Consider the following 278876-nt stretch of genomic DNA (forward strand, 5'->3'; position numbering starts at 1 on the left):
TATCTGTACCAATTTTACCCAAAATTTTCCCACCAAAATCAGTGACACGGAACCGGAAAGGAATAAGAATTTTTTTTTAGAGGGCCAGTTAGGTTAGCCTTCATCACGAAGCAACAAGTGCAACGAGCCATTTCCCCTCGATCACTCTATCGAGAAGCATTTCCTGTTTCCTTGTTCTGCCCCTTTCCGTTTCAGTTCGTTGAGCATCGCGCTTGATTTTAAAGGGATGGCGCCGCCCTCCCATCATCAAAAGTTCGACGTCGGTGTTTTAAAAACGATTTGCGTCAAAATGATTGTGCGTTGGAGGTCCTTCTATGCTCGGCGTCCAAAAATCCTACCGTAGCTTCTCGGGCGAAAAGCAAGCAGAAAAGCAAGCGTAAGCAGAAATGAACATCTTTGGACTTAAAGAGTATGTTTGAGCATCCAAAGAGCAACAACACATTCTTCTCGTGAGTACACAGTATTCTCTCCTGGCGGCGAACCCGGGAGAATCTCTCACGGTCACCTTGTCTTGAGGTATCCACGAGGTATCCGTTGCGCCATTTAAACCCGACTCGTTCATTTTGAGTCACGATCTTGAACGATTCGAACGTGGGTCGTCGCGAGTCTTTCGTATCATTTCGTGCTGTGTGGTGTGCATAGAAATATTTAAGTTACAAAAACGCGGTTTCCACGGTTTTAAAATCTTCCAAATATTTGTTGTGAAAATTTAAAACAAATGGTAGGATCTCGAACGAAATGAAGTGTCTGCTCTGTAGTGAAGTGATACAAAAATGCAACCAAAGCTACAGTTTATGCTGTGTTGACTTTTATTACATCTCGTGCTCTCGTGCGTGATAGCATCAAAAGGATCGGAAGCCTTTTGCAGATCGTTCGAGCTGGCCGGGAAAGCCGGTGTCGGGCCCGGGAAGCGAGGAGAAAACGAAAGAAAACACTCGAAAAAAGCAATTTATGTCGCTCGTTGTGTGTGCGCGCGCGAACACGCTCCTCGAAGCGGACTGTCTGTGCAGGTGAAATGAGAGGCGTTACAGGCAAGCGGGATCGATCGTACCACAACACAACGGCCACAAGACCCTTGCGGACGAAACAAGTCGAACGATCGAGGATCGCGATCATAAAGTATTGCGGGCCCCTTTGCCGGAACCTCACGTTTCTTCCTTTTTGTTCATAAATTTCAACGGCACCGCTGACTCTGTATATGTGCACTACTAGAAACGTGTGTGTGTGTGCTTGTGTGTGAGTGTTTTTATGAATGCAAAGCGCAAGTGTGGAATTTGTTGTTTAGTGTGTGGAAAAGCGAAGCAACAGCAAAAAATAAAAACAGGAGTACTCGAGTCGAGCAGTCTTCCGGGTGCTAAGTTTGAGCACTTTTTCGCCAGCAACTGTGAAGCATACTTGACGCGTTTGTGGTTGGTTCCAACCAGCCAGCTAGGGAAGACATAGTAACTACCATGTTTAACAAACAATTTGTCGATGCGAGTAATTTAAATATTATTTATGGTAAAACGCTCTTGATTCCGGTCACTAAAACGGTTATTACTACATTACTACACGTCGCATAAGGAATCGTTGCATCCATTGGGTCGGTTTGGGGCATATGCAGCCCCTGGTACACTCGAGAGCCATAGCATGTTGTGCATAATTCCTTCTTCGTTTGATTCGCTTGCCACAAAAATGCCATTCGTTCGACAAAACTCGTTTTCCTCAGCACTGGTGCTTTTCAGTTCAGTGTGTTTGTGTACTTGGTTTCATGGTTGCTTTTTTTTGTTTCTTTTCATCGGTATCGGTTTGTTTGTTTTATTTTTCGAATGTCGCAACATTTCGATGGACCAGAGCGTGCAGAGATTAAGAGGAAATCGAATCGGCTTTGCTTCCATGTGTGTGCGCTTTTCGCGTTATGTTGGCGGTACGGCGTGTGTGGAATTGGTTAACACATTAGCAAAAGCATTATGCTTGCTCGAAAGGCGCCTGAGAGGGACGGATGGGATGTGAGTCAGCGACTTGTTAATAATTGCTCCGAGAGTTAACATTATTAATGCGCGATCTTTAGACGTTATTTTGAGAAGGGTTTTGATCCCATACTCGAAGCTAAAAAACAAAAAAAATGTCACTCGATTTATAACTGCGTTATGAATATGCTTATGCCCTGCATCGGAAGCTGTTACCTAATTTATGCAGTAAGCCAAAGAAACGGAAGCAAAAGAGCAAATCCCGCGAGCCCAAGTTTGTGGTTGTATGGTCGTATGCAATTATGACAAATGTAACGCAAGATCCGGTGGACCCAGATAATAACAAAAATACAGACGGCATAAAATCGAAAGGCAACCGCAAGCCCTTAACGCTCGGTTTCGATCTAGGTATGACGCCAAATTGCAAACACGCAAAACTCAATCCTGCAAGCCACTTTGCTCTCCTTCGCTCTGTTTCTAGCTGTGTGGAGCGCCTGAAATGAACGCCATACAGTCCACGGTTGTATTAGTTGATTATGATTAATGGTCGCCAGCGGGGCGGGAAGTCAAAACAGAGGGGCGATGGCAAAGGGTGATTAGATGTCTGGTCAGTATGGCGGGAGTAGATCATATTTTTTCAACTCCACTCCTAGGGCAACTCGACGTACCGACGAACGCATACGAGTGAAGTGCGCCCACCAGAAGAGAGCACCTTCTTGAGAGCACATGTTGCGCGATCGTTCGCAGTTCCGATCGGCTCCAAAGCGAAACCCGGGGTAAGATTGAAAAGGATGGGAAAGGAAATAGACACCGGTTTTTGTGAAGACAAAAATTAAAAAAAAAAGAAGGAAGTATCTTAAGACGGCGACCAGCGGGCAACCAAGCAAACGTAAATCAAACGATCAACCTGAAAGAAGGCAAGGCAACACAAAACCTGTTGAAGAGAAACCACCACACACTTAAGGATCAAGAAATGGGAGGAAAAAACTAGGCGGGCGAGAGTGAGCGAGAGATGCGGCTTGGAAGGGAAAATAAAAGCATTTGATGTCGGGTTCAGACACAGGCAAGAAATGAAGCGAGGAGGCAAAAACTTTACATGCTTCAGGGAAGAAAGCCACGCGAATGTCATCTTGTGCGGTGATCAATGGAAACCGATGCGATGGAAATGAAATTTAAAATTTCGGTTACACGATCGAAAGACTTAAAGCGACGAACCCCTTGTTAAGGCGGTACCCGGAGCGTGTGATCGTTGTTAATTTGAATTGCCTTTTTTTCTTAAAGCCTTACGGGCAATGTCATGCAATGTCGTTACGTGTGTGTCATTTGATGGGGTTCCGTTTGAAGCGGTTTTCTTCACTTCAGGAAAGGATAGAAACATGACCTGGAGATCAAATTAACTGTTGATACGATATGTTACCTTTTTGTTGTTGCTTCAAGTACTTCTTTTTTTCACTTTGGGAACGTGAGCACGGGTCTGGAAAGAAAGCGGGAGAACAATCGAAACAAACGCCAACAATTCCTCGACATGATCGAGGCGCGATCAAGCCAAAAAGGGGTGATGCGATCGCATGTGATTCACGCTCTCGTTTCGCGCTTCGTTTTTCCATTTTATGTGGTTTTGTTGCTTTTGCTGCCTTTTGGGAAGTGTTTAGGAGGCTCGAACGAATCTCCTTTTGCTCTCCTGACACACGAACGTAACCGAAACATCAGGTTTAGAGGCTAGGTCATACGGTAAGGTGGGAGAGTAGGGGTGGAGAACGAAGCGTGATGGGAGTGGATCATGTTAGGAGCTGCGAAGTGCGAAAACACTCTTAATCCCAATCTGCCAGACCGAGATCAGGTCTCTAGCTTACGGTAAATCACCGCAAATGGAAGCAACCCGCCCGTAGTCTCTCCATGGAGGAAAGGGGAATGTTTTTCTCACCCCAATACACCTTCTCCAGTACAATGTATTCGGATTACGCAGCCAGCACCATAAAATAGCACTCTGGCCCGCCGCGCATGTGTTTCTTGCCTTGCCAGGAATGAAGCGATGAAACAAACCAAAAAAAAAAAATCTATCTAGCAAACGGATTATTTTACGCTAATTCTATTTCGCTTGCTTTCCGAACCTGTCTTCCCGCCAAGGAATGTAAGAATCGTTAGCGTTTTATGTCCATGAAAATCAGGACATAAAATTATCCCACTTTGGCATGCTGTTCAGCTATTGTTTTTTTTCTTTTTGCATAAAAAATTAAGAAGTTAGTTAAAGCAACAACCAATCTGCATGCTGACAGTTGTCTTGATTGATCTTTATATGATATGAAACAGGAATGTTTGCGGTATCCCGATGGTTCCGATGATGGATGGAAACGCCACAATGGTATGCAGAATTCGCTAACCGAAAAAAATAACCTCCTAACTGTGTCCCGTGCTGCTGGGAATTTCCTTTTCCAAAACCACCGAAATGTGGTTTCCAGACCATTTATAATTTACGCTTTCCATTATGATACCTAACCGTAGCGATCACATTCAAACATTTGTGTACTTTAGTTGCTCAGCTCATTTCTACTGGCGTAAACTCACACACATACGTTATCTTAAATCGGACGATCGCGTCGTGTTGCGTGTTCTTTTATCATTCTGAAGCAATGTGCCGGTCGGTTGCGAGTTCACGTGTTTGCGCGAGAATTTCTACCGAAGAATGAAACAGTCGTAAAACAAATTCTTCTAAAGATAACACCGCAAAAAAAACCGCTCCGGAACAACATTGAATCAAGCAATGTGGTATTACATGGGAAGGGAAAACAAAACAAAAACGAATCAAAAAGAAGGCAAGAAAATAGATTCCATTTTTAAAACGCACCTATAATAAGGCTCAGCAGCTGCATGAAAAAAAGAAGCTATTTTCTTTTGCCTCACTCGCTACGGGAGAGGGCGTCGTAATAAGGGGCGGACATGACACCGATATGAGAAGAGCATTTTCTTTTCTTTTTTTTTTGTTGTGGTTCCGTTTTGTGTGCAAGTAGTAGAAACAAATGTAGGAGAAAATGGGAAGGCAATGGGAAGAACCATCTTCCAAGGGCAGGTGCACGGGGATAAGACGGGGAATGAGGCTTCCAAAAGGCGCTGGTAAAGGGCTGGATGTTGGCAATAATTTGTAATCGTTACGCACGAAGCCATACGATCGGTCTGATTGTGGTGTTGATGCTCCTATGTTGCATCGATTTCATGCTCACAGACTGTACAGAACGGTGCATCCTTGCAATGGGTCGACTGTGGCCACAACAGAACAGGAAGTAATTATTTCTTGCGTAGCGAACATCTAAACCGTACTATTACTACGTGCCAGAAAGAAGTACTCGGTTGCATAGTTTCACAGTTTATTCCCATATTTCTGTCGCTGTGGATCGCGACTCGGGTGTGAAAAGAATGCTGCAACGGTGCAAAACATTACTGGTGAGAAAATTAAGTTGAAACCTTCAGGAAAACCCTTGATGTGGCAACCATGTCGTTGTAAGGCTGTCATCAAGGAAAATCCGAAGCTCAGGAAGCGGATTACAAATGCAAGTATGTTTCAGTCAAGGGTTAAGCAGTACTGTTTTGCATTGCCCAGTGTCTTGAAAATATGCAGAAAAGGGAACAAGATGCAAGGAATAAATTGCGCGGAAAAATTGTTCCACCAATGCGCCAATGTACACGTAAGCTTTTAGCAAGGTGCAACCAGATCTCACCATGTGCCCATTTGGAATCAGAACATTTTCTGCATCAGCAAAGTTCCATCGGCAAGCACTCCAAATGGATGGGAGAAAAGGTGCTAGTTGTTAGTTTATACTTGTTCGTCTTCTCTGGCCGGAGTTGGCTGACGTAGGTTTACAGCAAACGTTTTCAACGATCACGGCCCCAGAAGAAGAGCAGAGCTTAAAAAGCAAAAGGGGAAACGAATAAGTTTCTTCCAGAGACGACAGACGGTTAAAGACACCATTCCCGAGTGTTTCCCCGAGTGTATACGCTGTGGTGCCTTTTAACGTTTCCCTTCGATGGGCCAACCGCTCTTCAAACTATTATTAGTATTATAATACACATCGCATGCAATGCAGGAGTGTGCGCGAAAGAGAGCGCACGATTTGCACTTGCAGTTCTGCTCCACCAAGAACGACCAGAAGCTGAAGCAGAAGCTGCCCTCGGGGCACCAGGCTGCATTTTATTCAACGGCTTTTTTTGTTTGTCGCTGTTACGAGCTGTTCTTTCCCGTATGCTGGACGAAAGACTTCAATGATGTTCGTTGGACGTATAGCGACGAACCCGAACCATCGGGCAGCTAGGGTCACTTGCGATGCATACAGCATGAAAGAAAACAGAAAAGCTGAAAGGATCGTGCGGTGTGTGCGTTTGCTGCAGTACGGCCTGAGGCGTACCGTGGATGGAATTCATAAAGAATTCCACGACGAGACGGCGGTTTTCTGAGTGAGGGTGAAACAGAAGAGGGCAAAGATCAAGCAAGAAGTATAGAGACCGTGGTGTGGTAGCAACACGCAAATCAACCTGCCAGAGTTGGCTAGGGCGCAAAGAGTTCGATGAAGTGGTAGCTATTTGCTTTGGCTCATAATTTGTTCCTCGTTGCCATCAGCAGCAACACAGCCGTTTTTGTTTTTTTGCACTTTTGTTTCACGATCATCCTGCGCCATCTTTTGCGCCATACGGATAAAGGATCCAGTGCCGGAGCCAATGCTTCCAACATGATACTATCGACAGAAAAGCTGTTTCACTTCTTGCCTGGTTTGGTAAATAAAAACAAAAAATCACTGCCACCGTTGGCATCTATTCTTAGGTGTGTTGTGACTTCGTGGCAATTAAGTCGATACAGAGCGAGGAATCTACTTCGGGGCAAAAGCGATCATTTTTCAAACGCACCGTAACCCGTCCAGAGCCAAGCAAGAAATGATTGTGTTTTGGCTTGCGGCTATCGAACTGTTGGATGATTAAGCGGGGATGTTTCGTTGGTGAGAGTTTTCGGGCCATTTTATTCGAAATGGCCATTTATACCACGAATTCTGGAAAAACACAAATGAGCAAGAGGCGGACCCGGTTGTCTGGTAGCCGTCGGGGTGTTGTCGAGTTCGGTAGCGATAATTGGAGGACTTTTTGGAGAAAAAACTTCTTTCTCTAAAGATCTTGTTTCTTTATTTTTTTTTGGGTCGGACACATATCAAACAAGTTTTTGAGTTGCATAAATTTTGTAAAACTAAAATACCATTCATCAGTAAAAGTCCCGAAGGAAGAAAATGTCCACAAAAAGAGAAAGAGAGAAAAAGCATCGTTAATTGTACGCACGAATAAAACCTGACGCATAATCATGGAGTCATAACTCAAAACCGAAGGAATAAACCCGTACCGCAAGGCATCCCGAAGGAAATTAATGTGACTTAACCATAAGTATACCAGCAATACCACAAAAAGAAACCAGAAATATGATTCAACCAGGAGTGGGTTCTTCATTCCAATTATTTAAAATAGTTCCACTCGTTCGGTGTGATGTAACGACAGGTTGATTCGTATCGGACGTGAGGATTGTCTCACACGACCGAACGAGTGACATCTGCATCGTTTTGGGTGCAGAATAACCTTTTGCACTTTCGTTCGACCGAGCAAAGGGAAACCTTAAATTTGGTGCTTATTATTTTTCGCCCAACTTCTACCACGGCAGTAAACGGTGGAAAATTCACACGCATCCAATTAAGCTCAGCTTAATAAAGTCGGTCCAAAATCTTGTTTGCAGCCGTACTTTACTCGCACCGACTCATCATTGTCAATGCTCCTATGCTTTCATGGCAGATCACACACTGTAAAGTGGTTTTTTCCCTTTGTTTTCTTTTCGGGGATTTTCAGTCCCATCTTCCGAGCAGGCCTGAAAGACGCCAGCTTGCCGAAACTGGCGGGAAACACGCGCTTGCCGTTGCGGAATGGGGTGTTCGGAAAACGGCCCACAAGCAAATCTCACACCAATCTGGCTACCCCGCGTCACTAGTACAGGACGGGAATGCGAACGCGTTTATGAACCCGCATTTTCGTTGCGTTGATTGTTGCCGAGCTCAATTTTACGCGCACGTAATTCGCAGTAATTGAGGCGCAAGCGATGCAAAAGCCAGCAATATTCAAGGGAGGTGGGTAAAGAAAGAGAGGAGGAGGGAAGGGGAAGACAAAAACCACACACACACGCGCATAAGATAGGTTAAAGTGGGCAGAGGGCAGTATGTTTTTGGGGCTTTTGCGTGAATGGAGGCTTTACGGCATCGAAGCCGAAGCCCAAGAAAACTAAGTCACGGAGGGAACTTATGAAAGAGGGTTGCAGAGCACAAATGCATTTTGGGGTGGTTGACGGGCGAGGATCATGAGGAGGATCAGGTTGAGCTGAGCGGATAATTAGCATAGCATAGTTCGAGGCAATCATCATCACCCATCGGTTCGTTCCGTGCCGAGTCGATTGGTGATGGTGAGGATGCAAGCGAAGAGGCACAACAACAACAGAAACGACTCCTAGAGAAGCATCCCGGAATGGACATTTAAATATGGCTTCGTTTTAACCACACACACACGGGCTAGTTTGTTGGTTTAAGCTTGCCTTTCAGCGGCCCCTCGTCGACAGTAACAGGTCCCGCACCGGTTAGGGCTCCTTTCCGTTTGACCCATTCCGGATAATGTACGACGCGGTTTCACGCTGCTTCTATCACATTTTCCCGTGGATTACCGACCAACCATCAATCATCGGTACAACCTACTTCGGGTCACCTGTTGTCGCCGCTTGTTCCAGGGGGGGGAAAACACTACGCGGGTTGAAGCGTTCGGGACAGCAAAGGAGGTCACCATCTCGGTCTATTGAATCGAGCTCAGCGCGGTTCGTCGCCTGCCCGTTGATTGGGCCTTCAATTACCGGTTGCGGTACGGGGATGCACGGGAATGAGGCTCGATGAGCGACTTTAATTATATTGCATACCTCAAACGTGATGCTTTCGATGTTTGCGCTTCATCGACGCAGATGGGGTACTCGCACGATACGACATAATCCGACGACGAACGTTGCGGTGTGTGAACGTTTGCGGCGCAAATATGACGAGTTCGTCGCTTGATGTCGCTCTTCACCTAACCAAGTCTTTCGTTTGGTGATGTGTTGTAAATCAATAAAAACGAAATCGATTCGGATAAAACGATACATATCCGTGGTGCGTGGTGTTTGTTCCTTCTCTTGCTGTTCCCCTTCATTAACTATTATCGGTGGTGGTTTTGTTTTATTGTAGCGTACGATCGTCTTAAATCCGTCGTCCGACTTTTATTGGTAGCGCGCTCGTTTCGTATCGCCATTCGTAAGGTGGCCAATTTAAACGCCGAAATCTCAGTGGAATGGGAAAAATGGCACCTACACACAACACCATCCATACTTAACACAAAAAATATGGCCCAAACTTTGGTTTGAGTTTCTACCAACCGTACGGCCGAGGTAGGAATGAACGAAACACAAACTGTTGATGTCTTGCTGTGCCGTTCCTACGCTGTACAAGAGTGGCCAACAGATAAGTTGAAGATGTCGCAACATATGCAGCGGGTGTTGCGTAGTTCAACTTCAGCCCGATCTTCCCATGCTGGGATTTTGGTGATTCAAAATAATTTATAGTGAGATTCTTCGTAAGCACTGCAACCATCATCATCACCATCATCTACCGGTGAACTTTCGCACGTGCAGTGAGCTTCAAGTGTTGCTCCGTAAATTAAATGTTATGAGCACGGTTTCACACAAGCATACGGTCCGGCTCAAAAATTCGATTAATATCGATTCGAGCTGCTCAATTCGATCGAATAACACGCTACAGAGGGTGGTAAGGTTCATCACACAAGCGAGTGCAAGCCTTCAGGTCATTAAAAGCTGTGACGACTTTCAAAGAGATGACCTAATTTATTTTCCACGGGAGATCTTAAATGACTGCAGGCACGAACCTTCAGCCAGCCAGCCCTGTGCGGATGAGAAAAATTGATGATCTTTTTTCTTGCTCAACGTTTCCATTTCCGGTAGGTTCGTTCGGGAGCGCGAGAGCAGAAGCTAAACCTGAAAATGTGTCAACGTTTGTACGATATGTTCCAAAATTCCCGGAGGCTTCCAAAAAAGCTAACCATTAAACAGAATGGCGTTGAGTTTGGATGGAGAAGATAAAACATTAGATTACAAAACAAAACTTTCGATTGAAAAACCGTTCCAGATTTGTCTCGATTCCCGTTCCCGTTTTCCGCAGAATCAGTCCCAAAAACAAAACACACGCCTCATTTAAATGGTCTCCCCCCCTCCCAGCGGGTGACTTTAGCCGCGCAGAATGGTACGTGGCTTTTTCGCCACGGGTTCCCTTGTGGCTTGTGATGGGTGAATTGTTGCTGTCATAATTTTTCTACTACCAACTGTTTGATGGTGGTCTTTTCGTAACGGTTACTTTCGTCGCTTAGCTCATCCATCAAATCTTTCGTGTGTTTCTTAGCTGGCAAGTGCGCGTTTTTGGATTCGGTTCGATGAAAGTAGAGGTCGTTTGTTTTAGTCGCCGTTCGTTGGGGATATGTTTTTACACTAACCGGCACGAGCTTTGCTTGTAAAATGCCAGCAGAAAGGGTGAAATATTCAAATAATTCAAGTTTGTAGCTTAGCCTAAAAGAAGTTGTTGTCCTTTAGGCACACCGCTCATGGGTAGACTTGTTGAGCTGAAATCGAAAAAAAAACGCTTAAACCATTTCAACATTCTACTTCGGAATTTAGGTTGAGTTGGTTTCAGGAATAACAATACAAAAAGCAAACCGGTGTGCTATACGGTGACCGATGTTATGTATTGGCTATCAGCACAGGCAATAAAAGCAAAGCTTCAGAACCGGACATCCAATAGAACCGAGCCGCGAAACACAACCGCGGGCCCCGGAGATGATTAACCACATTTTGTTTTCCAATTAGCCGGATTTAAATTTTCCTCTGCTGCCTCATCAATTCTCATAGAGTCTTCGGGTGGTTTCGGGGCGAAGAAATGCCCAAGAAATGCCAGTGAATGGATGAGACGGCAGTCTTCCTCCAACAGACGGTGGATTGCAATAAAAACCCGCATCATTCCTATAAAGCACGCATGTGTGTACCGGGTTGCCCACCCCGGTAAGATGTGTGAACAGATTCATCGTGAATGAGGGCATTGTGCGAAGGCACACCGAAAGAAGTTAGTTATGTGAGCCCGTTCCGTTCTTCAGGCACTAAACCGTTTCTAATATGATTTATCTTTCCTATCGACCGCCTTCCACCTTGCAAACGGAGGCGTGTTTTGGCATATGTGTGTGTGTAGAATTGGCGTGAGAAGTGGAGTAATTCCGCTCGTATTTGATGGGAGTTGAACATGAACTTGAACATGGTGGTATCCACGCAGAAAGAAGCACCCCGGAAATACAAACAATATTTTACGGCTTTTCTTTCTTTTCATTTTTTGAATACTCGTGCAATTTACATAAGAAAGCTTATACAACAATAAACCACGAATAATATAAATCTTGCTCTTCCTTTTGGGAGCAAAAAAAAAAAAACAAAAATAAACGAAACGTAACAATTTAAAAATCAATCGACAAAAATCATTCTCCACTCATGATGGGACGAATCGATTTCGAAACCTCATTCTACACGCCAGTTAGAGGAGTGTCTGACAACGATTTAACGTAAAATAACATAAAAAAAAGAGCGGTAGCGTAAACGATTCACTTCTTAAGATAATTGTGTTTTAGCCCGGTTTGGTGCGTGAATTATTGGATTAATGTTGGATTAATGCTTTGACAGGGAGCGGTGATTGAGAAAGAGGCAAAAATCAATGTGCTTAAGTGGATGGTATTTCACAGTTCAAGGTGTAAGATATTTGGGTGATGGGGTAAAATGAATAAATTTGTTTCCTCTCGCATATCCTGATGGTTGATGGGGACGTTCCACCAGCTTAAACGGAAAGGTGTGAAATTGTTTGTACGCCTGTTAATTCTCACACCTTACCGGTGCCTCGAATCAATCCCCGTGATTTGAAGCCCCGTGAAGGAGAATCGTTCGGATCGGTTTTGTTGAAGCCGTAAAATTGTCTGCATGTGTCTAACGAGAAATCCAGCTCGTCCATAATGATCAGCTTTGTTTCATTCGTGGGATGCGATCTGATGGAGCTTGTGATGCGCGTCCTTACGTCAGCCGGGATGAAAGCACCCTCGTTTAATTAATGATTTCCCAAAAAAACTTCACGCAAATCGTATGGAACGTTTCTCCCAAGTGTTCCAACTAACTAAATCACCTCCATCCTGCTGTAGTGTTTTACCTTTTTTTCTCTCGCTCTCTCTCTTCTTTTCTTTATTTCCGACTGTCAAATGTTTGATCGTGGTGTACTAACGATCTTCAGTAAATTGTGGCGGTTTATTTAAGCAGCATCCCAAAAAGGAAGGGAGATTTTGAAACGAATGAAAACTTTCGTTTTTCCCAGCGAAATGTTGTTGATTTTCTGCTTCCTTTCCTCGTTGGGTTTTATTTGTTATCACCATTCCCACAATCCCGCATTAGTGTAGCTTCAGGCCAAGACTTTTCACATTTTACGATGATTTACATTGCTGAGGAAGTTTGTCTCACCTTTTTTTGTAATGTTTTTGGTTGGCCACCGTTTTAGCCTGCGGGTGCTTTTCGGTTTCATTTAATTGTGTGCTGAACACATTCCACATTCCGCATTCGATTGTAAAGTTAAACACATTCTACACATCCGGCACGGTGATGGTGAATAATGGTGAGGAGATAAACGACCGATTACGATTTACACGCTTGTGTTATCTAATAATTCACCGCTCCACCAGTATCGCACGAGAGTCTGGGAAATGGCAATAAAATTTGAAGGTGTTTTAAGATACATTTCACTCGCTTTCTTTATACACTCGGAATGCTCGTTTTTGGTGCTTTCTTTTTTTTTGGCTCTTCGTGCATTTTACGATGGGATGCAATCGACTTAACGACCTGACCTGCTGCGGGTGGGTTCGTATAATTTCAGCCACGAAAACCGTCGGGAAAACCGTCCTCTCCCTCCCCTAGGGTCAGGGTGTCGGTGGAAGATTTTCTCACTCACAGTGCATGACAACAATTACACGGTTGGGAATGAAATTGGAGCATAAAACCCGGACATAAATGGCATAATAAAGTCACAAACAGAGCCGTTGTACGGCTGTACGCCAGTGGAAGTGGTATTTCGCATATGACGATGTCTAGCAATCGTTTAAAATTTCCTTAGCGAGGTTTTATTAGATCACTAACGCTTGGTTAGCTGTATTGTTCCAAAGGTCCAAAGATCCAAAGTCTTGGGATTGGGCAACACCGCATCCGCATGGAAGAGGTACTGCACCATCGCTAAGATCTTGATTTGCGTTTCACCATTCAACACGATCAGCACGGCGCTTCATTAGAAGAAACGATAAAGAACCTGTTTAGTTCGTGCAAACGGATCGTTAGCGATGAAACACTGCGGACGCGTATTGATGGGCGTTTTGCGTGATGCGGCTGATCCGTGCGTGAGGTACTTTAGAACTCACCCAACACACTCCTGGTTGGTGCTAAATTGAGGAATCGCATCCCAAACGCAACGTATTTATGGCTTTGCGACCATGCCATGCTCAAGCGCTCTCTGTTTGTGGGCTTGTTTTACGAGCTTGTTCGAATAAATTGAAAACTTATTAAGGAAGGAAATATCTAGACAGTGGGCAGCAACAACGAAGCAAACAACGAAAACTCATAACCCAAAGGCAACCCCAATCAACGCCCAACGAGGGGGAGTTAAAGGGCTCTCTGGCTGACTAGACAAACTAGTGGCTAACGGAACATGATAATCAAATCCTTTCTATCTCGACCCGATCGTTGCTATCTGCCTAGAACGTGCGGAAGGCGTTCCGGGCTGTTCGATCGGTAAACCTTACCCTACTAGCCCGTCGTCATCCAATCAATTCTCAATCGAATTTATGAGCATCTAAAAACGAGCTAAAAGCTTTGACTGATTGGTTCGCGGGGGTGCTTTCGTCGTTCGCTTCATCACCAGCGTTTAAGTCTTTCCTGCGCTGTGCCCTTTCCTTGAACTCAAGGGTCAATGATTAGCGTTGAAACCTTCCTGTGGAGCCCTTGGATGACCTTTCGAAGGGGGTAGACATGATTGAAACGTAGGACCAATAGGGATGAAGCAGACAAACAGTTAGTACACTTAACAGCGACACGTGAAATTATTAGCCCCCAGGAAGAATTTGTAATCAAATGGATTAACTGTAAAAAGTTACATATTTACAAATTTCGTATTGTAGACCACCGAAAGTATTCTAAAGATAATTTATAAATATTCAAGCACGGTGTGCTGCTGCTTCGAAGCGGTTTTGGCCATTGCCTAACTTCGTAATAACGTTAACAAACGTCAGTTATGCTTTATGAGGTGGTATTAAACTATTTAAACTTCCGTAGAGTGTGACGAATTTAATGTTTGTACGTCCTTTGACTTCGTTTCGGCACTTGATTAGTTGCTTTCACTTTTTTTGGTGCTTTTTCATCATCGATTAACCCCCTGTCGTGTTTTGACCTTTAGTTACGTCCTACTGGATTTGCCCTCCCGAAAAAAGCCCCATTTAAGTATAGTGCGAAATCGAACACGAACCTATACCCGACCGCACCATGGTGCAAGAAGGTGAAGGGTTTGAAAGTAAAAGAAAGAAAGAAAAAAATAGCCACACTTTTACTCTCTCACTGGGAAACTCAAAATCGAACACAAAATGAAAGCTTAGTGAGACAGATAAAGATGAGCAGTAACACTGTGCAGATTAGCTTCCGGATCATGGGCAATTTTCGTTCAGTCTATCCCGTGGTGGAATCGGGTTGAAGTTTAATCAAACAAAATAAAGCAAAAAATGCAAACAACCCGGCACGCAATCTTGCAGTTCAAGATGCTATTTTGGGAGGATGCGAATTTGCGGCTTCTGGCGCTATTTGCGGCGCAGGGTGAAAGTTTGGAAGTTATGAACGGAAGCTGGCGCCTTTTTGGTTGATGGATGATGGTTTTTTTTTATTTAACGGAAAGCTAAACAAACGAAAGAACTCTGAACACGCTGAAGACAGTGTCTACCGATCTGTGTGCGCTTCCCGGAAGCCACCGACGGACGGGTCGGTCATTTATCATGTCGAGAAAAAACGTTCATTTTTCACGCGCGAAATTTCGCCAACAATTTTATCTCGGTCGACGCTTGCGCAAGGCTTTCTCTTGGATAAAATGGGAAAACTGGCGATCGATGCGGTGGAAACAATGACAATATTCTGTGTCTGGGAGATCAAGTGAATATACATGCTCATTCTCAGTAACAAACGTCTTCTCAATCGTCACGAAAATGTCATTTTGGTATTATGACTTTCCGTTTGGCTCTCCGTTTGGCACAATCAGACGTTTCAAAAATCAATGATAACTTGATGTTCAACGGAAAGTAAAAAATTTGCATTACCTGTGCCAAACGGAAACCCCGTTAGAGAGAAAATTTTCCGTCAGCCGAAAGCAACGGAAAGTACAATTTTCTTGAGAATTGATTATAAAAAAGTGAATACGGAGGTGTCCACTTCTTTTGTAACTCATTATTCACACGAAATACAACAGTGGTGATGAGATTTGCGACTTCAAAACTCAAATTTTGTTAAAAAATCATACAGTTGCTTCTCTCGACGAACTGCCATTTTGAATTTTGTTTATGGATTTCATCTTGACAGATTGATTGATCCAAGAAAAAAGTCGATGAAGCTTTCATCGACTCTAACGGGTGTGCAGAATGCAAATTTGCTTCCCGTTTGGTTAGAGTGTTTGTGACGGAAAGTTTCCCGTTTGTTACTGAGAATGAGCATGATAGTCACAAAAGCTCTACATGAAATAAGTCAAACTCAAACATATTATTCGACAATCGTGACGTCCTTACGAGGGGCTTTCAAGAACATCAGGTTCGTCGCCTGGTGCCTATCAAATCGTTTCTTCCGTTTGCTGTCAAATGACTGTCAAGCAACAGAAATACCTTCCAGCGGGATGTCCAAGTGTGTGCCCCGTGGCTAAATCTATTCAACATTCCTGTTATTTGAATAGATTTAGGATTTTACGGAGAAGACATTTCGTTCGCTGTATTGACACGCGTATATGCGCTTTGTTATCGGTTTCGTGCAGGAGAAACGAATCACGACAAAAATTGCACAGTCACTCAACGAGGACCGAGAGCCCTGTCCGAGCAGCATATAAAACCGATAGTACGTAGCATAAAGCCACTTTTGTGTCGGTGTGCGTTTGAAATAGCTTCGAATGGAACTGTTTCCATCTCGGAACCTGGATCGATTGATTGATCTTGTATTAGTTCTTTCCCGTGCTCATAAAGAGATTGTGATGGATGATGATGAAACCACTCAAAGATCCACACAAGACCGTGCTGTGTGTATGTGCGCACAAGAAGTAACCTTGAGATTGTCGAGTAGGATGTGTGTTTACCTCTTCCTTCTTACTGGTAGATGTTTGAACGAAGATCTTCGACGTCATCGGGCAGTAACGCGAAAAACGAGTTTTTCGAATCGATTAATAATATATTTGGAAATCGAAGATCACAGCGACGGATTAAGATTGAATTAAGAAATTGGTGATTGAAAAAAAAAGCCAATAAATGATAAGTAGAAAAGAAGCTTTTTGAGCTACACAAGTTCCCACCGACTCGATGTATGCTATAACGCGACGAAGTATGAAAGTTTTAGGGGAGTTTACGCAATCAAACATTCCCAAATGACTCGAGTTTGAGCTCGATCAAATCTTCCGATACCGGAAGAAAAATGACCTTTTATCAGCGTTAAAACCTTGCTTCCAAACAATAAATCATACATTTGCCAACACGTAAACCTGTGAAAACGATGGGGTTAGAAATGTGCCAACGGCTGTGGTGGCCATAAAACGGAAAAGCGTTCCACAACTGTACGACAAATGACACCAGCGCGAAACGTATCTAACGTCGCGCATAAAATCAAGATGTTTTGGCTGCTGGTGTTCCTGATCCAAAACCGCTCGATAGTAATAGGTTGTTTTTCTACCCATCAAAGTACCCATTGCGAGCGATATTGCGCCGGATGCGGCTTGTCAATCTTGCAGAAGTAGGATAACAAACCTACTCCCTATCTTAACTGCAACTATAAAACCTCCGCTACAAACGCTAAGCTTAAAGATGGTTTGTACGGCTAAGTAATTTGCATTTTAGATTGACGAAAGAGAGAGAGACAGGGGGAAAAGTTCATAAATATATAGCAGGCAAGCTAGGACACAGGATTCCCAAGCGTCCAAACCAATCCCGTAGAGAGATTGAAGAAAAGAGACATCAAATCGCCCACTTTCGCAGTGAACTCTACAAACAGATTGATGATAGTTGATCGGCTAGAGCGTCTCTCAATGAAAGAGATCAATTAACAAAACGATCGAACAAAATTCCTCGGATGGGTTAGGGGAGTGAAATGATCAAACTCGATCGTGGACGTCGAGAGAAAGGCCAAGGTGGGGTACAATGCGACGCGAGATGAACGTCATTCCCAGGGGAACCTTTTGTCCAACCACGGGACGAGTCTCTTTTACGAGCTGTTTTATGGGTTAATCTTAATTTGTATCCCAACTGTTGCGTGTGCAGAAGGAAGAAGGCGGTTATGTGCAATCGTCTCCATTCCATCGGGCCCCAAAAACGCAATGTGCTGCCACCATCATTCTTTATCGCCGACGATTTGAGTGCTACCGGGAGCTCCAAATGGCGTTTGATCGGGGGCAATATGCAAATGAAAGAGGTTCTCGTTTTGTTGGAGGAGTGCTCACGGGGGTTCGACTTGCTTTGCCGATCGCTGTAACTCGCCTGAAGGTGAGCAGATTGAAGCTCAAATCGTCAGATGAAATACAGACACATCGTTTGATCTTTGTGGTGCTTAAAATACCTTACCCCGAGCTCATTCGCCAATTAGCATTCTGGTCAGGTTTTCAGGCCCCACTCGTTCGGGCTCTAATCGTTTGCGATGTATCTGCGCGTTGTTTGCGATTGCATAAAACAAGAGTTTCTTCGTTAAAGATCATCAATTATAGAGCATACCTTTTTTTGAGAGGAATTTCATCACCGATGTAGCAGCTGGCTGAAATCACTCTATGAAAACCATCGGGAATGATTCTAGCAATTCAACCTTCTGAAACTCTAGCAGAACATTTTCGAGGCAGATCGGTGATAATCGGGGCAGCATGATTGATGATAAATATTTAAAAATTCCCGTACTGGTAAGCAATGGGTTTGAGGACATAGCTAAGCAGAAGGTTGTGGTGAATATTTGTATTTCTTTTATCGTAATGACCGCTGGAAGTTATTCAAATGCTTATAGCGATATCAAATTTGACTTTTAAACAATCGGAGATGCTCTTAACTCTCATTCTTGCTGGCGCGCGCACGCACACAAACACACACACACTCGTATAAATTCTTCGATCACGTGCTTTACTCGAGGTTTCACGTTTCGTTTCGTTAATGGAATGTAAATCAACAACTTAGAGATGCGTTGAACCTTCCTTCCAGATAGAGCGTGGCACTTAGGAAACAAGCACTAAGAACAAAACAGAGTGGAATACAGAAACGTTTTAAAAGCAGTGAAGAAACAAACAGCATACACGGAAAACGTAAAAGCCTTTCATAAGTTAGAATTCTTTCGAGAATTCAAGACCCAAGGAACAGCCAAAAAAACCAAGTGAAGTGTGACAAATTTGAGCAATAGCTTATCCCAGTGCCGAAAGAGAAGGACGAACCTCGTGATGACTTCTGCAGAGTGTTGATCGTATCGTATCAGTGTTCGAAATAGTAGACCCGTTTGATCAAAATGACGGCGGGCGAAAGTCCCACGAAATCAACGGTGCGGTTAGCGACAACGAACGCCTCACATCATAATGGCACCTCGGCCGGTGGAGCAAGTGCAACGGTGGGTGGTGGCGGGACAGCCATCACGAAGCAATGGTGGAAGGTGTGCTTTCTGTATGGAGGCAACCAGGAGAAATACTATCGCCAGATCTACGGTAAAGCGGCGTCCGAACGTTTGGCCGCAGCTAGTGCCAAGCAGATGGTGGTCACCACGCCAGAAGTCGCAATTGGAGATGGTAACGACCGAGCTGGAACTTGTAGCACAAAAGTTCTTACCACCGGTAAGAGCATCCCAACACTTCCGACCAAGAAGCAATCTCCATCCAGTCGGTTCCGGATGTCCCAATCCGGCAATAACTCTGCTTCTCCAGCGTTGGAAGATGCGTTTCGGTTCCGCAAAGGATCCCCAGTTATTAAGTCAGCTTCCTCACGGTCAAGTCTCGCCATGCCAACAGTGCCCGTACCGGGGGAGCGTTCTCCACGTCCGAATGCTCCGGCCGGGATACTTCGCAAGCGGGTGACAGTGCTGGACGATTCGTTTCTTCTGGGTAATAGTGTAGAACTTCTGGGCTCCGAGCTGGAGGCGGAAGTGGACGAACAGCGATCGGACAGTGGCATCAACGTCGATGCCCGGCAACCGTCGCCACAGGTGGCCGCCGATGAGCAGCAGCGTCTGGAATGCCATCGGCCAGGTATGCGTCGAACGTTCCACCTGAGCGGAGAGGAACTCCGTCTGCTCAACTTTGACCACGAGCAAGACATCGGTGGCTCGCTGGCCTATGCCACTTCCAACGGTACCTCGTCGACGGCTGCAACTCCTGCCCATAAGCAACAAATTAGTGCCGCAAGCAATCCATCAACATCATCATCATCATCATCAGTAACAACGGCTACAGCATCGTCATCGTCGTCGTCGAAGATTTCCACCGGGAACTTGATGCGGCGCTCGCTACTAAATGCCGCTGGGAACGCTGGCGGATCGTTAGCGGGAACACCGATTACAACGGGAGCTTCCGTCGCAGTGTCAAGCAACAATGAGTGAGTAAATATTTGTGGTCACCAGCGAGCGAGCCGGCCCGACTGTGGTCGCTGCTAATGAGCCAGACATGGGGCCGCTAGAACGAAAGGCCGCATTCGGAAGGGACGTCTTGTCTTGTTGAGTTTTGCGCTACCTCCATCAAACACAGCGTTTTTTGTAGCAGAAATTATGTATGCAAATCGTTTGGGCAGGGCAGTGCCATTTATTTAGCTGTTTGTCCATTCACTGAGATTGAATGGAAAAGCTTTTCACTGCATACAGTGTAGCGTAAATAGTCTGAGGAACAGAGCGTTACTTTTGGAGATACCATTCTATGTGTCTTCGATACCCAAGAACTGAATAAGACAGAAATGGTTTGAAATAATTCAATATCCCATCATGCAATCTTACTTTTTAGTAAGGAAACAATTTACTCTTCTGGACGAACCACGTATAGAATCCCCATTATCTTATGCCAAAGAAGCGAGTAAATGATAGTGATTACGAAAATTTAAATTTTCTTTCCTCCCTCTTCGTGTGTGTCTGGCGAATTGAATGCAACGAATGTTAAATGCTTTCGGACACCAATTTTCTCCCTGGACTGTACCGTTGTCTCTGGGACATTCGCGCCCAGTATTTGTGTCTTAAAGCTTTAGGGTTAAAAGATACGACAAACTAAAAAAAAAGGGGAGGAAAACAACACAACGCCAACAAATTACACGAATACGAGAATACTTAAAAAGTACAAGAAAATTGACCAATTTATGTTGGGGTCTGTTTTTTTTTGGACGGTTGAATTCGCTCTTTCCGTTGCGCTTAATTTGGGCTGAGCGCGTGAGGCACAATGAGCCCGGGCATGTACGGACGCAGCTTCATAATTGCACAAATCATAGGATTGTTATTTCGTGGCGCGGTTTCTCACGGCAAATCCTTTCCAATCAAAAGGTACTACCACCTTGTTGCAGTGTGGCTCAAAACACGATCCGCCGAGTGACTTTTGTGTGCATTTACGAGTACAGTTTCTAATGCCGTGTGCGCCTCTCGTTCGAAAAACCTTCAAACCGACTGAAAATAGTTGTAGTTTTGCTTCAGTAAACAGGCGGATGGGTTCTTCCATCGACCTTCTGACTGGACCGGAGGGTAGACGGCGCATCCTGAGACGATGCGAAAACGCAACTTCAGCGTCACCATTGTCAATCAATGCGAATCAAGTAATGTTCGGGGTCGTAAATTCGGCATCACAACACGAGTTCGCTGTCGTACGCCGCTCGACGCCTCGAAGGGTTTGTTATATGTGGGGCTCGAATTTAATTAAGTGAAATCATCCCCTTCACACCACTCCAAACCATCCGGCGGTACGATCCAAAACATTCGCATATCTGAACGTATGGTGAAAGGAGCTTTGGTGTATAATGGCAATGGGGTTTCTGCCGGGGAGTGAATTTAACCCAACCAGATTAACATTGCCCGCCAGTGCAATCGATTTTCAGCGTGTGAGAAATTCCTTTTCTGGCAGGATTTTCAAGTAAATCCGGATTTTGTCAAATTAAACCCATTTGGGGTAACGAAAAGGAAAAACACAATTAATGGTACTCACCGCGTTGTACAGTTGCGGTGGACGAGCGGAATTCGGGCGGGCAATCGTTACTGGAATTGGGTACAGGGAATACAGGGAGACTCCAGTAAGTTGGAATAATGAACCTGTTATAAAATGGACATTAAATGGCTTTATCTTTCGCATGAGATAAATGTAATAGGACAATCAAATTTCTCTTGTGTCAATATCGGAAACCTACCTAAAAAAACCGGTGTTCAATTAGAGTTACCACACCGAAATCTTCGAGGATATGAAATACGAGACGCAGGTTCCGGTGGGAGACTGAGCTGCAGTACGAGCCCTCTTGTAATTAATTCTTCTTTTTGTTTTCTTTCCTTTGCCTCTTTTACAGGGTGTCATCGTTCATTCCATCAGTACAAATGTCGTATCCATACCAAAAATCTCATCATCAAACACAGCCGCAGAACGGGCACCCACAGCATCAGCTGATACTGCAGCATCCTCATCAGCAACAGGATCACTCAGCACATCATGCGCACCATGCTCACGCCCATCCGTACGGGTACGGGGATGTGGGCCGAAGCCCACTACGAAGTCCTCAATCTCCTCCACTGTACAGTGGCAAACCACCTGCGCCTCCACCACAGTCGTACCACTACTGTCCACCGTCCCTATCAGTAGCACCAGCAACCATAACAGGCATTCCAGGACAACAGGCTGGAATGGCCCTTCCCCTAACGGGGGCGGTTGGTGGGGATTGCTTTATGCTGCCACCTCTCCAACCGCAATCACCCGACGGTTTGCCGACCGTGTCGAACACCAGCACTACGGCCACGAATGCCCCATCGGTGCGATCGGTTTACCCGCATCACCAGACATATTCGTCGATCGGATCGTCCCATCATCCGTTTCAATCACCATCGACGGCGGCCGCCCTCATTGGGCCATCGATGCCACAGCATCCGCATCAAATGCCCTACTCCTCGATGCATCAGCATCTTCTCGGACCGGGCAATGGTGGAGGCCCTTCGACGGCACTCGGACCAAACTCGGCGGTAGGAGCCCAGGGAGGATCGGGAAGTGTAGGGCTGATGGGAGCCGGTGGAGCCAGTGGACCACTTGGAGGGCCAGGCGCTGGAATAGGAGGAGTGGTTGGCGGTGGAGGTGGAGGAGGTGTCGGTGCGGGTGGCGGCATGGGAGGTCATAACTACTCGCAGTCGGATGATGATAGTGGCTGCGCGCTGGAGGAGTACACCTGGGTACCGCCCGGGTTACGTCCGGATCAGGTACGTCCCAGATTGCATTTTTCACTGTTCTTTGTTTGCTGCTGCAGTTTCTTACTTCATTAACCCTTCAATGCCGAACGATCGCTCTGTTGTTACGTACTTAGTTACATCTTATTTTAGACTACTACAAATTTGCAGTTGAGGTTATGTCAACGTTGAGTTTTTGCCATCGAAACGGCATCAATTCTTTAAATCAAATTTACAAACAATTTCTGAATGAAACTTTCGAGGATTTCTGATCACGTTTGCGCCATGGTGGATACCTGTGGTCAAAGGAATTTCATAATTACACCCTACACAAACGCATCATGCTCGAGCACGGTTCACCCTTTCGCAAAGCTCGCGATCAGCGCTTGATCTGTTGTGTTTTTTTCTTTTCTTTTACCCACTGCTTTTATTATACCCTCTCTCCCCTCTTTGGCGTGGGTCAACTCTTCGCTGGATGTGGACCCAACGTTCGGCAAGGGAACTTTGAAAAAACGACGACCCCAAGACAAGAGCGAAAAGGAACAGTGCAAAGGCAACAAAAAAATATATAAATGGCAAGAAACTAGTTCGACAACGTAATAAATGCACTGCGGTGTAAAATTATGAGTGAACAGGATAGGTTGATACAGTGAGCTGGTGAAGATCTCACCTTGTACCAGCAAGGGGGAGCGCAAGGAAGTAACGTAGAGTAAGACTTTCGCGAATTGGCCGTTTTCTTTGCGCTGTCGATGTTGCGTGGTCCTTTGTTGTTTTGGAGACATCCGCAGAGCATGCAGAAAGGAACGAATGTTTTTAAAATTGCAATTTTATGCATTCTACAATCTTTCGAATGTCTTCGGTAAAATCGATTCAAGCTGATAACATTCCGATATTGAGGCTTTAGAATAACAGAGCAAAGAGAGCGAAAAAAAAACTTGTCCTCCATAACGATCGAGCCAGCGGCGGCTTGATGGAGAAATCAATTAAACGCAGTGCCCCTTTTCGTAAGAATAGATGTCCCTCACCACCTACGAGAAGATCCCAAAAGTCCCCAGTTCTGGACGGCTAAAGGATAAAGTTGTAAAGTGGGAATGGAAATAAATTGTAGCATTTTCAAACCAGCTTTTGAGTATTATCTTTTAATCGAACTATTACGCCCTCGTGCAATAAGAACACACATCGTCCACCGTTTGGCGAATGGAGTCGGTCCTTCTGACGGCGTCTAAGAACGAGCGTATCGACCTGGGGAGGAGTGAGAGTTGGCAGTGGTTGGCCGGTTGCTGCCAGCGGTCCATTCACCTCCACGAACAACGGAGACAAGATCTAAGGGACTTATCAGACATGGCAAAGGGGAGACGAGAGAGGGAAGAAGCGGGAATTATAATTCCAGTTTTTGCATCTCCGGCAGCGTTCAAACTCGCCCATCGGCAGCACTTACACACACCCGTACTAATTACGGGCTAGCCGTCAACCGAAGTGTTATTGCTACCGTGCGCCCTACGAGTTTGTTGCCCCGCTCTGTCGTTGAAACCCTTCGGTAATGGGTATCATCTGCTTCCGGTGAGCACACCACACACCAAACATCCGACCGTGGTCGTGCGATTGTGAATGGTTTGCTTTGCTAGCTTTCGGAGCATGTTTCGGCTATCGGTGACTTCGATCTAGCAAGACGTCCACTTGCGAACCACTGCCCGATTTGGCGTTCTTTCGATCGTAATCGAGCACCGACCGGGATTGGGCCGTGGCATGGCCGGTGTCGCGACATGTTTGCACGCGATTCTTTATTTATTTATGGTCCCCTTGCGGCCGAAGCCCTTTTGCCCGCACGCGAGATTACCATTGCTTCCCCCCCCCCCCCCCCCTCGTCTCAGCGGGGTGAAAGGCTTCACCATCTTTGAATTCTGATGTGGACAGGAGTTCGGATTCTGTCGCACCCTGCCCTGATCTAATCTAATGAATGTCTTCGGATTAGCAATGGCGGCAGTGAAGCAACATGCAATCAAGCGCTTTGCTGGCCAAACGCGACAGTCTAATGCACATCTAGGAGTTCTTGCAGTTCTGAAGAGGGTGAAGAAAGGGAAGGGCGTAATTGGAAATATTTTTTAATCGGTCTCCCGGTTCAACCCTGCCGGGTGGGGTACTTACGGGAATTGTTGCGGAGAAGAGCAAGAGGATATCAGCATAATTCATATGCAAATGTACGTAACGGCCGTTATTGCTCAAAAGCGCCCTTCGTGGAGAAAGCCTTCAGTCCCTCACTCACCGTCTTTCGGATCGGAATTCGTCTTTGGTGGATGTCTTCTGTCTTGGCCACCAAGCTATCCGTAGGACTTCGATATTCGTTCGACGGTTTCATCGTCCAGCTGGACATGTTCGTTTTGCGTTTTAATCACTTGTCTAGCTTGATCGAACACGTGGAACCGTTGCAGACAACTTCCTTGTCTCGGCCGATGCACGTTATCCTTTGTATCGTGTTTTTCTACTAACCACACACCGATAAGGTGTACAATTTGCTGCTATTGATCCCGCTTGTGTCCGGTTTGTTTAACATGTCTCTTTATCGTCCGTCTGCCGCAGGTTCATCTATACTTTTCCGCCATCCCGGAGGATAAGGTCCCGTACGTAAACAGTATCGGCGAACGGCATCGAGTTCGACAGCTGCTTCAACAGCTTCCACCGCACGATAATGAGGTGAGTATTGAGAATATAGGGAGTATTGATATTAAAAGGTTTTTTCCCCCCGTAACGTATCGTATTTTTCTTTTCGATTCCAGGTTCGCTACTGTCACTCACTGACCGATGAAGAACGGAAAGAGTTGAAGCTGTTCTCTGCCCAGCGCAAACGGGAAGCTTTGGGACGTGGCACAGTCAAACAAATAACGACCAACCTTATTTGCGAGCGAGTGAGTGTCAATGTGCGGCGGAATGTTGCAATATTTGTTTCTCAATTTACAAATAAACCGTACTCCGTTTCCTAATTACAGTGTGGAGAATGTGCATCTTCCGGTGACATGATGGTGTTTGCGTCACGATTCGAGTCCAACACCTGTTGGCATCCTGCCTGTTTCGCTTGTTGCGTTTGCAAGGAGCTGTTGGTCGATTTAATCTACTTCCATCGCGAGAATCGGCTGTACTGTGGACGACATCATGCCGAAACACTCAAACCCAGATGCTCTGCCTGTGATGAGGTAAGGAAAGAGAAAACTCATACTCACCTCATCTATGAGAATGTAATGCTAACTTATGTCTACTTCTCTGCTCTATTGTAGATCATCCTGGCTGACGAGTGCACGGAAGCGGAAGGACGAGCATGGCACATTAAACACTTTGCTTGCTTCGAGTGCGATAAACAGCTTGGTGGTCAGAGGTAACATTTGAAATGATCCATTCGATGGGAAGATGGTAGACTAATGTCGCTATTCTTCTTCTAGGTACATCATGCGAGATGGTAAACCGTATTGTCTGCACTGTTTCGACGCCATGTTTGCCGAATACTGCGACTATTGCAGTGAACCAATCGGTGTGGATCAGGGCCAAATGAGCCACGATGGCCAACATTGGCATGCGACGGATCAATGCTTCTCCTGCAGTACCTGTCGCTGTTCGTTGCTCGGTCGTCCGTTTTTGCCTCGCCGGGGGGAGATCTACTGTTCCATAGCCTGCAGTAAAGGTGAACCACCGACACCTTCGGATGGTTCGCTACCGGCTGCCGCCGTCCTTTTACATGGCAACGTACGAAACAATCGTACTATCGACGAACAGCAGCAACGAGAAGATGGCAAAGAATATGATCACACAAATGCCAAATCATACCGAAGCTCTCCATCTCATCGGAGCGCCCGATCGCCGGAACCGCTTCGAAGCCCGGACCGGGGCACTAGGTGTCTCTCACCACCACACACCGAGACAAGCAATGTAGAGTCTAACTTCGATGGTAATGGAAACGATGAGATGACTCTTTCTTGCTACACTGCTGCCACCAGCATTACGACGTCAATGTCGGCTGCAACGGGTAACACCAGCACGACACTTGCCACCACTGCCACCAACAATACCGCCAACACCGAGTCGGCCATTCCGGCCAACGATCACGAAGTACAAAGCCATGAAAACATCAACGGTAGCAGCGATCGAGAGCATCTTCTCAGTCCTGCTTCCAACACAACTGGAACGACGACGACGAGCACGGATGCGTCGAGTGGTGGTGTGGGTGACTCAAATCGCCATCGTATTCCTCAGTGTTCGCCGGAATTGAACCGACTGCTACACAAAGATCGCAGTCGTCAACCTCTCGATTTGACCGATTTGGGACACAGTCTGGAACAGCACTGGCAATCGGAACGTGCGGGCAGCGAGACAATCTCTATCACTACAGCTACTGCCACCGTTCGGACACAAACAGCGACACCGAACGGGGCCGCTAGTATGAACGGTGGACCAATTCTAACGTCCTCCATGCCGGAACTTAATCGTTGTCTAGCACCGGGCAGTGGATCGCAGAGTTTCAGTGGCACCAACAGTCCCACGCCTATGCCAATAGAGGACAGTGTCGTCGCGATGGGCGACGACGCGGATGAACAAAACCAAAACGGCTCGGATGCGTCGCATTCCATCGTGGAGCTTCCGACACCACCGCCAATAGGTAGATAACGCTCCGGAACAAAATGTTCACAAAAATAATTTATTGATTGTTATTGACCTACGATTAATATTCCAATTTCAGTTATCAAAAAAGAAGTCCGCTTCGAGGGAGATTTCCAGGACTCGTTGCCCCGCACTAAAAGCTACTGTCAGCGCAATAGTGGACAGCGTAATCGGGCAGCTAAATCGTCTAAAAGAAGAACGGAATACGATCGCTACGAGCATGGTTCCTCATCTCGACGCCATCATCATTCGGTGTCACAACAACAGCATCCACACGATCGGCACGATCGTAATGGTGATCGTCACGGTTCCTCCAGCAGACGCTCACCTCGTCGTCGACGCCATAATACTCGCGATGAGCAGAGCCATCGGAGAAGCTACGGCTCTGATGAAGATGAGCTGGCAGAGGACGAAACCGACAACTATCGGCGTCATCATCATTCCCATCATCGGGACCAGCGACCTGTGGATGATTCGGATACACGTAGCGTTTGCTCTACGTGCTCATCTAGCTCTTCCAGTGCCGATGACGATGTGTACGAGCTACCTCTCCGGCGCACCTCGTACGGTGGCACTCGGATACACTATATGCCAAACAACTCGCTGGCGTGTGCCAGAAAGCGAAAGCAACTGCAGACTTCCGGTGTTGGTAATCAGCATTTTGAGAAGGACAATAAGAACTGTATCATATCGTAGGTAAGCAGCCCGTGAGTGTTTTGTGTTGTCCCTTGTTCCAAACCTGTTACATATCTCTTGTCTGGCGGGCTTTTTCCTGCTGCTAGATTTACAATTTGAACGTGAAAGCAATATTAATAAGATAAGAAAAGAATGAACGAAACAAAGCATCAATTTGTTTGCGGTGCATATCATTTCGATAATTGCTATGTAAGTAGTAAAATGAAGAAAGAAAATTTAGCAGCAAAGAAGCGTGGAAAACTTCATGCTTCTACGATTCGTATTAAAGCTTTTTAGTTTCATCTTTTTCACAATAGGTGGCGCTCACTTCTTGCATGACGAATACACCAAACACGTCATAAGCTTCCACATGTAAACATGTCATGTTGGAAATATTTGTTTCTTGGGTGACATTGTCATTCCGGTTCAACATTTGTTTACGCACGGATTGTTTACATAGGAGGAAATATTTTATTTCAAATTTCAACGTAAGTACAATTTAAAACTATACACCATAATTTCCACATTTTCCAACCACCGTTGGCCTGGTTTCGAAATCGTTTTGTGGACCGTAATCGATCATATATGAGCAGCTCCAGCTCCATAGGTATCCTTAGCTAATGTTAGCTATCCTTAGCTTATGCTAACGTATCGTCCGGGTATCGACCCGCTATATGATAAAGGACTTCAAGCTTATGGCCCTGGATTTGGCCTAGGTATGTGGGTGGAGAATATTTCTCATTGTACAGCTTAAGGGCGCTCGGTTTCGTGCGTTGCCTTATTAAAGAATGATTTCATCGTCTCGTTTAGTAAACCGGAAGCGAGAGCTTGTTCACTTTTCCGGTAATTTGATAACGGGTTTGTGTGGTTCATCCCAGTACAGCTCACAGTGCTCGATCAGAATACTCTCCGATCGCCGGAATGCGTTACTCATTCGTCGAACCATTTTCGGTGGTAGTTTGCGTACCAATGCACAAGAAGCAATGACCGGTGATTGAACCAGACGACTGAGTTTATCCGCACTATCAACCTGTGGGAAAACGAACTAATCAGTAAACAGAGCCGCTTTGGGAAAAGCATTCCATTAGCTGCACTATCTTACCCGTATGATGTAGATGTCGTGCTCCAAGCAAAATGCTTCCATTAGCACCTCCTGCATGTGACTGCCGCTCTCACCATGATCTTCGATTGGAGCCAAAAAGCAGAAATTATACTGATCCGGATTAGTGGCCAAGCTTCGAATGGCACTAGCCAATCCAACGACGAGTCGTTTATCCTCCAGCGCGCTCAGCAGCGCCTTTCGTGCACTCGAACCAATTCCAACAGTGTGGAATCCGTTCGCCTCCACCATCTTTCCTTCATCCGATGCCTTCAGTACCATGTTATGCTTCGTTCGATGATTAGACGAGGATGCCAGTTCGCACTCACACGTGCAACCCTTTTCTATGGAACGCCGTCTACTTTCACCTCCCACTAGGGGAAAAGTTGATAGAAGTCGCAAACGGCACCAAAACACAGAAGCGTCGTTGGGCAAAGTTGTGAAATTACGATGGACTACTTGGCGCCAATTGCAACTCTTTCTCTGGTTCTTGAACAAACAAATAAAGATAAGAAACTCTTTGGCAAACACACTGCACCGAACACAGTTATTCAATTTAAATGTCGCTTCGTAAGTTTTTCTGAAGTGGAAACACTTGGCAACTACTTGCGATACACGCCGAAAGATTACTCTCACGCTGGGTTGTTCGATACGTAATGAATCAGCATTTGCTGGGGCTAGGTACTTTTATGCTTGTAATACTAGGTCGCGATCCTCTCACTACCACAAACGACTGGGACGCGCGCGCTCGGAATTTGCAATGTGTATACGGGCCCACACGACTCTTCATTTCCATGAATGAAATCTAAGGGGGTGTATTACTAGAGGGATGGACGCACTTGCGCAATGGACAAGCATTTTTATCAGCCGATTTCGAACGAGATTGAACCTGTACGAACGTGAATCATTTAGACGCAGAAAATCCACCCCTTTTTGGTCCTCTCGAAAGGGGCATGCCAGTTGATAGAGGGGCTCGTATAAGAACCAAAATGATGCAACTCGGTTATGTTTTTACGGATATTTTCGCACTGCAGTGATAGCAAGTCCGAATAGAAGATCATATGATCAAGAAAAGAGAGCAAAACAACAGAAAAGGCAAAAAACTTCCCCTCAGAAGCACGTGAGATGAATGATTCACAACCGTTATTTCGAAGATGTGTTTCATGCGGATCGAATAACATTTAAAATGAACCGAAAACATTCGTATTTGTCAATGGCACGTGTTGAACATGTGAAATATATGGGAGTCCCAGAGAGTTCTCGGTAGTGTCAGGTGCAGATTCAGATAAAAGTCCCACCAAAGAACGCCGATCCAGTGCAAATGTTGCTGATAATGAATTTGTTACCAGTATTTATTATCAGTAATCGAGGAAATAGCTTGACGGTTATCAGTACCAATCGTTATGTGCAGTGTTGCATTCTTTTACACCTGTTCGGATAGCCTTAAAAGGGCTTGCCCACAGAGACTCGAAAAAGAGCGACGGAGGAATATTATATCGGTTGGAATCCTTCCGGGACACATCCCGCAGATAAGAAAACATCATTTATCCAATGTAGTATAATTGTTTTATTTCATTTGTTTCTTTTTGTTATTTAGATATGTCTATGCTAAACTAAATCGTAATGTTGCGTGTTGTACACTCATTTTAATTTAGCACTTTTCTTTGTCGATGTCTATAACGACACCCGGTCCTCCGGTATATGAGGCACGTATATGAGGATGTGGTATAATCCTAAACGCAACTGTAGTGTGTAGCATATTATTGTCCTTTTACACTTTTGCACGGTTGTTCTTATGATTTTCTCTTTTTGATCACTGAGCGCAACGATTTATCAACGCAGAAGGTTTTGGTTTCGATTCACTTTTACTGTCTTCACTGATCGTGCAAACACTTTCGTGAAACGATCATACTTGAACCTTCACTAATAAGTTTAAGTGAAATCAAACCACTTTGAAAACGTTCGATATTTTGCACCGTTGTCTCACTCTCGATCGGTATGCTTCGACCTTTGCTATCCATCAATCGGACGGTAGGAGCAACTTCGAAATCTTCTCCTAGCACGACGCTTTGCACCATCGGCAAAGATTTCTTTTTTGGGGGGATTTTCACATTATCACTTGGATACTTGGAGCATGTGGCGGGGTTACTTTTCCGGTAGCTTGACAATTGGCTTTATTGGAGCTTCCCAGTGTTCCTCGCAATAGTCAACGAGCTGGTCCTCCACATCGGTGATGGTTTCTGTACATCCCTCGGACCAGCTCTTCTGCAGCAAGGCACATGATTCAATGCGCTGAGTACCGAGCATTCGGCTTAACTTTTCCGCGCTATCAACCTGCAAAGAAAAGACGACAAACAATTCATTAGTATTGTATGAAAAAGTTGATAATATCTTCAGAGCGCTTCTCCAGAGAATATCTCCAGAGCGCTTGACTTTGTTTTCATTGCATCATTTTAGTGTCTAACCCGTAGGGAACGAAAATAGAATTCGTCGAAGCGTATCAAATTGCGTGTGACGCGTGACGGTTCAACCAACCGTGCCGGGTTTCAACTGAACCTACCTTAATTATGTAAATGTCATGCTCGAAACAGAACGCCTCCAGCAACACCTGATGCATGTGGTTGGCCGGATTTCCCGAAGCAGCCAGAAAGCAGAAGAGAAAATCTTCCGGCGTCTTTGAAAGGGCGTTTATCGATTCGGACAATCCGACGATGGCACGGTCCTCACGGTTCGCTGCAACAAGGGCACGCCGAACGGTTGCACCGATCGGTTCCGGCACCATTCCACCGGGCGTATCCTTGCCGCTAGAATCGATGAACATATTCGCCAACTTGGCGTCAATCGTGTCCTCAAGGTGGCTGCTAATGCTGCTGGTACGGATCTTGGTAGCTATCACCATTTTGTTGGAATTGTTTGTTATCACCGTCGCTTCACCGGTTGTTGCCGTTATTGCGTAATTCAAAACACTTGATTGCGCTAGTTTCTCGCTGGAACGATGGATGGATTTGCACGCGCGTACGGAAACGTCACTGTTTGGCGTAAAATAGGTACGGTACGAAACGCGAAACACGTTCTTGGGTAAAGGTTTTACGCGTATGGCTGATTGTAAAATACACGAAGTAAAGTCGATTACGCATGCTTTTATAGACGCTATCCCCACCTCGCGATGGGAAGCAAAGGCCGATCGCGGAACACGACGTATTCGCGCACACCACAGCCGAGCGAAGTAAGACTGTTACGCGTGCGGTGCATCTGTGTGCGTTCCCGAGTTTGAGGTCGTTTGTGGAGGAACCAGTTTCGCAGTTCGCTTTGGGCCGGATAGGTTTGTACTTGGGAAAATCCCGAAGATCCGTAGCGAGAAACGCATCCCCTCGTCGGGGAGTTTTGTGCAAATGTGGTCTCCCCGAACGATAGCAGACGAGTTCGTAGAAATGAACTGGTAGAAAATCCACCTTCTACGGAAAAGTTGGTGCACCGGGCAATGGAAACTTTGCGGCATAACTTGTTGCTCTTTTGTTCCATCTCCCTTCAAGTTGTAGTCCTTGGGACAAAAGGATGCAATCGGTCCCGGAACTTGGGCTATATCTTCAACATGCGTTCTGTCTGTAGCAGAAACATAATTTGGATCACAGTCTTTCGGGAGGACACGTCATCTGACGTCAATGTACGCTCTCCACAGCGACCTTTGGCAGGTTCACTTTGGGTGTGGAGTGCCAAAAATGCTTGATCAAAGTCCAACCCGAATCTTGAAGCGATCGTATGGCTTTCGGAACGCTCAAATATTTGAATACGATCGCGGAGTTTCTCCAAACGTTTGCAAGTCATCGTTCTCTGGGTAGCGTGTCGTGAAGTTTCACGTTTCACAAATCCGGTTACAGCATAGTTCGTTCGGCATGAATGAACATGAGTCGATCATGAAGCATGCGCTATGAGATGCCATTTTTTTTTTCTTTATGTAAATGCATTACCATCCGGCAAAGATAATGGTAAATGGAGAATGTATACCATTTCCTATCAAACAACAAGGCAAAATTCGTACTGCGAAATGAGAATGTGTAATGGGAATACCCCGAGCACGGTAGAATCCAAAATTCTGCCGATAGTAAGAGCAAGATTTTCTATTTTTGTCAACAACAGGTTCCTGTTTGTTGGTTGTTTGTTTACTGTGCAGCAGCAATATCTGAAAACTAAGATTAAACACAGTTTCAACGCAAAATTATACATGTTTTGTGTCTGCAGCATTGTTCCGCAGAAGCACAGCGCAAAACTGGTTGTTGTGGTGATAGTTGATAAAGGTTCGCTTCACAACAAAACGAGGTTGCGCAGCAGACGTTAGAGACGTTATTGTGCTTCTAAACGCCGTTGTCGGCGCTACAAAAACAAATCACACACGCAAGCAATTAATCTCGTTTCATTTTGCTCTCGCCTAGCTCCATGTGTATGTATCCCGTCTATGCGTCTTTCCATCGATCCATAGCGCCATCACGGGAAAAACATGTCGCAGATCGCGCGTCACGCGATCAGAAGCCAGATGAATGGCGGTGGCCTTGTCTACGTTGGCCGGAGGTTGCGGATGGAGCGTACTTTCCACACCACGACATGTGAGGCAGTCAAATTTCGCACACCCGCCGATGTTACGCCCGGTACTACAAATACTAGCGAGTGTGTAACCATGCAGCTGAACCGATGTCGTAGTGCGACGAAGCAATATGGCACCAATGGATTAGAGTCGTCGCGATCTACCCCTTCAAAAGCATCACCAGTAGCACAGTAAGTAAGCGATCAACCCCTGGGAAGGGAAATCAAAACTGCTAATTAAGAACTAACAACAATGACTACGCAGTGTTTGAGCGATGATGGAAATTTTGTTGTGCAAAATGGATAATAATTAACAAGTTTTCTTCCGTTTTCTATCGATATGTTTCATTAGCAGGGAGTCAAATTTTATAGCGAATGTTTTTCATTATATTTTGCTACACAACTTTGCGCATACGATTTGTTGCAACGAAATAGAATCGTTTTACGTTCGCAAAGCAGGTCATTAGGCTGGCCTACCGTCAGCGTTTGAACGTAGTAGCGAGGGCTCGTCTTTCACTTATCAACTAGTGGGAATTCATCATACCCTTGCTCTTGTACGCGCAGTTATTGTTTATTCGCAAGTGCATCGATTAAACTGACCAGCCTAAGAATCGAAACCAATTGGGCGCGTAAATTGGTTCGCATACGCGTCGTTTTGCGTATACGTCAACGGCCGTTTTATGTTACTATTATGTTATGTTATGTTATGCTATTTTTAGCATATAGAAATGTTTTTTGCCCCACCGCCTACCGGCCGATCGGATGGTCCGGTTGCTACGTGGCTTGATGTTTTGAACGATTAAACCCGTCGCAACCCGTACGCTGCGCTTTGTCCACCATTACCAAAAGTCTGCTACTTGCCATCGAAGTTCTGGTGACCGGTTCAAGGTCCGAACCGCACACCGGGGAGGGGGACCAATTTCGCGGGAAAGAAGAACCTTATGCAAACATAAGGTGCGAAAAAACACCTATTGCTGGAATGCACCGTTATTGTAACGATGGTCCCGATTTCACTTTCGGCGTACTTGTGCTTTGGGAACCGTCGTTCGTCCATTTTTCTGCCGTCGATTACGTAGGACACGTGAGCGATTGCGTATCATTACGACATGTGATCGTAGTTGGCAAAAGTAACCTATTTGTCATTGTTTTCGTTAAAATGATATTGTTTTAAAAATGAACCATCTGTGAAAAAATCGTTAACGAAGGGTTAGAATTTCCAACCACCAGAGAATATTTCAACCACGCAAAATAGTAGACAGTGTGTCTACCAAGCCGCTAGCAGCCGTCATTATACAGAACGCAGCGAATTCTTTCTAGCACATAATTCGCGTAATGATCGCGCATGAACGATCACCTTTCGCGGTTGTGTACGCGGACTCGACACAGTAGAAACCGCGCGGGAAACATCCATGAAGATACATGATACCCTGCAACTTCGTACCATTGAACGTTGCTGGAGTGATCGACGCACTGATAGCAAGCACAGTTTACCGACCCACCGTAACGCTTCGTAACGGTTTAATTTGAAGAAAACGTTTACCGAATTGCCGAAACCATATCATCTTGCCGCCAAGATCAACTACCCTTGATCGGGGACGACTACGTGACAACGCTACCGTAATTGAGTACAACAGGATAAGGCGATTTTGTGCGAATCTTGCTGACCGTAGCTACTTCAGGGTGGTCCCCAATGTTGCGTATGCATAGCATAAATTGCAATCTATGTCTGCTTCATACGGGTAGGCCCGTTGTTGGACGTGATCGCTGTGGCGTGCGCATGAGGAGATGACCCAAACGAAGGACATTGTCAAGCGCTTGTCAACTGTCGTTCACACAATTAGGTTCGATGCGATTTCGTTTCTTGCCCCGGTAATAACGGTCAAGGGCAGTAAACCCGTACTGCACATGATTGCTAAAGAAAAAAATCCCTTCGAGTCGGGTTTTACCCATACACTTTTCGATGCCTAAAACATCATCAACCGGGTTACAATTGTTAGGTTTTTGCTAACATATACTATTTGCATTTGTGTTTTATCTACCAACAGGTATGCGCCCTCACCTAACCAGGAGGATTTGGATGTGATAAGCATGCGTAAAAAGATTTTATCAAACACGGTCCCATCACGGCACCACATGACACCAGAAATCACACTGCACCTTATTACACCAGATTGTACCATTTATCACCAGCCTGTTGGCGCCAATGCTACTTTCGCTATGGATCCGTTTTGGGGTTTTTTCTGGCCCGGAGGTCAAGCACTAACAAGGTGAGTAAGTGTGCAAGCGTGTGAGACAAAATAGCATGTACGGAATTTTGTTTGATCGTATCTGTGATCCACTGTGCCGCCGCACGCTATCGTCCAGGTTCATTCTTGACACGGCCCACGTTTTCCGCGGGAAGTCAGTGCTGGATGTGGGATGTGGCTGTGGGGCTTCCGCGATTGCTGCGCTGATGGTCGGGGCGAGTCGTGTTACAGCAAACGACATCGACCCAGGTACGATAATTTGCTTTGCATACTTTAGAATTGCACAAGTTTGTTTATTTGCCACTTTTTTTGCCTAATCTACCACGGGGGGCGGTTTTGCTTACTTATTATCAGTCGCTTTGCAGGCCACATTACTGAACGCTGAGCTGAATGGGATCACGGTTAATCAGTTGGCTTTCAGCGGCGATAACTTTATCAGCAATGGCGCCGACACCCAAACAACCAACCAGTACGAAGTGGTGTTAATAGGCGACCTCTTCTATGATACGGAGATAGCAGCTGATCTGCACCCATGGATACAACGGCTGGCACGTGCTGGGACGGAGGTAAGATAGATGGCGGTTGTTTTGCAAGGGTTTAACACTACCGTTTAGCACTCAGTTCCTGTTTTGAGGTGTTCAATGTACTAATCAAAACCAGAATAAGACGAGAGAGCGCATTTTGGCACATTAATATTTTGGATGATTTTTGTAGATTTTCATCGGTGATCCTGGACGGCATGGAATTACGGAAACGGGTGTACTAAGCAATATGGAACGATTGGTCCGTTACAAACTACCTGAAAATATTTGCCTGGAAAATAGTGGTTTTTCCTATGCCAATGTTTGGCGATTTCGTTTACCCACGGAAGGCATGTGATGGACAAAACGTGGTCGGTAATTGCCGCAGGTAATTGTTACTGTAGTGGATGGATGGTTCATCTTTTGAAACCATTAAAGCTAAGGTGGTTTTCATTGGTTTCTATCGTTAATTAATCGGGTTGGCTTTAGTTTAAATGGCTTATCGTGCAAGACAGTCATATGATACGAGCATTTACCAGTAGGTAAGAATAATGTTATCTTTTTTGTACCTTATCGAGGGGAACGATTGTAATGTTACAGATATACCATATAAGTCAATGTCGAGATGGCAGCAACAATGAATTGTGGTTTATACGTTATCAATTTTTATGTCAATTCATAGCCGCAAGTCATCTTTTCTTTTTCATAAATTGCGCTTCACCATGTCCTGGAAGTTCTCGAACATAGAATTCCATTTGAGAGCAAATGAATCGATTGTTATAAACAATCATTTACGAGCTCCATATACAACAAAGGTTTGTGTGAATTTTTTTATGATATATTTGATAATTGATTCCAAAAATTCAAACCAGTTTAAATTAATTGATAAAAATATACACAATTAACGATTTACATAAAAAGTGGGTGGAAATGTACATCCTACAATTGTTTTGAAATTGAATGGTAGAAAACAGAGAAATTGTGTTTTACTTTTCTAGAAATTTTACTTTGTTTGCAGCATTCTTCTTTCTTTATAAAAGCAACAAATTAATAGAAATAAGTTAATCCTAATATATTTTTCGATGGTTTACGTACAAAATTTTAAATAAAAATAATTTTTATATTTTCACAGCACATGCACCAGCCTTGTTTACGTGCTGGAAGAGCCAATGTGGTTTGACAGTTGTTCCTCGATTGTCAAACGATCAGGCAACAACTGACACGAGACAAAAGGAGCGTTTCATCATCTTTTTCACCTAGCGACTGTGTTTCTGTGTTTTTCGTGCCTTTCTGTTCGGTGGTGTTGAAACATCGCGGAAATTGAAGATCCACCGATCAAAATCCGGGTGTTGCAAAGTGGAAATGAGTACAACTCCCCAAGAAAGGTACCGAAATTGCTACAATACGATAGTGATGAAGTTTTGCTAAAGGCGGAAGCAACATCCAACAATCGATACCTTCTGTCTCTTCGTCGACCTTGAAAAACGTGTGTTGAGGGAAGAAACTGTGTTCTGTAGCACATAAAGACCATCATCATCATCGTCGGGAAAAGTGGCAGTGGTTGAGTGAAACGGAACCATCTTAAAACTTGAACGAAAATTGCAGTACACATCAAAATGTGCAATATGTTAACTTTTCTGAAGCAAAGTGAGCAAGTGGCAACTACTACTACTTACGAAATCCGCACCTCGCACGGGTTTACGTCATATCTGACCGCCCTTATCAGTCGCTAGATGGGACGGTGGTGTGTTGTGGCAGCAGTGGTAGCCGTTTTTTTGTAGCAGTCCGGATCGTCGCAGCAACGCAGCAACGAAACAAGGCGAGCAAATTAACGCGCACTTACTTCCCTGCCAACGACAAACCAGCAGCTGGAGGTGGTCAGGAGAAACAGCAGAGTACACGAAGCAACAGACGGTCTGCGGGTTAGCAACAGCAGCAGCATCACAACAGCCAACAGCCATCGCAGTGTCTAGCAGTGAACCGGATGTATGGCAGTACGACGAATCTGTAGTTGCACGGAACAGGCCTGGAAGTAAATCGTGACTCAGTTGATATCCCCGCTGTATATAATGTATATACCTGTCGTCTTTCTACAATCCTTTTTCTGCCTTATTTCTGATTCTGTACTGAACACCGACGTCTAGTCGCGATAGCAGCACACCTTCCTTTATAAGCTTCTTCGCGAAAGACGTATCGTTCCTTCCTTGTAACAATCCGCCAAACGCCTGTTTCTGGATCCGAGATCCAGGTCAAACACAGCTCATCGTCAACATCGAGGTGACGAACATTAACGAATTAAGACAGATGAAATCGTGACTATATGCTATAGTTATAGTAATAGTAATTGCTGACCGCGAAGAGACCACAAACCTGTAGGACCCAGCACTTCGACAAAATAGTGCGAAATTGTGCACGATACAGCACGGTGAAAACGAAACATCCAGTGCATAATCTATTCGGACAACATGGCATCAACCTTGAAAAATCATAAGACAGCTGCAGCCGCGGCAGCAGCAACTGCCGGTGCAGCCGGTGCAGGAAAGGGCAGCTTCGGATGGCTGGCCCACGTGAAGTATGAACATCTGATGGCTGGCATTTCCGGTGGTGTCACATCGACACTGCTTCTGCATCCTCTGGATCTGATCAAGATCCGTTTCGCCGTTAACGATGGACGAACGGCTTCGGTGCCACAGTATCGCGGATTGACCAGTGCATTCCTGACGATTTTCCGCCAGGAAGGCTTCCGTGGATTGTACAAAGGAGTGACCCCAAACATGTGGGGCTCCGGTAGTGCGTGGGGATTCTATTTTATGTTGTAAGTATTACTTAACCAACTGAACCGTCCTGTAAACAAGTTACTAATAGCTTGCCTGCTCGATTTATTAATTTTAGCTACAACACGATAAAGACATGGATACAGGATGGTAATACGGCGCAACCCTTAGGACCTACGCTACACATGTTGGCGGCAGCCGAAGCAGGCGTTCTAACGCTTGCCATGACGAACCCAATTTGGGTGGTGAAGACGAGACTTTGTCTTCAGTGTAATGAGCGCGTTACGGCCGGTTCCGGTACCGGGTATGCCGGTATGGTTGATGGTCTTACCAAAATCTACCGCACGGAGGGCATTCGAGGACTATACAGAGTATGTTCAAATTAATACGTTCGTCTTGTATAATGCAGGTTTTAATGAAGGTGTTTCTATTTCACAGGGATTCGTGCCGGGAATGTTTGGCGTATCGCACGGAGCGCTCCAGTTCATGACATACGAGGAAATGAAGAACAAATACAACCAGCACCGCAAACTACCGATCGACGCAAAACTGGTAACAGTTCTCCCTGACGCGCTAGGGCGCGGCGGGAGTTGCCTTTGCTTGTTACAATTTTTAACGCATTTATTTTATTTTTCGTTTCATGTTCCACTCATTTGCCTACTAACCGATGTAGACGACATCCGAGTACTTGACGTTTGCCGCCGTTTCGAAATTAATTGCAGCCGCCGGTACCTACCCATACCAAGTAATACGGGCGCGCTTGCAGGATCAAAACCATAGCTATAAGGGCACCTGGGATTGCGTGAAGCTGACATGGAGGTACGAACGGGTTGCAGGGTTCTATAAAGGTCTCTGGCCGTACTTAGTGCACGTTACGCCCAACATTTGCCTAGTGATGTTGATCTATGAGAAGTTTACCAATCACTAAGAAGAAAGTGTAATGCGGAATGACTCTTCTTTCCTAATTTACGGGTGGCACGTTCGATCGGTCCAGTCCAATCTTCTCACGCCTTCCTCGACTGTCCCGTCCACCGCGGTCAATGCGATCGATTTCCTCCATTCCTGCTCTTGAGAGCTTCGCTTCTCGGATATCCTCTTAAACCACCTGCACGTATGCCCTGGTCTCAGGGCTCGTGAACGATGCTCGTTTAGTCGTATAAGTCGTTTCAATTCCATCGTCACAGTCGTGTTGTATGCGTCATATCTGTTTGCGCAATTGGCACTACAGGATGTCATATCTATTTATTTGTATCTCTCGTTGGCCTCTCACACTGGGCGTACAAGGTGTAGTGTTAGGACGTATGGAAGCAGCAACTCCTTGCATCAGTAATTATTATTACTATTACGATTGTTGTTATAATTAACGTTATGCTTACTTCTATATTTAGTGCAAACTTAGATAAAGCACCACTTAAAAACATACAGTTAAACTATGGTTATTTCCGAAAAAAAGAATGTAACGTTTAAGTCTGGTTTCTTCATAATTCTTGCAATAGCTAAAAAAAATGGAAGTATGTTGTAAAAAATTTCAAATAATTTAAAATTGCCACATAACTTTTCATCACTAGACTCAGATTGTATAATGCATACCATAGTGTGTTTTTCTTTGTCATTTGCGTTGTTATCTTGTGGTATGATAAATTGATTAGCACGGTTTATCAAGTGGTGCGAGGCTATTATTTCGGCGGTCATAGTAACGCTCATCTTATCTTGTCACGATGTGAAAGGAAGGCAAAGGCATAATGTCTACTTCGAGCTGTGCTCTCGGCGATGAACGTGACAAGTGGAAAACTCAACAAGCAGATGTTTGAATTTCGGTCGATTTCTATTACAAAGCAATACCACAACAGAATGTAGATTCAATGCGAACTGGAAAATCAGAACCGGGAGAAAAATATCAACATGAACCACTTTTATGAAAATTAGATTGTAATCACAGCCGCAAGAAGAGTAGTTACTACTTAAGTATATTTCAACAGATAAACAGGTGGCTCGTATACATAAAATAATCAAAAACAATCAACAACAATGAATGTGAAAAATATCCACAAACTACAATTGGATTATATAAGACGAAAAACCTTAAAATACACAAGGAGAGCTAAACAAGGATCGCTAGGTAGCAGATTAGAAATACAAAGCACTTGAACTAATTTCGATCCACTACAAAACTTCGGATTTCCAAAACGATTCTCATTGGTTATCAGTCGTATGGTGTGTACTGGTCGTTACAGATAATGGACATGTTGTGTTGGTTGGCGTCTCGGAACGGAGCAAACGCAAAAAGACGAACAAAACTTTAAACCGATTGTTATGAATTTAAATTGCGACGCAGGCACCAATCGCTGGATTGTTGTAACGAAAAACACGGAACTTTCGAAAGTGATAAGCAAACTCCAAATCTTTCTGGTATGATGATGCAATGCCACAAAATATGGTGTATGCGATTAAAACCCTAGGGCAATAATAATTCAATATCGAACGACCAGCTATACCATACAAAGGTATTCCGAAATTAAAGCAATCAACAATTTCAAGGAACTCGAGACACGAGAAAAGAAGCTACTGATGTAGGGAAGCTTCGTAAGTGTTTGTCACGTAAAGAGCAATTAAAACAATGGCAGTGTGGTTGTTACGCGGGAAGGTGTCGGGTGTTTTGTTTGCTAGAAGCGAAAACAAAATATTCTCCCTATAGCTTACTTTATTCCCTACGTTTAACTTAACGAACAATGTATGCCTTTCTTTTCCTTATTTCTCCACTTCTTTGTTTATTCTTATCTTTCTGATGTACTGTTTATTTTAAAGTTCGAACTGTAAGGATAGTAGAAAGTAAATGAACAGATCGATTAAACAATCTATTTAATAAATAAAACAATGCAATTGAAATATGCCACAGAGCATAACAAAAACTCGTCCGCTGCAAACAAAAAAAGCAAACAGAAAATGGATGAAAAAAGTAATATTTTCCTTTTTTTCTGATCTTTCTTTCTCCATCTCAGATATGAATCGTGGCGCGGATTCTATAAAGGTCTCGGTCCGAACCTGACCCGGGTCATCCCGGCGACGATGGTTACGTTTGTAACGTACGAACATGTATCACACTATCTATTGGATAAGAGCAAATCCAGGAACAATACGCACTAGAACAGGGAAAGTGGTCCCCTTTTGCTCCTTCGTTCCTTTACAGTGGTATAAGTGTTGATGCCCGTTATACAGCTTCGTTGATGGTTAGGCAATATGTTTACTGCACAAAGTGGATAGACGAAGCAATATGCCATTAATCATTTACTTGTCTAGAAATGACCAAAAACTAGGTGTTGAATATTTAAAGACGTATACATACGCACAGATCGTGCTGCTAGTTCCTTTACATAATAATTTTCCAGCGTTTGGTTATCTGACTACTGGCAGGAACACTTAACGTTCTACGAAGAATTCCTTTTTGCGCTGTACTCTTCTTGGCGGATGTGGTCTTCTGGGTTGTGTGCATTTAGCACATTCGGTAATGAAACAAGACGAGAAGGATCAATTTCAAGGTACAGTATATCAGTGAGTACAAAGATGCAAGCTGGACGCGCTCATCCGATGGGGCTTCTGCTAAGGAAAACGAACTCCAGTCATACACATTTAGGTTAGCAAATATATTTCCTGGAAAAGGACTGTTGGATTATGAATTATGATTGTCCCTGTATTTCAGGAGTATGCGGAAATGTCCGAAGTGATATCACATTCAATATGAATATATCATGTCTACGTGGCGTTCATATGGTCGGAAGAACGGTTACTACCAAACTATCCTTTCGGCAATGCGAGGCAGGAGTAGTGTATTTTTATGGGTGGCCAGCACCAGTCAAGCGGTCGAAACCCATATCCACATGTATATGGACCGATCAAAAAGGGATTTTCTTCGACAGCAGCGTTGTGGTACGAGGATGCGCTCTAGGCGCATGTGTCAGAGATTAGCAATCTGCAATTGACAATGTTCCTGATTCGAAGCAATACAGTGATTTTTGAAAAACCCTTACGTTTTAATATTGTTTATATGATCAAGTATTAGATTGTTTCCCGGCGGTTTTAGGCTGTCCAATATTTCTTATATTCCCTATTAAAACATTCGACATGTTTAGAATAGTCCATACAGACGTGCAGCTATACATTGGCTTGGTAACAGCTGATTATTTTGCACGGCACTGTAACCACCAGTGCCACCCCGGTGTTCAGTGTGAAATCAAAACAACACACAACGTTACCCCCAAGGGATTAGGCAAGATTGTGGAATGTGGAGCACAAGAAGGGATACGATTTGTCATGAAGAACATCGACAGGCGTCCAGGAACGTGCACGTCAAGCAGTGTGCTTGAAATTATAAGCTGTGTCCTCGTATGGTGATGCAAATCCCTCGCATGGTAATAGCGGTGCCACCCCGTAGTAACGAGCTGTGATATCGTAGGCGACGTATCCACACACTCCTAGCAGGATGGTATCTTCGGATGGCATACATTACAGCAACTCCTCTCACAAGGTACGTACGCTTCCAAAAGCAAAACACAAACATCCATTACTTTAAGGTAACCTTGAGATATCGTGTCAGACGGTATGGGAATTCCACATTAAGCTTCAGCATCGTCCGTGGGAAATTGTTGTGTCATAAGCACCTGGCAATCATGCTAATCCAATATTGCCGGAATGTGTCCTTAATTCCAACCTAATTCTACGGCGGAAAACCCAAAACTATGCACATACGTAGGAGCAAGCATACCTTTTTATGTAGACGGGTTTGCCCGGAGTACTTTCGGTGCGTTGTGGAATGGAAGATAAGATAGTGGGCTACCGACGTGCCGTGGTTGGACGGACAATTGGATGGTAGGGTCGCCTGCCACGATGCGATACGTCAGTGATGAACACAAGCGGTAGTTCTTTATCAGTTGGTTTGTCACTTTCGCTTTCACCTACGAAAAGTTCTATTTCTGTTTTCCTCTATACTGCTTCCTCACACATTCCCCCTTTTGGTCCTGGGTGCTGTGGATGTGTTCGATGCTATGAAGGCTCCATGTGTGAGATGGGCTACGCGTGTGTGGTCATAATGGCGGTCGCCTTGTCATATGATGTGCGTGCACGTGTGAAGGGCTAGGAGTAGACGCAGGGAGAGATGACTCAAAGCTCGCTGGGTCGTTAGCGTGGACTCCATCTTCACCAACACCAAGAGTAGCAAACCGTACTCGCCGTCTTAATCTCTTATCAATCGCGCTTGGTTCCCGAGTAGCCGAGAGTAGTGTGTGCACGAGCAACGTACCCTTCGCTGGTGTTTGTTCGCAATTTGTTACAACCCGTGTTTGGTGTGTTGTGTGTCGTGGCCGTCGGGTGTGTGGAAACAGTTTGGTTGCAGTCGCTAAACCTGCTCCGATATTATACACTTTCCTATCCCGAGAACATTGCTGCCGAAATTCTGTGGACGCGGTACAATTTAGTGGACTAGGTCTCGACGCAGTATATCTGGACGACCAGTCAACAGTCGACGTTATCCTGTGCCATCATCAACAGCAGAAGCTGTACATGTGTGTTTGTGATTGCGGGTGTAGGTGGTTTGTGCTTAAATCAACACATTTCTCTGATCCCTTTCGTTGCTATATTTATCCGTACAAGAATGATCCTTCCATCCGTTCGTTGCTCCCACGACCGATCCGATCCGATAAGCGTCCAATGTCAGCGGCTTTATTTGCGTGTTTTCTTGAGCGATGCTCACGGTGACGGTGGACGAGGCGGCCATGTGTAGCCAAGTATGGAAACGCATTATTTTTCCACGATCGTTGGCGAACGCCGCGCGCGCACAACCGCTTATCTAGAGAATAAACAAACCAAGCCAACCGCGTCTATTGTGGGAATGCAAAGGGAATGAATCTAGAACGTCTCACACTGCCCGGTGTCGCTGTCTGGTCCCAGTGTGTTGAGCAGCTGGTGCAAGGTGCAAGCGACTGCCGGGGGCTAGTGTTGTGCGCAAAGAGACGATTCAAGCGGCGCGAACAACTGTCGGACTTTGCGGGAGCCCTTCGTAGTCAGTTACTAGCGATGGTTACAACCGTTATCACGGCGGTGGCAGCAGCAAGACGCCATACTAATTGTTCTGAGGATAACTGTGAGGACGATAGTGGTCCGAGACTGTCCGGCCCGTTGCGAAGGCTACGCAGACAGTCATCCCGACTCAGGAACCTTCTGCCATTGCTCAGTGGAACTGTCAGCGGTGAAAAACCGGAGAAAGTCCCCGTAGAACAGGTACAGGTGTTTCTCCCTAAATTGAAACGGTGTAAAGTGTTTAACAAGCGGTTTTATTTATCGCCAATTCGCCCAATATATCCAAAGCTACGTTTTATTTGCACACTTGAATCGCCATATCAACATGACGAACAGATTTGCAATTGGATTGGGTCTCAGTAAAATTGAAATGAGTCACACTTTACTTGATTGATGCATTAGGTTCCATTATGTGGCATTAGTCAGAACCACAAGTTAAATGATGGAAGACTGTGTCTCTACAAACTATTGCTAGTTATAGTGAAAATGGAACGATATCTTTACTGTTGTGTATTTGATAGCCCGTGCAAACAAAAAGCCATGTGATAAAAACCCACCAGTAGCAGCACTGCAGACTTTCTCCGACGTAGTACTGCAACGGAGCTACAGACTTGGCTCAGTCGGTTAAGAGAGATACAAACGATACTAGTTATGTTTGTCAATGCGAACGTGGAAAACCGAATGACTCACGTGGACGGATACTATTTGCAAAGTGTCTACAACGTGCTGTCGCTGCTGGTGCTAGAGTGACCCGTGATAGCATTAATCATTGGAGTAAAAAGAAATTGTCGGAAAAGGAATTGAGTTTTTGTTGTATTTCTGACCGACCATGAAGAGTGTTTAATATTTTTCTACATGGCATAATCAATTATTGGATTCTGTCATGAAGATTTCATCGTGTGTTCCGTTATCGTTGGTTTCCGGTTAGCCATCGGACGCAATCACAACGATGATATTCCATGACACTAAAATATACTCCAGCAAAAAACGTTCGTTAATTAATGTCGAAGCGGCCGTTAATCTGGTTTCATAATCTTACAGGAGAAAAAAATTGATCATGAATTATGGCCTCTGCGGCCAAATCGGTAGACGGGATTTTTTCTTTAACAATCTAAATCCTTGATTCACTTTAACCCGATGTGTTTCAATCGAGGATGAGGTCACGGCAGCATGATTAAAATGCTGTAAATACTCTAACTACAGAAAAATGTTTTTCTTAGAAAGTGACAAAAAACGACAACGTTTAAAGCGTTTGATAAGCACCGAAGCACCGAATGCTAATGCCAACAAAGGTACAACACGATTGACGTGAAATGTCGAGGATTTGTAATTGTTGGGGATTTGGTTACTTTCCTTGCACTAAGTCAACCGGCCAGTTCCTTCTCCATTACTGGCCATCGACGCACTCGAACGTTAATGAAGGTATCATAAGCTACGGCACGGGAGTCAGTTTTTTGGTACGATGGGAAAGATGGTGGAAGTTCGATGAGGCGTAACGAAATGGACTCCCCGCTATATGAAAGCAAAAGCCCCTTTTAGCAGTTCCGCATCGGCAAACCGACCAGGCCGGCCGACAGAATTATAGGAAGGTAATTCGAATAAAAAGACGGACCCGACCGAGGTGACGGGATGGGATCCTTTTTGAGGCTTCTCTTATTAGCTGCCACAAATGGAATCCCCGAGGTCAAGAAACGTCTTACAACTTCATAGGCGAAAAACCGCCTACGGTATGGTGGACACAATTTCTAAACATTACACTATTCGTGTATGTGTGTGAAAACTTCGGTTTTCAGGTCCCCAGGTGAGGGAGGCCAGACCTCCTCCTTCCTTCTTAATACTCAGGGAACCAATGTCGAATTTCAGCCCGGGTCGCTACGTATTTACCACCACGACAAGGTTTTTGCGTTGTGTGCGAGTGAACGAGCAAAGGGTTTTGCTGTAGTTTGTGGTAAAGAAACCTGCTTCAATTGACTTTAGATATAATTACAACGGCAATATTGAATTACGGGCACATTTTTGTTTATAATGCGCCGTTGGTGTGCACTGAAGTGTGTATGGCGACTGTGGAATTGCAACTAGCTCCCGGCGAAAAGCCCTTCGGATGGGTGTTTTTGGACGAATCTGGAATCTGGTTCAAACCTCAACCCATGAGAAACGGGTTGATTAATAAAAGTGTCATTGAGATATTTTGGCGAAGTTTGTAGCCTGTCCTTTCACAGCCCAGAGACCCAGCGACCCAGCGAATGTAGCGTAGATGCTATTCGCCAATCATCGCCAATATGTTGAGATGGTGAACTCTGGAAGATTCTTTTTGCTTTGTTGTAGAATCTATCAATTTCTGAAGCATGTCGGTGACAGCGTTTGGCTTCATTTTCGTCCGTGTCCTGTATCACTTATTGGCGGAACGTTTCGTCAACGTATTGGAATGTTCGGGCTGATCAAAATGGTCGTATTTGTTTTTTCGTCTTTGTGTCACCAAGTCGAAAAGTCCTTTTTTGCAGTCACATTGTTCAGGATTGGGATCGGTAGTTACATTCCAAAGATCGAGGCCATTGATAAGACTTGCGCAATCGCTACAGGGCAACGCAAAGGCACCAACATATTTGCTTGATAATAATGAATACCGATGGAGGACGAGTGGCTGATGATGCCAGTGACATGTCGTAATGTTCCAGAATGGATGAGAATCACTGGCTAAGATCCCAATCGGTGCTTGCGATTCGCGTACCGTACCGAAGCATCGAGCAGATCGCAGGGATGCGGTCGAGTTAGTCTTGTCGTGCGATTGAGCGGAAGCTGAAGCGCTAAGAAGAGTGCAATAAGAGTCCCGGCACAGGGAAAACACCCGAGAAAAGCCCCCCACATTGTGTAGTGCCGTGTAGTACGGTGTGTGTGTACAGTCGTTCTCAAAGTTGGCGCGACGTGAAATCGGACACCAGCCAATCCACCCGCCCGAGAAGAATAGTGAAATTCGAGGGTGCAATCGAGAAAGGACGTGTACCGGAACGGAACCGAAGGAAAACAACCGTTCTGAAACCTGTTCTGAAAGCAGCCGGCACGGAACGGAACGGAGGTAACTAACTAGCCCTACCCCCAACCACGGTCACAGCTGCATCGTTGTGTGGATCTTTCGCTTTCATTAGCGCTGCGAAGTGTTTTGTTTTGGTGCTGCACACTCTACGGACGGCAGGTGTCGTGGGCGCAATTCGTTCGCTCGGCTTGCTAATCGAATTAGACCCGACGGTCGCAACGCGTCGCAAACAAACAACTCGCGGGCATCGAACACGGTTGTTGCTGGTCTTGGTCTGGCTGCTGGACATTCTCCCGAAAAGGCACGCCATTCATTTAGCCGAATCCTAAGCGAACGGCGGACCGCAACCGCCCATCAAGTACGGGGTAAGACTCCGCGATAAGATGGCGCAATCACCAGCATCGCGGCGACTAACGCGCGACGAATCCGAGGACAGTCCGGTCGAGTTCGTGGTGGTAGAATCGGATGTGTCGATGTCCGATGCGGGTCTCAGCACACCAGAGAAGAAACCGAAGAAGAAGCGCAGTGGCCTATCGTTCAAGAAACTGCGCAGCAACGCGCAAAAGCTTATCCCGAAGCGAGGTCGAAAGGATGCATCGGCGAAATCGTCCGAGACAAGCTCGCTCGGTGGTGATTCGGGTGTGGTGAGCGGCGGTACGGATGAGCTGCTTCCGGCAACTCCTTCCCCACCCCCACCTGATTCACCGACGGCGACGGAGACATCTTTCGATACCGTACTCAAGTCGACCGAAAGCCTACCGGCAATCAAGGAAGATCCGGTACGTGAAGCAGCGCTTCTTGGGGCCCGTTCGGACGAGGATATGCTGCTGGAAGGAAAGGATAAACAGCGGCAGAAAAAAGCGCGCAAACCAAGTCGTGCGGCTAGTTTCATGAAGAAGCTGGCTGGACGTGCTAAATCGTCGAAGGTGGCACCAAACCCGGAGGGATCGCCAACAGTCGGTGGAGCTTCCGAGGGTGATGAGATATCGTCCGGGACGCTCGAGACTCCGCTGAGCATCAAGCGCCAAACCCCGGAAGGTGCCATGTTTATCTCGGGCACTGAGCTGTACCAAGATGGCGACAGAGACGATGGTACCTCGGTGGATCCTCCATCGCCAGTTCTCGTGCGTCAGCTCGATGCGGAACCGACGGCACTAAGGGCCAAGCGGACTGAAATGAAAATCACGCTTACACGCAGCTTGGCGAAACCCACGACGATTGAAACCTCTCTGGATGACGAAGACACCGATGCGAACGGGATCCGGAGCAACGATGGCGACAAGAGCAATGGTAAGGCTTCTTCCGGTTTTTAGTTACAACCCCAGCGACGAAGCCAAACCGACTTCGTTCGGTTTGTGGTGAACGTCGTTTTGGGTTCGGAAACTCGACTGGTTCGGCTACAACACCACCATCACATGCAAAGTACGCTGATGATGTTGATAATTCTCTCCTCGCAGGTCTGAATGTTGCTCGGAACGCTTTCGCTGAGAACAGGGAGCTCGCAATCGACTCTAAACCAATTAGCTCAGACAGCGTTAATGTGCCGTCACCGAGGGTATCAATCGGGTTTGAACAATCGCCGCAGTTGATCGCAGCCATTCGTACGCAACAGTCATCATCATCCACGTCATCCGTTGATGCGCGCCTGTCCAGTCTGTTGAGCGGCGACTACATTGCGGAGATCAATAAGTTTTCCATCGAGAACATTACCAACGCCGGCGCAGGTTTAGTAGCAGGAGGAGGAGGAGGAGGTGGTGGTGGAGGAGTAGCAGGAGAAGGAGCAGCAGATTTGCCACCCTTGCCGCAACCGCGTGCATCGTTGTCGATTCGGGAGCGATTCTTCCAGCAGCCGGTAGTGACGGGCGAGAGCGGACCAGCGACAAACTTAAATTCGCAGGACATTGCACCACCGTCGTCGATTGTCGTCGACGAGGAAATAGACGGTTTTATGAGGAAAGCGAGGGGAGCGAGTTCGGCCACCGGATCCGGAGGAACAGCGCGATCGAAGGGAGGGAGCAAGAGTCCAGCGACAGTTGACAAACCGACAGCGGGTGTCGCTGGCGGGCAGCAGCAAGACTTGTCGTCGTCGTCGTCCTCATCGTCGACGTCGGCAAGTAAGGCAGCTTCTACGGTACGTACACAGGAAGCGGCTAAACCATATCAACTGGGCAATAGCCTAAAGAATCCCAACAATTCTGGATTTAAATCGATCGAACAGCAACGCGAACTACAGCAGCAGCCGGCCGACCAGCAGCAACAGGGTCCAGTGCCAGCGAACGTCGACGTGGACGGCAAGGGGGACATCGCAGAGAAGCAAGACGAGGAACAGGGCGACTCCATCCCAACTGAACCGGCGATTGTGTTCGATATCGGAACTCAGGTACGCCCGGACAGAACCTCCTCTATCGTTAATCCTGCTGGTGGCCGCTCGGTGGCCGCAACGCTTGCCGTTCCTTCGGCGGGACTGGATAGCGGTGCCCAGTCGGGGACATTTGCCTCGATCGGTAGCAACTCGCGCTCGCTAGACGAGCTGATCGGCGTTGGAGGTGGTGGTTCGTACGACGACAATAGTCAAAACAACATTAGCGAGGGTTCGCTACGGCGCATTGCGTACGTCGAACAGCCGACCTTCTACACGCCGGAAGAGGAAGAGCTGCTGACAGGCAAGCCGCCACGATCCTCCTCCTCCCTGCTATCGAGCGCGCTCGAATCCGGCGAGTATTCGCTCGAGTCGGAGGACTACCTCGAGAGCAAGATGTCCCCGCACGGTGATCTGCTACTCGAGAAGGGGGCCTCCGACCAATCGGTAAGTGTCGTTGGCCCCTGTCCCTCGATCCATTCTAGAATTCACTTCGTGTGCACAGTTTTCTGCAGTTCTGGTTATGGAAGTGATCCCGGGACCACTTTACCACATCTCATGAGTGAAGATGTCAGGGGTTGTATACGGTGTTTGTGAATTCGGGAAGCAGAGGAACATCCTCAATATCCATGAAGGTGTATGAATGTGGTGTGTGTGCGTGTGTGTAAATTAAACGAAACATTCTTGGTAAAGATATGTTTTATAATGATTCGAAAGTGGACGTTTAGCCAACGTTCCTAGAGTTAAACAAAACCTATAAATTGGTATTTAAGCAGATTCAATGTGCCGAGTGAGCGATCTGTTATATACTACATCGTTTACATCGGTTAGCAAATGTGTTGTGTTATAATTTGGATGTGTGGGGTTAAAGCTGGAAGTTTGTTTCAGTAATGAAGCAATTTGTTGTACACTTGCTACTCTTTATATGCACCTTCATATTTGCATTCCATCGCGGGAACTTCATGTGATGCATCCAAAATATGAAGAAGATGATAAATGAAGTGCAACGTTGTCTACACACAGTGGTGCTAGTAAATCATCGTTATCAGATCCGCGCTATCTCTGGTCGCTAGTTGTCGGGTCCGGCAAACGGGTTGCAACATTGTCCTAATAGGTTCTGAACATTAGACTTGCTTCATCGGGGGCCATTGAACCTGGAGCGGTATGGATGGACTGTTGGATATCTGACGGATACGATAGGGCACGAAGGGGTCTGGGACACGAAAATCATGCTATGTTATCTGGTTGTTGCAAAAATACGAACAAACTTTCATTTCGTACCTCGACAGGCAACCATGGCGACTGGACAGGCCGAGAAGCGTGAGCATCTCTACAAAATTCTCGTCATTGGCGAGCTCGGTACTGGCAAGACGTCCTTCATCAAGCGATATGTGCATCAGTTCTTCAGCCAAAACTATCGCGCCACTATCGGAGTGGATTTTGCGCTCAAAGTGCTCAACTGGGACCAGAACACGATCATCCGCCTCCAGCTGTGGGATATTGCTGGTAAGAAGATCGTGCGAGGGCTAGAAGAAGGCCGTGGGGGGAGCGTATTTGATATTAGCAAAAACGATGCTTTCTTTCGCTTTTAGGGCAGGAACGGTTCGGTAACATGACCCGCGTATACTACAAGGAAGCAGTTGGTGCATTTATCGTTTTCGACGTAACACGCAGTGCCACATTTGACGCGGTGATCAAGTGGAAAAACGATCTGGATTCAAAAGTGCAACTTCCCGATGGCAAACCTATTCCGTGCATACTCTTAGCCAACAAGGTACGTACGGTACAACACTACAGTTCTAATCCTTCGCTCATTGCGTAAATTTTATTTTTGCTGGTTTCCGCAGAGTGATCAGCAAAAGCAGGGAATTGTGACGACACCCGCCAAACTGGACGAGTACGTCAAGGAGCACGGATTTGCCGGCTGGTTCGAAACGTCAGCAAAAGAGAACGTTAATATTGAAGAAGCGGCCAAATCATTAGTTAATAAGGTAACTTATTCTGCATTGGTTTGATATGCGTTTGGTATGCGTGGTAACGTGTTTGATTTTGCTCTAATTTTGCCATAGATTTTAATGAATGACAAACTGTTAAACACGGGTGAGGTTATGGATTCCGAACGGTTCGGCCTAGTTGGAGCAAAGACGGATACGAGCCAGAAGAAATCCTGTTCCTGCTGACCAAACTCTCGACCTCAATCAGCCTTGCGTCGCAACACACACACTGGCCCGAGGACCTTATTGGGTTACAGATGTGTGTTGTGGCGCGTTGTTTATGTGTGTGCATGTGTGACCGTTCTGCAGTTACGCCATCGCTTATTATTTGCTTACGTTTGTTTGTTTAACTTTTAGTTGTTTTTTTTATCATGTTTGACTTTCCTTGTCTTTCCCCATTATTTCCCCCATTCCCAATGTCTTTAATAACACGTTGATTATCACTAACTATTATACTACTCTAAAACTGTACGCTACTCCACAACTATGATCATAATCGCGTTTTTACTAAAACACTAGACCAATAACTAAGCCAAAACCACACGCGACCATTCATCAACTGTTGTTGCACACGATTCGTGAAGTTTTTCGGCTGCTACGAACGCAGCCAAAAACGGATCGAACAAGCCGAGCCACTTACATGGTACCCGCTAAAGGGTGAACCGAATTAACCGAAACCATCCACAAGTAAAGAGTTTTGCGGAAGTAGAGCTGATGGTATTAAATCCTCCCATCCACCGTATTGGGTGGGCGATCGATTGTTATTGTTGATGATGAAGAAGATCTTGTTGGCGTTTTAAGATGAAGGTGACACAGGCCATTTTAATCGGTGGCAAATCAAATTGCACGTTGATCGTAATGGAAGAAACAAATTGTAGGGACACGTGTTCAAATTAACAAAAAAAAAATCATGAAAGTGCAAAAGAATATTTACTGCTTTCTATAACGCTTTAAAAAAACACATAAAACATGTTTCGGGCTAAAGAATTTAGGATCGAAAAGATATATTGTGCAGAAGAAATATGGCATCAAGGATGGGGATGTGTTCGCAACCGTTCTGTTTATAGAAATCATCTCGTCCCCATATCGCAGACAAATGGCTTTCATCGCGCTCTATAAACCCCATCGACCAGCAGGCAACTGGATAGATGCAACGCGTGAGAGCTAGAACGCCCAAATCGGCTTAACTTATTCGGATAGTTCGCGTTCGCGCCTAACAATGTGTGAGTATCGTCTGCGACCAAATGCAGCTGAAAGGACACCGTACGATAAATCGATAGGTTAGAGAACAGAAGATAAAATGTTTTGAAAGAGGAAGAACTGAAACTTGGCCTAAACTGTGAAAGAAATCGACGCATGATGTGTAGCGCCTAAAATGGCACAAAACAAACCACTTCTTGCTGGTGAAAATTTATGTATCGTTATGAATTAAGTTCTTTATCTGTGTTTTTAAGGTTATTTTAAGATTGTACGGTTTCTACAAGAATCGAAACATCGTATCGAATCGAACGAAAGTGCCAGGATAAGTAGAACTAGCTCTCGTTCTGATTGATTTCCATTTCCGCTGTGCAGCAAACCAGCTGTTGCTGGTTTTTGCTAGAACATGGAAACAACTTGATGAAGGGCACCACACACCAGCTGGAGCAGGGTAAGTATTTAAGTTGGAATATGTTTATTTTTAATGCTATATTTCCCGGTACGAAAGAGAGATCGGTAGACAAATTCTATTCTGTGAATGTTAAACATCCCTGTCAATCCTCCATATAATCAAGATGGTATTTTGTTGTGGCAAAGAACCGATCCATTAACCCTTGAATAGAATTACACAACTCTTAGCAAAAACAGTAGAATCATCCCAATACCGCTGGTGGCTACTGGCGCCCAATTTAATTGCGCACACTTTGTGAGTGATTCACAAATATGTACATTAGAGTGAAGAAGAAAAAAAGGCATACCTATAGGTTTAAGTACTAGGAACCACCACCCGCACAGGTGCAAACGTAACAGGTTTCGTAAAAAAGAATCGATTCGAATTAAAACCGGAACTTCCGCGGATTGTGGAAGGAAGCACCAGTACAATCAGAGCTGCACTTACACGCTCGACCAAAATGAAGATCTCAAAAAAAAAAACGGTAGCAAACGATGCTGATGCCCATTTTTCTCTCTCCGATTATAGTCGGCTATTTACGCTCGATTTTGGGCACGCGTTTAGGCCGTCTTTAGGCCTTTTTTTGTTCCTTCGCCGCACACATCCCTCATGCTTCGGCCGCGGTTCGCCTATGCTCGGTGATCGTTTCTTCTTGCGATCCACCTGAATTCGCCTGATGGTGGAGCTACCGCGAATGTGTTTCTGTTTTAACAACTAGCACAGTTTAACGTACAATTAATCCATCGCGAACGCAATGTAGCAAAACATATCGCGGCCACAGAGCAGAAGAGAAGGATAACAGGGAGGTACAACAACAAAAAAGGCGCGAGTAAAATCAATTAGCCTAAACCGATGGGAGGCTGCCGGGGAGGGCAGCCAGCATCCTCTGCTTGGGCATTATTAAAAGAGTACACGAAAGCACCATCAAAAGGGTGCGAAGAGATAAAAAAAAGGAGAAACACACACACAACATAACTGCACTCTGCTCACCGTAACTCCCCCGTCACCGGGCACCATCATAAGATCCACGAAAAACTGTGCGCCGTGTTCGACAAAGCATAAATGGCGAGAAATAGAAATAGGAAAAAGCACACCCAAATACCTAGCCAAAGTACCCCGTACCACAAAAAGTGCCATAAACAACACCGATTAGCGAAGGGAAAATCTGGTCAATCTGGTCTGCCGGTATTTTTGGGCCGTAAATTATACGCCTATTTTACACACACACATACACACTTGCGCACGCACTTAATTGTGAGGCGAATGTTTAATGATAATAATCGGTGGCTCGCTCTCGTGTGCCTGTGTTTAGTGTGTGCCGTTGTCGAGTATGTTATAATTGCATTATAACGACTTCATTTGCGGGACCTCTTTGGGATGGCTACGAAGGAGATATTAAGATGTCCTTAATTGTAATCGTCTCACACAAATCGCCGTATTTTACAACCGAAAGGCACTCTTATCAAAAACTGTAGACATATGTTTTTTTGGTTTAAAGTAAAGTTTTCCCGGTAGCTTGCTGTAGTACATTATCTCGGGTATTACGTTCCTGGATGTTGAAGAGCATAAAAAACCAACAATGATTCATGTGCAAAAGTGCCCATTTCCACACGAGAGGAAATAGTTTTTGCGGAAATGCGGCGGAAGAATGTTTCCTACAGTAACTCACGCTAATCTTCTTCGCAAGTGAAAATCTGCTATCGATAGAAAAAATAATCTACATAATGCTTTATGCTATCTATCAATTAGCTTAGGATAAGCTCGCGTGGAGAAATTGTTGGCTGATGGATTTCGTACATGAAGAAAAACAAATGTAATTGCATTTTTTGCTGGTTTGCTTTATTGTGCGTAGAGCATCTGACCAGCAGAAAACATTTCCTACTACGGGAAAACGTAGTACCCCTTCACGTGCGTTCCAAACATCCATCGCCGAGGCGTTGATGGCCGACGGAGGCTTTGAATCTTCCGATTCCGGTTTCCAGGCGGCATCTTCTGTTTTTTTTGTGGCGGTAATGCGCTAAAAACTATGGAAATAATTGTTTTCTCGTTTAATGTTGTTACCTACTTGTTTAATGCTCTGGCTATTGGGGCTGGTGTAGCTGGAAAAGCTTTCCGAATTGCGATGTACGGAATTTTCCTTGGAAGTCAAACTTTCCAGACGGAACGGTTCCAGCCCTATGACCGATCGGCCAGATGGAGGATGAAGCAGAGACGGTTGAACCGAACGTACCGAAGGAAGCTTACATTACAGCCCATTACGACGAAAGTGTTGGCCTGCCTTTGACCGAATAGAAGGATTGAAGAGTGTAAAAAACACACACACAAATTTGAGTGTAAATTTGATGGATGCATCCTGCAATGATGTTGTACTGAGCAAATGGTGCTCGCGATACAATTACAGCTGTAAACTTTTATTGCTCACTAATAATCGTACCACCGAATTGGTGGATCAGTAGAATCCCGCCTTACGGACAAACTTCCGCAGCAACATGTACGCTACCAGGTGTATCAGGACAATTTCTACCGTCATGACAAGGTAGTTCAGATGAAGTGCCTCATAAGACGTAGCGTATCCAGCGTCCTCTAGTACGGCTTTCCCGTTAGCTAAACAGGTGGTTGTTTCGTTGACATTCGACGGCTCATTGCAGGGGATCGACTCCATCGGTAGCCAGTAGTAGACAGAAACTCCCTCGCTGGCGAAGAAGAAAAATGATAGGTACTTGAGCAGCGGAAACGCGCGCAAGTTAAGATAGAGACCACCAAGTAGCATAAAGGCGAGAAACACGATATTGCTGGTCTCGATGGCCATATTCATTGTTCCGGTTGTGCAGGAAAGCAGATAGCCTGAAATGAACCGTAAACTCGGTTAGCTTTATGCGTAATGAAGTTAGGTTCTCAGAAAATATCACATACCGTAAGCCATGGCAAGTATACTGGCACCACTAGCCACCAGCGACATGCAGCAGTACGTGAGGATATCCGTCGTGAAGCCAACAAATGCGTACACTACGCCAATGAAAAGAAATGACTCGAAGAATGCTCGCGGCACACTGTACAGAACCTTGTGGACGTAATACACGGAAAGGTTATAGCTCTTCTCGCCGACCTCTCGGCGGATCAGCGGCATCTCGGAGGGAAACGTGTAGAACACACCGTAACTGATCGTGTAAACCAGTTCGCTTATCATCAGAAACAGTGCCCCGCGAATGTCCTGGATTGACGTTTGTGAAGCTGGACGTACTTCGTAGTATAGGGACGCTATCACAACGCTGGTAAACTGGTGGGAATGTAACAAAGCAGCTCACTATAGAATAACGTCATCGGTAAAGTTCTTTGCGCCTTCTTACCAAAAATATTGCCGTCACTGTAAGGTATTCGCGCACATTTCGACAACTATCGAGAGCAGTGCGATGGAGCAGTATCATCAATTGTTTTGCCCGGCACACGCGATGTTTGTCGTTGGCCAGCTTCTGAATGATCTTTGCCTGATGATACCGAGTCATAAGACACTTGCGAGCAATATTTTCTCGACATGCCTTCCGTACGACCTCGTACCGATGGATGACTTCATCCGCTTCACCCGCCGCAAACGAATTCGCATCGGGACTTACGAGTTTGAAGTAAAAATCCGCAGGATTTCCACTTGCCGGTAGTTGTTTGCCAATGCTGCAAAGAAGCGATTTCAGATTCAGACCGCTCGGGAGAGTGTGTAGAACGTGCGAAGGTGACTTACGAGTTGAAAAAATCTATCCGATCTGCCGTTGGTCCCTGGTAGAACACGGTTCCGCCATCTTGCATCAGAATAACGTCACTAAAGCACTGAAACACCTGCGAAGGCGGATCGTGAATCGTGCATATGACTGCTCGTCGACCGTTGGCACACAAACACTGCAGTGTTTTCATTACCGACGCAGCATTGAAGCTATCTAATCCAGTAGTTGGTTCGTCGCAGAAAAGAATCTCCGGCTCGGTAAGCAATTCGCCGGCCAAATTTACCTTCTTTCGCTCACCGCCCGACAGCTGAGCGATCCGTGTTCCCCAGCAACCCTGAAGTCCGAGCTCGTTGACGATCCGCAACACCACGACGTATCCAACATTCTTAAGTCTAGCCTATTGAAAGCCAGACAAGCAAACAGACTTTAATCTAGAGTTAGTTTTGTTGAGACCATCCCTAACTTGATCTGGATTGTGCACTCAGTAGTACTGGGTTTTGTTTTGGCAAACAAAGTTGTCTACCGTGCTGCTAAGAGTGATCCACAATCACAAGCGGTATCTACAGGACCTACCACAAAGGTTAGATGCTCAGCAACGGTCAGTGTCTGTAGGGCGATCTCGTACTGTGGTACGAATCCGGTCAGCTGTTTCATCTGCGTCCTGGTCACGTACAGGCCGTTGATAAGCACCTTTCCATGAACGGTAGTAGAACCCGTAATTCGCATCGAGATGGCGGCCAGTAGCGTTGTTTTTCCAGCACCACTAGGGAGAGTTGGAAGAATGGTCTGTTTATAGTTGAACAACTGATTATGACTCTATGTTTTAGTGTAGTTGTTACGCTTGGAGTGCCATTTAATCGGGATTGAGACATTCTTATCCATAACGAACACATGGCTGTATGTTATGTTCATGCTTGTTAGTTAGTTGTTTAGCTCATAATGTTGGAACATTCAAAGGCTTTTTGATAAACCAAATAGAGAAGGAAGGAGCAGGTAAGTTTCAATGTACTAGTCGATTAATTATAATTATACGCTCAACTCGAACGTTTGCTCTGTGTATTGCGAAAGTCATTCTTGGTGCGATTTGGATCAACTTCACTCTACTAACCTTGGGCCCATAATGGCCACTAAATTATCGGATCGTACTGCACCACTGGCTGCAAAGGAAAACAGAATTAAACAAATGTTTCATTCAACCGGACTATGGAGAGTCTGAGGCTGCAACTTTGTCACAATGTCATCGAAATGACAGTAACGATCGGCTGTTGATCAAGGTTTGCGAACGCACTCACTATCAGCTCAATTTGAGCGAATCGTTCCACGGACAAACGGAAACCATTTGCGTACCATTTCGAAGTAGAGTGATTTCTTTCCTTTTTTGATGTCCTGGTCTACCATGCCACTCGTTTGCGGATGCCAATTTTCGGTTGGACGATGATGGTTGTACACTAACGGTTAGATTTTTCCATTCAAGCAGCACTGCACCATTCAGCTTGCTGGAATCCGGCTTGTTTGTATTCATTTCTTGGTAAAAAAAGCACACTTAATCCACACGGAGCATCGCCTTTGCAAGTGAGAAGAAACTCAGAAATGGAATGATTAAATCGAGTTTGAATAATGGCTGGTGGCCATATAAACTGTACACGATCGCTGTTCGCTTGTGACTGATGTGATCGCATTCCTCGGAGTCTAGATAATACGCTAGGCCTGTGGCAAACGACTATCAGCGCTGATAAGGAAAGGCATGCCTATTTACTGTCGCTGCTGCCTTAGCCTTCCAGTGATGCTATTCCAATATAAACCATAGTTTTGTGTGCCCGGCACGGAAAGCTCATCCATTCGATGCTTTTGTTTGTGTACAATTTTTGCTAACCAATGAACCAATGGCAAGGTTGTTCTAGCGGAGCAATTCTATGTGATGAGCAATTATTTGAGTGCTGATAAGACGCCTGTGACTCAAACTAATCAACGCCAGTCCACGCTAATCGAAGAAAAAGGAACCAAAACAAACCGGCACATAAATGCTAGATTCCACATTTCCAATGTCTAAAGTGGACAACGATTAGTACAGCACACGTGTTGACGTAGAACTTGGTTCGTCGCATAACTTCTGGCACAGACATCTGAGGGCATGACCGTCCAAGAAGAAAATGTAGCCATTGATGCCATCTATCGACCACAGGCAAAGATTGGAGATCCGTTAGATACCGACCGAGTTATAGGCAAAATTTGGTGCAAAAATGAGGAAAATTTTACATTTTCTCAAACAGGGTAAGGAACTTGGTTCCTCGCATAACTTCTGGCACAGACATCTGAGGGCATGGCCGTCCAAGAAGAAAATGTAGCCATTGATGCCATCTATCGACCATAGGCAAAGATTGGAGATCCGTTAGATACCGACCGAGTTATAGGCAAAACTTGGGGCGAAAATGGGCCTTAGTGGATTGACAAATTTATAGATTTTTTCAATTTTTTTCATTATCTTTTACCTTTTTTTAATTTAAAACATTGTTTGAGTGAAAAGGAACTAATTGCAACAATTTCGCATTAAAATAAAACAAATTTTTAAATTTTGCTAAATTTCTCAAAAAATGGCAAGGGGTACCCCTTATGAAATTTTCGAGTGGAAATTTTTTTTGAAATTTTTTTCTGATTTTTTATTCTTTTTTTAATTTAAAGCATTATTTGAGTGAAAAGAAACTTATTGCAACAAACTCGCAATAAAATATATCACATTTAAAAATTTTGCTGAATTGCAGAAAAATGAGGAACATTTTACATTTTCTCAAACAGCGTAAGGAACATGGTTCCTCGCATAACTTCAGGCACAGACATCTGAGGGCATGGCCGTCCAAGAAGAAAATGTAGCCATTGATGCCATCTATCGACCCCAGGCAAAGATTGGAGATCCGTTAGATACCGACCGAGTTATAGGCAAAATTTGGTGCAAAAATGAGGAAAATTTTACATTTTCTCAAACAGGGTAAGGAACTTGGTTCCTCGCATAACTTCTGGCACAGACATCTGAGGGCATGGCCGTCCAAGAAGAAAATGTAGCCATTGATGCCATCTATCGACCCCAAGCAAAGATTGGAGATCCGTTAGATACCGACCGAGTTATAGGCAAAACTTGGTGCGAAAATGAGGAAAATTTTACATTTTCTCAAACAGGGTAAGGAACTTGGTTCCTCGCATAACTTCTGGCACAGACATCTGAGGGCATGGCTGTCCAAGAAGAAAATGTAGCCATTGATGCCATCTATCGACCCCAGGCAAAGATTGGAGATCCGTTAGATACCGACCGAGTTATAGGAAAAATTTGGTGCAAAAATGAGGAATATTTTACATTTTCTCAAACAGGGTAAGGAACTTGGTTCCTCGCATAACTTCTGGCACAGACATCTGAGGGCATGGCCGTCCAAGAAGAAAATGTAGCCATTGATGCCATCTATCGACCCCAAGCAAAGATTGGAGATCCGTTAGATACCGACCGAGTTATATTCAAAATTTGGTGCAAAAATGAGGAAAATTTTACATTTTCTCAAATAGGGTAAGGAACTTGGTTCCTGGCATAACTTCTGGCACAGACATCTGAGGGCATGGCCGTCCAAGAAGAAAATGTAGCCATTGATGCCATCTATCGACCATAGGCAAAGATTGGAGATCCGTTAGATACCGACCGAGTTATAGGCAAAATTTGGGGCGAAAATGAGCCTTAGTGGATTGACTAATTTATAGATTTTTTCAATTTTTTTCATTATTTTTTACCTTTTTTTAATTTAAAGCATTGTTTGAGTGAAAAGGAACTAATTGCAACAATTTCGCATTAAAATAAAACAAATTTTTAAATTTTGCTAAATTTCTCAAAAAAATGGCAAGGGGTACCCCTTATGAAATTTTCGAGTGGAAAATTTTTTTCTGATTTTTTATTCTTTTTTTAATTTAAAGCATTATTTGAGTGAAAAGAAACTTATTGCAACAAACTCGCAATGAAATATATCACATTTAAAAATTTTGCTGAATTGCAGAAAAATGAGGAACATTTTACATTTTCTCAAACAGGGTAAGGAACTTGGTTCCTCGCATAACTTCTGGCACAGACATCTGAGGGCATGGCCGTCCAAGAAGAAAATGTAGCCATTGATGCCATCTATCGACCACAGGCAAAGATTGGAGATCCGTTAGATACCGACCGAGTTATAGGCAAAATTTGGTGCAAAAATGAGGAAAATTTTACATTTTCTCTAACAGGGTAAGGAACTTGGTTCCTCGCATAACTTCTGGCACAGACATCTGAGGGCATGGCCGTCCAAGAAGAAAATGTAGCCATTGGTGCCATCTATCGACCACAGGCAAAGATTGGCGATCCGTTGGATACCGACCGAGTTATAGGCAAAACTTGGTGCGAAAATGAGCCTTAGTGGATTGACAAATTTATAGATTTTTTCAATTTTTTTCATTATTTTTTACCTTTTTTTAATTTAAAGCATTGTTTGAGTGAAAAGGAACTAATTGCAACAATTTCGCATTAAAATAAAACAAATTTTTAAATTTTGCTAAATTTCTCAAAAAATGGCAAGGGGTACCCCTTATGAAATTTTCGAGCGGAAAATTTTTTTGAAATTTTTTTCTGATTTTTTATTCTTTTTTTAATCTAAAGCAATATTTGAGTGAAAAGAAACTTATTGCAAGAAATTCGCAATAAAATATATCACATTTAAAAATTTTGCTGAATTGCAGAAAAATGAGGAACATTTTACATTTTCTCAAACAGGGTTAGGAACATGGTTCCTCGCATAACTTCTGGCACAGACATCTGAGGGCATGGCCGTCCAAGAAGAAAATGTAGCCATTGATGCCATCTATCGACCACAGGCAAAGATTGGCGATCCGTTAGATACCGACCGAGTAATAGGCAAAATTTGGTGCAAAAATGAGGAAAATTTTACATTTTCTCAAACAGGGTAAGGAACTTGGTTCCTCACATAACTTTTGGCACAGACATCCGAGGGCATGGCCGTCCAAGAAGAAAATGTAGCCATTGGTGCCATCTATCGACCACAGGCAAAGATTGGCGATCCGTTGGATACCGACCGAGTTATAGGCAAAACTTGGTGCGAAAATGAGCCTTAGTGGATTGACAAATTTATAGATTTTTTCAATTTTTTTCATTATTTTTTACCTTTTTTTAATTTAAAGCATTGTTTGAGTGAAAAGAAACTAATTGCAACAATTGCGCATTAAAATAAAACAAATTTTTAAATTTTGCTAAATTTCTCAAAAAATGGCAAGGGGTACCCCTTATGAAATTTTCGAGTGGAAATTTTTTTTGAAATTTTTTTCTGATTTTTTATTCTTTTTTTAATTTAAAGCATTATTTGAGTGAAAAGAAACTTATTGCAACAAACTCGCAATAAAATATATCACATTTAAAAATTTTGCTGAATTGCAGAAAAATGAGGAACATTTTACATTTTCTCAAACAGGGTTAGGAACTTGGTTCCTCGCATAACTTCTGGCACAGACATCTGAGGGCATGGCCGTCCATGAAGAAAATGTAGCCATTGGTGCCATCTATCGACCACAGGCAAAGATTGGCGATCCGTTGGATACCGACCGAGTTATAGGCAAAACTTGGTGCGAAAATGAGCCTTAGTGGATTGACAAATTTATAGATTTTTTCAATTTTTTTCATTATTTTTTACCTTTTTTTAATTTAAAGCATTGTTTGAGTGAAAAGGAACTAATTGCAACAATTTCGCATTAAAATAAAACAAATTTTTAAATTTTGCCAAATTTCTCAAAAAATGGCAAGGGGTACCCCTTATGAAATTTTCGAGTGGAAATTTTTTTTGAAATTTTTTTCTGATTTTTTATTCTTTTTTTAATTTAAAGCATTATTTGAGTGAAAAGAAACTTATTGCAACAAACTCGCAATAAAATATATCACATTTAAAAATTTTGCTGAATTGCAGAAAAATGAGGAACATTTTACATTTTCTCAAACAGGGTTAGGAACTTGGTTCCTCGCATAACTTCTGGCACAGACATCTGAGGGCATGGCCGTCCATGAAGAAAATGTAGCCATTGGTGCCATCTATCGACCACAGGCAAAGATTGGCGATCCGTTGGATACCGACCGAGTTATAGGCAAAACTTGGTGCGAAAATGAGCCTTAGTGGATTGACAAATTTATAGATTTTTTCAATTTTTTTCATTATTTTTTACCTTTTTTTAATTTAAAGCATTGTTTGAGTGAAAAGGAACTAATTGCAACAATTTCGCATTAAAATAAAACAAATTTTTAAATTTTGCTAAATTTCTCAAAAAATGGCAAGGGGTACCCCTTATGAAATTTTCGAGCGGAAAATTTTTTTGAAATTTTTTTCTGATTTTTTATTCTTTTTTTAATCTAAAGCAATATTTGAGGGAAAAGAAACTTATTGCAACAAATTCGCAATAAAATATATCACATTTAAAAATTTTGCTGAATTGCAGAAAAATGAGGAACATTTTACATTTTCTCAAACAGGGTTAGGAACTTGGTTCCTCGCATAACTTCTGGCACAGACATCTGAGGGCATGGCCGTCCATGAAGAAAATGTAGCCATTGGTGCCATCTATCGACCACAGGCAAAGATTGGCGATCCGTTGGATACCGACCGAGTTATAGGCAAAACTTGGTGCGAAAATGAGCCTTAGTGGATTGACAAATTTATAGATTTTTTCAATTTTTTTCATTATTTTTTACCTTTTTTTAATTTAAAGCATTGTTTGAGTGAAAAGGAACTAATTGCAACAATTTCGCATTAAAATAAAACAAATTTTTAAATTTTGCTAAATTTCTCAAAAAATGGCAAGGGGTACCCCTTATGAAATTTTCGAGTGGAAATTTTTTTTGAATTTTTTTCTGATTTTTTATTCTTTTTTTAATTTAAAGCAATATTTGAGTGAAAAGAAACTTATTGCAACAAACTCGCAATGAAATATATCACATTTAAAAATTTTGCTGAATTGCAGAAAAATGAGGAAAATGTTACATTTTCTCAAACAGGGTAAGGAACTTGGTTCCTCGCATAACTTCTGGCACAGACATCTGAGGGCATGGCCGTCCAAGAAGAAAATGTAGCCATTGATGCCATCTATCGACCACAGGCAAAGATTGGAGATCCGTTAGATACCGACCGAGTTATAGGCAAAATTTGGTGCGAAAATGAGGAACATTTTACATTTTCTCAAACAGGGTAAGGAACTTGGTTCCTCGCATAACTTCTGGCACAGACATCTGAGGGCATGGCCGTCCAAGAAGAAAATGTAGCCATTGATGCCATCTATCGACCACAGGCAAAGATTGGAGATCCGTTAGATACCGACCGAGTTATAGGCAAAATTTGGTGCAAAAATGAGGAAAATTTTACATTTTCTCTAACAGGGTAAGGAACTTGGTTCCTCGCATAACTTCTGGCACAGACATCTGAGGGCATGGCCGTCCATGAAGAAAATGTAGCCATTGGTGCCATCTATCGACCACAGGCAAAGATTGGCGATCCGTTGGATACCGACCGAGTTATAGGCAAAACTTGGTGCGAAAATGAGCCTTAGTGGATTGACAAATTTATAGATTTTTTCAATTTTTTTCATTATTTTTTACCTTTTTTTAATTTAAAGCATTGTTTGAGTGAAAAGGAACTAATTGCAACAATTTCGCATTAAAATAAAACAAATTTTTAAATTTTGCTAAATTTCTCAAAAAAATGGCAAGGGGTACCCCTTATGAAATTTTCGAGTGGAAAATTTTTTCGAAATTTTTTCTGATTTTTTATTCTTTTCTTCTTTTAAAGCATTATTTGAGTGAAAAGGAACTTATTGCATTATTCAAATATATCACATTTATAAATTTTGCAATGTTACTTCAAAAAAAGAGCCTAAGGCTATACAGCCTTAGGAGATTGGCATAATTATAGAAACATCTGAGACATCTATACAGGCATACAGACATCTGAGGGCATGACCGTCCAAGAAGAAAATATAGTCATTGGTGCCATCTATTGACCACAAGTTAAAGTTTGGCGATACGTTGGATACCGACTGAGTTATAGGCAAAACTTGGTGCGAAAATGAGGAAAATTTCAGGGCCCCCTTAGCCACGGAGACCCCGCGGCCACTTAGTTTGCGTAGTGGATGATCCGCCTCTGCACTATGATATAGCAACGGTGCAGTAATCCTTGCCTATATCACAAGTCTAGAATTCTGCAGAGGTTAGACAGGTAAGGGCCAATAAAAATTGAGGACATAAAAAAAGAAAAATGTTGCAAGCAGCACAGACTATAAAACAGGTGTAAAAACAGCAGAACAACATTACTTACATCTCTTAGGAGACGAAATGTTCCCATTTACAGAGGCTGTTGTGCTAGTAAAAACAAAGCATCATAGCATGAGGTTAGATTATGGCGCAGGTAGCCAACCTGCGATCATCAGTGCCTTGAAGGATATTCCCACAATCCAACCAAAGATAGCAACACTAAAGAATGATGGTTTAGAAAATCGAATGCCAGGTACCGTGCGTTAGTTTTTATACCTGTGTTAGCATAAAATCCGTAGAGTAGGATTTAGGATGGCCTTTAAACAAGTGATTACCCCGAACAAACCGACCTTCTACCATATCGAAACGGATTAGCACACAACGGCAAACACTTTTGCCATGGGGAATGGTCGTTTTTGGCTACGATTTGAATCTCTCAAGGACGACCCTAAAACCAGTAAAACCCTGCCAGCATAAACACAAAAGAATGCAACCGTCTTGGAAAGTACCTGGGCGTGTACAGAGATGCTGATGCATTTTTAAAAGCAGAATTCCATAAAATAATATCTTGTACATTTGCTCAAGCCATTTTTTTTTGAGCGCATACACTAATGTCTGACAGCTGCGGGAAGACATAGTTCGGGCTAAAATGGTAAATTATAATGCCTCAGCTAACGAGAACAACAATTCACCCCTGAAAGGGTGCAGACTGTTTTGGGATAACATCCGGTAAAAAAAACCTTTTTCCACTACTAGCAGACATCCACCGATTGGTCATTGGCCCAACGCTGCAACCCTACCGGGTCTGTGGAGGTCTCGATGCCGAGCAGGTTCTTTTAGGATAATTAGAACGAGTTAGAAGATTTTGCTTCGCGTGTGTGTTAGACGGTGTCTTCCGGCTCTATTTTTCCTCTAAAGAGCCTCAAATCATCCTGCACAAGTACTTCCTAAACTCGTTCCGTGCTGCCTCTTTTCTCGCGAGAAAAGACTCGCGGGCAAGGGATCGTTAGCCGAAGCGCGAGTGAATGGCACAAGCGAGAATTATTTATCGAGCGGATAGAGACCAGCACGATTTTCCTCGATCATAATCCAGACCACACACTAGTAGTTGTTGTTAGTCCGTTAGAAAATCCGATCCCGCGGGGAGGAAAAAATGGAATTGGTGGGCGCAAAGAGGAAAGAATGTAAAGAAAAGCTTCGCGCGCACGTCGGATATCAAAACGGAAGGAAAAAACGGAAAAGAACGTTTGATGTGATTGATCGATTTGAACGATCGATAGATTGAGCAATTTTCCAGCTCCAGTTACCGAACCCCTTTTTTACGATCGGTACATGATGGGGCTTTTCCTTTTTGGTAGGAAACGTTACGTACCACTTTACGGATGTGTGTGGTTTCGTTGCGTTTTATCTGTGCAGGTGATTTTGAACACTCATGTCTGCCAAGATTTGAGATATTCACTTTACAGCATCATTTGTGCTCTTTCCAACAGAATGTAGTGAGTATGCCTGTTTGTAGAATAATCATTTCAATGGTAATACATTATTGCTTACAATCGGTCCCATTCGGACAGGCTATGGTTAGTTTAAAAAGGAAAACAAGACATTTGAATGGTCTGACATTAGTCCTTCAATCGGCGTAAAGCTTACAACGATGCGTCGTCTAATCTTCACTGGCCATTTTTCTCACGCCACCGATACCTTTTCGGAGCATTCTTAATAAGCACCTTCATGCAGTAAAAAACGGCAAGCAATAAAGCGAAAAAGCAACTCAATCAAAATCGTTCCAATCCATCTCGATTAAGGCGAAATTTTCCTTGCGACCTCAATAAGTTTTCGCCATTTCCATGACGGTCTATTGCATCGTGAAGCCGGCGGCAAGTCAACACAAAAAAAGATCAAATAATTAGACTATTTTCCATTTCCCACCACCAGCCAGCCGCTTCTTCCTCTTGCACGTCCGTAAACAAACATCTTTCAATTGCTCGCGATTTGATGGTTAATCCTCTCGCGTGTGCGGCTTTTCGTTTGGGAAAGACTAGGCTTTATTGAGCGATTACGATCCTTTCCATTTGTGTGCTGCGCTGGTGTGGCGGGTTGTTTCTTTCATCAGTTCACCCAACCCGAATGGGGCAGGATCGAGAGAAGAGAGAAGAAGAAAAATGCAATTTTCCACCGCAGTTTTTTTTCCCGTCCAGAGCGGTATAATGTGGGCCGATTATGCTATAGCCTGGATTATACGAGCGATAATCGAACGCAGCAGTAGACAAAAATTGGAACAAAATTAGCGAAATAAGCATAAAGTTTCGTAGATTTTATGCCAAATTTTGCAGGAAAGCTTGTGTGCGAGGGTTTAGAGAGGTTTTCTTCCTTAAAGTTACAAGAATTGAGGATGACCCAGAAAAGCTCACTTACATCTTTTGGAATATTTACAAGCAGTGAATGAAATTATCATGAAAGTTGTTCGAAAACACCAATTTATTTCTTGCTGTAAAAAATATTCCTCTAAAACTGTTTCATTCATTTATTATTCCTTCGATATTTGTTTCATTTACGATAAAAGAACAGCGGTAAACGCACAAAAAGGCACATCGACTTTCGTGAATGAGGATGAATCGTAGGATTAAAGTTTTTATTTTATTTTTTTTTGCAGGAATATTTGTTGCTGCAAGGAAGCTGCGTTTTACAGCAAACAGCAAGGACATCCCAGGCGACAAATGACGGGCACACCTGGTGCCGACAAAGGCCGTCGTCCTGAAATGCATTTCAAATGCTGCCGAGCGTCTTGGCGATGCTTCACTTCTGGTGCAGTGAAGTGTGCAGCAAGAAAAGACGATCCTTTTTTGCATTTTTTTTGGGTTAATGCATGTGTGTGTATAGAGTTCCAACCAATTTCTTAGCTGCTGGCAGCTATGCTGAACACCAGCACTATGCTTGTGATTGTAGATGTACTTACAGCAAATGTTCGTGTGTCGAAAATACGGTAAACAAATAAGTCAGGGTTTTTTTTTCTCTTCAGTTAAACACCTTGCCTTCGTCTGCCTTCGCCGTGATTCACCCGGCCTCCTTAAGATGTTTCCCTTCTCTATCTCTCTCGCTCTCTCTCTCTCTTTTTCTCTATTCGTCTTTCACAGTGGGCTTTGTATTGCTGTGGGTCAATAGAGTGTAATTGTGGTGCCTCTATTGGTGCCTGCACGTCTCGCTCCTTCGCGCTTTTGTACGTTGGTCCGGTCTCTTTCCCGTGTGCTTGCTTGCTTACTTGCGTTGGTTACGGATGCTGTATTGGCATTGTTATTTTCGTTACCCCTTGCCCAGGCTGCTTCCTTTCCTGGTCCGCCGTCTTCCTGTCTTCTTTTGTGTACCAATATCCTACCACCCCTGGCATGATCTTCTGTTGTCCATCATCATCTGTTGGGGAGTTTTTATTTTATTTTTCCATATTTTGTTATGTTTGCGTGTGCGTTCACGATTCCTACGCGTACACGTGTGTTCGTATGGCTGCGGAATCCCAAATTCCGGTGCTCGTTTTCGAGGGAAAATCAATTTTAGTCATTAGTAATATTTTATTACAAGCGCACCACTGATCTGGGAAGGAAGTACCCACCGGGCAGCAGCTCCAGCAGTGGCAATCGGTGCGAGCGAGAACGAACGATTGCGTCGGCGGTTTGATCGCGCGTGCCATCCGTAGCGGGTGCAAGATTCTGGCGTGAAAAGAAAATCACAGTTTTCGCGCATTGGCCCCCCAGGCATATTTGTCGGTGGGTTGTGTGTTTGTGGGATTGTTTGTTTTCATTCACCCCACCCAAAAAAGCGCAAGGTTGCATCTTGCGGTGATCGACCGATCGATACGGTGAAAGATCACACTGCAGCCACCGTCGGTTGGGCAGGTGCGTACCAGTCGTCTCCGGGACGTCTCATTTGGTGCGTGGCTCTGATCGGGCGCTGATATCGGTGCAGCATGCCGTGCGGTACATGTGGTCAGTTCTGAGCATAAATTATGCAGCACACGAATCAGTTGTTTCTCAGAACAAAGTTCTCAGTCAATGTTGAATGCTGTAATTGTCGGTCGAGTGTGACATCCTATCCTCGACACATCCATGTCCTATCCTAAGTGCAAGATACTAAAGTTAACGTGATGCAGTTATAAATGTATCCTCAAAAGTGCTCACAGTGCTAATCAGTGTGTGAAATCGTGCAGAAGATTTGTTAAATCATCAACCTCGTCGGCTCTGTACCATGTCGGATTGACGATAACGAGACAAATAGCAAATACTGACTGTCAAAAATTACTCCCCATCTCATCCCCTATTTGAACTTCTTCAACGAATGTGTTTGGATATCTTCCCCCAAAAAAGTAAATCTTCTTCCATCATCTTTACCGTACGTGTGCGTGTGTGTGTGTGTGCATATACCATCAAACTATATGATCGGCTGAAAAGGTGCTAACGGACATCGTAACGCGTCACCGACTGTAACTAGGGAGCAGTTGAGCCAGTCAATTCCGTACATGAGTGGATCAGTTGCAGATTTAGAAGTGAGCCAAGTGTGTTTGTGCGATTATTAACGAATCATCTGCACGGCAACGAACAGAGGTAAGCGCACACTCTTCTTGGGAATGTATTTGTTTCCTGCGATGAGCTCATTGTTTAGCGATTTCCGGCCATGAAGCGAAAAAAAAAGAGCGATAAAGTTCAACGGAACAAACGGTTAGGATAATTTAAAACAGCTCCAAACACTGATAAAGCGATTAGACAAGCGCGCGCTTTGCATAATGTATGATCAAAAGACTTCAACGATAAGCGACGAACCTGTGTTTGCAATGTTTTTCTTCGCTAAACTGGTGGGTTCGTATTTCTTTTCGTATCGGTATCGATTAACATTCAACTAGAGGGATGAGCTTCTTTCACTCATTTCTCCACTGTTGTCGTGTGTTGCCGAAGTATATCATAATTTCGTTTTTTTGCAAGTCTACATGCTATAAACATTGACCTGCTTCCGTTCGGTGTGGCTTTGAGCCGGATCAACTAAAAACAAGCTAACGCTTGATAGGCGAGGATTCTTCAAACAGGTTATATAACCTTTCGTCGAACAGTTTGTCTAAAATTCCATTGAGTTCGGACGAAATGCCAGATTGTGGAGCCATATAGATATATATAATTTTTTGCTACTGCCTCAACCATTCGAACACAAATTATAATCGTCCATATGATGGGGGTTTTTTTCCTCTCCGCTACGGTGGTCGTTCAGATGTTGATTATGAATGTGAGAAAGAAGTGGGACAATATCGATTAATTACCATACCTTTCGTGGCAAACAATTCGCCGAATATGTTAAATTTAGCACACAGCGCAAGTACGCGACACATGCGTACATACCGGACAGGTAGATAGAGAGAAAGAAAGAGTTAGAAAGACAATAAGTGTATTTGCCGCCCTCTTCTCTCTTTCTCTCGCTTCCTTCCTTCCATCCTTCGTTTCATTTTTTTGGTTTAAGCTGCTTTAAGCCGTTTGTACCATCATATCATCTGGGTTCTCCTGTTCCTATGGCCAAAAATCCATCGTCCGCTAGTACCGTGTCCTGGGAGCGCAAAACGACTCGACTCGCTAGCCCTCTTAATCATGTCGATGTGAGATATTTCGACGCTTCGTCGACAAAACAAAGCCAAAACCACTCGACTAGCGGCTGAAGGTGATGATGGTGGTATTAGTAGTAGTTGACGTGATTGGACCGAATGGCAGTTTGCTCACCACCAGTTTTTGGGGGTTTGAATTGAATTTAACTTATTCACGTACCCTCTAACCTTCACGAAATTAAACGCACTGAGAAGATCTTGTTTGAAAGTCTCAACGCTTCGTACACATTCGAGTACAAATACACCCCACTCCCCCCTTCCGCTTTCGTCCCCGTCCCCAGTGGTGATACTTAATCCTCAGAGAAGAAAAAATCGTTTCATCTCCGTACAAAAAAGCGGAGATTTGAAGTTGTATGGGACGGGACCATAGCGTCGGACGAAACCTGCGCATGGTATTGAATAAATTCGATAAAGATAATAACAGAAACTACACAAGCCTCAACCAGCAAGACCAACAGCAGCAATAAGACCAGCAACGGCAGCATCATCATCACTCATAACTGACCGGTACATGATGACGATTGTTCATAATTGTTCCTCCCGACCATACTCATCACAACAGCAGTGATGTGGCTAGAGGGGCTCTGGCGGTGGTAGGGTTTGGTATGGTACTTGCGTTTGTGTTGTTACTCGATGCTCTTAAAACTTGCGCCCTAGCACCGGTCCCTTGCCATCCGCCCAGCCTCCTCATCCACACGGGGTGTAAATCTGCTCCGTAAGGGAAAAAAAGAGCTGTACGTAGAAACGACCCCCGATCTTAGGCGTTTATCTCAACCCCATGTGCCCGAGTACGTACGCCCCGATCCGGTGTATGTGTGGCTGAATGAGAAAACAACCCCCAAAAAAGTGCCTCCCGATCTGCTATTGAACTGAAATGCTTCAATATCTTGCTGGTTTCGGAGCTACGATCGTCATCTTCCTATCTCGGTCTTACGAACTTCGCAGCTAACACCTTGCCCACACTGTCAATTCCGACATACACACACACACACGCACAAGGGGTTTGTGTGTATTTCTACCTGTCCTCGTGGTTTCTTCTTCGCTCCATTGCTAACCATACGAGGGGTGGGGTAGTGTTTTGAAGAGGCTGAAGGTTTTTAAGCGCGCGTAAGTTTATTTAAAAATAGGAGAATAAAGGAGGTAATAATTAGATATTCGATTGTACCTTCTCTGCACTTACCCTAGTGCCCTGTGCTACCTGCTCTTCCTTCCATATATGCTAAAAGGTATTGGGAAGGAAAGAAAGAGGCAAACTTCGCTTTTCTCTTCTCGTCTCGTTGTACCCTAATTTGATCGTACGCTGCTTTGACGCACAGACTCTGATTTAAAAGATCGTTATGTTAAGGAGTATGATTATTATTACAACACCCACTAAGTGACACACATGTGTTCCCGGTGCGTGAAAGTAGCAAGTGAAAAACGAACCCTAGTTTCGGAACAGTTCTAGCAGCTCGTCTCGGCAGAAGAAGCACATCAGGGTGAGTTCCAGCATCGTTTGACCCTTTCGCTGACCGTTAGATGATGGACAGGTGATAAGAACGTGCCGTTGATTAGGAGTTAGGTGAAAGGGTGAAAGAAGTGTTGCAAGTGTAGTGTACTGTAGGAAACGATTACGATCGAATCTAATTATGTATGTTTCCTCTCTGCTTTGTACGAGTTTCGACTCCGAGTAGGGCCGGGAACGTGTGCAATTCCAAACATTCCGCCAAGGAGAATGCTTGCCACCAGCTACATACAGCACTTTTCGTTCGGTATTTTTTATGCCGACCCTAGCTTCCTTATTCTTTTTTTTTGAGGAAGATTGTTACGATTTTCATCTCAAAATAGACGGAAGGAAGTAATTTGTAGAGAATTTTATTGTACACTAATTTTTATTCAGTTTTGTATACGGACATAATGAAATGTGGGCAAATGAAAATCAACGGCTCGCGTTCATTTCGTCAGAATCTGGCCGGTGGTCGAATGCTTTAACATAAAAGGTGCTTCATTTGAGTGAAGTTCTAACCGAGTTTATTCGTTCATAGATCATGTCACTAATTGTTCGTTTCGCTTCCTTTTTGCTTATTTTCAGGTGTAATCAAATACGGAACCGATCAAGTAAACCAACCTCCAACATGCTTCAAAGCAGTCTCGGACAGGCGCAGCGCTTTAAGAAGCGTGAACGCACACAGAACTGGGCGTACGAGGAGAAACATTTTCTGCTCGAACTTTGCCGCAAGGATATGCACATCATCGAGAACAAGCGGCTCGACAGTGCACTGACGACGCTGAAAAACCGTGCGTGGAAGATCATCCATCAGCAGTTTGCGATCGCATTCGGTACCGATCGGAACTGTAACCGGCTGAAGGAACAATGGCGCCGGATGAAGGCATGTACGCGGGCAGAGATGCTCGATTACCAGCAGCGGATACAGCGGTTCGGCCAGGAGGTGGCCGATCGCAAGAAGCCGAGCCAGTTCACGTTCGAGATCTGGGAGTTTATGCAGGAGGCGAAAAAGGTGTGCAAGAACGAACTGATGGACGACGTTGACTACTCCAAGATGAAGCTATCGCTCGAAGAAAACCTTCCGCAGGGTGTGTCGATTAAGGACTGCAGCGATGAGAACGATGACGAGAGCTCCTCGATGTGGTAAGTAGCATTAGGAAATGTTTCCCGTGAATGTAACATTAATCACGATTTTGTTTCTGTTTCATGCTCTTTGCAGGGATAAGAATTCACAAAACATTTGTGAGGTTCAGATAAAGGAAGACTCGCACGACGAGCTGGATGAGTACGATAAGGGACCGGCGGCAAAGTATCCCCGGTTAAGAGGACTCTCGAGCACGTCTTCACCGTTCGGGACGGGTTCGTCCGCTGCGGATGCGGCCCATAGTCGATTTAGCGAGCTGCTAGCGTCCAGTTTTGCGAGCCGGCTGGCCAACAGTGATCATCACCATCTCAGCAGTACCGGTGGATCCGGAAGCAATCATAATAATAACAACAATAACAACAACAACACCGCTAGCGGGAATAAGCTGCTCGAAAGCCTTGATGCCTTTAACCGGACAGCGTTCGGGAGTGAATCGAGTCTAGCCGACATGACCGCACACGGAGGTCCTGCAAATGCAAATCTCTCCCAAATGGATCTAAGCAACACCCTCGAGGCGCTGAACCTGCTTAAGAATCGTTTCAACCGTATGAGCGAACTAGGCCATTGGAAAAATGCATTCCAAGAGGCACACAACCTCAGCACGGCAAATCATCATCAGCCGCCGGATTCACCGACCGGAGTAGGGCACAGTGCTGCGGCCAACCACATACTACAAGGTCTCGCCAACGGAGGTAACGGTGCACTGCTGCACGACGACGACCACGATGGAGGAATTGTACAGCCAAGGCCCGGATCACCGCCGCTGGCCGGTAGAAGCACGAGCGTAGGTCTCAAGAAGTTGCTCGAGTCGCAGCATCAGAGTGAACACGAGTTGCGCATGCAGATTCTGAAAACCGAACTAGAAACAGCTAAATTGAACAAAGAAACGGCCGAACTGAACCGACAGCTTGCACTACAAAAGCTCCGAAGGGGCGACAGCACCAGTACGAGTGTTGGCGACGTTGCCAATCATTCCGACCGAAGAGATGAAGACGATGCGGACGTGATGGACGATAACACCTCGAACTCGACTGTGCCCGAGGGAAGATTGGTTGTCCGATCGTTATCATCTCTGGAAGCACCAGCCGTCCCTTTGCCACTGTCCGTTCCGTCCCCACCTTCGTTATCCTTAAAAGTATCCAAAAGCGAGTAGAGTGTGGATTAGTAAAAGTGACACCGATCAGAGCCACCAAAGGCCAATTACGTAATTCTGTTAGAATCTTAGGACTTCCAATGCCCGGCATTGAGCGATAATAGACGACCTAGCTTGGGAATTGTTGTGTAGAATAAAAGTAGTCGTACAACAGTACATCGGTTTAGACGAAAACGTACCACAGACTGTCTGTGTGGCTTTGTCTTTTGCTCCTGGATAGTCATTCTTGTGTACGAGAGGACACAGTTCAGTAGGGTCAAGTAGGGTTCACTAGTGACCAGGCGGGTTGTGAATTGGTGGTGCATTTACCGACCGACCAAGCGAATTCGTTAGCTTACCAGATGAAAAAAATGAGAGAGAAAGAAAGAGAGAGGGAGAGAGAGAGAGAGAGATGTGAACAAAGAGTTGTGTGAAACTAAGAAATATGGAAGCAATTGAATGAGTGTTTATTAAAGACTGCCGTGGCCTTATCGACAGCTACGAAGCGAGGTGAAAAAAGAACATTAAAGTTAATATTAGTTGCCAGTTTTATAAAAATAAAATTAGTGAAATTAAACATATTTTATTCAGACGTAGAGGATTGTAGCTACAGCAGGTAGAGCTAGTGGTAATGACAGCATTGTAGGTCCAACACGTGCATATGCACGGGAAATTAATTGTGAGTAGTGAAAATTGGAGAAATTGGTTCAAAACAATTTACTATTGGGCAACACCGAACGAAGAGTATCGGCAAAGGTCGAAACTAAAAATGAGATAAAGAGAAAATAATACCAGCGAACGAATCATACCGCCAAGCTGTTCGTCGGCGTAAGGCGCTATGCATATGTAAATGCGGCAACCCACCTGCATGTTTTGGGGAGTTGGGAGGGGGTGGGAAGGGGTAGCGGTATTGGTCTGTTGGTTTTATCACGGTATCGATGATTTTTTTTTCCACCCAAGTGCTACTATTACTTGGCCATTTTTTCATAGTTGTTGTTTTGCGGCTGTCCAAAATTGCAACCCAGATTTAGTGTGTAATTATGTTTGCCCCACCCTGGTGTGTTGTGGCTGCGATTTAATTGCGGGGAAAGCGGCACCCATCAGGCAGCAGTTTAATGGTGCGGTGTAATTTTGAGGCATTTTGCACAAATGGTTGGTACATTTATGGGGTCAGATGATGCGCACCTACCAGATAGCTAAGGAGCTGGAGGAGTTTTTGGGGGTTGTTGGCTAGTAGTTGGATAGGTTCGTTCGATTTTTGTAGGTTTGTAGGTACCGATGAGTACGCGTGGAGTTGACTCTGTCTACATCAGTTGGGTGTTGACGTCGCGATACTTCGTGGGGCTAAATAACACATCCAAATGATAATTCACTTTCTGTAAATGCGTCATCAGCTGTCTCTGTAATGTACTGAAAAGTAATGTCCGTGCTCATAATCATGCGTATGCAGTCTTCGGGTGCATTCAGCTGGGTATGGTTAGCAATAATGGATTCAAAGTTAACTTTCGAGAAAATATTTTCTTAATCCTTGCAAATAAACATTGCAAAGAATTTATTTCCTATAGGTACATATCTTAGAAGATTCTATGGATATTCTATAGGTCTTGCTGATTGGATTGAAAAAAAAAATTGAGTGTACAACACACACTGCGCCTCAATTCTAGTATGTTTATTTGCATTCTGAGACGTTACGAGTGCGCATAAACTATGCTAAACACATTTAATTGAGCAATTAATAGATTGGTATGTTTCGCACGTTTTTCTGAAGTAACGGTCTAGAAAATAATATGCGCCAAATATAAAAATGTTCTATCGATTGTCAAAATGACATTTCTTTGAAGCTCAGATGTCGAGGTAAATAGGTTTAACACACAATGTACACAAATTTTGCAGTTATCTACTACAAAATTTCACTTTAATTTTTACGAACTTCTCAACATAATCTTTCTCTAATACAATGCAATATCACTTTGATATCGGTCGAATTGTGGCTGACGAATCAACTTCTCGGATTGATCTGTTCTGTCGCTCCGCTGTCAAACGTTAGAAAAGCGTTGCTTGGGACACTGTCAGACGTCTGACGTTTCGTACATTGTGTAAAGCGGAGCTGTGCAAACTAGCTGTCGGGAACATTAAAAAACCAGCAAAAAGCCAAGAGCTGTGGAAAAGGGCAGATTGACGCACGATTTACACAGTGTTCAGTCGTGGAGCTGTGCGTTGTTATTACAGTTATTGGTTATGTGCACGATTCGTTTGCAATAATTGTCCAGTTTGTGGCTTGAAATTGTAGAAAGCAAACAGCAAAAATAGCGAGTGTGTCGAGACAGCGCACAAGAGAGTGAGAACGAGTGTGTGTGTGTGACTAGTAGGTGTATGCGTGTGTTTTTTTGTTAGTGCGTTGCTCTTCGTCCGGATGTCGTCGTCGTCGTCGTTGTACGCCAGGAATGTGCGTTGATGTTCACCGTCGCTCGAGTTCTATTGCGCTGGGAAGCAATTGTGGTGAAAAATCGTCGCCCTGCTCGCAGCATAACGTGCACAACCGTACGCAGCACCGTACGCAGTCAACAACTATTACAACGACAGAGCATCGGCTGCTAGGATTGCGATCAAAATTGTGGTGTTCGGTGCAGCTATCCAAACCGCCTGCGACGCACATCCGCTGAGAAAGGTGTAAATTGGTGGAAAAAGCAACCAAGTGCATCGTTTTTCTCCGCCTCGTGGAGTTGTGTACGGTGCAAAGAGTGTGTATAACCGTGCGTGCGTGTGTGTGTGTCTCGCCTCATCCTTGATTGGAAAGGAAGGAGCCTTCCCGTGTAACCGTGATTGTGTTTGTGTGTGTGCGTATTGTGTGTAGGAGCACGCAGTGTTGTCTAGTGGTAAGAGATTTTCCATCGGCACCTTCAGGCCTACTTCACCTTCCGCTCCGTGCCCAAGTTGCGTACAAGTGTCTCTGCATGTGTATGTGTGTGTGTGCAAGTGGAAATCTAACGTGTGTAAGCGCAGGTCGCAAAACACGAAATAATAGATAAAAAATAAAATAAACCGTCCAAATAAGTAGCTAGAGCCGTGCCGTTGTGTGTCCCGTGTGTGTGTGGTGTTTGTAGTGAAAAAGCCCACAATTTCCTAATCGTGTCCTCGACACCGTCAAGTGGAAAACGCATCTGAATTTCAATTCCAAATCAGCATTAAAATATGTCGCTCAAAATGCTCATCAACGGCAGGAACGATGACAACCGGCGGAAACTGGTCGCTTCGTCAACGACGACGGCTGCCACCACCTTCCTGCTGGTGGTGCTGCTAGTCGTGATCCCATGGACAACGGTGACTGCTGCCGAGAATGATCAGGTATTATTATTGCCCATTTTCCCGATTCCTTAAGTTGAAAAACTGGACAACAAACCATGACGAGTAGCTGGTGCTGCTGCTGTTGCTCGTTCAAAACATCGTAGCCTTCTCAGTTCGACGATATATTGCAGAACCATTCGCTCTCTCTCTCGCTCACGCACGCACGCATAGCCCTTACCATCGTTTGGAAAGTGTGGAACGAATCGGATTAAGCGAAAGGTTCCCTATGCGAAGGGAACGAGATGCGGTCGGCTTTCAGCCCTGTAAAAGATGATCCCGCTAATAGTGCTGTGTGTGAATGTGTATGTGTGTATATGTGCACCAGCCTCATCCGATGTTGTTTTATTTCCACGAATTCTTCCCGCCAGTCCCAGTCCCTTTCGTATGTGTCGCTATCATCATCTTCAGTTGTTCGTGATGAGATGATGATGATCATTCGACGTTATTCTCACTGCTCACACCGTTTCCAAGTTTATGATCAGTCCAACGATCCCTTTTCATCCCGCGATCCCGCTCCTCTCCCCCTTTCTCCTCCTCTTTTCATCTATGTTAAGCCGACAAGCAATTCGATGCATACATACACACACACATACACCTGTCTGTACATCACTTTTTATGCTTACCAACCAACCCTGTTCATCCACACGACGTGAAATGAGATGAACAGCGAATGAGTAGAAGGTGCGAGAGTGAAATAGGAAAAGCAAGCGAAAAAGGGCTATCCCTTTTAGAGGAAGCGAGCAAGAACGGGATGTACGGAGAGCGAGAATTATAGCTGAGACCGAGCCTGGAATACAGACAGCGCTACAGGGTTGCGCATGTAGTTGTGCGGGTGCTTTCCTTTTGCGTTTGGGAAGGTGTGGGCTGCTGCTGAAACGTAACAAAAAAAACTGAAGAAATGTAGGGTGGGTGGGTGTCTGATTGGGGGGAGTAGGTTGGGTGATGGAGAAGGCCTGTGTGCAACGGAAAGAGAGCGAGGTTTTTTTTGTAATGCGTACGTACGGTGCGTGTGCATGCGACCGCAAGAGAACACGCATCGTTGTTGTGTATAAGCGCTCGTGTGCGCGCGTGTGTGTGTGTTGGTGGGATGTTGTGTATTTATATTGATTTTATGGGCCCTGTGACTGCTTCCGCCGTGCCGATATCTTCGCGACATTCTACAGCGGCCAATAAAAAAGAGGTGGGGAGGGTGGGGAGGGGAGTGGTAAAGGGTCCCACAGAAAAGAAGCTGGCGATTGATGACAATTTGTTTGTAGACAAAACCGCGATATAGAAGAAAGGTCCCCAAAGAGAATGGAAGGATTTTCATTTCCGTTTCAATACCATGGGTACAGATGAAAGAGAAAGAGAGAAACAATCACGATTGCGTTTGGCTCCACGAAGAGAAACGGTGAGTTGGAGAAAAGAAAGATGTAAGCAAAAGCCAAGATTCCAACACTTGCTTGGAAAGAATGAATGAATGAAGCGCGTACGGTGTGGTTTACGGCTGTGTGTGTGAAGGGTGTATTGGTGAAATCTTGGATCCCTTGGTACCGTGGGAGGGTGTGTGGGTTGGCTGATGATCGAGAACCGCAAACGATGGCCGCAGTGCCATAATCAAGAACGACACCAGCTCCCAACTATGTCTCGTAGCAACAATAGGGAACACGCAATAGAGTACTACCCCCACCACCCCCCGCGGGTGGCAAGAGCGCACCCCGCAGAAACAGAAATGTGGAGGAGTTGTGACCAACATTCCACCAGATGGCGCTCCCGTGTGGCTGCTTACACGCACGTGTGTGCTGTTGCCTAGAGTTTGGAGTGTTTGAATGTCGGCGAATAGTTGTTTTTTTGCTTTTCTTCGTTTCGATTTGGCAGGAGTTTGGGTCGTTGAGCCTGGTGGGTGACTTAAGGACCGACCGGATGCATGACGGATTGCCTGGGCCCGTACACAACATTAGGGCCCTTTTTTCTTTCTCACAGCAACAACACCTCCGCGCGCGCGAAAACATGTCTTGAGAGGTGAGAAAATGCCAGCGCCATTTGTTAATGGACTTTGCACGGCTGATCTGTACGAGGGAAGGGATACGCCTGATAGACTGACTGGACGGTTTTGATCAAGGACGATCGGCGTTGGAACAGCATTCGATAGAACGACGGCTAATGCTAATGAGCAGCATGCTGTTTATGTATTCGTGTTCCATACGAGTTTTGTACCACAAGAAAGATACCTTCGTAAAAGACCGGTCTTTTGTATGATGGTTGCCAAAATGTCCTCAACTAGTTGAGCTTTCAATAAGATCTCTATCTCCATAAGGTCTCTTTATTGAGAAAATAGATTTTCAACTGTTCTGGATGAATACTCACCGAGGGACTGTTTTGGCAGAGTTCTAACTATATCTATCGATTACTGAAGAATTCCTATGTTTTGCTGCCATTGTTTGCCATTCTTGTCATCAATTTCTGCATATTAATCGGTCACGCATACAGATGAGTGAAAAATGAATAGGAATTCTTCATAATGTCCATTCTTTACAGTCTCAAGACCTTGCGGTTTCGTTGCTTATTTTGCTCATCTTTTGCAACCGATGTCCGTAAGGCCGATGAATTCCTTCATCTCCTGGAAGAAGAGCATAATTACGGATATGTTGGTACGTGTCTTGTGTTTTTGCGGCTTTTTACTACAAATTTCTCATGGAAATATGTAGAATTCGGTACAATATGCCCTAAACTTACGACTTTATTTCACTTAAACTCCTTTACGTCGTGAGATAGTTGAAAAAATGGCCTTTACAGTAATTGCATTTCTGATGTTGTCCTGTTTCCTTTGAGAAATGAGGCATTTTTTTTGTTTTGCTTTCCACGTTCCAATTTTCAGCAGGATAAGAAAACACACCCGATGGCGTTCAGTTTGACAATGAAGTAAGACGGTCCCCGGTTCGTTTCTGGCCCCCGTGCTTTTGTCCGCTGTAGTAACTGGTGCGCCTTGCTGGTAGAAATGGTTTTAGTACCAGGTGTTACAACATGGCTACCGCACCAATACCCGGGGGCAGTTTTGATGCAGTATTGGAACGGAAAGTTGTTGACGAAAGAAAATCAGCCTACTCTAGCAGCTCCGGACCGGTTCGGAATAGGGAGGAGGGACAGCGTGTCCGGGGCTATGTCAATTTTCGTGGGCGATTGAGCTTTTTTTTGTTGTTGCTGTTTGGTTCCATCCCTCGCTTATGGCGCTGACTCGGTAACGTCTTCCGACGCCCTCGTATTTGAGGCCATGGGTTTTTTTGTTACTGCAGCTCTACGGACATCCTCCGTTCGGCAGACGTAAACATCGTGGCTCCGTCGTTAGTGTTGAAGGCGCGGTGCAGGGGCGCCTGATTGCGACGAACATGATTTTGTCGGAGCGTTTTACCTTTGCTCTTTTGCAGTTGCTTCCTTCGCATTTTAGGTAACTTGGAGTATGTGTGCGAGAGATCTAAATGGTCTATCGGTTCCATTTAGTAGCAAGCCAAACCGGGAATGGAGCTGATATGCGGCCTGGTGCCTGCTTGGTGGGAATGATGAGCCACATACTCAAGAGGGGAAAGTATACAAGCAGCACACCTGTAGCAATCACCCACGCGCCATATCACTTTGATTCGTGGAGTTGCGCTGAGTTGACCGCAGGGCGTTCGGGTTTCGCTTTGGTCTTTGATCACGGTGCGACGCCTGCCAGCGTTTTCGGACCTTGAATTTCTTTCCTGCTCCTTCTTATCGTAGAAATTTATGTTCGCCTGAAGGTGGAAGGATCGGTCGCTCCTTATTTTCTGCGGCAGAAAATTCTAAAATGGACATCAAAAAGGATGAACGCGAATTTTCTCATTCGAATTTGGTGCTCGGTGCAAATATTTAAAGCGAAGATAAAATTGAATTTAATCCTGCTCCTGCCCAGGATACACACACAGAGAAGGCAAACAGGAGAAGGAAAAGGAAGTCGATAAGGACAGGAAAGCTATCGGTCGGCCTAAGGCGAGCTGTTTATAAGCGAACGTTTGTTAGATTGGAAGATGAAAGATCGTGCTGGAATTAAATATCCGGTTCGTGGTCCTTGGTCGTCGTGGACTGCCCCCAACTCGATGCTCTGCTCCGTCCGTTTACAGCGAACGTTATGAAGCGATGCAACGGAGCAGTTCTTTGGCGTCGACGGAAGTGAAGATTGTGTCTTGTGTTTTGGTGAGTCTTCCGCCCGATAACGACCAAGACGATGCTTGAACGAGCAAACATTTCTTCAGCAAATGATGTCTTGCTTCTTGGGAGGGCCCCGACACACCGACGTCCATAGAACGAATAGAAACCTTGAGGAATGGAAAATGTTCCACCCAAGTTGTATACACCTTCTGCAATGCCTCGTATCGATCCGCTAAACGTCCCTCGAACGAATGACAACCAACCAAGAAAGACTTGGGCCGTCCGGGGGGTGCTAATTGATAAATTGCAAACTCCATGAGAAATTCGGAATCGAAAGACACAGAGACGGTGGAAGGGTTGCTGCCGGAGCAGAACGTTGGTTCAGCTGATTTATGCGAATGTCAAAGTTGCATCCACCTACCAATGTGTGTGAGCAGTACCACAACTATGTTGGCAACGTTTCGAATTGCATCCATCATCATGCCGGTGGCGAGATCGATTGTAAACCTCTTTTCCGTTCGCTGATGAGACATCCTGCCAATCACACATCATGCATTTGGAATGTGATGTTGATTATGCAGGGGTGTTTGCAACCCACTCGTCCGTCCTATTCTTATCACGGCTGACTAATCGAGTACGATTTTTTAATTTGTATCGGCAATTAAAAATTAGTGGAAGCTTTCCCTATCGCGTAATCCCATCTACGGCGCATCAGACAGCAGCGATCAGCAGAATGGTAAACAGTGCTGGATTTCTTTCTCCAGATTGTGGCCGCAATCTTAATACACGGTTATCTTATCGTCGTGTTTTGTTTGTATGTTTGTTTTTTTTTGTTATTTATTCTAGGAAGTTTATTCGCATTCGTCTTTTCGCATAGCATGTGTTATCAGCATTGTGTTTGCTGAATAATATTTTGAAAATTCCGTCATGCAAAATAGGCAAAAGTGAGTTGTAAAGCAGTGCAAATGTTTGTGTTTTGTGTTTTTAGTTTGATTTCTTTTTTCGCAGAAATCAAAAACATTTCCTCTAACGAAGTGATTAATTCCCCGACTGTTACATGCATTACGAATTGCGGTGGCAAACAGTAAACAAAACTAGTTGAATCAATAGTAGCATTTTGTAGAACATAACGTAATACAGAACGTACCCGGAGCAATTTGGTTTAATAATTCGATTGCTTCGATGTTCTTTTTTGGCCGGGATTTTGAATAGAAAATTCATCTGCGTAATCAAACATCACTGTATGCGTGCGTGCGTGCGTAAGACAGCACAAACAGTTATTGTTATTGCGTTCTGTCTAATGCTCAAGCACGTTCGGTCGATTTAAAATTCCGAGGGGGGAGGGGAGTGAAACAAAAAAAAATCTCATCCCCGAAAATTCTACACGATCAAAAATTGGGAAAAAGGGACCGAAAACACTAAATGGGAACGGAATGTTTGGGATTTTGGTACAGGATTTAAGGTAAACATCTGCGGTTAATGGACTGACGAGCTGGGGAAATTCGCCCGTCTTAGCTCTCGGCAAAGATCAAGATGGAGGCATTGATGGATAAGTTTAGAATTCCTTCTCGTCAATCGCGTATCGCCATATATATCGCACACCATTGCTAGGTCTTAGAAAAAAACACAAATTGTGACGTATTGTGCTTAAGAAAACGGATTTGTATATGACGATCGGAACGCTTAAATTAGTGATCACATTAGAATGCGGTTGTTCAACACATCGGTACTAGTAACACTTGAACAAGCGTTTCGATCCGATGTGTTATTTCCTTTGCGTAACAGATGAGCTGTATATTGGAAGGAATGACAAGTATTGGTGTATTTGATATAAGTATTGCGAGACTTCACTTAGATTTTTGTTCGCGCTGAATCGTGACGTGTCGAATGTTTAAGTGAAGCATCGTTTCCGCTATAACTTGGAACTATAAAACACTGCAATTCATTACTTATGATGCTGAACGTTGTGATTTGTCAACGGTAATTATCGCACTACATTACTCTTACTTGATATCTAAGAGATCTTGCACATCGACTGTAGAGTTTGAAATATTTGTAATAATTCTTTGAAATAATTGTAATAAACCATCGTACGGACAGATCAGACTCGGATTCCGTAGCTAGAGACGCAAAATGAAGAGAAAAGAATAACATGAAACCGTTACAAACACAATGCTGTCCCTTTGTTTACTGTGCTATTTGTCTTTATGACTCTGTGTGCTCTGGTTTGTTGGGGTTTGGTTGAGGAAATAACGATGATGGCATCGTCATCCATCTGTCGTAAATTTTGCTTCATTTTTAGCGTAGTCTAATGTGTGTCCTTTTTTCTCCGTCTTTCTTGCGGCCGTGCATGCACTCAATTTATTCGATACATGAACGTCCTACAATAGGCGCTCTGGACCGCCGCGCAGCTACCGAATTGTCCGAATTCGTAATGTCCGGAATGCCTGGAAGAACGCCGAGAGTGCGGTGAATAATGTGTTTGTGTTGGTCATATTTTGTAATCCCACCCTCTCCGGACTCTCCCCCCCTGGCCTCACCAGCTCACCCCTCATTTGTCTCTCTCGGCATAGCGCACACACGCGACCATAACCGCAAACATAAAGTGAACTAAATTCAGATCCTAGAATGGACTCGAAACTTCAAAATGCATCCATCCAATTTGAAGCGAGTTGTGTTCGTGCTGCTACTGGCCTGCTGCCTGCTGCCTGCTGCTGCCACACGGAGATGGCTGGGCATTTTATGTGTCCGGCACATTAGATGTATCTCTCGTTGTCATACTCGTGAATTGGAGCAAAATCGTGAAAACAATAGTTTAAACTACGGACGGCAATGATGGTGGTACGGCGAAGGCGAAGGAGATATGCAAGGAGATGACATCGATGCGAGATGTGGTCAGATTTTTGCACTTCTCCTGTAGCAACTCCCTGTCTCGCCGAGTTCTCTGCTTGCGCAAAACGTACACAGCGGGAATGTGCATGGTGTCGTTTGGTCAATATACTTCCATATTCTGAGGTATGGTTGGTTGGATGCGTTCAATAAAATTGTCCTTTATTTTAATTTGGTGAAACATTCAAAACAGAATACTTGGTAATACAAATCTGAGTTATTTCAATATTCTTTGAGAATAATCTATCATATTTTGTAATGTTTGGCGAAGATAAAATAATTCTATTCCATGAAAACTAAAGGGACATCGAGCTATGTCTAAGATTCTTTACAGTACATAAGATCTAGTAGAGTTGGTGTTACATTATTCATGACATTTAATGCAGAATCTCAGTTTCTCTGGTTCAGTTTAAAACCACCAGTTGTGATATGTAATACCATCGTAGAAACATTTACAGCAACGAGGACGATGTACCACTTCATTAAGACTGATCGATTCGTCCCGCATTCCAACATATTGGATATACCCAATATCCCGTTGCAATACGCTACAAGATGTTCTCCGAATATGTCAGATGCAAAAACAGCCAATAGCTGGTTTGTTTTACAAATCGTTTGATGTCTATTTCACCATTGATTACCCTTTTAAATAAGGTGTTCTTCATTGAACCTTATCGACATGACGAAACGGGACCACTTTTTCGGTTGTTTTCTTTGCAAGATCATTAACTGATCCGATTATCTCGGTGATAGAGCCTCCTCATGTCTTTGTCATACCGCCTGCGGAAACATGAAGGCGACCGTACGCAAAGTAATGAACAAAATGCTTTGGAAGTAGCTAATGGTAGGGAAAAATACAATAATCTTCGTTGCAATCTAGTTGAAGCCTCCAGCACAATACAGTCTCACCGTCGGATGCGCTTTGCGACACTCCAACATTGCACGGCACTTTGGAAGTGCTCCTCCTTCGTGAAGAGGAGGCCCCTGCAGTTATCAGTGCTTGCCATCAAGGCCGAGCAGTACATTATGCTGGCTTATTTATTTCTCATGTTTTTTAATGTCAAATTTCCATTCTGGTCTTTTTGCTTGTTAGCGTTTCGAATTCGCGAACGTTTCGCTTTATCGTGTCCAACGCGGTTTCATGTGGTTATTTTGGATCTTTCGTTTGTTCTTGAAGATTTGCAGCAATGAGGAGACATTTTCAGTACATTTTGTCAGGCTTTTGCAGGATGAAACACAACTTCATATTCAATATATGAAATCTGGACATACTTCAGTAGCAAAATATGGAATCAGAGATAATGATAATGTTTTTTTCTGCAACAAACTAATATTTTACTCCTGTCATAAAGGCCCATCTTTTTTATCAACTCCAGCAGAAATGTAACGCAATCTTGATATGTTTGTTTTCACTGCTTGGAAAAGCTTGGGACTTTCAGAAACGTCAAACAGCAAGCGATGTCGAAAAGCTTTGGAATTGAAAGCTTCAGACTAGTATAACCGCATGTAGCTTGATGAAAGTAAAGTGAGATGAGATGGGTGTGAGATGTGTCAAAAGTTGGAGCTGCGCCTTTTCATCTTCAATTTGGAGGCTGTGGAGCATCGCATGGAGCTTTTCTCTTCTCGGCGGATGTCCGTATTTGAAGAGAGCCAAATGTTTCGAGAATTCTCGCGCGCGCATGTACATCGTTCAGCACGGTTGTTTATTTGAGGGCGCACAATGGTGAGCTTCGATCGGTTGGAAGGAAAACACCCAGTCCCTAAGGGATGATACATAGCAAGCAGCAGCATGTCTAGTTTGCAAGGGTAGGGTTTGTTTTTTTCACTCTTATGAAGCAGAAGAGAGACACTGTTATCCCCGTCACCATGGGAGACAAACAGCATTGGAGAGTATCGGCTAGGAAATACAAGTAGACGACTGGAACGGTGAGTGTGATGAGATGCACGAAGGTTAGAATTCGCGAATTGGTGAGCAAATTAAATCTAGAACAAACAAGCATGGATTTTAATGTTCTCAAAAGCTTCCATCTGACCCGTCACGAGCGAAGCTCCACGTACGTTGGAGATTTCCTCCAGGAGAGGTGTACTCTTGGATCTCGGCCACTCTCGTGTCTGTTTTTTGGGTTTGCTACTGCTGACTTGCCTCATCAGTGACTCTGATGTTTTTGAGCGCCTCTGTGCGGAGTTCCCCATAGTTGACTGATCGGACAATCGATGACTACTGCAGTGCATTTATTTCGTATCATTCGTACCGTGTAGCAGTGTGTATTTCTCTGCCCAGTGCTGTATGCGTCCTTAAAGGACCTGCCTTTTTTTTAGGTACTAATTGAACAGAACTTCGATTGTAATTCATTGTTGCTAGCCGCACACTGCAAATTCTCGCATGAATGTGTGCACCAGTGTAGGTGTATGTGAGTGCCAGTTTATCCTTCCGGGAAGGCAGTAAAACGGTTTTCAAAAGGGACAAAGAAAAAGATTCACCCTCCGTAAGGACCCTCCATGGTTCGGAACGGGCCGGGAGCGGTCTTCAATTTTGTGTTATTTATGTGCTTTGCATGACATTTGTGCCCGCCTCTGTCCCATGACCATCCTACACTGCAGTGGAATGTATTTGTGTGCAGTGCGACCCTCTTCCTGTGCAACGTGGCGAACAGCAGACTCTAGGGTTTGTCTGTCCCGTATGCTATTGTGAAGCATTGCACAGCGGGAAACCATTTGCGAATGGTGTGCATTTGCCAGAGGTTGTGGAAAACGACTACTTGCCAATGATTCAGGTTTGCTGGAATAGAAATTCGGCATTCATTTCCCGGCCAGTCTGTCCGGCCTCCTCCAAAGACTTCCTACTTGGAGATGTGTATGCGTGTGTCCGAAATATTTGCGAAAGGTTAATTGCACGGTCCGTATGACTGTAGATCTTTGCGCAGTCGAAAGACAAGGACACTTCCGAGAATGTGTGAAATTGCCGTCAGTGCAATATTTTTGCAAAAGGGAAAAAACCACACACATTCTAAGCATTATTTTTCCCCTCACAACTGCAGGTTTAAAAATGGATAAGCCCCCTCCACCGCAACGTGGCAAGCTCTTGGACATTACCTAAAATATATTAGGTTCGAGCCGCGCCAAGCATCGTTAGCTTATACAATTCCGCATGTATATAAAAGAAAAGGTGTGGTGTGTTTGTAATTTAATTAGGATCCCTTTCGGCCTTACGGTCTTTCGGGCTCTCGAAGCCCTTAACTAACGATGCTGATGACGCGCGAGTGTGTGTTTCCATGCGACCTGCCCGTCACGACGGTTTTTCCATTTGCCCCCGTAACGGGTTCCAGTGTTTGCAGGGATGATGGAAGAAATGAAAGCTACTCTCTTAATTCACAACGAACTGTACGGTACTCTCTTCCTTTCTGTCTCGTGCGACTTTCAGCAGCGGTGCGTTATCAGAGTTATGCAATTTAGCGTAACCGAAGTAACGCACCGAAAATCGATAATAATGTTTACGGGATCTTGTCCGGCTGATAGAAAGAGAACGAGACAGACACGGAGAGTGAGTTGAGGCAGGAACGTGGCATTGTGATCGAAATAACTAAGTTGAGACGATTGTCCTACGTTCGTTTGTCGAGCTGTGGAAAAGAGGAGAGAAAGCGAGTGTGCGTATGTGAGTGAGCGGAAGGAGAACAAACGTAAGAAAGCGGATTAGGGGTAAGCGGGTGGGTGACGGAAAAGGATATTCACGATAAAGTAGGACACTCCGACCAAAGACGTCATCATCATCCATAGGTAGCCTCGAGGGAACGGTATCGCACCTTCACCCGAATCTTCAGTCTAGCGAACGAGTTCGAGCGGGGAAATAGAGTGTAGTGTTGAAGTTGGAGCTCAGTTCTGAAACGATTTTATTACTCACTCGTCGTCATTATTGCAGAGAAAACTTATCTAGCTTCTTTTTGTTTCGTTACATTTGCAGAACTCTAACAATCGGAACCTTAATCTCGACAGTAGCTCGTCCTTCGGTGCAGCACCATCGAACCAAAATGATATCTACATTGACGATGAAGGTCTGGAAGGTTCCGGAAGCCGCGGTGAAGTAAGATTACCCTGATGGAAGCTAAGATTTGAAGCAAAGCTAATTGCTAAACTACATTCCCATCCACATTTCAGGTGCGCGACGATTTAGAGAAAGAGGACGACGAATCTTCTGGCTCCGGTTTCGGAGACGATGACGAAGATTCCACCTCGAGTCGATCGTCGCTATCGTCTTCGTCGTCGTCTGGCGGCAATCTAAACGTACTGCGCGGTGGCAGCGATAACCTGCCAGGTTCAGGTGATCATGATGATAATGATCTCTACACAGACACCAACCTACCCAACGTTGATCCATCGACCACCGACGACGAAGATAGTCAGTTTTGTTTGCATGGCTTTATTTGTATTATAATTTATCCTCAAATTACGTTTCCTTACTACATGTTGATCACTGCACTTGTGGTCTGCTTGTGGGTTGCTACCGCAAGCGACGTCTCTCGTTGGAGCGTAGGGAATCATTCCTACCTGCTGCGGATGGCACAAGTGCAGTGATAATATTTGGTACAACTTCGAAGCATAGACATTAAATCAAGCAGGAAAAAAAACAAACATTATCAAACTCCTCCAAAGTAGAGCGAAACAAAGCCTAACACCATAGGTGGAAGATCACTGTGGAACATACAAAACATAAAACAATCGAATGTGCAAATACCATTACTATACGCTCGAGATAAGTGTCCCGTGTTGCGCGGGATCGTTTACTCAATACGTGAAAAACAGGCATCCTGTAGGTTTCTTTTTGTTCTTATTATAACCTTGATTAACGCCTCCCTTCCCTGAACCATACTGACTATTTACCGTCTGTCTTTTCTGATTGACATTTTTATGGTCTGGTTTCTGTCTACTTGTAAAAAAAACGTTGTTTGTTCGTTTGTTGAACCCAAGTGATTTCTCTTTTATTTCGTTCAACATTTAACTTCTTTCTAACTGTTCTGCATGAATTATTGTTTGTTTATCTGCTCTGTATTGCTACCATGTTTTCAATCCTTAAAATTGCTAAGATATTCATCTTCATCTAACGCACTTTATGCAGCATGATGAAATTGTACTCACAATACACCCTCTACATTTCACGTATTTCATTTTAACATCATCATTTTCTACTTCTTATAAAGAAATAATATTTTATGTACTATTTTCACGTCAAAACTAACACAATTTCATGTCCACTACTCCCATTATCATGGAATGTTATCTTTACAACCTTCATCTCATGATCACCCCATCTTCATGTGCCTTGTCCATCTGCTCATAATGCCCATCGCTCTCTAAATCACCCCTCGGGTGACAAACGGGAGTAGAAGCATACCATTCGGTAAATGTGTTTATGTTTTTGTTTTGCAGTTTGTTTCACTCCCTTATAATGATGTTCAAGTGCGCTTACGAGGCATTGCCCCAGAAGAGCACGTTTGGTTTGAGTTTGAGTTTGTTTTTTAAAGCATTCTGTTCAAGCTAGCTATTTTAAATATTATTCAAGTGTAGTGTGTTTTGACATCTTGTTTCTTTTCTTGTAACCATTTACATCGTTCGAGTGCGTTTTAAGTTATGAGTGTACCTTTTTTCTCTCACCTGATTCCATGCAACAGTGCCCATTGGCAAGGAAAATAACAAACCGAAAATCCTTTCGTCCCCACCTGGATCGTCGTCATCGGGCGGAGGTTATTCGCGAGCTGGAGATATCCTCGAAACGGGAGAGAACGACCTCGATCTCGCTGGACTGCCCCGGCATCACATAACGCCCACAGAAGGCAGTATCAATCATCACGATAACACTCAGTACGGTGCTGGTAGTGGCGTTTTGATAATGAATGCCAAGAACGATGACCGAACGGCCAGCTTCTTTGCACAGCCTGGCATTCTGGCAGGTGGGTTTCCTGGTCGGCTAGTTGTAACAGGCCACAACGAGACAATCGTACTCAACTTATCAATATATTTTCGTTCCTCTTTACATTTAGCTGTGATCGGAGGGGCTGTCGTCGGTTTGTTGTGCGCAATACTGGTGGTAATGTTTATCGTTTACCGGATGAGAAAAAAGGACGAAGGTTCGTATGCGCTGGATGAACCGAAGCGATCACCGACGGCCAACACCTACGCCAAGAACGCGAACAACAGGGAATTCTACGCCTGAGATTACTCGATAGACTCGAGTGACGGTGATTTTTAAAAAACAGCTCCCTTTTCTCTAACGCAGCAACATCCATAGTAAACCTCGGCGCAAGCCAATGGTTCGTGCGTTTAGCTGAAACGCAGAAGAAGAGGAAGACTTAAAAATCGCCGAACAGTGCGAGAAGACAAACATACACCTAGAGTTAGGGGAAAAAAGAGCGAAGCGAACGAAAATAAGTCGGGGATAAGAAAGAGAGCCTACGCATGCCGCAGGACGTAAGGTCATATTTCTAGTAAGAAACGCTGATACTACTAAATAGTTGGTGGTAGCAGTTGGTGACAGACGGAAGGATCTTTGTGAACGAGCCGTAGCATACGAGGAAAACAAGCAAAAGGGATTGATTTATGAATGTAATGCATATAGGCGCGTACGCACAAACCTACATGCACTGCTCTAGGAATTCATTTAATTTTCGGTAACCGGGTCCACCCGCCACGCAATGGAACCTTGTGATGGGTGGGTGTTATTCGTTCTAAGATATGATTTCATGATTATGAGAAGCATTTTGATCAAGGTTTGGAGTGGTTGATCCATTCTGTTAGTTTAGTTTCGTTTGCAATTTCCCAGTTCTGTAGGTTTGTGCGATGAACGCGTCACATCGGGGCTTATGCAAATTTCATTTTTAAAAATTGACCTAAGTTTTAATGTGTTGGGCGTGTTAAGCTGAATGATGTCTCTCGAATAAGTAATCGTTGAACGTAGATATTATGGGTGGGTTGTGTATTGTGTTGTGCGTTCATATGGGAACACTGTTGCCCTAGATTGAACAATCTTCCGCATGGTATCTATTTCTGGCAAGCAGCTATAGTTAAAACTGGCAGCTTTTATGGCAAATTATTGGGACATTGTATGATGTATTAGGTTAGTCGTCTTTATCTTTTGTTTAGTTCAATAATGATTTGGGTTTTCTTTTCTCACGAAATAGGTCGGCTACACTGTCCATCCTTTCACTCCAAATTAACTCGCTGTCCTAGTTTGCCATTTATAAACGTGCGTACGAATAGCGTGTAACCTACAATGGGACTCTTGGGAATCGTTCGATAACTATATAATCGAAATTTCGGATAACACAAACCTGAAAATGATATATGATGATATATATCGAGTGGCGCTGAAAAACAAAACAAAAAAAATAACATGAATCAGAAGGCAGATTGAAGGCTAAGAACTCTGTAGATTGTAAGAAAGGATAGATGTTACATATTTATAAAAATAATAAGTGCAACAGATGATGCTGATGAAGCGAATGGAGGGAGTACCGTTGCCACCGAATTGGTTGCCGGCACCATGGTTAGATTAGCAAATCAAATCCTGTAGTCCTATGACTAACGGAGGAAGAAAGTGCGCACCACATAAGCTTTCTCGTCACTACGTACGTACCCCCCTTGGTGTGTCTGTGTATGTGTGTGCGCACTCGCCTCGATAAGGATAATTAATTGATCTTCTCTTTGTGTGTCTCACTGTGCATGTGTATGTTGAAGACGAAAAGAGCATGGAGAAGGAAAATAGTGGCAAATGGGCGGCTAATACAGCAAACGACAGTAAAACCGATGTTAATGGCTAGTTAATGTGGTTTTTAGTTCCATTCGGTTAGACGAGTGAAAAGAATTGTAAACAATTAAACAAAACAAAACAAAAATGCTTAAGAACACGCTCTGCCGTGCACGGTAGACAAGAATGTAATGGCAATACTTTGTTGTGAAAGTATATATAAAACAAGAAGGTAAATAAGAAACAATTGGCGTAGAGAAAGACAGGAAATGGAATGGAAATTTGGCAAAATACGCCACAACTACGATAATTTATAATGTTGAGTTTTATATACATCCTGTATTTTATCTCCCTACGTTTCCAAACGCTTGAATTCAATCAAAACACATAAATTGTACTAATATTAATCCCCTTAAGGTAGCACATGTGTACGGCAAAGAATGGAACTGAGTAGATTTTGTCAGTAACACGATGCGACAGAGAGGAAGAGGGAGAGAGACGAAGGGAAGAAAAAAAAACAAAACAATACCCTACAAAAAAGGTAACCAATCCATCAAGTTACGAATGTAGCGCTGAAAATATACCCAAAAGTAACATAGGCTCCACACTCATACATAATTGCCATAAGTAAACGTATACTGTTGAGGCTTTCGTTGAAGAAGATGCATTGTTGTCGGTGTACTGTCAAGGCACTGTCTGGCTTTTGGGGTGTTTTTAAGCTTTTTCCAATACTCCATCTACCAATGGGAAATGAAAAGGATGCGTGAATTGTAAACTGTTTCTAACACAGACAAATATTGAACCAACACAGATGGCCCGTAAATTGTAAATCATGAAGTACTCTTTTAAGTCGAACGATTTCCACTGTTTATCGACTATTTTTGTTTCTCTTCATTTCCTTGAACGGAGCATCCCGTCCCACTATTGAACGAATGTCGTGCCGTTAATTTCGGCACAATATTCGTTGCTGCAATGGATGAGAGCGAACCAAGGGATTTAACTGCAATGGTGAAAATAGGAAGAAAAGTAGCTGCATACAACTATGAAGCGGTACTACACGTCGTCCGTCTGAATCGAAATATCATCTTGCGTATATCAAGTTCTCTGGACCATCGATAGATATCCTTTTGAAACATAGGATAGTTTAGAGAAGCGAAATCCTAAGATGCAAATCACGTGGGCGTGGATTATTCGGTGCATGTCCAGAACATTTTACTGCTTCTAAAACCTACGATCAATCAGCCTGTATCCGATGGAAAAGGCTTATCACAAACTGGATTTACGGTGACATGGAAATGATATCAATTTGATAATGCAATTCACCCATGCAGATCGAAAAACACAAAACTAAACTATACTAAAGGTCTGCAAATGAGAAGCACAGTTGAACCAGTCAATAGCACACCAACATCAGAACATAGAAGGAGATGTTTTTGGGGAAAAAAGACACATAAACCGACAAAGCTACAAAAAGGGAAACTAAAGGAGTAAACGAAATAATGTCTTATTATAAAATTGAATAATCATATGATAACAGTTATATCGGGGTGACAATGCCGAGCATTATGGCAGAAGGACTCACATCAATCTTTTTTCTTTTACTTTTGGAAATGTAAGTAATCATCCACCTCAAGCTTAAAGCAAAGTGCAGCAGGGACGCGCATTCGAAGATTCGTTCAAAATGCTTAAATCAATTGTAATAAGCTCGACTTTTCCTACATCGCAGACTGAGCGTGTTGTGAATTGATTGACCGATAATTAGATGGCAAAGGGGTTCAGTTATTTCGGTTTGCTTCCGATACTGAGATTACATTTTTCTTCAGTCGATCTGGTCTATTTTGCTTTCCTAGAGATTTGCATACGATGATCGGATCCGTAAGGACAATCCCAGTGTAAACGTAAGCATATGTACTCACGTTTAAAATTGACGATACATCGAGGAAATCATGCGCTGATGAGGTTTATGCCTAAACTGAAAAGAACTTTTTGAGTATGTGGATAGTTGCGAACCGTTTCAAGTACTTTAAAGCTAATTGAAGTATGGATCAAAACCACAGCGCGCGCAAGGCCTAACTCTAGGTTGCTTTTGAAGTATTTCAGGCTATATACGAGGCGTACAATTCATTGCATTACTCTTCGACCGGTTTTAGACTGAAGACGAACTATTGAGGCGGAGGAATCTGAGATAGAATTGTAGAGAAATAACATGGCAAGCTAGATACTGGGATTTAAACGCTTAAGCTAGCTCACTCTTCCACTATTTTATGTATCTTTATTGTTTAAGATCTTACTAAAAAGCGTATTTAACCCATAGCTTTCAAATGATTTTACTTTGTTTCTAACACTTTAATTTTGTGCCATTGGTGATGGACACCGTGTTGCGCGTTTGATCCGTTCCTTGTAAGCGTTTTTGGCTTCCTCTTTTTCTCTTCCTTGTACATGTCCCTAATACATACAATGCTTTCATGTGCGATGATCATTCAGTCATGCTTTCTCTGAAATCATTGATCTAAATCAGCTTGATACAATCACTAACAATGTTTATCGGACATACGACATCAAGAGGGTGTAGAACGTGGATTCAGATCCAGACAACCAAACAAAGCATTTATCTATCAGTGAGCAACAGTTAGACATTCCGATGGAGAGTGATTGATTCAAAATTTAAACCATTTCACAAAACCAGACTACGGACCGTTTATACTTGAATGAAGATGTATTTGTTTCGTTAAGCGTAGCCATCCAGACCATGCTTTGTTGCATGGTTCTATGAAAAATGCAAGTTTTACGTTTAAAACCACTTTGTTATGAAGAGAAATGTAACTGAAATAGTAAACTGTTTGCTAAACTGGAAGCAAACAGGACGAATAACTACTTTTGGGATTACAGAACTAAAACAAAATCGTTTTCGCCAGACATACGTAGCCAAATTTGCACAGCGAACTCTATATTCTGCGAAGCATAACCAAACTAAAAGCAAAAAATCATACACATTTCGAATACAGCCGCAGCAGCATAAGAAAAAAAAGGAACGATATTGAACACGGTCGTTTCATGTAGTAAAGGGAAATGAACAGCAGCAGGGGATGATGGAAAATAAGAGAAAATAAATTTAATATACAAACACTACAAAAAAAGAGGAATAAACACACAATGGAGCGCATTTAAGAGAAAGCATTGTAAATAAAAGAATCTTTACAGTGTAATAAACAATAAAAGTGTTTTATGCTCGAGAATGTTTAAAATTGTAGAATAATGTTGCACAATAACCCAACGGAATGGTAAGCTAAACGCACTTTTAATTAACATTCGGCAACGTTGTTTTTCTGTTCTTTAATTTTAAATTATTTTGCAAACTTTGTTCTTAAACAACAGTGCATTTCTTTCTCCAACTTCGTTGTTTTTCTTCCTCCACGTGGATTGTCATTACGAAAACGAACGGTTTTCTAAATTTTGGTACTAAAAGAACATACTACGAAAGAGGTACCACTAATCGTGGCGTCCATTCGTTTGCATACCTTCGAGTGCGTGACTGCGTTTACCACTGTCCAACATGGCCGACCCAGCGAACGGATTGCAATGGATGAACCTGTCATATGCAGCTGTCAAACACAAACTGACAATCAGCAACAAACATAAAGAACAAGAAGCAACAAAGCATACGAAACGTTCTGGTTTTGCGGATGTTGAAAGTGATAAATAAAACGCCTAAAATCGTGCTTACACGGCTCAAAATTGATCCATAATGGCCTGTAAACATTGCTTAACGTAGTGGCACAATAGATAGGACAACTCGTTACTTGAGAAGTGGCTCGCTGGCACCGCGTATCAATAGCACGGTGCTCCGTATAATTCCTGTTTGGACCTGTTGTATCTTGTTGTTGCTGAAGTGGACCGTTCTGGTGCTGCAAGGGCAAACCCATTTCTGCTCTGCCGTGGACGGTTAATTGCAGCAGGAAGATCCACCGATAGTGCCAAATTAAACCGCAGCAAAGTTGTGCCAAACCGAACGCGGACCTAACTTTTGAAATCAACTGCAGTTGTTTACCTTCAGCCGGTGGTCCGAGCTAGCGCAAGGTGCCAGAAGTTGCATTGTGGCACAACCGATTATGTGGTAGAAGATGTATCCTTATACATAGCAGCAACCGTTTTCAGCATGATTGAAGTGTTTACCACGCGAATTGGCAGATCCTGTGTTACCAAACGATAGAAACGGATCGATAGCATTGCGTGTAGTTATTGTTATTGAAATTCACACCATCGGCACCACGTTGATCGGATCCCATCGAGAGCAATAGTTCGGGGATCGCGTATGCACACTAACTCCAATAAACTATCACCATGGGCAGCTGCTTGACATGCTTTCGTACACCGCCAAATGTCAATGTTTCCACCGCAGCTGGTATTCCGCCAAATGTTGGGGGAACGACCCACGATCCTACCCTGACGTACACCGAGACGGACGTAATTGGTCATGGTAAGTAGTCTTTGGTACCATCGCCACCGGATCGTTTGATCGATGGATGGTTGTTTTTACTCTCCTCTTAGAAACAGACGATCTCCTGCCCGTTAGTGTAACCGGACATCGTATGGGCCATGGAGAGAAACGTACCGGAGGAAGCTTTAAAAAATCGACTGTCGGTGGAATGCTGAACGGAAATATTTCGTCCGCACTGACAGGCAGCGGGCCGATCGGTGGTGTTGGCGGAATGATCAGTTCGACCGGTGGTTTACTGTCGGAAAACATGAACAACAATGGAACGGGCAGCAAGGAACTGTGCGGCAGTATGGGCGGTCCACAAATATTGCTGTCGGATAATGATTTGAACAAATTGTTCGAAAGCTATAAGGACGCACAGGAAGACGCAATACTGTCGGAAGGTATCGAGCGACTGTGCGGTGACCTCGGTTACAAGCCGGACGATTTTGCGATCCTTGTGCTCGCGTGGCGCCTAGACGCGAGCCAGATGTGTCAGTTTACGAAAGCCGAATTCATCCAGGGCCTACAGCGAATGAATGCGGCCAGCATCGAAGACATTCGGGCCCGGCTGCAGCAGATCGTGGAACGGCTGCGGACGGACAGTACGGAGGACTTCAAATCACTGTACCGGTTTACCTTCCGCTTCGGTCTAGAGCCGGGCCATCGGATACTTTCCCTGGACATGGCTATCAGCTTGTGGCGGCTCGTGTTCACCGTCCACACGCCGGACATTCTGCAGCGCTGGTTAGATTTTCTAGAGCAGCACCAACACATCAGGGGCGTCCCGAAGGATACCTGGAACATGTTTTTGAACTTTGTGGAAACCTGTGATATCGAAAATTACGATGACACCGAGGCGTGGCCAAGTCTCTTTGACGATTTCGTGGATTATGAACGGGAACGGACGGGGCGGATTGCAAAGGTCAAGGACGACAGTGGCGGAGAACCGCCACCGGATCATTCCGACTACCACGGCTCATAGTATTTTGCTAGGTAACACCCTTTAACCACTGTATTCTTCTACTGTCCACAACACTTTTTATAACCACCCATCGCCCCCGTCCCCTCCCTTGAGTTCATTGTATGGTGGACGTTTTGCAGTCATATTATCTTCATAACGATGTTCGTGATACGGATTGGTCAAGTGTGCACTTGACAGAATCGCCGTGATCTCCATACATGCAAATAATTCTGTTTTTACCTGCTAAATGTTTTCTGCCCCTTGTTTAAACGACAATGAGACGAATGTGTTTACATTTTCCTATCGTTTACTTTATAGCATTTTTATTATTTATTGAATTCATCGTATCATGCGAAAACATCCGCCGCATTACCGGACTAGCGGAGAAAGAAGCCGAATTTTACAACCACGGATTACGTGGAAATAGTGCTTTACACAAGTAGCTGCAAACTTGACGTTATGTTATGGTTTCACTTTTTATGCGTTCAATACATACGACTCTTCCAGGCGATTTTTACATCAGTAATACGTTTTACCGATCCTCAAGCGTATAGTATTGATTGGTGTAAAGAATTAAGGTACACATTAATGCAGGAGGCGGAAGTTAGCATAAAGAGAAGTCGACGAAAATTTAAAACAAAACCCCCCTAGAAGACAAATTCGATCGTTTGTTGTTGAAATTTATCTCGTTGTACAAGTTTTAGGGTAAAAGCGATGCGAAATTCGCTTTCGGTGCAACCACGGTGTGTGGAATGTTTGCGTGTTTTTGTGATTGCAACCAAATTAGTAGCAAAACGCGATGTAACAGAACTTTCCGAAGAAGTTTGTAAAACAAAAATCACACACGTAGCGAAAACGACGAATCACGAAAAATTCTAGAGACAAATATTTATGTAGAAAGCTAAATGGCTGTAGCGCATAAGCCGCAAAAGATCGCTGTGAGGCGAGTGTACTGAGTATATAGATAAAAGAATAGGAAAGAAATCCAAACCCCATTAAGCTGCTGGCGCGATTGGTTCGCGTGAGAAATTAAACGCAGCAAACGAAAAGCCGAGAAGCCGAGGATCAATGTGATTAATTCATACTATTAGTGCACGGTTTTATTTTTCGGTTTTCCAAGCGTGCTATCTAATAAGCATTAGTATAAAATGCAGCTACGTTCGATTGCAATATGGTACTGGAGGATGGAGCATTTCCTTGGCGGCTGCGTGTGAGTAACTGATGACTAACTAAATCGCAACGGCGGATTGGCGGATATCAAAACTAAGTGTAATTATCGCATTAACTCTAAACGGTTTTGAAATAAAGGAAGCAAGCCTATCACTATCTTACTGTGTCGTTCTATTCATAATTCTTTGTCACTGCGTACGCCTGTTAAATGTACATAAAAGCGGTAGTTTGCAATATTACGTCTTTTGTTGGATGCTCTCTTGGTATTCCGGTCGTTTTCTGCGTTCGATTTAGCCGCAAGCGACAAAACCCAAAACGACTTTTCAACACCAAGAGAGCATCCAATGGAGGAAGTAACATTTACTTCTCTCCTCTAGCAACCATTCTAGAATGTGTTATAGTTGTTCTTGTCTCGCATGTTATCAATAACCTGGCTAGAGATGATCTAGTGCTGGTGATCGATAGTATGGCCATATCGCATGAAGGGGAAAAATCCATCATTTGTTTCAATCCATTCGACGTCTCGCGTAACAAGTGGGAAAGGGACCGCTATATGCAGCACTAAGCTGGGGAAATACTTAATGTTAACCTCTTTAGCAGGATGCTCTCTTGTTGCTTTAAATTATGAAATCTGTCGTATTCTGCGAAAAAATTGGCCGGTTTCTGCATTCAAGGAAAAAATACTTTTACATTTTCTTCTTGGACGGCCATGCCCTCGGATGTCTGTATGTCTGTATAGATGTCTCAGATGTTTCTATAAATATGCCAATCTCCTAAGGCTGTATAGCCTTAGGATTTTTTTTGAAGTAATATTGCAAAATTTATAAATGTGATATATTTTAATGCTGCAATGAGTTCCTTTTCACTCTAATAATGCTTTAAATTTAAAAAAGAATAAAAAATCAGAAAAAAATTTCAAAAAAATTTTCCACTCGAAAATTTCATAAGGGGTACCCCTTGCCATTTTTTGAGAAATTTAGCAAAATTTAAAAATTTGTTTTATTTTAATGCGAAATTGTTGCAATTAGTTCCTTTTCACTCAAACAATGATTTAAATTAAAAAAAGGTAAAAAATAATGAAAAAAATTGAAAAAATCTATAAATTTGTCAATCCACTAAGGCTCATTTTCGCACCAAGTTTTGCCTATAACTCGGTCGGTATCTAACGGATCTCCAATCTTTGCCTATGGTCGATAGATGGCATCAATGGCTACATTTTCTTCTTGGACGGCCATGCCCTCAGATGTCTGTGCGAGAAGTTATGCGAGGAACCAAGTTCCTTACCCTGTTTGAGAAAATGTAAAATTTTCCTCATTTTTGCACCAAATTTTGCCTATAACTCGGTCGGTATCTAACGGATCTCCAATCTTTGCCTGGGGTCGATAGATGGCATCAATGGCTACATTTTCTTCTTGGACGGCCATGCCCTCAGATGTCTGTGCGAGAAGTTATGCGAGGAACCAAGTTCCTTACCCTGTTTGAGAAAATGTAAAATGTTCCTCATTTTTCTGCAATTCAGCAAAATTTGTAAATGTGATATATTTTATTGCGAGTTTGTTGCAATAAGTTTCTTTTCACTCAAATAATGCTTTAAATTAAAAAAAGAATAAAAAATCAGAAAAAAATTTCAAAAAAATTTTCCACTCGAAAATTTCATAAGGGGTACCCCTTGCCATTTTTCTGAGAAATTTAGCAAAATTTAAAAATTTGTTTTATTGTAATGCGATATTGTTGCAATTAGTTCCTTTTCACTCAAACAATGATTTAAATTAAAAAAAGGTAAAAAATAATGAAAAAAATTGAAAAAATCTATAAATTTGTCAATCCACTAAGGCTCATTTTCGCACCAAGTTTTGCCTATAACTCGGTCGGTATCTAACGGATCTCCAATCTTTGCCTATGGTCGATAGATGGCATCAATGGCTACATTTTCTTCTTGGACGGCCATGCCCTCAGATGTCTGTGCCAGAAGTTATGCGAGGAACCAAGTTCCTTACCCTGTTTGAGAAAATGTAAAATTTTCCTCATTTTTGCACCAAATTTTGCCTATAACTCGGTCGGTATCTAACGGATCTCCAATCTTTGCCTATGGTCGATAGATGGCATCAATGGCTACATTTTCTTCTTGGACGGCCATGCCCTCAGATGTCTGTGCGAGAAGTTATGCGAGGAACCAAGTTCCTTACCCTGTTTGAGAAAATGTAAAATTTTCCTCATTTTTGCACCAAATTTTGCCTATAACTCGGTCGGTATCTAACGGATCTCCAATCTTTGCCTGGGGTCGATAGATGGCATCAATGGCTACATTTTCTTCTTGGACGGCCATGCCCTCAGATGTCTGTGCCAGAAGTTATGCGAGGAACCAAGTTCCTTACCCTGTTTGAGAAAATGTAAAATGTTCCTCATTTTTCTGCAATTCAGCAAAATTTTTAAATGTGATATATTTTATTGCGAGTTTGTTGCAATAAGTTTCTTTTCACTCAAATAATGCTTTAAATTAAAAAAAGAATAAAAAATCAGAAAAAAATTTCAAAAAAATTTTCCACTCGAAAATTTCATAAGGGGTACCCCTTGCCATTTTTTTGAGAAATTTAGCAAAATTTAAAAATTTGTTTTATTTTAATGCGATATTGTTGCAATTAGTTCCTTTTCACTCAAACAATGATTTAAATTAAAAAAAGGTAAAAAATAATGAAAAAAATTGAAAAAATCTATAAATTTGTCAATCCACTAAGGTTCATTTTCGCACCAAGTTTTGCCTATAACTCGGTCGGTATCTAACGGATCTCCAATCTTTGCCTATGGTCGATAGATGGCATCAATGGCTACATTTTCTTCTTGGACGGCCATGCCCTCAGATGTCTGTGCGAGAAGTTATGCGAGGAACCAAGTTCCTTACCCTGTTTGAGAAAATGTAAAATTTTCCTCATTTTCGCACCAAATTTTGCCTATAACTCGGTCGGTATCTAACGGATCTCCACTCTTTGCCTGGGGTCGATAGATGGCATCAATGGCTACATTTTCTTCTTGGACGGCCATGCCCTCAGATGTCTGTGCCAGAAGTTATGCGAGGAACCAAGTTCCTTACCCTGTTTGAGAAAATGTAAAATTTTCCTCATTTTTGCACCAAATTTTGCCTATAACTCGGTCGGTATCTAACGGATCTCCAATCTTTGCCTGGGGTCGATAGATGGCATCAATGGCTACATTTTCTTCTTGGACGGCCATGCCCTCAGATGTCTGTGCCAGAAGTTATGCGAGGAACCAAGTTCCTTACCCTGTTTGAGAAAATGTAAAATGTTCCTCATTTTTCTGCAATTCAGCAAAATTTTTAAATGTGATATATTTTATTGCGAGTTTGTTGCAATAAGTTTCTTTTCACTCAAATAATGCTTTAAATTAAAAAAAGAATAAAAAATCAGAAAAAAATTTCAAAAAAATTTTCCACTCGAAAATTTCATAAGGGGTACCCCTTGCCATTTTTTTGAGAAATTTAGCAAAATTTAAAAATTTGTTTTATTTTAATGCGATATTGTTGCAATTAGTTCCTTTTCACTCAAACAATGATTTAAATTAAAAAAAGGTAAAAAATAATGCAAAAAATTGAAAAAATCTATAAATTTGTCAATCCACTAAGGCTCATTTTCGCACCAAGTTTTGCCTATAACTCGGTCGGTATCTAACGGATCTCCAATCTTTGCCTGTGGTCGATAGATGGCATCAATGGCTACATTTTCTTCTTGGACGGCCATGCCCTCAGATGTCTGTGCGAGAAGTTATGCGAGGAACCAAGTTCCTTACCCTGTTTGAGAAAATGTAAAATGTTCCTCATTTTTGCACCAAATTTTGCCTATAACTCGGTCGGTATCTAACGGATCTCCAATCTTTGCCTGGGGTCGATAGATGGCATCAATGGCTACATTTTCTTCTTGGACGGCCATGCCCTCAGATGTCTGTGCCAGAAGTTATGCGAGGAACCAAGTTCCTTACCCTGTTTGAGAAAATGTAAAATGTTCCTCATTTTTCTGCAATTCAGCAAAATTTGTAAATGTGATATATTTTATTGCGAGTTTGTTGCAATAAGTTTCTTTTCACTCAAATAATGCTTTAAATTAAAAAAAGAATAAAAAATCAGAAAAAAATTTCAAAAAAATTTTCCACTCGAAAATTTCATAAGGGGTACCCCTTGCCATTTTTTGAGAAATTTAGCAAAATTTAAAAATTTGTTTTATTTTAATGCGATATTGTTGCAATTAGTTCCTTTTCACTCAAACAATGATTTAAATTAAAAAAAGGTAAAAAATAATGAAAAAAATTGAAAAAATCTATAAATTTGTCAATCCACTAAGGCTCATTTTCGCACCAAGTTTTGCCTATAACTCGGTCGGTATCTAACGGATCTCCAATCTTTGCCTATGGTCGATAGATGGCATCAATGGCTACATTTTCTTCTTGGACGGCCATGCCCTCAGATGTCTGTGCCAGAAGTTATGCGAGGAACCAAGTTCCTTACCCTGTTTGAGAAAATGTAAAATTTTCCTCATTTTTGCACCAAATTTTGCCTATAACTCGGTCGGTATCTAACGGATCTCCAATCTTTGCCTGGGGTCGATAGATGGCATCAATGGCTACATTTTCTTCTTGGACGGCCATGCCCTCAGATGTCTGTGCGAGAAGTTATGCGAGGAACCAAGTTCCTTACCCTGTTTGAGAAAATGTAAAATGTTCCTCATTTTTCTGCAATTCAGCAAAATTTTTAAATGTGATATATTTTATTGCGAGTTTGTTGCAATAAGTTTCTTTTCACTCAAATAATGCTTTAAATTAAAAAAAGAATAAAAAATCAGAAAAAAATTTCAAAAAAATTTTCCACTCGAAAATTTCATAAGGGGTACCCCTTGCCATTTTTTGAGAAATTTAGCAAAATTTAAAAATTTGTTTTATTTTCATGCGAAATGGTTGCAATTAGTTCCTTTTCACTCAAACAATGATTTAAATTAAAAAAAGGTAAAAAATAATGAAAAAAATTGAAAAAATCTATAAATTTGTCAATCCACTAAGGCTCATTTTCGCACCAAGTTTTGCCTATAACTCGGTCGGTATCTAACGGATCTCCAATCTTTGCCTATGGTCGATAGATGGCATCAATGGCTACATTTTCTTCTTGGACGGCCATGCCCTCAGATGTCTGTGCCAGAAGTTATGCGAGGAACCAAGTTCCTTACCCTGTTTGAGAAAATGTAAAATTTTCCTCATTTTTGCACCAAATTTTGCCTATAACTCGGTCGGTATCTAACGGATCTCCAATCTTTGCCTGGGGTCGATAGATGGCATCAATGGCTACATTTTCTTCTTGGACGGCCATGCCCTCAGATGTCTGTGCCAGAAGTTATGCGAGGAACCAAGTTCCTTACCCTGTTTGAGAAAATGTAAAATGTTCCTCATTTTTCTGCAATTCAGCAAAATTTTTAAATGTGATATATTTTATTGCGAGTTTGTTGCAATAAGTTTCTTTTCACTCAAATAATGCTTTAAATTAAAAAAAGAATGAAAAATCAGAAAAAAATTTCAAAAAAATTTTCCACTCGAAAATTTCATAAGGGGTACCCCTTGCCATTTTTTTGAGAAATTTAGCAAAATTTAAAAATTTGTTTTATTTTAATGCGAAATGGTTGCAATTAGTTCCTTTTCACTCAAACAATGCTTTAAATTAAAAAAAGGTAAAAAATAATGAAAAAAATGAAAAAATCTATAAATTTGTCAATCCACTAAGGCTCATTTTCGCACCAAGTTTTGCCTATAACTCGGTCGGTATCTAACGGATCTCCAATCTTTGCCTGTGGTCGATAGATGGCATCAATGGCTACATTTTCTTCTTGGACGGCCATGCCCTCAGATGTCTGTGCCAGAAGTTATGCGAGGAACCAAGTTCCTTACCCTGTTTGAGAAAATGTAAAATTTTCCTCATTTTTGCACCAAATTTTGCCTATAACTCGGTCGGTATCTAACGGATCTCCAATCTTTGCCTGGGGTCGATAGATGGCATCAATGGCTACATTTTCTTCTTGGACGGCCATGCCCTCAGATGTCTGTGCGAGAAGTTATGCGAGGAACCAAGTTCCTTACCCTGTTTGAGAAAATGTAAAATGTTCCTCATTTTTCTGCAATTCAGCAAAATTTGTAAATGTGATATATTTTATTGCGAGTTTGTTGCAATAAGTTTCTTTTCACTCAAATAATGCTTTAAATTAAAAAAAGAATAAAAAATCAGAAAAAAATTTCAAAAAAATTTTCCACTCGAAAATTTCATAAGGGGTACCCCTTGCCATTTTTTTGAGAAATTTAGCAAAATTTAAAAATTTGTTTTATTTTAATGCGATATTGTTGCAATTAGTTCCTTTTCACTCAAACAATGATTTAAATTAAAAAAAGGTAAAAAATAATGAAAAAAATTGAAAAAATCTATAAATTTGTCAATCCACTAAGGCTCATTTTCGCACCAAGTTTTGCCTATAACTCGGTCGGTATCTAACGGATCTCCAATCTTTGCCATTGTTCGATAGATTGCATCAATGGCTACATTTTCTTCTTGGACGGCCATGCCCTCAGATGTCTGTGCCAGAAGTTATGCGAGGAACCAAGTTCCTTACCCTGTTTGAGAAAATGTAAAATTTTCCTCATTTTTGCACCAAATTTTGCCTATAACTCGGCCGGTATCTAACGGATCTCCAATCTTTGCCTGGGGTCGATAGATGGCATCAATGGCTACATTTTCTTCTTGGACGGCCATGCCCTCAGATGTCTGTGCCAGAAGTTATGCGAGGAACCAAGTTCCTTACCCTGTTTGAGAAAATGTAAAATGTTCCTCATTTTTCTGCAATTCAGCAAAATTTGTAAATGTGATATATTTTATTGCGAGTTTGTTGCAATAAGTTTCTTTTCACTCAAATAATGCTTTAAATTAAAAAAAGAATAAAAAATCAGAAAAAAATTTCAAAAAAATTTTTCACTCGAAAATTTCATAAGGGGTACCCCTTGCCATTTTTTTGAGAAATTTAGCAAAATTTAAAAATTTGTTTTATTTTAATGCGATATTGTTGCAATTAGTTCCTTTTCACTCAAACAATGATTTAAATTAAAAAAAGGTAAAAAATAATGAAAAAAATTGAAAAAATCTATAAATTTGTCAATCCACTAAGGTTCATTTTCGCACCAAGTTTTGCCTATAACTCGGTCGGTATCTAACGGATCTCCAATCTTTGCCTATGGTCGATAGATGGCATCAATGGCTACATTTTCTTCTTGGACGGCCATGCCCTCAGATGTCTGTGCGAGAAGTTATGCGAGGAACCAAGTTCCTTACCCTGTTTGAGAAAATGTAAAATTTTCCTCATTTTCGCACCAAATTTTGCCTATAACTCGGTCGGTATCTAACGGATCTCCAATCTTTGCCTGGGGTCGATAGATGGCATCAATGGCTACATTTTCTTCTTGGACGGCCATGCCCTCAGATGTCTGTGCCAGAAGTTATGCGAGGAACCAAGTTCCTTACCCTGTTTGAGAAAATGTAAAATGTTCCTCATTTTTCTGCAATTCAGCAAAATTTTTAAATGTGATATATTTTATTGCGAGTTTGTTGCAATAAGTTTCTTTTCACTCAAATAATGCTTTAAATTAAAAAAAGAATAAAAAATCAGAAAAAAAATTCAAAAAAATTTTCCACTCGAAAATTTCATAAGGGGTACCCCTTGCCATTTTTTTGAGAAATTTAGCAAAATTTAAAAATTTGTTTTATTTTAATGCGATATTGTTGCAATTAGTTCCTTTTCACTCAAACAATGATTTAAATTAAAAAAAGGTAAAAAATAATGCAAAAAATTGAAAAAATCTATAAATTTGTCAATCCACTAAGGCTCATTTTCGCACCAAGTTTTGCCTATAACTCGGTCGGTATCTAACGGATCTCCAATCTTTGCCTGGGGTCGATAGATGGCATCAATGGCTACATTTTCTTCTTGGACGGCCATGCCCTCAGATGTCTGTGCGAGAAGTTATGCGAGGAACCAAGTTCCTTACCCTGTTTGAGAAAATGTAAAATGTTCCTCATTTTTGCACCAAATTTTGCCTATAACTCGGTCGGTATCTAACGGATCTCCAATCTTTGCCTGGGGTCGATAGATGGCATCAATGGCTACATTTTCTTCTTGGACGGCCATGCCCTCAGATGTCTGTGCGAGAAGTTATGCGAGGAACCAAGTTCCTTACCCTGTTTGAGAAAATGTAAAATGTTCCTCATTTTTCTGCAATTCAGCAAAATTTGTAAATGTGATATATTTTATTGCGAGTTTGTTGCAATAAGTTTCTTTTCACTCAAATAATGCTTTAAATTAAAAAAAGAATAAAAAATCAGAAAAAAATTTCAAAAAAATTTTCCACTCGAAAATTTCATAAGGGGTACCCCTTGCCATTTTTTGAGAAATTTAGCAAAATTTAAAAATTTGTTTTATTTTAATGCGATATTGTTGCAATTAGTTCCTTTTCACTCAAACAATGATTTAAATTAAAAAAAGGTAAAAAATAATGAAAAAAATTGAAAAAATCTATAAATTTGTCAATCCACTAAGGCTCATTTTCGCACCAAGTTTTGCCTATAACTCGGTCGGTATCTAACGGATCTCCAATCTTTGCCATTGTTCGATAGATTGCATCAATGGCTACATTTTCTTCTTGGACGGCCATGCCCTCAGATGTCTGTGCCAGAAGTTATGCGAGGAACCAAGTTCCTTACCCTGTTTGAGAAAATGTAAAATTTTCCTCATTTTTGCACCAAATTTTGCCTATAACTCGGCCGGTATCTAACGGATCTCCAATCTTTGCCTGGGGTCGATAGATGGCATCAATGGCTACATTTTCTTCTTGGACGGCCATGCCCTCAGATGTCTGTGCCAGAAGTTATGCGAGGAACCAAGTTCCTTACCCTGTTTGAGAAAATGTAAAATGTTCCTCATTTTTCTGCAATTCAGCAAAATTTGTAAATGTGATATATTTTATTGCGAGTTTGTTGCAATAAGTTTCTTTTCACTCAAATAATGCTTTAAATTAAAAAAAGAATAAAAAATCAGAAAAAAATTTCAAAAAAATTTTTCACTCGAAAATTTCATAAGGGGTACCCCTTGCCATTTTTTTGAGAAATTTAGCAAAATTTAAAAATTTGTTTTATTTTAATGCGATATTGTTGCAATTAGTTCCTTTTCACTCAAACAATGATTTAAATTAAAAAAAGGTAAAAAATAATGAAAAAAATTGAAAAAATCTATAAATTTGTCAATCCACTAAGGCTCATTTTCGCACCAAGTTTTGCCTATAACTCGGTCGGTATCTAACGGATCTCCAATCTTTGCCTATGGTCGATAGATGGCATCAATGGCTACATTTTCTTCTTGGACGGCCATGCCCTCAGATGTCTGTGCGAGAAGTTATGCGAGGAACCAAGTTCCTTACCCTGTTTGAGAAAATGTAAAATTTTCCTCATTTTCGCACCAAATTTTGCCTATAACTCGGTCGGTATCTAACGGATCTCCAATCTTTGCCTGGGGTCGATAGATGGCATCAATGGCTACATTTTCTTCTTGGACGGCCATGCCCTCAGATGTCTGTGCCAGAAGTTATGCGAGGAACCAAGTTCCTTACCCTGTTTGAGAAAATGTAAAATGTTCCTCATTTTTCTGCAATTCAGCAAAATTTTTAAATGTGATATATTTTATTGCGAGTTTGTTGCAATAAGTTTCTTTTCACTCAAATAATGCTTTAAATTAAAAAAAGAATAAAAAATCAGAAAAAAAATTCAAAAAAATTTTCCACTCGAAAATTTCATAAGGGGTACCCCTTGCCATTTTTTTGAGAAATTTAGCAAAATTTAAAAATTTGTTTTATTTTAATGCGATATTGTTGCAATTAGTTCCTTTTCACTCAAACAATGATTTAAATTAAAAAAAGGTAAAAAATAATGCAAAAAATTGAAAAAATCTATAAATTTGTCAATCCACTAAGGCTCATTTTCGCACCAAGTTTTGCCTATAACTCGGTCGGTATCTAACGGATCTCCAATCTTTGCCTGTGGTCGATAGATGGCATCAATGGCTACATTTTCTTCTTGGACGGCCATGCCCTCAGATGTCTGTGCGAGAAGTTATGCGAGGAACCAAGTTCCTTACCCTGTTTGAGAAAATGTAAAATGTTCCTCATTTTTGCACCAAATTTTGCCTATAACTCGGTCGGTATCTAACGGATCTCCAATCTTTGCCTGGGGTCGATAGATGGCATCAATGGCTACATTTTCTTCTTGGACGGCCATGCCCTCAGATGTCTGTGCGAGAAGTTATGCGAGGAACCAAGTTCCTTACCCTGTTTGAGAAAATGTAAAATGTTCCTCATTTTTCTGCAATTCAGCAAAATTTGTAAATGTGATATATTTTATTGCGAGTTTGTTGCAATAAGTTTCTTTTCACTCAAATAATGCTTTAAATTAAAAAAAGAATAAAAAATCAGAAAAAAATTTCAAAAAAATTTTCCACTCGAAAATTTCATAAGGGGTACCCCTTGCCATTTTTTGAGAAATTTAGCAAAATTTAAAAATTTGTTTTATTTTAATGCGATATTGTTGCAATTAGTTCCTTTTCACTCAAACAATGATTTAAATTAAAAAAAGGTAAAAAATAATGAAAAAAATTGAAAAAATCTATAAATTTGTCAATCCACTAAGGCTCATTTTCGCACCAAGTTTTGCCTATAACTCGGTCGGTATCTAACGGATCTCCAATCTTTGCCTGTGGTCGATAGATGGCATCAATGGCTACATTTTCTTCTTGGACGGCCATGCCCTCAGATGTCTGTGCCAGAAGTTATGCGAGGAACCAAGTTCCTTACCCTGTTTGAGAAAATGTAAAATTTTCCTCATTTTTGCACCAAATTTTGCCTATAACTCGGTCGGTATCTAACGGATCTCCAATCTTTGCCTGGGGTCGATAGATGGCATCAATGGCTACATTTTCTTCTTGGACGGCCATGCCCTCAGATGTCTGTGCCAGAAGTTATGCGAGGAACCAAGTTCCTTACCCTGTTTGAGAAAATGTAAAATGTTCCTCATTTTTCTGCAATTCAGCAAAATTTTTAAATGTGATATATTTTATTGCGAGTTTGTTGCAATAAGTTTCTTTTCACTCAAATAATGCTTTAAATTAAAAAAAGAATGAAAAATCAGAAAAAAATTTCAAAAAAATTTTCCACTCGAAAATTTCATAAGGGGTACCCCTTGCCATTTTTTTGAGAAATTTAGCAAAATTTAAAAATTTGTTTTATTTTAATGCGAAATGGTTGCAATTAGTTCCTTTTCACTCAAACAATGCTTTAAATTAAAAAAAGGTAAAAAATAATGAAAAAAATGAAAAAATCTATAAATTTGTCAATCCACTAAGGCTCATTTTCGCACCAAGTTTTGCCTATAACTCGGTTGGTATCTAACGGATCTCCAATCTTTGCCTGTGGTCGATAGATGGCATCAATGGCTACATTTTCTTCTTGGACGGCCATGCCCTCAGATGTCTGTGCCAGAAGTTATGCGAGGAACCAAGTTCCTTACCCTGTTTGAGAAAATGTAAAATGTTCCTCATTTTTCTGCAATTCAGCAAAATTTTTAAATGTGATATATTTTATTGCGAGTTTGTTGCAATAAGTTTCTTTTCACTCAAATAATGCTTTAAATTAAAAAAAGAATAAAAAATCAGAAAAAAATGTCAAAAAAATTTTCCACTCGAAAATTTCATAAGGGGTACCCCTTGCCATTTTTTTGAGAAATTTAGCAAAATTTAAAAATTTGTTTTATTTTAATGCGAAATGGTTGCAATTAGTTCCTTTTCACTCAAACAATGCTTTAAATTAAAAAAAGGTAAAAAATAATGAAAAAAATGAAAAAATCTATAAATTTGTCAATCCACTAAGGCTCATTTTCGCACCAAGTTTTGCCTATAACTCGGTCGGTATCTAACGGATCTCCAATCTTTGCCTATGGTCGATAGATGGCATCAATGGCTACATTTTCTTCTTGGACGGCCATGCCCTCAGATGTCTGTGCCAGAAGTTATGCGAGGAACCAAGTTCCTTACCCTGTTTGAGAAAATGTAAAATTTTCCTCATTTTTGCACCAAATTTTGCCTATAACTCGGTCGGTATCTAACGGATCTCCAATCTTTGCCTGGGGTCGATAGATGGCATCAATGGCTACATTTTCTTCTTGGACGGCCATGCCCTCAGATGTCTGTGCCAGAAGTTATGCGAGGAACCAAGTTCCTTACCCTGTTTGAGAAAATGTAAAATGTTCCTCATTTTTCTGCAATTCAGCAAAATTTTTAAATGTGATATATTTTATTGCGAGTTTGTTGCAATAAGTTTCTTTTCACTCAAATAATGCTTTAAATTAAAAAAAGAATAAAAAATCAGAAAAAAATGTCAAAAAAATTTTCCACTCGAAAATTTCATAAGGGGTACCCCTTGCCATTTTTTTGAGAAATTTAGCAAAATTTAAAAATTTGTTTTATTTTAATGCGAAATGGTTGCAATTAGTTCCTTTTCACTCAAACAATGCTTTAAATTAAAAAAAGGTAAAAAATAATGAAAAAAATGAAAAAATCTATAAATTTGTCAATCCACTAAGGCTCATTTTCGCACCAAGTTTTGCCTATAACTCGGTCGGTATCTAACGGATCTCCAATCTTTGCCTGTGGTCGATAGATGGCATCAATGGCTACATTTTCTTCTTGGACGGCCATGCCCTCAGATGTCTGTGCCAGAAGTTATGCGAGGAACCAAGTTCCTTACCCTGTTTGAGAAAATGTAAAATGTTCCTCATTTTTGCACCAAATTTTGCCTATAACTCGGTCGGTATCTAACGGATCTCCAATCTTTGCCTGGGGTCGATAGATGGCATCAATGGCTACATTTTCTTCTTGGACGGCCATGCCCTCAGATGTCTGTGCCAGAAGTTATGCGAGGAACCAAGTTCCTTACCCTGTTTGAGAAAATGTAAAATGTTCCTCATTTTTCTGCAATTCAGCAAAATTTTTAAATGTGATATATTTTATTGCGAGTTTGTTGCAATAAGTTTCTTTTCACTCAAATAATGCTTTAAATTAAAAAAAGAATAAAAAATCAGAAAAAAATTTCAAAAAAATTTTCCACTCGAAAATTTCATAAGGGGTACCCCTTGCCATTTTTTTGAGAAATTTAGCAAAATTTAAAAATTTGTTTTATTTTCATGCGAAATGGTTGCAATTAGTTCCTTTTCACTCAAACAATGCTTTAAATTAAAAAAAGGTAAAAAATAATGAAAAAAATGAAAAAATCTATAAATTTGTCAATCCACTAAGGCTCATTTTCGCACCAAGTTTTGCCTATAACTCGGTCGGTATCTAACGGATCTCCAATCTTTGCCTGTGGTCGATAGATGGCATCAATGGCTACATTTTCTTCTTGGACGGCCATGCCCTCAGATGTCTGTGCCAGAAGTTATGCGAGGAACCAAGTTCCTTACCCTGTTTGAGAAAATGTAAAATTTTCCTCATTTTTGCACCAAATTTTGCCTATAACTCGGTCGGTATCTAACGGATCTCCAATCTTTGCCTGGGGTCGATAGATGGCATCAATGGCTACATTTTCTTCTTGGACGGCCATGCCCTCAGATGTCTGTGCCAGAAGTTATGCGAGGAACCAAGTTCCTTACCCTGTTTGAGAAAATGTAAAATTTTCCTCATTTTTGCACCAAATTTTGCCTATAACTCGGTCGGTATCTAACGGATCTCCAATCTTTGCCTGGGGTCGATAGATGGCATCAATGGCTACATTTTCTTCTTGGACGGCCATGCCCTCAGATGTCTGTGCCAGAAGTTATGCGAGGAACCAAGTTCCTTACCCTGTTTGAGAAAATGTAAAATGTTCCTCATTTTTCTGCAATTCAGCAAAATTTTTAAATGTGATATATTTTATTGCGAGTTTGTTGCAATAAGTTTCTTTTCACTCAAATAATGCTTTAAATTAAAAAAAGAATGAAAAATCAGAAAAAAATTTCAAAAAAATTTTCCACTCGAAAATTTCATAAGGGGTACCCCTTGCCATTTTTTTGAGAAATTTAGCAAAATTTAAAAATTTGTTTTATTTTCATGCGAAATGGTTGCAATTAGTTCCTTTCCACTCAAACAATGCTTTAAATTAAAAAAAGGTAAAAAATAATGAAAAAAATGAAAAAATCTATAAATTTGTCAATCCACTAAGGCTCATTTTCGCACCAAGTTTTGCCTATAACTCGGTCGGTATCTAACGGATCTCCAATCTTTGCCTATGGTCGATAGATGGCATCAATGGCTACATTTTCTTCTTGGACGGCCATGCCCTCAGATGTCTGTGCCAGAATTTATGCGAGGAACCAAGTTCCTTACCCTGTTTGAGAAAATGTAAAATTTTCCTCATTTTTGCACCAAATTTTGCCTATAACTCGGTCGGTATCTAACGGATCTCCAATCTTTGCCTGGGGTCGATAGATGGCATCAATGGCTACATTTTCTTCTTGGACGGCCATGCCCTCAGATGTCTGTGCCAGAAGTTATGCGAGGAACCAAGTTCCTTACCCTGTTTGAGAAAATGTAAAATGTTCCTCATTTTTCTGCAATTCAGCAAAATTTTTAAATGTGATATATTTTATTGCGAGTTTGTTGCAATAAGTTTCTTTTCACTCAAATAATACTTTAAATTACAAAAAGAATAAAAAATCAGAAAAAAATTTCAAAAAAATTTTCCACTCGAAAATTTCATAAGGGGTACCCCTTGCCATTTTTTTGAGAAATTTAGCAAAATTTAAAAATTTGTTTTATTTTCATGCGAAATGGTTGCAATTAGTTCCTTTTCACTCAAACAATGCTTTAAATTAAAAAAAGGTAAAAAATAATGAAAAAAATTGAAAAAATCTATAAATTTGTCAATCCACTAAGGCTCATTTTCGCACCAAGTTTTGCCTATAACTCGGTCGGTATCTAACGGATCTCCAATCTTTGCCTATGGTCGATAGATGGCATCAATGGCTACATTTTCTTCTTGGACGGCCATGCCCTCAGATCTCTGTGCGAGAAGTTATGCGAGGAACCAAGTTCCTTACCCTGTTTGAGAAAATGTAAAATGTTCCTCATTTTTCTGCAATTCAGCAAAATTTTTAAATGTGATATATTTTATTGCGAGTTTGTTGCAATAAGTTTCTTTTCACTCAAATAATGCTTTAAATTAAAAAAAGAACGAAAAATCAGAAAAAAATTTCAAAAAAATTTTCCACTCGAAAATTTCATAAGGGGTACCCCTTGCCTTTTTTTTGAGAAATTTAGCAAAATTTAAAAATTTGTTTTATTTTAATGCGAAATGGTTGCAATTAGTTCCTTTTCACTCAAACAATGCTTTAAATTAAAAAAAGGTAAAAAATAATGAAAAAAATGGAAAAATCTATAAATGTGTCAATCCACTAAGGCTCATTTTCGCACCAAGTTTTGCCTATAACTCGGTCGGTATCTAACGGATCTCCAATCTTTGCCTGTGGTCGATAGATGGCATCAATGGCTACATTTTCTTCTTGGACGGCCATGCCCTCAGATGTCTGTGCCAGAAGTTATGCGAGGAACCAAGTTCCTTACCCTGTTTGAGAAAATGTAAAATTTTCCTCATTTTTGCACCAAATTTTGCCTATAACTCGGTCGGTATCTAACGGATCTCCAATCTTTGCCTGGGGTCGATAGATGGCATCAATGGCTACATTTTCTTCTTGGACGGCCATGCCCTCAGATGTCTGTGCCAGAAGTTATGCGAGGAACCAAGTTCCTTACCCTGTTTGAGAAAATGTAAAATGTTCCTCATTTTTCTGCAATTCAGCAAAATTTGTAAATGTGATATATTTTATTGCGAGTTTGTTGCAATAAGTTTCTTTTCACTCAAATAATGCTTTAAATTAAAAAAAGAATGAAAAATCAGAAAAAAATTTCAAAAAAATTTTCCACTCGAAAATTTCATAAGGGGTACCCCTTGCCATTTTTTTGAGAAATTTAGCAAAATTTAAACATTTGTTTTATTTTAATGCGAAATGGTTGCAATTAGTTCCTTTTCACTCAAACAATGCTTTAAATTAAAAAAAGGTAAAAAATAATGAAAAAAATGAAAAAATCTATAAATTTGTCAATCCACTAAGGCTCATTTTCGCACCAAGTTTTGCCTATAACTCGGTCGGTATCTAACGGATCTCCAATCTTTGCCTGTGGTCGATAGATGGCATCAATGGCTACATTTTCTTCTTGGACGGCCATGCCCTCAGATGTCTGTGCCAGAAGTTATGCGAGGAACCAAGTTCCTTACCCTGTTTGAGAAAATGTAAAATTTTCCTCATTTTTGCACCAAATTTTGCCTATAACTCGGTCGGTATCTAACGGATCTCCAATCTTTGCCTGGGGTCGATAGATGGCATCAATGGCTACATTTTCTTCTTGGACGGCCATGCCCTCAGATGTCTGTGCCAGAAGTTATGCGAGGAACCAAGTTCCTTACCCTGTTTGAGAAAATGTAAAATGTTCCTCATTTTTCTGCAATTCAGCAAAATTTTTAAATGTGATATATTTTATTGCGAGTTTGTTGCAATAAGTTTCTTTTCACTCAAATAATGCTTTAAATTAAAAAAAGAATGAAAAATCAGAAAAAAATTTCAAAAAAATTTTCCACTCGAAAATTTCATAAGGGGTACCCCTTGCCATTTTTTTGAGAAATTTAGCAAAATTTAAAAATTTGTTTTATTTTAATGCGAAATGGTTGCAATTAGTTCCTTTTCACTCAAACAATGCTTTAAATTAAAAAAAGGTAAAAAATAATGAAAAAAATGGAAAAATCTATAAATGTGTCAATCCACTAAGGCTCATTTTCGCACCAAGTTTTGCCTATAACTCGGTCGGTATCTAACGGATCTCCAATCTTTGCCTGTGGTCGATAGATGGCATCAATGGCTACATTTTCTTCTTGGACGGCCATGCCCTCAGATGTCTGTGCCAGAAGTTATGCGAGGAACCAAGTTCCTTACCCTGTTTGAGAAAATGTAAAATTTTCCTCATTTTTGCACCAAATTTTGCCTATAACTCGGTCGGTATCTAACGGATCTCCAATCTTTGCCTGGGGTCGATAGATGGCATCAATGGCTACATTTTCTTCTTGGACGGCCATGCCCTCAGATGTCTGTGCCAGAAGTTATGCGAGGAACCAAGTTCCTTACCCTGTTTGAGAAAATGTAAAATTTTCCTCATTTTTGCACCAAATTTTGCCTATAACTCGGTCGGTATCTAACGGATCTCCAATCTTTGCCTGGGGTCGATAGATGGCATCAATGGCTACATTTTCTTCTTGGACGGCCATGCCCTCAGATGTCTGTGCCAGAAGTTATGCGAGGAACCAAGTTCCTTACCCTGTTTGAGAAAATGTAAAATGTTCCTCATTTTTCTGCAATTCAGCAAAATTTTTAAATGTGATATATTTTATTGCGAGTTTGTTGCAATAAGTTTCTTTTCACTCAAATAATGCTTTAAATTAAAAAAAGAATGAAAAATCAGAAAAAAATTTCAAAAAAATTTTCCACTCGAAAATTTCATAAGGGGTACCCCTTGCCATTTTTTTGAGAAATTTAGCAAAATTTAAAAATTTGTTTTATTTTCATGCGAAATGGTTGCAATTAGTTCCTTTCCACTCAAACAATGCTTTAAATTAAAAAAAGGTAAAAAATAATGAAAAAAATGAAAAAATCTATAAATTTGTCAATCCACTAAGGCTCATTTTCGCACCAAGTTTTGCCTATAACTCGGTCGGTATCTAACGGATCTCCAATCTTTGCCTATGGTCGATAGATGGCATCAATGGCTACATTTTCTTCTTGGACGGCCATGCCCTCAGATGTCTGTGCCAGAAGTTATGCGAGGAACCAAGTTCCTTACCCTGTTTGAGAAAATGTAAAATTTTCCTCATTTTTGCACCAAATTTTGCCTATAACTCGGTCGGTATCTAACGGATCTCCAATCTTTGCCTGGGGTCGATAGATGGCATCAATGGCTACATTTTCTTCTTGGACGGCCATGCCCTCAGATGTCTGTGCCAGAAGTTATGCGAGGAACCAAGTTCCTTACCCTGTTTGAGAAAATGTAAAATGTTCCTCATTTTTCTGCAATTCAGCAAAATTTTTAAATGTGATATATTTTATTGCGAGTTTGTTGCAATAAGTTTCTTTTCACTCAAATAATACTTTAAATTACAAAAAGAATAAAAAATCAGAAAAAAATTTCAAAAAAATTTTCCACTCGAAAATTTCATAAGGGGTACCCCTTGCCATTTTTTTGAGAAATTTAGCAAAATTTAAAAATTTGTTTTATTTTCATGCGAAATGGTTGCAATTAGTTCCTTTTCACTCAAACAATGCTTTAAATTAAAAAAAGGTAAAAAATAATGAAAAAAATTGAAAAAATCTATAAATTTGTCAATCCACTAAGGCTCATTTTCGCACCAAGTTTTGCCTATAACTCGGTCGGTATCTAACGGATCTCCAATCTTTGCCTATGGTCGATAGATGGCATCAATGGCTACATTTTCTTCTTGGACGGCCATGCCCTCAGATGTCTGTGCCAGAAGTTATGCGAGGAACCAAGTTCCTTACCCTGTTTGAGAAAATGTAAAATTTTCCTCATTTTTGCACCAAATTTTGCCTATAACTCGGTCGGTATCTAACGGATCTCCAATCTTTGCCTGGGGTCGATAGATGGCATCAATGGCTACATTTTCTTCTTGGACGGCCATGCCCTCAGATGTCTGTGCGAGAAGTTATGCGAGGAACCAAGTTCCTTACCCTGTTTGAGAAAATGTAAAATGTTCCTCATTTTTCTGCAATTCAGCAAAATTTTTAAATGTGATATATTTTATTGCGAGTTTGTTGCAATAAGTTTCTTTTCACTCAAATAATGCTTTAAATTAAAAAAAGAACGAAAAATCAGAAAAAAATTTCAAAAAAATTTTCCACTCGAAAATTTCATAAGGGGTACCCCTTGCCATTTTTTTGAGAAATTTAGCAAAATTTAAAAATTTGTTTTATTTTAATGCGAAATGGTTGCAATTAGTTCCTTTTCACTCAAACAATGCTTTAAATTAAAAAAAGGTAAAAAATAATGAAAAAAATGGAAAAATCTATAAATGTGTCAATCCACTAAGGCTCATTTTCGCACCAAGTTTTGCCTATAACTCGGTCGGTATCTAACGGATCTCCAATCTTTGCCTGTGGTCGATAGATGGCATCAATGGCTACATTTTCTTCTTGGACGGCCATGCCCTCAGATGTCTGTGCCAGAAGTTATGCGAGGAACCAAGTTCCTTACCCTGTTTGAGAAAATGTAAAATTTTCCTCATTTTTGCACCAAATTTTGCCTATAACTCGGTCGGTATCTAACGGATCTCCAATCTTTGCCTGGGGTCGATAGATGGCATCAATGGCTACATTTTATTCTTGGACGGCCATGCCCTCAGATGTCTGTGCCAGAAGTTATGCGAGGAACCAAGTTCCTTACCCTGTTTGAGAAAATGTAAAATGTTCCTCATTTTTCTGCAATTCAGCAAAATTTTTAAATGTGATATATTTTATTGCGAGTTTGTTGCAATAAGTTTCTTTTCACTCAAATAATGCTTTAAATTAAAAAAAGAATGAAAAATCAGAAAAAAATTTCAAAAAAATTTTCCACTCGAAAATTTCATAAGGGGTACCCCTTGCCATTTTTTTGAGAAATTTAGCAAAATTTAAAAATTTGTTTTATTTTCATGCGAAATGGTTGCAATTAGTTCCTTTTCACTCAAACAATGCTTTAAATTAAAAAAAGGTAAAAAATAATGAAAAAAATGAAAAAATCTATAAATTTGTCAATCCACTAAGGCTCATTTTCGCACCAAGTTTTGCCTATAACTCGGTCGGTATCTAACGGATCTCCAATCTTTGCCTGTGGTCGATAGATGGCATCAATGGCTACATTTTCTTCTTGGACGGCCATGCCCTCAGATGTCTGTGCCAGAAGTTATGCGAGGAACCAAGTTCCTTACCCTGTTTGAGAAAATGTAAAATTTTCCTCATTTTTGCACCAAATTTTGCCTATAACTCGGTCGGTATCTAACGGATCTCCAATCTTTGCCTGGGGTCGATAGATGGCATCAATGGCTACATTTTCTTCTTGGACGGCCATGCCCTCAGATGTCTGTGCCAGAAGTTATGCGAGGAACCAAGTTCCTTACCCTGTTTGAGAAAATGTAAAATTTTCCTCATTTTTGCACCAAATTTTGCCTATAACTCGGTCGGTATCTAACGGATCTCCAATCTTTGCCTGGGGTCGATAGATGGCATCAATGGCTACATTTTCTTCTTGGACGGCCATGCCCTCAGATGTCTGTGCGAGAAGTTATGCGAGGAACCAAGTTCCTTACCCTGTTTGAGAAAATGTAAAATGTTCCTCATTTTTCTGCAATTCAGCAAAATTTTTAAATGTGATATATTTTATTGCGAGTTTGTTGCAATAAGTTTCTTTTCACTCAAATAATGCTTTAAATTAAAAAAAGAATGAAAAATCAGAAAAAAAATTTCAAAAAAATTTTCCACTCGAAAATTTCATAAGGGGTACCCCTTGCCATTTTTTTGAGAAATTTAGCAAAATTTAAAAATTTGTTTTATTTTCATGCGAAATGGTTGCAATTAGTTCCTTTCCACTCAAACAATGCTTTAAATTAAAAAAAGGTAAAAAATAATGAAAAAAATGAAAAAATCTATAAATTTGTCAATCCACTAAGGCTCATTTTCGCACCAAGTTTTGCCTATAACTCGGTCGGTATCTAACGGATCTCCAATCTTTGCCTATGGTCGATAGATGGCATCAATGGCTACATTTTCTTCTTGGACGGCCATGCCCTCAGATGTCTGTGCCAGAAGTTATGCGAGGAACCAAGTTCCTTACCCTGTTTGAGAAAATGTAAAATTTTCCTCATTTTTGCACCAAATTTTGCCTATAACTCGGTCGGTATCTAACGGATCTCCAATCTTTGCCTGGGGTCGATAGATGGCATCAATGGCTACATTTTCTTCTTGGACGGCCATGCCCTCAGATGTCTGTGCCAGAAGTTATGCGAGGAACCAAGTTCCTTACCCTGTTTGAGAAAATGTAAAATGTTCCTCATTTTTGCACCAAATTTTGCCTATAACTCGGTCGGTATCTAACGGATCTCCAATCTTTGCCTGGGGTCGATAGATGGCATCAATGGCTACATTTTCTTCTTGGACGGCCATGCCCTCAGATGTCTGTGCCAGAAGTTATGCGAGGAACCAAGTTCCTTACCCTGTTTGAGAAAATGTAAAATGTTCCTCATTTTTCTGCAATTCAGCAAAATTTTTAAATGTGATATATTTTATTGCGAGTTTGTTGCAATAAGTTTCTTTTCACTCAAATAATGCTTTAAATTAAAAAAAGAATGAAAAATCAGAAAAAAATTTCAAAAAAATTTTCCACTCGAAAATTTCATAAGGGGTACCCCTTGCCATTTTTTTGAGAAATTTAGCAAAATTTAAAAATTTGTTTTATTTTCATGCGAAATGGTTGCAATTAGTTCCTTTTCACTCAAACAATGCTTTAAATTAAAAAAAGGTAAAAAATAATGAAAAAAATGAAAAAATCTATAAATTTGTCAATCCACTAAGGCTCATTTTCGCACCAAGTTTTGCCTATAACTCGGTCGGTATCTAACGGATCTCCAATCTTTGCCTGTGGTCGATAGATGGCATCAATGGCTACATTTTCTTCTTGGACGGCCATGCCCTCAGATGTCTGTGCCAGAAGTTATGCGAGGAACCAAGTTCCTTACCCTGTTTGAGAAAATGTAAAATTTTCCTCATTTTTGCACCAAATTTTGCCTATAACTCGGTCGGTATCTAACGGATCTCCAATCTTTGCCTGGGGTCGATAGATGGCATCAATGGCTACATTTTCTTCTTGGACGGCCATGCCCTCAGATGTCTGTGCCAGAAGTTATGCGAGGAACCAAGTTCCTTACCCTGTTTGAGAAAATGTAAAATTTTCCTCATTTTTGCACCAAATTTTGCCTATAACTCGGTCGGTATCTAACGGATCTCCAATCTTTGCCTGGGGTCGATAGATGGCATCAATGGCTACATTTTCTTCTTGGACGGCCATGCCCTCAGATGTCTGTGCGAGAAGTTATGCGAGGAACCAAGTTCCTTACCCTGTTTGAGAAAATGTAAAATGTTCCTCATTTTTCTGCAATTCAGCAAAATTTTTAAATGTGATATATTTTATTGCGAGTTTGTTGCAATAAGTTTCTTTTCACTCAAATAATGCTTTAAATTAAAAAAAGAACGAAAAATCAGAAAAAAATTTCAAAAAAATTTTCCACTCGAAAATTTCATAAGGGGTACCCCTTGCCATTTTTTTGAGAAATTTAGCAAAATTTAAAAATTTGTTTTATTTTCATGCGAAATGGTTGCAATTAGTTCCTTTTCACTCAAACAATGCTTTAAATTAAAAAAAGGTAAAAAATAATGAAAAAAATGAAAAAATCTATAAATTTGTCAATCCACTAAGGCTCATTTTCGCACCAAGTTTTGCCTATAACTCGGTCGGTATCTAACGGATCTCCAATCTTTGCCTATGGTCGATAGATGGCATCAATGGCTACATTTTCTTCTTGGACGGCCATGCCCTCAGATGTCTGTGCCAGAAGTTATGCGAGGAACCAAGTTCCTTACCCTGTTTGAGAAAATGTAAAATTTTCCTCATTTTTGCACCAAATTTTGCCTATAACTCGGTCGGTATCTAACGGATCTCCAATCTTTGCCTGGGGTCGATAGATGGCATCAATGGCTACATTTTCTTCTTGGACGGCCATGCCCTCAGATGTCTGTGCCAGAAGTTATGCGAGGAACCAAGTTCCTTACCCTGTTTGAGAAAATGTAAAATGTTCCTCATTTTTCTGCAATTCAGCAAAATTTTTAAATGTGATATATTTTATTGCGAGTTTGTTGCAATAAGTTTCTTTTCACTCAAATAATACTTTAAATTACAAAAAGAATAAAAAATCAGAAAAAAATTTCAAAAAAATTTTCCACTCGAAAATTTCATAAGGGGTACCCCTTGCCATTTTTTTGAGAAATTTAGCAAAATTTAAAAATTTGTTTTATTTTCATGCGAAATGGTTGCAATTAGTTCCTTTTCACTCAAACAATGCTTTAAATTAAAAAAAGGTAAAAAATAATGAAAAAAATTGAAAAAATCTATAAATTTGTCAATCCACTAAGGCTCATTTTCGCACCAAGTTTTGCCTATAACTCGGTCGGTATCTAACGGATCTCCAATCTTTGCCTATGGTCGATAGATGGCATCAATGGCTACATTTTCTTCTTGGACGGCCATGCCCTCAGATGTCTGTGCCAGAAGTTATGCGAGGAACCAAGTTCCTTACCCTGTTTGAGAAAATGTAAAATTTTCCTCATTTTTGCACCAAATTTTGCCTATAACTCGGTCGGTATCTAACGGATCTCCAATCTTTGCCTGGGGTCGATAGATGGCATCAATGGCTACATTTTCTTCTTGGACGGCCATGCCCTCAGATGTCTGTGCGAGAAGTTATGCGAGGAACCAAGTTCCTTACCCTGTTTGAGAAAATGTAAAATGTTCCTCATTTTTCTGCAATTCAGCAAAATTTTTAAATGTGATATATTTTATTGCGAGTTTGTTGCAATAAGTTTCCTTTCACTCAAATAATGCTTTAAATTAAAAACAGAACGAAAAATCAGAAAAAAATTTCAAAAAAATTTTCCACTCGAAAATTTCATAAGGGGTACCCCTTGCCATTTTTTTGAGAAATTTAGCAAAATTTAAAAATTTGTTTTATTTTAATGCGAAATGGTTGCAATTAGTTCCTTTTCACTCAAACAATGCTTTAAATTAAAAAAAGGTAAAAAATAATGAAAAAAATGGAAAAATCTATAAATGTGTCAATCCACTAAGGCTCATTTTCGCACCAAGTTTTGCCTATAACTCGGTCGGTATCTAACGGATCTCCAATCTTTGCCTGTGGTCGATAGATGGCATCAATGGCTACATTTTCTTCTTGGACGGCCATGCCCTCAGATGTCTGTGCCAGAAGTTATGCGAGGAACCAAGTTCCTTACCCTGTTTGAGAAAATGTAAAATTTTCCTCATTTTTGCACCAAATTTTGCCTATAACTCGGTCGGTATCTAACGGATCTCCAATCTTTGCCTGGGGTCGATAGATGGCATCAATGGCTACATTTTCTTCTTGGACGGCCATGCCCTCAGATGTCTGTGCCAGAAGTTATGCGAGGAACCAAGTTCCTTACCCTGTTTGAGAAAATGTAAAATGTTCCTCATTTTTCTGCAATTCAGCAAAATTTTTAAATGTGATATATTTTATTGCGAGTTTGTTGCAATAAGTTTCTTTTCACTCAAATAATGCTTTAAATTAAAAAAAGAATGAAAAATCAAAAAAAAATTTCAAAAAAATTTTCCACTCGAAAATTTCATAAGGGGTACCCCTTGCCATTTTTTTGAGAAATTTAGCAAAATTTAAAAATTTGTTTTATTTTCATGCGAAATGGTTGCAATTAGTTCCTTTTCACTCAAACAATGCTTTAAATTAAAAAAAGGTAAAAAATAATGAAAAAAATGAAAAAATCTATAAATTTGTCAATCCACTAAGGCTCATTTTCGCACCAAGTTTTGCCTATAACTCGGTCGGTATCTAACGGATCTCCAATCTTTGCCTGTGGTCGATAGATGGCATCAATGGCTACATTTTCTTCTTGGACGGCCATGCCCTCAGATGTCTGTGCCAGAAGTTATGCGAGGAACCAAGTTCCTTACCCTGTTTGAGAAAATGTAAAATTTTCCTCATTTTTGCACCAAATTTTGCCTATAACTCGGTCGGTATCTAACGGATCTCCAATCTTTGCCTGGGGTCGATAGATGGCATCAATGGCTACATTTTCTTCTTGGACGGCCATGCCCTCAGATGTCTGTGCCAGAAGTTATGCGAGGAACCAAGTTCCTTACCCTGTTTGAGAAAATGTAAAATTTTCCTCATTTTTGCACCAAATTTTGCCTATAACTCGGTCGGTATCTAACGGATCTCCAATCTTTGCCTGGGGTCGATAGATGGCATCAATGGCTACATTTTCTTCTTGGACGGCCATGCCCTCAGATGTCTGTGCGAGAAGTTATGCGAGGAACCAAGTTCCTTACCCTGTTTGAGAAAATGTAAAATGTTCCTCATTTTTCTGCAATTCAGCAAAATTTTTAAATGTGATATATTTTATTGCGAGTTTGTTGCAATAAGTTTCTTTTCACTCAAATAATGCTTTAAATTAAAAAAAGAATGAAAAATCAGAAAAAAATTTCAAAAAAATTTTCCACTCGAAAATTTCATAAGGGGTACCCCTTGCCATTTTTTTGAGAAATTTAGCAAAATTTAAAAATTTGTTTTATTTTCATGCGAAATGGTTGCAATTAGTTCCTTTTCACTCAAACAATGCTTTAAATTAAAAAAAGGTAAAAAATAATGAAAAAAATGAAAAAATCTATAAATTTGTCAATCCACTAAGGCTCATTTTCGCACCAAGTTTTGCCTATAACTCGGTCGGTATCTAACGGATCTCCAATCTTTGCCTATGGTCGATAGATGGCATCAATGGCTACATTTTCTTCTTGGACGGCCATGCCCTCAGATGTCTGTGCCAGAAGTTATGCGAGGAACCAAGTTCCTTACCCTGTTTGAGAAAATGTAAAATTTTCCTCATTTTTGCACCAAATTTTGCCTATAACTCGGTCGGTATCTAACGGATCTCCAATCTTTGCCTGGGGTCGATAGTTGGCATCAATGGCTACATTTTCTTCTTGGACGGCCATGCCCTCAGATGTCTGTGCCAGAAGTTATGCGAGGAACCAAGTTCCTTACCCTGTTTGAGAAAATGTAAAATGTTCCTCATTTTTCTGCAATTCAGCAAAATTTTTAAATGTGATATATTTTATTGCGAGTTTGTTGCAATAAGTTTCTTTTCACTCAAATAATACTTTAAATTACAAAAAGAATAAAAAATCAGAACAAAATTTCAAAAAAAATTTCCACTCGAAAATTTCATAAGGGGTACCCCTTGCCATTTTTTTGAGAAATTTAGCAAAATTTAAAAATTTGTTTTATTTTCATGCGAAATGGTTGCAATTAGTTCCTTTTCACTCAAACAATGCTTTAAATTAAAAAAAGGTAAAAAATAATGAAAAAAATTGAAAAAATCTATAAATTTGTCAATCCACTAAGGCTCATTTTCGCACCAAGTTTTGCCTATAACTCGGTCGGTATCTAACGGATCTCCAATCTTTGCCTATGGTCGATAGATGGCATCAATGGCTACATTTTCTTCTTGGACGGCCATGCCCTCAGATGTCTGTGCCAGAAGTTATGCGAGGAACCAAGTTCCTTACCCTGTTTGAGAAAATGTAAAATTTTCCTCATTTTTGCACCAAATTTTGCCTATAACTCGGTCGGTATCTAACGGATCTCCAATCTTTGCCTGGGGTCGATAGATGGCATCAATGACTACATTTTCTTCTTGGACGGCCATGCCCTCAGATGTCTGTGCGAGAAGTTATGCGAGGAACCAAGTTCCTTACCCTGTTTGAGAAAATGTAAAATGTTCCTCATTTTTCTGCAATTCAGCAAAATTTTTAAATGTGATATATTTTATTGCGAGTTTGTTGCAATAAGTTTCTTTTCACTCAAATAATGCTTTAAATTAAAAAAAGAACGAAAAATCAGAAAAAAATTTCAAAAAAATTTTCCACTCGAAAATTTCATAAGGGGTACCCCTTGCCATTTTTTTGAGAAATTTAGCAAAATTTAAAAATTTGTTTTATTTTAATGCGAAATGGTTGCAATTAGTTCCTTTTCACTCAAACAATGCTTTAAATTAAAAAAAGGTAAAAAATAATGAAAAAAATGGAAAAATCTATAAATGTGTCAATCCACTAAGGCTCATTTTCGCACCAAGTTTTGCCTATAACTCGGTCGGTATCTAACGGATCTCCAATCTTTGCCTGTGGTCGATAGATGGCATCAATGGCTACATTTTCTTCTTGGACGGCCATGCCCTCAGATGCCTGTGCCAGAAGTTATGCGAGGAACCAAGTTCCTTACCCTGTTTGAGAAAATGTAAAATTTTCCTCATTTTTGCACCAAATTTTGCCTATAACTCGGTCGGTATCTAACGGATCTCCAATCTTTGCCTGGGGTCGATAGATGGCATCAATGGCTACATTTTCTTCTTGGACGGCCATGCCCTCAGATGTCTGTGCCAGAAGTTATGCGAGGAACCAAGTTCCTTACCCTGTTTGAGAAAATGTAAAATGTTCCTCATTTTTCTGCAATTCAGCAAAATTTTTAAATGTGATATATTTTATTGCGAGTTTGTTGCAATAAGTTTCTTTTCACTCAAATAATGCTTTAAATTAAAAAAAGAATGAAAAATCAGAAAAAAATTTCAAAAAAATTTTCCACTCGAAAATTTCATAAGGGGTACCCCTTGCCATTTTTTTGAGAAATTTAGCAAAATTTAAACAATTGTTTTATTTTAATGCGAAATGGTTGCAATTAGTTCCTTTTCACTCAAACAATGCTTTAAATTAAAAAAAGGTAAAAAATAATGAAAAAAATGAAAAAATCTATAAATTTGTCAATCCACTAAGGCTCATTTTCGCACCAAGTTTTGCCTATAACTCGGTCGGTATCTAACGGATCTCCAATCTTTGCCTATGGTCGATAGATGGCATCAATGGCTACATTTTCTTCTTGGACGGCCATGCCCTCAGATGTCTGTGCCAGAAGTTATGCGAGGAACCAAGTTCCTTACCCTGTTTGAGAAAATGTAAAATTTTCCTCATTTTTGCACCAAATTTTGCCTATAACTCGGTCGGTATCTAACGGATCTCCAATCTTTGCCTGGGGTCGATAGATGGCATCAATGGCTACATTTTCTTCTTGGACGGCCATGCCCTCAGATGTCTGTGCCAGAAGTTATGCGAGGAACCAAGTTCCTTACCCTGTTTGAGAAAATGTAAAATGTTCCTCATTTTTCTGCAATTCAGCAAAATTTTTAAATGTGATATATTTTATTGCGAGTTTGTTGCAATAAGTTTCTTTTCACTCAAATAATGCTTTAAATTAAAAAAAGAATAAAAAATCAGAAAAAAATTTCAAAAAAATTTTCCACTCGAAAATTTCATAAGGGGTACCCCTTGCCATTTTTTTGAGAAATTTAGCAAAATTTAAAAATTTGTTTTATTTTAATGCGAAATTGTTGCAATAAGTTTCTTTTCACTCAAACAATGATTTAAATTAAAAAAAGGTAAAAAATAATGAAAAAAATTGAAAAAATCTATAAATTTGTCAATCCACTAAGGCTCATTTTCGCACCAAGTTTTGCCTATAACTCGGTCGGTATCTAACGGATCTCCAATCTTTGCTTATGGTCGATAGATGGCATCAATGGCTACATTTTCTTCTTGGACGGCCATGCCCTCAGATGTCTGTGCCAGTAATTATGCGAGGAACCAAGTTCCTTACCCTGTTTGAGAAAATGTAAAATTTTCCTCATTTTTGCACCAAATTTTGCCTATAACTCGGTCGGTATCTAACGGATCTCCAATCTTTGCCTGGGGTCGATAGATGGCATCAATGGCTACATTTTCTTCTTGGACGGCCATGCCCTCAGATGTCTGTGCCAGAAGTTATGCGAGGAACCAAGTTCCTTACCCTGTTTGAGAAAATGTAAAATGTTCCTCATTTTTCTGCAATTCAGCAAAATTTTTAAATGTGATATATTTTATTGCGAGTTTGTTGCAATAAGTTTCTTTTCACTCAAATAATGCTTTAAATTAAAAAAAGAATGAAAAATCAGAAAAAAAATTTCAAAAAAATTTTCCACTCGAAAATTTCATAAGGGGTACCCCTTGCCATTTTTTTGAGAAATTTAGCAAAATTTAAAAATTTGTTTTATTTTCATGCGAAATGGTTGCAATTAGTTCCTTTTCACTCAAACAATGCTTTAAATTAAAAAAAGGTAAAAAATAATGAAAAAAATGAAAAAATCTATAAATTTGTCAATCCACTAAGGCTCATTTTCGCACCAAGTTTTGCCTATAACTCGGTCGGTATCTAACGGATCTCCAATCTTTGCCTATGGTCGATAGATGGCATCAATGGCTACATTTTCTTCTTGGACGGCCATGCCCTCAGATGTCTGTGCCAGAAGTTATGCGAGGAACCAAGTTCCTTACCCTGTTTGAGAAAATGTAAAATTTTCCTCATTTTTGCACCAAATTTTGCCTATAACTCGGTCGGTATCTAACGGATCTCCAATCTTTGCCTGGGGTCGATAGATGGCATCAATGGCTACATTTTCTTCTTGGACGGCCATGCCCTCAGATGTCTGTGCCAGAAGTTATGCGAGGAACCAAGTTCCTTACCCTGTTTGAGAAAATGTAAAATGTTCCTCATTTTTCTGCAATTCAGCAAAATTTTTAAATGTGATATATTTTATTGCGAGTTTGTTGCAATAAGTTTCTTTTCACTCAAATAATACTTTAAATTAAAAAAAGAATAAAAAATCAGAAAAAAATTTCAAAAAAATTTTCCACTCGAAAATTTCATAAGGGGTTGCCATTTTTTTGAGAAATTTAGCAAAATTTAAAAATTTGTTTTATTTTCATGCGAAATGGTTGCAATTAGTTCCTTTTCACTCAAACAATGCTTTAAATTAAAAAAAGGTAAAAAATAATGAAAAAAATGAAAAAATCTATAAATTTGTCAATCCACTAAGGCTCATTTTCGCACCAAGTTTTGCCTATAACTCGGTCGGTATCTAACGGATCTCCAATCTTTGCTTATGGTCGATAGATGGCATCAATGGCTACATTTTCTTCTTGGACGGCCATGCCCTCAGATGTCTGTGCCAGAAGTTATGCGAGGAACCAAGTTCCTTACCCTGTTTGAGAAAATGTAAAATTTTCCTCATTTTTGCACCAAATTTTGCCTATAACTCGGTCGGTATCTAACGGATCTCCAATCTTTGCCTTGGGTCGATAGATGGCATCAATGGCTACATTTTCTTCTTGGACGGCCATGCCCTCAGATGTCTGTGCGAGAAGTTATGCGAGGAACCAAGTTCCTTACCCTGTTTGAGAAAATGTAAAATGTTCCTCATTTTTCTGCAATTCAGCAAAATTTTTAAATGTGATATATTTTATTGCGAGTTTGTTGCAATAAGTTTCTTTTCACTCAAATAATGCTTTAAATTAAAAAAAGAATGAAAAATCAGAAAAAAATTTCAAAAAAATTTTCCACTCGAAAATTTCATAAGGGGTACCCCTTGCCATTTTTTTGAGAAATTTAGCAAAATTTAAAAATTTGTTTTATTTTAATGCGAAATGGTTGCAATTAGTTCCTTTTCACTCAAACAATGCTTTAAATTAAAAAAAGGTAAAAAATAATGAAAAAAATGGAAAAATCTATAAATGTGTCAATCCACTAAGGCTCATTTTCGCACCAAGTTTTGCCTATAACTCGGTCGGTATCTAACGGATCTCCAATCTTTGCCTGTGGTCGATAGATGGCATCAATGGCTACATTTTCTTCTTGGACGGCCATGCCCTCAGATGTCTGTGCCAGAAGTTATGCGAGGAACCAAGTTCCTTACCCTGTTTGAGAAAATGTAAAATTTTCCTCATTTTTGCACCAAATTTTGCCTATAACTCGGTCGGTATCTAACGGATCTCCAATCTTTGCCTGGGGTCGATAAATGGCATCAATGGCTACATTTTCTTCTTGGACGGCCGTGCCCTCAGATGTCTGTGCCAGAAGTTATGCGAGGAACCAAGTTCCTTACCCTGTTTGAGAAAATGTAAAATGTTCCTCATTTTTCTGCAATTCAGCAAAATTTTTAAATGTGATATATTTTATTGCGAGTTTGTTGCAATAAGTTTCTTTTCACTCAAATAATGCTTTAAATTAAAAAAAGAATGAAAAATCAGAAAAAAATTTCAAAAAAATTTTCCACTCGAAAATTTCATAAGGGGTACCCCTTGCCATTTTTTTGAGAAATTTAGCAAAATTTAAAAATTTGTTTTATTTTCATGCGAAATGGTTGCAATTAGTTCCTTTTCACTCAAACAATGCTTTAAATTAAAAAAGGTAAAAAATAATGAAAAAAATGGAAAATCTATAAATGTGTCAATCCACTAAGGCTCATTTTCGCACCAAGTTTTGCCTATAACTCGGTCGGTATCTAACGGATCTCCAATCTTTGCCTGTGGTCGATAGATGGCATCAATGGCTACATTTTCTTCTTGGACGGCAATGCCCTCAGATGTCTGTGCCAGAAGTTATGCGAGGAACCAAGTTCCTTACCCTGTTTGAGAAAATGTAAAATTTTCCTCATTTTTGCACCAAATTTTGCCTATAACTCGGTCGGTATCTAACGGATCTCCAATCTTTGCCTGGGGTCGATAGATGGCATCAATGGCTACATTTTCTTCTTGGACGGCCATGCCCTCAGATGTCTGTGCCAGAAGTTATGCGAGGAACCAAGTTCCTTACCCTGTTTGAGAAAATGTAAAATGTTCCTCATTTTTCTGCAATTCAGCAAAATTTTTAAATGTGATATATTTTATTGCGAGTTTGTTGCAATAAGTTTCTTTTCACTCAAATAATACTTTAAATTACAAAAAGAATAAAAAATCAGAACAAAATTTCAAAAAAATTTTCCACTCGAAAATTTCATAAGGGGTACCCCTTGCCATTTTTTTGAGAAATTTAGCAAAATTTAAAAATTTGTTTTATTTTCATGCGAAATGGTTGCAATTAGTTCCTTTTCACTCAAACAATGCTTTAAATTAAAAAAAGGTAAAAAATAATGAAAAAAATTGAAAAAATCTATAAATTTGTCAATCCACTAAGGCTCATTTTCGCACCAAGTTTTGCCTATAACTCGGTCGGTATCTAACGGATCTCCAATCTTTGCCTATGGTCGATAGATGGCATCAATGGCTACATTTTCTTCTTGGACGGCCATGCCCTCAGATGTCTGTGCCAGAAGTTATGCGAGGAACCAAGTTCCTTACCCTGTTTGAGAAAATGTAAAATTTTCCTCATTTTTGCACCAAATTTTGCCTATAACTCGGTCGGTATCTAACGGATCTCCAATCTTTGCCTGGGGTCGATAGATGGCATCAATGGCTACATTTTCTTCTTGGACGGCCATGCCCTCAGATGTCTGTGCGAGAAGTTATGCGAGGAACCAAGTTCCTTACCCTGTTTGAGAAAATGTAAAATGTTCCTCATTTTTCTGCAATTCAGCAAAATTTTTAAATGTGATATATTTTATTGCGAGTTTGTTGCAATAAGTTTCTTTTCACTCAAATAATGCTTTAAATTAAAAAAAGAATGAAAAATCAGAAAAAAATTTCAAAAAAATTTTCCACTCGAAAATTTCATAAGGGGTACCCCTTGCCATTTTTTTGAGAAATTTAGCAAAATTTAAAAATTTGTTTTATTTTAATGCGAAATGGTTGCAATTAGTTCCTTTTCACTCAAACAATGCTTTAAATTAAAAAAAGGTAAAACATAATGAAAAAAATGAAAAAATCTATAAATTTGTCAATCCACTAAGGCTCATTTTCGCACCAAGTTTTGCCTATAACTCGGTCGGTATCTAACGGATCTCCAATCTTTGCCTATGGTCGATAGATGGCATCAATGGCTACATTTTCTTCTTGGACGGCCATGCCCTCAGATGTCTGTGCCAGAAGTTATGCGAGGAACCAAGTTCCTTACCCTGTTTGAGAAAATGTAAAATTTTCCTCATTTTTGCACCAAATTTTGCCTATAACTCGGTCGGTATCTAACGGATCTCCAATCTTTGCCTGGGGTCGATAGATGGCATCAATGGCTACATTTTCTTCTTGGACGGCCATGCCCTCAGATGTCTGTGCCAGAAGTTATGCGAGGAACCAAGTTCCTTACCCTGTTTGAGAAAATGTAAAATGTTCCTCATTTTTCTGCAATTCAGCAAAATTTTTAAATGTGATATATTTTATTGCGAGTTTGTTGCAATAAGTTTCTTTTCACTCAAATAATGCTTTAAATTACAAAAAGAATAAAAAATCAGAAAAAAATTTCAAAAAAATTTTCCACTCGAAAATTTCATAAGGGGTACCCCTTGCCATTTTTTTGAGAAATTTAGCAAAATTTAAAAATTTGTTTTATTTTCATGCGAAATGGTTGCAATTAGTTCCTTTTCACTCAAACAATGCTTTAAATTAAAAAAGGTAAAAAATAATGAAAAAAATGAAAAAATCTATAAATTTGTCAATCCACTAAGGCTCATTTTCGCACCAAGTTTTGCCTATAACTCGGTCGGTATCTAACGGATCTCCAATCTTTGCCTGTGGTCGATACATGGCACCAATGGCTACATTTTCTTCTTGGACGGCCATGCCCTCAGATGTCTGTGCCAGAAGTTATGCGAGGAACCAAGTTCCTTACCCTGTTTGAGAAAATGTAAAATTTTCCTCATTTTTGCACCAAATTTTGCCTATAACTCGGTCGGTATCTAACGGATCTCCAATCTTTGCCTGGGGTCGATAGATGGCATCAATGGCTACATTTTCTTCTTGGACGGCCATGCCCTCAGATGTCTGTGCCAGAAGTTATGCGATGAACCAAGTTCCTTACCCTGTTTGAGAAAATGTAAAATGTTCCTCATTTTTCTGCAATTCAGCAAAATTTTTAAATGTGATATATTTTATTGCGAGTTTGTTGCAATAAGTTTCTTTTCACTCAAATAATGCTTTAAATTAAAAAAAGAATGAAAAATCAGAAAAAAATTTCAAAAAAATTTTCCACTCGAAAATTTCATAAGGGGTACCCCTTGCCATTTTTTTGAGAAATTTAGCAAAATTTAAAAATTTGTTTTATTTTCATGCGAAATGGTTGCAATTAGTTCCTTTTCACTCAAACAATGCTTTAAATTAAAAAAAGGTAAAAAATAATGAAAAAAATGAAAAAATCTATAAATTTGTCAATCCACTAAGGCTCATTTTCGCACCAAGTTTTGCCTATAACTCGGTCGGTATCTAACGGATCTCCAATCTTTGCCTATGGTCGATAGATGGCATCAATGGCTACATTTTCTTCTTGGACGGCCATGCCCTCAGATGTCTGTGCCAGAAGTTATGCGAGGAACCAAGTTCCTTACCCTGTTTGAGAAAATGTAAAATTTTCCTCATTTTTGCACCAAATTTTGCCTATAACTCGGTCGGTATCTAACGGATCTCCAATCTTTGCCTGGGGTCGATAGATGGCATCAATGGCTACATTTTCTTCTTGGACGGCCATGCCCTCAGATGTCTGTGCCAGAAGTTATGCGAGGAACCAAGTTCCTTACCCTGTTTGAGAAAATGTAAAATGTTCCTCATTTTTGCACCAAATTTTGCCTATAACTCGGTCGGTATCTAACGGATCTCCAATCTTTGTCTGGGGTCGATAGATGGCATCAATGGCTACATTTTCTTCTTGGACGGCCATGCCCTCAGATGTCTGTGCCAGAAGTTATGCGAGGAACCAAGTTCCTTACCCTGTTTGAGAAAATGTAAAATGTTCCTCATTTTTCTGCAATTCAGCAAAATTTTTAAATGTGATATATTTTATTGCGAGTTTGTTGCAATAAGTTTCTTTTCACTCAAATAATGCTTTAAATTAAAAAAAGAATGAAAAATCAGAAAAAAATTTCAAAAAAATTTTCCACTCGAAAATTTCATAAGGGGTACCCCTTGCCATTTTTTTTGAGAAATTTAGCAAAATTTAAAAATTTGTTTTATTTTAATGCGAAATTGTTGCAATGAGTTCCTTTTCACTCAAACAATGCTTTAAATTAAAAAAAGGTAAAAAATAATGAAAAAAATGGAAAAATCTATAAATGTGTCAATCCACTAAGGCTCATTTTCGCACCAAGTTTTGCCTATAACTCGGTCGGTATCTAACGGATCTCCAATCTTTGCCTGTGGTCGATAGATGGCATCAATGGCTACATTTTCTTCTTGGACGGCCATGCCCTCAGATGTCTGTGCCAGAAGTTATGCGAGGAACCAAGTTCCTTACCCTGTTTGAGAAAATGTAAAATTTTCCTCATTTTTGCACCAAGTTTTGCCTATAACTCGGTCGGTATCTAACGGATCTCCAATCTTTGCCTGTGGTCGATAGATGGCATCAATGGCTACATTTTCTTCTTGGACGGCCATGCCCTCAGATGTCTGTGCCAGAAGTTATGCGAGGAACCAAGTTCCTTACCCTGTTTGAGAAAATGTAAAATGTTCCTCATTTTTCTGCAATTCAGCAAAATTTTTAAATGTGATATATTTTATTGCGAGTTTGTTGCAATAAGTTTCTTTTCACTCAAATAATGCTTTAAATTAAAAAAGAATAAAAAATCAGAAAAAAATTTCAAAAAAATTTTCCACTCGAAAATTTCATAAGGGGTACCCCTTGCCATTTTTTTGAGAAATTTAGCAAAATTTAAAAATTTGTTTTATTTTAATGCGAAATTGTTGCAATAAGTTTCTTTAACAGGTTCCTTTAACAGTTTCTTTAACTCTTCCCTGTAACCGTCAAATTGGTATTAGTGATCGATAGAATGATGTTATCAAGAGAGCATCCCAACAAGGAGGTAGCATCAATCACCGTTTGATTTTGTGCAAGCGCGATGCAAGCGAAAAACCAAAAGCGACTTTTCAACACCTTGAGAGCATCCAACGGAGGAGGTAGTTCTTTGTTGAAATTTTTCTGTTACTTGTCATCCCGGTGAAAATGCTACTTAAATTAAAGGAAAACTATACCTAGTGAAATATTTCAAAGACTTACTACCTCCTTTGTTGAATGCTTTCCTTTTACTTGAAATGCTAAAACTTTTCGTTTCCTGCTACGAAAATGACCGGTTGCTTCATGCAAAAGAGGTAACACATATTTCTATTTTTTTTTTCCAAATGTCGCCATTAATTTTATAACCGAACAAAAGGCAATAAATTATTTATTTCATACAAATTAAAATAATATCTCAGCCTAAAAGCAGTTCGGCTTTCATTATGCATCGATAACATTCTTCACGGTTCTTACAGCGTTGCGCATTGGTTCGCCGACGATTTCGCATTAAGCTATTTCTTTCGTCTTAGCTTCTAGCGTTCTGGTTCACTCTGTGTGCGCGATTGGATTACCAGTGTAACAGGCCCATTGTTGTGCATGTATAGCTGCATCATTGTCCCCCGTCTTGTATGCGTTACGAGTTGTACTGTTCACCCATCTGCTTCAGCAACGATCCGTACAGCTGCTTTGTCTCCGATCCTTGCACTGATCGGCTAAAAGTCCGATCTGTGTATCCTTTCAACTGATGGAGCAGCGTGAGCTGACTAACGCACAGTATTTTAAGACGCTACTCTGCGATCGATTCTATATACCGTTTCCCGATAGCTGGCTCATCGAACACCCGTAAATTGAGCAGCTTTCGTGCACTACAAGCAGCCGGAACGCAGGGTACACATTATTACACCGCGCACGGGGACAAAAGTTACGCTTCTATTGCATGCCTACATCCATTCCACATCGTTTGCTTTGTCATCGGAGGAAATACCTACCAGAATGCAACAGTCCACGCCCAATCGAGCTTACCGCTTCGTCACCAACTGCAGACTTGTGCTTTCGTTTACAATCGAAAATGTAGCTTTGAAACAGATACCTACCCATCACTTTCGCAGTGGTGACACGTTGTATTATGGTTTTCATTACAAATAGTTCGGAAAGCTAGTAATTAAATGTGTTAAATTGCTGTAAAACAGTAAGACTTACAATGCCGGCTTATTTACAGCACGTTAATATGCAATGTGTCAAACTGTTCCTCGTGCGATCTGTCATCCAGCTGTCACGTTGCACCCCGGTGAAAATGCTACATAGCTTCAACGAATAAATTACATCATGTGAAATATTCCATAAAAAATATTAATGAAATATTGCATGAAGGATTTCAACGACGAACTACTTCTGTTGTAGGATGCTCTCCTGTTACTAAAAACGCTTAAAACCGATCGTTTTCTACCAATTCTCAGCTGCATCCAGCATCCACGGCAGAAGGTGCACTTCTCGTGCACTTTTGTACAACAAAACCGTTGCTTCCGAGAAGTTTTGGTTGTTCACTCCCGTTTTTCGCGGTTTTACCATACGATACCAGAAAAAATGCGTATTAAGCAAAAAGCTGAGACCTTTAAATTTGCAACTCGTAAAAGGATATTAGAATAATTTGTAGTACCACTTTGTTACACTCCCTGGATGAAAATGGAAGGACAGATGTGGTGTAGTAACTTCGTTTGCCTTGTCCTTGAAATGTTCCCGCGTTTGCGGCCTAAAAGTCATTGCCATTGGCAGCGAGTAAGACGGAATGATCGATTACTTCCTTCCGACATGATGGCATCAGCGTTCACGGAAAGCATCTATTTTCCTGAAGAAATTACTAAAACGGGTCTTCTTTCATCCGTACCACCGACGTACTAGTGCAGTGGGTTTTTATTACAGGGAATCCCACCGAAAAGGGGAAATGAATTGCTAAATACTGTTCTGCATCATTAGTTTCGGTATCGGACTTCGTAAAATCCAATCAAAACCGTACGAAACGTGGACTTGAAGGCTCACAGATTTAACCAATCATTCTTAAAGCGGTTTCTTAACCTGTGAAGCGTTTGTTTTTCGTCAGGTGTGATTTAATTAATACGCAGTTTTTAAATCCCTTATGTTTTAGCAAGTCTTCAACAGCTTATTGTTGTTAGTGATTGATTGCATTGTTGTTGAGGCACTGTTTGTGTGAACTATTTTATAGAATAACGTGCCTTTTGAGACTGGGAAAAAAATGTTCTACAACTAATTGGGCGGTTAATCGGTTGGGGCACGGTTCGTTGCATGCATGGTTATTTAACAAAGTACGATTACGAATAATACCATTCGAACTAATGACTCGATTAGCAAAGCTTGGGAAAAGCGATGGCACTAGTGCGTTAGTGAAGCTGATGTAACTTGCTGTTGCTGTGATCAAAAGAATGGATTCCTTTTTGGTGTCTTTGCAAACTTCTGCAGATGGCTTCTGGTTGCGTCAAATCGTGAGTTGCATTGACGTCATTCGATGTACGGATGAATCTGAATTTGAATAAAACCGTATCGAGAAGCGCCATGCAATGCGACGAATGCTGCGAACTCATTTTCCCCAAAAACCCATGATGTGCCAAGAATTGATGGATTGATAAATGGGTGACATACCACCACACCCGGTACCATGCTGCTCCTGGATAAGCGCACACCCGGTCTAGGTTAAATGGGAAAATTAAGCAAACGGGGTATTTCCGGCACGAATGGTGGTTATTAACCGACGTGACTATCGCTTTAACGGAAGGTCAATCAGGGAGTAGGTTAATTTATTAATCATTGTCTGTCGCACGTCTGGGAACGACAAATGGACGTTGGAAAGTGTGTGTGTGTGTGTGACACTGCAAAGGTGCGAGGACAGGTTGAATTTCATCACCTTGTGCACTGGGGGATGGTAAGGTCATGGGAGATTTGTACATTAATCTGTTTGTCAGCGGCCACGCAAGGAAAACAAAAAAGCATTGCGTAAAATTTTCCATATTTTTCCCATCTTTTCAAGGTCAGTAGGGGTTAGTATCGTCAAATTCTGGATTAAAGGTGACATGCAATAAAACGATATTTATAATCTATCTATGACTCATTCGTTTAACTAGCTTTTGGCCATATTGCACTTCGCAACATTATTCTAATCTCAAACTGCACAGTTCCGAATGATACAGTTTGAAGGATTTCTATCGATTTCAAGTGTGCTAAAGCCTCCAAATGTGTCTGAATTACAACCTGAAGATTCTTAAGGACGGCCTGGCCGTATCAAGACTTATAGTTACCACGTAGCCGGAGAGTAAGTCCTTGCTACGGGGGAAACGGTCCGGATGGGATTTCATACCCGGTCCTGTCGTGTGGAACCGGCGCCCTTTATCGCATACATCACAGGGCCGTCCCTCCCTTTCCTGACAGTAATATTAGATGAACAGTTCCCTAACATTAGCGTGTTTATTCTCATCTTCAGATAGATGTCCTTCATGGGTTTTGGAGATAACGTCTTGACTTAATTGTTCTTTGGTTCCACCAAGAACCATACGGGGACAACGTATCCTCAGCTCGGATATCCTTGTGTCTGACGACGACCTGTTCAACCTTCACCCGACCGGCCAATGATCTCTCCGAACCGGGGCTTCGTTGAGGAGTACTACAAGACCGGCAATGGGTTCGAATTCCCACACGCCCTAGAAGAGCAAAGGGAGAAAAGTGAGTTGTTGGTTTTCTTATTGCTATTACCATTGATGCATTGATTATGTTGCGCCGGCCAATATCAGCATCCCACCCTCTTCACCACCATACGCACACACACAGACACAAACTCTCCCCTGTGGATTCCTTTCGGTGGGCAGTGTTGTCATACCCCTACTCTCCTGCATTGCTGCTGCTGCTGTCAACATGCGGTCGTGTCGGTCGTGTCGGCGTCGCGAGAAAACCCGACACGACCGACCGGGTTGACCGGACCCGGATTTTCGGCAGCAAGATCATTACGATGCACGCGCTGGCCCAGGTCACACGCACGCTCGCCGTCCGAAAATAAACTGCCACCGTTACCGTGATCATTCAAAAGTAGTAACGCAACCGCCAACAGTCGCCACACGGTCCGGGGGTACGCGGTTCGTGATTTTGTGGTGAATTCGATCGATCGTCGTACGCACGTTGTCAAACCGTTGCATTATTGTGGTGTGTGTCTGTCACAGAGAGAGAGAGAGAGGGTGAGAGGGTGAGAGTGATTTTCCCGATCAGAAGAAGAAAAATAAGTGACACAGTGTGCATAAAGTCGTTACCGTGATAGGCACGGCGCGGAGCGTACGCCGTTGCATTTTGTGTTGCACGGTCAAACACAAAAAGGGTTTTTTTTTTGGTCCGTTCGGTGCATCTTTCTAACCTTAGTCAAAAGTTTCGTTCGTTCGTCGATCGAACACGGTGACGAAAACCAAAACGCGACGCGAAACCGTGGTGTGCGGCATTTTATTTTTTGGTGTTTGCGTGTGTTTCACTTTCGTTGCGTTGAAGCTGTACGGGGAGGAGGGTCCAGCGAAAGGGTCAGCACATGTTTGCTGCAGCACACTCTCAATGCGGCCGTTGAGTTTTGTTATGTGATCGATGAAATTCGCGCGATCGCAGCCTCCAAACGGGCGTCTTTGTCGTCAGCGCGCCAACCCCCCAAAACAGTGCCCGAAAAGGAAAGAAGGAATCGAACGAAGCAGACGCGAAGCAACGGCAGAAACATAAGTAGAGCCGTGCGCGGTGCGGTATCGTGCAATCGGTTTGGCCGAAAAATTGCAGCAACAAGTGGGGCGGAAAATTTGGCCCCACGCTCATTTGCTTGATTTGCTTGGCGTCGCGTATCCGATCAGGGTGATCTTCGACCACGATTCGTGGTGTGACGAAGAGAGCCAAACAAAGCCAAAAACCGCCAAAGATTAAGCGCAGTACACGAAAGGGTTGCAAATCGGCCAAGTGAAGATCCGCAATCGGTGCGAATGTGTGTTCCGGGATCTCTGGCCGCCGCAACGCCGTTTCCGTTTCGTCCGTGGCCGGGTGTGATAATAAAGATTACGTAAACAAAGTACACCCCAAACGGTCTGCCAAGCAGCCTGTCTGGCATTGTGTAGCTTCGCTCGACCTGACCCGACCCGTGGTGTGAACTGGAGTGTGGTGTGGTTGTGCGGGAAGGAAAACAAGCCGAAGAAAGCGTCCAAAGAGAGAAAGAGGAAGAGAAAGAGAGAGAGAGAGAGAGAGCGAGAGAGAGAAACCACACCCTTGGTCCATGGTTTTCTGTGTAACACGGCAGCTGATCCAACGTTGTAAAGCAGAAGATTTAGCGGCAAAAGGTGACGTAGAACACGAACCTTTTGCTATAAACCATTGAGGGAAAGCAGAGAGAAGAAATCAAAAACCGTTTGCAGCTGTTGCAGCCGGAACGACGCGCCAGTAGATCACAAGGAAACAATTTTTTTCGAACACCGATATCAAGATGGTGAAGAAGTGCCGCCGTTCCATTATCTGCGTTGCAGTCCTTTTCGTAGGGCTGGGCTTTATAACCCTCACCCAGGCTGGACAGACAACAGCAGCAGCAGCAGCAGCGGGCAATGATGGAGCAGACAACACAAACAACATGATTAACGCGACCCAAACCGATGCGCAATCGGCATCCAGTTGCAATGGGACACAGAGCACCACTTCCGATACGGGAACCAGCATCCCCTGCACGGGGGGTGGAACCCTCCGAACGCCACATCCATTGGGAGGCAAATTAAATAATGCGTCGTGCGTGAGTGCGTTCTGCGGTGCCGAGGGTGACCCGGTGATGGGGCACGCTACGGAGGAGCTAGATGACGTTGTGATTAACGCCACCGTCAGCAAGGGCGGCCACTCCCAACAGCATCAACATCGATCACATCTCCTACCACCGGCACTGGTGGGCGCAGATGAGGAAGGTCCGGCCGACCGGGGGGCGACACTCGAGTACGGTGGCAAGCGGGTGGTGCTGAAGGCGGAAGTGCTTAAGCACACTTCCGTTCTGTACGGTCTCATCTCGATCGCCGAACGGGACGAACTGTCGGAACGATGCTACCGTGAGCTGCAGCGCGTCTACCATGGCATACAGCAGAAGGAAATCTGGGCGATGAAAGGTAAGCATTATTGAGATTGTTCCGTCCGTATTTTGAAGCTGACATTCAATATTAGATTGGGAATGATAAATGGATCAATTACGAAAATTCTTCGTACGATCAAACACTAAATTCTGATCTCCATCTCTGAGCAACAACTGGAACTGGTTTGAAGATTACCATCTAGTATCCATTGGTAGTTACTCGCCACAAACTTTCAGGAGGAAGGTTTGATTGGGAAGCTTGATAGACATCTTTAAAATGGCAACAGTCAGTAAGCTTAATTTTTCTTCGGCAATAGCTCATCAACACGTGTTAATCCAATCGCTAAATATCTCTCAAAAGAACAGGTTTCAATTTCGGTCGTGTTACGATCATTTTCAATCAATCGCATCGGCGTCCATCTAGCATCCATTTTGTTTATCTCCATTTGGGGTGCCCTAAAGCACCAGCGAACGTGGGGAGACTTTGTTAAATCTAATTCGATTTAATTCTATCGCTGCGTAGCACGATGGATAGACCCACCACAGCCGGGACGGCAACACGTGTGCCAGATTGCGTGATTAGTTTTAACTGTTTATGTTGTTGTTTTTGTTGTCTTCCAATTCTAGAATTTGGGTCCTTTTGAAAACAACAATCGTGTTGTCGGTTTGGCCGAGCCGGCGGGAACAAAATCCGATTGTTTTATACCCCATTACCCATGCGATGTCTCCGATCTGCGGCGTGTGGAGATTCGGTGTTGCGCAGCAACTTCGCGTGCTAGTGATATTACTCAATGTACTTTTACTCTCGATTTGTGCCACCACGATCACCACCACAAAACGATCGTCATCAACGGCTGTCGACGTCATCGTGCAGGAGGCGCCTCAGTTTTCGATGGTGTGTTTTGGGAGTTTTTGGAACCCGGTTTGGTCCGAATGTTGGGCCACGTTTAGCAACCACCGCCAGCCTGCATCTGCAACGGGTGGAAAGTGAATGATCGTATTTTGCGCATGCCGGTTCGCACCACAACCACTGGAAGTCGCAGCAACGCAGATATCTCGAATGCGTATCTAGAGCGACGCCAAGTTGGGGCTGCATTGTGGTTTACATTTGTTTGTTGTGACTCTTTCTCTCGCCTCTCGTGGATGGGTTGTGGTGTGTGATGGGTGGGTGGATTGAGACGGCCGACTGAGAAGCGACCGGTTAAATTTAAGCACATACTCGTTTTTGGAGTGGGAAATCCCTTCGAGCAATGCGCAACGTTCAAGGTCAGGAATTCATCGACGCGCAGTTCGTGTGTGTGTGATGCTTTGGGGTTTTTTTTGGTAAAGTGTGTAGAGTCCCCTCAGTCCCACCAGACAAAGTGGGGGAGATGAAACCACCCCAAAACGGGTGGTTGGTGACCGATCGACACGTGTTGAAAAGCTAATCGTTCCAACCAATCAATTCGATTATGATGTATATTACACACCAGTGACGTCTATCGGCGCCTCACGAGTTTGACCCTGGGTGGAGAATGATCTTGCATTGATATTCTTACGATTTGATTTGATTGAATTGACGCCTTGCTGTTGTGAAACTGCCCTGCTGTCCCACCGATTATGCTTTGTCTGGGACCTTCAAGAAAGGTCCCAATTTTCATCACCGAAGGACGGCCTAGCCTAGCCACGGGCTTAAATGGAAACTAATTGTAGGTTAAGATGAATATAGACACGGCTATTCTGTTCCCCGCCTGTGGCCAACACAAAACCCTCGCCTTCGCATGCACCATAGATCCGGAGGCAATGAAATTCAAACTCTAAACAGTTGGACACTTTAAGTCGATGGTGATGCGAACGGTGCGAACAAAAAAAACTAATGGATCGCTTAAGTGTTTACCTTTCTTATTTCGTTTTGCACAATGTTCAACTAAAGATTGCATTCGGTTCGAACGGTTGCACTTTCGCAAACGCTCACAAAACCCAAAAATACTATCCGCGTACCATCTTGCTGTCCTTCGTCCGTGAGAAGCACCTTCCAAACCTCTTTTCTTCATGAACCATGGATATAACTTTTTTTTATTATTTTGCGCTTCGTTCAATTACATCAGATTTTACTCTCCAGCTGAAGATGAAGATGTTAGAAGAAGAAAAATTAACCGAAAAGTAAAACATATCTTGCTGCTGGCGTGAGTGATGCTTCACCATAAGATTTGTGCACTCGCTCATGGCCAAAAACGGCGGAATGCAACAAACGACACAAAGTTTAATCATTTTTTTTTTCGAAACCCATTAGCATATACACGGATGAGAGATCGGCAACATTAAACACACACTTTTCGTTGTCAGAAAGAGGGAGGGAATATAGAAAAAAAACCCAAAGTGTCATAAATGTTTACCCATGATCAGTCGCTCCCCTTGAAGATCATCGCGGATATTCGGTGCTTGAGGAAATAGCAAAGGAATTAAGGTGCGATTTGTTCAGTGATTTGCTCGATCACTCGACTAGCTAGAGTCGTACGCGTGTGTTCGCTTATCTGGCTCAAGGTTAATCAACCCGTCTTGTTGTACGATCAATATTTGTTTGATTATGATTGCGAAAAAGAAGAAACCTCTTGAGGACAACCTTCTCTCGAGTCGGTTTTCAAACAAACACAAAAAAACGTGCTCCGAGAAGGTGGTATATGACACTTTTCTAGCGGTTGGCCTTCGATACGATCGATTCCCGTGGAACTTCAAACAAGTGCGCGCGTTGATTCAATGGTGGCCACTTTCAACGGTGCTTGCAAGCGACGGGACATTCCACTAACCTTAACCTTTCCACCAAAAAGTGACACATATTGAACGGTCCAACACAATGAGCACAATGCCACCAGTGAGTCAGTAGGTGGTTCTACGCGGAATCAAAAAAAAAGGCGAAGGCTAAGAACACAAAATCTCTAAAACAAAATTATGTGTCTCCGGCACGATCGATTATGCAATCGGATGAAAAAGCGGAACAGTCCAATCGGCCCATTTTGATGTTTTGGTTTTTTATTTATGCACAGATCCAAGCGCCAACGCATTAGCATGCAACATATCGGTATCGTACACCGGGAACTTGCTTGTCCGGTCGTCCGGAATGACGTTTATGTAATCATGCTTGAACTTCTCTTCGCTTCGTTGTCGCATCAAGGCGAGGAGTTTCGTGACGCGAAATATCGAAGCTTCCATCACAAGTGACGCTGTGTGTACGATAAGAAGATCGCTCTGCTATTGTACACCCACCAACCCCGATGGGACGAAAATAGGTTACGCTTGACACGCCGCGTGCCGTGTATAATTTGTTTTTGTTAGTTTTGGCTATTTATGCTGCTTAATCTATCTGATTGCGTTCACCGAATCGCATGCGTGGGTTGTCAACGGGAATGTATGTAAAAAGAGAGACAAACAGAGAGAGAGAGTGGAATTCGCCCGGTTTGTCAGATTTATTCTCATGCGTTAGTTTTCTTCGCCGAAAGTGGGTTACTTTTCCCTTTTGATGTTTTGGATTTTACAGCAAAAGATTTCGAGCTCATCCAGCGTTTGCGTGTGGGGTGATGATACGTAATAGTTGATGGTACAAATTCAACCCCCCCAAACAAAAAAAGCTACCAAATCACTGTGAGAGTGTGCACGGTGTTGATAATGACCTGTAACTAATGCTTTCCATCGACATTTCAGCTCCAACAGCGAAAAGAAAACATGCCCGAAACAGCTTTCATTTTTCACACCTGTGGACCAACTCTCCTAGGCTCGTCTTTAGTTGGGCTGCCCGTACACGGTGGCTTCCCCATAGTGCCCAATACCAATAAATCCATCCGACCAACTAACCAATTATGTTCCTCATCGTGTACTGCTTTATTATCACCCTTATCGAAACTGTTACGTGGAGTACGTACGAGAGACGGAAAGTTGTTGCCTGCTATATAGTGTGCGGCTATTAAGGAGAGGAAAATTATGCACTTTAGGGCCTTTGGATGCATTGCACAAAGTGTAAATTAAGTGAATTCAATACGCTCGATCAAGCGTTATTAAAGATGATTGATCTTCTACTTGAAAAAAAACAACAAAAATGCGTTTCAATCCTCCCAGTTCAGTTTCATTGATGTTCTCCAACAGCAAAAAACAGACAATATAGAAATAACTTCATCGACCGACACACGACACCGAGGAGTGATGAGTTAATCGTCCATTCTCTACATAGGTCAAACGCACGTGACTGCGCAGAAACATTATGTCTTATTATTTCGATCTTTAGGTATCGATCGATCGCACCATCACGCTGGTGAATTGGTAGAATAGTTTTGCAAACTTACAATCAACAAAATCCCAACTACAGGGTCATCAATTATTCGTGAAACGACAGGCTTAAAGATGCAATGAAAAAGGAATTTTGCAAGGTTTGTTTCCCTATTCATGTGGGTAGGCTTTTTTGTTTTTATTTTAGCAATATTTCGTGAAAGGTTGTGCAGCTGTGGTTGATCCATCTGCTGTGGTTTGTGTTGTGGTTTTCATGAGGAAGTGCATCGAAGGATATGTGATAGTTTTCGCCTACCATTTTTGGGGAGATGCAAGATAGCACTGTATTCCGCCGCTCGCATGAGAGGTCACACACCAGTCAACGGAAGGAATGATTGCTCTTTCAAGGTTGACAAATTTAACGTGCAATATACGCACACCAGACCCTGACCAGTGGAGATAAATAACAATCCAAGTATTGTTGTGAAAAAAACCCTTGAGCGATTGGTTGAGATATTTTTTATTTCCCATATGCTGTCACTCATAGACTATTTTCAGTTTATGGTAGCTTCCATCCCACGGTGTTTTGTGACTGCGGAAATTAAACCGTTCGAATACGGGTTCTAACGAACGCTTGTGGCACGATGAAGCTGTTTGAAGGTAACATTTTTTGGGTTTTAATTATTCAAACAACATCGAAGATAAAGCCGATAGAAGATAGCAAAGCGACCACACACACTGATTGACTCGGAAGCTTATGTTGAAGAATGATATTAAATCAAACTATCGTAAAGCATCTTTGTTAGTGCCACAGGCCAAACTGAGACGTACCAAAATAGATTGTACGTAGTAAAGAACAAGAGCCCATTATGATGGCTTCCAGGGTTCATTGGTCCGGTTTTAGTAATTTAGTCAGGGTTGCTAACTCATCCACGGTCACAGCCACAGCCAGCCAGCCAAACTAACGTGCCGACATCGAAGTAACGGATTCTTTCCACCGGGGAAAGGAAGGTTTAGGAGAAGCAACGGACAACTTTCTGGAATCCAGTGTTGCCTGTTTCTGCCCGTCCGCATAATAGAAATGTGTGGCTCGTAGCCAGTCTTTTCCCTGGGAAAAAGTACCACCGAGAACCCTTTTTCCGGATAAGAAAATAGAAAGTGACCGAAACGGGTTCGTTCTCGAACGCAAACGTGTAGTACCACCTTGGGATTCTCGCTTGCGCGTGCGTTGAAGTCACTTGTTTCATTCCGCCTCTGTTACAGGCCGCACACCGGCCGAAGCGAGACGAAGGCAAACAAAAAGCAAAAGTGTATCACCAGAAAAACGCTAAGTGAGCCCGGCCGAGCCGAAAAGCGAACCGTTTCATTCATGCCTTTGCTTTCGGGGATTGTAAAACGGGACCATACGTCCGTCATTTTGTGGTGTGGAACCCTTATCGGTTTGGGACCGGTTTTTCCTCCCTACAATCACATTCGGTTCCCGCCATGAGATGCATTTTCAACTTTGTTTGCTACACGGTTGTAAGAACGGTTCCAAAAAAAAGTAAGCACGGAATTGGTTTAACAAATGGCTAAACACGATTTAATGGAAGATCAAACATTGACACACGGAAGACAACGCGCACATCTTGACAAAACAATAAAACGCTAACGTTCCCCTCGTCGTTCGTGTCAATCCGGTTCGGGGTGAGAATTCGTTATGCCCTTCGCAGAATTTCGTTTCCTGTGTTCTGTAACCCGTTCTGAAGCAGTCGTTGTGCCAGCTTGACGTAGTATCTTGCTGGAGCGTACAGTAAAATCTAATCGAGCGTGGCTTAAACTGGACGGTTTGCCGAAAACGGTGAAGGACATTTTGCCAAAGTCGGTCGGTTTTGGGGACTTTAAAACCGCGCTGGACACGCGTTGTCGCTCACTATTCTAGCTTGGCAACTACTATTTTTTTGTTATTTATTTTATTTTACTGATTTATTTTGTGAAAAAGTCGTTCCCTTCCGTTAAACGACAAGCAAAGGTTCCACCGTGGGGAGGGGATTTTCAGCTGCCGCATTGTCATATGGTTGATTTACTCAATGTCAACCTGTACCCATTAGGCACATCCGAAACGTAGATCGATAAAAAAGATCTTGTCGAAGGTGCAAAAAATGTGATACTCTAGCAATCGGCACTAGCTCTGCTGATACGCCGGATGACCATAAACGATTGGTTTATGATTGGCTTATGCAAATTGAACCTATTATTCACCACTGTCGTTGGGGTATTGTTTTCTTTCAGGGACAGGAAAATGGTATCCATCGCGATGATTAGTCATGCTTGATTGGTAGTTTGGTCCTTCAAGGACATCTTTCCGAAGGGGGGGAACTTTGGAGTCAGCTGATCTTGTTCAAGATCGCTTTTTTATGATTTGTTACCATCTGATTATACGAGCTGCGGTCCATTGTTTCACGCAGCGAACTTATTGTTGTTTGAAGTGGAGCATGTTATAAAATATGAGTTAAATTAACAGAACATGAAAATTGCATTTGAATGGAACAGGTTTGCAATAATAATAATAATAATTGAACAGGTTTTGCAATAACCGATTACTCAGAACGGACCAAACAAGATTCATGTTTCCGTTGCGATTGGTTTTAAATTTACCCTAAACTATGACCGCTTGAATTGGCACTTTGCATCGTAAGAACTTAATCTGTAATCTTTTCTCGTTTTCGATAGTGCTGGATGCATCTGGTAGCCAGGAGTCAGGCTTCATGTGGGGCCACAACCACTGGATCGGTTCAGAAAAGGGGTGTGAATCGACGCGTACGCCCCTCTCGATCACGCTCTCCGATCGGTATCGGCGCAACATGAAGCGCAATCTGGTCACCGCCCTTGCACCGTTCGAACTTGACTATCGGATCGTGTTCGCCAAGCATCAGTCAGCGTGGCAGGTGGATGTAAAGTTCCAGAGCGAGGTAAGTCTGCACAACGCACTGCACACCGTGTTCTGCCATTTCGCACACTGACCTTGCCGCCCCGGGGTGGTACGATTTCTGTCGTTTCAGAACATTCTCCACATCGGTGTGTGCATTCCGCGATCGTGCACGAACGACGAGTTGCACAATCTGACGGCGCGCTACTTCGACGAGAACCTCGTCCTGGCGCAAGACATCTACGAGTTCAAACCGAACGTGCTGCACGTGAAGAACACCACGCTCGATCGTGCCTTCTGGTCGAAGCCGAGCGTTTTCATCATCGGGTAAGTGATCATCGCGGGTCATTAATCGTGTCCCTGGTCAGTGGCTAGTGAGAGGGCGACCAGAAATTGAGTCATCCTGTTCGTACGGTCGCTCATAATCATCGCACACCGTCGTACCGTGCGATTGGTTCGATCTTTTGTCGGCCCTCGGTTGCGTCAGCGGGGCTAGCGCGTCCGAAAGGTGTGTTAATCGGTACGGTCAACACGAAGAATAGGCCACCATTCTAGCAACGGTACATTCACCCCGTGGGTTAAGGGTTTCTTGTTATGTTGCAATAGACGCAGAAACAGAGCACCGATATTTCTCTGACCAGTTTTGTGTTAATGCATTTTCCATTCGTTTTCCATCGATCTGTCTAAGACTCTCACTCGCCTTCACGTTGATGATGGTTTACTTGGCGCATAGCAGAGAGCAACGTTCGATCGAGGAAAAGAATAATAACCATTCGGCCGGTCCAACAACTGCACCTGACGTTGCAGCATCCGTCGGTAGCGATCTTGCAGAAGAAAGCACCTTCATCGATCGTGTGATCGATAGTTTCAATCTGCGCAAAAACCTAAACACAATCTTCCGCACAGACATCGCACCTCAATCGCTGCCCGTAATTTGTGGAATGAAGTAAGTAATCGATCGCACTTCTTCAACAAACTGCTACTCTGTGACCATGTGTGACCACCGTTGTCTCTTGTTGCTTGACAGATCGATCTGTTGCTTCCTGATTCTGTGCTTCCACATGCAATGGTACACCTTCTACACCGTGCACAACCCATCGGTAATGCTCCACTACGCCGAACAGGTACGGTTCCAGCTGGTCAGTAATGCGCCCCTGCTGGTGGACGTTTTCTTCGCCATCAGTGGCTTTCTGCTGAGCTACAACTTCATCCGCAACCGGTCCAAAGTGCAGGAGGTCAAGGCGAATACGGTCTGGGAAAATGGCAAGCTGTACGGCAAGATGCTATTGCATCGTTACCTCCGGTAAGCATTTGGGTTCCTCAGTGTGCGTGTATCGCTGCTCAGCATCTGATCAGTGCGTTTCGTTTGTGTTGTGGAACTACCACTCCCTACCCTTTTCTTTTTGTAGCCTTTCTCCAATGTACCTGTTCGTGACGGTTTTGGGCGAGCTGACGCACAGCTACATCGTGGAGACGTCCAAGTTTTGGGTGCACGAACGATCCGATCTCGGCTGTCAACGGTACTGGTGGCGCAATCTGTTTTACATCCAGAACCTCTACCCGGTGGACGATTTCTGTCTCACCTGGACCTGGTCGTTGGCCTGCGAGATGCAGTACTACATGCTATTTACCGTGCTGCTCTTTGTCTACGCCAAGTAATATGCAACTGTTGCACCCGATTCCAAAAACAGACACGTTAACGTTAACTCGATCACTTCCGTTCTTCCCGTCTGCAGGAGCTCAAAGTTCGGCAAGAAGGTGTTCGGTATGTTCGCGATCGGCACGCTGCTGTTTAACATTGCGCTGACGCTGAACTATCGATTCATACCGTCGTACGACGTGCTGTACAACACGGGCGATGCACTGTACACGGCGCCCTGGTCTCGAGTGTCTCCGTACGTGGTCGGGGTCTACTTTGGATGGCTGCTGGCGTCGAGTCGTGACAAGTTCACCATCACACAGGTACGTATCCAGACGGGCTTTTCCCGAACCATATCCACATACTTGTTGCGTTACACGTTCTTTCCTGCTCCACCAGAATCAATACCGGTGGTACTGGCTGTTGGCTTGCTTCTGTGTGACCTTCAGCATGCACTCCACGATTAAGCGCAACTTCCCGTTCCCGATTGCCTCGACCGTCATGGTGGCCGTACGGTGGCTGATCTCGTGGGCTGCTTGCTGGGTGATACTAGCCACCGGATGTGGCTACTCAAGTAAGTGTTTTTCTCTATTGAAGAATTTCTCGAAAAAAATACACCACACCACACACGCTTTAGTATTTTCAGAAACTTGAAGCTTTTTCCAACTCTTCGCTATACTTTCAAATTAAAACACTTTCCATACATTCTATGGAGTAGTCTTTCTTTATAATATATGTAAAACATTATCTTATTTTAGGACAGAAATTAATTATATTAATTTTTATCTGATTTTCCACTTCCAGATATTGTAACGCGAGTGCTTTCTTCAAAATTCTTCGTTCACATCAACAAACTCACGTACGGGATCTATCTGCTAAATCCACTGATAATCATCGTCACCTTTGGCGTGTCTGATTCCAGTGTCCACGCCGACCCTATACCAGCGGTAAGTCTAACACTTTCTCGTCTAGCTAATCTGTTTTGCTAACGAAATGAATGTTTTTAATTTTTCTCCATGGATTTCTTATTCCTTCTCGTTAGATCGTAATGGCGTTCGGCGTAACCGTGCTTTCCTACATAGCAGCGATCGTGTTTTCCGCCTTCTTCGAGATACCTTACTGTAGAATCTCGAACGAAATCTTAAAGCTCAACCGCAAGGTTTCCAACACTTCCACCGCTCGCCCTTCCCCCACGATCGTCAGTGAACCCAAACATCCACCATTTCCTGCGGTGATCGAGAGTGAACGAAAGATTAAGTGATAAGCGTTTGCATGGGAGTGGTGCATCGTTTCACGCATATCCTTAATTCTCGCTATCCCTATTCCCAACCATTCTCGCGTTCCTTCCTTTCTTAAGTCGGTTCGGGCGGTTCAGGCGCCCACCGGCGAACGAAGGAAGTGGTCTGGTAGGTTCTCGGCTCGGTTCGCCCAAAATCCAGTCGAATTAGTTTTGTAAGGCAGTGCAGCATGTGATATCTCTTCTTGTCGGTGATTCTTATCGATGCGGAGAAGGAACGAAGCAGTAGAAGGAAGCTGGATCTTGCCGTCTCCAAGAGTTTAAGTGTGTACGACCAGTTCAGCGCTGATCAGTTTACTATGTGCGAAAAGCTATTTATTAATTTAGTTGTTTAAGGGAATTGAGCAGCGAAGGACGTAGGAATAAACGAACATAAGCATCCAACACCGTTTGACCTTCAGCAGTGTTTGCGAAATGGAGAAGCAACCAGAGAAATTCGTTCCATGATGACATGTCCTTTCGCCCTTTAATGAGCTCTTATATTGAGCGGTTGTGCAAAGCCAGCATTTATTGCAGAAGGTGCTGTGCGTTTATCGTCTTCGCCGTTTGATGGTGGATAAATAAGAAAAAATCAACCCCACTGGATCAAGGTCGTGCATGACATGCAGATCGTACGATGCCCTGTAGCGCCCATCCTGAGGATGCTGACAAAAGCCGGCGGGCACGGTAATCTTCGCTTGTATAATGTGTGCGGCGAAAGACATAAAAGGGGGATCGGAAAAGGGAAGGGAAAGAGGCAAAGGAAAGGAAAAGGAGAAAGCGAGAGTGTGTGTAGATGTAATCGCAAATGCTACATGGTAGAGTGATTTCCCCCCCCCCCCCCCCTTTCCCCCCTCCTTGCCACCTTCCCTGCTGTTTTCGTTTCGTCGCATTATTTTCTTTCTGCCACTTCTGGCTTCTGCAAACAAGTGGGCCGACCGGTGGCGTCACATCGGCTGGAGCGGGAGCTGACGTGAATGACAACCCCCTCCCCGGCCCCTCCCCCCTTTCTCCATAATACTTCAGCCAAAAACCGGCTACACCTCTCTCCCCCACCCCCCTCCCTTCCCCATCCTATGCCTTTTAGCCACAAACCCGGTGACCCGCGACCAAGCGACCGACTGATCTACTAGCATCGAATCCTGCCGTCCGTCACTCGGAGGCTCCATTTTGCGGGTCAACCGATGGACAATGGACTCCCCGCGGTTAGGGCTTTATCGCGGAAAATAAGCAGCCACAGAAGAAGAGGAAGAAGAGGAATGTACAGATGGGATCAGGTCTAACTGGTTTTTTCCTGCGTCTATTTGGGGAGTTTTTTTTTTGGGGGAGATCCACTGGTGGTGGTGGTGTGGTTGGTCAATAAGGCTATGATCATGTGCTCGGGAGTGTGTGTTTGTGTACGTGTTTGAGGAGATATTTTGGAGCGTATCGCCGTATATGCATCTGGCCGGGGGGGTCCAGAGATTCCTTCCATCCCCACACCCCTCCTTTCTACTCGCTTCACCTTTCCGACACAAGGAGAGCTGTTTTGTTTTGCTCCTCTTCTACCAAGTTGGCATTTTCCCAGCGCGCCAAGAAGAAACAAAACAAACAAACAAAAAAAAAAGCAAACGATTGCGCACACGACCTAGGGTAGGCCTTTGTGGTGTGAATAAGCGTGACACAGACCGCACCATCCACTGTGCGAAATGTGTGTTTGCCGAAATTGAGTAACCAGCTCTCGTGACTCGTCTCATTTGCTTGTCTGTGCGGTTCGCAGACGAGCCACAACATGAACGGGAGGAACACCGATGGCGTCCACGAAATCCTCCAATCCTCATTGTCGCAACTGTGCCAATCACTTGGACCAAAAAGGCTTCAAACGCCACTTTTGCAGCATACATTTTTTGCCAAGAAGGAAGAAACCATTGCCGAACATTGCCGTGGCCTCATCAGTGCATGGTGGTACGCACCATTAGAACAGTCGAAAATCGTTTGCGAAGGGTTGGAAAAAGCTTTCGAACGCGCGATGCAGTGCAATTACTGTGCAACAATACTTCAAATTGCGCGGCATCGCACACCAAACACGGCAGGGCCGCGGACGAGAGGATGACGAGTAGCGGACTGCTACTCCGCGACAAATTGTTGAACGACGTTGCGGCGCTCTCACGGGTAACGCTGTGCTGTGTTATAACGATGGATGAGAGGCTCCATCTGTTCCACGCTTGCTGTCGGAGGTTATGTGGTTTAACCACAACTATACTGTCCAAGATGCTAAAGCACACAAAAAAGCCGCCCGCCATCGAAAGGATTTATGTACTTTGGCGTGCTTTCTATTTGACCTATTGCTGCAACTGTGCACAGCTGTTCCCATCGAAGCCGGTCACACATAGAGCATAGTTACATCTCCACCGGCTACCGGTTGAGGCCTTGGCTGGCTCTACTGATCGGAAACCGTGTGCCGGTGGATCGGATGCCCGTGGAGCGTTTGTTTACACATGCAAACATGTGCGCTCGTGGTATCGAGGTCGTCCGTTTGTTTTGTTTTTTTTGTGTTTTTTTTTTGCTTGGCCACGCACATCGGACATCATCCGAAATGGCGATTGCATAAGGGTGAACCGCAACTATGATTTCTTTCCCTTGCGGATGCAACACAGACCTAAGCCTCAAAAAGCCTACCAGCAACAGTCATGCGTCATTCAAAATCCGCTTAGATTGTCGTGGTTGGACATATTTCACTTGGCAGCGTTCCGACGTACGCTAGAGTTTCGTCACATGCATGCTGCGGTTTTAAGGGCTAACTCGGACTCGGTTTATGACGTTTTCGTCGTCATCCCGGCGTGTTTTCGTAGCCCGAAAAATGTTCGCCAAAAAAAAAAGAAACATCCATCCATCCATCCATTCATCCGTCCCACCAAAGTGCGATCCGATAACGAACGCGTGTGTGTTACGCGAAGGGAGTGTGTGCGAAGTGGAGTGGGTGGAACAAAAAAGGGGGGTGGAGGGGGCCAACCCAGGTGGTGTAACTAGAATTGGGTAACTCCAAAAACCGAACCAAAACCGTCCGGGTCAGCCGTCCGGGGTGCGAATGGAGACAAACTTTTTAGCAACCATTTCGTAACAAATCAACAGCGTTCCACACACTGCAGGATGGCAGTTAAATAGCAAGTGTAGCAAGTGTTAATTAAATTTACCTCCATTTCTTTCCTGCAGATGTGGGAAATTGGAAATTTGTCCCAAATTTCTCTTTGGTGTTCTACTGGGTTAATCATGATGTAAATTGAGAAAATCTATATTGAGGAAGGGATACACAATCAAAATGGTGATGAAGTCAGCTGAAGCATAAAACACCGACTCCATATGGCAAGGTGTCTTGCGATCGGTGTTACAAGCAACCGACTGCCAAGGTTAATTTCCAGCCACTAATGGATGGGCGGCAGTCGCAGAAGGGCAGAAAATCATTTCTTGACCATCTCAATGCACTCCGTACGATGCATCGGAGAATTGATAAATGTGCAATCACTGCACACCACTCGTTGACGCCCGGATGCATTGCGTTACATTGCAAATCGTTTGCGTTACTACACGGCGCATGAAGAAAAAGTCCCTTCTTCTGCAACACATGCACACGTGTGTACCGGGGGGTGTCCAAGAAAAAGCAATGGCGTTGGTGCCATTGAACGCTCGGAAGGGCAGCTTGGACTACAATTCAGGGCCAAATATAAGGTGATCAATGTTGGGAACGGGTTAGCATCCTACTACCTGCTGCAAGGTGATGTAATTGATGATAGCGTAACACAGCCCTTTTCATTACGGAAGCTAGTTGGGAGGGTCCTTGGAAGATAAGGTATTATTTGCCAAGAACCAGACTTCCAGGATGGGCTCTGTCATATTTCCGCTTGGGAAGGGTTTTGTTCGATTATGTTCCTGTAGGTCAGGTACGGCGATCACTTCACAATGAGCGTCGTTACCTCGAACTAGCACGCTTTATTACCACTTGCTTTACATTGACACAATTTTATCCATCCGGTGTCGGTCAGGAGAATAACCATCTGAGGTTAAAACAAAACGAAAAAATCTGCAAACCTTCCCGACCTTCGCCGGTCTTTCCTTTCACCCTTTGGCCATATGTCAGACCCACCAGAATATGCAGCAAAAGGGCGGTGTGCGAGCGAAGTGGAGGTGTGTTTCGCAATTGGCCTTGTAATAAATTTGCAGCTATGAAACTCACCGCAGGATCATACCTATTCTAACTGGCATCGTTATATCTGCAATCTCGTCTGCGGTTAACATGTGCAGGTGTCGTGCGGGTGTTGCCAAAGTCCGGTTTGGGACGTTTGTTTTTGGCTATCTGCTTGCTTCGGAGCTTTATTAAACAATAAATGTTAACCTTGAAAATTAAATCATTTCAAGTAACCACCAACAGCAAAAAATAAGTCAACGAATCGAGTTCAATGCATGGAAGAAATCATAATAATGGAGTGGTTATGTGATTTAGCTCCACCCTGAAGGAACCACCTGATGGTAGTACCAACTAAAGCTGATATAAAATACACTCCCATCGTTTGCTGTCTAGGTCCTAGTGGTGAAATGTCCTTGGAATGTGGTTAGACTTGTTTGTCTTGTTGAAGATCTATTTAGATTAAAATAATAACTTTCAAATGTGCGAAACATTAAGACAACTTTGCGTTACCGACAACCGTAATTTGAAATAAACGTTATCGAGTATTAATGCACAATTTCTCCACGATCGCAGTCACCATCATCTAAGTCACCCTGTACTGGGGAGACCGGTCTCCGCGGCATGTCTCTAGTTCGCGCTCAGTGTTTGCTCTCTCACGCAAATGCTGTGATGGTGTGAGTAAACCCGATCGAACTATTACAGTGGACGACAAAACGAGATATGGTTAATTATGATCGTAAAGTAAGCCTGCTTTCTTGAGGAAAATAGCAAGAATCTTTGTCTTAAATAAGAGTAAATAATAGTTTACCACAATCAAAATGATTTGATTTAAGAAAAACACGCAAAACAGTATACTTCAGCAGATTTAGAATCCATTTACAGCTACCACACACTGGCACTTGACGACCACTGGCTTGCCGGATTGCCGACCGATTCACAGCAGATCGCTCGGTCGGTCCCGTTGATTTCGCTTCGGCCAATTCATGAAGCGTCTATTGTGCATTCCGTTGGTGCGTTCCTTTTTGTAGCTGTGTGCAGAGGAAGCACTGCTTTGCTGTAGATCGTTCGGCTCGCCAGGAATGTGAATTGTCGCTGGCAACTTTGCCGTGCCTTCCAAAGTAATATTTCACAACGTGGTACATATTTTGGGAGCCGTACAGCAAATTGTCCATGTTGGGTGTGAATCTATTTGCGCACTAACTTGAAAGCTTGTCCGCGTGTAGATGTGTGTGAATGTGGGCCCGTGTAAGCTATGTAGATCGTTTGTGAAGTGATTTGTGACTGCTAGCATCCACGCATCGACGACCCAGTTCCGGTAAAGGGGGGGTGACCGTTACAGCTGATCAACGAAGACAGGAGCTAAAGTTGCAGACAAAGCTTAAATTCAGAAGTGAAGATCACCTTCCAACCGATGAGTACCACTGGAAGCATCGCAATCCAACAACAACCGATCGTTCGTTAATCGTACAACTTATTGGTAAGTATGAGCCAGGTCATTAGAAATGCATTAAAATGTGACGACAGACATCGGCTCTACGTCTTCGCCTTCTGCATCGCCGATCGCAACGCAACAAAAGCGCAAACATCGCTGCTACGAAATTGCAGCCTTTTTAGTTTGTGAAAATTGACTCCAAACTTGGAGGTTTTTCGCCCTTGTACGCGTGTGTGTGTGTGTGATCGTGATTGTGTAGGTTTTGTGGTCGTGTATTGTGCCTTTCTTTGGCCACCGTTACGAACAACAGTGTGCAACAAGTGACTCAACAAACACAACGTAACAAACAACAAAACAACCACAAAAGAAAAGCAAAGAAAAAAGGAGAAATAGAAAATGTGTGAGAAAGACCCCATTGCCAGCGAAAGCGTGCTTTGGCAAGTGCAGGTAGTGATGCGTATTGTGGCGTATAAATAAAAACACACATAGACATAGAGCCCGAACTGCGGGCCTGGTGTGGGTAGGAAAGATTTCTCGGTGTTCGACTCGTGATAGGAAGTGATAGCAACAGGGAAGGACAGCAACGTCCAAGCAAGTGACGAACCACAGCCACATCACATTAATTGCAGGTTATTTTTATCCGTAGTTCCGATCGCAAGCACACACCACACGATAGGATGAAGCCAAGACGCGTTGGAATGGCACGAGGCTATGAGGAGATGGATGGTGCAAACGTTCCCCGGCCACCCGGATCTGCGGGTACGGTTGGAGGCACTTCCGGGGCAGATTCTACCACAGCCGGAGTGGCAGGAAACCAATCCTCAACGGCAGTACCCGGCGGAACAATGCTAAGCGGTGTGGCACCAGAATTTGAGCTGGCATCGGTCAGTGTCGTACCGGACGATACGTACACAGTGACACAGGCCGTCAATGCGCTTGGATTTGGCTGGTTTCAGGTGAAACTGTCGCTGTGTGTGGGTTTGTGTTGGATGGCCGATTCCATGGAGATGACCATTCTGAGTGTGCTCGGTCCGGCACTGCACTGTGATTGGGGTATCTCCCGGTATCAGCAGGCCCTCGTAACGACGGTGGTCTTCCTCGGCATGATGCTTAGCTCCACCTTTTGGGGTCATCTAAGCGATCGGTACGGTCGCAAACCGGTATGTGAATGCGTGAAAAAATTTCCGAATATTTTTCAACCAGATTTCTGATCAAATTCCAGGCCTTAACACTGTGTGGCGTACTGCTTTTCCTGTACGGATTGCTCAGCTCCGTTGCGCCAAGCTTTGGCTGGTTGCTTCTGCTGCGTGGACTCGTCGGATTTGCCATCGGCTGTGTTCCACAATCGTAAGTCGCAATTGGGAGACAAAGTTTAAACAAAACCCATTGTAATTCATTCTTCGCCCTTTTCAGAGTAACGCTGTACGCAGAATTCCTTCCCACAAAACAGCGCGCCAAATGTGTCGTATTGCTTGATGTAAGTGGTATTCTCTCATGAAAGCTCGAAGAAGGAGCTTTATTCTCTAATCCGAAACCGTTTGCTTGTGATTACAGTGTTTTTGGGCGCTTGGAGCATGCTTTGAAGTGGCACTCGCATTGGCCGTAACACCGACGCTTGGTTGGCGGTGGTTGTTAGGTTTATCGGCTGCACCACTCTTCATCTTCGCCATAATCACTCCCGTAAGGACAATCTCTATTCCGTGAAGGTGCACCACACACCTACTAATGCTTCATCCGTATGCGTTTCTCTTTGCAGTGGCTACCGGAATCGGCTCGCTATCATGTTACCAGCGGTCAAAGCGACAAAGCACTGAACACACTCGAACAGATCGCAAAGGACAACAGGCGACCGATGCTGCTTGGGCGGCTGGTAGTGGAAGGTCCCAGTGGTTCACGGGGAAGTTTAAAGGCGTTGCTCGGCAGCTCTCTGCGACGCACCACGTTGCTGCTGTGGTTCATCTGGATGTCGTGTGCCTTCTGCTACTACGGATTGGTATTGATGTCGACCGAACTGTTTGGCGGCAAGAATAAAACCATCACTGACGTAGGCATGGCGGATGATGGCATTACGATTGACTGTCAACCGTTGGCCACTACCGACTATATGGATCTGCTGTGGACAACGCTCGCCGAGTTCCCTGGTATATTTGCGACCATTTATGTGATTGAAAAGTTTGGCCGCAAGAAAACAATGGCGTTGCAGTTTCTCTTCTATGCCGGATGTGTGCTTATGATCACCGTGACGGAAGTGTAAGTGTGCGACCATACCATACAATTGGTGGCTTTTAGTAACACTATCGTCTGTTTCATTTTAGGCGTGTATTCTTGACCATTATTTTGTTCATGGCTCGTGGTGTCATTGCCGGTCTGTTTCAGGCGGCGTACGTTTACACGCCGGAAGTGTACCCGACCGCGCTACGATCGGTCGGCGTTGGTGGCTGTTCCGCCCTAGCACGTCTCGGTGCGATGGCCACACCGTACATTGCTCAGGTTCTGTTTCAATCGTCGATCTGGAGCGCTGTGACCGTGTATGGCATATTCGCAGCGTGTGCCAGTGTTGCCTGTATGCTGTTGCCTTACGAAACGCGTGGTGCTGATTTGGCGCACTGATGGAAAACTCACCTATACTCATAACTATCAACAGAAACCTACCTCTGAACGAGATCATCAAGCCCTCGGTTAAGCCGTAGGGCCATGCGTAGTGGAATTCTGTTTCCACGACTTTGTTTTGTTTTGTTTCTACGTCGTGTGCTAAGGCTAGGAAGTTTCTTTGTACGTTGTATATAACATCTTGTCGTATAGTGCTAACCGTTTGTAACGGATAGTTATTTATATATCTATTTATTTACCATCAAAATATAACACGTTTAAAACCGACCCCGGTCAGTTTGTCCCTAGCAGTTGTTTATTGTGTAAGAGAATAGGTTCTCGGTTGTAGTAGAAATAGGCATTAGGCGAGAATACTTACTTCGTGTTGCTTTACGTATTTTACCAACCTTACGATGGACGATGGCGTTATGCCTTGGATTCGGCTTGCGGCAGCAATCTGCGCGGAGATGAAATGAATTAATAAGTGATTCATGTAGAACTCCTCACACGGACACTTTGCTTACTGTTTGGGGTTGAATTTTGACCAGCTTCTCTTGCTCTTCGAACGAAAGATTAAGAGATTTCCTTAAAATGGGAGAAAAAACTATCTTTAAAGTACGTTTCAAAATTGGCTAAGAAGCAGAATTCCTTACGAAAGGTAATCAATTGCGTCCGGTATCCTTAGGCTCTCGTTCCGTAACACTTCCTCTACTTCACGCGACTGATCCTCGATCGAAAGGCTGTACAGTGCTTCGATTTTAAGCCGCTGACAAAGCTCTGGATCGTCCTGAATCCACCCGAGCACGCTTGGTTCAACAGCGCACACTCGCTCGGTCGTGATTGCATCGTTCGAGATGGCCAACATCTCAAAGGCACTCTTATAAACGCTTGCCTTGGCCGGTGGCAATTGCATCGCTGCACGCCACTGATTGCTACCCTTCCGAACATCGCGCAACAGTTCGGTGGCTTTCGCTAATCGCTCTCTTATTGATACTGTCCTTTTAAAGCGCTCTTGAGACACCAAACCCATTGCGAAGCCTTTTTCCGTCAGTCGCAAATCCGCGTTGTCTGGCCGCAAACTTAGTCGAAACTCAGCACGACTCGTAAACATTCGGTACGGTTCGTTCGTACCAAGCGTTGTCAGATCGTCCACAAGCACACCCAGATAGGCTTCGGTTCGACTCACGGTAAGCGGTGTTCGAGAAAGTGCATTGGCCGCTGCATTCGCACCGGCAAGCAGGCCTTGTGCGGCTGCCTCTTCGTAGCCCGTCGTACCATTAATTTGTCCTGCCAAGAATAGGCCCCTGACGCGTTTGGTTTCGAGCGTTGGAAATAGTTCGCGAGGGTCCACGAAATCGTACTCCACACCGTACCCTGGACGAACGACCTCGGCCTTTTCGAGCCCCTGCAGACAGCGCACGAGCTGTATTTGCTCATCCGCCGGAAGCGTGCAGGAAAGTCCATTTGGATAGATCAACTCACTGTCGAAGCCTTCCGGTTCTAGCCATATCTGGTGCAGCTTGTGACCAAAGCGCAATATCTTTGACTCGATCGAGGGACAGTAACGGGGTCCGGTCAGCTCCTCAGTCACGTGTCGGTTGCAGTGCAGATTGCGTAGTACGATATCGTTCACCTCTGGAGTGGTTTGCGTGAGAAAACAATCGAGTTGCTGATCCGGTTCTAGCCAAACGCGATCGTTCAGAAATGAAAAAGGAATGGGAGGATTATCGCCCGGATGGCGTGGAAGTTGCTCGAAATGGATCGAATCCCGATGAATGCGAGGTGGTGTACCGGTTTTCAAACGACCCAACTGGAATCCCAACTGTTCGATGCTTTTTGCTAGTCCTATTGCCGGTTCGTCTCCCATGCGACCAGCTGGACGTGTTTCCAGTCCAATGTTTATCTGTCCCCGCAGAAACGTACCTGTAGTGATGACTAGACTGTTCGCTACGATCGTACGACCATCGGCCAGTTTAACTCCAGCCAGCTGGGGCTGTTCACTCTGCCTACTCAGCACAATGTCCTCTACCGATGCTTCGATTATGGTTAGGTTAGGTGTGTTTTCAAGCGTTTGCTGCACTTCGCGTTTGTATAACTTCCGGTCAATTTGAGCCCGTGGTCCCCACACGGCGGGTCCTTTACGGCGATTTAGCACTTTATACTGGACACCGCTTCGGTCGCAACATTGTGCACAAACACCATTGAGCGCATCCACCTCACGGATGAGATGGCCCTTGCCAATACCGCCGAACGATGGATTGCAAGACATTTCACCGATGGTGGATTGTTTCTGCGTAACGAGCAGTGTTCGTGCTCCCATCCGAGCCGCAGCACTGCATGCTTCAGTGCCAGCATGTCCTCCTCCAACCACTATAACATCGAAAGAACCACTGGCTAATGACGAAAATGTGCAACGAAGGCCATTTGCCACCAGATCACTGTAACGGAGAAACGTGAAACTAGCTTGGTAATAACTTATTATTTGTATCACACTTACATACGAGAGTTGTGCGAGGAAAATATTCGCCAAATCCGGTTTGGCCGTAACATTTCTGCACCGTTTAAAGGTGGTTTTGTTGAGCAAAAAGTATTGTTATAACACCGGTTGTTTTATTACTGCATGTTATGTTTACAAACACTCCGGGCCGTACAGTGCAGCTGTCATGCTGGTAAGACGTTTATACTAGGGGGTTGGGTTTTCATTAAAATTTTCTTTTTTTGCAAGTTCTGCGAGTCGAAATGCATCCAAAACAGTATTTGTGCAATAAAATGAAAAATATTAACTATTTTCCACTGGCTTTTCGGAATCATTTTTCTAGCATTTTTTATACAAGCTTCCCGACAGACTTTTAAAGGTTTTCCTTCGACTTTCGCCTTTTTTATCTATTTTTCTTCAGATTTTCACGAGTTTTTCCTCAAAATTTTTCATAGATATTACAGCAGTTCTCCATCGGTTTTCCAAAGATTGTACAGCATCAGTTTGTATTGGGTTTTTGGACATGCTTTTTAAAATAAGATTTCGACTAATGTTTTAGAAGTTTATCATGGGTTTTCCACGGGCATTCTTAGCACTTTTCCGTGGGTTTTTAATCAACGGCTATCCAGAAAGTTTTTAAAGGTTTTCTTAATTAAGATATCACAGTTTTCCACACTAGGTTTGCAGTATTTTCACAAGAATTTTTAAAGAGTTTTTCATAGGTTTTCCGGCAGTTTTCCACAGAGTTATCGATAGTTTTTCAACTTCCCGGGTTTCCGGGTTTCCGGTAGTTTTTCACGTTTGTCTTGATAGTATTTAAAGAGTTTTCCACTGAAGTGACTTTTGAGCCGTTTTAGGTTCGAAGTAATTTTCCAAAATAAAGCAAGCAATTACTATTTCAACTATACCTGTAACCATTTGGCCAGGGAAACAAAACATGGCAATAAAACTACAAATCTTTATATTAAACCAATAACTCATAGTGGGACATAATCAAATGGAAACACTTATTCGTTTCCTACATACCAATCGCTCAATTGCCTTGTTCAGCTGTCTCCACACCGACTCAACATCTGGCCAGCATTGTTCTCGGTGCAAAATAGCAGTTTAAAAGCTTCACTGCAGCGTGTGTTGTTTCAAACTCAGCCGAACGTACACACGCCCGCGATCGTCCATTCTAACCGCGATCACAAAATACGCGTAATGGTACAGCGAATCAATCGTCTGCCGTCTAATATCCCCACCATTCCCATCTGTGTTGGACCCTGACGATGGATGGAGCTGCTGAACAGCTCGTGCCCACGAAAACGTGTGTGCTAACGGTGGCGTCAAAGCGAATGTTGCGATCGACGCGCGAACAGCATCAGCAGCACCTTTTTGTGGTCGCGTGTTTCACGTAACAATCAAACGCACTGTACTACAGATTTTCCGTATGTGAGCTAGGAGTACGAGAATTGGGAGTAGAACGAACCTTTTTCGATATTACTGGCTCATAACGAGAAGTGTGAGTGTACCTAAAACGTGTTACTGTAGATATATTTTATACAGTGTATTATGTCAAGATTTCAACTTTGCGCCAATGGCAAATCAAAGCTTAGTGTGTACTGTTGATTGCGATTAGTGATACGCATCGCTTCGGGTTTTCTGTGGCGCGAATTAAATCATCTCGTGGTACACTTTTCCACACGATTGTGTTCGAAGTTCTGTGATATTGTGGTAGTGCGTTTGTTAAATTATATAGAACCCGCGCAAGGAGGTGGATCAATTTCGAACGAGTGTTGAAGACGTCCTTATTACCAGTCCATCGATCGATACTCATCGCTGATTCAAGCGCCGCGTTTTCCTCTATCTCGTACAGTGTGTCTGTCCCACAAAGTGCATGACATTGGAAAATATTGGCAAAACGTACGAGGCCAGTTGTCCTCGCTGGTGAATCGTGAATTATTTCCCCCACCCCCCACCCTTCCGCAGCCCGCTGCTTCTCGCTTCCACTGTGCCCTGCTGCCGCCTAATGAATGACCAACCAACATCAGCAGGAGCAGCAGCCGGGGCAGCAGAAGCATCAGCAACAGCAAGCGATTGCAATTACTATTCGGGACACATGCACCACGTCTGAGGGCGTTACGGGCGAACGGAAAGTGAAGCTAATCGTCAATCGATCGTCCCCGGTGTCGCCACCATCCGGTGAATCGAATCACAACCTTACCGATCTGGTCCCTGCGCCGGTTAGCACACCCGTCCCTACCATGACCATCCCTTCATTGCCACTAAGTCTGGATGCTAGTCCGCATCAGCCACAGCAGCAGCAGCAACAACACCATCAGCAAACGCATCCAAACCAACACCAGCAACTGCAGTACCAGTACGAACTACACCAGCAACAGTATCAGCAACGGCAGCAACAGCAGCAGCACCAGCATGACCTATTCATGATCGTCAGTATTTGCCTTGGTTCGTTCATCCTCATCTTCGCGATCGTTTACTTCGTAAGGTGAGTAAACAAAGTGCTGCCCGAGCACCGATTCGCCAATGTCGCCCGGTACGCGAATGGCGAACGATTGGCCTTCCGGTGGCGAGCATGGTTGATCACCGTCGATCGATTGCTTAATTAGAATTTGACCGTATGTGCTGCACCATTTGCAGTTTTGCTCGGAGCTCCCTCCATATCCGATCTGATAGGAATTCCTTCCGCCAAGGAAAGAATATAATTCCGCCAACTAAGCCGTACATAATGGCCAATACGAAAGAATGGAGTAGAAAAATAGCGAATCAGATTAAGCAGGTATGGGTGTTTGTTGGTTTTTTTTACTATCAACCTATACCTCGAAGGATTGCGATGATCGAGTGATAATTTTATTTCTTTTCACGCTCTTATCGCTATGAAGGGGGCGCCTGTGAGGCGATAAAGAACCCCCAAACCTATTACGCGACACAATGTTCGAGATGTTCCCAAATTTTGTACCGTCAAACATCGTTATCTACCGGTTGTGGAGGAGTCGCTTATTACACGATACCCTTGAACGCACCGTGACACGAAGGTGTAGTAGGTTCAAGTAGTTCTATTTAATCAGTTGTGTCGTGGTCGACGGTTTCCAGTGGTGCGCTTCTGTACTGTGAAAAAACCCACCGCAACATGTACGTTTTGTTAGAAACTTTTGGGCTATTTTTGAGAGCAATTGTTGTTTACTTATTCCCTGTTCTTTGTACGAGTGCGCGAATATAGCTAAATTTAAAACAAATAACATACGAAACAGGCCGGATATAGGGTGCGAAACCCGCGTCGACAGCTGTTTTGCGTCAGCCTTTTTCCCGATGCACTGGAGCAAAAGTCGTTTTGCGCTAGTTTAAATCAACTCGCAACAAACGATATGTGGCTGAATTTAATTATAGGACGGATTCGTCTACTACCCCTGCCTCTGGTCCCTTAGACGACCCCTCGTATCCATTTGCTCTGATGGCGATCATACCCGGAGGCCTTTAATTATGGTTGCATTCTATTGTTTTAAAACTCCACTGCCACGCCGTGATACGGAAAACCTGCGAAACGCGCGGTGTATTCCGAAGGTTCCGACTTGCTATCGGTTGCGCATCTCTCGCAAATCATCAACCCCGCTGCGGCATTAGCGGGCTGGAGGTTCATGTGCCATTGCAAATCACCCACCCATCAAAAGCCCATCCACCGCTGCACCATTAGAACGCGGCGAACAAATAGTGCATTTGCGTGCCGGAGTTGGATTGATCAGTGCGCCTCGTTTGCCCTTTTGCCTACTTCCCTTACGCATTCCTCTCATTGAGTCATTGCCTCTTCCCTTCCCATCCCTTTCTTCCAGAAGGGAAAGAGCTGCGAGGGAAGTTGAGAGGGGCGAATTCGTGGAAAAACGATCAGTTCAACCAACCCTGCTGCGGTAGGATCGCTTAACAACTCTTCCAAAAGGTGAATGATGTTAGACAAGCTCGTTAACTTCTGTACAAAGGTTCTTGAAATATTGAAACATTATGCTTCATGAATGAGGTAGAGATCTCTATCTAGATGGTAATAATGTTATCGAACGATCTCGATCTCGGCAATCCACGAATCTTCCACTTATCAACCAATCACCTCGTGTTTGTGTCACCTGAGTGTTTTGATATTTCTCTAGTACAAGCTTATCTAAACTCAAACCGATAGTCCGTAGAAAGAGAGTTAAAGTTTGGTTGATAAGATTCTTCTAGAGAGTGATCACTCTAATCGCTGGAATTATGATTTGTCATTTGACGCATTTGGTGATCATCATCTCCATGACCAGTAAATCTGGTCCTATTGGTCCAAAAAATTGTATAGCGCATTATATTCTCGTTATCCATCACTAAATAACCCTTCATTGTTTAGGCCATGTGTTAAAAGTAATGGGCCGCGCTATTGTTGAGGGTATTATTCACACATTAGCGTATCGTTTAGTCATGTGGCGCCAGTATCCCGGGTGTTAGTTCGTGTTGTTTTCGATGCCAAGTCATCATTGATCTGAAATTAAATGCTTTCTCTCTTCTTTTTTTGTATCTCTCCCTCTTTCTCTTTGCATTATCCTCCAACCATCTGACAGGAAATTTTTCCAGGGTGGTCAATTTAAGAACAAAGACATCCGGCTTGATGCGAAGGTCGTCATCATCACCGGTGCCAATGCGGGAATCGGAAAGGAGGCCGCCGTTGTAAGTTTTCCCATCTTGCGTACATCACAATCGATCATTGCTAGTCCTCCTACTACTACTCTATTATTCTGCGTTTATGTTCATCAGGAATGTGCCAAACGAGGAGCACGGGTTTATATGGGGTGTCGAGATCCGGCCCGGATGGAGAAAGCTCGTCAGGAGATACTGGACAAATCCGGCAGCCAGAATGTGTTCGGGCTCGAGCTGGATCTGGCCTCGTTCGAGTCGATCCGCAACTTTGTCAAGACGTTCCTCAGTATGGAGCGCCGACTGCACGTGCTGATCAACAATGCGGGCGTGATGGCGTGCCCGAAAGCCTACACCAAGGAGGGCTTCGAGATGCACTTCGGCACTAACCATTTGGGGCATTTTCTGCTTACGAATCTGCTGCTGGACGTGCTGAAACGGTCCGCGCCTAGCAGGATCGTGACGGTTTCTAGTCTCGGTCACAAGTGGGGACGCATCGACAAGGATGATATCAACGCGGAGAAGGACTACCGGGAATGGGATGCGTACACGCAGAGCAAGCTGTGCAACATTCTCTTCTCACGCCATCTTGCAAAACGGTTGCATGGTACCGGTGTTAACACGTACGCATTACACCCGGGTGCCATTAATACCGAGCTAATGCGACATCTTAATCCTTGCTTAAGGTGGGTTTTGAGCACAAGAGCTCGCGACGCTTGATGGTGACGATGGTGAATTGAAAATCATCTTTTGCATCTCACAGAACGATGGCGAAACCTGTTTTTTGGGTGTTTTTTAAAACGCCTAAATCCGGTGCCCAGACAACACTGTACTGCGCGATGGAACCAACGATTGCATCCCAGACGGGTCTATACTACAGTGACTGCAAGCAGAAGGAACCGGAACCACACGCGAAGGACGACACGATGGCAGAATGGCTTTGGAATCTGAGCGAAAGGTTGACCGGACTCTCACAATAATCTGCTGCTGCTTGTGCTGCTGGTGCTGCTGTGTGGTCCCACTTTTGGGAGCGTTATTCGCACATTCAAGGCAGTTGGCCTTTACTCATTCCACTCTTTTCCTTTCTCTTTATTTCCTATCAGTGTAAAGAACAACCGTTAGACGATAATCAATGATAGTATTGTATGTAAGGAATAGAAGAAATACAGCATTTCAAACAAAACCCGATCCTCAAAACAGACACAAAATATGACTACACATAAAAGAAATGTTTTTCATTCTTAACAACACGCGCCCATACACTCGCACACAGCTCCGCTTAGTGTAATATAACCACAATACGCTTATTATTGAACATCGATCTACTCACGGAACGCAGGAGAAAGTAAAGCAACCGTTTGATAGACCCTGTTTTTTCCTTCTTTTACTTCACGGGAATTGATAACTTTAACCGGAACTGATAACAATGTTTAGCACTGTTAAAAACCGATAGATGCATTTAATTAATTACGACGCGTTATCAGCTTAATGGCACATTCAACCCTTCTTAGTATGAGAATTCATTTAGAATAGTCTAGCTAACTATCGGAAGAAAGCAGCAAATTCCCGGGACAGTTGAAATGAGGACAAAGAAGATTACAGTGCGATGGCACACTTTCTCACTCATGGAATCACACGAGACTAACTCTCCTTTTATCGCATTTCTTTGCAACAATTTATTCAATAACAACGGAGAAAAAGCTCGGAACGTTTCCCACGTCCTTACAGAAGCTATTAGTGAGATGAGGCCTTACAGGACCATTGCTGTTTTAACGGCCCGAATTGTTCTGTAAGCGTGAAACATCGTAGCATTAACGTTTTTCAGTACTTAAAAGCTTCAACTTACCGCACACGGTGATCCCTTTCGGACGTATCGGAACAACGATTCGACTAGGTTAGCCGGTGTCGATTCGTCACATTGCTCCAGCTCCCGTACCATACAGTTTTGCAGCTTAGTAAAGTCCCTGTAAGAAGAGACAAGAGCAATTGTCAACTTGGTGTAAACACCAAGTAGTCAAAGTAACAGAACCGTATGGACAACAGAACTTACTCGCATTGCTTCGGTCCTATGACTAGCTTCGGGATGGAGGTCAGACTAGTGTCGGGCACGTAGCCCGAGAATGTTTCATTAACGCACGCAATCAAATCGTTCTTTTGCTCCAGGAAACATTCAGGTCCTTGTTCCGCGATAAATACTATTGGTGGAAATTTTACATACAAAGTTAATTCCTAATCACAACCCACAAGAACGACATCCACAATGAGCAAACGCTTACGTGCAATCTGATCACCATCCTTGTGGCATACGAAGTTCAACAGGTTCTTAAAGATATCCAAACCAGATGTCTTGAACACCTTTTCCTCTGCCTCCAGACACGGATCTACTGCGTTGGCGAACGTGTTCACGCACTCGATTAATGTGGACCGCTTGCGACAGTATTTGTTGAAGACGGTGTCCAGATCGCCGGTCGGTTTGGCGGCTTCCACTTCCTGCTGGAACTGCTCTATATCGATCAGGCTCTGCCCACACTCGACGAAAGTTTTCGCCGCTTCCTTCGCATTGTTGTACGCATCGGCCGGTGCACCAGCACTGTTGCACTTGTCTTGCAGCATCTTTTCCACCTCTTCCATGGAAGGGATGGAAAGATTTCCCGGCAGACGGTCCCGAATAGCGTCGACATCGATTTGATTCAACACGTCGGCCATTGTTGTGCAAGCTGATAAACGATACAATCGCGCACATTCACGCGCCTTTCGTTAGATAACTGATCTGGCGCCTCTAGTGATCGTGGACTGATATTCCCAGGATTCTTACCGAAAAACACTAGCACGACGGAACACAACAGCTTTCCGCTTACCATTTTTACACAAAACACACTCGGCAAAGCGCCCGAACAGACCGAAACCGTCAAGAGACAATGAATTAATCGCAACCCGTATTGGCTTTTATACGTCGCTGTTCGATTTCGTTGCAAGGGTCGTGATCTTCGGGTCTGGTGCTGCCTGCGCTCCGAAAGACGCAACGCCGCTAATCGTAATAATAAACTGATATGAGGTCTGCCGGGCACGGACGATCGCAGTGAAGGAAGATGTGCTGCGGAAACAAACATTCAACCACTCGGATCCGGAGCACAAGCCACTCAACTAGATGATCGTGTACCGCTTAGGGTGGGGATTTACTGCGCTAGTGTACGGAAGCTGGGAGTAAAGTTCGTGATCGTACCGACGTTCGTTTGGAAACGAACGTGGACCTTTGCGTACCTTCACTGCCAACGTATGAAGCCGCACTTAATTGAATGTTATTGACCGACTCACCATTCCTGTATGATAAAAGTACAACTGCACCCGTAAGCATGAGGACTTTGCTAGCCAAACACGCTGCATATGGGACCGTTTTGCTTTTTTTACAGAAGTTCGTTGATGAATTGATATCAATTCCTGATGTTACCATAAACTCTAGTCTTTTAATTAGTGTGAAGTTGCAGTACGGGATCATTCTGGGTTTTCATCCGGCACTTCTCAAACCCAAGATGTGATGAGTTGTTGACCGACAACTTAAACCTCTTCAAAGGAAGGCAATCATCTAGGTATTCTTATAAAAAAATTGAATCTAAATAGGCTAATCCTCTTAAGGTTTCTTTTCAATCAAAGCATGCTATACGTTATGGTCAGCATCTTCAATTGCTATTATACAACGGACAAATAATGGATGTCGCTGAAGCTTCCCTTGAACTACATTCCAGCCAGGGCGCAAAGATGGATACCAAACGCAAGGAAAACAAAGTGTAAGTAATATTTAACACATGTGCTTATGGGCTAACGTGGTTGATAATTGTAAATCTTAGGATGAAAGCAATACGTGTGTCGACCGATTACGATTCTCAAGAGAGTGATCTAGACGAAGAAGAAAACAGCGATCGCGCTGAATCGAACAACTCCGAACATGAAGCTACCCTATGTAACGCTTTCTCTCAAATGTCCTTAGTTAACGTGGAACCATCGTCTAATGAAGAGTCCGGAAGCAATGCTCATCTAGATATAAATCGTGAAAAAAACATTGATAATGATTGCAATTTACAGCAGAGCGATTCGGAAGACGATAAGCAACTAAACAGCAAAAGCGATGGCTACGATACTTCTGGTAGTTCTAGCGTTACGCTCGATTTAAGCAGCGAAGATGAGGACGAACGACAGAACTTTTCTACCGATCGTGGGGATGGCGATGCCGGTTTGAATTTAGTGAGTACTTACTCATGGAAAATATTGGTTTGAGCGTTAATCTTTATATTAAACCATTTGCATTTGATTTAGAGGACCGATCTGAAGCACCAAATAATCAGAGTTAACGTTACGCCTAAGAAGCGTGAGCGTGACCCGGAAGCATACAAAAAATGGCTCAAATCTAAAAAGTAGGTGCAAAATAATGTAACACTTTGTATTTCAATTCTAACGTTTTTGGTCAAATTTTGTAGTGAAGAAATCCGTAAAAATCGCGAAAAAGAACTGCTCGCTAGGCAAGAACTCCAACGGCAGAAAGAACTAGAGGAAGAAAGACGCAAGGAAATAAATAAAAAAAAGATTCAAGAATGGATTGCGGGAAAGAAACAGAGCAGTAAGAAAAGTAACGCAAAACCGATCGACTGCAAATACGTTGATTCTTCTTCAGAACACTTGAATTGTGATGCGGATGCTAAATACAAGAGCTGGCTGTTAAAAGTTAAGAAACAAGAGGAAGGTAATGATCCTCAGCTTTCTATTATACACTCCACATGCTTCACACTACCCTATCATCATTCACAGAAAAAAAATTGCGAGATCTCACCGTAAAGCAATTGGAGCAAGAGATACTGCAAGAAAAGAAGAAAATGTCGGAAGAAATTTACCAGCAATGGCTAAAAACTGCCAAACATAAACCGAAACCGGTGCCACTAAATCAAGGGCCTCATACTCTGCGGGGAACTGTGTCGAAGATTTTTGTTAATCCCGAACCGTGGAAAGGCAACTGCGACTAAGGCTCCAAACAACATTTCTAGCACGAAATTTTTTGTCTCTACAGTTATTCCACCTTTAGCCTCTTTTTACCAAGTCCAGTTGGAAACGTTTTATTGTTAACTGTTGTAAATTCATACATGGAGCAATTGTAAACACTTTCTATTTACTACCTAAAATCCCCTGATGTGGTTTGTAGTTTGTTCTATTAGCATGATTGTGTTTTTGTTGATCAGTCACCTTAGAACTAGGAACATTTGTTTGCAACGAATTGGCAATTTTTAGCGTATTAACAGTTTGGCTACCAACGCCATTAGCAACGTAGAGGTAATAATTTGATGGGAAGCTTTTGTAAGCTCTCCGCCAGCTCGAGCATGTTTCCTGGGGTTTGCTTCCTACAAACAAATAAAAAACATGGTGATCATCGTTCGAAGTTTTGACTGTTTCTCCTTTACTTACAGCTGTTATATTGGCACATGGCGTTTCCCGGCGGACGAACTTGAACAATGATTCGACCAAATTCGCTGGTGTTGACTCTTGACAACCTTCGAGTGCTTGCACCATGCACTCTTGAAGCGAGCTCATTTCACTTAATATAAAAACCATGTAGTGTTAGTTTAATGCGCATTTTAGTTATACCAAATTGTTGGGTGCGATCCAACGCACAGAATAATACGTACTCGCACTGCTTTTTGCCCATCACAAGCTTTGGAATGCCTTCCGTTGCCGGCGCAGAATCGTCCTTCAAGTACCCGGACAGTGTACCATTGACACAATCCATCAGAGCGTCTTTTTGATCGGAAAAACATTCCGGACCTTCCTCTGCGATGAACACTGAGAATGATGATGAGACGATTAAATACGCTATGCATGTTAATTGTAAATATCTACAGCTACTTACAGGCGATCTGATCGCCATCCTTGTGACAGACAAAGTTTAAAAGCCCATGCACAATGTTCACCGCCACCACTTTGCTTTCCTTTTCGTCATTTTCCAAACAAACGTCTATCTTGTTTGAGAACGTATCGATACACTCAATGGCAGCAGAACGTCTGCGGCAGTATCTGTTGGTGTGGGAAAATCAATATTGATCGTTTTAGATGCATTCTAATGCACTGCATATCCGGAGCGGAATGATTTTACTTGTTGAAAACGGTATCCAAATCGCCCGTTGGCTTGGCTTTCTTGATTTCTTCCTGCAGATCACTAAAGTCTACCAAATCCTTCATGCAATCGCCAAACTTTTGAGCTGCTTGTTCTGCTTCCTCGTACGACGCATCGCTGCCAGCCACACGGGAACATTTGTCTTTGATGATTTTCTGGATGTCTTCCAGCTTGGGAAGCGTCACGTTCTTGAACTCGGGCGGCAGTATTTCCGCGAACACGTCATCTTTCAGCTTATTTATGTCGATACTGTTCAGGTCGATCGTTCCTTGTTCGGGGGACGCATCTGCCACAACTCCACTGGAATGGATTGCTGGAATGCAAAGAGCGCTAGTAAGCTGATTTGGCTTTGTTATGCTGCCTAAATTTCTCTCAAGCCACTCGTGCAGCAATGACCTTTGAGCAGAGGAGTGATTGTTATCTCTAGACCTTATGCATCTTATCAGTTTAACCATGCCGTTTGCTACATTCGTGAGTAATCCTACGGCATTTTTTTACTGTAGCACAATTGCTTTGAGCATTAACATAAATTTGTTCGACTTACCAATCAGCAGCAGCACTGCACTGATGCATAAATATGCGACTCGAACAGGGTAAATCATTTTGCAAACGAACACAACAGATTGCTAACCAAAGCTAGTCGAAACACTTGATACCACATGTACCGACGCGCTACTGTACGGCAAATGACCGGATCCCGAACTGAGTGACGCGATTGGGCGCGATGTTTGATTTCTTATCAATGAGCCAACTGTGTAATACCTGAAGAAACAATGATGATAACGGATCAGTTAGAGCACCAGCGATTGAACCGAACCTTTACGCTGTTCGCTCATGAAAGGCATTTTGATTTGATGGCAAGGTCATGCTGGGTAACCTCAGGAGATACCTGAACGCTGTCGTCACGAACAAGCTTCTTGTCGACTCATTAACTGTGCAAATACTGTGCAATGTACAAGGTTTTTTCACAACCTTTTACCCACTCCATGCTGTACCGCACCGTGTACAATGGGCTATGGTATTCACAATACTTTTAGCCATAAAAAAACCACAGTAAAACGCAGCGTAAAGTTAAATAAATGAGCAATAACAACAAAACACGTAAAAAAAATTCAATGATGCTCAAGCGACATACCACGATCGCGTTGAACGCACACACTTATGCACTTTCGTACAGCGGAATTTGTGAATTATTACTCAGGTTTTCTAGCGTAACAACATAAGTGCACACAGTGGAAACACAAAAAACAATTCGTAATATTACACACAAATAAACCGGCAACCAAACTGCCAGGAAAACAATTATTCCAAGCACAATTATTACAGTCGTACGTACTTACGAGCTGTGCTGTACGTACAGCAGTTCGGCTAGGAGTATGCACCGCACACGATGTTTGTGTAGCTTGACAGCCGCTGAACGCCGCAGAACGATTTACAAGGGCTGGATACAAACCAACTGAACCGCAATTTATTGAACTATTAGATAAAGATGTGCGAAACCTTCAACGTAATTATTTAGAACTGTTATCAATGCTTTTAAATCCAAATAATACAGTCGTTTGTGGGGCTTAAACAAGTGCAATTATGAGCTGTAGTTCCAGGGCACCGTTAAGTTTGTTATTGTTTTGAAAATGATCGACTGAAAACGTCAAAAATTAACCCTTCATAAGTCAGGACGCCGTTAAAGACAGAATTTGTAAAATAAAAATCGAACTACCAAACGGTAAACTAGTTGGCTTAAGTCTGAAATAAGGACCCACCCCCCTCTCACGGTCGCTCATGTGAGTGACTATTTTTTGTGCAGGGTGGTTCACAATCGGTAGCGTGTTTTTTTAATTATGTTTCGAGGCACAGACACCTGAGGGCATGGCCGTCCAAGAAGAAAATGTAGCCATTGATGCCATCTATCGACCACAGGCAAAGATTGGAGATCCGTTAGATACCGACCGAGTTATAGGCAAAATTTGGTGCAAAAATGAGGAAAATTTTACATTTTCTCAAACAGGGTAAGGAACTTGGTTCCTCGCATAACTTCTGGCACAGACATCTGAGGGCATGGCCGTCCAAGAAGAAAATGTAGCCATTGGTGCCATCTATCGACCACAGGCAAAGATTGGAGATCCGTTAGATACCGACCGAGTTATAGGCAAAACTTGGTGCGAAAATGAGCCTTAGTGGATTGACAAATTTATAGATTTTTTCATTTTTTTCATTATTTTTTACCTTTTTTTAATTTAAAGCATTGTTTGAGTGAAAAGGAACTAATTGCAACAATTTCGCATTAAAATAAAACAAATTTTTAAATTTTGCTAAATTTCTCAAAAAAATGGCAAGGGGTACCCCTTATGAAATTTTCGAGTGGAAAATTTTTTTGAAATTTTTTTCTGATTTTTTATTCTTTTTTTAATTTAAAGCAATATTTGATTGAAAAGAAACTTATTGCAACAAATTCGCAATGAAATATATCACATTTAAAAATTTTGCTGAATTGCAGAAAAATGAGGAACATTTTACATTTTCTCAAACAGGGTAAGGAACTTGGTTCCTCGCATAACTTCTGGCACAGACATCTGAGGGCATGGCCATCCAAGAAGAAAATGTAGCCCTTGATGCCATCTATCGACCACAGGCAAAGATTGGAGATCCGTTAGATACCGACCGAGTTATAGGCAAAATTTGGTGCGAAAATGAGGAAAATTTTACAATTTCTCAAACAGGGTAAGGAACTTGGTTCCTCGCATAACTTCTGGCACAGACATCTGAGGGCATGGCCGTCCACGAAGAAAATGTAGCCATTGGTGCCATCTATCGACCACAGGCAAAGATTGGAGATCCGTTAGATACCGACCGAGCTATAGGCAAAACTTGGTCCGAAAATGAGCCTTAGTGGATTGACGAATTTATAGATTTTTTCAATTTTTTCATTATTTTTTACCTTTTTTTAATTTAAAGCATTGTTTGAGTGAAAAGGAACTAATTGCAACAATTTCGCATTAAAATAAAACAAATTTTTAAATTTTGCTAAATTTCTCAAAAAAATGGCAAGGGGTACCCCTTATGAAATTTTCGAGTAGAAAATTTTTTTGAAATTTTTTTCTGATTTTTTATTCTTTTTTTAATTTAAAGCAATATTTGAGTGAAAAGAAACTTATTGCAACAAATTCGCAATGAAATATATCACATTTAAAAATTTTGGTGAATTGCAGAAAAAGTAGGAACATTTTACATTTTCTCAAACAGGGTAAGGAACTTGGTTCCTCGCATAACTTCTGGCACAGACATCTGAGGACATGGCCGTCCAAGAAGAAAATGTAGCCATTGATGCCATCTATCGACCCCAGGCAAAGATTGGAGACCCGTTAGATACCGACCGAGTTATAGGCAAAATTTGGTGCAAAAATGAGGAAAATTTTACAATTTCTCAAACAGGGTAAGGAACTTGGTTCATCGCATAACTTCTGGCACAGACATCTGAGGGCATGGCCGTCCAAGAAGAAAATGTAGCCATTGGTGCCATCTATCGACCACAGGCAAGGATTGGAGATCCGTTAGATACCGACCGAGTTATAGGCAAAACTTGGTGCAAAAATGAGGAAAATTTTACAATTTCTCAAACAGGGTAAGGAACTTGGTTCCTCGCATAACTTCTGGCACAGTCATCTGAGGGCATGGCCGTCCACGAAGAAAATGTAGCCATTGATGCCATCTATCGACCACAGGTTAAAGATTGGCGATCCGTTAGATACCGACCGAGTTATAGGCAAAACTTGGTGCGAAAATGAGCCTTAGTGGATTGACAAATTTATAGATTTTTTCAATTTTTTCATTATTTTTTACCTTTTTTTAATTTAAAGCATTGTTTGAGTGAAAAGGAACTAATTGCAACAATTTCGCATTAAAATAAAACAAATTTTTAAATTTTGCTAAATTTCTCAAAAAAATGGCAAGGGGTACCCCTTATGAAATTTTCGAGTAGAAAATTTTTTTGAAATTTTTTTCTGATTTTTTATTCTTTTTTTAATTTAAAGCAATATTTGAGTGAAAAGAAACTTATTGCAACAAATTCGCAATGAAATATATCACATTTAAAAATTTTGCTGAATTGCAGAAAAATGAGGAACATTTTACATTTTCTCAAACAGGGTAAGGAACTTGGTTCCTCGCATAACTTCTGGCACAGACATCTGAGGGCATGGCCGTCCAAGAAGAAAATGTAGCCATTGATGCCATCTATCGACCCCAGGCAAAGATTGGAGACCCGTTAGATACCGACCGAGTTATAGGCAAAATTTGGTGCAAAAATGAGGAAAATTTTACATTTTCTCAAACAGGGTAAGGAACTTGGTTCCTCGCATAACTTCTGGCACAGACATCTGAGGGCATGGCCGTCCAAGAAGAAAATGTAGCCATTGATGCCATCTATCGACCACAGGCAAAGATTGGCGATCCGTTGGATACCGACCGAGTTATGGGGCAAAGTTGGGCCTAAAATGAGGAAAATTTTACGGTTTCACAAACAGGGTATGGAACATGGTTCCTCGGTTAATAAATCACTTTTCACTATGCGAAAAACCCCTTACAATGTATTTATAATTATAAAAACAATCAAATTTAGGCCACATTGCATAGCCTCCTAACCACCCTGTACGCAAAATTGACACGCAGATGAGTGATCGTGAGTGGGGGGTTTCTTATTTCAGACTTTAGCCAACTAAAAAAATAGAATAAAATATCCATTTCACTCGGAACATAAAATGGTATGTTTATTAAACGTTAAGGAAACACTTGTGCAATGAGTTGTGTTTTAACAATCGGAAAACATTTGCATATTTTGCTCACTCGCAGCAAAGGACAATGGAGCGTTTTTCTCTTTCAACTTTGGTTATCCTCATCGCTAAGGCAGTAGAGTTTAAGGTGTGTTAAAACTTGTTTCGTATCGGTCAATGATTTCCGAATAAATCGAATACATAAGATGCTTGCTGGGTACAAAAAAACGAGCGATAATAGATGTGTCGTGCCCAACGGCAACGTTTACAACTTGAATGCCTGGCGCATCATCAGATCAAAATATGCATCAGAATCGATCGATGCACTCAATCCGGCATAGTAGTTGAGGAACTCCTCTTTGGTCACGGTGCCGTCCACGTTTCCATTCTCTTCAAAATTTGCCAAATACTTCCGCAAGATGACATCCTCAGTTTCCTCTCCGCTTATGTACAGTGGATGGTTCTTCACCGAATATACATTCCTACGGAAAATTCATTAAATAAAAGGTCACGTTAATGCGTAACTCCTTTCCCGGCGTTCCTCATCGATCATACTTTAAATCCTCAACCGTTATCGTTCCATCTCCGGTCTTGTCCAACTTTGCAAAAGCCTGCTTCACGATGCTGACCCTGGATTCCGACATGTTGGGACGGATTGCAACAAGAAATTCGGTCATATTGATTGAACCGCTGCCATCGGTATCAAATCTAAGTCGGAGCAAAAAAAGGGAAAATGTCAATGTTAACAAAACGTGGTTAGATAGGTGTTATAAACGATCACGTCGTACTTATTGAACATTTCTGTAGCTTCCTCCACCGAAATGTCCAATCCGGTATCGTGCAGGCCCTTGACGAACTCTTCCAGATTTAGCTGCTTGTTTCCATCGTCGTCCATGCGGCGGAAGCATCGCCCCAATCCCAGAATGCCCGAGGCGCCACGGGCAAGGCACATGTGTCGTAGTTTTTCAATCGAGTCAGTCAGAGTTCCTGACGACAAAGCACGACGGCTACGGTTAATCATTTCCGATTCTTGACGAGACATTGCGCTGACGGGGCGATGTGCCATCTGCAATGATAAATGAAAGAAACTGTGCCAAGTGTCCGCAAAACTGTACCAATGTTAAGTAAAGATTTTACAATTCAAATGTTGGCTGGTATTAATTCTCGTTTCACTAATGTATTACCAGCACGATAGACTCGCCACGTGTTAATGACCTGTAAACGATAAATCTATTTCGTGGCTTACTAAATTATAGACCCTGTCATGGGAAAACGATTGCCTAGCAACTAACAATTCGTGTAGTGTATGCACACCTCGTCACGCATGAACATGAGTGTCTTATACCGGATATTGGATGTTTATGCCTCGCTGCTACTCCTTGCAAGGTACAGACCTCAAAATGATGGATTCTTTTGTGTTAAGAATGATTAATGCGCCGTTGAAAGACCCTTTCGATTTGACGCTGACAGGCAATATTCACTTCTGCGGGCTTCTTACGTTCGACTCCCCCATCGAGGAGCGTGAGTCCATCCATCGTCCTTCGCTTAACTCCGCTATTCATTCCTTTTTAATTGAACAAGGCTCTCGAAAGAGACGAAAGAGAGGAAAAGTGCGTATGCTAGTAGCTGTGCAGACGACTACCAAACGTGGACGTTGAGAGCGTGGGCGTTGTAGTTAATTACGATGACCTCGTTTTCCCGCGCCATGTCAGGCCGTCCTGATGGTCGTTGGTGGTTGGGAAAAAACAGGGTTATCGAGGAAGAGACACCGAATGCGTCGTGAGACGAATCCAAGGATGGAGCATAAAGCCTTGAATTGGGAAACCTATACCCGAGCCTACGAGCGGCTCGAATTTGTGGTTCGAATCCATCGATTGGCGGCTTCTGGGGCAGCGACTTTTCCGTGTGGCAGCGATTGACCGACTGAGAACATTACCTTGAGCGGAATACGATGATTGAACCGGTGGATTGCCCGCATGGTGGTCGATGGGAATTTAAGGTACAGTGTGAACTCCACGATGGCGATTTTTGGGATTTTTATGGATGACTAACGTGCTAAAGACGAAGGAACGTGTGTTAGTTTTGAGGTAGTTCGTTCAATGTTTTCGCAAACCGCTGCGTGTGTGGACGCGTAGATCTTCGCGCAAGTACGATGAACTTCGGCCTTCGAATCGACTTAAAAGGGCAATTTTTCTGTAGTCCTTAACCGTTGCCAGCCGATGAGTTTTTGCGCACCATATGGACAGTTTTCATTGCACCGCTACTACGTTATTAGCGCTGGTTACAGACCACCACCACACACAAACACAGATCAGACACCGGAACCGGAATTGGGTTCGCTAGCGGAAGCGAAAAATCCCTATGTGATTGCTGCGAAGGCACAAACTGGACTGGGGTCTCTCGTTGGCAGTTGCCTCGCGCTGTGTGGTGACTTATTCGCATAACACTAGCGTGGCGTGGCTAGTGTCGGTATTTCGCCCTTTCGACCACGCGAATGACGTGCGAGAGAGAGTACTACATCAGGTGTAAAGGACCTCTGTGTAGAACGATTCCCTCGTGCCTGCTGTATAATCCTGCGAGAACGCTTGAGAGTAAAAATTGAAATGTGGTTGAAAAAAGTATATTGGGAAAAAACTCGAGTGAAATCCGCCGGTCAACAGAGAGCCGTGGTCAGTGGAGCAATGGGTCAGCCATGGTATTGGGCCGTGTATGCTGATTTTCTCCCTTCCAGAGAGACCGACAAAAGACTTTTCTTTGCATAACCGGTACGAATGGATTGACTCCTTTTCCGTTGGAACTGAACGCGATCAATAAAGTAGCCGCTATGCTATTTACTTTACTTAGGGGTTTTCATCCCTATGGACGATGTTCGTACAAATCCCGTCGCGTTTGTTTACATTTTTGTTGTTATTTAACTGTTTGCAAACAACGTTGCATTGATTTTGTTGTTGCGTACATTAAGTGCCAGTAGAATTGAATCGTAAAAGGATAATGCAAAGATGACTAAAGGCATGCAGTGCAACAGCGTGGGTTTTCATCATCGTTCCAAACGGTGTCATTCAAAATGCGTCATTTTCTAGAAATGGTAATAGAGTACAGGGACGCCACGGTTGAGTAACTCTACCCATGAGTAACATACTTATATATGCATCATCTAGCGATGGGGAAGGAATGTTACAATTAGCAATTCCATTGCAATTCGCTGATGGTATTTCCGATGTTCCATTACCCACATTAAGGCGAAATGAATACGAATACGAACATATTGGTTCGTTTTGTTTTTCTTATCTTGTGACAATTCATCCAAGCGTTACCGCAAGTAAAACTAGTTCGCTAATTAATCGGCCACTCTAAATGGTAATGGGTTTTAGCAGTTCAATTAAATAATAACCTTGCCATCTGCTTAGATCAAGCTTCACAGCCGAAATGGAGTGCTAATTTTTTGCTATTTTTCGTCGCTTGTTACTGTTTTCGGGTGAAGAAGATCACCGAAGCGAAGAAGTATGGTTCGATTTGGAATGGTTTTGTTTCGTGCGTATTCCAACGCCGCCTTCTCGCGCACATACCATTCGCCATAAAGCGTAACATCCCGTGAAGGTCGTAGATGTTGCGAACGATAAACAGTAACGCTAAGTTTGCCGCTTCTTTTTTCACGTGTACGAATGCGATCATGCTGCTGGGTTGTGTGAGTCACATCGTACCGGATAATAAATATCATCCATTTTTACTTCTCCACGACACCAGCACATAGAAGGTGCATGCTTCATAAGGAAGCGATTATGTTGAATTTGAACTTATTAAAATTCGAAAACAATGTTAACTATTTGTTGCTAAAACTAAAATAATATTTACACAATGGTAACCGCCAACAGCAAGATACACGAATGTTCGTTCGTTGGTGTTCGAGTGTAGTTTTTCGCCTTTTAGCTTCCAGCAACTGTTGGTCGTTCACACAGTAAAATATCTAACTAACAGTTCACTTTCCGTCGACCGGTCACTTTTTACGATCCGTTCTCACCAGGGCCCGGATGCCGAATGAAGAAACCAGTTCCAGCGTGTACGCGACTAGACCGCCGCCAAAGTGCAACCAGCGCAACAAGCCGCTCCGTCGAATGGTTGTGGTCGTGTGGCCGACGACTTCTCCAAGCTTTAAAATTTGACCTTGCATCGGTCCGGAGGCAATGCGATGAATCTGTATCTGTAAGCGATCTTCTAAATTGCGTCCGTGTGCAGGTGTAGGCACCTCTCTGACTAATGAAGGTTTTGTGCCGGGGGTGTGAGTAAACATAGAGCGGCTAATACATTTATTACACATCCAATAGTTGGGGACTCCCTCGCCCGCGATCGTCTCGTAATGGATGTTACAATTTCGATACTTAAAATCCCATTTCTCACCTAATCGATGGCCTACGAAATAGAGCTTAAAGGACCTAGAACGTGTAACGGAAAACAATGTGGTAAGTGCATTTTTCCCGTCCCCGTCGTATCATCCCGACCTCACCCAATACAGAGACAAGCTCGGAAAAGCTGTCCTGCACGTGCGCGTGATACAATATCGCAACGCTATCATCATCACCCATTTCGATCGATTTCCGTCGATAGGATCAGACGTCGGTGATGGAAAAATGCGCGATGCGTGACACTGTCCTACGCCATCCCGGGAAAGGGAGAGTAGTCGTAGGGGGGGAGGGATGCATAATTTATGACTTTCCACCACCATTTTCACGACCAGATGGAACACACTTTGTTGAATAGTATTTCACGTGCACTACAGTTCACATATGGATGAACCAATTCGATGGGAAGGGTTTCATCAGAACACGTTCCACATATTGCACCCTTGGCCATGACCTGCAAGGAAAACATCCGGAAGAAACTGAAGGGGAACTAGCGGAGAATAAAGGCAATGGATTATGAACACATGTGGAAGATTTGAATCACTACTGGTTCGATGTTTACCAATGCTGAATAATTTTACTTTTTGTCATGAATTGACACACTTATGTTGGTAGAGATTTTCAATACAATAGGCAAACATATGGTCCTCGTTTATCACATCCACGAATGCTACATGAGTCACACTGATGACAATGATAAGCTTAACCGAAGCAAATCACCACGCAAAAAATGGATGCCTTACCTTTAGCAACTATTTTCAGAAAGTATCGGCACAAACAAGCAAGGAAACTGGATTTTCACACTAACGCACGAGTAGCTGGCTCTACCGGAAAATGCAGTACAATGCTGTTCGACCAGCGGATACGGACTCGAAAAACCGTTGCGTCCTAACCAGACCGAAAATATTTCATGAATAAGCTCTCGAATTTTGTGCCAGTTTCGGCTTGAACCGATGCGTTGTTCCGTTTTTCCTCACGGAAATGTTCTGCCATTTATCTCTTTTTTTTTTCGTTTTGGGGTTTGTTTTTGGGAGGGAAATTACACCTCCCCAGGGTGCGGCATCATGAGCTTTTTTTTTGCTTCTTTTGAGTCACAACACGCCACCCATCCTATGCCCGTTTATGCTGCCGTTATACGGCCGTGCGATAAACTGTCGTGAGAAAAGTAATGAACGCGGCACCTCGTACACCGCGCCACTTCCTGCGCTGTGTGTCCCATTTCACCTAATGCACACGCGTGAAACAGTCCCATTTCAGATAAAAGTCTATTACAAATTAGAGCACCCTTTACGTGTTTTAGTTTATTTTTTTACGATTCCAGCTTGCCAAACTTGAGGCGAAACTTTTCCGAAAGAAAATTGAATTTATATCCGAAGTTGGAAACACACCACGTACCTAGGGGTTTTTGTTGGCGTCTTGCGTCTGGAAACCTAGAAGACAATCAAAAACCATCTGGAAAGGGGTTTGGTGTCTCGCCGCGTACGTTATAGCAAAATCCCCTCGCTTGCCCTACTGGCGGTTTGCCAATGTATGGAATGCAGCGCAGCTTGGAGGGGTTGGCATGGATCTTCGGCTCCATTTCCTGCAGACTTCCCTGCTCTGTGGTCATAAAACAGACGCGCATCGATGGGTTTGGTTGGCGGGCGGCCAAATAACTAAGATTCACTTTCAATACGATGTTTGTGCTGCGGTAATCGGATCTACGAAGCAAGGTATGTGTACACTCAACGACTCGACGACAAAACTCTACTCTTCACGCTTCGTGTGTTGTTTCCATCACTACGTTCTTAAAACATCTTCATACATCTACAAATGGCATAAATGGTGTGGCAAGAACAGATAAATCAATTTTCCAAAATGTACGAACGCACAACTCAACTGTTCAAAGAGTTTGTCACGTGTTCTAAGGGTTTTAGTACAACGCCATGCGCTGCGTTTTGAGAGCGCGAAATATTTCAACGTGAAATATTTCACTCGCGCTGCATGCAATTTACGGACGGCGCGTACGCGCCATTACTATTTCAAATTTAAAAAACAAAACAAAAAAAATCTACACAGAGTTTTTTGTAATCGTACATTAAGTAATTCTGGACAAAAATAAGTCGCTTCAATTTGTTTCAAAGAAAAATTACAAACAATTAGTAACATACAAAAATGTACATTGCCGTGCAAACATTCTTAGGGTGTGGAAATGTGTCTTCAATCTCTTGCTTTTCTTTCGCACGTGCTCTGGCTACGCGGATTCACTTTCCACTGCAATACACAATCGAGCAATATTATGAAATTGACCCCATAGAGAATCACGTTTCAACGTCGTGTTTCCGGAAAGTTCAATTCTCGCCTGACCGCGTGCATGGGTGTTTGTGTGTGTTTGAGTGTGTGTGTGCATTGTTTGCATAGTGAGCAATGCGAGCGCACGTGCACAACAGCTGACTGATCGATAATGGCGACATCGTGAATAGATCGAGCTAAACGAGAGGGAAACCTACCATGATTGAAATGCAATGCATGACCCACACAAGGACCGCACAGAGTGCACAGGGTGCAAGAACATGCTTTTTAGCGACAGCATTGAAACGGGAGAAGGATAAGAAATCACGATCGATGTATCAACGGGAAGAAAACAGCTGTCCAGTGCTGTTGAATGTAAATTTATGCCCGGGTAAGTAACGGAACGGAAGCCGTCGCCATCAGCGTACGTCCGCGATTCGACCTGGACGACCTTCTCGCGGGGTCGAAGGATTTCCACTCGAGCCTCGGGAAAAAACAAATACAGGTGCCGTTACAATCACGCGGTGGGAAAGAACGGATCATTTCCCAAACCGTGTGGACTGGCAACCGGAACAAATGTTCAAACTGCACTAGATTGTTCGCACTAAACCGGCTTAGGATCTGTATAGCTTAACAATTTCCCACTTCTCGATGCTCCTTCCTGCAATGATAATAATGTTCGAATGGGCGTGCGAGGTTGGCTACTCGACGGGAAACATATCGCAAAGCAATCAGACACAAAGACAACATTTCACCGTAAGTAGACCCTTCGCTGGTGGCACTATAAATAGCGTTAAAAGCTTCTATTTACCCGCCGCTGTTTGTTCTATCTGGTACGCATCTTTCCACTTTCCACGCGGCGATGTGACGTACGTACTTCCAGGCATAGCAATCGCCATTGTGAACCAAATATTGTTCACCAGGAAGTAAGAAATATCGATTGTTGTCTAATGTCACGGCACGGATGGGTGAGTTAATTTACAGCACAACATACGACTGCCATGTGGTCGCTCCAGAGCGCAATGTTACGAAGGACTCGTTAACTCATGAGACGATATCGCTAGCTGAATGTCATTCACCTTCCACCAAACTGATTCACAAGCTTCGAGTGACTTCATCTGAATGTAAATCGACTAATTTGTAGTACTAGAACTACCGCTCCCCAATCACTGAGGCGACGACAGTAAGGCGTGGGAAGAATATGCTTGTAGCTTGTCTACCTCGTTTACCTATCCCGAAGTAGGTTCAACCTATCACAACCATTGCACGTATTCCCCAAGCAGTAGGCAACCAAGTGCAAGGCGTTCATTCAAAAGTCCATTTCCCCGTTGCCTTTGCGTCTGCGAGTAATATCAATCGTAAACAAATAAATTAAACATCCATCGCTTGTTTGCGGGGTAGCTACAACCCCTACATCCAGCATGGTAGCAGCAGCACTGTTGCCCTTAACCCGCGATCGTTTCTCATGTCAATACCTGATTTTTTGTAGAACAGCAGTTCTGCTATCACAAATCGCGTTATCAGGAAGAACTCCTAAATGACTCAATGTCTTCTTAGTTTTGAGTCGCATCGAAGAAGGGAATTCCTTCATAAACTAAACGATGTGCATCTTTCTTGAGCTTCGATGTGTTGTGCTCCATGATGACAACCGATCGTATCGGTCGCTTGTAGCAATTGACTCAAAATTGGCCGTTCCAATATCAGCTGTTGGCACGCGAATGTATTATTATTATTGAATTGATGCGCCCGACTTGCGTAGTTGCTGCTGGCGGTTCAAGATCATCGTTAGGGCGATCGTTGAGTAATGTTAAACGATCGTACGTACAGTCTGTGTGGTTAAGAATTGGCTCCAAATTTTTGCTGCGATCAACGATCAAGAAGGATGGCTGATAAAATGAGATCGTATGTCATGCGCCCAACAACCAAACTTGTTTGGATGGTGTTCCTACACCTATCTCCTATTGCCTATTGACTAATATCACGCTTTGTTGTGTTTACGGTACCTGTTATCGAAATGGTACCAACATGCTTCCACCATTGGCAACAGTAACGATCCTTTGACCATGTTTGATCATCGCATTTGATCGTTTGGCACCATTTTAAAGCGCTTCATTGCTCTCTATACAATCGATTGTACGATTCGTATGGACATGCGAATATTCGCAAATGGTGTATCTATGCTTGAGAACAACAAACTTTGGACTGTTGTTTATCCTCGCTTCTAGTACCTTCGTACCTATGGAAGCTCCCCTTTTAACCAAGATATTTTCACCTTCGCTTCAATACTGAATATGATCTCTACTTTGATGACGTCAGGTTTACAGAGAATATTTGTACAGCGGTAATGAGATCGGACAATGTGAACCGTATCCTGGATTGCAAAATATTTGCTTGGATCATTTCTACGCATTCAATAGGGATAAACGAATAGGGAGCAAAAGTAGCTTGAGAAACAGTGACTCTGTTAGTGACGTCGTTGCTCAGTCATACAGCATTCCAGCAGGACGAAAAAAATTACATAACCAACCAAGAAGCATTAAACATAGAAACCGGTTCCAATGTTTCACGGCTGCAACAGCAGTATCCCAGCAGTTATACGATCTTTATGGCCTCCTGTAACCATATCTTTCATGCCACGAAACAGAGAACAGAACAGAAGCCCCGCGAACAGGGAAGAACTTTCGTTTTCTTACGATTGAGTGCTGACTGAATGAATGCCGCTTGTTCAATGCGCAAAACGGTGTTGCAGCGCAATATTGGTAAACTGTAAACGCTAGAAAAAACGTCAAACAAAAAAGTTCCAGCATTTTCTCTGGTTGCCACAAACAAATTTTGCACCGGTGTGCAGCTCACCGAGTCTCGTTAACCGGTATAAAGGGCTCATAAATAACATCTGCTCCACAGGCCTTAACTTTAAACAATCAATAGTAAATAACCGATAATGCTAATCTTATGCAATGCTTTCCTTCGTACATCCGTGACTGGAATTCTTCTAATCTTGTGGATGCATCTCCTACACGTGCATACAGATGCAATGCCTTGCCTTGGCCGCACGGAGGCTGATAGTAGGTTGCTTTTACCTAATTTTCCATTCTAGGCACAAAATGCCTCAAAACAAGCGCGATTGCACGCTATCAGTCTCGCTTAGCTTGAAACACAATCGTTATCAGTCAAGTACCTTAGAAATGGGGCTCATTTGTCACGTGTGCGCTGTTGAAACATCGGAAACGAAAACTGAAAACTAATTCAATCCATTAAGTATCCGGTAGCCCAGCGAGAGCATTTATTACCCAGTAGCGATACGATGTTTAATGTTGTTTCAAGTGTGGCGCAGTTGTGGACAACTTTACTCTTGACCTAAGTTAATGAGACGAGTACCTTAACAATCAAATATTGTTTAGCGCGGTATCTATCGAACCGTTGTGCTGCTCCATGTATCAAACATGCGCGTGTTTTTTTACCTCTATTTTAATCTAATCATATCTTGCAATTCGGTTTATCAATAATTGCAGACTTATTGGCTAGTGGCACCGCGAAGTATGCCGGTACCATTTCGCGACTATTGTCGCTATCAATCGTGTATTGGTTTGCTTAACGCACCAACACCGTCTTTACGCGTGGAAGCATACTAACGCGTATTACTTCCTATATAGCGCACTATGGGCCCGTCGTTACGATGTGAACAAATTAAAATATTTTTGTATCATCATCGCGCATGACCAATAGTCGTTTACGATTTACACAAAAAATGATCACAGAAAACACACAAATATAAAAGTTGAATATTACACAAGTGCAGTACAATTGTTCTGATTACACATCCACGAATTACATGAGTTTACGGCAATACCCCAGCACAGCACTCTGTATTGTTATTTAAAAATTTAAATCGATCACCACATGTGCATCCGCGACCAGTGTGCCGCTGAGAGATGCGAGGCGCCTATTTTCTCGCGTACGCATCCATTCGTGGGTTGCCCGTGCTCAAGACGAACGGATGGACGAAAGCATTTAAGCGGCTCGTTGAGGCACAGCGCCAACTTAGATCGAACGTGGGTACAGCGTGGTACGGTGGTGTTTAGAATTTCGCTCCGCCACTTTCGAGACACGGTGGCGATCGACACCGGCAGGCCAGTAAGCGATCGACAAGAAGCGAGGCAAGTGTTTTTTCTGCAAACCGATTCCGTTACTGGCTAGGAAAAGTGATTTAATTTCTGGGCAGCATTATAAAAATGGTGTACATGTGTGAGTGAGTCAGTGAACTAGGTATAGTGTTTTCTTATCTAAAGTGTTTTTTTTTTCTCCATCACGATGCGAACACGCATAGTTTCCTTATTCTTGAGATTAGTTTTTGGCCATAGCGAACAGTGTGCTAAAAAGTGGTGAAAGAAGAGCTTTGTATCATCATTCATGCAGGCACAAAACGTTACAGACATGGCATAGTTGACAAGGGATTTTTCTTTATCAGTTGCTAGTTGCCACACTCACAGGGCGGCAGATGTTCGATACAGTGGGCCATAAGCGAGCCGATAGTTTTGCACACTTTTCCTTTATAACATTTGTATTCGCTGTGAAATGGTTTTAAAAAAATGCGCAGTTGGCAATATATAGTTGGTGGTGCCGGTGCGAACTACTAGTTGCAAGTGTGTATTCCCTTTGCCAACGGTTCCGATCAATCTGTTTTTTTTCTGCAAAACGAAAACATCCATTCGCTTCCCTCTGCATAAATAGACGGTCCAATAGGCAAAACAAAGGAAACACGTAGCGCGCGGCCATGGCCTGACCGGGCCCGGTGCCGATGATCCGTTTAACGACTTGTTTGTCAACTGGCGTGATGCAAATACACTTCTTTAAGGATAAGCCGGCATGATATCATCGAATTTCCTGTTTCATTTTCCCGATCCTCCCATTCTCATTGCTAACGATTAATGTGGGTTTTTTTTTGTTTCCAATTTGCAGATCAGTGTGCGTTGTCTGTGGTGCAGTGTGTTTGTGAGCAAATTTGTCCCAGTTCCCTATTCCGGAACGGTTTTGCAGTAAAATGAACCCAGCCGCAATTGCGCACGGTGGAATGCAACCGATAATTGAGGAATATTTTAAACTGATTCCATTCTAGCGAGCGAACGAACAGAACAAGCTAGTACTAAGCTAAGCACCTTACAAATCTCTTCCCAACATTCGTTCATGGCTGTGATAAAACGTTGAAAAAGCAAAAACGCCTCGCGTATACACCCCGGTCTTGTCATTCCACCGAACGAACGACAAAGCAGAAAACTTTGTGCAAGTAAAATAGTGCTGTGAGTAAAATTAAGTTGCAGTTCGCAGTTGTGGCTTCGAGTATTATACGCATCATCAGGCCAGATATTATATGTGTGTGGTCGCTGTAACGCGCGACGTGATATTGAACTATTCCCAGACGCCAAAATGACGGGGTAAGTGCCGGTGGCGTTACGTTCACATACTCTCGGTGATCTGCACCTCGTGTTCTGGACGAGAAATGTCAGCGCCACTTTGGGCTTGTGTGGTGCACAGGTCGCAATAAATGTCCAGCAGAGTGTTGAAGCATCATGTTATCATTTGCAGATAGTGAGGGAGATAAATCTTTCATGTGGGTTTCCGTGTCTTTTTCCACACTTCTCTCTCCAACAGGAAAGACTCGGTGGTGCTGGTGGACAAAGAGACGACGCCGCAAATTATGGCCACCGGTGAGAAGGGTGTGACGCTGGCCACCGTTGAGAGTCAACCGAACAAAGCGGCCGAGCGTGGCAAGGCCATGCGCCAGGTGATAGCGGCATTCGTGGCCAACATCGGTACGATCAACACCGGTCTCATCTTTGGCTTCTCGGCCGTGGTAATTCCGCAGCTGCAGGCGTCGGATTCGCTTATCCCGGTCGATGAAAGCCAATCGTCATGGGTCGGTACGTATCATCGTCGTATTCCATGCGCAGCAAATCTTTGCACTAAGCGAATCTCGCGGTTCAGGAAGTAGGAACATTACAAGAGGCGTGCGCCGCGCCTGCTCTCTCCCTTCGGCGAAGTGACTTGCCGCTACCGGATACAAGGACATCGGAAGTCAATCACTTCGCTACGATACGTGTGTAAGTGTGCGGTCGTGAGGCTCTTCGTGTACAGCCAGCCACGGCTAAATTTAGCGAGTCTGTGCGGATTCGAACCGAGCTCGCGTGACGTGTCCGTATGTTCACCGTCTCCCACGTCAGCTGATCTGATGCAACAAACAATATTGCTTGCCGCCATCGTGAATCGTGCATTAACTTCACAGCGGCACCTGCTTACCAGCAGGTTCCCTAGCACCGTCGTACACGGCTGCGAAACACAGACAGATCTTTAACCTTTGCTCTCAGTAGCATCCCGGTACGTCTTTGGCGTCGTTTATGGTTGACCAACACCCGCAACCGCCGATGGTGATTGAAAAGAGATGCACTTTCTTTGTCAACAAGTGTGCACATGTTTTGTTTCAACATCGCCAATGGACCAATACCCGGTATGACAACTGTTTTCGAACAGTACGAATGATCCTAAGCATTTGACGAACGCGTTTCCCCATTGACTCATCATTAGTACGCGCTTTTCGCACTGAAGTGACCCACATATTCAAGACAATGTATGATAACTGCTACGAGCTGGTTTCCTGGTGCTCATCACTTAGTTGATTGCTCGTGGAAACCGGTTCGTCTATTGGCAACATGCAATGACCAGTGTCCACGGGTCGGGAAATGATCTCGATGGCATCAGCAGCGAAATGGTGAAGTATCGCTTATTAATATATTTTTAGCTCAATGTAACACGACAAATAAACCGACGATGTCTTCGAAGTGGTTGGTCGATTGAGCACTATCGTTGTCTACCGAAGCACAACCCGTGTATTGGTCACTTGTTTTGTAACTGTGCTTCCGACTCGTGGCGCAGAGCTGAGGCGAAAGCCACGTGTCGGTTATTCTGGGCAATGAATATTTGACGAGTTCGTCGCCGTCTACGTTTCTCTGCCCGAGAGCCACAGGAAGCGTTCGAAAGAACACTTCAACTTTTTCGCATGGCAATTTCCAGGCTGAGCATGGCCTTAGTCTAATCTGCACCGGAAGAGAAGGGAAGATTACTAATTTGCCCCTTCAACACCGGTTACATTTGAACTGCGCGATTCGCGAAGCGTTTCATTTATGGCTTTTTCTTTTTTTTGAGTACCGCGTGCTATCGATCTACTTGATATAGACAGCGCTCACCAAACACAGCTGATTGATAATAGGGGAGACATAGCGGCATTAGGGAAAATAATTGTTAAGACAATCAACATTGCTAAACGATTGTCCACCCGGCGAGTACGTTCCATTGAACGTGATGATGATGGTCATTTATCTGTGGCGTTTCGCGCTTTACCCTGACCCAGTTTCAACTTTGTCCCTCCGGAGGGTGTCCACCGTTTGTCTGAAGCCTCAAGTCAATGGTCGAAACATCGAGAGCTCGCGCCGCCATGGTGGCCATCGTTCTATTGATTTTGCTTTGCGTCATGCAGAGCAAATCATATGGGAAGGACGCATCCTTTCGATACCGCCCGCATGACCACACACCCGGTTCGAGCTAGTTCCAGTTCTGCATTGTTGGTCAATGGCTCTACTGGCGATGACGCGGCATCCCGTTTGTACCACCTACAGTGATAACGATCGGGCGCGAAGTTACTGCCAGCTCGTGAACAATTCATCAAATACTGCAAGACATCGAGAAGTCGGCCCATTCGTCATGTAGATCTCGCTTAATTACTATCACGCATCTGCTTCATGTCGTCTAACTTTTACGCATCACTGACAAATCGATGTCCTTCAAGTCAATTCTGTCTCAACGTTTAGAAGTACTACTTGCCAATGGGATCATACCTTTACCGGAGTCTTCGATCGTAAAAATAAAGCGGTTCATAATGTGCTAGCCTGTGAAGAGGGCACAAGAAACAGGATCTAAGATAAGGTTTGCGGCCCGGTAGACCGTCAAGTGCCTCAGAGATGGGTTTGCGAATCATTGTTCAAATTCACACTCGGTTTATCGGTCTCATCCAAAGTTCAAATGCACACGCCCTCCAATGACGACAACCTGCTGACATGTGAAGCCATCCAGGTTTTCTTGACACACATTCGCACAATCGCTCACTGATTCGCCGCCAGTCCATTATCCTTGCGTAATGAATAGACGATAAAATTTTGACACTCTTGGTCGTCAAGTTGAAGAGCGAAACTCCTAGTCGCCAGAGTTGGTCGGCAACTGTGGTTATAAGGATTCTTAACGATTTCATACGCACTCCAACTCCATTTCCTCGCCACACCGTATGAAGAGAAAAGACCGCAAAAAATGCCCGTCCATCAATCTTGGCGTCATGCGTAACGCACACAGTCGAACTAACGCGACAGCGTGTTGTCAATGCACTCGAGGGCGTTGGATATACCATTGCTTGACTAACCATAAACTGATAAGAAAGCTGAAACTGGCGGTGGATTGTTGTTGTGAGTGGAGTGTATATGTCCACAAAAGATGGTAGAGAGGAATCCGTGGAGGTGTGATGAAATTTACGATAACGCACATCACACGTGGTAGTTAGTTTGTTTACAAGCGAAAGGGAAAAAGCAGTTCAACTTTTGCGTTCACCAACATTTGAACCAAAATTTGCTCAACAAAATGGGCATAAACCACAAAAATGGTTTTATCAACGAAATCAGCAAACGGAACGAAGTATTTTCGTTTCCGAAGTTTCATTTGCATATTATTACACTGCTGTATATATGCATGAGGTAATAGTTTTGTTTTCCAGACAGTTTTCCAGGTATAAACATTACTGTCTCTTGCTATTGTACCAGAGTTTTGTTTTTACACACAATGCTACAGAAGAGTTCATACTGAATACGATCCTACCAATCTTGGATCACTTTTAACAACCAGCTGGACAGCTGATCACGTTGTTTATGTATGGTGGTGTCGAGTTTTGCAAAAAAAAAACGTACATACCAAAGCGTCCTTACTGATGGCTCCACATGACTTGCGTCTACTCGAGATTGTATTCCCGTGATCTGATTCATCATGACGTAATCCACCCCGAAGCAGCACACTCATTTCTGTTCCTTCGTTTCTCCTCAGCGTCCTTATCAGCTATTGGAACCCCGATCGGATGTCTGCTGAGCGGCTACGTGATGGACAACTTCGGACGCAAGAGGGCACTGATAGCAACGCAGATTCCGACGATCATTGGCTGGATCGTAATCGCTTGTGCGTCAAACGTGGGGATGATCTACGCTGGCCGCGTCCTGACCGGCTTCGGTTCGGGTATGGTTGGTGCCCCGGCCCGTGTCTATACGTCGGAAGTAACTCAGCCACATCTGCGCGGTATGCTCTGTGCTCTCGCTTCGACCGGCATCAGCTTGGGTGTGCTGATCCAATACACGCTGGGTGCGTTCACGACTTGGAAGTTCCTGTCTGGCGTATCGATAATCGTCCCGGTAGCCGCCCTCATATGCATGCTGCTTATGCCCGAAACTCCCAACTATCTCGTGTCGAAGCAGAAGCCCGAAAAAGCACGCAGGAGTCTGGCACGATTGCGCGGTTCGAGCTACAACATCGATCGTGAGGTCGAACAGTTGCAATCGTTCGCTGCCAAGACAAACGCAAGTGGCAAGAAGAAGCTTAGCTTGCGTGAAACGATTCAGGCACTAGTACATCCGTCCTGTCTGAAACCATTCGCCATCCTGACGATCTACTTCATGATGTATCAATTCAGTGGCGTCAACACGATCACGTTCTATGCGGTAGAAATCTTCCGAGACTCGGGCACCAAGATGGATAAGAATACCTGCACCATCCTGCTGGGCGTTGTACGGCTTATTTTCACTATAATTGGTGCTATTCTGTTGCGTCGTTGTGGCCGACGTCCACTGACGTTCATTTCCGGCATCGGATGTGGTTTCACAATGGTTGGCCTTGGTGTGTATCTGAAATTCAAACACGAGTGGGATCTGGCTGATCCTCCGATTGAACCCACTGCCACGTGGTTCCCGGTCGCTTGCATCTTCATCTTCATTATCACCTGCACGGTCGGCTTTCTGGTCGTACCGTGGGTCATGATCGGTGAGCTGTACCCGATGAAGGTGCGCGGTTTGGTTGGCGGTTTCACGACCTGCATGGCACACAGCTTCGTGTTCATCGTTGTCAAAACATATCCTTTCCTGACGCACGTGCTAGAACGCCACGGTACCTTCATCCTGTACGGATGCTTTTCCTTCGCCGGTAAGTTTTCGTTGAGCATTTTATTTAAATCCCTTTTTCTTGCGGTTTTGTTTTAAACTTTCTTTCTTTTTTTTTCTTATCCTAGGTACTGTCTTCTTCTATCTTTGCTTGCCGGAAACAAAGGGAAAATCATTGCAAGAGATTGAAGACTACTTCTCAGGCCGCACCAAGACGCTTAAGAAATCGAAACCGGATAGCAACGATCAGCAAGATGGTCAGCAGCTTCTTGCCAACGGTACTAAACCATCAGTGCTTTCACCTCAAAAGAACACATTGCTTCCGTAACAGAGTATGAAATGTGTCGTCCAGCCGGTGCTTAGAGACAGATCTGCCCTCAAACACAGTTAAAGCACCAGCACCGGCTGTTGTTCCTAAGTCACTAATTTTCTTAAGATTCTTTTCTGTAATAAGAAGTTTACGTACATTCTGCAGAACAGGCAATTGCTAGTTGACACGTTTGAATGGAGAAACCGAACTTTATCGATAGGATATTTTATCTTCCGTATATTTTACCCAGTCAGACACTAAGTATTATTAGTAACACATATGCGGTAGGAGAAGAGTTTAGTTAGGATGTATAATTTATAAGAAAAACGAACGATCCAAAACGGGTAGACGAACGAGATGATGGAAAACTGCGTCCGAAACTCTACTCACAAGGACCAACCATAAAGGGGGAAAATCAGATAAATTGATAGACATTGATAGATACGGTCAAATCGACATAAAAATGCTGCAAATGATATCTTCAAACTATATATAGAAACATTCGCCAGAAGTGCCTGAAATCTGAAGGGGAGCTGAAAAGTAGATGTTGCATCTCGTAGTCTTCACAAAAAGACATGGACAGTACTCGGTCGTTACAAACGCACATCAAGCCTGTTGTAGTACTTAAGGAATAGTTTTAGAAAAACCAACTAGGCAAGCTCATACATAGTATACATCACAAACGAAAGCGCAATCAATCAAATGGCAATGAGATTGCACTGATTCCCTGTGAAACGTTTCATATGTACACGACCAAACAATAAAACACCAATTATTCAATTAAATGCCGTCTTTTGGTTAACGCGATTTTCACTTTCCCACACAAATGAAATTAGCACTTTCGCGATAATTAAACAGTTCAATATTTTTCAACTAATTTGCACTCTCAAAGTTCTTGATCAATCGAACTATTCATTCTAAACGATGATAACCAGAACAAGTAAACATAGACATAATAATCGTGTACTTACTTTAGGCAATATGTCCTCCTTAACACCTTCGTCGAACTTTGTCTTTGTAGCCAGATGTTATATTCATTGCCGGAATTTAATTTCCGTAGTATTTGGGATGTATATCGCACATAGAAGGATACATTTCGAACTCTCCTTTCTCATCCTTTTTTATATTTAGTTGTTTTTCTCCGTTTTCTATCCTCGGCATGCCACAGATCTTTCTTCGGCTGAATCATCACCTTGAAAGGACCGAAAGACGGAGCACAATCACACCGTAATACTCTCTCCGCACTGTTCCTGATCCTTCCTTACTGTGGGTTTTGTGGTTTGGACCATTCTACGCTTAGAATCAGATGATCGTAACCATAACCATTGAGAATTTCAATTGCAGTAGCTGCATCACGGCGGGAACGGAAATGAACGTAGGCGAAACCTTTGCACAGTCCGGTACTTTTGTCCCGCGATAGGAACATCTTGGTGTGAGGGCCGAACTTCTTTACCAGTTCCTCCAAATCAGCTTCCGTCATAGCTTCGGAAAGGTTCGAAATGCGAATTGCACTAGTATCGTCACGTCCGCGCATCGCACCACCAATACCAGCCTTGCCTTGAGTTTCCTTCATGTGTGGCGGAACATATTTTCCCGGTTTGCTGGATGTTGTTGTTTCCGGTACCGCTGAAAAGAGAATTATCCAACCGATTTGATTAGCCAAAACTTGTTCATATTGCTAGCTTGAGTTTGTGTCAATACACTTACGAGCTGCTGCCGGCTTCGTAGGCTTATCGAATGAACTGTTCTTGTACGGACAGTGGAATGACCAATGCTCGCCTTCGCAAGTACGACACTTGACGATGTTCTTCATTGAATCCAAAGCGTTTTCATTCTTTTGTTCCTCCTCCTTGTTGGTGATGAACTGCATAAAAACATCTTCCGAGACCATGGTTGTTTGTGGATTCGGTCCTGGACGATCACCGGCCGAATCGCCAAACTTTGCCAAATTCTTCCGTCTGGCCACACACTTCGGTACCACAATCCGGCTGATTTTATACGTGCGCACCACCTTTACCTTCTTATCGTCCTTGTTGTACTTGTACTCGGTTACGATCTTTTGTCCATTTTCGATCACTTCCGATGGTAGTGGGAGCGACGCCGTGTCAGACTCAACTTCATCGGCCCAAGAAGATTTGATATCGTCCAGTGCTGGCATAGTGCTGGCTTATGATGATGATATCTGTAATTCAGATACAAAACCTTATTAGAAAAACTTTTCCGGGATGCAAGAAACTTGCAGCATCTTCCTTTGACAACCCTGTCGTTAGGCAAAAGTAGAAACGTCATCTGCTTCACCAGCAGCATGTGCTTGAACGCCGAAAAAGGTGTTTCTTCCTATCTTTTGCCACACATTTTTAATTTTCCACTAGACCATACTTACTAAACAACACTTACCCCTAACACTCGGAGTTATCACCGATGAAACGCAGCAAATAATCCGTTATTTGTGTACGGAAATTGTGAATGCGGTCCACCTTGATTTCGTCACTGGATTACAAATGGCAGATGGTTGTCAAAATTGACAGCACAAGCACGCACAAAAAAGTTCCACAGGCGAATATTCTTGCAGAAACATATTCCGTTATCACATTTGAATCGTTCAATTATTCCAACCGTTTAATTATTCCATTTTTATATTAATGTTTGTTGCTAAAAAGTTCAGATATAATTTTAAATTTTGCTTATTTTCAACATGTACGAATAGACCGTAGATGTCATTTGCTGCAGTATCGATGGCGGATCGACCAGTAGAGCTGTTGTATTTGGAATTATGGACAAGTTCAATTATACAGCTTTACATTTGCACAAAATTCTTGCTGAAGGGTGTTTTGGAAGGTAAAAAGGAACCTATGGGGACAGGAAGTATTATATAAATTAACTTCGCTTCGATAGTTCCGTAGGATTATACCAATACTACAATCAGCACATCGTTATCAAAAGCATCCCTTACAATAGTCCTGACTATGCCTACCAAGCTGTTCTGAAAGAGCACCACATTCTTTCTCAAATCCGCCATCCACGAATCATACAATATCTAGGATACTTTCAAACTTCCGACAGTTGGAATATTGTACTGGAGTTTGCGGAACGCGGTAGTTTGGCTGCTTTTCTCGAACGGCGCTCCGGTGAGAGGGCTTTCCTGAATCAACACACCGTAATGGTGAAATTTGGTGACATAGCGGACGGACTTATCTATCTACACAAGAGAAATGTTATTCACCGTGACCTAAAACCTGCCAACATTCTGATTTGTGTGGACAACAGATTGAAATTGGCTGATTTTGGTGTATCAAAAATTATGCACGATAACGACTTCAATCGAACAATCATCGGAACACCACTTTACATGGCACCCGAAGTAGCTCGCGGCAAGGATTACGATTATAAGAGCGATGTATGGGCGCTGGGCATTATTTTCTACGAACTTTGCATGCTGGAACACCCTTTCGTGAACTGTTTCGACAAGGGTCGGAAGCAGAAATTCCGCGTACCACAAATTGATTGGAAACGCCATGGATACTTTCCCTCTGTGCAGACGCTATGTGATATGATGATACAGAAAGATCTAACGAAGCGCTGGACGCTGGAAAACATTTTGAAGGAATTTCGCATACAGCAGTTAATGAATCGAACGGCGGTTTAGTGCGACTTTCCACTGCGTATATTTCATACACTTCTCGACCATACCATTTAACCAACTCATCGTATAATGTATCTGTTCCTATCAGAGTTGTTAGTCGGCTTCTGAACCATTATTACCTAGAGTAAATAGAAAACAAAATGAAATATATGTTCGTTAATAGCTGAAATTGTCCATTCGCTTTAGATGCCCTTCGGGATCGCTTTCTGCAAAAAAACTAAGATTGAGAAGGAGGGAAGTCGTTACCGTTCAAAATGTCGCCGGTGATCTGACCAGATTGTAGCATACGATTGAGCCGTTCCACTTCCGACAGAGTTTTGGCGCTCTTGAGTGCTTCCCTAAGTATTTGAATTTCTTCTGGACTGGCGTTATGGACAGCTTGCTTTTCTGGCGTTGTGCTTCCGCCCGCTCCGGGAGGTAATGCTTGTTTTGCTTTCCTGCTGATTTCCTTTAATATTTCTTTCCCCTTCTTCGACTTGAACAGGTTGCCTGCCGCATCGCGTTCCTTTTGACGAATCTTACGGAAATCTAACAGCCGTAGAGTAGGGAAACGAAATGCAACATACTCACGGTAGTGTTGCTTGGTTGAGACAGGATTCGTTAACAAACTGAGCGTCTCCAGGTTTGGCAACTTTGTTAGTGGTTCCAAGTCACCGATTTCCTGAATGTTATTCCCAGTGAGAATAACGCTTTGAAGGTTGGGGAGCGATTCGAAGAGATTTTCACCTATTCTTCTGTAAATCATAAGACAACTATCGGTAAACATGTTCACAAAAGCACTCATGAGTAGACCTACACAATCCGGTTGTTGTTCAGGAGAAGACATTTTAATCTAGGAAGTCGCGGGAATCCATCCAGCTTGCGGATATCGTTATCGGAAAAGTCAATCGTGTCAAACTGATCCAGGGTGGCACCCATATTCTCGATTTGTGGTATTTTGTATCCTGAAATAGGCGGTAAAGCATGAGTTCCGATGGGACAGTGGCGTATAATTCTTGGGACTTTTTTAACTTACCACGCAAATCCAATTCTCGGTCGCGACATGGATTCATGTACTGCATAGACTGATTTATCAAATCTGGCGTAAGTTTAACCATTTTAAACAGTACTTTTCACAGCAAATGGTGGAAAGAAAACAGCACGCCGATTAATGTTTTTGTTTGCAATTTGACGCTTCTCGATCCGCAATAAAACGCTTGCAACGCTTCATCCAACAACGAGGTGATAAAAGCTAAGATGGCTTTGCACCGGTCGTAATTATCACGCTTGCCAGTCGGACGGAATAGCCAAACATTTTGCATTGGGTTTTCGGGATCAGAAATTAATAGTTTGTAGGATTGGTAATTATTTCTAAATTTGTAGAGCCTGCGGAATGCATTTGCTGTCGCATTTTACTGTTGTTGAGCAGCGTTTTCCGCGGACCTATCTCATCTATACTCGTCTTTGCATTTTGGCATTTGACGTGCACCGTTTATGTACCGTAGTTGACATCTCGCCACAAACAGCAAGCGAGAAGCTTTGGATGAGAAAGAAATCGAAGCGCTTGTATTCACCAAAAATATTTACACTTTTTAGCTCATCGTTCACGTTCGGTTATCATCCTCATCATCAGTGCGAAAGGCGCGCAAAGCTAAACCGTTGTCCTAAGACCAGCGTTTGGAAGGCAATTGCGCTAATGCGAACGCGCTGGCATCGTCGGACGGAATAATATACTTGGCGTGTGCATACACCGATTCGATGGAACTGATGAACTCAGAGGCAGTAAGTATTAATGTTATGGGCCGCATCCGTACGAATCACTAACAGGTCACTTCAATGTTACTACCGTTGCATAGAAACCGAAATCGGCATCGAATTTGCAGAAAGAGGAGCTGGTGCTGATATTCGAGGAATATCAACAAAAGGGAAAGCTGGAAAACCTAGACGACAGTAAGGAGCGTCAAAAGTTTTGGATGGACGCAACACAACGGTTGAACAAGATCGAAGGTGGCACGGTGAAATCATGCTCGAAATGGGTGAAGTATTGGGCGGATGTGCTCATAAACCTGCGTCGGAAATGTCGACTAGTCGTGGAGGGCCGATCCAAGCGGATTGGACCTACTCCGTTCGAGGTACGCATCATGCGTGTGGGCAACCTGTACGACGTGCTGGAACAGTGGACGAAGGCGGTCGAGAATGGCAGCGAGATGGGCACGATGCAGAACGTCGAGGAGGAGTACTACCCCGAAGACACCGGCGTGCAAAAGGAAGAAATAGTGGTGGAAAATTATTCGGAGGATCCGCTAGACGAAGAGTTTGTGGCCAGTTTTGCCAAGCCGGTCGAAGAGACCGCTCAACAAAGTATCACCACACAGTTGCACATACGAAAACACTCGTCTGAGGTCTACAAGCCATTGGTTAATCCGCCCCAGACGGAGTATGTAGAGCTGACCACCCTGCACAATGCAACAAGCGAGTTTTTACGACCTAAGGGTACCATCACCATAGGGCAACCACAGGCCCGGTTGAAGGAGAACCTGAAACGTACTACCGAGAAGCTAGAAACCGTGATGAAGAAGCGGAAAATTGACGACTCCCAGTTTGCCATCGCCCAGGCACTCACGAACATGTCCTCCGCCATATTGGCCCTTTCGAACAGTATCAACGATTTGGCACATGCCTTCACGAACGGCACCATGCAGTGAAAGCAGCACGCCTGTGGTAACGAAAACGCGTTGATTACTGAGTAAGAATGCACCGCAATGTATGGACGATTTTTATTTGTATTATTTTAACTATGTGTGTTTTGTGTACGAGCGTAACCGTAATTCCTCTGTGGCAGAAAACCGACGAAAAAGGGTACACGAAATAAATGTATCGTTTTATTTCATAATTTACAGTCATTCTTTTCGTATATGTATCACAATAATGTTTTCAGTTTGTTTAATGTAATTAAGTAAACGCATGGAAAGCGTGGACCCCATGGATGAGGGTCAACACACCAATACTTAACCTATCTACCATTCTCCTACTACGACGGCGTCCGATGCGTACGCTTACACTAATCTGCTACGCGTATTGTGTTTGAACAAATTCAAAACAAACAAACAACAAAAAAAAGCATTACACATATATGGCTCCCGAAGGGTAGAGAAAGTGAATATGCTGGTGTACGAACCTGGGTAGGCCACGAGCGAAAATGGTGGCCCGTACATGCGCGCCAACGATGATGACGATGATGTGCGTCAAATTTCACTCTTACTCGTCGGGAATATTATATCACTTTGGCTTAAGAACTACCAATGCAAAATTCTTCCAACTTTTTGTTCAAAACAAATTCAAAAGTGTGTTGTACTCCTCCTACCCTCCCTTTTACCCCCCCTGCACCCACCATTGTTCCGCGGTGGTGTTAAAATCGTCAAACGTACACGTGGTACCTGTTCGGCGGTTAGGTTAATCGCTAAACCGAGCTAAATGGGACACACAACTACAAAGGTACTAACGCACTACGAGCAAATATGGAACGGGCAGTGTCGAATATTTCACAGAAATGATTTAAGGGAACGACACACGGTGACGCAAAGGTTCACCGAACAGGAGTTCTGGGCTCACGCACAAAGGGCGAGCGAAGTGTTGTGTTGTTGTGCTAGAGGAAATTAACTACAAGAGTCCAAGGTGGGTTGCTACAGGCTAGAAGGCACGCTAGAGGCTAACTACGCGAACAGTAACATTTGTAAATCACATATGACGCGATTTGTTTCCTGTGTCCTCGCGATGGCGTGGTGCTGAGTTTGTTGAAATCTGGCTGAGCTGGGCTGAGTGAGATGCGGTGAGATGATGACGACGACAACGGCGACAAAGACGTCCTTTTTACCGTTTGCAGTTGTCATAGAACGAATAGGAACCGCGGCTGGCAATATCGGCGTATTCGCGCTTCGGCGCGCACAGTTTATTCGGGTATTCAATGTTCCTTTTTCTGGATGGAGAAAGATAAAGATGTAGGAAAACGATCCTCGGTCAGTTTGTTTTATCCGTGACGCTTACAATAGAGTTACTTACTCTCGTGAGGGCATTTGCATCGTTTCAACCTGTATCGACTTGACGTACAGATGGCTATTACACCAGAACAGACATAAGGTGGTCGGCTCAAGTACGTTCATGTCGTGTGTCCATGCCAGCTCAACCTTGCGTATACGATCACCGAGGTCGTGCGGATTGGTGACCACCACCTGATAGGTCGTACCGTGTTCCAACCGGGCGGTCCCTTTCGGCGTCAGATCGATGTTCCGTAGTGCTCCACGCTCGGAAAAGATACCGGCCGTTAGATGGCCCTGCACCCATGGTTCCGCCACTTTCGGTTTGGCCAACTCGACCGTAAAACGATAGTGACGCTCTGTAAAACCCACCAGCAAGAGAGAGAGAGAGAGAGAGAGAGAGGGAGAAAGTTTGAATTAGCAAATCAATCAACACGCTAGATTCAATTCCATCAATGAAAACTTACGGCAGAATGGGAAATCACGTCCCGTGGCAAGGAAATATTTTCCCGGTTGTGGTGCTACCGGTACGCTGGAGGAACCACTGATGACATCGTTCTCGGACACATTCTGACGGGTAGTTGTGATGGGCAGCGAGGCATGATAGCCCATCAGTGCGCAATTACCCGACGTGCACTTGAAGCAGTTGCCGCTGAGGAAATGTTGATAGGACGGACATCGATGTGCTGTGGAGACGGAACAAAATACGATCATCCTAATCTTTCCTGCAGAGCGATGAGTTCCAAGATCACTTACCAACATAAGGACACTTGCCGTTGATACTATCAATAAACAGCTTGATCGCGCGGATATGATTACAGGCGAGTAGTACTCGTGAGGCTTCCTCAATACCATCCTTGATCAGCGTCAGTGGAATCGTAGCGGCACCTTCCTGGGACAACGCACAACCCGGCTGTTCCTTCCCGTTGTTTGGATAGAAATCAAGATGGCCACAGGCGTGTGACATTCCGTAGCCAGGAATTTCCAACCGAAACACACTTCGACCATCCGTATGGATAACATCGACGAGCGTTGCGTCGGATGGATCGAGCCGTACAATGGGTCCCATGCCTTGGAAGTACGGTTCGGCTGGATCGAGTCCGGTTATTCGCCCCAGCCCCGGAATTCGTTCACCGGCGTACGCTGCCGTGTGTGCTCCTAGCGAATGGCCAATCAGATGAACATCCTCGAATTGTAGTCCGCGATACTCTTGCAGCTTCCTGATAAGATAGGCAATCTCCAGTCCGACGAGACGCGTGTTGGCGGTCGCCTGCGTGTAGAGCGGCAACGAACCACCGGCCCAATCGACCACTATCACGTTTAGACCACCGCGCGTGATCAGCTCATCGCGCATCTCGGACACCCAGTTCGAGAGCGGCGTATCGATGAACCCGTGGATGATGAACTTGGTCGCCCAGTCTGGGTTGAAGTGTGACTTCACCAGTGTATCCTTTGCTTCCGCTTGCAGCAGCTGACCATCGGTTGGGTTCTTCTCGGTGTACAAGATAAAGCGTGTGTTGATGACACTCCGCGGTAGCGGAAATACGTTGAACGGCCGGAAGATCAAGTGGTACCATTCCTTGGTGATGTTCAGACACCCAAGCTCACCGTAACATCGGGTCATATTCTCATCTGCAAAACGTGCGAAAGATGCAATGCATTTGATAGATTAGAGGGAAAGCTTCGCAATGCCCGTATTTGGGTTATCGACGACACGTTTGACCCGTTTCCCTGCTTAACTTGCAATTATCACCGAGTGACCTTCGCGTGCAGCATCGAACACGCTGGAATCAATTTCCATCTAAATCTTGGGACATCTTCAGCTTGGAAATGAAGGTGTGCAAAACCAAGGCCACCCAATCCGTCTGTGACTGGCGGGAGCAATGAGGAAAGCATAATCCAATGCAATCGCCACACGGAGTCGGCGGCGGTACTTAAATCGCTCTCACCTTCGATGCAGATGAATGCAGTCTGTTCTCAGATATTGTTCGCCGCGGGTTTCAACAACGGCGATTGAACGTGGTGGAAGCCCCGATCCGTTACCTAACGATTCATCTCGAAAACCATTCCCAGCCATTGGAAATGACTCGAAGGAAGCAAAAACTCGCACATGTGTGTAACGTAACTGGGGCACCGAAGAAAGAGAGGCATATTTACGCGTCTCAAACGACACGACACATCGTGCGAAAAGGTCTAGATGTTCCTTTTGCATTGAGCTATTAACGACTATCGATCGTAATACGATGTTGCGATCAAACGACATTACCCCCTTTGCAAGTGACCAAATTTATCTAGAGGATAACCATAACCCATTCCGCTCTTGTTGTAAGGCTCTAATGCGCGAAGAAAAGCCCATCGACCATGGACCATGGTTGATTAACAAACATAATAAAAAAACCCTCATAATTAGCTCGCTTCATTCGCGAAGCTTTCAGATCGCAGCCAAACAAAACAAAAAAGAGCGCCGAATGGATGTCGCCACACTGGTGGTGGTACACGCATTAGGAACAATATGGGTTCCCGCTCGATGAGTCGATAAAAATAACGCTCGCTTTTGCTTCAAAACCGGCGAGCAAAGATATCGCGGTTGAAATCTATGTCAAGAAAGCATAGGAGAACACCTGACCTTCGGGCGCGTCTTGCGTACAGCATAACCTTAGGAAACCGAGAAGCTCGCGCTCCACTCAACAGCTGATAGAGTTGAGCCCCGAACACTATCCCTCTCTTCTCTTCCTAAGCCGATCTGCGATGACATTGAGGCGAAGAACAAAAACAAGATGTCTTTCCACTGTAGCTTGTACCCAACGGTTAGCATTGTAGTCGGATTGCCGCTTGTTATCATAAAGCAGTGATTGCATTGGTCGGTAATACTTACATGGCAACCAGGGAAGGTTGATGTTGTCCATCCGGGCCCAGTTGAGCGCATCCAGGGGACCTGCCAGACCGGGATCAACCGAGCAGATGATGCTTATAGCTAATAATGATGAAGCTAGAAAGCTCAACATCGTTTTGGTGGGTCTGTAAATAAGGGAAACAATGATGAAAAACTCATTGAGGAGCCGAGTGATAATAACTTAATTCCTGACACACACACAAACAAAAGGTAATCGTACTTCCTCATATTGTTAGACACATTGAAATTAGCAGTTTGCTTAATATTAGCTGGAAGGAAATAAAACTCCCCATTTTAAAAGGTAACAAGCGATGACGCAGACCTTCCATAACCCGTAACAAACGATTCCATGTCAGTCACCGGCAGAATGACAACAACAACAAAAAACACAAAGGGAAGTACACTGCACGGTGACGGGTGTGATCATTAATAATCATGTGGCACCGTTGCGCGATGACGATGACGGCACAGAAAACGAAGATCCCGTCGTGAGACAAACCGCGAACTCCAGTCCGGTTCAGCCAGTTGAATGTTCCAGTCCATATCTGCTCCCCCGGGGGAGGGGGTTTCTTTCACACCCTTGCGGTGAAGTCTAGAGTGTTGTGTCTTGTAAATATTTGGAAAGGTCGACTGGTTCTCTACTTCCCTGCGCTGGACACGTTTGGCTTGGGGCACAACGATGGGGAGTTCTGTTGTTGGTAAACATTCTTACATCTTCGAGAAGCTGAACGGCAATTTGAGAAAAGAAAGGCGCAATTCCATCGCCATCGATGCTTGAAGTTTGGATGGAAAACTCCATCCACTAAACGGCTTGTAACATGTTTTGATCGTGTATAGAATTAGTCGATGATTTAATAAGCATTGTGTACGCGAACAATTGAAGCGCACATTTCGCAATCGTTGTCACCGGGGTCAAGCTGTACACGGTGTTTCCACTCATTCATTAAACGAATTGAGAAATCCACTGCGAGCGGTCGTATGTGCCGGGCACTGTCGCTTTGATCGACGTCAATTAAATGAACGATTCAATGAAGCATCCGATGACGATGCACGTACAATTCCTGGGCTTCTGGACATGAAGGAGACCATGTCATGTAGAGATACACGAGAGAAAAAAGCATACACGGCGAGATTCGATCGCACACTTGCAAGCGTGCCCGAGAAAGTAAAAATCAAGTTGCAATTGAGAGTTGATTGCGCGATTGGCAAGCAGATCCCGAATAGGTCGACCCGTTACCCGTTGGTGCGAAAAGAAAGTCAAACCGCCAGCAACTCAACCGGACTGGTTGGGAGCTTTTAAATGTTACCGTGCCACCGCCATAAGCGAGCGGGTATGGTGACGGTTGATTTGCAATTAAATAATACCTAATGGTCCCCGTCCGCCGTGCTCCCGTGGGCCAATTCGGTTCCGATGTCGTAGTCGAATGCGGAAAACATTCCCCACCGCGGAATGATTGCTAAATTAATTAAATTTTGACTATGGTGCTCGAGTGCAAAATTAATTTGTATTCGGGCGCATTAGAAAGCGATCGTTGCGTCCACTCGAAAAGAAAAGAAAACGCACACGTCCGCGTCAGATTTAATTATTCTTTCCTACACTGTTGCAACCTGGGTCATAATTTAATGCAGTCCTCGAATGCAGTTTGCACCCACACCCGGAATGCCCACTGTTTGAGCAAGAATGATGATTTTATGGAAGTGTGTCAAACAGAAACGCCGTCTGCAAACAAAAGACTTGCGCGAGCGAACTATGCATATTAGGCGACGAACCTGCAATAGGGAATTCTACGAGAACGTCATACGGGCATTTGTCGCGCGTTCGGTGTTAGGTGGAAAATGAGTAAATTTATTTCCAAGTAAGCTTTACATCCTGCTGTACATGACACGATGTGTTGGTTGATTTACATTTTTGGTCAAATAACTTTTGCAACCCCCTTTCACAGTTGCTTAACCGCATCGCCCTAACGTTGCCAGCGTAAAGGTACCTTCGCTTCGCGTACTCCACAAACAAATGCACTCGATCGAACAAAGTTTGTGGCGTCGCTTGAGCGTGCTGCCAGAGCAAACACAAAACACAACAGCAAAAGGTGAAAATAAATCGGAGCAAATTGCCGCGACCGAAGACTGCTTTGCTGCCTTCCCCCGCTCGTCATTGGCCGCAGTGAGTAGCTTCGCACACCCGTTTAGGTTGCGGATTATATCATCCCAAGTGTGTGGCCGAACCAGGTTAAAGTGTGCTGCCCCCGAGCCGCTCTAAAACTTGGCAAGCAGTCAAGCGCAAGCAGAAGGCCTAGGTGTTACCCGCGCACGTACGTTACACGGGCCGCCAGCCACGGATTGACACAGTTTGTTTCGGAGTCCTACCGACCTACTGTTTGCCTTTGAACTGCATTTGATGAAAAACCTGTCGAAGTGCGACGTATTTCGGTGCACACAAGGTGCATGCACTGCGTCTGCTGCCAACCTTTTTTTCTTTCTTTTCGTGATCACACACTTTTCTAGCTGAAGACAATAGAAAAGACACTTCATTATGTCCATGAAAAGCGTAAAACACATCTTCCCAACTGTTCCAAACGTATTGCAGATCCAAGGGATGATTTTCGGTAATAGCATCTCGCTTACGAAACGGAGATTTGTGCCCCTGAAAAAATACGCAGCACAGCACCATCTTCACCCATGCAAAGGATAGCGTTGGGCAAAGAGCGTCACGCAAAAGCCAAATGCTTATTGCGAGTACGCGTGCACTTCTGGTGTGTTGCATGCAGAAAATTGGCATTGCGCTGCACTCCCATCAACGGCGTTTTGCAACATAGTCTCTAATGTTCACTCACACCCTTTAGGTGCCATCGTTTTTGTCATCACCGTTGTGTGGGTCCGACAGGAAAGACACGAACTCTTACTAGCGCACTAGCCTACACTTTTCTACTTCCTGCACACTTGGCAGGATCAATAATGACATCTCGCAAACGATCATCTCAGGAAATGAGTTCGTGATTTCATCTCTCACTTCCTTCCCGTAAGGCTCACCCGACGGGCACATCGACCAGTCTTCCGTTTCCTGTCATTAGCGCCGACAAAATGTGGCCTCTTCTCGTTTGCGTTTCCAGCACAGAGACAGGTTCGGTTTTCGGATCGTTCGTCGTAAACACACACAGGTGCGCGTGCGCATACGAAGACACCCTTTCTGCCAAATATCGTCAGCAACGATCAATCAACGAGCGATCGAGTACACCTAGCCTTGTCGTCACAGGTACCGTCACAGGTACTCGCTCGTTTTCGAATTCGAATCGCGTCCCAACGTTTGAAGTGTAGTTTCGCTCGCATGACCGAAAGCAAAAACTTCGAGAAGAAACGATCAAACAATCGGACGATGAGTTGCATTGGTGGTGGATCAGTTCTAAATATTATGTCTTTTATTAACGGACCACATTCGTACAGCATTATGGGTCGTTTCTTGTGGGCTTCAAATTAGGTCGAGTTGTCAAAAAAAAAACAACAGAAACCTCTCCTTCATTTTGTTGCGGTTGGTTATTTGCTTACGAGGAGGAGCTGTTAAAAAAAGTTGCAAAGGAGTGGATTCTTCTTCGATTCACATTCGCAATGTTCACCAATGCTTGAACACCTCGTTGAGTCGAAACGTAAACAAACGTTACGTAAGGCCATTGGTTGGGTCTCCTCTTCGACCTGACTGTGCTAATGTACATCTGCCGCGTCATTCCATGCCGTGAAGTCCACCAGCAAATGAAAGTGAAACTGAATCAATCTGAACTTACGGGAAAACTGGCTTGTGTCTGTTATACGAATTATATCAGGATCGTTCTAATCTTCATGCTCTAATCAAGAAGAACCCAATGTTGGGCCATTTTTGGAGCGATACTTACGTTTAAGAAACAATGCATCAAATCTGCAGGGTCTCACTTGCAGTGCAGTGAGTGTGAACGAAAGGTGGCGGCCACAATTTTTGTTTCGGGAAATGTGCTGATGCGTTGGGTTAGGGTGAGTACGTGGGATTACTAAAGCTGACTGCTACAGGTTTCGTACGACGCGTGCACTGGACGGGTTTGCTACAGAAAAGCAGCGTTCGAGCAGCGTTTGAAAGGAGAAAGAGAAGACAGAGAGATATAATCAAATCCCTCCTAGGGATGCACACAGAGCTGAATTTCTTTGTTTTTCTTTCTTCACCAAAATGTGAAGGAAAACAATATGCACGTTATGTGGCCAACCCGTAGCCGTAACTTGGTAGCACCAATTTTACGAGGTCGCAAATATAAAATCACACTTTGATCGGTCGATCAGCCCGGTGTCTATTGGTTGCTGGTTTGGTGCAGCACCAAAACGGTGGAGTGGAAAATCGCACAACACACGGGGTGCGTGCGCGTGATTTGGTGTTTGCGTTTCGAAATCTGTTTGTCTGCCTATATGCACTTTGATTGCAATGTTTCCTACTCACTGCAAACCTTTCTCTAGTTTTTTTACACACACGCGCACACACACACACGGAGATAGAGCGTTGTTCGATTTCGATGCCTCACTACGGGGGGAAATATACGAGAAGCTTCACGATGTTGCAACCTTTCGTTGAATATCCTTTTCCTTGACAAGTGTTCACATCCACATTTAAGATAGCACCAGCAATCGATACCGCGGTCTGTGTGTTGTTTCTTGTGGTTTGAACGAAACGCAGAAAACAAATCTCTCATGTTTCACGAATCATTTCCGCGATCAATATTAATTAGCGCCAACTCTACAGAACTTAGCGCTCAGCTCGACCGAAAGCTCTTAGTCTTGTGTGCACTTCCAACACTCTTTTAAATGATACTAAAATTACACTTCCTTCTCGAAATTAGCACCAACACAGGCACGGCAACGATCTTGCTATTTTGTGATATGCAATGGAAAACGCAACCAAACTCACTCTCACAGCGGCTGGACGAAGCGGGAAAAATGGGGGGTGTGTGCGCCCAGCGCGAAAATCCTCGACGACGTTTGCACACTTTCACTGTCTGCGATTGAATGAGCCGCCCATGGTGGATTCTCCCCAACATCATATAAGATATTTAACCCCTTCCAGTGCGCTTTTTCTTCCAGCTGATTCTCCAGTGCGCACACTGAGGGTATTCAGTGAGCACACCTTCCGAGTCCGTTCGTGCTCTCAGCGCTGGGCGCTTTGTGTGAGAAGACTGTTTGAAACGCTTGAAAACTCAACGGAGAAAATGAGAAGTTGAGAGAGTTAACCCTTCAGGTAGATAGCCGTGTCTGTTTAAAGGTGGGCGATGATGGCTATTTTTTCCTATTTTTTCCAATCCAATTTGAAGCTGTTTAAAATGGATTCCGAATGGAAATAAGATTGTTACTGATTTAAAGCTCCTGGCAGCATTCCACTCTTTCACGTGCCTTCAATGGCTGCGATCATTGGGGTGTCCCAACGAATCCAGATTAGCCAACACGCACTAATCCTAGCAGCGAAGTTGTGGGAAGTAAGCTGGAAAGGGGGCTCGTCCTGTGGAAGTGGACGTTCATTTTACTTGCTAATATGCCACCGGTCGACGGTTTTGATTCCACCCAGTGCACCCGGCTTCGGGTAAAAATGTCACATTAGTATGGGATTTGGAAAGATGTTCAAAGCCAACGGCTTTGGTGAGGCACCGGACACAGACATACCCGCCTGCGTGGCCTTGATTTCCAATATCTCGTGGTGAGTCGGTGGAACGAACCATACGATCGTGTTTATCGAAATGCTGTCATGTTTTTTACAGTTTCGAGGCAGAGAGGGCCTAGTTCCGTCGGTTACTTCAGCAAATTGTTAGAATAAAGGTAGACATCAAGAGATCGTAACCTTACACCTTCTGTTCGTACGCTGGGTAAGCCGTACAATTGATCATCGTCTGTACATCAAATCCGATCATGACATTTGATGGTACCCAAAACTGCACCGCACCTTTCAATCCAGTCGGCCTTTCTCATGGAAGGCGTAGAAGCTTCTATCAGCTCCAAACATAAGCCTCTTGACATTGAAATGCTTCGACAGTGGAATGTGAGGTAAGCTTTCTATTCTGAACGAACCATGAAAAACTTCTCGAATATGCTGAGGGATCTTCTCTTTACAAGTTGAATATCTTCCGCACGATTTCAAACAGGTTCCCTGTTCCAGGTGCTTAGTAGTCAGATTAATGTCCAACTAGAATCTTCTCCAACTGTTTCACTTTCCATGAACAGTCAAGGAAAGCAATGGAATAGGCACACGTTCTTGGCTGACATCCGTTGATTAATGTTACCTTATTAAAGATTATATCCAGAACCAGACTGTGGAGAATTTGAAAAGCCATGTCTTCAGAGATTACCATGCCTGTCAGTTATAAATTTAAATGGAATGTATTTATGTCGACTTGTCCTCCTGAATGCATCTTACATCTTTGTATTTTGTGACCCTCGGAAGATATGCTACAGGAAGACTGCTGAATATAGGGTTGTCGTCGCCCGAGTGCATTATCATGCGACAGTTCTAGGACGTCCGGAATTCTCCTCCTTCAAGGTGGTCATTAAACTCTGGACCGTACATCACTGTACCAGTGAGGTCAGTGCCTAATTAACACCTTCGTGCTATTTCCCTGAACGTCACGAACTTCAGGCCTTTCGAACTTTCCATCGCTTACGAAGCGTTCTAATGAGAGCATTTAAAGACAGTTCCAACCGCCCAAAAAATAGAGACTCTCTTGCAAAATGGTTCTCGTCCGCAATGGTGCAATACACCGCGCGCTAGTGAGCGATGCAGAGATGTTTCCAGAAGGAAAAATCGACCCTAAAAACGATCGGTTCGGATAACGCAGCCTAAGAGGTAGGTTTCACGAAGAGTGCCCATTACTTCGAGCAGCTTCTCCTCGACAAGAACCGACGTGAGGTGAACGCGTGCTAGTGCACGAAAACACGTTTGCCAAGGCGCTACTCTGCCACCACCGAGAGTGGTCAATTGCGGAGCGGTGGCCGAACGTAGGCATGCTCGCGGAATTGCGCTGATCGCCAACCGTTGCCCCACGGTTGCTCCCCAAGCACCCGCCCCTATATTATTCCGATGCTCAGGTCAACGGTGTGGAAGCTTCGATGCACTTCGAACTTGGAGTGTTTGGGGGTACTTCAAATCCGTCCGTCCGTCGTATCATTTCATTGCACACACACACAGCTCGTACAGCTCCAAACCAATACACCGATCTAGCGGCGATCTCGTTGGCCGCCTGTCGGCGCTCATTGGCGTAATGCGTCGAGAACACGAAACACACTTTTGCGCACCCGAGCACGTGCGGGCAATGGAAAGATCGGCACCGTACAAGCGAAGTGTCCGGTTGTGCAGGCTGGCTGGTTCATAGAGGGAGCAGCGGTAGTAGACAGGGCAAAACCACCTTCCAATCGGTACCCAAATATAAACGTAAATATGCGGCTCGCGTCTAACGAAGCGAGATTGAGCAAGAACCAGAAGCGGTTTTTATTCGAAAACACAAATAAAAACTAAACACAAACAAACGCACAAACCGTGCAACCACCCATTGCAACCCTCTCCCTCCTCCCTCTCGATTGTTGCGAACCTTTCCGTGCAAAGGATGGACGATAAGCGATTTCGACCCGTTGGTGACGAAATTACCCGTCATAGCCGCGCATCCTACCAAGCGCGTCTCACACGGCTGCACATCGATGGATCTTCCTTCCCGCGTCCATAATTCCTCGACAAGATCTAAACGACAGCACAAGACACGAACCGGTGCGCTGCGTCAAACCAAGCGCTTCAAATAGCGCGACAAACGACCGTACTACCCCTTCGTGGCCGCGCTTAATCACTCACACACCTTCACCCCTCGAAACGTCGCGGCTCGAAACGTAAACCGTTATCGCGCCATTCCGATGAAAATGGCTTGCGCAATTGGTGCTCAGGCGCGCTTTACGCGGAGGGCGGTCCATTGCTAGACGATCGTGACGTTTTTATGCTGCTAGCAGGCATGGGATTTTTGGGGAAAGGATCTGCTTCACCTTTTTTTCAAACGGCGCGTCTTCTGGTAGCCAACATCGCCAACCATCGTATGTTATGACGCTCTCTTATGAACGACTCTTTTTGACTGTTGCCTCCAGCATGTAAGCAAGGGAACATATTTCACTTCGGGTGCCGGTTGATTTTACTAACGACGTAGCTGATGGCGTCATTTCCTTGTTATTGTCTTCATTTCAGGCATTCCTGGCGTTCTGGCGAGGATCGTTTAGACGACAAACGTTATGTCGTGATGGTGTTTTGCGATATGGAAATGCTCGTTGCTCGTTGGGTTGAAATGATCATCAAGAAGCTGATCACTTGATCGAGGAAGATGTTGATAAGTACATTATTAAAGAACGGAGAAAAGCTTTATATCAGAAAAAGCTACCAATTTTAAAACTGTGAAGGGAAGCTGGACAGTTTTTTTATTACACCATAAAATTTTACAACATTCTCGACTTATTTTCATGTACGATGACTCAAACGGCATTTAAAAAGGTGTTATGTGATGGTTGGTGAGTAATTTTATCATACTAAAAACACATCCTCGTTGTGTGATTCGTTGGCATTTGGCAAAATAACTAAGCCGATGCGAGCAGAAAGAATTGATCCCACCAGGGAGGTGGCACAGATCATGTTTCATCTCACCTGCGCCGACTTCTTCTCACCAACGTTTCCAATAGCCTCAACACTACACCTGTACACAGTCGACTGCCGGCTTCGAAGTTTGTGGCCATCGAAAGTGGGCATTGATGCCAAAGTTCGCCACCCGAAAGTGAAACGCCTAGCGCACCCTGGACTAGGGACGTTTGCTCGCTATTTCGTCTTTGTTTTCCCTTTCGACGTCCTAGTTCACCATTTAAGGACGGACAATACACGGGACTCCGTCCCGAGAGCGGGAGAATATTTAGATCAAAACACTGGCCTGCACTGGGCCAGCAAGTGGCGCAAAAGTGTGTCGTGGTTATGTAAAACGCTTCACCCCACAGATCGTTCCCGCCGAGCATTTTGCTCAGGTTTGGCTGCGAGACACTCTAATCTCTATGTTTTATTACGATTTCACTTCCTCATTCGCATGCCGATATATCTTGCCTTCTTGTTCGTGGCTCACACACACACACGCCGGGACGCTTCAGCGGGTGAGACCGGGCAAGACCTAGAGAGCGAGCTACCTGCTCAAACCTATTCGCGCGGGCCCCCGACGCGCGTACACTTTCCATCGAGGCCAAACCATCGAGGCCCGGCATAGTAATGCTGCTAAATGTTTCTCGTCTTAGTTCGTGCCTCTTGTGTTTTTACTACTTGACTTTAGCTTTCATTTGTTCGTGTTTTTTTTTTCTCTCGCCTCGGTTCTATTTCGATTGTTGTGAGAAGGTATTGCAGCTGTCCAACTTCTTTCCTTGAGGGCTTCGCAATTAGCGTGCTTTCTTTTGTTCAGTGCAGAGTTTGTTTGTTTTTATTTCGAAGGAAACGGAATCAAGAAGAGAATTGGCGCGTCTGGTTCACGCAACACATCGGTGGGTGTGGAAATCCTGCTGTGAATGTCGGTAACTTCGTCTTCGTCGTTGCTCAAGAATTTGTTCTTCGTTGCGAATTAATGCAAACCAACGTTGCTTCCTACGCTGGTAGATTCCAGGCTTAAACACAATCAAACTCATTCGCTGGAGTAAAAAACGAACAACACCCAAATTTATGTCATCCTGTTTTGGTGGATGAAGAATATTTTATTTCTAAACCTTGAAATATCAGAATATTTTAATTGGAAAAGTTCTAGAACGAATGTCCAATGCGAATAACCGGTTATATAAGTTTAAACCTTTGATATTTCACTCTGTCGCATGTAGCATTTCTTAATCGAATCCGTTTTTGTGCTCTTATACAAGAACACAATCATTACGCTATCATACATCACTTGAAGATCGGAAAGCTGCTCGCTAAGGTGGTTTTGGTTCCTAAAGTGTTCCTACCAGTTATTACCGTCCCTAATGGCGTGGAGCTTAGACGATGGAGAGATTTTTGTCACAACAGCTTAGCGATGGAAGACACGGTCTCCCAACACATTAAGCCGGCCTGTGTCGCTTCGCTTGGACGATCCAATTATGAGATCGCTATAAGAACTTTATGTCTCGCATTAGCGCACCGGGCCGCTTGGACCGCATCGAACGAGTACCTCATTTGAGATGAACTTGAGTGAAGCAACTAAAGGTCGTTGTGAGCCAGAGTGGGAGCGAGATCGTTCTAAAGAACCGAGATCAGCGTTGTAATGCATGCGCAAAATGGACGCAAGGGTACGTGGAAAGCCTCGACAGCGTAACACTCAGACTAGGTGTTCTCGGCTACGTTCACCTCAATCTCGTACCACAATCACAGAGAGCTTAGTCAACGAGGGTCGGCTTAATTGAGGCCTCCACCTCACCGGAGTGTCGTTCTTGTGCCGGTATTGCGTTGTTTGTTCGTACCCAAACGGAAACAACGCGACCCAAGTCGGAAAAGTTGGTCAACAACAGCGGTTTAAGCGATCTTTCTTGAACAATTACGCGACATCTAATGGGGTGGCGAAGTAGTGGAAGTTCTTGTCATTGAGACAAGTTTCGAGAATCTTAGACATTCCCTCAGTAATTGGAACATACAGTCAAAAGGTTGGATGCATTAATAAAGCAGCTCTCCCCACATAAAACAAAACAAACGAGTTCGAACGAATGCGGTAGAACCATTCCCACATCTTGTTGCACTTTCATAAAATCATGCGCAATGCACTTTTCAACAAATGCATCTCGTGCGAAGGTCCATTCCGTAGCCTTCCCGCCATCGCCATCGAAAGGCAAACCCGGGTGGGATGAAAACGAAAAGCTTTATTTTTTTGTACTCATATGGCAAGGACGAATGAATCTATCGGAATCTCGGGCTATCGGTTCCAAACTGGTTGAAACCGGACCGTTTGCATTCGCGTCGTCGTACTTTATTATGCTGCTCTGTGCTGCATTCACTTACGGCACTTCTGTGCGCTCTCCTACTCCTACTTGCTGCACCAATCGATACCTGGCGTAAGTAGTAATTGAATTATAGTCGATGGTATCTTTTCTACCCCTATTCTGGCGCCTTTCGCAGCCAACGAATCGTTCCAGCTTTTGGTAAAGGTGCCACGGTAAAGGAAACTGAAAGTAACAACAAAACAGGCATATGTACAGAGGGATGGGGGAAAAAATCACGCTGGTACAAAAACAATGGAAACCGGGAGCCGGGAGATTGTAGTCGAATGTCGGCGTCACTAACCTTACCCAAAGACAGCGATCGTCCGTTAAAGTAGACCGGAATGACTCGTTTCGGTGGCGGGAATGTCTGGAGCATGGCGCCGTTGACCTCATTTAACCTGCTGAACGTTGTTTTGCGACGCGGGCGCCATGTTTGTTGGTGCACACGCGGGTCACCAGGCAGAGGTCACAGACCTCGAATGGAACGATGATGAGTTTACAGGTCAACCATTGCTACGCTTACTCGCGTACCGAATTGATCGCGTAGCGCAAACGTATTGCTATGCTGTCACGTTTCATCTCGCTTTTGTTTTTCATCTCATTTCCATCATGCATTATTTGTTTTATTCGTGACTCTGGAATGTAGCCGAGCATATTATGAAACGAAAAACAAAGGTGTACGTGCGGTTTTGCACGTGATTTAACATTTTCAAGCATTTTTTTGACGCCTTTCTTTTAAATTAAGAGTATAAATATGCATTTCCTTCTTGGCACAAGGTTACTCACTTATTGGAGTGTAGTTAACAATTTTTCATGCAATGCACAAAAGGTGAGTTTTCTCACTCAACTTCCCTCGCGTTACACAACGACTTTTGCATTGTTTTTACATCTGCCTTAAAGTTACTCAAATACGGAGAAAAAATAACCAAACGAATCTAAACATTTCGATCTACCGCGGGAAAGGCAATGGGCTGGGTTTCGCGTAACGCTCGTAACCACGTGACGCGGGCTGTCTCGGCTTAAGAAAACGCATGCAGGGCGCGGAAGAGTACGAATGAGAGAACGCGCGTGAGAAGCCATCTTATGCTGCTGAGCTGCGGTACTGGGGCGTTGCACTTGAGGCGAGTGAGAGTGAGTCGCGTGACATAATCTCACTCACTCGATCGCGCCCGATCGAGTGCCTGAAACCTCATTCCGTCGTCAGCCGGGGGGATGATCGAATCGTACCAGTGAATCGTAAGCAGAAACCATAGAAGCAACAACAGCAACAAATGCAATAGAAAAGCTTCCTCCCTGGTGTTCTCCCCTCTGTGTGGAGAGAGCGAAAGACAGTTCATCCCTTCCCGGTTAACCCTTCGAGTGTCGCAATGCAGCGGCCAGTTTCGGGCTGCAGCGAGATCGAAAGGAGAATCGACATTCGCGTATTAAATAAGCATCGAATGAAACGACGAAAAAGAATGCATACAAGCGTGGAAAACCACGCTCCAGAAGCAGTTGTTGGAAAAGTGTTTGCGAGAAGATTATGTGCGATCGTTTCATACATGTTCGCCGCTCGCAGGCAGTTCGATCATGACGGCAAGACGATCTTGATCCGATCAATTTGGGCCATTGTCGAGATGTGGGGGTTTTTTTGGACTATCTTTATGCGATAATGTGTCTGCGATCGTTTGCTGAAAATTAAATCGATCGCTACAGTTTCACGATCGACGAAAGACTACGGCGGGAGAAAGTGCATTGATGACGGTGTCGTTTAACTTTTCCTCCTTTATTTTTACAAGCGGCACGATAACCAAGCGAGGAAAAGTAATTTAACGACGCTAACGGCCTTGCACTTCCGGGACGGAAAGAAAGCAAGCGAAAGGGCCAAGGATGGGCCCTTCGTAAGGTAATTATCATATCAAGGCGGTCTCCGTGCTTGAACCATTTATCAACCGTGACGTTCCTCTGCTCAGCCGAAAGCAGGAAGTGAAGAAGCCTCTTCTCTTTCGCTGGAAGCAGTTTACCGCTTATCCTGGGAACGGATGCTGCGAACGACCATCTTACGTGGTAGATATCGGACTATCTGGTAATGGGTCTGCTGCCATCCTTCGTTCGTTACGTATTGTTTAGTTTCTATCGATTAAATAACATCAATTTGTTATGTTTGAGCCACTCGATGCCGAGTTGGAACGTGTTTCAAAAGATCTTAGAGAAGATTTCTCCTTTGGGAAGAAATTATCTTTTTAATTGAAATTGAAATTGAACAAAAAAACCAATTGACCCAATTGATAAGGAAACTTAATTGTCTCTTTCTCACCGAAGGGTTATTTTTTGTTGGATAATTGAAGTTATACTCGCTTCTATCGTAATCCTTCCTTTCGGGGGATCTTTCACCTGTTTTCTAATGGCAGCATTTCACCCACTTGGCGATGATTCAACTACCACTTAAAGCAAAAATTGTGAACTTTTGAGTAATAGTCTTGAAATCTTGAAGAATTGTTTAGAACAATCAACAAACAATGCTGTGTAAAACCTGTGTCCAGGTGTTACGTAACTGTTGAATGATCCCTTATCAGTCGTGGAGCCATTATGATGCATTAGCTAAATAAAGCCAGCCGGTTAAAATTAGCCAGCTTGCAGCACCGCCAATCGACGAGTCATAAATTTGCTGCTAATCAATGCAGTCCTGGTGCGTTGTGGTAAAAATAGACACTACCGTGTGGGCAATTCGTGGCGATACCTTTCAATAAGGGTAGTCCAGAAGGAGCGCTGTACGTGACACACCTTCCTTCGAAAACACTTCGAGTTTTTCCCCCTTTTTCTCACTCTCTCTCCCTCTTAAGAATGCCAAGCAGGGACGGTTGTCACCTGAAGGTAGGCAACCGATTGGCACACAGGCTCTTCACGGTGGCTTGCCGGTCGACTGCGGTTCCTTGGGTTGACCGTAAAAAGTTATGTAAATAAATTACGCCACCGCCGGCCAATGGTTTGAGTTCGACCGAACTCTGCTTGGAATGGTCTTAGGGCGACATGATCTTGGTATCGAGCCGGGAAACGCTCAAATTGCTTTCCACCCTACGCAGAGGGACAGAGGGCCACGCGTGGTAAAAGAGGCAAAACAGTTCCTTGCGTTTGGTTTTTGGTTTCGGACCAGGAGGCCAAAAGATTCGATAACAAGCGAATCCGAAACGGCATGCAAAGTTTGTTCTTCTGGTTCATTCCCTCCCCGTCCCGGCTTCGCGTGTCTAATCTGTCTGTTTTACGCAATCGTAAGCAATGACGATCACCTCCATCGTACGCCACCTGATCTGTCTTCCCTTGTTCGGCTCTTGCGCGGTCAAGTTATGGTGGTTGTTTGGTGATTCACCGTCAAGTGATAAGTTTTCCTCATACTCAAAACCCATCAGCGTCAACAAGCCGCCAAACAAACCGCGTCGAAGGTGATGTTGGAACATTCTAGCCCATAGCAGACAGGGCATGTCCATCCACCAATCCAACGCGTTGCGATTCGGAACCGTCCTTGAACGCTCATAATTGTACAAGCGGCAACGATTGAATAGTAATGAACATTACCACCAACCGAGTGCAGTCGCGGGTGTCACGGTGAACAGTTCTTCCGAACCGCAGTTCGAAGTTCCACTTGCAACAAAACGTACGGATAAAATGTCACTCCTCCATTTCGAGGTAGACGCGTGTCAAAACATTTGACGATCGAAGACGATCGATGATGCGGTGCAGCGCTGCGGACGGGAATTGATTGAATTTTTAATCAACGCGTACGTCAACACATTTCGAAACATTTCCCCGACCTTCCTTGCTGGCGAAGGACTTCGCACCGCAAAGGCGTACGCAATGCATGGAGCGCAGCCGAACAACATACGCGACGATGAAGCGCAAAGCGCACCACACACACCAAAATAAACACCCGACGAATTGTCCTACCGGCACGGCCTAGTCGAACAGTTTGTTGATGTTGTGTTGAGTAGTATTTGCAAGTTACCAACGCGTCGGGACGGTTATGCGCTGGGTGGAAGCATGATTGCTTGTTTGGTGTTTTTCAAGTTCAATCCACCAGTTCGCTGCCATCATGCTTTTTTGCATGCGTTTCCTTTACGAGCACGTCCTCCGTCCATGAAATCGATTCGATTCGATGTACGATCGAGTACAGACATGATCTCATAAGGACACACGGTACTGCACTGCATAAGGGATTGGCATGAAGGACGTGCAACGAGCAGTGAAAGGGATCGGGTTAGGTCATGCCCTCTGCTCAAGACGAGCATCGTGCACCGGACGGAAGCAATTAAAAGCCATAGCATAGGTCAGATTCCATGCGATCGTTTTGTGTTTTCTCCGTCGCCGTGGCGCAAGACATCTCAGTCTTGACAAGTTGTTAAATGTTTTACTTTCGACACACTTCGTGAGCATTTTACTTCGCCGTTAACTGTAGTACATGGTCAATAATGAGTTTGTCGGCTTAAGAAGAGAAAGCGAAAGAGTTTTTTTGTCACGTTAAGAGAAATAAAACAAAAAAAACATCGCTATCAAGGCAAATCTGTATCTATCTAGCCGTTGCGTAAGCGCGAACATTTAACACACAGTGGAGCGGAAATTAATTTCTACAGTCAAAGTTTTTCATGATGGCATTGCACTCACCTCCAACGAAGGCTACAAAAAGGATTTCTTTTTTGGGGAAATGTATCCGTTTGATTGTAAACATATGCTTGGAAGTGATTTGATATAATTCATAATCAGTAAATCTGAAATTGTTTAACATCATTTTTGTAGAAATGTTTTCCGCAATTCACTCAATATGCATGAGCAAACCAGAAATTTAAATGTCTGAACACGTGTGTTGTAGTTGCGTACGAGTGTTGATCGGTTGTATGCAACTTTTAAGCTTTTTTGCGTGCAACTCACCCTTTTTATAAAAAGCTCACCTTTGTGCAGCTCACAACGTGCTGGTACAATACGACAACAGCAGCAACTCAATTTTCTTTACGTTTTTTACTAGCAAAAAGTTCACTAAAAGAAAAAAAATGAGTACCTACACAGTATTTATAATGGATTTTAAAATACAATTCTCTATGAAAACACACCCAGTCATCATAAAAGTGCGTAAAAAAAGAATTAGGACACCAAAAATTATTAGCTCACCTTATGATTAAATATTTATTTGCATACTTCACGATTTGATACGATCTCGCTTTGCTAAAATAATTGATCTTCCCTCACGTGCTAACTAAGTGAGATGATCTTCGTTCGTTTACCTGTTGCCCCGTACTAGTTCCACATGTTACCATTAATGTAAACAAACAAAAACAAAACATCATCACCACCAGCGTTGATCTCGGATCGGTTTCCCCCCAACATTTCGTTGCCATTTCTAACAAACACATTTTTTACAACATTTTACAATTTTTTAAAACACTAACTTCGTTAAACCCACATCCTTTATATTAGGCGTCATCTACACATAGACGCGGATGTTTTGGATGGGAAGGGTATTGGTAATATGGGGTTTTGTAATTTTGAGTCTTATCCATCTACCTACAATGGTCCCTAAATAGTGGAATGTATTGCGGGAATGCGTGTTTAACTTGCTTCACCGGCCACAACTGGCGCGTTGAAGAAGCGCTTTACACTCGCATCGCTTACACATTTGTCTCAATCACATCTTCTATACGTCGCCTATCTATTAATACCATTTGGAGACGGTTCGAACGATGATTTCAAAATCACTCCAAACAGTTTACTAGCTGTAGTAGTAGTAGTAGTAGCAGCAATAGTTGCAGTAGTAATAATAGTAGTAGTAGTTTAAAACACATCACATTTCATGAGCGCCTCGTCAATCGATTGCTGCTGCCTTCGTTTCATCGTAAATGCTCCTTTTTTTTCATCTCAAATTCAGGCTCTCCTTATTGGCTGCAATGGAACCCCTCCATCATCATCATCATCATCATCGTCATCCTGCCTTATCTTTTGTATCGTCCGTGGCGTGCATCCGTGATAGCGCCCCACAGCTCGATGATGAAATCGTCAGTAAAACCAAAAGCCTCCAGATCGGACGCATCGATCGCTTCCGCAAAGTCCATCGAGTTAATTTTGTTGTTACCTAGTTCCCAGATCTGTGCGCAGAAGAAACAGTATATTCATTACATTATATCACGCTCGTTCGAGTAGGTACTTCACACGGGTCTACTCACTTGTGTGGCTAGCTCACTATCGTTGATTCCCATGAAGGAGTCGAGCAGTGAGTTAATGGCATCAATTCCACTTTGCGTAGCATCGTCGTGCTGAAAGGAAAAATTGGCGAATGGCGCGTTAATGCCAGACCCGAGCTTCATGCGTGTTGCAACGTACCTCATCCTCAATGGCTGCGTTTCCATTGGCCTTAAACCGCAGCGTCTCCTTTCCACTGCCGTATCCCTGTTTGCCCGGTTTGCTGCCGGCCGTACCTTTGCGCGGCGCTATTCCCTGGAATCCGCTCTTCATCGGTTCCACCAGACGAATGGTAAACGTCGATCCGGTGGGAATGTCCTTCAGCATTCGGGCCACCTCGTAATGTCGCTTGCCAACCACATTGATACCGTCTAACTTCTCGATGTGATCACCAATCTGGAACGGAGGGAGAGATGAAAGTATTGAAGCCATGAAAGATGAAGCCCTCTGCGCGTGATTTGGTGAATGCAATTGATTGTTATTACGCTGTACCTGTATGTGAGGAATGCGATCGATGACACTGCCACTTTTGATGCGCTTGATGAACGCGTAACCAGCACCGTTGTCCGTAATGGTAAGTCCGAGGGCGTCCTCCGACTTGACGATTTCCACCTCCTTCGGACGACCCTTTTTATGTGCGAAAATGAAATCGTTCAGCCCGATCTGACCGCCCAGCAGATTGCTCATATCGACTTTGTGCGAGTTTAGCGTGCAGAACAGAATCTGAAATTTGTAAACAAACAACAAACCAAAGTTAAGAAGTAATATTGCGCATAAAAGAAGCTTATTTCAATCTCATATTTAAGCCACACCACAATACATCATGGATCACCATGGAACTTTGTTCTAAATGTCTTCTTTCTCTTCATTTACCAGCTTTGCTATCAAACAATACTCGAAGCAAACTTATCCAAAACATTCAGCAACTCTGCAAACGTGTCTCGAAAGATCCACTTCGAACCACCGACTGCAGTTCGTAGCGATCGTGCATACTGAGCAGGCACTCGGGCAACCATCTCGAGAAAAGTGTGATCATCAACTAGGCGCTCTCGCGCATCTCGCACATTTCGCGGAAGGGTGCACTGGCCGACCCCGGGGTGGGGAAATTTGACCCAATGGTCCAACAACGGACCTGAGCAACACAATTCAATGCAACCGATTCCTTGGAAAATTTTCAATCGTCCATTTTTTCTTCAGTTCATTTTCTCGGTCTCTCTTTCCATCCGTCCTAGCTCCCGTCGCTTTCCATCAGGCGCCATCGGAGGGAAAATCAACCTCCCCTTCCCCTCCACCTCCTCCACAATGCCTCATCACATCGCTGACGTGAGCAGCGCAATTTTATTATTATTGTTATTGCAATCACGTTGCTTGTTTGGTGGATGAAAATTCATCGCGAGTGCCATCCTTCGCCTACGGTTGGCCGACATTAGTTTCCACTGTCCTCTCCACCGATGCCCGTGCGGGTGGTCGATGGTTTTTGGGAGTTTCCTCGTCCGTTTCGCTCGAAATTCCAACCATTTCGCTGTTTGCTTTGTGTCTACGTCCTCTCTCGTCCGGGGCTCTTTGTGTGGCAGTTTCAGGTGAACGGCTTATACGCGGACCACACGCTAATAGGCTTTTCTTCGATGTGCTTTGTTGTTTTGTGAAAATTATCGATCGGATCACATCAGCGGGAGACATGCGAGATATTTTGAAAATATGTAACACCGACTCCCGATGTGGATTGACTGCTGTATTCAGGTGAGTTGGAACCAAAGCACCAAACGATTTGTTTATCATCATCATCATAGCAGGAAAAAGCATCACAAGCGTGTATCTCTTTCGGGCTCGACTCGAGTGGTTTGCAATTGAGCTGTACTCACTGAGTTAATGAGCGTAATAGAAGCCTTACCTAAGCATTACATGACGATGGGCATGTTTGGGCGATCAATAGAAGGAAACATCTTCAAAAATGATTTTGAACCAGCTGTCTCTTCACACATCGCGTCGAATGTGTACGTCTCGAAAAGACATAAAAATTGATTATGAAAAAATTGTCAAGAAAGCAATCAAAACGAAACAAGCTGATAAAGCTCCGCACCGGAACGGAGCCATATCTAACCTTGACATACCATCCAAGCGCAGAGAAACGGCCATGTTAAAAGCTATAAAGTAGGAGAAGACTAGAAACCCATAATCGTCACTGATCACACAACTTTCGAGCTGCATACATTACACGTCGTTGCACTTTCGCCCCAAAACACAAATGCGCACATTCGATCTCGATCTTCGGAAAGTTTTCCACCTGCTTGTTTTCTGTTGTTGGTTTGGATGCTTTGGTTAGATTGATTTTGGCCTCGGTGCGTTGAACTTTGCGCTGTCCACTGCAAATTAAATACCTTCTCATTTTCCTTCTCATCCCCAGATTCGGAACTTGATGCCACAGCCATTGCTGGGTGTATTGACCAAGCGGAAGTGAACTCAACTGAGTGGAACCATCATGCAAGCGCAGCGCACTAGTTACATTTGTCCGTGTCGTTGGTGGAGACTGTTTCGAGGGACTTCTGTTTGCGAGATTCGGCCCACTATGTAGGTAGTGTCAGGTCGGGTCAGGCCGGAATCTCATACACCACCGTGTGTGCCAAACAGAGCGTGATTCCTATGCTTTGGGGTTTTTTATATATGAAGGTTTGTATGCGTGGGTAGTATTTTTTCCCCTTTAGAGGGGTTTACTCTGCTTCTGACTTTGAATCAGGTGTGGTACAATGTAAACGTTCCATCACTTGTTGCCTTGCCCGGGGGGAAATTTAGATAGATGATCTTTTAATTAAAATTTTATTGCGAGTAACATATCTTCTGTAATATTCTGTTCGGCCATAAATCTCCCCGATCTTTTTTCATTAAAATGCATCATGTGCATAATGAACTAATGCACTTATTATGATCCCAGTCCCTTCTATCATTTACTACAATTATGACAATTGAGCTGAAGTAGCTATAACATTTTTTTCCATCTTCAATTAGCTTTTATATTAGGAACATTATTTGCTCATTATTTTTTCCCCTTTTCACACCAAATGACCACATTGCGGTGAATGGAAGAATATCGGGAGAAAAATACTAACACGTAAAGGTTTTTTTTTATTCAGCGAAGCCCCACAAGGCGATGAAAAGTCAGTCTGTTGACCACTAGAAAGCACCCTCACAGTTACAGGCTCCGATTGCAACGGCCGTATGGAGTTACTTTCTAATTGAATTGAACCAAACGAGACCTTGCCAGTGAAAAGGTGTGTAACCTTTCACGTTAGAGCAACCTTCACGTTGCAACGACGCAAATTGCGCAAACGTAAGGAGAGTTAATTTAATCTGCCGCATATTATACGGCAGTGGACACGACTCACAAATTATGCAATTATTAACTTTGCAGTTGGAAAAGTTAAAAACTACCTCTTTCTTTGGCCATTTTGTATATTTTCTTTTATTTCAGCAAACTTCCATTGAAGTACCTTCCGTAAACAAACACACATAGATAAATGGCAATAGTTTCACATCCAGCAACACACGTGCACGTTCGTTGTAAACACACAATCGGCAAACGTGATGGGCGCCCTACAAACACAACCGCATCCACAATGCGACCTGCAGTATGCAAATGCAACACAATCCCCACGCATTATTTGTGCTGTTAAATAGAGATCAAAGAGGTTTGTTTGAGGTTTTTCCTTGATGTTGTCGTCGTCACGTTCACACGGCGTTCCCGTGCAAGTGGTTGCTGTTATTACTCGGCCCCTGGAGCATTACAAAAAGAAAGCACAAGCAACTTCAGCGTCCGTCCCAAGGGAGCAGCAGCTAACGGTAATAAACCGCTCTGGTGCATTTGAACATGGTGGTCTTATTTTGGGTCGCCCTTTCTGCTACAACCAGTTTTGGGGACGGGACTGGTTCTAGTCTAGTTTCTGGATGAATCGCTAATCCTATTCCATGCTCCAATAAAAGTGAAACGAAATTCAATCCATTCCAAGTGCGATCCGACCGTTATCGATCCTCTACTAAACTACCCTTTCGTAATGCGATTTATCATTTAATTAAGGCTTCAAGGGTCTGAATTTAGAAATTCATTCAACAACATTCTTTCGTTGAGTTGAGCATTTCCCGATGCGATCACTTACAATTTCGAACGAATGAAACTGATCCAGTTTTGAACCGATCCGACCATAACCCGTCCCGATTGGACTTCTTCCGGAACGGACAGGAGAAAGTAGTTAGACGTTAGCGGAACCACTTTGCTAATTTCACTTGGGCACAAATTTCCTCCTGCTGTGCCATGTCCTCCACACTTTGTTGCAACCGACAGCGGACAGTTGCCGAGTGACCACGGAACACACGAATGGATGGTGCGAAAGAGCGCAAAACTGGAAACTACAACACATCCCAAGGAAACCGCTGGCCACTGTTACCCATCGGGACACTTTGCACTCTTTCGTCCATTCGTCGATTCATCTCGCTCGTGCTGCCTTTCACCGAGCGCTAAAGTCGGAGATGCATCGAAAACACATCCAAGTTAATAGGGAGTTTCGTTTTGCTTTTTGCTATCTATTTATCCTCGATCCTCGATCCATCCATGCGCTGATTGCATCTTGCAATCAAACAGAAACATCGCCAAACGTAGTTAGCAACTCGCTTTTCGCATCTCGCCATATGCAACTAAAGATGCGATCGGTTGGATTTTGAATTCATCGCAAATTACCTAGTCGCCCGTAATGGCCAACTAGAGGTCGAAAACGGTGGAGACAACCATTGAACTGTTTCGTTCCGATAGACTTTCACCCCGAGAGGAAAACGACCCAAACGACCCAACAAAATCTTAGTATGAGGAGACTTGTGAGATTGAGACTCTTAAGTGTACTGTTATGAAGTAGTTTTAAATGCAAATAGCTAACAATAACCTGTTCTAAGCTTACTATAGTTAACAAGAAAGATAGGGATGCAGTGGGTCAAAAATTCACAACTTTTGCGTTACGCAAATCATTCCTTAGGTGAAACATTCATAGCCGAACATACGTTGGCGCTTTTCCGTTACAGTGTTTTTTGCATCTTGTATTTGTTTTAACGATGTTAGCGATTTAATTCACACGTTCCGCATTATTGCGCTACTTTACAGTAAAACGTAAATACCGCCTGATCACGTGAAAAAATGCATTTAAAACTTGTTCACATCAGCTCCACCGTTCAGTGCTGCCATGAGAACAGGGAAATGTACATCTCACGCTAGATAAATGGAAAACATCGTCACAGTGTTGTGTCATGAGCTACCCTAGAAAACGCATCGAAGAGGAGTCGTTTTTTTGGGGGAAATAATGGAGATTTCAATGAACTAAAAGAGACGAATGGTTCTTTACAGTTACATCTACATTATCGATCACTTGCTTGTGATGCTTTGTGATAAAAACAGTGTTCAAAGTTGAGCCAATATACTTCTCGCAGCTGTTTCGCTCATAATGAACTAACAAATACCCCAATAACTCGCCTCCCCGGGGGGCTCAATGTAGCACAATTCTAACTGTGATGACGGGAAGTAATGACTTGTACACCCACGATCATGCACCTTCCGACTTAGTAAAAACACCTGCTATATCTTCGATTCCATGATCATGATCTCCTCTTACCAGGCTGCCAAGCTAATCGCTGTCAAAATGGTTCACATGTTGGCAAATGTCGGTCAACCAACGGGCTCATCACGTGGTTGAAGCGTTATACAATGCAAGACTGAAGCTAGAAGAGCCTCTTCAAGATCAATCGGACGGCGATGAAATATTTCTGACCGTACACACTTGCACGCTGGGCATTCCCAGAAATGCCTACCCCTAATTTTACTTCCCCGTACGTTATTTTCGACCACACTAATGATGCACAACCTGTGGCCTCAATTTTGCGGATCCCAGACCCCACCTTCAGTGCCTTTTTCTCGCCGTCCCGTGCAGAAACTCCCGAAAAGTCGAAACAGGTTACCGAATGCTGTACTGTATATCGTCTAAGCGCCGATTCTTTTTTCGTACCGGGCAAGTGCGAAGTGTGGCAGGGTCCTAATCATTTGGAAGAAGCATATGAACGATGCGAGTCAATCGAAAGAGGCACCAAGCACCGAAAAAAAACCATTGGTTCGCGTTTCATTGACCCAATTTTGGAACCAAACGGAAAAGAAACTGGCTCCACCGGGTTGCTGCTGATGTATCTTTGGCTCTTTTCTTTTCCAATTTTCTAAATTTCTTTCTCCACACAGCGAATGAGTTTGGGATGGATGATGAAATTTTGCGGGACTTCTCTGTTCAGCTGACCAACGGAATCGTACCGAGAGCGCTGGAAATCGATCGTCGATTCCTTCAAACAAACTTACGCACTTGGACATGCGGAAAGTAAATAAAACTTTTATTATGCATTCACAGTCACAATGGCAATGTACTAACATTAGCACAGTTATGTTATTTGGCAGCAAATCAGCATATTCTGCCAAGTGATGTGTGCTCTATAAATCATGTTTTATAGTTACGATGCCTCCGCCGAAATCGTTGCTCGATTAAACGAACTTTCCACGCACGAGCTTCCGGGCATTGCAAGTCCAAAAATTTCAACCCATCGTAACGCTGCATAAATATGCCCGCGTACAAAAACAGCTGACGAGGCAGCAATAATGGTCTGCCACGATGCCGTTATGCAATTCCGTTGGGCATGAAACGCTAGTTCCGTGGCTCAGCAGCAATTGGATTTGAGGAAGAAAATAAAATAATCGGGATTTATGGTGGGTTTGTGTGGCTCCACAATTAGGATGTAAAGGTGCATTCACCCGTACGTGCATTCCACAGAAACACGTGAAATCAATAAAAGGAGAATATATCATGAAAGCATAATAATGCTTTTAATACACATGCTGGTTGTTATAATCAGTACACATTTTCTTAACAGCTTTTTGGCCTACTATAAGACCGGATTTTGGTATGTAATAGTATGTGAACAAATGCCACTTCCATGACTTCGTTGACTAATGCATTTTATATGTAATAGATGACCAACCCTCTCAGGATTGTAACAAACAAAGATATACATTTAAGAACCTTTAAGACACTTAAGAAGTCAAAGAAGATGTCCTAGACTCAGATTGCTTGATGGATGTCACTAGGTCACTAGAGACACCTGGAAAAACGCTCGGTAATTCGGTTAGACTATCCTACACTAGAGCACCAAACTTTAGGATAGTTGTAGTGTCTCATCTATGAGTAATTCATCCAATTACTCCAACCAAGTAGTGGTCTACTTGTGGTCTTCTAGATGAATTGCAAGATTCTAGTGTGTGACAGAAACAATCACTGTTACACTTACACAGATCGGTACATAGCCGTGACTAACAAGTGTCTTTATCTCGGTTTGCCTCAGTTGTTTCGCCTCAACAATTTCCTCAAGTACCACATCTCAAGGGTGCAATCGCTGTGACAGAACATAGCGGACAAAGGTAATTCGCAACCCAATCACCTCGTAAACCCTTCGAACACAAGATAAGATATCGTACGAACTGTTGGAAATACAAAAACGTTGGGCGGAGGTTGAAATGTGCCACTAATAAATTCCAACGCTCATTCATCAAATCTCCAAAAAAGATAGTCCGCGCACATTGTAAGATAGCTTTGTATTTTTAGTGGCAACGATCGACTTACCTCATCCATGGGGAAATCGTAGCATTCGGCGATCTTCTGGTACAGCTCCTTGACACTGGCAAACCCGGTGATGAAGCCAGTCGGACTGCCGTGTGCCAGCTGGCAATTGAACACCAGCTGCGGCTTGGTGACGGTCGATTCGCCATGGCCACCGTTGCTCATGCTGTCGTGGTGGATCGTGGGCGCTGTTGGGATCGGAGGGTTTTTGTAGTTGTTGTTATCGTGGTACGCATGCGGATCCTTGGTCATCGGTGGCGAAGGATTGGATATTTTGGTGCTTTTCTTATTGAACAACGGCATCGTGTTGGTGGTGGTAGTCGTAACCAAACCAGAGGGAAGGGATGACTGAAGGAAGGTAGGTTCTTTACTGTGGCACTTTACACTCGGGGGCGGGCGACAACACCCCGGTTACAAACCCCTTTTTTATTGGTAAAGGACAAAATGGGATAGAGAAAGGAGCTTGGGATGTAAATTTTGTTTTTACTGAAAAGTCCAGAACCGAAAAGAGCAAACCGAAACAGGTGGGAAGGAAATAATTGAAGAATAATTTTCCAACAAAAACACCCAGGAAAACACACACGGCTCCAGTCGATAGGAGTTGTAAGTTTAGGCTGGCAAGTTATTGCTACTGCTTCTGTGCAGTGGGCCACAGTTTTGGTCCCTTTTTATGTTGAACTAAAACTGTTTTTTGTTGTTAAGGGTGAGCTAGTAGGTAGTACAGCTAACTTGTCAGTGGGAAGTCACCGAAATTGGGAAGACACGGGAGTCATAAGGAAGTCCAGGAAAGGGATATTAAAAAAAGAGAAAAAAGAAAAGAGATAGAAGAGATTGTAGAAACACTCCGCGAATACGGTATGTACTGATATATCATACACAAACACAAACACACACATACAAACATATTCACACAAACACACGTACACACGTGGTATTATCTAAAATATGAACAAAATCTATATTGTTGGACCCGCCAATGGCAAACAAGAGCAATTTGCGTTTTGCTTTGGCAAATATTTGCCACGGCGCAAGAAACGAAACTCAAGTCGTGTCGTGTTGCTTTGTCACAGTGGCGACCCCGTACCCATCGTCTTGCAGGTGTTCAGTCGTGTGTTTAGCTAAAATCACCATAAACAATCAACACTACAGTAACTACAGCATGCGTGCACACCTACTCATGCGTTTTTCAAAAGTCGCAAAACTGTTAGCAGAAATTTTCTTATGGCCTTGTTCGGTAAACACTTCACTCCGTGTCACCAAGTTAAGGGCACTTTTCCGATCTGCCCGTTACGATCGTGCAGGGCACACTGCTTTCTCTCTCGCACGACTCCCGTCTTGCCCTTAGCTGGGGAGTTTTTGTTATCTGGTGTCCCACCGTTTCGTTTCGCTGATAAGCGCGAACACTCCTATACACTGTACACACCGCAACACCAGAAATGAGAGGGTAAAGTAACGACCACCATATGCTTTTGTGACACTCTTTACAAAAGGCCGATGCGTTTGACGGAATGCCGATAAAGCAGGAAGCGCACAGATAACAAACCAACATACCAGCGATCGAAAATGGCCAGAAACTATACTTTGCCCACATGGAACGTTGCTACACAAGGCGTCGGTGTAACGGCGGCCGTCGGCACGAATTGTCTCCAGGGGATGATTGGATGCGGTCGCGGGAAGGTGGGTGTGTGTATGTATTTCTTTTTATCTCCAGCAGTTTGACAGCCTACAGACAGTGAACAACCACTAGCTGGAGAGCAAATGAAACAAACGCAAAAATACGCGCTTTTTGCCGCGCGCGCACTGTATCTCGGATCAGATCAAGGTACGCACACGGATCGATCAGCCAATTACTGCACAGTCGCGGGCTCACTGCGTACGTGGACGCTGTCACGAATAACCGGGGGTCGTTTCCACGCGTCGTTTTCGACTGCTAGAAGCGGTTTTCCGCGCGACGAATTCACTAACGGCGCAGCAACCCTGCCCGCTGGTCCGACCTTCGTGGGCTTCTCTCTGCTGCGCTCTCTTTCGCTCGCTTTCGCGCTTCAACGGCTGTTAGGAACCGTTAGGAATGGCAGGCGAGAGGTATGGGATTAGGTGGCGAACCTCCGGCAACCTGTAGGCTGTTTCACTTGACCGCGCACCACCTGCTTACCCTCCCCAACTCTCACACACAAAAACACCCCTGCACACGTAGTAGGCTGAGGGTGAAAACCACTCAGTAGCGCGCACACATACATACAGCGAAAGAAACAATATGAACACTGGCCGCCCCGAGGTTGGAAATGGAGCTTTAACACACAGCAAAACTAACCGTAGATATCTATATGAACTTTTGAAGTCGAATCTCACGACTTCCACGCGGCAACTTACTGCTGCACTGGTGTTGTGCACCTTCTCACTTTTTTTTTGGTACAACTTTTGCCGGTTTCTTAATGCACGTTGTGTGTGGCGTGTTTCTCAGCCTCACGTGAGCAATTCCACCGGTTTGCCCATGAGCAGCAGAAAAAATAGTGCGTTCTTCACTGTACGCCGTCGTCTTGGCAAATGAAAATCCCAACACGGTACGCGGCTCTCGCAGGGAAGTAAAATGTGGAAGCGCGATTCAGTGTTTCTCAATCAGTTCCGTTTCAAGCTCTCAAGCTCTCTGATCTTGATGAAGATAAAATTCAAAATAAAAGTCATACCAAACATAGGGAAATGAAACATAAAATCCGCTTGCGAAATACAATGTACAATTTTGCATGCTTAGGAATTTTTGAATAACAACTACATGAGAACGTTTGTCAAAGAGGTTTAGAAAGACTGACGAAACCGCTGGCTGGATAACCGTATACATCGGACCTTTGCGCTGTGTCAGTATTTTTTCCCCTCTTTTTGGGCTCCAAAGGGAGAACGAGATGGACTTCAGTGGACCTTTATTTTCTTTCATCTTCGGCATTCCACGCTGCTTCTTGCTACTTCCGTTTACCGTTATCGAAAGCGAAGGGTGGCTCTCGTGGCCTATCTCGCATATATGTTTTTGTTTGAGAAGGTTCTCCAATTCATTCTCTTTTACATACCTCTCTGCCTCTCAGCGCTTCCTTCTTTTTATGTAAATGTTCCACATGCACGTCGAAACATATCTTTCACTGTACAATGTGCCGCGAATCAAACGACCTTCGATGTATTCTAGTATTGGTTCTGGCAAAGATACAGTTCATTCGACCCTGGTCGACAGAGCAATTTAAGCAATGTCCAATGTTGTGCAAAATATGGAACAAGATGCGTAGGAATCTACCAAAAGCTGCATCAGAACGAATTCGATCTTGCCATCACGAGTGCGACCAAATGAACGCCCATTGTTTCGCCCCGAATGGTGGTTCTGTAAATGGGGTTGTTGTCTGGTGTGTTAGTGTTATTATTTTCCATACAATTTGCATAATATATTACCAACAACTGGGTAATTGTATTATTTGCATTTGAATTGGAACTATAGCACTGGTCCAAGAGTTTCTCGACACCGAAACTTTCATAGACACATTGTGGTTCTGGGAAAAATGATGAATAAAAATATAACATTTACCTTGCCTACGGCGCATTAAAGTCTATGGTTTGCTCACTCCCGCGGGAGCGGCGCGTGTCGACCAACAACAGTTTCAAGTTCAGCGACCAGTCAACTTACTCTCTGAAACCCCTTTTTGGTACCAGACAACAGGTGTGTGCGTGTGAACGTTGAAGTCTCACTTCAACTGGACGGTATGGTAGCATTACGATCGTCATCTGATATATCAACATATTTAGAAGCTATTATGAACCGTTAGTGAAATAATTTTTGAAGAAATGTGCTCATATTGAAACTCAACTTTCTCTTTTTGTAACTTCTACACAGTTATTGCAAGTACCAAATACAAATTACACTGCAAAAGCTTTTTTTTTGATAATTGCTATTCCGACAACAGTCGTTTCAAATTCTCGCATTACAGTGGATGTCAAGCGACAACGCTGGATCATTTTCGGTCCGTTTGGCAACAACATCGAATCGCACATCGTAACCCTAGTCATGCAATTCTGGTCAAAAATTAATAAGAAGAAAATGTAGCAATTGGTGCCGTTGGAAAGATTGGAGATCCGTTAGATACCGACCGAGTTATAGGCAAAACTTGGTGCAAAAATGAGGAAAATTTTACATTTTCTCAAACAGGATAAGGAACTTGGTTCCTCGCATAACTTCTGGCACATACATCTGAGGCCATGGCCGTCCAAGAAGAAAATGTAGCCATTGATGCCATCTATCGACCACAGGCAAAGATTGGAGATCCGTTAGATACCGACCGAGTTATAGGCAAAACTTGGTGCGAAAATGGGCCTTACTGGATTGACAAATTTATAGATTTTTTCAATTTTTTTTATTATTTTTCAACCTTTTTTAATTTAAAGCATTGTTTGAGTGAAAAGGAACTCATTGCAACAATTTCGCATTAAAATAAAACAAATTTTTAAATTTTGCTAAATTTCTCAAAAAAATGGCAAGGGGTACCCCTTATGAAATTTTCGAGTGGAAAATTTTTTTGAAATTTTTTTCTGATTTTTTATTCTTTTTTTAATTTAAAGCAATATTTGAGTGAAAAGAAACTTATTGCAACAAATTCGCAATAAAATATATCACATTTAAAAATTTTGCTGAATTGCAGAAAAATGAGGAACATTTTACATTTTCTCAAACAGGGTAAGGAACTTGGTTCCTCGCATAACTTCTGCCACAGACATCTGAGGGCATGGCCGTCCAAGAAGAAAATGTAGCCATTAATGCCATCTATCGACCACAGGCAAAGATTGGAGATCCGTTAGATACCGACCGAGTTATAGGCAAAATTTGGTGCAAAAATGAGAAACATTTTACATTTTCTCAAACAGGGTAAGGAACTTGGTTCCTCGCATAACTTCTGGCACGGTCATCTGAGGGCATGGCCGTCCAAGAAGAAAATGTAGCCATTAATGCCATCTATCGACCACAGGCAAAGATTGGCGATCCGTTAGATACCGACCGAGTTATAGGCAAAATTTGGTGCAAAAATGAGGAAAATTTTACAATTTCTCAAACAGGGTAAGGAACTTGGTTCCTCGCATAACTTCTGGCACAGACATCTGAGGGCATGGCCGTCCAAGAAGAAAATGTAGCCATTGATGCCATCTATCGACCACAGGCAAAGATTGGAGATCCGTTAGATACCGACCGAGTTATAGGCAAAACTTGGTGCGAAAATGAGCCTTAGTGGATTGACAAATTTATAGATTTTTTCAATGTTTTTCATTATTTTTTACCTTTTTTTAATTTAAAGCATTGTTTGAGTGAAAAGGAACTCATTGCAACAATTTCGCATTAAAATAAAACAAATTTTTAAATTTTGCTAAATTTCTCAAAAAATGGCAAGGGGTACCCCTTATGAAATTTTCGAGTGGAAATTTTTTTTGAAATTTCTTTCTGATTTTTTATTTTTTTTTAATTTAAAGCAATATTTGAGTGAAAAGAAACTTATTGCAACAAATTCGCAATGAAATATATCACATTTAAAAATTTTGCTGAATTGCAGAAAAATGAGGAACATTTTACATTTTCTCAAACAGGGTAAGGAACTTGGTTCCTCGCATAACTTCTGGCACAGACATCTGAGGGCATGGCCGTCCAAGAAGAAAATGTAGCCATTGATGCCATCTATCGACCACAGGCAAAGATTGGAGATCCGTTAGATACCGACCGAGTTATAGGCAAAACTTGGTGCGAAAATGAGGAAAATTTTACATTTTCTCAAACAGGGTAAGGAACTTGGTTCCTCGCATAACTTCTGGCACAGTCATCTGAGGGCATGGCCGTCCAAGAAGAAAATGTAGCCATTGATGCCATCTATCGACCACAGGCAAAGATTGGAGATCCGTTGGATACCGACCAAGTTATAGGCAAAATTTGGTGCGAAAATGAGCCTTAGTGGATTGACAAATTTATAGATTTTTTCAATTTTTTTCATTATTTTTTACCTTTTTTTAATTTAAAGCATTGTTTGAGTGAAAAGGAACTCATTGCAACAATTTCGCATTAAAATAAAACAAATTTTTAAATTTTGCTAAATTTCTCAAAAAAATGGCAAGGGGTACCCCTTATGAAATTTTCGAGTGGAAAATTTTTTTGAAATTTTTTTCTGATTTTTTATTCTTTTTTTAATTTAAAGCAATATTTGAGTGAAAAGAAACTTATTGCAACAAATTCGCAATGAAATATATCACATTTAAAAATTTTGCTGAATTGCAGAAAAATGAGGAACATTTTACATTTTCTCAAACAGGGTAAGGAACTTGGTTCCTCGCATAACTTCTGGCACAGGCATCTGAGGGCATGGCCGTCCAAGAAGAAAATGTAGCCATTGATGCCATCTATCGACCACAGGCAAAGATTGGAGATCCGTTAGATACCGACCGAGTTATAGGCAAAATTTGGTGCAAAAATGAGGAAAATTTTACAATTTCTCAAACAGGGTAAGGAACTTGGTTCCTCGCATAACTTCTGGCACAGACATCTGAGGGCATGGCCGTCCAAGAAGAAAATGTAGCCATTGGTGCCATCTATCGACCACAGGCAAAGATTGGCGATCCGTTAGATACCGACCGAGTTATAGGCAAAACTTGGTGCGAAAATGGGCCTTACTGGATTGACAAATTTATAGATTTTTTCAATTTTTTTCATTATTTTTTACCTTTTTTTAATTTAAAGCATTGTTTGAGTGGAAAGGAACTCATTGCAACAATTTCGCATTAAAATAAAACAAATTTTTAAATTTTGCTAAATTTCTCAAAAAAATGGCAAGGGGTACCCCTTATGAAATTTTCGAGTGGAAAATTTTTTTGAAATTTTTTTCTGATTTTTTATTCTTTTTTTAATTTAAAGCAATATTTGAGTGAAAAGAAACTTATTGCAACAAATTCGCAATAAAATATATCACATTTAAAAATTTTGCTGAATTGCAGAAAAATGAGGAACATTTTACATTTTCTCAAACAGGGTAAGGAACTTGGTTCCTCGCATAACTTCTGGCACAGACATCTGAGGGCATGGCCGTCCAAGAAGAAAATGTAGCCATTGATGCCATCTATCGACCACAGGCAAATATTGGAGATCCGTTAGATACCGACCGAGTTATAGGCAAAATTTGGTGCAAAAATGAGGAAAATTTTACAATTTCTCAAACAGGGTAAGGAACTTGGTTCCTCGCATAACTTCTGGCACAGACATCTGAGGGCATGGCCGTCCAAGAAGAAAATGTAGCCATTGGTGCCATCTATCGACCACAGGCTAATGATTGGCGATCCATTGGATACCGACCGAGTTATAGGCAAAACTTGGTGCGAAAATGGGCCTTACTGGATTGACAAATTTATAGATTTTTTCAATTTTTTTCATTATTTTTTACCTTTTTTTAATTTAAAGCATTGTTTGAGTGAAAAGGAACTCATTGCAACAATTTCGCATTAAAATAAAACAAATTTTTAAATTTTGCTAAATTTCTCAAAAAAATGGCAAGGGGTACCCCTTATGAAATTTTCGAGTGGAAAATTTTTTTGAAATTTTTTTCTGATTTTTTATTCTTTTTTTAATTTAAAGCAATATTTGAGTGAAAAGAAACTTATTGCAACAAATTCGCAATAAAATATATCACATTTAAAAATTTTGCTGAATTGCAGAAAAATGAGGAACATTTTACATTTTCTCAAACAGGGTAAGGAACTTGGTTCCTCGCATAACTTCTGGCACAGACATCTGAGGGCATGGCCGTCCAAGAAGAAAATGTAGCCATTGATGCCATCTATCGACCACAGGCAAAGATTGGAGATCCGTTAGATACCGACCGAGTTATAGGCAAAATTTGGTGCAAAAATGAGGAAAATTTTACAATTTCTCAAACAGGGTAAGGAACTTGGTTCCTCGTATAACTTCTGGCACAGACATCTGAGGGCATGGCCGTCCAAGAAGAAAATGTAGCCATTGATGCCATCTATCGACCACAGGTTAAAGATTTGCGATACCGACCGAGTTATAGGCAAAAGTTGGTGCGAAAATGAGCCTTACTGGATTGACAAATTTATAGATTTTTTCAATTTTTTTCATTATTTTTTACCTTTTTTTAATTTAAAGCATTGTTTGAGTGAAAAGGAACTCATTGCAACAATTTCGCATTAAAATAAAACAATTTTTTAAATTTTGCTAAATTTCTCAAAAAAATGGCAAGGGGTACCCCTTATGAAATTTTCGAGTGGAAAATTTTTTTGAAATTTTTTTCTGATTTTTTATTCTTTTTTTAATTTAAAGCAATATTTGAGTGAAAAGAAACTTATTGCAACAAATTCGCAATAAAATATATCACATTTAAAAATTTTGCTGAATTGCAGAAAAATGAGGAACATTTTACATTTTCTCAAACAGGGTAAGGAACTTGGTTCCTCGCATAACTTCTGGCACAGACATCTGAGGGCATGGCCGTCCAAGAAGAAAATGTAGCCATTGATGCCATCTATCGACCACAGGCAAAGATTGGAGATCCGTTGGATACCGTTCGAATTATAAACAAAACTTGGTGCAAAAATGAGGAAAATTTTACATTTTCTCAAACAGGGTAAGGAACTTGGTTCCTCGCATAACTTCTGGCACAGTCATCGGAGGGCATGGCCGTCCAAGAAGAAAATGTAGCCATTGATGCCATCTATCGACCACAGGCAAAGATTGGAGATCCGTTGGATACCGACCGAGTTATAGGCAAAACTTGGTGCGAAAATGAGCCTTAGTGGATTGACAAATTTATAGATTTTTTCAATTTTTTTCATTATTTTTTACCTTTTTTTAATTTAAAGCATTGTTTGAGTGAAAAGGAACTCATTGCAACTATTTCGCATTAAAATAAAACAAATTTTTAAATTTTGCTAAATTTCTCAAAAAAATGGCAAGGGGTACCCCTTATGAAATTTTCGAGTGGAAAATTTTTTTGAAATTTTTTTCTGATTTTTTATTCTTTTTTTAATTTAAAGCAATATTTGAGTGAAAAGAAACTTATTGCAACAAATTCGCAATAAAATATATCACATTTAAAAATTTTGCTGAATTGCAGAAAAATGAGGAACATTTTACATTTTCTCAAACAGGGTAAGGAACTTGGTTCCTCGCATAACTTCTGCCACAGACATCTGAGGGCATGGCCGTCCAAGAAGAAAATGTAGCCATTAATGCCATCTATCGACCACAGGCAAAGATTGGAGATCCGTTAGATACCGACCGAGTTATAGGCAAAATTTGGTGCAAAAATGAGAAACATTTTACATTTTCTCAAACAGGGTAAGGAACTTGGTTCCTCGCATAACTTCTGGCACGGTCATCTGAGGGCATGGCCGTCCAAGAAGAAAATGTAGCCATTAATGCCATCTATCGACCACAGGCAAAGATTGGCGATCCGTTAGATACCGACCGAGTTATAGGCAAAATTTGGTGCAAAAATGAGGAAAATTTTACAATTTCTCAAACAGGGTAAGGAACTTGGTTCCTCGCATAACTTCTGGCACAGACATCTGAGGGCATGGCCGTCCAAGAAGAAAATGTAGCCATTGATGCCATCTATCGACCACAGGCAAAGATTGGAGATCCGTTAGATACCGACCGAGTTATAGGCAAAACTTGGTGCGAAAATGAGCCTTAGTGGATTGACAAATTTATAGATTTTTTCAATGTTTTTCATTATTTTTTACCTTTTTTTAATTTAAAGCATTGTTTGAGTGAAAAGGAACTCATTGCAACTATTTCGCATTAAAATAAAACAAATTTTTAAATTTTGCTAAATTTCTCAAAAAATGGCAAGGGGTACCCCTTATGAAATTTTCGAGTGGAAATTTTTTTTGAAATTTTTTTCTGATTTTTTATTTTTTTTTAATTTAAAGCAATATTTGAGTGAAAAGAAACTTATTGCAACAAATTCGCAATGAAATATATCACATTTAAAAATTTTGCTGAATTGCAGAAAAATGAGGAACATTTTACATTTTCTCAAACAGGGTAAGGAACTTGGTTCCTCGCATAACTTCTGGCACAGACATCTGAGGGCATGGCCGTCCAAGAAGAAAATGTAGCCATTGATGCCATCTATCGACCACAGGCAAAGATTGGAGATCCGTTAGATACCGACCGAGTTATAGGCAAAACTTGGTGCGAAAATGAGGAAAATTTTACATTTTCTCAAACAGGGTAAGGAACTTGGTTCCTCGCATAACTTCTGGCACAGTCATCTGAGGGCATGGCCGTCCAAGAAGAAAATGTAGCCATTGATGCCATCTATCGACCACAGGCAAAGATTGGACATCCGTTGGATACCGACCGAGTTATAGGCAAAATTTGGTGCGAAAATGAGCCTTAGTGGATTGACAAATTTATAGATTTTTTCAATTTTTTTCATTATTTTTTACCTTTTTTTAATTTAAAGCATTGTTTGAGTGAAAAGGAACTCATTGCAACAATTTCGCATTAAAATAAAACAAATTTTTAAATTTTGCTAAATTTCTCAAAAAAATGGCAAGGGGTACCCCTTATGAAATTTTCGAGTGGAAAATTTTTTTGAAATTTTTTTCTGATTTTTTATTCTTTTTTTAATTTAAAGCAATATTTGAGTGAAAAGAAACTTATTGCAACAAATTCGCAATGAAATATATCACATTTAAAAATTTTGCTGAATTGCAGAAAAATGAGGAACATTTTACATTTTCTCAAACAGGGTAAGGAACTTGGTTCCTCGCATAACTTCTGGCACAGGCATCTGAGGGCATGGCCGTCCAAGAAGAAAATGTAGCCATTGATGCCATCTATCGACCACAGGCAAAGATTGGCGATCCGTTAGATACCGACCGAGTTATAGGCAAAATTTGGTGCAAAAATGAGGAAAATTTTACAATTTCTCAAACAGGGTAAGGAACTTGGTTCCTCGCATAACTTCTGGCACAGACATCTGAGGGCATGGCCGTCCAAGAAGAAAATGTAGCCATTGGTGCCATCTATCGACCACAGGCTAATGATTGGCGATCCATTGGATACCGACCGAGTTATAGGCAAAACTTGGTGCGAAAATGGGCCTTACTGGATTGACAAATTTATAGATTTTTTCAATTTTTTTCATTATTTTTTACCTTTTTTTTAATTTAAAGCATTGTTTGAGTGGAAAGGAACTCATTGCAACAATTTCGCATTAAAATAAAACAAATTTTTAAATTTTGCTAAATTTCTCAAAAAAATGGCAAGGGGTACCCCTTATGAAATTTTCGAGTGGAAAATTTTTTTGAAATTTTTTTCTGATTTTTTATTCTTTTTTTAATTTAAAGCAATATTTGAGTGAAAAGAAACTTATTGCAACAAATTCGCAATAAAATATATCACATTTAAAAATTTTGCTGAATTGCAGAAAAATGAGGAACATTTTACATTTTCTCAAACAGGGTAAGGAACTTGGTTCCTCGCATAACTTCTGGCACAGACATCTGAGGGCATGGCCGTCCAAGAAGAAAATGTAGCCATTGATGCCATCTATCGACCACAGGCAAATATTGGAGATCCGTTAGATACCGACCGAGTTATAGGCAAAATTTGGTGCAAAAATGAGGAAAATTTTACAATTTCTCAAACAGGGTAAGGAACTTGGTTCCTCGCATAACTTCTGGCACAGACATCTGAGGGCATGGCCGTCCAAGAAGAAAATGTAGCCATTGGTGCCATCTATCGACCACAGGCTAATGATTGGCGATCCATTGGATACCGACCGAGTTATAGGCAAAACTTGGTGCGAAAATGGGCCTTACTGGATTGACAAATTTATAGATTTTTTCAATTTTTTTCATTATTTTTTACCTTTTTTTAATTTAAAGCATTGTTTGAGTGAAAAGGAACTCATTGCAACAATTTCGCATTAAAATAAAACAAATTTTTAAATTTTGCTAAATTTCTCAAAAAAATGGCAAGGGGTACCCCTTATGAAATTTTCGAGTGGAAAATTTTTTTGAAATTTTTTTCTGATTTTTTATTCTTTTTTTAATTTAAAGCAATATTTGAGTGAAAAGAAACTTATTGCAACAAATTCGCAATAAAATATATCACATTTAAAAATTTTGCTGAATTGCAGAAAAATGAGGAACATTTTACATTTTCTCAAACAGGGTAAGGAACTTGGTTCCTCGCATAACTTCTGGCACAGACATCTGAGGGCATGGCCGTCCAAGAAGAAAATGTAGCCATTGATGCCATCTATCGACCACAGGCAAAGATTGGAGATCCGTTAGATACCGACCGAGTTATAGGCAAAATTTGGTGCAAAAATGAGGAAAATTTTACAATTTCTCAAACAGGGTAAGGAACTTGGTTCCTCGTATAACTTCTGGCACAGACATCTGAGGGCATGGCCGTCCAAGAAGAAAATGTAGCCATTGATGCCATCTATCGACCACAGGTTAAAGATTTGCGATACCGACCGAGTTATAGGCAAAAGTTGGTGCGAAAATGAGCCTTACTGGATTGACAAATTTATAGATTTTTTCAATTTTTTTCATTATTTTTTACCTTTTTTTAATTTAAAGCATTGTTTGAGTGAAAAGGAACTCATTGCAACAATTTCGCATTAAAATAAAACAATTTTTTAAATTTTGCTAAATTTCTCAAAAAAATGGCAAGGGGTACCCCTTATGAAATTTTCGAGTGGAAAATTTTTTTGAAATTTTTTTCTGATTTTTTATTCTTTTTTTAATTTAAAGCAATATTTGAGTGAAAAGAAACTTATTGCAACAAATTCGCAATAAAATATATCACATTTAAAAATTTTGCTGAATTGCAGAAAAATGAGGAACATTTTACATTTTCTCAAACAGGGTAAGGAACTTGGTTCCTCGCATAACTTCTGGCACAGACATCTGAGGGCATGGCCGTCCAAGAAGAAAATGTAGCCATTGATGCCATCTATCGACCACAGGCAAATATTGGAGATCCGTTAGATACCGACCGAGTTACAGGCAAAATTTGGTGCAAAAATGAGGAAAATTTTACAATTTCTCAAACAGGGTAAGGAACTTGGTTCCTCGCATAACTTCTGGCACAGACATCTGAGGGCATGGCCGTCCAAGAAGAAAATGTAGCCATTGGTGCCATCTATCGACCACAGGCTAATGATTGGCGATCCATTGGATACCGACCGAGTTATAGGCAAAACTTGGTGCGAAAATGGGCCTTACTGGATTGACAAATTTATAGATTTTTTCAATTTTTTTCATTATTTTTTACCTTTTTTTAATTTAAAGCATTGTTTGAGTGAAAAGGAACTCATTGCAACAATTTCGCATTAAAATAAAACAAATTTTTAAATTTTGCTAAATTTCTCAAAAAAATGGCAAGGGGTACCCCTTATGAAATTTTCGAGTGGAAAAGTTTTTTGGAATTTTTTTCTGATTTTTTATTCTTTTTTTAATTTAAAGCAATATTTGAGTGAAAAGAAACTTATTGCAACAAATTCGCAATAAAATATATCACATTTAAAAATTTTGCTGAATTGCAGAAAAATGAGGAACATTTTACATTTTCTCAAACAGGGTAAGGAACTTGGTTCCTCGCATAACTTCTGGCACAGACATCTGAGGGCATGGCCGTCCAAGAAGAAAATGTAGCCATTGATGCCATCTATCGACCACAGGCAAAGATTGGAGATCCGTTAGATACCGACCGAGTTATAGGCAAAATTTGGTGCAAAAATGAGGAAAATTTTACAATTTCTCAAACAGGGTAAGGAACTTGGTTCCTCGTATAACTTCTGGCACAGACATCTGAGGGCATGGCCGTCCAAGAAGAAAATGTAGCCATTGATGCCATCTATCGACCACAGGTTAAAGATTTGCGATACCGACCGAGTTATAGGCAAAAGTTGGTGCGAAAATGAGCCTTACTGGATTGACAAATTTATAGATTTTTTCAATTTTTTTCATTATTTTTTACCTTTTTTTAATTTAAAGCATTGTTTGAGTGAAAAGGAACTCATTGCAACAATTTCGCATTAAAATAAAACAATTTTTTAAATTTTGCTAAATTTCTCAAAAAAATGGCAAGGGGTACCCCTTATGAAATTTTCGAGTGGAAAATTTTTTTGAAATTTTTTTCTGATTTTTTATTCTTTTTTTAATTTAAAGCAATATTTGAGTGAAAAGAAACTTATTGCAACAAATTCGCAATAAAATATATCACATTTAAAAATTTTGCTGAATTGCAGAAAAATGAGGAACATTTTACATTTTCTCAAACAGGGTAAGGAACTTGGTTCCTCGCATAACTTCTGGCACAGACATCTGAGGGCATGGCCGTCCAAGAAGAAAATGTAGCCATTGATGCCATCTATCGACCACAGGCAAAGATTGGAGATCCGTTGGATACCGTTCGAATTATAAACAAAACTTGGTGCAAAAATGAGGAAAATTTTACATTTTCTCAAACAGGGTAAGGAACTTGGTTCCTCGCATAACTTCTGGCACAGTCATCGGAGGGCATGGCCGTCCAAGAAGAAAATGTAGCCATTGATGCCATCTATCGACCACAGGCAAAGATTGGAGATCCGTTGGATACCGACCGAGTTATAGGCAAAACTTGGTGCGAAAATGAGCCTTAGTGGATTGACAAATTTATAGATTTTTTCAATTTTTTTCATTATTTTTTACCTTTTTTTAATTTAAAGCATTGTTTGAGTGAAAAGGAACTCATTGCAACTATTTCGCATTAAAATAAAACAAATTTTTAAATTTTGCTAAATTTCTCAAAAAAATGGCAAGGGGTACCCCTTATGAAATTTTCGAGTGGAAAATTTTTTTGAAATTTTTTTCTGATTTTTTATTCTTTTTTTAATTTAAAGCAATATTTGAGTGAAAAGAAACTTATTGCAACAAATTCGCAATAAAATATATCACATTTAAAAATTTTGCTGAATTGCAGAAAAATGAGGAACATTTTACATTTTCTCAAACAGGGTAAGGAACTTGGTTCCTCGCATAACTTCTGCCACAGACATCTGAGGGCATGGCCGTCCAAGAAGAAAATGTAGCCATTAATGCCATCTATCGACCACAGGCAAAGATTGGAGATCCGTTAGATACCGACCGAGTTATAGGCAAAATTTGGTGCAAAAATGAGAAACATTTTACATTTTCTCAAACAGGGTAAGGAACTTGGTTCCTCGCATAACTTCTGGCACGGTCATCTGAGGGCATGGCCGTCCAAGAAGAAAATGTAGCCATTAATGCCATCTATCGACCACAGGCAAAGATTGGCGATCCGTTAGATACCGACCGAGTTATAGGCAAAATTTGGTGCAAAAATGAGGAAAATTTTACAATTTCTCAAACAGGGTAAGGAACTTGGTTCCTCGCATAACTTCTGGCACAGACATCTGAGGGCATGGCCGTCCAAGAAGAAAATGTAGCCATTGATGCCATCTATCGACCACAGGCAAAGATTGGAGATCCGTTAGATACCGACCGAGTTATAGGCAAAACTTGGTGCGAAAATGAGCCTTAGTGGATTGACAAATTTATAGATTTTTTCAATGTTTTTCATTATTTTTTACCTTTTTTTAATTTAAAGCATTGTTTGAGTGAAAAGGAACTCATTGCAACAATTTCGCATTAAAATAAAACAAATTTTTAAATTTTGCTAAATTTCTCAAAAAATGGCAAGGGGTACCCCTTATGAAATTTTCGAGTGGAAATTTTTTTTGAAATTTTTTTCTGATTTTTTATTTTTTTTTAATTTAAAGCAATATTTGAGTGAAAAGAAACTTATTGCAACAAATTCGCAATGAAATATATCACATTTAAAAATTTTGCTGAATTGCAGAAAAATGAGGAACATTTTACATTTTCTCAAACAGGGTAAGGAACTTGGTTCCTCGCATAACTTCTGGCACAGACATCTGAGGGCATGGCCGTCCAAGAAGAAAATGTAGCCATTGATGCCATCTATCGACCACAGGCAAAGATTGGAGATCCGTTAGATACCGACCGAGTTATAGGCAAAACTTGGTGCGAAAATGAGGAAAATTTTACATTTTCTCAAACAGGGTAAGGAACTTGGTTCCTCGCATAACTTCTGGCACAGTCATCTGAGGGCATGGCCGTCCAAGAAGAAAATGTAGCCATTGATGCCATCTATCGACCACAGGCAAAGATTGGACATCCGTTGGATACCGACCGAGTTATAGGCAAAATTTGGTGCGAAAATGAGCCTTAGTGGATTGACAAATTTATAGATTTTTTCAATTTTTTTCATTATTTTTTACCTTTTTTTAATTTAAAGCATTGTTTGAGTGAAAAGGAACTCATTGCAACAATTTCGCATTAAAATAAAACAAATTTTTAAATTTTGCTAAATTTCTCAAAAAAATGGCAAGGGGTACCCCTTATGAAATTTTCGAGTGGAAAATTTTTTTGAAATTTTTTTCTGATTTTTTATTCTTTTTTTAATTTAAAGCAATATTTGAGTGAAAAGAAACTTATTGCAACAAATTCGCAATGAAATATATCACATTTAAAAATTTTGCTGAATTGCAGAAAAATGAGGAACATTTTACATTTTCTCAAACAGGGTAAGGAACTTGGTTCCTCGCATAACTTCTGGCACAGGCATCTGAGGGCATGGCCGTCCAAGAAGAAAATGTAGCCATTGATGCCATCTATCGACCACAGGCAAAGATTGGCGATCCGTTAGATACCGACCGAGTTATAGGCAAAATTTGGTGCAAAAATGAGGAAAATTTTACAATTTCTCAAACAGGGTAAGGAACTTGGTTCCTCGCATAACTTCTGGCACAGACATCTGAGGGCATGGCCGTCCAAGAAGAAAATGTAGCCATTGGTGCCATCTATCGACCACAGGCTAATGATTGGCGATCCATTGGATACCGACCGAGTTATAGGCAAAACTTGGTGCGAAAATGGGCCTTACTGGATTGACAAATTTATAGATTTTTTCAATTTTTTTCATTATTTTTTACCTTTTTTTTAATTTAAAGCATTGTTTGAGTGGAAAGGAACTCATTGCAACAATTTCGCATTAAAATAAAACAAATTTTTAAATTTTGCTAAATTTCTCAAAAAAATGGCAAGGGGTACCCCTTATGAAATTTTCGAGTGGAAAATTTTTTTGAAATTTTTTTCTGATTTTTTATTCTTTTTTTAATTTAAAGCAATATTTGAGTGAAAAGAAACTTATTGCAACAAATTCGCAATAAAATATATCACATTTAAAAATTTTGCTGAATTGCAGAAAAATGAGGAACATTTTACATTTTCTCAAACAGGGTAAGGAACTTGGTTCCTCGCATAACTTCTGGCACAGACATCTGAGGGCATGGCCGTCCAAGAAGAAAATGTAGCCATTGATGCCATCTATCGACCACAGGCAAATATTGGAGATCCGTTAGATACCGACCGAGTTATAGGCAAAATTTGGTGCAAAAATGAGGAAAATTTTACAATTTCTCAAACAGGGTAAGGAACTTGGTTCCTCGCATAACTTCTGGCACAGACATCTGAGGGCATGGCCGTCCAAGAAGAAAATGTAGTCATTGATGCCATCTATCGACCACAGGCAAAGATTGGAGATCCGTTGGATACCGTTCGAATTATAAACAAAACTTGGTGCAAAAATGAGGAAAATTTTACATTTTCTCAAACAGGGTAAGGAACTTGGTTCCTCGCATAACTTCTGGCACAGTCATCGGAGGGCATGGCCGTCCAAGAAGAAAATGTAGCCATTGATGCCATCTATCGACCACAGGCAAAGATTGGAGATCCGTTGGATACCGACCGAGTTATAGGCAAAACTTGGTGCGAAAATGAGCCTTAGTGGATTGACAAATTTATAGATTTTTTCAATTTTTTTCATTATTTTTTACCTTTTTTTAATTTAAAGCATTGTTTGAGTGAAAAGGAACTCATTGCAACAATTTCGCATTAAAATAAAACAAATTTTTAAATTTTGCTAAATTTCTCAAAAAAATGGCAAGGGGTACCCCTTATGAAATTTTCGAGTGGAAAATTTTTTTGAAATTTTTTTCTGATTTTTTATTCTTTTTTTAATTTAAAGCAATATTTGAGTGAAAAGAAACTTATTGCAACAAATTCGCAATAAAATATATCACATTTAAAAATTTTGCTGAATTGCAGAAAAATGAGGAACATTTTACATTTTCTCAAACAGGGTAAGGAACTTGGTTCCTCGCATAACTTCTGCCACAGACATCTGAGGGCATGGCCGTCCAAGAAGAAAATGTAGCCATTAATGCCATCTATCGACCACAGGCAAAGATTGGAGATCCGTTAGATACCGACCGAGTTATAGGCAAAATTTGGTGCAAAAATGAGAAACATTTTACATTTTCTCAAACAGGGTAAGGAACTTGGTTCCTCGCATAACTTCTGGCACGGTCATCTGAGGGCATGGCCGTCCAAGAAGAAAATGTAGCCATTAATGCCATCTATCGACCACAGGCAAAGATTGGCGATCCGTTAGATACCGACCGAGTTATAGGCAAAATTTGGTGCAAAAATGAGGAAAATTTTACAATTTCTCAAACAGGGTAAGGAACTTGGTTCCTCGCATAACTTCTGGCACAGACATCTGAGGGCATGGCCGTCCAAGAAGAAAATGTAGCCATTGATGCCATCTATCGACCACAGGCAAAGATTGGAGATCCGTTAGATACCGACCGAGTTATAGGCAAAACTTGGTGCGAAAATGAGCCTTAGTGGATTGACAAATTTATAGATTTTTTCAATGTTTTTCATTATTTTTTACCTTTTTTTAATTTAAAGCATTGTTTGAGTGAAAAGGAACTCATTGCAACAATTTCGCATTAAAATAAAACAAATTTTTAAATTTTGCTAAATTTCTCAAAAAATGGCAAGGGGTACCCCTTATGAAATTTTCGAGTGGAAATTTTTTTTGAAATTTTTTTCTGATTTTTTATTTTTTTTTAATTTAAAGCAATATTTGAGTGAAAAGAAACTTATTGCAACAAATTCGCAATGAAATATATCACATTTAAAAATTTTGCTGAATTGCAGAAAAATGAGGAACATTTTACATTTTCTCAAACAGGGTAAGGAACTTGGTTCCTCGCATAACTTCTGGCACAGACATCTGAGGGCACGGCCGTCCAAGAAGAAAATGTAGCCATTGATGCCATCTATCGACCACAGGCAAAGATTGGAGATCCGTTAGATACCGACCGAGTTATAGGCAAAATTTGGTTCAAAAATGAGGAAAATTTTACATTTTCTCAAACAGGATAAGGAACTTGGTTCCTCGCATAACTTTTGGCACAGACATCTGAGGGCTTGGCCGTCCAAGAAGAAAATGTAGCCATTGATGCCATCTATCGACCACAGGTTAAAGATTGGAGATCCGTTGGATACCGACCGAGTTATAGGCAAAAGTTGGTGCGAAAATGGGCCTTACTGGATTGACAAATTTATAGATTTTTTCAATGTTTTTCATTATTTTTCAACCTTTTTTAATTTAAAGCATTGTTTGAGTGAAAAGGAACTCATTGCAACAATTTCGCATTAAAATAAAACAAATTTTTAAATTTTGCTAAATTTCTCAAAAAATGGCAAGGGGTACCCCTTATGAAATTTTCGAGTGGAAAATTTTTTTGAAATTTTTTTCTGATTTTTTATTCTTTTTTTAATTTAAAGCAATATTTGAGTGAAAAGAAACTTATTGCAACAAATTCGCAATAAAATATATCACATTTAAAAATTTTGCTGAATTGCAGAAAAATGAGGAACATTTTACATTTTCTCAAACAGGGTAAGGAACTTGGTTCCTCGCATAACTTCTGGCATAGGCATCTGAGAGCATGGCCGTCCAAGAAGAAAATGTAGCCATTGATGCCATCTATCGACCACAGGCAAAGATTGGAGATCCGTTAGATACCGACCGAGTTATAGGCAAAATTTGGTGCAAAAATCAGGAAAATTTTACTCTCAAACAGGGTAAGGAACTTGGTTCCTCGCATAACTTCTGGCACAGACATCTGAGGGCATGGCCGTCCAAGAAGAAAATGTATCCATTGATGCCATCTATCGACCCCAGGCAAAGATTGGAGATCCGTTAGATACTGACCGAGTTATAGGCAAAATTTGGTGCGAAAATGGGCCTTAGTGGATTGACAAATTTATAGATTTTTTCAATTTTTTTCATTATTTTTTACCTTTTTTTAATTTAAAGCATTGTTTGAGTGAAAAGGAACTCATTGCAACAATTTCGCATTAAAATAAAACAAATTTTTAAATTTTGCTAAATTTCTAAAAAAAATGGCAAGGGGTACCCCTTATGAAATTTTCGAGTGGAAAATTTTTTTGAAATTTTTTTCTGATTTTTTATTCTTTTTTTAATTTAAAGCAATATTTGAGTGAAAAGAAACTTATTGCAACAAATTCGCAATGAAATATATCACATTTAAAAATTTTGCTGAATTGCAGAAAAATGAGGAACATTTTACATTTTCTCAAACAGGGTAAGGAACTTGGTTCCTCGCATAACTTCTGGCACAGACATCTGAGGGCATAGCCGTCAAAGAAGAAAATGTAGCCATTGATGCCATCTATCGACCACAGGCAAAGATTGGAGATCCGTTAGATACCGACCGAGTTATAGGCAAAATTTGGTGCAAAAATGAGGAAAATTTTACAATTTCTCAAACAGGGTAAGGAACTTGGTTCCTCGCATAACTTCTGGCACAGTCATCTGAGAGCATGGCCGTCCAAGAAGAAAATGTAGTCATTGATGCCATCTATCGACCACAGGCAAAGATTGGAGATCCGTTAGATACCGACCGAGTTATAGGCAAAACTTGGTGCGAAAATGAGCCTTAGTGGATTGACAAATTTATAGATTTTTTCAATTTTTTTCATTATTTTTTACCTTTTTTTAATTTAAAGCATTGTTTGAGTGAAAAGGAACTCATTGCAACAATTTCGCATTAAAATAAAACAAATTTTTAAATTTTGCTAAATTTCTAAAAAAAATGGCAAGGGGTACCCCTTATGAAATTTTCGAGTGGAAAATTTTTTTGAAATTTTTTTCTGATTTTTTATTCTTTTTTTAATTTAAAGCAATATTTGAGTGAAAAGAAACTTATTGCAACAAATTCGCAATGAAATATATCACATTTAAAAATTTTGCTGAATTGCAGAAAAATGAGGAACATTTTACATTTTCTCAAACAGGGTAAGGAACTTGGTTCCTCGCATAACTTCTGGCACAGACATCTGAGGGCATAGCCGTCCAAGAAGAAAATGTAGCCATTGATGCCATCTATCGACCACAGGCAAAGATTGGAGATCCGTTAGATACCGACCGAGTTATAGGCAAAATTTGGTGCAAAAATGAGGAAAATTTTACATTTTCTCAAACAGGGTAAGGAACTTGGTTCCTCGCATAACTTCTGGCACAGTCATCTGAGGGCATGGCCGTCCACGAAGAAAATGTAGCCATTGATGCCATCTATCGACCACAGGTTAAAGATTGGAGATCCGTTGGATACCGACCGAGTTATAGGCAAAACTTGGTGCGAAAATGGGCCTTAGTGGATTGACAAATTTATAGATTTTTTCAATTTTTTTCATTATTTTTTACCTTTTTTTAATTTAAAGCATTGTTTGAGTGAAAAGGAACTCATTGCAACTATTTCGCATTAAAATAAAACAAATTTTTAAATTTTGCTAAATTTCTCAAAAAATGGCAAGGGGTACCCCTTATGAAATTTTCGAGTGGAAAATTTTTTTGAAATTTTTTTCTGATTTTTTATTCTTTTTTTAATTTAAAGCAATATTTGAGTGAAAAGAAACTTATTGCAACAAATTCGCAATAAAATATATCACATTTAAAAATTTTGCTGAATTGCAGAAAAATAAGGAACATTTTACATTTTCTCAAACAGGGTAAGGAACTTGGTTCCTCGCATAACTTCTGGCACAGACATCTGAGGGCATGGCCGTCCAAGAAGAAAATGTAGCCATTGATGCCATCTATCGACCACAGGCAAAGATTGGAGATCCGTTAGATACCGACCGAGTTATAGGCAAAATTTGGTGCAAAAATGAGGAAAATTTTACAATTTCTCAAACAGGGTAAGGAACTTGGTTCCTCGCATAACTTCTGGCACAGACATCTGAGGGCTTGGCCGTCCAAGAAGAAAATGTAGCCATTGATGCCATCTATCGACCACAGGTTAAAGATTGGCGATCCGTTGGATATCGACCGAGTTATAGGCAAAACTTGGTGCGAAAATGGGCCTTACTGGATTGACAAATTTATAGATTTTTTCAATTTTTTTCATTATTTTTTACCTTTTTTTAATTTAAAGCATTGTTTGAGTGAAAAGGAACTCATTGCAACTATTTCGCATTAAAATAAAACAAATTTTTAAATTTTGCTAAATTTCTCAAAAAATGGCAAGGGGTACCCCTTATGAAATTTTCGAGTGGAAAATTTTTTTGAAATTTTTTTCTGATTTTTTATTCTTTTTTTAATTTAAAGCAATATTTGAGTGAAAAGAAACTTATTGCAACAAATTCGCAATGAAATATATCACATTTAAAAATTTTGCTGAATTGCAGAAAAATGAGGAACATTTTACATTTTCTCAAACAGGGTAAGGAACTTGGTTCCTCGCATAACTTCTGGCACAGACATCTGAGGGCATGGCCGTCCACGAAGAAAATGTAGCCATTGGTGCCATCTATCGACCACAGGTTAAAGATTGGCGATCCGTTGGATATCGACCGAGTTATAGGCAAAACTTGGTGCGAAAATGGGCCTTACTGGATTGACAAATTTATAGATTTTTTCAATTTTTTTCATAATTTTTTACCTTTTTTTAATTTAAAGCATTGTTTGAGTGAAAAGGAACTCATTGCAACAATTTCGCATTAAAATAAAACAAATTTTTAAATTTTGCTAAATTTCTCAAAAAAATGGCAAGGGGTACCCCTTATGAAATTTTCGAGTGGAAAATTTTTTTGAAATTTTTTTCTGATTTTTTATTCTTTTTTTAATTTAAAGCAATATTTGAGTGAAAAGAAACTTATTGCAACAAATTCGCAATGAAATATATCACATTTAAAAATTTTGCTGAATTGCAGAAAAATGAGGAACATTTTACATTTTCTCAAACAGGGTAAGGAACTTGGTTCCTCGCATAACTTCTGGCACAGACATCTGAGGGCATGGCCGTCCAAGAAGAAAATGTAGCCATTGATGCCATCTATCGACCACAGGCAAAGATTGGAGATCCGTTAGATACCGACCGAGTTATAGGCAAAATTTGGTGCAAAAATGAGGAAAATTTTACAATTTCTCAAACAGGGTAAGGAACTTGGTTCCTCGCATAACTTCTGGCACAGTCATCTGAGGGCATGGCCGTCCAAGAAGAAAATGTAGCCATTGATGCCATCTATCGACCACAGGTTAAAGATTGGCGATCCGTTGGATATCGACCGAGTTATAGGCAAAACTTGGTGCGAAAATGGGCCTTAGTGGATTGACAAATTTATAGATTTTTTCAATTTTTTTCATTATTTTTTACCTTTTTTTAATTTAAAGCATTGTTTGAGTGAAAAGGAACTCATTGCAACAATTTCGCATTAAAATAAAACAAATTTTTAAATTTTGCTAAATTTCTCAAAAAATGGCAAGGGGTACCCCTTATGAAATTTTCGAGTGGAAAATTTTTTTGAGATTTTTTTCTGATTTTTTATTCTTTTTTTAATTTAAAGCAATATTTGAGTGAAAAGAAACTTATTGCAACAAATTCGCAATAAAATATATCACATTTAAAAATTTTGCTGAATTGCAGAAAAATGAGGAACATTTTACATTTTCTCAAACAGGGTAAGGAACTTGGTTCCTCGCATAACTTCTGGCATAGGCATCTGAGAGCATGGCCGTCCAAGAAGAAAATGTAGCCATTGATGCCATCTATCGACCACAGGCAAAGATTGGAGATCCGTTAGATACCGACCGAGTTATAGGCAAAATTTGGTGCAAAAATGAGGAAAATTTTACTCTCAAACAGGGTAAGGAACTTGGTTCCTCGCATAACTTCTGGCACAGACATCTGAGGGCATGGCCGTCCAAGAAGAAAATGTATCCATTGATGCCATCTATCGACCCCAGGCAAAGATTGGAGATCCGTTAGATACTGACCGAGTTATAGGCAAAATTTGGTGCGAAAATGGGCCTTAGTGGATTGACAAATTTATAGATTTTTTCATTTTTTTTCATTATTTTTTACCTTTTTTTAATTTAAAGCATTGTTTGAGTGAAAAGGAACTCATTGCAACAATTTCGCATTAAAATAAAACAAATTTTTAAATTTTGCTAAATTTCTAAAAAAAATGGCAAGGGGTACCCCTTATGAAATTTTCGAGTGGAAAATTTTTTTGAAATTTTTTTCTGATTTTTTATTCTTTTTTTAATTTAAAGCAATATTTGAGTGAAAAGAAACTTATTGCAACAAATTCGCAATGAAATATATCACATTTAAAAATTTTGCTGAATTGCAGAAAAATGAGGAACATTTTACATTTTCTCAAACAGGGTAAGGAACTTGGTTCCTCGCATAACTTCTGGCACAGACATCTGAGGGCATAGCCGTCCAAGAAGAAAATGTAGCCATTGATGCCATCTATCGACCACAGGCAAAGATTGGAGATCCGTTAGATACCGACCGAGTTATAGGCAAAATTTGGTGCAAAAATGAGGAAAATTTTACATTTTCTCAAACAGGGTAAGGAACTTGGTTCCTCGCATAACTTCTGGCACAGTCATCTGAGAGCATGGCCGTCCAAGAAGAAAATGTAGCCATTGATGCCATCTATCGACCACAGGCAAAGATTGGAGATCCGTTAGATACCGACCGAGTTATAGGCAAAACTTGGTGCGAAAATGAGCCTTAGTGGATTGACAAATTTATAGATTTTTTCAATTTTTTTCATTATTTTTTACCTTTTTTAATTTAAAGCATTGTTTGAGTGAAAAGGAACTCATTGCAACAATTTCGCATTAAAATAAAACAAATTTTTAAATTTTGCTAAATTTCTCAAAAAATGGCAAGGGGTACCCCTTATGAAATTTTCGAGTGGAAAATTTTTTTGAAATTTTTTTCTGATTTTTTATTCTTTTTTTAATTTAAAGCAATATTTGAGTGAAAAGAAACTTATTGCAACAAATTCGCAATGAAATATATCACATTTAAAAATTTTGCTGAATTGCAGAAAAATGAGGAACATTTTACATTTTCTCAAACAGGGTAAGGAACTTGGTTCCTCGCATAACTTCTGGCACAGACATCTGAGGGCATAGCCGTCCAAGAAGAAAATGTAGCCATTGATGCCATCTATCGACCACAGGCAAAGATTGGAGATCCGTTAGATACCGACCGAGTTATAGGCAAAATTTGGTGCAAAAATGAGGAAAATTTTACATTTTCTCAAACAGGGTAAGGAACTTGGTTCCTCGCATAACTTCTGGCACAGTCATCTGAGGGCATGGCCGTCCAAGAAGAAAATGTAGCCATTGATGCCATCTATCGACCACAGGTTAAAGATTGGAGATCCGTTGGATACCGACCGAGTTATAGGCAAAACTTGGTGCGAAAATGGGCCTTAGTGGATTGACAAATTTATAGATTTTTTCAATTTTTTTCATTATTTTTTACCTTTTTTTAATTTAAAGCATTGTTTGAGTGAAAAGGAACTCATTGCAACAATTTCGCATTAAAATAAAACAAATTTTTAAATTTTGCTAAATTTCTCAAAAAATGGCAAGGGGTACCCCTTATGAAATTTTCGAGTGGAAGATTTTTTTGAAATTTTTTTCTGATTTTTTATTCTTTTTTTAATTTAAAGCAATATTTGAGTGAAAAGAAACTTATTGCAACAAATTCGCAATAAAATATATCACATTTAAAAATTTTGCTGAATTGCAGAAAAATGAGGAACATTTTACATTTTCTCAAACAGGGTAAGGAACTTGGTTCCTCGCATAACTTCTGGCACAGACATCTGAGGGCATGGCCGTCCAAGAAGAAAATGTAGCCATTGATGCCATCTATCGACCACAGGCAAAGATTGGAGATCCGTTAGATACCGACCGAGTTATAGGCAAAATTTGGTGCAAAAATGAGGAAAATTTTACAATTTCTCAAACAGGGTAAGGAACTTGGTTCCTCGCATAACTTCTGGCACAGACATCTGAGGGCATGGCCGTCCACGAAGAAAATGTAGCCATTGGTGCCATCTATCGACCACAGGTTAAAGATTGGCGATCCGTTGGATATCGACCGAGTTATAGGCAAAACTTGGTGCGAAAATGGGCCTTACTGGATTGACAAATTTATAGATTTTTTCAATTTTTTTCATTATTTTTTACCTTTTTTTAATTTAAAGCATTGTTTGAGTGAAAAGGAACTCATTGCAACTATTTCGCATTAAAATAAAACAAATTTTTAAATTTTGCTAAATTTCTCAAAAAATGGCAAGGGGTACCCCTTATGAAATTTTCGAGTGGAAAATTTTTTTGAAATTTTTTTCTGATTTTTTATTCTTTTTTTAATTTAAAGCAATATTTGAGTGAAAAGAAACTTATTGCAACAAATTCGCAATAAAATATATCACATTTAAAAATTTTGCTGAATTGCAGAAAAATGAGGAACATTTTACATTTTCTCAAACAGGGTAAGGAACTTGGTTCCTCGCATAACTTCTGGCACAGACATCTGAGGGCATGGCCGTCCAAGAAGAAAATGTAGCCATTGATGCCATCTATCGACCACAGGCAAAGATTGGAGATCCGTTAGATACCGACCGAGTTATAGGCAAAATTTGGTGCAAAAATGAGGAAAATTTTACAATTTCTCAAACAGGGTAAGGAACTTGGTTCCTCACATAACTTCTGGCACAGACATCTGAGGGCATGGCCGTCCAAGAAGAAAATGTAGCCATTGATGCCATCTATCGACCACAGGCAAAGATTGGAGATCCGTTAGATACCGACCGAGTTATAGGCAAAATTTGGTGCAAAAATGAGGAAAATTTTACAATTTCTCAAACAGGGTAAGGAACTTGGTTCCTCGCATAACTTCTGGCACAGACATCTGAGGGCATGGCCGTCCACGAAGAAAATGTAGCCATTGGTGCCATCTATCGACCACAGGTTAAAGATTGGCGATCCGTTGGATATCGACCGAGTTATAGGCAAAACTTGGTGCGAAAATGGGCCTTACTGGATTGACAAATTTATAGATTTTTTCAATTTTTTTCATTATTTTTTACCTTTTTTTAATTTAAAGCATTGTTTGAGTGAAAAGGAACTCATTGCAACAATTTCGCATTAAAATAAAACAAATTTTTAAATTTTGCTAAATTTCTCAAAAAAATGGCAAGGGGTACCCCTTATGAAATTTTCGAGTGGAAAATTTTTTTGAAATTTTTTTCTGATTTTTTATTCTTTTTTTAATTTAAAGCAATATTTGAGTGAAAAGAAACTTATTGCAACAAATTCGCAATAAAATATATCACATTTAAAAATTTTGCTGAATTGCAGAAAAATGAGGAACATTTTACATTTTCTCAAACAGGGTAAGGAACTTGGTTCCTCGCATAACTTCTGGCACAGACATCTGAGGGCATGGCCGTCCAAGAAGAAAATGTAGCCATTGATGCCATCTATCGACCACAGGCAAAGATTGGAGATCCGTTAGATACCGACCGAGTTATAGGCAAAATTTGGTGCAAAAATGAGGAAAATTTTACATTTTCTCAAACAGGGTAAGGAACTTGGTTCCTCGCATAACTTCTGGCACAGTCATCTGAGAGCATGGCCGTCCAAGAAGAAAATGTAGTCATTGATGCCATCTATCGACCACAGGCAAAGATTGGAGATCCGTTAGATACCGACCGAGTTATAGGCAAAACTTGGTGCGAAAATGGGCCTTAGTGGATTGACAAATTTATAGATTTTTTCAATTTTTTTCATTATTTTTTACCTTTTTTTAATTTAAAGCATTGTTTGAGTGAAAAGGAACTCATTGCAACAATTTCGCATTAAAATAAAACAAATTTTTAAATTTTGCTAAATTTCTCAAAAAAATGGCAAAGGGTACCCCTTATGAAATTTTCGAGTGAAAAATTTTTTTGAAATTTTTTTTTGATTTTTTATTCTTTTTTTTATTTAAAGCAATATTTGAGTGAAAAGAAACTTATTGCAACAAATTCGCAATGAAATATATCACATTTAAAAATTTTGCTGAATTGCAGAAAAATGAGGAACATTTTACATTTTCTCAAACAGGGTAAGGAACTTGGTTCCTCGCATAACTTCTGGCACAGACATCTGAGGGCATGGCCGTCCAAGAAGAAAATGTAGCCATTGATGCCATCTATCGACCACAGGTTAAAGATTGGCGATCCGTTGGATACCGACCGAGTTATAGGCAAAACTTGGTGCGAAAATGGGCCTTAGTGGTTTGACAAATTTATAGATTTTTTCAATTTTTTTCATTATTTTTTACCTTTTTTTAATTTAAAGCATTGTTTGAGTGAAAAGGAACTAATTGCAACTATTTCGCATTAAAATAAAACAAATTTTTAAATTTTGCTAAATTTCTCAAAAAAATGGCAAGGGGTACCCCTTATGAAATTTTCGAGTGGAAAATTTTTTTGAAATTTTTTTCTGATTTTTTATTCTTTTTTTAATTTAAAGCAATATTTGAGTGAAAAGAAACTTATTGCAACAAATTCGCAATGAAATATATCACATTTAAAAATTTTGCTGAATTGCAGAAAAATGAGGAACATTTTACATTTTCTCAAACAGGGTAAGGAACTTGGTTCCTCGCATAACTTCTGGCACAGACATCTGAGGGCATAGCCGTCCAAGAAGAAAATGTAGCCATTGATGCCATCTATCGACCACAGGCAAAGATTGGAGATCCGTTAGATACCGACCGAGTTATAGGCAAAATTTGGTGCAAAAATGAGGAAAATTTTACATTTTCTCAAACAGGGTAAGGAACTTGGTTCCTCGCATAACTTCTGGCACAGTCATCTGAGGGCATGGCCGTCCAAGAAGAAAATGTAGCCATTGATGCCATCTATCGACCACAGGTTAAAGATTTGCGATCCGTTGGATACCGACCGAGTTATAGGCAAAACTTGGTGCGAAAATGGGCCTTAGTGGATTGACAAATTTATAGATTTTTTCAATTTTTTTCATTATTTTTTACCTTTTTTTAATTTAAAGCATTGTTTGAGTGAAAAGGAACTCATTGCAACTATTTCGCATTAAAATAAAACAAATTTTTAAATTTTGCTAAATTTCTCAAAAAATGGCAAGGGGTACCCCTTATGAAATTTTCGAGTGGAAAATTTTTTTGAATTTTTTTTCTGATTTTTTATTCTTTTTTTAATTTAAAGCAATATTTGAGTGAAAAGAAACTTATTGCAACAAATTCGCAATAAAATATATCACATTTAAAAATTTTGCTGAATTGCAGAAAAATGAGGAACATTTTACATTTTCTCAAACAGGGTAAGGAACTTGGTTCCTCGCATAACTTCTGGCACAGACATCTGAGGGCATGGCCGTCCAAGAAGAAAATGTAGCCATTGATGCCATCTATCGACCACAGGCAAAGATTGGAGATCCGTTAGATACCGACCGAGTTATAGGCAAAATTTGGTGCAAAAATGAGGAAAATTTTACAATTTCTCAAACAGGGTAAGGAACTTGGTTCCTCACATAACTTCTGGCACAGACATCTGAGAGCATGGCCGTCCAAGAAGAAAATGTAGCCATTGATGCCATCTATCGACCACAGGCAAAGATTGGAGATCCGTTAGATACCGACCGAGTTATAGGCAAAACTTGGTGCGAAAATGAGCCTTAGTGGATTGACAAATTTATAGATTTTTTCAATTTTTTTCATTATTTTTTACCTTTTTTTAATTTAAAGCATTGTTTGAGTGAAAAGGAACTCATTGCAACAATTTCGCATTAAAATAAAACAAATTTTTAAATTTTGCTAAATTTCTCAAAAAAATGGCAAGGGGTACCCCTTATGAAATTTTTGAGTGAAAATTTTTTTGAAATTTTTTTCTGATTTTTTATTCTTTTTTTAATTTAAAGCAATATTTCAGTGAAAAGAAACTTATTGCAACAAATTCGCAATAAAATATATCACATTTAAAAATTTTGCTGAATTGCAGAAAAATGAGGAACATTTTACATTTTCTCAAACAGGGTAAGGAACTTGGTTCCTCGCATAACTTCTGGCACAGACATCTGAGGGCATGGCCGTCCAAGAAGAAAATGTAGCCATTGATGCCATCTATCGACCACAGGTTAAAGATTTGCGATCCGTTGGATACCGACCGAGTTATAGGCAAAACTTGGTGCGAAAATGGGCCTTAGTGGATTGACAAATTTATAGATTTTTTCAATTTTTTTCATTATTTTTTACCTTTTTTTAATTTAAAGCATTGTTTGAGTGGAAAGGAACTCATTGCAACAATTTCGCATTAAAATAAAACAAGTTTTTAAATTTTGCTAAATTTCTCAAAAAATGGCAAGGGGTACCCCTTATGAAATTTTCGAGTGGAAAATTTTTTTGAAATTTTTTTCTGATTTTTTATTCTTTTTTTAATTTAAAGCAATATTTGAGTGAAAAGAAACTTATTGCAACAAATTCGCAATAAAATATATCACATTTAAAAATTTTGCTGAATTGCAGAAAAATGAGGAACATTTTACATTTTCTCAAACAGGGTAAGGAACTTGGTTCCTCGCATAACTTCTGGCATAGGCATCTGAGAGCATGGCCGTCCAAGAAGAAAATGTAGCCATTGATGCCATCTATCGACCACAGGCAAAGATTGGAGATCCGTTAGATACCGACCGAGTTATTGGCAAAATTTGGTGCAAAAATGAGGAAAATTTTACATTTTCTCAAACAGGGTAAGGAACTTGGTTCCTCGCATAACTTCTGGCACAGTCATCTGAGGGCATGGCCGTCCAAGAAGAAAATGTAGCCATTGATGCCATCTATCGACCACAGGTTAAAGATTTGCGATCCGTTGGATACCGACCGAGTTATAGGCAAAACTTGGTGCGAAAATGGGCCTTAGTGGATTGACAAATTTATAGATTTTTTCATTTTTTTTCATTATTTTTTACCTTTTTTTAATTTAAAGCATTGTTTGAGTGAAAAGGAACTCATTGCAACTATTTCGCATTAAAATAAAACAAATTTTTAAATTTTGCTAAATTTCACAAAAAATGGCAAGGGGTACCCCTTATGAAATTTTCGAGTGGAAAATTTTTTTGAAATTTTTTTCTGATTTTTTATTCTTTTTTTAATTTAAAGCAATATTTGAGTGAAAAGAAACTTATTGCAACAAATTCGCAATAAAATATATCACATTTAAAAATTTTGCTGAATTGCAGAAAAATGAGGAACATTTTACATTTTCTCAAACAGGGTAAGGAACTTGGTTCCTCGCATAACTTCTGGCACAGACATCTGAGGGCATGGCCGTCCACGAAGAAAATGTAGCCATTGATGCCATCTATCGACCACAGGCAAAGATTGGAGATCCGTTAGATACCGACCAAGTTATAGGCAAAATTTGGTGCGAAAATGAGCCTTAGTGGATTGACAAATTTATAGATTTTTTCAATTTTTTTCATTATTTTTTACCTTTTTTTAATTTAAAGCATTGTTTGAGTGAAAAGGAACTAATTGCAACAATTTCGCATTAAAATAAAACAAATTTTTAAATTTTGCTAAATTTCTCAAAAAAATGGCAAGGGGTTAGCCTTATGAAATTTTCAAATTGAATTTTTCTTAATAATAGCTAAGGCTTGCGCTAAAATACACGTATAGCGACTTTTCGCAGGTTTTTAATATATGTTACGCATTTGTTACAAAGAAGCTTAGCTTGTAGCTAGCATGCGTTAAAAATCATTAAGTTTGCTTAGTGTTTTATTCATCATTTATTGATTTCAGTTTGTATGACAATTTAGAAGTTATAATGTTTCCTGACATCATTTACTTGCCTTTGCAGCCACAAGTTTTTTCGGGTTGATTCAAGAGTGACCCGTTTACTTGATATCACACAAAAGAGCGACTCCGCGTAGAACCCAGTGTTCCGGTGGTTTAGCTGTTTGCAACCATAGCGGCGTGATATAGTTCAAATCAGTTCGATTGGCCTTTTTATAGACTGGACACTGTAGAAGAAAAAGATAGTTTAGTTAAATATATGCAATGTGCCGAGAGTTTAGTGTTTAATGAACAAACCAGATTACACTTTACCTCGTATAGCTTTGGATCTTTTGGTGCAGTGGAATTGATGGCGTAAACGTGTATCACTGGCATGGGTGAGTACAGAACCTTGTTCGTGGCTTCCTGCAAACGGATGAACCGTTTGTCCCATCCAGCCCCATCTATGTACAGACCGTAAACATAAACTCCTTCCGGTGGTGTTACCTTGCACTCTTCCGTTAGCATCTGAGTTACGTCGTTATGAAGAGTGATCATATCCAACGCCCATCCCTTGTGGGCCCGTGCGACTTCCTGACGCATGGCGGTTAAGAATCCCTGCGGATTGAAAAATCCTGTCATCCAGAACATGTTGGGTCGTTTCCGGAAACACCAGCTATGGAATTGTGAATTTCTCTCTATCAGCTCGGTGAACCAGAACCCAAGTGAAGCCGAAGCCCAACTGCCCCGCTTCCAGACGGTCGGTACTCGGGCATCGTAGATGTTATCTAGCGCATCCCGGAGCTGCTCATTCATTATAATCACTCCGTCGATGGCTAACAGCAGATCGTCTAGCGTTTGACGCACGAGCAGTAAGATGCGCTGAATACGATCGATTTCTTGGCGCAAAAAGATATTCATGGACTCTTGATGGCCCATGATTCGTAAACGTTCCTTGACCGCATATGGATCGTATGGAGGAGGAACCTTGCCTAACATGTCATGCACCATTCGTGCAACAGCAACTTCACGAGTCTCACCACCACCGCCGGAAGATTCTGTAAACAAAAAATTGAATCAACTGTAGACTTATTCGCAGCATTTACTTTGTACGAAATTTTACCTTTTGGTTGAATAGAAAGGATCGTGTCTAAAATTTCCTTCGTTGTATTACTCTGGTATGTAATGTCGGCGTTTGAGTGCAATCCATAAACTTGCGGAGGATCGACGAGTGGCATGTTGTCGATCGCTTCAAGGTACTCCTCGATAGTCTTGAAGCGCATAATACGATACTCCCGGAAGAAGCGGAATGTTTCCTCAAACATTGCATCTGAGAACCAGACGCGGGCGAAGGTATTGAGCAACCGCTTGTCGTAGTCATCGGTAACACGGCCACCGTACTGCACCTCGCCTAACATGTAGCGCATTGTTTTCCAGCTTACACGGCCCACTTTTGGGTCCAGTGTATCCAGATGGTTCTGTACAAACATGCAGCTTGCAAGCCAATCGGCAGAATTGAACTCATATGGAATGTTCCATCCCAAGGGACCAAACTTTCGTCGTTCTTGTACAACCGTATGAAGAAACGATATGCCATATATCAGTGGCACATAGAGTAAGGAGTCACTGTATTCAAACATCTCCAACGACATCGACGCGTAGGTCCGCTTCAAGCCGGCCTTCACGCCGGACGGTGGCTCGTTGGTGAATTTCAACGCCATCTGTAGAAATGTGATCGGGAACTGCGGATGTGGTTCGGTCGTCATCCAAATGCGGAAATTTTCGTGATACGCTGTAGGGCCTAATCGTTCCAAATCCAATATCTGCAACATTAGCTCATTCATGTACTCCAATCCAAGATGGCAATTCTGCAGTAATACCCATGAACCTTCTTCTAACGAGGTACCGACAAGCTTGCGTGCATGCACCTCCTGTCCCTGGCCCATAGAAATTGAACGGCACTTGAAACCATTCTTTTTGGCCAAATTTTCAATGCTAGGCGTCGGATCGGAACCCATAGACAAAAAGCAAACTAACGGTGTCAAAGGCCGGCTCTCCTCGAGCAGTGCGTCGTAATTGATGATAACTGGATCCGCAAAACGTTCACCAAGTGACATGCCAAGATACCGTCGACTTTGAAAGAGTGTTCTGTCCGGACACCAGGCTCGGATAAGCAACAGACGTCGGAAGGCATCCATCGATTGGTAGCCTCCTTCCGGCGGTAAAGGCTCCTCTTCAGGTGCTTCTTTCGAGAACCACGCTTTCCAACCTTTCTCGTTACTACGTATGCTATCGAGGAGAGCACCGAAATGATCGAGCTTGGAAAGTTGCACCAAATTTAACCAAGTCACGTCGGCTATCCACTTGAATGGTTTCTCCGGACATGTATTTATGTCCAACGCAGCTCCTCCTTTGATGAATGTTTGGAACTCCGCATGCGTTACTGTCTTCCGATCCAGATCGATATTTAGTGCCATCAGCAGAACGAAAAGGTATTTGTGTACTTCATACAATCCTCGGCACACATACCGGAAGATATCATATGTGAGGTATTCGATGATGTTGTTAATGCGCCTAGTTGGTACCGGATGCCGATCAGAGCGTGACATGGAAATATCAAACCGTTCGAGAAACTGTACAAGTGAAGTCTGATACATGTTGTTCACCATGGTCATACTGCATATAAGAAAATACAAGACACTGCCTCTCGCAGCTACAGGTCGATACTCTTCGCGAGCTCGATTGATTTTGATTTCCGTTTCCCGAGCGATCTTTAGCTTCTCACGCACTTCAATGGAAGTGATCTTGCTGGTATTCAACACTCCTATTACTGTTACATCGTCTACCAAACTACCTTGTGTGGTGGAAAGTTTGTGTAGCAGATTAGCTTCCAGTTCCTGCATTTTACGACGATTTGCAGTAACATCCTTGATCAAGTTCGTACGTTCTGATTCCAGCTCCCGTTTCTCTGTAAGGATCACTCGCCCCAACAATTGATCTTCTAAACCTCGCATCGTAACGGTAAAATCAATTATAGATGTTCGAGCTGAGACTTCCGGCGTGTACAGTGGGTTCGGTAGTTTTGTGGTCATATACATGCGGAATGAATCATTCACATCCACTTCTTTGTCGCCTACCTTCACCTTAAACGTATTGCCCATTTTGATGAAGTTCTTTTCCAACACATTATCCAGTACGGGGTCGAGTTCTTCGCCAATATCCTCTATCAGCATGGGATAACCAAGTGACACACAGTCTTCAATATGATTTCGAAAGTATTTGTGATTGAGCGAAGTCACCACTAGCCCGAAATCGTTTTCCTTGTTCCTGATCCACATTTTTCCTTGTGATTGTGGATCTATAAGCAATGGATAGCGGGCTGCCTTCGTCACTATGATTCCATTCTGAATCGAAAGCTCATCATTCGGTAATCCCTGCAAGTTCCACTCTCCAATGGTTGCAGGGTCGGTAAGATTTTCCGTAATATTGATAATTCTGGAAACTGGGATCCTACGTTTGCTAAGTTCGCTTTGCCAACTCGTCTGAAGTGCAGTGCGATACTCCTGATTGAATGGCCCGGTGTAGGAAAGAAACCCGGTTAGAATTAGCACATCGCCTACAAGTCGTTCCGTTTCGTCTTTAAATTGCTCCAACTGTTCCGTCCATCGAACTCGCTCATCAGCCAACCCATCTATCAGTGCGGATGCCGCATCCATCTTGTCTTGACATTGTTTCGCATCATCCAGCACGGCTTTTTTCTTTGCCATCGCCTCGTCAAACATTTGCTGAACCACGGCCAGTTCCTCCTCTTTAGCTTTTAGCAGCGCCTCTGCGGCACCCTTCTCTGCCATGGCAATGTCTAGCTTCTTCTGCTGTCGAACCAAGTTGGCCTTCAATGGTAAAACGTCCTTATTTACGTCGTAGAAGTCAGCCATGGCAACAGTCCACTTCAGTAAACCGGCCACGTTGCCGCACGCTGCCTTAGCCGCCTCAAACGTGTATAGATGATAGTTGAAATACGGCATCATCAGATCGACCGTTTCAGCGTTGATGAGATCTGCTTGGTAACGAACAATTTTTCCTAGAAAACCAGTGTCAGCCATTACTTTTAGTGACTGTTCCCAAGAGGCTAGCATAAACTGGCGTTCTTCATCCGGTTTCACAGGAGCCATTCTTCTTCCGAACAATATTAGCACAACGTCCATGATCAATGTGATCAGGTACGGTGGTTTACCGAGCTTCCGCACCGTCGCAATATCAGCTCCCGTTACAGTTTTTAGGGCGGCTTCGGCTTGTTCTAGCGCCGGTCTCGCTGCTTCAAGTTTGTCCTCCGCGACCAGCGTATCTGCTTGGATTTGCTCTACCAGTATGTCAGCTTTGTTCTTTACCACTAGCACGTCGGCTTTTACCACCTCGGCCGCACGCTGGGACTCTGTCACGGAGGCTAATACAACTTCCGCCGCTTTAGTGGCGATGACAATATCTTTCTCCTTTTCCTCCAGTTCTACGCGCAGCACATCAACAGATTTGGCTGCCTCAATAAGTTTTACCAATCCTGTTTGCATGCGTCCTGCTAGAATTGCAATGTTTTCGTGCTTTTGCCTGTAGATCACCTTGTAACCTTCCAAGAACGAAAGGAACGATTTGGGCGTTACGTGTGCTTGTCGGCGGAATCGTTCAAAATATTCGAGGCAAATCTCAGCCACACGGTTTTGCACGAATGCCATAATTTCGATCAAGCGCATCTTAACGTCGGCGGAGCATACGATATTGTAGTCGCGCAGGAAATGCGTCGACACGGCTATAAGCGCATCCTCCGGCCACCGCTGGAACCAGTCAATAGTACAGCCCGAGATAAGACCGGGAAACTTGAGTGATCGATTACGGAACTTTTCTCCGACTGGCGAGAAACAGAGTACAATGTGCAGATTGGCTCGAGCTCGCGAGATGAAGAAATCGTACAGATTATCTTGCGTAGGAATGCGCTTGGGATCGACTTTCTTCATTACCGGTATAAGTTCATTGGTAATTTGATCGATTTCGTCCTTCGGAAAAAGATTAGCAATTTCACCCGAGCTGAGTACGTTGTTAATGTACTCCAGGAAGCCTTCGTCCTTGATGTCATTATCGGTAAAAATGAACGTTATTCCTTGACCATCAACACCGGACACACGATATAGATACTTGAGATCTTCCATTAGGTTATTCACATTGTAGGCTCTAGTTAGCGTGATTTGGTAAAACTTGTAGCCCGCAATGAAAGATGCCAGACGAGTTAAGCTCTGTTTCCCTGATCCACCTACACCGACTAGCAGTGCGTTCCCGCGTGGAGTTCCTATAATACGCGAGATGATCATCAAATGGATTAAGGCATCGCGGAAGAACACCAAGTCCATTGTGGCTCCTCGTATCTGTTCGTTGTACAGTTCCAGAAACATTTTAATCCGAGCTGTCGTTTCATCGAAACCTGGCATTTCTTCATACAGTTTGGGCGGTTCTAAACTGACATCATCTCCTTCTTCGCCTGTCGGTTCCGGTGCATCCCGGAGAAAGTCGACAAAGAACTGTTCTTCTTCCTGATAGTGTACAAAATCTGGCCCAAGTTCCTGTTCAGCTACCGACCGCAAATGGTGCACAAACCAAGAACGATCTTCAAAATTGGTAAATCTATCCGCTATCACTCGTGTGCATTCGTGCCTCCAGAGCTGCAATACAAATTGGATAAAAAAGAATGATTGTTACATTTGGCAGCTGTTACCCAGATGCAACTGTTGCATTCACACACATACGTTTATGGCTGTTTGAATGGTTCCACACTGTTCCGATTTGACTTTCAGCATGCCTTCCCATATTCGAGAAAGATCTCGCAGGTTGAATACGTAATGGAATTTGGCCGGTGTTGGCAGCATCTTTACCTTTGTTGCTTGCCATATTTTGCGTGTTAATGGAACAAGCTGAGGAACAAACCGAACCAGCATTTCATTGAACCGAGTGTCACAGAAGTATCCTTCACCAAGCACACCGAATATTTTATCCATCGACTTGTTGCTTGGAATAGCGCAGTTGAAAATGCAAAATTGACGCTTTAGCCGAGGTGGTATGTCGTTTCTACCACCACCCGGATGAATCATTGCGGCTAACATTTGAATGTCCAGCACAGTTAAGAAATCGCCAGGTTTGTCCAACGAATAAAAACCACGATTTTCCATCAGCTGGCGCACGATCTCATTCGTTACTTGGTCACCCCACTCGTTTACGATCGGCATGTTGATATCATCGACAAAGATGGACATCTTGCGTTGTTGCGGCGGTCCATAGGTTGTGCCAACGCGTTTCTCCACGTACGATTCGATGATCCGCTGGAACATGTTTGGCGTGGTGGCAGATGAAAAGTTAAAGCTTTTCGATAGATGATATTCGGGATCGTACTGCAACATGTAGCCCTTGATCATGACGGTTTTGCCTGTGCCTTGTTCACCGATCAACAGAACCGCTTTACTTTGTCTTGCAACCAAGTCGATAAGAAATGAAGTGCGCACATTGTCCACGTTTGGCACTAGGATACTGGCGAACTCCGGAACGCTGTCACTAGGGTAGATATATTCCTCCACACGTTCGTTCCAATGTTGCCAATTACCCTCTGCTGATACGACATATTCGAAAATGGTTTCTCCCGGTTGTAACTTTGGCCATTCTGTATATGAATCACAATGAAGGAAGTAATGCCCAACATAAGTTGAATGTATTTGTACAACATTTAGCATACTCACTCATTTTGGATGGGTGTCTCGCTATAAATTCTCCCATAGTTTCACGATCCTCCAGCTCAAGTACGGCACCTAAAGACCACATCAACGAAAACAAAAACAGTCTCTCCACATGAGCATCCGTCAAGTCAGCTGATGTTTCGTTTTCATTCCGTGGGGCCAATAATCCTTCCAGGAGATCACAGCACTGCCGAATGTAAATTGCTTCTAGTATCTTCATTTTTGCTTTAAGTTTCGTTTGAACGAATTCATGCAAATCGTTGTAAATTTTGAGAAACAAGCGCCTCAATAGATCACTCTGATCTGCTGGTTTAGTTTTGAGCCAACCGTTCAAAATCGGTTCCCACTTCATGACGGACGCACTCATGAATACCATGCCCATGCGACTCACGGTAGCGGGTGACGCGTTATCTACGTTGTCGGGCTCAAAGACTAGCTTTGCGTTCGGAGCCATCGTAATACGATCGCCATTTGCCAGAGTTAGTGTTTTGTTATCGTCGAGTACGGAATTCAAGTTCTCGATCCACACCGCATCGACTGGTCCATCTAGTACAAGCCACACAAAGTCCGTTTTCTTCACCTTCAGCGTTCGGCGCCACAAGGTCGAAAAGATTCCATCCGTCCAGTCATTTGTGGCCACGTCGAGCCTTCCAAACATCTGGGGAGCGGTGATCGCTTTCGGGTTCATACGAATCTCCTTGTGCGGCACGCCCAGCTCGGTGAAACTCTTCAGCAGTGTCAATATACACTGCGTCTTGCCCGCTCCGGTAGGTCCAAGTGTCATGAGACCGTGTCGCACAAGGGACGTTTCATACAACTGAATTACTTTCAAATTCCACTCGGGATGGTTCATCAGCCCAAGAGATTCTGCACTGTTAGCTATGGCTTTCTGCAGCTCTTTATAACTAGAAGTGCTAAGCTTTATGCCCGGGAATAGGTCCTCAATCAGTGAAATAAACAAAGGCTCATCCTCATCAACCAGCTTCGAAACATTCATATCACGTAACACACGCATTACGATGGTTTCCTCCGTATCGGTGGGATTCGCTCGCTTCTGTGCGCCCAGCGTTCTCAGAACAGACAAAATGTTCCGTAAGCCGAAATCGTAATGAACCTGTTTCGACAGTTGTTCCTCGCAAAGTTTGTATAGCGTAAAGAATTTTCGAGCAAGTATGACATTGTCCTTAAAACCGCAGCTAGCCAATTTAACACGCATAATAATCTGCCGATCAGGAACCATCATTGCAACGGAGCGAAACATGATTTTCAAGTTCTCCGGTAGCTCCTGTCGTCCTGCGTATCCGGGATTCATAGTAATGAAGAGACCGAATTCTGGATTTAATGAAACTGTGTCGCCATCACTAAATAAGAAAGATGTCTTCTTTTCCTTCCTAGCGGTGAGTACGATGCTTTGAAATAGAACGAAGAAATTATGTTTTTGCATGTTTAACTAGTAAAGTATGTTGCTACTACTTACTGGATTTGTTGTGCTGCTACGGACAAAACAGGAAGCTCGATACGATTGAACTCATCAAAACAACCCCAGGAACCAGATTGAGCGAGACCTTTGTAAATACGACCCAAGCCACGGAAATCCATCTGATCTGAGCAGTTGAAGACCACTACCAGCTTTCCTAATGCGCGACCCATATCCTTGGTGGTTTCTGTCTTCCCTGTTCCTGCAGGACCAGCTGGTGCTCCGCCCATTGACATACCGATTGCTTGGGCAAGCGTGATATAGCACCGATCAGTTAGCGGTGTGATGGCCAATCGCTCCGTTACGCCAAGATATTCGTTTTGATAAATGAAATCCACGTCCGTTATCTTCACAATTACGTCGTCCGTTTCTTCGATATAGTAAAACCGGGCCTGTTTTTGCCACTCAAAATCCAATGCCGTTCGAATACGGAATCGCACCAAATCGTCGAAAATGTCGCGTTGATGAACGTGTATGGTAACCATTGTTTCGAACCGAATGCGTTCCAATTTCGTTAAATCCTTTACCGTCAGCTCGATCAGACTGTTCAGGAGATTTAGGAACTTATTGTTCGTAACACGCATAATCGCTTTGTCCACTCGACACCTGCTAAGGGCTATTTCGGCTTCGTTTGTCCATAACAATTGAACTCCTACGAGTCCCGCCTGGCCGCAAAATTCTTGGAACCCGGCGATAAAATTGAAGTCAGGACTAGCAAGGCAGTGTGCCATTTGAGTTAATATTGTTCGAATGGTATCTTGCATTTCACCTAGCAGACTACCGAGCCACATCTCCACTCCGCCAGTACAGAACACAGGATTAGTCAAGGGAACACGCTCTCCGTTATCCGAATAAAGCGCTATGATTTTTCCAAACGTTTTTTCATCAAACTCCACCTTAGCAACTGCGTCGAAAATGCTTAATAGATGTGCTTGAATGGAAGTCGGATCAGAACTTTGGCCAAGAATTTCCAGCAATACAGGATCGGAGATGAAGAAAAAGCGTGGAAATAGGAGTCGCTTCGATTCAAGGTATCCGGTAAGGGACTTTTGGCAAGTCTCTAGCTGTTCCAGCAAAGAAGTTAGAGTGTACGACATGACGTCTTCACCCGTACAGCACTGAACTACGTTTGGATTATCACGGGCGCGGAACATTATACGCACCCAACTCTTGTCGATTCCTGCAAATCTTTTCGCATCCTGTGGCAACTGCTTAGAAATATCACCGCCGACGAACACAGCCTCCAAGTATATCCACAGGTTCTGCACTTGTAACCATTTCTCAAGAATTTCTCCAGTGTTCACCAACTTGTGCAACCACATCATGATATCCTTCTTAAAGTGTGCATTGAATCGATTTGATGCTAACGAGTTGACGATCATGATACTATCCTCGAGCATCGATATGATCTCGACGGTTTCTGCAGGTTTGATAAGCAGCTCGCCGCGTGTTTTAAAGCCAGTAAACTGTAGGTTCACCGTAGACCACTCAGCGACGATCGTGCGCAGCTTGGTATCGATATCATTCTCCTTCACAGCACCAATACACGTGTCTTCGATGTCGTCAGAAAACTTGAGCAGCGGTGCTTCCATAATGTTGCCTAAAGTAAACGTCGGCGATGTAACGTCAAATTTACAATCCAGCATCTGTTCCAACTTTTCCCAGTGACGGTCTTTCATTGCTTCGTTGCACATAAGCTCCAACAGTGGGCAACTATTGTTGAAATCATCAATCTTCATCTTCAACTCAATATAAGCGGGCCAATCTTTCATCGCTTTTGGAAGCTTTCGGCATCTGTTCTGGAAATCGGTTAGTTCTGCATTTATGTCCTCTATGTTCACATCCTGCCATGGGGTTTCGTAATACTGATCAATACTTTTCATCACTTGCAGGTACAGTGAATACAGTTTGTTGAGCAGGTTGAATTCTTTCTTCCGCTTGTGCAGCACCGGATAGTCGTTCACTATCAGCCCCAAGAACGCTTCACCGTTCGCGTACATTTCGAACTTGCGCCACAGCTCGTCGAATTGTCCCTGGAACATGAGCAGTCGATCGCTAGCTTCTTTTGCAGGTATACCTTCCTCCATTGGGCCGTTCGTTTCAAACTCTTGATCAAATCCGGTGATTTCTTCGTTGAATTTTGCCACTCCTGCAGCTAGTTCTCGTTGCAGCGGTACCTGCAAGGCTATAATGTCGTTTTCGACTTTTTCCACTAATTTGATCATCGCCTTGAATGTGTCGCGAATACCATAGACACTATCCACTTGTTCCTGGGTTATTTCGAGCTGCTCAAAGTCGGCCAATGTGCGATAGGTTTGCTCGATGAACGTAAGATCAACATCGATAAAGGAAAAGTTATCCTGCACCGTTTGCAAACAGTCCATTGCCATGCGAATGTCGTCCAAATCAGTGAGCGTACGTTTGAGAGTTTCATCGTGTTGCATGATAAAGGCAACTATTTCTTCTATCCGGGTGTTATAGAAAGCAAGGAAGCGCCGAAGCACAAGCTCAACAACAGCGTCTAGTTTGATGACAATCGGCCCAATGTGACTGCTGTACTTGACGGATGCAAGATCTTCCTTGATCTTTTCGAATAGTTCCGGTTTTGCTTCTGGTGCGATAGTGAACAAATTTTGTTTCCAAAGGTACTCGTAATGGGTGTACACATGCTTCAACACATAGTTCACATCGGGTTTCAGAAGGAACATTCCGCCATCAAATTCATGCTTCATTCTGGTTACCTCTTTGTGCTCCGATAGGAGTTTAAACCAATCCCGTTCCGCACGCTGTTCCGCCAGCACTGGTCGCCGCGTTTTCCTCTCGGTCGACTTTGCTTGCCGGCCCCAGGTCGAAATGGCGTAAAACGTTTCTATCACATTCAGCACAACTCTATCAAATGCAAGCTGTATGTCCTCCAGAGATGGTATGATGTCGCAGCAATCCCCTTGCAGTTGCATTGCGGTTACGATGAGCGGTTGAATCTCGCTTAAAATAGCCGCCTTGTTTAGCTGTAAGCGCACCAACTCGAGCCTGGTGCGTAATTTTTCTAACGAATTCTTTACCATATGTACAAACACGTTTATAATTCGATTGTTAAAATATGCAAACAGTTCCATGCAGTCAATGTGCAGTGTACTAACGTCGTAATTTAATGCTCCATAGTCCTGGAAAAGTGCTTCCAGGTGTGCCTCCGGAGTCGGATTAGCAGGCGTTTTATACAGCTTATCGAAGCGAATCCAATCGAACTTGTCTGTTGGGAGTTGTTCCTCTTTGCGCCTATTTTCGTCGTTAATTTCACCAAGCGGAAGTTGATATCTCCGAATACCACGATCATCAGTATCTGGAACTTGTATTTTTTGGACAAACTTGTTGATCAATTCTATAACTGCACCTTCCATGGCCTGTGATTTCTTTTCCAGGTAAACTTGCACCGATTGACGGTATCGGTTGTTCATGTCGTAGAACTCATTAGGATCCACTGGATCAGCAGGAAGCGTAAGGAGGTCTGTGCTCTCAAAGGAATTCAACGTGTCTTCAACACGAGCCTGCCAAATATCATGAACTTCCTTGTAGAATTGTTCCGTCTCCACCAGTGTGCTTTCAACATCGTCCAGATATGTGTCAATATTCAAGGACTCCCACGTAATGACACACAAGCCGGGCAGGAACACTTTGTCCAGTTTCACCAACATCGTTCTCATCAAAGGTAAAAATATGGGAGGAATGGCTAAACGGAGCTCATTATTCTGGCGCAGTAGATGCTTGGCTCTTTCAAAGCGTCGATCGATTTGCTCTTTGTTTTGCACGAGAACAATTGTGAAATCTGGCACGCTCATACCAAGCTTAAGAACTACTTCCGTTTCTCTGATGACTTGCTTGATCCACGGATGGAAGTTTAGCTCCAACCAGTTATCTGTATCACGCTTACGGTACACCGGTGTGGATAGTTTGTTTCTTGCCTTCTCTGCAAACATCATCCATGCTTTATGGTGTAGCAGTTCGTAGTGAATCAACACTTCACTCAGATAGTTGTAATATTTAATGCAGAGTTGCGCCTTCCGATGATTTAAGACACACGATCGATTCTTCAGGGACGCAAGCGGCACATCCATTTGACGAAACAATGCTCGAGCCCACATAATGCGTCCAACCGTTTCTGGAACACCGTACGGAACTGGTGGACTGGCCCGATTCTCATTGTATATATCTTTAAACTGAAAGATTTCTTTTTCCAGCATCACTGCAACATCCAGATAGCGTCGATCGATGCACAAACAATCGAGTTGCAGTTTCTCAAATCTCTTCAAGATCAAAAGGCTACCGTCGACGGTACACTCGTTGGCTAGTTGGGCTTTGAGATACTTTTGTAGCCCCGATTCAGCTATTTCAACCTCTTTCAGATAGCATTCATAGTCCGTGTCAAACTGATGCTCGGTATAAATCAGAGGATCATACGGTTTCGAGATGAGCGCTTCGTACGCGGCTTTAATCCGACCTGAAAAAACGTCTGTCCCATAAATGGCCACCTGGTCGATAACTTCATACTTCAGAAACAACTCCATGACCTCCAGTATTCGGGCTAAGCGTAACTTGAAATGGTTCAATTTTCCAAAAATAAACACTTTGGAGCATTCCCACGGTGTTTCGCTAGGACTATTCTGCATGTTCTGCACCGTTTGATTATAGCTGTCCCGAAATGCAGCGTCCAGCTGGTGGCAAATGGTGATTTTACTTATCAGCATTGTCTTGGGCTGTTGATATATTCGGATCGTTCCACGATCGGTCAGAAAGAGCCTGCAGTTGATGATGATCTGATTTGCAATCTTTGTCAGCAGTCCTGTTATTCGATCCGACGTGTTGTAGTACATGGACGATTTGTATACATGGCGAATTACTTCCAGCAGGCTCGGAATGCTACGTGTTGCTTCCTGGGGGTTACACCGGTACAAAGGGTCCCAAAAACGTTCGATGGAGCTGATGAAGCGTACGTTATCTCGAGACTCGATCAACTTGCCGGACAGTTCTGCCGCTAAACCGTCCCAAACTTTGACCAGCTTGGCGCGAGATATTTTCAAAGATTCCAAAAATTGTAAAAAAATTTTACTCTCGGTAAATTCACTGATTGATGTGTAGCGCGTCAGTATGGTACGCCAATATTCCAGCTCAACCAGCGGTCCCGCGTGATGGGGCGATTGTTCGATCTGATCACCCTGCGTAAGTGCATGCTGTACTTGCTCCATCCATCTACTAAAAATGTGCTCAACACGACTCATCCGTTCTTTATCGCGCGCTGTTTCTGCTATTTGGACGGCAGTTAACAGAAAGCCCAGATACAAATCGCGGTCCACATCAAACACGATTCGTTGTGAGATGTCCTTTTCTGTGCTTTTGAGGAAATTAATGAATCGATTCACGCCGTACTTGAAGTTGCTCTTTTGAACATCATTGCAATGCCCGTAGTCGCGGATATCATCGACGGCTGGCTTAAGAACTTTCTCCAAGATCGATACCAAACAGTAGACAATCGAGCTGCCGGAAGGAATTGTGATGTAGGTGAATAAGATTTCCTACAAAGATAAATCGTTTGAGCGTGTTCCTTGATAAACATAACTAATAAGGCTGACCATTACTTACATCGCTAAGTCCTTTGGTTTCAATTGGTTTAGCATTACTGTGCCGAGTCACTCCTACACAGACCACCGTCACTTTATCATTGCGTCCATCCGTGATCCAAACTTGCATAGTGGACTGCTTTACCTTCGCATTGTATCTTCCCGTATCCATCCCTGGCGGAGCGCACATACCATGGAACAGTAGCAACGCCTTCACACCGTCTGGCTCGAAGAAGCTGTCCAGCAGCTGCACATCGTACATACGATCCGCAACACATTCCGCAACATAGTCTTGATCTTCGGCTAAAATATACGCACCCACCTCTAGCACGTGTCGATGCTTGGTGGACAAGATGTTGAGACGTTCGGAGCGAGCCTCTTTGGATTTCTCAAGTCGCTGCTGAATTTCTTGCTCCTCCGTAATCTTCGGTGGACTTCCGCGTCTTCGTTTGACCAATTGTACCACATTGCCAATTTTCGTACTAACACCAATCACATTCAACACTTTCTTCAGATGGCGGTCTGGATCGGGATCCGTCATTTTGACCTCAGTGATGTAAGTTCTCACTCGACAGTTTCCGGTATAGGTATGTGACGGATACGTGTATGGAGAAATCGAAACTTCAATGGTTACTAGATTTCTTACGTATTCCGATTTCTTGGACAGTGCATCCTCTTTAGTCAGTGTTTACTTTAATCTGTTAAATGTTTAATATACCTACCTATAACAATGATAAGAAGAATAGTGCATGCATATGATAGATACGTAGGTATGCAGTTGCTTTTAAAGTATCAAAATTACCAGGTTATCAAACGATTTAAATTGTTCTTATTATTCTGCTCTGTTGTGTTGTGTTATTCGATTGAATGTTTTTGTATTCCTTTCATTTGTAACACGCCATATCTTAATCACACGTGAACTTAATCGACCCCTGATACATCTTCAATCTGATACGAACACGCTGGGGGGCTATTAAAGTACTGTTCAAGCGATATGATAACGATTAAACCGGTCGTAGCGTTCCATTACCGAAAGGCTTGCCTTCAGTTAGCTTACAGTCTTGATCAGCCATGGAAGAAATTCAAAATCAGCTGGAGACTCACAGTTTGTAAGTGTCCTCTTGGTTTCGGGAGTGTGAACAACAAGTGAAGACCCATTTACTTTACCTAATCCTAGATCGTCGCCCAGCAACAAAAAACGCTCAAAAGATGAAGAACGTTTTTCTGCTTGGTGGTTGATTGGTCTCACCGGTGCAGTCGTAGGAGTTTATCTGCTCGTCTATTGGAATTGGGTGTCAATGCCGATAGCGCTTCGACGGTTGGATGAATCCACCCATCCGGATCGTTTCATAGCAGAAATAGCAAAGCAACACCTTTTCGAGATGAGCAATGTCGGTCCCCGTGTGGCTGGCAGCTATGCCAACGAAATTATCACTGTTCAGTTTCTGTTACGCA

At 42.5% G+C, this 278876-nt stretch overlaps 27 protein-coding genes across 58 annotated transcripts in view; 15 read left to right on the forward strand and 12 right to left on the reverse strand.

Annotated features, from left to right (window-relative positions):
- Window positions 1-515: 515 nt before the first annotated feature.
- Window positions 516-28223, forward strand: LOC125768225 (protein prickle-like). 2 transcript variants are annotated; one of them, XM_049435589.1, is made up of 9 exons: window positions 516-721; window positions 18570-19943; window positions 21873-22767; window positions 25312-25425; window positions 25509-25637; window positions 25719-25922; window positions 26004-26101; window positions 26166-27376; window positions 27458-28223. In XM_049435589.1, exons 2-9 carry the CDS (start codon window positions 18868-18870, stop codon window positions 28072-28074), a joined length of 4344 nt encoding a protein of 1447 aa, XP_049291546.1. In that variant the 5' UTR covers window positions 516-721; window positions 18570-18867; the 3' UTR covers window positions 28075-28223. The 2 variants fall into 2 exon arrangements, with proteins under 2 accessions (XP_049291546.1, XP_049291547.1); XM_049435590.1 differs by having other exon boundaries at window positions 516-632; window positions 18078-19943.
- Window positions 28224-28288: 65 nt separating this feature from the next.
- LOC125768247 (electron transfer flavoprotein beta subunit lysine methyltransferase-like) lies at window positions 28289-37728 on the forward strand. Of its 3 annotated transcripts, none has more exons than XM_049435637.1 (6): window positions 28289-28541; window positions 33583-33922; window positions 35776-35997; window positions 36095-36225; window positions 36331-36542; window positions 36691-37403. In XM_049435637.1, exons 2-6 carry the CDS (start codon window positions 33648-33650, stop codon window positions 36853-36855), a joined length of 1005 nt encoding a protein of 334 aa, XP_049291594.1. In that variant the 5' UTR covers window positions 28289-28541; window positions 33583-33647; the 3' UTR covers window positions 36856-37403. The 3 variants fall into 3 exon arrangements, with proteins under 3 accessions (XP_049291594.1, XP_049291596.1, XP_049291595.1); XM_049435639.1 differs by lacking the exon at window positions 28289-28541 and adding an exon at window positions 32396-32474; XM_049435638.1 differs by lacking the exon at window positions 28289-28541 and adding an exon at window positions 37630-37728 and having other exon boundaries at window positions 33436-33922; window positions 36691-36885.
- Window positions 28502-30290, reverse strand: LOC125768259 (uncharacterized). Its single transcript, XM_049435658.1, has 2 exons — window positions 29156-30290; window positions 28502-29083 (listed from the first exon to the last, which is right to left on the reverse strand). Exons 1-2 carry the CDS (start codon window positions 29432-29434, stop codon window positions 28886-28888), a joined length of 477 nt encoding a protein of 158 aa, XP_049291615.1. The 5' UTR covers window positions 29435-30290; the 3' UTR covers window positions 28502-28885.
- LOC125768257 (uncharacterized) lies at window positions 30696-32832 on the reverse strand. The gene is made up of 2 exons (XM_049435657.1): window positions 31713-32832; window positions 30696-31486 (listed from the first exon to the last, which is right to left on the reverse strand). The coding sequence occupies exons 1-2, from the start codon at window positions 32049-32051 to the stop codon at window positions 31298-31300; spliced, it is 528 nt and encodes a 175-aa protein (XP_049291614.1). The 5' UTR covers window positions 32052-32832; the 3' UTR covers window positions 30696-31297.
- Window positions 37726-42945, forward strand: LOC125768246 (mitochondrial folate transporter/carrier). The gene is made up of 5 exons (XM_049435636.1): window positions 37726-39312; window positions 39390-39642; window positions 39710-39823; window positions 39945-40090; window positions 42271-42945. Exons 1-5 carry the CDS (start codon window positions 38963-38965, stop codon window positions 42413-42415), a joined length of 1008 nt encoding a protein of 335 aa, XP_049291593.1. The 5' UTR covers window positions 37726-38962; the 3' UTR covers window positions 42416-42945.
- On the forward strand, window positions 42787-54044 carry LOC125768229 (ras-related protein Rab-32). 7 transcript variants are annotated; one of them, XM_049435600.1, is made up of 7 exons: window positions 45548-49661; window positions 49829-50502; window positions 50590-50751; window positions 52020-52236; window positions 52323-52504; window positions 52578-52721; window positions 52800-54044. In XM_049435600.1, exons 1-7 carry the CDS (start codon window positions 48755-48757, stop codon window positions 52908-52910), a joined length of 2397 nt encoding a protein of 798 aa, XP_049291557.1. In that variant the 5' UTR covers window positions 45548-48754; the 3' UTR covers window positions 52911-54044. The 7 variants fall into 7 exon arrangements, with proteins under 7 accessions (XP_049291559.1, XP_049291561.1, XP_049291562.1 ...); XM_049435602.1 differs by lacking the exons at window positions 45548-49661; window positions 49829-50502; window positions 50590-50751 and adding exons at window positions 42787-42902; window positions 42969-43793; XM_049435599.1 differs by having other exon boundaries at window positions 49829-50751.
- A 113-nt stretch (window positions 54045-54157) lies between these two features.
- Window positions 54158-77112, forward strand: LOC125768234 (uncharacterized). Of its 4 annotated transcripts, none has more exons than XM_049435613.1 (3): window positions 54158-54372; window positions 74088-74645; window positions 74722-77112. In XM_049435613.1, the coding sequence occupies exons 2-3, from the start codon at window positions 74131-74133 to the stop codon at window positions 75797-75799; spliced, it is 1593 nt and encodes a 530-aa protein (XP_049291570.1). In that variant the 5' UTR covers window positions 54158-54372; window positions 74088-74130; the 3' UTR covers window positions 75800-77112. The 4 variants fall into 4 exon arrangements, with proteins under 4 accessions (XP_049291570.1, XP_049291569.1, XP_049291571.1 ...); XM_049435612.1 differs by lacking the exon at window positions 54158-54372 and adding an exon at window positions 70488-73995; XM_049435614.1 differs by lacking the exon at window positions 54158-54372 and adding an exon at window positions 70488-70976.
- Window positions 56699-177217, reverse strand: LOC125768233 (protein brown). Of its 3 annotated transcripts, none has more exons than XM_049435610.1 (8): window positions 176987-177217; window positions 59433-60574; window positions 59194-59242; window positions 58659-58848; window positions 58106-58482; window positions 57720-58038; window positions 57286-57649; window positions 56699-57216 (listed from the first exon to the last, which is right to left on the reverse strand). In XM_049435610.1, exons 2-8 carry the CDS (start codon window positions 59605-59607, stop codon window positions 56822-56824), a joined length of 1869 nt encoding a protein of 622 aa, XP_049291567.1. In that variant the 5' UTR covers window positions 59608-60574; window positions 176987-177217; the 3' UTR covers window positions 56699-56821. The 3 variants fall into 3 exon arrangements, with proteins under 3 accessions (XP_049291567.1, XP_049291564.1, XP_049291565.1); XM_049435607.1 differs by having other exon boundaries at window positions 176275-177217; XM_049435608.1 differs by lacking the exon at window positions 176987-177217 and adding an exon at window positions 61854-62696.
- Window positions 77832-97126, forward strand: LOC125768248 (syndecan). 2 transcript variants are annotated; one of them, XM_049435641.1, is made up of 5 exons: window positions 77832-79123; window positions 90114-90233; window positions 90308-90470; window positions 91819-92097; window positions 92188-97126. In XM_049435641.1, the coding sequence occupies exons 1-5, from the start codon at window positions 78971-78973 to the stop codon at window positions 92358-92360; spliced, it is 888 nt and encodes a 295-aa protein (XP_049291598.1). In that variant the 5' UTR covers window positions 77832-78970; the 3' UTR covers window positions 92361-97126. The 2 variants fall into 2 exon arrangements, with proteins under 2 accessions (XP_049291598.1, XP_049291597.1); XM_049435640.1 differs by having other exon boundaries at window positions 77833-79123; window positions 90308-90548.
- On the forward strand, window positions 97275-100662 carry LOC125768241 (DCN1-like protein 3). The gene is made up of 3 exons (XM_049435623.1): window positions 97275-98367; window positions 98439-99363; window positions 99650-100662. Exons 1-2 carry the CDS (start codon window positions 98232-98234, stop codon window positions 99350-99352), a joined length of 1050 nt encoding a protein of 349 aa, XP_049291580.1. The 5' UTR covers window positions 97275-98231; the 3' UTR covers window positions 99353-99363; window positions 99650-100662.
- On the forward strand, window positions 140429-153426 carry LOC125768228 (nose resistant to fluoxetine protein 6-like). The gene is made up of 10 exons (XM_049435598.1): window positions 140429-142563; window positions 149475-149713; window positions 149804-149997; window positions 150359-150616; window positions 150698-150973; window positions 151080-151325; window positions 151407-151632; window positions 151709-151883; window positions 152114-152256; window positions 152352-153426. The coding sequence occupies exons 1-10, from the start codon at window positions 141906-141908 to the stop codon at window positions 152568-152570; spliced, it is 2634 nt and encodes an 877-aa protein (XP_049291555.1). The 5' UTR covers window positions 140429-141905; the 3' UTR covers window positions 152571-153426.
- LOC125768237 (synaptic vesicle 2-related protein) lies at window positions 157776-161076 on the forward strand. Of its 2 annotated transcripts, XM_049435617.1 has the most exons (7): window positions 157776-158224; window positions 158826-159339; window positions 159402-159526; window positions 159593-159656; window positions 159734-159859; window positions 159936-160429; window positions 160495-161076. In XM_049435617.1, the coding sequence occupies exons 2-7, from the start codon at window positions 158857-158859 to the stop codon at window positions 160787-160789; spliced, it is 1587 nt and encodes a 528-aa protein (XP_049291574.1). In that variant the 5' UTR covers window positions 157776-158224; window positions 158826-158856; the 3' UTR covers window positions 160790-161076. The 2 variants fall into 2 exon arrangements, with proteins under 2 accessions (XP_049291574.1, XP_049291575.1); XM_049435618.1 differs by lacking the exon at window positions 157776-158224 and having other exon boundaries at window positions 158254-159339.
- On the reverse strand, window positions 160977-163969 carry LOC125768232 (protein MTO1 homolog, mitochondrial). The gene is made up of 4 exons (XM_049435606.1): window positions 163266-163969; window positions 161422-163206; window positions 161293-161353; window positions 160977-161225 (listed from the first exon to the last, which is right to left on the reverse strand). Exons 1-4 carry the CDS (start codon window positions 163316-163318, stop codon window positions 161130-161132), a joined length of 1995 nt encoding a protein of 664 aa, XP_049291563.1. The 5' UTR covers window positions 163319-163969; the 3' UTR covers window positions 160977-161129.
- Window positions 164415-169108, forward strand: LOC125768240 (retinol dehydrogenase 12-like). Of its 2 annotated transcripts, XM_049435621.1 has the most exons (4): window positions 164416-165735; window positions 167825-167930; window positions 168018-168583; window positions 168661-169108. In XM_049435621.1, the coding sequence occupies exons 1-4, from the start codon at window positions 165260-165262 to the stop codon at window positions 168875-168877; spliced, it is 1365 nt and encodes a 454-aa protein (XP_049291578.1). In that variant the 5' UTR covers window positions 164416-165259; the 3' UTR covers window positions 168878-169108. The 2 variants fall into 2 exon arrangements, with proteins under 2 accessions (XP_049291577.1, XP_049291578.1); XM_049435620.1 differs by having other exon boundaries at window positions 164415-165735; window positions 167825-168583.
- On the reverse strand, window positions 169546-171008 carry LOC125768245 (27 kDa hemolymph protein-like). Its single transcript, XM_049435634.1, has 5 exons — window positions 170713-171008; window positions 170174-170614; window positions 169948-170092; window positions 169744-169861; window positions 169546-169684 (listed from the first exon to the last, which is right to left on the reverse strand). Exons 1-5 carry the CDS (start codon window positions 171005-171007, stop codon window positions 169667-169669), a joined length of 1017 nt encoding a protein of 338 aa, XP_049291591.1. The 5' UTR covers window position 171008; the 3' UTR covers window positions 169546-169666.
- LOC125768242 (coiled-coil domain-containing protein 34-like) lies at window positions 171507-172911 on the forward strand. Its single transcript, XM_049435624.1, has 5 exons — window positions 171507-171682; window positions 171743-172136; window positions 172209-172306; window positions 172370-172632; window positions 172698-172911. Exons 1-5 carry the CDS (start codon window positions 171603-171605, stop codon window positions 172907-172909), a joined length of 1047 nt encoding a protein of 348 aa, XP_049291581.1. The 5' UTR covers window positions 171507-171602; the 3' UTR covers window positions 172910-172911.
- On the reverse strand, window positions 172970-175678 carry LOC125768249 (27 kDa glycoprotein-like). Of its 4 annotated transcripts, none has more exons than XM_049435642.1 (7): window positions 175392-175678; window positions 174596-174813; window positions 174031-174364; window positions 173788-173951; window positions 173567-173720; window positions 173346-173475; window positions 172970-173281 (listed from the first exon to the last, which is right to left on the reverse strand). In XM_049435642.1, the coding sequence occupies exons 2-7, from the start codon at window positions 174651-174653 to the stop codon at window positions 173168-173170; spliced, it is 954 nt and encodes a 317-aa protein (XP_049291599.1). In that variant the 5' UTR covers window positions 174654-174813; window positions 175392-175678; the 3' UTR covers window positions 172970-173167. The 4 variants fall into 4 exon arrangements, with proteins under 4 accessions (XP_049291599.1, XP_049291600.1, XP_049291603.1 ...); XM_049435643.1 differs by having other exon boundaries at window positions 175388-175678; XM_049435646.1 differs by lacking the exon at window positions 175392-175678 and adding an exon at window positions 175187-175362.
- A 1570-nt stretch (window positions 177218-178787) lies between the features above and the next one.
- On the reverse strand, window positions 178788-184108 carry LOC125768256 (calcyphosin-like protein). 2 transcript variants are annotated; one of them, XM_049435656.1, is made up of 4 exons: window positions 183958-184108; window positions 179606-179883; window positions 179373-179525; window positions 178788-179299 (listed from the first exon to the last, which is right to left on the reverse strand). In XM_049435656.1, exons 2-4 carry the CDS (start codon window positions 179881-179883, stop codon window positions 179083-179085), a joined length of 648 nt encoding a protein of 215 aa, XP_049291613.1. In that variant the 5' UTR covers window positions 183958-184108; the 3' UTR covers window positions 178788-179082. The 2 variants fall into 2 exon arrangements, with proteins under 2 accessions (XP_049291613.1, XP_049291612.1); XM_049435655.1 differs by lacking the exon at window positions 183958-184108 and adding an exon at window positions 182670-182890.
- A 5339-nt stretch (window positions 184109-189447) lies between these two features.
- LOC125768236 (facilitated trehalose transporter Tret1-2 homolog) lies at window positions 189448-196812 on the forward strand. Its single transcript, XM_049435616.1, has 5 exons — window positions 189448-189730; window positions 190445-190917; window positions 191135-191403; window positions 194618-195760; window positions 195846-196812. Exons 2-5 carry the CDS (start codon window positions 190910-190912, stop codon window positions 196043-196045), a joined length of 1620 nt encoding a protein of 539 aa, XP_049291573.1. The 5' UTR covers window positions 189448-189730; window positions 190445-190909; the 3' UTR covers window positions 196046-196812.
- Window positions 196813-197129: 317 nt separating this feature from the next.
- Window positions 197130-198555, reverse strand: LOC125768254 (eukaryotic translation initiation factor 3 subunit G). Its single transcript, XM_049435652.1, has 3 exons — window positions 198425-198555; window positions 197735-198209; window positions 197130-197653 (listed from the first exon to the last, which is right to left on the reverse strand). The coding sequence occupies exons 2-3, from the start codon at window positions 198183-198185 to the stop codon at window positions 197289-197291; spliced, it is 816 nt and encodes a 271-aa protein (XP_049291609.1). The 5' UTR covers window positions 198186-198209; window positions 198425-198555; the 3' UTR covers window positions 197130-197288.
- A 171-nt stretch (window positions 198556-198726) lies between these two features.
- On the forward strand, window positions 198727-199673 carry LOC125768252 (serine/threonine-protein kinase Nek2-like). 2 transcript variants are annotated; one of them, XM_049435648.1, is made up of 2 exons: window positions 198727-198865; window positions 198931-199673. In XM_049435648.1, exons 1-2 carry the CDS (start codon window positions 198742-198744, stop codon window positions 199671-199673), a joined length of 867 nt encoding a protein of 288 aa, XP_049291605.1. In that variant the 5' UTR covers window positions 198727-198741. The 2 variants fall into 2 exon arrangements, with proteins under 2 accessions (XP_049291605.1, XP_049291606.1); XM_049435649.1 differs by having other exon boundaries at window positions 198733-198865; window positions 198923-199673.
- Window positions 199656-200951, reverse strand: LOC125768255 (probable U2 small nuclear ribonucleoprotein A'). 2 transcript variants are annotated; one of them, XM_049435654.1, is made up of 4 exons: window positions 200686-200951; window positions 200467-200614; window positions 199917-200404; window positions 199656-199789 (listed from the first exon to the last, which is right to left on the reverse strand). In XM_049435654.1, exons 1-4 carry the CDS (start codon window positions 200765-200767, stop codon window positions 199764-199766), a joined length of 744 nt encoding a protein of 247 aa, XP_049291611.1. In that variant the 5' UTR covers window positions 200768-200951; the 3' UTR covers window positions 199656-199763. The 2 variants fall into 2 exon arrangements, with proteins under 2 accessions (XP_049291611.1, XP_049291610.1); XM_049435653.1 differs by having other exon boundaries at window positions 199684-200404; window positions 200686-200838.
- A 178-nt stretch (window positions 200952-201129) lies between these two features.
- LOC125768251 (uncharacterized) lies at window positions 201130-202542 on the forward strand. Its single transcript, XM_049435647.1, has 2 exons — window positions 201130-201431; window positions 201506-202542. The coding sequence occupies exons 1-2, from the start codon at window positions 201408-201410 to the stop codon at window positions 202352-202354; spliced, it is 873 nt and encodes a 290-aa protein (XP_049291604.1). The 5' UTR covers window positions 201130-201407; the 3' UTR covers window positions 202355-202542.
- Window positions 202510-211830, reverse strand: LOC125768235 (pancreatic triacylglycerol lipase-like). Its single transcript, XM_049435615.1, has 7 exons — window positions 211492-211830; window positions 210458-210640; window positions 206559-206701; window positions 204440-205315; window positions 204151-204369; window positions 203709-204042; window positions 202510-203625 (listed from the first exon to the last, which is right to left on the reverse strand). Exons 3-7 carry the CDS (start codon window positions 206686-206688, stop codon window positions 203520-203522), a joined length of 1665 nt encoding a protein of 554 aa, XP_049291572.1. The 5' UTR covers window positions 206689-206701; window positions 210458-210640; window positions 211492-211830; the 3' UTR covers window positions 202510-203519.
- A 10856-nt stretch (window positions 211831-222686) lies between these two features.
- Window positions 222687-234009, reverse strand: LOC125768243 (PDZ domain-containing protein GIPC3). 9 transcript variants are annotated; one of them, XM_049435632.1, is made up of 6 exons: window positions 233816-234009; window positions 231449-232169; window positions 224256-224486; window positions 223905-224159; window positions 223748-223837; window positions 222687-223669 (listed from the first exon to the last, which is right to left on the reverse strand). In XM_049435632.1, the coding sequence occupies exons 2-6, from the start codon at window positions 231746-231748 to the stop codon at window positions 223517-223519; spliced, it is 1029 nt and encodes a 342-aa protein (XP_049291589.1). In that variant the 5' UTR covers window positions 231749-232169; window positions 233816-234009; the 3' UTR covers window positions 222687-223516. The 9 variants fall into 9 exon arrangements, with proteins under 9 accessions (XP_049291589.1, XP_049291585.1, XP_049291582.1 ...); XM_049435628.1 differs by having other exon boundaries at window positions 231449-232173; XM_049435625.1 differs by having other exon boundaries at window positions 233757-234009.
- A 29546-nt stretch (window positions 234010-263555) lies between these two features.
- LOC125768223 (dynein axonemal heavy chain 8) lies at window positions 263556-278050 on the reverse strand. The gene is made up of 7 exons (XM_049435587.1): window positions 277444-278050; window positions 271810-277376; window positions 270336-271741; window positions 269355-270259; window positions 264689-269270; window positions 263899-264623; window positions 263556-263813 (listed from the first exon to the last, which is right to left on the reverse strand). The coding sequence occupies exons 1-7, from the start codon at window positions 277960-277962 to the stop codon at window positions 263688-263690; spliced, it is 13830 nt and encodes a 4609-aa protein (XP_049291544.1). The 5' UTR covers window positions 277963-278050; the 3' UTR covers window positions 263556-263687.
- A 57-nt stretch (window positions 278051-278107) lies between these two features.
- LOC125768227 (endoplasmic reticulum metallopeptidase 1-like) overlaps window positions 278108-278876 on the forward strand; it is a 3391-nt gene continuing 2622 nt past the window's right edge. The window contains exons 1-2 of the mRNA XM_049435597.1: window positions 278108-278530; window positions 278599-278876. The exon at window positions 278599-278876 is cut by the window's right edge and continues 482 nt beyond it. Coding sequence (XP_049291554.1) covers window positions 278493-278530; window positions 278599-278876 — 316 coding nt within the window. The 5' untranslated portion in view covers window positions 278108-278492. The remainder of the gene's footprint in view (window positions 278531-278598) is intronic.

This window comes from Anopheles funestus, chromosome 3RL (genome assembly GCF_943734845.2).
Source record: "Anopheles funestus chromosome 3RL, idAnoFuneDA-416_04, whole genome shotgun sequence".
NCBI classification, from domain to species: domain Eukaryota; kingdom Metazoa; phylum Arthropoda; class Insecta; order Diptera; family Culicidae; genus Anopheles; species Anopheles funestus.

Bases quoted from the DNA above. Each gene is read 5' to 3' on its own strand.
- LOC125768232 (XM_049435606.1), bottom strand. From the start codon at position 163,318: ATGTTACGGCCAAACCGGATTTGGCGAATATTTTCCTCGCACAACTCT. The intron at 161,354-161,421 runs GTAAGGAATTCT...TCCCATTTTAAG, and splicing joins GACGCAATTGATTACCTTTC to GAAATCTCTTAATCTTTCGT. The intron at 161,226-161,292 runs GTAAGCAAAGTG...ATCTCCGCGCAG, and splicing joins TCAAAATTCAACCCCAAACA to ATTGCTGCCGCAAGCCGAAT.
- LOC125768237 (XM_049435617.1), top strand. From the start codon at position 158,857: ATGAAGCCAAGACGCGTTGGAATGGCACGAGGCTATGAGGAGATGGAT. The intron at 159,340-159,401 runs GTATGTGAATGC...ATCAAATTCCAG, and splicing joins ATCGGTACGGTCGCAAACCG to GCCTTAACACTGTGTGGCGT. The intron at 159,657-159,733 runs GTAAGTGGTATT...TTGTGATTACAG, and splicing joins AATGTGTCGTATTGCTTGAT to TGTTTTTGGGCGCTTGGAGC.
- LOC125768223 (XM_049435587.1), bottom strand. From the start codon at position 277,962: ATGACGGATCCCGATCCAGACCGCCATCTGAAGAAAGTGTTGAATGTG. The intron at 269,271-269,354 runs GTATGTGTGTGA...TTTGTATTGCAG, and splicing joins CCATTCAAACAGCCATAAAC to CTCTGGAGGCACGAATGCAC. The intron at 263,814-263,898 runs GTAAAGTGTAAT...TTTCTTCTACAG, and splicing joins AAGATCCAAAGCTATACGAG to TGTCCAGTCTATAAAAAGGC.
- LOC125768245 (XM_049435634.1), bottom strand. From the start codon at position 171,007: ATGTTTGTTTCCGCAGCACATCTTCCTTCACTGCGATCGTCCGTGCCC. The intron at 170,615-170,712 runs GTAAGAATCCTG...ATCGTTTATCAG, and splicing joins CGTCGTGCTAGTGTTTTTCG to CTTGCACAACAATGGCCGAC. The intron at 169,862-169,947 runs GTAAGTTCTGTT...CTCTTCTTACAG, and splicing joins ATAGGACCGAAGCAATGCGA to GGACTTTACTAAGCTGCAAA.
- LOC125768256 (XM_049435656.1), bottom strand. From the start codon at position 179,883: ATGGCACATCGCCCCGTCAGCGCAATGTCTCGTCAAGAATCGGAAATG. The intron at 179,526-179,605 runs GTACGACGTGAT...GCTCCGACTTAG, and splicing joins GCTACAGAAATGTTCAATAA to ATTTGATACCGATGGCAGCG. The intron at 179,300-179,372 runs GTATGATCGATG...AATTTTCCGTAG, and splicing joins ATAACGGTTGAGGATTTAAA to GAATGTATATTCGGTGAAGA.
- LOC125768241 (XM_049435623.1), top strand. From the start codon at position 98,232: ATGGGCAGCTGCTTGACATGCTTTCGTACACCGCCAAATGTCAATGTT. The intron at 98,368-98,438 runs GTAAGTAGTCTT...CTCTCCTCTTAG, and splicing joins GACGGACGTAATTGGTCATG to AAACAGACGATCTCCTGCCC.
- LOC125768248 (XM_049435640.1), top strand. From the start codon at position 78,971: ATGTCGCTCAAAATGCTCATCAACGGCAGGAACGATGACAACCGGCGG. The intron at 90,549-91,818 runs GTCAGTTTTGTT...TCCATGCAACAG, and splicing joins GACCACCGACGACGAAGATA to TGCCCATTGGCAAGGAAAAT. The intron at 92,098-92,187 runs GTGGGTTTCCTG...CTTTACATTTAG, and splicing joins ACAGCCTGGCATTCTGGCAG to CTGTGATCGGAGGGGCTGTC.
- LOC125768236 (XM_049435616.1), top strand. The intron at 191,404-194,617 runs GTACGTATCATC...GTTTCTCCTCAG, and splicing joins AAGCCAATCGTCATGGGTCG to CGTCCTTATCAGCTATTGGA. The intron at 195,761-195,845 runs GTAAGTTTTCGT...TTCTTATCCTAG, and splicing joins CGGATGCTTTTCCTTCGCCG to GTACTGTCTTCTTCTATCTT.
- LOC125768247 (XM_049435637.1), top strand. From the start codon at position 33,648: ATGTCGCAGATCGCGCGTCACGCGATCAGAAGCCAGATGAATGGCGGT. The intron at 33,923-35,775 runs GTAAGTAAGCGA...ATCTACCAACAG, and splicing joins AAAGCATCACCAGTAGCACA to GTATGCGCCCTCACCTAACC. The intron at 36,543-36,690 runs GTAAGATAGATG...TGATTTTTGTAG, and splicing joins TGGCACGTGCTGGGACGGAG to ATTTTCATCGGTGATCCTGG.
- LOC125768252 (XM_049435648.1), top strand. From the start codon at position 198,742: ATGTCATTTGCTGCAGTATCGATGGCGGATCGACCAGTAGAGCTGTTG. The intron at 198,866-198,930 runs GTAAAAAGGAAC...ATAGTTCCGTAG, and splicing joins GCTGAAGGGTGTTTTGGAAG to GATTATACCAATACTACAAT.
- LOC125768249 (XM_049435642.1), bottom strand. From the start codon at position 174,653: ATGATTTACCCTGTTCGAGTCGCATATTTATGCATCAGTGCAGTGCTG. The intron at 173,721-173,787 runs GTAAGTAGCTGT...CATCATTCTCAG, and splicing joins GGATGGCGATCAGATCGCCT to TGTTCATCGCAGAGGAAGGT. The intron at 173,282-173,345 runs GTAAGTAAAGGA...ATTTGTTTGTAG, and splicing joins CATGTGCCAATATAACAGCT to GAAGCAAACCCCAGGAAACA.
- LOC125768233 (XM_049435610.1), bottom strand. From the start codon at position 59,607: ATGAATACAAACAAGCCGGATTCCAGCAAGCTGAATGGTGCAGTGCTG. The intron at 59,243-59,432 runs GTACGCAAATGG...TTTCCTTTGCAG, and splicing joins AATCACTCTACTTCGAAATG to CCAGTGGTGCAGTACGATCC. The intron at 58,483-58,658 runs GTAGGTCCTGTA...GGCTTTCAATAG, and splicing joins CTGAGCATCTAACCTTTGTG to GCTAGACTTAAGAATGTTGG.
- LOC125768254 (XM_049435652.1), bottom strand. From the start codon at position 198,185: ATGCCAGCACTGGACGATATCAAATCTTCTTGGGCCGATGAAGTTGAG. The intron at 197,654-197,734 runs GTAAGTGTATTG...TTCTCTTTTCAG, and splicing joins TACGAAGCCGGCAGCAGCTC to CGGTACCGGAAACAACAACA.
- LOC125768243 (XM_049435632.1), bottom strand. From the start codon at position 231,748: ATGCCGTTGTTCAATAAGAAAAGCACCAAAATATCCAATCCTTCGCCA. The intron at 224,160-224,255 runs GTACAGCGTAAT...CCTCCGTTCCAG, and splicing joins ATCGCATTCCTCACATACAG to ATTGGTGATCACATCGAGAA. The intron at 223,838-223,904 runs GTACGTTGCAAC...TTTTCCTTTCAG, and splicing joins ACGCAGCCATTGAGGATGAG to CACGACGATGCTACGCAAAG.
- LOC125768251 (XM_049435647.1), top strand. From the start codon at position 201,408: ATGGAACTGATGAACTCAGAGGCA. The intron at 201,432-201,505 runs GTAAGTATTAAT...ACCGTTGCATAG, and splicing joins AACTGATGAACTCAGAGGCA to AAACCGAAATCGGCATCGAA.
- LOC125768235 (XM_049435615.1), bottom strand. From the start codon at position 206,688: ATGTTGAGCTTTCTAGCTTCATCATTATTAGCTATAAGCATCATCTGC. The intron at 205,316-206,558 runs GTAAGTATTACC...CACGTTTTGCAG, and splicing joins CAACCTTCCCTGGTTGCCAT to ATGAGAATATGACCCGATGT. The intron at 204,370-204,439 runs GTAAGTGATCTT...CCGTCTCCACAG, and splicing joins CGGCAAGTGTCCTTATGTTG to CACATCGATGTCCGTCCTAT.
- LOC125768228 (XM_049435598.1), top strand. From the start codon at position 141,906: ATGGTGAAGAAGTGCCGCCGTTCCATTATCTGCGTTGCAGTCCTTTTC. The intron at 149,998-150,358 runs GTAAGTGATCAT...GATCTGTCTAAG, and splicing joins CCGAGCGTTTTCATCATCGG to ACTCTCACTCGCCTTCACGT. The intron at 151,326-151,406 runs GTAATATGCAAC...TCCCGTCTGCAG, and splicing joins CTGCTCTTTGTCTACGCCAA to GAGCTCAAAGTTCGGCAAGA.
- LOC125768234 (XM_049435611.1), top strand. From the start codon at position 74,044: ATGTCACTAATTGTTCGTTTCGCTTCCTTTTTGCTTATTTTCAGGTGT. The intron at 74,646-74,721 runs GTAAGTAGCATT...TGCTCTTTGCAG, and splicing joins GACGAGAGCTCCTCGATGTG to GGATAAGAATTCACAAAACA.
- LOC125768255 (XM_049435653.1), bottom strand. From the start codon at position 200,767: ATGGTTAAACTTACGCCAGATTTGATAAATCAGTCTATGCAGTACATG. The intron at 200,615-200,685 runs GTAAGTTAAAAA...CGCCTATTTCAG, and splicing joins CCGAGAATTGGATTTGCGTG to GATACAAAATACCACAAATC. The intron at 200,405-200,466 runs GTAGGTCTACTC...TATGATTTACAG, and splicing joins CTGAACAACAACCGGATTGT to AAGAATAGGTGAAAATCTCT.
- LOC125768229 (XM_049435599.1), top strand. From the start codon at position 48,755: ATGGCGCAATCACCAGCATCGCGGCGACTAACGCGCGACGAATCCGAG. The intron at 49,662-49,828 runs GTAAGGCTTCTT...CTCTCCTCGCAG, and splicing joins CGATGGCGACAAGAGCAATG to GTCTGAATGTTGCTCGGAAC. The intron at 52,505-52,577 runs GTACGTACGGTA...TGGTTTCCGCAG, and splicing joins GCATACTCTTAGCCAACAAG to AGTGATCAGCAAAAGCAGGG.
- LOC125768257 (XM_049435657.1), bottom strand. From the start codon at position 32,051: ATGGTGATAGCTACCAAGATCCGTACCAGCAGCATTAGCAGCCACCTT. The intron at 31,487-31,712 runs GTAGGTTCAGTT...TTTTCTTTGCAG, and splicing joins ATGACATTTACATAATTAAG to GTTGATAGCGCGGAAAAGTT.
- LOC125768240 (XM_049435620.1), top strand. From the start codon at position 165,260: ATGACCAACCAACATCAGCAGGAGCAGCAGCCGGGGCAGCAGAAGCAT. The intron at 165,736-167,824 runs GTGAGTAAACAA...ACCATCTGACAG, and splicing joins GCGATCGTTTACTTCGTAAG to GAAATTTTTCCAGGGTGGTC. The intron at 168,584-168,660 runs GTGGGTTTTGAG...TGCATCTCACAG, and splicing joins CATCTTAATCCTTGCTTAAG to AACGATGGCGAAACCTGTTT.
- LOC125768242 (XM_049435624.1), top strand. From the start codon at position 171,603: ATGGATGTCGCTGAAGCTTCCCTTGAACTACATTCCAGCCAGGGCGCA. The intron at 171,683-171,742 runs GTAAGTAATATT...TGTAAATCTTAG, and splicing joins AAACGCAAGGAAAACAAAGT to GATGAAAGCAATACGTGTGT. The intron at 172,137-172,208 runs GTGAGTACTTAC...CATTTGATTTAG, and splicing joins GCGATGCCGGTTTGAATTTA to AGGACCGATCTGAAGCACCA.
- LOC125768225 (XM_049435589.1), top strand. From the start codon at position 18,868: ATGACGGCGGGCGAAAGTCCCACGAAATCAACGGTGCGGTTAGCGACA. The intron at 25,638-25,718 runs GTGAGTGTCAAT...TCCTAATTACAG, and splicing joins CCAACCTTATTTGCGAGCGA to TGTGGAGAATGTGCATCTTC. The intron at 25,923-26,003 runs GTAAGGAAAGAG...GCTCTATTGTAG, and splicing joins GATGCTCTGCCTGTGATGAG to ATCATCCTGGCTGACGAGTG.
- LOC125768259 (XM_049435658.1), bottom strand. From the start codon at position 29,434: ATGGTACTGAAGGCATCGGATGAAGGAAAGATGGTGGAGGCGAACGGA. The intron at 29,084-29,155 runs GTAAGATAGTGC...GTTTTCCCACAG, and splicing joins ACGACATCTACATCATACGG to GTTGATAGTGCGGATAAACT.
- LOC125768246 (XM_049435636.1), top strand. From the start codon at position 38,963: ATGGCATCAACCTTGAAAAATCATAAGACAGCTGCAGCCGCGGCAGCA. The intron at 39,643-39,709 runs GTATGTTCAAAT...TCTATTTCACAG, and splicing joins GCATTCGAGGACTATACAGA to GGATTCGTGCCGGGAATGTT. The intron at 40,091-42,270 runs GTACGAACGGGT...TCTCCATCTCAG, and splicing joins TGCGTGAAGCTGACATGGAG to ATATGAATCGTGGCGCGGAT.